Source organism: Oncorhynchus mykiss, chromosome 17 (genome assembly GCF_013265735.2).
Source record: "Oncorhynchus mykiss isolate Arlee chromosome 17, USDA_OmykA_1.1, whole genome shotgun sequence".
Classification (NCBI taxonomy): Eukaryota; Metazoa; Chordata; class Actinopteri; order Salmoniformes; family Salmonidae; genus Oncorhynchus; species Oncorhynchus mykiss.
This window is the reverse complement of record NC_048581.1, coordinates 24,456,424-24,744,781: the sequence shown is the minus strand read 5'-3', so window position 1 is coordinate 24,744,781 and position 288,358 is coordinate 24,456,424. Positions and strand designations below refer to the sequence as shown.

General features: G+C 41.8%; 1 protein-coding gene across 2 annotated transcripts; it reads right to left on the bottom strand.

Moving 5' to 3' along the window:
* Nucleotides 1-50,350: 50,350 nt before the first annotated feature.
* On the bottom strand, nt 50,351-271,072 carry LOC110493539 (VPS10 domain-containing receptor SorCS3). 2 transcript variants are annotated; one of them, XM_021567876.2, is made up of 27 exons: nt 270,120-271,072; nt 171,387-171,454; nt 130,301-130,400; nt 125,322-125,480; nt 103,231-103,298; nt 101,579-101,643; nt 100,128-100,246; nt 94,166-94,255; nt 93,466-93,645; nt 88,084-88,230; nt 83,426-83,528; nt 82,526-82,602; nt 82,213-82,304; nt 80,423-80,530; nt 79,798-79,915; nt 75,475-75,608; nt 73,160-73,273; nt 72,153-72,324; nt 68,873-69,059; nt 66,491-66,624; nt 65,673-65,796; nt 65,144-65,256; nt 59,003-59,134; nt 58,575-58,686; nt 56,971-57,076; nt 54,503-54,663; nt 50,351-53,842 (listed from the first exon to the last, which is right to left on the bottom strand). In XM_021567876.2, the coding sequence occupies exons 1-27, from the start codon at nt 270,846-270,848 to the stop codon at nt 53,784-53,786; spliced, it is 3,771 nt and encodes a 1,256-aa protein (XP_021423551.2). In that variant the 5' UTR covers nt 270,849-271,072; the 3' UTR covers nt 50,351-53,783. The 2 variants fall into 2 exon arrangements, with proteins under 2 accessions (XP_021423551.2, XP_021423552.2); XM_021567877.2 differs by having other exon boundaries at nt 58,587-58,686.
* Nucleotides 271,073-288,358: the final 17,286 nt, after the last annotated feature.

Sequence of the window (288,358 nt, the reverse complement as noted above, 5' to 3'; positions counted from 1 at the left end):
AGACCACTCACAGAGTCTCACTCTGCATCTTATGCAAATACATATTTAGATGTTCCCCACTGGATGTATGAAGAACAAAGAGAAAAAAATACACCAAGAGAAAATAATTGACATTGATCACACCAAGGCTGGCAGATTTTCATGCAATATTGTTGATATGTAGATATTCACTACCAGTGAAGTGCATTACTGAAAGCATCAACTTAAAAAGCGAGTTGATGGATGAAATAAAGGTTGAAAATCACTTAGGAACGTGGCTTTTATGATAATAACGATCAGCATGAGGCACAATCATGGCGGCCATTTTGGATCCACACTGGCAGGAAGAAGGAACCTTGCCATTAAATTCATAAACACCACTGAGAATGAGAGACTCAACACTCAGCCCATCTCTCTCCCCATAGGGAGTCTAGGCAGGACTAGTATCCACCCAGGGCTCAGGTACACAGACAGACAGACAAAGAAGAGACCACATTAGCCTTGCCTTCATGCCTCAGAGGACACGACCTGCCTTGGGGAACGTAACACCACTACTACGCAGGTGATCCTAGGGGGAATAGTGGTAAAACACAGCTCGGGCAGCACAAGCAAAGTAGGGAATAGAAGAGAAAAGGAGTGAAAAGCAATGATGGCAAAACGACAAGTGAGTGAATGCATCTGTGAGGCCAGAGTAGACTCAGTCTCCCGTTCAGCCACACACACACACACACACACACACACACACACACACACACACACACACACACACACACCAGCCCCAACTGCTGTGGTTAAGTTAGAGTTAGATCACTTCAGGCTCCATCAGGCCATCCTTGAGGGCTTAATTCATCACCCATACAATCAGGATCTAAAGCCCAATGAAGATAAAGTAGACCAGTACTAGTGTCTGAGAGCTAGAGAAAACATGCTTGAGTAGGCAGTCAATTCCTCTCACCTGGCAATAAGAAAACATCTCAAAATGGATGCCAGTTTCCGTCTTTAAGATCATTTTTCAAGATTTACAGCTAAGGGGAAACGGAGGCCGGGTGGTAGACTGAGATAGACAGTAAAAAAACAAGTTCATGCAGCATGTCATAATTTCAGAAAAGATTATTTAAACTGCTGGATTCGCTTTTTTCCTCCTTCATCCAAATGAAATCAAGCAAAAAGAGGCAGCCACAACAACAAATTAACATGTAAGAATGATAACAGGGTCCAGTGGCTTTACATGGTTGTGGAAATGACTTTTAGTAATTTTGCCTCATTACTCTATTTTTAAACAAAGCCCTCTATCCCATTTTGGGAGATGAAATAATTTCAGTATCATTTCAGTATTCTGAATAAAATTGGGATGGAATGATCTGGCTGCTACATGAAAATGATCTGTGTCATAACAGCAATTCATGTATTAGTAGCCTGAAGTATTAGCCAGAACAAGGACATGTCTTATCATTAACATGACCTACACGTCACATTGTGACCTAAGTTAAAGTACAAGCTGTCTTCACTCACAGAGGATTAGACAGGTTGTATTGCATCACCAATGAATACCCTTTTGTAGACGGACAGACTTTGGTGTCAGAACAGTTACGGACCAAAATCAAATATGACCTAACAATGCTTCCGTTTGAATGTGTAAGCACACTACTACAGACTTATAGCCTGCAAATCCACTTAATTGCACTCTTGACCATCAGATATCGATCATTTAGGCCTATGAAAGCATAGGTACAACAGTGTTATAAGTGCTGTTGATGTTTTGCTAATCAAGTTAAGACTGGATACTTCACTAGATGATTTCATTGCCTCTGATTCCATTAGAGACCATTGTCTCAGGCCCTGTATCCCTACAATAATACACCATGGCAGATGCTGCATTAAGGAAACCGAATGACACTCTCATACAAAGTCCACATTATTCATTGGCATTGAATCGAATAATTCAATTAGGCCTAATCTATAGCTTTTGTAAAGGAATTGTGAGGTAAAAGTGGAAAGAACTAGCCAGAAATTCAGATGACCATATAGGCTTTCCTTCTCAATTAAATGTCATTACAAGTAAATAGTTCGAAGAATTTATAGCCCCGACAAAATAAATGTACAACTCTGCCCAGTCAATTAAATTGGATGAATGGTTTCGGGTAGGAAGCGAGGTATACTTGATGTAGTCTATTGCCAAAAATATATATTGCTAAACATAAGACAAGTTAATTATGAACATTTATTGCAGTCGTTTTCTTCAAATATAAATACACTGAAACTAATATTGGAATTCACCTGTCAGAGTAGACTAGCCTACGCGCAATGCTGCTATCGGTATGGCATGGGCACGGAGTCTGCAGCAAGCAAGCATCTCTTCGTGCGCAATAGCAATGTCAGTCCAACGTAGTCCCGATTGCTTTATTCTGGAGGTGGTGAAACCCAGTATTTGGGGTATGTGCCCTGCTGTGCCCAACTGAACAAATGTACCTGTTACAGTGGACGAAGAACTAGCTAAAACAGGCGAGATTTCTGTGCGTAACACATCAGGATATGATAAGCCTTTACATTGCTTCACGAAACGTAGTGCTTTAGTCATCATATAAAACCACACAAACTTGGTGAATAATCATCACTTACGCTGCTGTTTTGTCCCAAACAGCAAACTACTGCATGGTTGTGTCCCTTGTCAAGGCGAAATTAGTGCTGGTTAGTTTGGGATCATCTCCTCTGCTGGCTGAGGCTTCTCCTCTGGAAGTCCCTCTCCTCTCTTCCGTGTTCCACTTGAATTCGGATCAGCCCAATCTTTTCATCCAGTAACGGACCAGGACTCCTTCTCTCATCCGAGGTCTCTCTTTCCAAATCGTGGCCACCGGTCCTCAGACTCGCTAAACGTCGGAACCTCGGTTCATCCTCGTAAACACCTACATGTTGGGTGTCGCTTAGTACTTCAGTATTTGGTTAGTACTCCAGCCGGACGTGTTCCAGAGCTTTGGCCGCCTGGCTCGGACACAGCTGCGCGCGTACCGGTATCCAGTTGCAATTCCTCCAGGTGTAGCTGGACTGGTGACGGACACAATGCGCAAATTATCTGGGTATGAGCGGAGATCGGAAGCCAGGTATACATAGTTAAGTGCAAGCAGGGGCGTCAGTTGGCCATGCCAATCTCAGATCAAGACCAACATTGTAAAAGTAATCTACAAAAAGTAATAATTTACTTTCATTTCAATCTCTAATAAAATACCACCCCTGTTTAGGGTTTAATTCCTTCTACTTTGTGCATGACACAAGTCATTTTTCCATCAATTGTTTACAGAGAGATTATTTCACTTAAAACTCACTGTATCACAATTCCCGTGGGTCAGAAGTTAACATACACTAAATTGACTGTGCCTTTAAACAGCATGAAAAATTCCAGAAAATGATGTAATGGCTTTTTTTTTTTTTTTTTTTTTTTTTTTTTTTTACCTTTATTTAACCAGGCAAGTCAGTTAAGAACAAATTCTTATTTTCAATGACGGCCTGGGAACAGTGGGTTAACTGCCTGTTCAGGGGCAGAACGACAGATTTGTACCTTGTCAGCTCGGGGGTTTGAACTCGCAACCTTCCGGTTACTAGTCCAACGCTCTAACCACTAGGCTACCCTGCCGCCCCAGAAGCTTTAGAAGCTTCTGATAGGCTAATTAACATAATTTTAGTCAATTGGAGGTGTACCTGTGGATGCATTTCAAGGCCTACCTTCAAACCCAGCGCCTCTTGCTTGACATCATGGGAAAATCAAAATAAACCAGCCAAGACTTCAGAAAAAAAATTGCAGACCTTCACAAGTTCTTGGGAGCAATTTCTAAACGCCTGAAGGTACCACGTTCAACTGTACAAACAATAGTACGCAAGTATAAACACCATGGGACCACGCAGCCGTGATACTGCTCAGGAAGGAGACGAGTTCTGTCTCCTAAAGATGAACGTACTTTGGTGTGAAAAGTGAACATCAATCCCAGAACAACAGCAAAGCACCTTGTGAAGACGCTGGAGGAAACAGGTACAAAAGTATCAATATCCACAGTAAAACGAATCCTGTATCGACATAACCTGAAAGGCCGCTCAGCAAGGAAGAAGCCACTGCTCCAAAACCGCCATAAAAAAAGCCAGACTATGGTTTGCAACTGCACATGGGGACAAATATCATACTTTTTGGAGAAATGTCCTCTGGTCTGACAAAACACAAATATAGCTGTTTGCCCATAATCACCATCGTTATATTTGGAGGAGAAAGGGGGAGGCTTGCAAGCTGAAGAACACCATCCCAACCGTGAAGCAAGGGGGTGGCAGTATCATGTTGTGAGGGTGCTTTGCTGCAGGAGGGACTGGTGTACTTCACTAAATAGATGGCATCATGAGGAGGAAAATTACGTGGATATATTGAAGCAACATCTCAAGACATCACTCAGGAAGTTGAAGCTTGGTCGCAAATGGGTCTTCCACATGGACAATGACCACAAGCATACTTCCGATGTTGTGGAAATGTGGAAAAATTGCTTAAAGACAACAAAATCAAGGTATTGGAGTGGCCATCAAAAAGCCCTGACCTCAATCCCATAGAAAAGTTGTGGGCAGAACTGAAAAAGAGTGTGCGAGCAAGGAGGCCTACAACCTGAATCAGTTACACCAGCTCTGTCAGGAGGAATGGGCCAAAATTCACCACATTTATTGTGGGAAGGTTGTGGAAGGCTACCGAAACATTAATTGTGGGTATGTAAACTTCTGACCCACTGGGAATGTGATGAAAGAAATAAAAGCTGAAATAAATAATTCTCTCTACTATTATTCTGACATTTCACATTCTTAAAATAAATAACTGACCTAAGACAGGGAATTTTTACTAGGATTAAATGTCAGGAATTGTGAAAACTGAGTTTAAATGTATTTGGCTGAGCTGTACGTAAACTTCCGACTTCAATTGTAATTACTGGTGCCTTTACAGAAATAAATTAAATCCTTCAAAATACTACACCAGAGAGCATGATTTGGCCACAGAGGATCATTAGGTTTTTAAAAATTAGTTGTGGATTGTTTTATGAGTGCAATTTGAGCAGCATGCCTGACAAATAGCCTACCAAATAGCTGATTGTTAAGTCATAGCTCTCAGTTAAATAGCCCCAGGCCTATTGCAATATTTCAAAATACGATCGTAGGAAAAACATAGTTTAGAAAGCAAAGAAAATACAAAGAAATACCTCTAATCTGTCTCTAAACTTAGGGAACAGTAGCCTATTTTATTGGCACCTACACCCATATCCCTGGTGAGTGCCAGCAGGCCATATTCCTGGTAAATGCTTGCAGGCCATATCTCTTTTGAGTGCGCACATAATCACAGTCCTTATCATTAGACCAGTACCACTGGAAAACTTTTTGAATGACAATAATGTCCTCTTCCTGTCTAGATGGTGATCATATAGCACATTTTGTGTCTCCCCTTCTCGAGGACTAGATTAAATGGTTGCTTTCAAGACAAGGTCGCTTTTACTTTTACTGATCTGTTTGTCAGTATCAGCATAGTAGGCTACTAATTTGTATCTTCTGAAAAAATATACAGTTTTTTTTCCCAGTCACACAAAATGTAGTAGAATTGCATGAAATGTATTTCTAAAATGCCACATGTTTCCTGTGCAAAGAAAGGAGAAGATATTGCTCTAATCAGACCCATTGACTTTTCCCACATTTTGTTACGTTACAGCCTTATTCTAAAATGGATGAAATAAAACAAGTTCATTATCAATCTACACACAATACCACATATTGTGTGTAGACTGAATTGTTTTGCAAATGTATAAAAATATCAAAAACAGAAATACCTTATTTACATAAGTATTCAGACCCTTTGCTATGAGACTTGAAATTGAGCTCAGGTGCATAATGTTTCCATTGATCATCATTGAGATGTTTCTACAACTTGATTGGAGTCCACCTGTGGAAAATTCAATTGATTGGACGTGATTTGGAGAGGCACACACCTGTCTATCGAAGGTCCAACAGTTAACAGTTCATGTCAGAGCAAAAACCAAGTCATGAGGTCGAAGGAATTGTGTCGAGGCACAGATTTGGGGAAGGGTACAAAAAAATGTCTGCAGTATTGAAGGTCCCCAAGAACACAGTGGCCTCCATCATTCTTAAATGGAAGAAGTTTGGAACCACCAAGACTCCTCCTAGCGCTGTCTGACCGGCCAAAGTGAGCAATCGGGGGAGAAGGGCCTTGGTCAGGGAGGTGACCAATAACCCGACGGTCACTCTGACAGAGCTCCAGAGTTCCTCTGTGGAGATGGGAGAACCTTCCAGAAGGACAACCATCTCTGCAGCACTCCATGAATCAGGCCTTTATGGTAGAGTGGCCAGACAAAAGCCACTCCTCAGCAAAAGGCACATGACAGCCCACTTGGAGTTTGCCAAAAGACACCTAAAGGACTTTCAGGCCATGAGAAACAAGATTCTCTGGTCTGATGAAACCAGGATGAACCTTTTTGGCCTGAATGCCAAGCGTCATGCCTGGAGGAAACCTGGCACCATCCCTACGGTGAAGCATGATGGTGGCAGCATCTTGCTCTGGGGATGTTTTTCAGTGGCAGGGACTGGGAGACTAGTCAGGATCGAGGGAAAGAGGAGCTTGCAGTGACATACCCAAGAAGACTCGAGGCTGTAATTGCTGCCAAAGAGCATTGAATAAAGTATTGAGTAAAGGGTCTGAATACTTATGTAAATGTGATATTTCATTTTTTTTAATATAAATTTGCAAAATAATAAAACAAAAATGTTTTATGCTTTGTCATTGTGGGGTATTGTGTGTAGAATGTTGAGGGGAAAAAACAATTACATTTTTTTTAGAATAAGGCTGAAACGTAATAAAATATGAAAAAAGTCAAGAGCTTTGAATACTTTCCAATGCACTGTATGTGACTACATGCTCAGGCATTCATTGTTCAGAATGGTCTGTATTGCTAACAGTGATGCAGTTATATTATTAGAGTCAAATATGACTACGCAATCCAGTCATTACATTGGGATTAGTAGCCCATCTTACATTAGCCTGCAAATGAGATGATAGATGCATGCAATCCTTTTTTATCAAGTTACAATTTGGTGGTGAAAAAATAGGTTCCCAAACTTAGAACTCATGCTATGCCTATGGATGTCCAGCCAGGTCACCCATGATACAAGTCAGTGTTAGATGTCTATCCATGTCCGAGGACTTCGGAAAATGATGTAGAAACTGGCCACTACGGGCAATAGTGAACATTGTTACCTTCAAGTTGGTTTCTGTTTCTGGTGCTAAAGGTCTGCCTCTGGTGCTAAAGGTTGCATGTTTGAATCCAGCGATCGAAAGTTGTCTTTATAATTTTTGTTTATGGCCTGTCCCAAACCTTAACCCTTACCTTAACCATTCGGGAGTTAATGCCTTACGTTAAGATATCGGAATTAGTGCATGAACTTAACCCTAACCTTATCCTTAAAAATATTACATTTGATATTTGAGAAACATAGATGAAAGTCTAATTCTGACTTGAGACTGTGAGCACGTTCAGTGGCAGAATCGTGAAGGCATTGAGGAGTACACCACATCAGTCACTGGCTTTATCAATAAGTGCATCTAGGAAGTCGTCCCCACAATGACTGTATGTACATACCTCAACCAGAAGCCATGGATTACAGGAAATATTCACACTGAACTAAAGGGCAGACCTGCTGCTTTTAAGGTGCAGGACTCTAACCCGGAAGCTTCTAAGAAATCATGCTATGCCCTCCAACAAACCATCAAACAGGCAAAGCGTCAATACAGGGCTAAGATCGAATCGTACTACACCGGCTCCGATGCTCGTCTTATGTGGCAGGGCTTGCAAACTATTAGACTACAAAGGGAAGCACAGCCGTGAGCTGCCCAGTGACTCAAGCCTACCAGATGAGCTAAATCACTTCTATGCTCACTTCGATGCAAGCAACACTGAGGCATACATGAGAGCATCAGCTATTCCGGACGACTGTGTGATCACGCTCTCCGTATCCGACGTGAGTAAGACCTTTAAACAGGTCAACATTCACAAGGCTGCAGATTACCAGGAATTGTGCTCCGGGCATGTGCTGACCAACTGGCAGGTGTCTTTACTGACATTTTGAACATGTCCATGATTGAGTCTGTAATAGCAAATGTTTCAGCAGGCAAGCTGTCTAAATTACTACAGACCCGTAGCACTCACATCCGTAGCCATGAAGTGATTTGAAAGGCTGGTAATGGCTCACATCAACACAAACAGATCCACAGATGACACAATCTCTATTGCACTCCACACTGCCCTTTCTCACCTGGACAAAAGGAACACCTATGTGAGAATGCTATTCATTGACTACAGCTCAGCGTTCAACACCATAGTTCCATCACAGCTCATCACTAAGCTAAGGATCCTGGACCAAACACCTCCCTCTGCAACTGGATCCTGGGCCCCCAGGTGGTGAGGGTAGGTAGCAACACATCTGCCATGCTGATCCTCAACACTGGAGCCCCACAGGGATGCATGCTCAGTCCCTTCCTGTACTCCCTTTTCACCCACGACTGGCTGCCCAGGCACAACTCCAACACCATCATTAAGTTTGCAGATGACACAACAGTGGTAGGACTGATCACAGACAACGATGAGACAGCCTATAGGGAGGAGGTCAGAGACCTGGCCGGGTAGTGCCAGAATAACAGCCTAACCAAGACTAAGGAGATGATTTTGGACTACTGAAAAATAAGGACTGAGCATGCCCCCATTCGTATTGACGTGGCTGTAGTGGAGCACGTTGCGAGCTTCAAGTTCCTTGGTGTCCACATCATCAACAAACTAGAATCGTCCAAACACAACAAGGCAGTTGTGAAGAGGGCAAGATAAAGCCTATTCCCCCTCAGGAAACTAAAAAGATTTGTGCATGGGTCCTAAGATCCTTAAAAGGATACAACTGCAACACCGAGGTTGCATCACTGCCTGGTACAGCTACTGCTCGGCCTCCGACCACAAGGCACTACAGAGGGTAGTGCGTATGGCCCAGTACATCACTAGGGCTAAGCTGCCCGCCATCCAGGACCTCTATAGAGGAAGGCCATACATATTGTCAAAGACCCCAACCACCCCAGTCATAAACTGTTCTTTCTACTACCGCATAGCAAGCGATATCGGAGTGCCAAGTCTAGGACCAAAAGACTTCTGAACAGGTAATCAAATGGCTACCCGAACTATTTGCAATGTGTGCTCCCCCCAACGCTGCTGCTACTCTCTGTTTATCTGATATGCAATGTCACTTTAACTATACATTCATGAACATAATACCTCAATTAGCCCGACTAACCGATGCCCTCTCACATTGACTACCCACAATATCTGCATTGTGTCCCGCCACCCACCACCCGCCAACTCCTCTCTTTCGCTAGTGCTACTCTGTTTATAATACAGTGGGGAAAAAAAGTATTTAGTCAGACAGGCCTGTAATTTTCATCATAGGTAAACTTCAACTATGACAGACAAAATTAGATTTTTTTTTTTTTTAAATCACATTGTAGGATTTTTAATGAATTTATTTGCAAATGATGGTGGAAAATAAGTATTTGGTCAATATGTACAAACTACCTCAATCAGGCCGACTAACCAGTTCTTGTATATAGCCTCTCTACTGTTATTTTTCACTGTCTTTTTTACTGCTGTTTTTATTTCTATATTTATCTAATGTTCACCATTATACCTTTTTTTTTACTTAGAAATTGCACTGTTGGTCAGAGCCTGCATTTCACTGTAAGGTCTACTACACCTGTTGAATTCAGCGCACGTGACAAATAAACCTAATATTGCGGTGATAATTAATTTACAGGCAGCTATATCGCTGAGGAAGATGAAGACGAACCATATTCATGACATTACCCTGAAGAAGGCACAGTGATGTCGAAACGTTGGAGGTATACCCAATAAATTATTGGTAGATTGTATATACAGTGCCTTGCGAAAGTATTCGGCCCCTTTGAACTTTGCGACATTTTGCCACATTTCAGGCTTCAAACATAAAGATATAAAACTGAATTTTTTTGTGAAGAATCAACAACAAGTGGGACACACTCATGAAGTGGAATGACATTTATTGGATATTTCAAACTTTTTTAACAAATCAAAAACTGAAAAATTGGGCGTGCAAAATTATTCAGCCCCTTTACTTTCAGTGCAGCAAACTCTCTCCAGAAGTTCAGTGAGGATCTCTGAATGATCCAATGTTGACCTAAATGACTAATGATGATAAATACAATCCACCTGTGTGTAATCAAGTCTCCATATAAATGCACCTGCACTGTGATAGTCTCAGAGGTCCGTTAAAAGCGCAGAGAGCATCATGAAGAACAAGGAACACACCAAGCAGGTCCGAGATACTGTTGTGAAGAAGTTTAAAGCCGGATTTGGATACAAAAATATTTCCCAAGCTTTAAACATCCCAAGGAGCACTGTGCAAGCGATAATATTGAAATGGAAGGAGTATCAGACCACTGCAAATCTACCAAGACCTGGCCGTCCCTCTAAACTTTCAGCTCATACAAGGAGAAGACTGATCAGAGATGCAGCCAAGAGGCCCATGATCACTCTGGATGAACTGCAGAGATCTACAGCTGAGGTGGGAGACTCTGTCCATAGGACAACAATCAGTCGTATATTGCACAAATCTGGCCTTTATGGAAGAGTGGCAAGAAGAAAGCCATTTCTTAAAGATATCCATAAAAAGTGTCGTTTAAAGTTTGCCACAAGCCACCTGGGAGACACACCAAACATGTGGAAGAAGGTGCTCTGGTCAGATGAAACCAAAATTGAACTTTTTGGCAACAACGCAAAATGTTATGTTTGGCGTAAAAGCAACACTGCTGAACACACCATCCCCACTGTCAAACATGGTGGTGGCAGCATCATGGTTTGGGCCTGCTTTTCTTCAGCAGGGACAGGGAAGATGGTTAAAATTGATGGGAAGATGGATGGAGCCAAATACAGGACCATTCTGGAAGAAAACCTGATGGAGTCTGCAAAAGACCTGAGACTGGGACGGAGATTTGTCTTCCAACAAGACATTGATCCAAAACGTAAAGCAAAATCTACAATGGAATGGTTCAAAAATAAACATATCCAGGTGTTAGAATGGCCAAGTCAAAGTCCAGACCTGAATCCAATCGAGAATCTGTGGAAAGAACTGAAAACTGCTGTTCACAAATGCTCTCCATCCAACCTCACTGAGCTCGAGCTGTTTTGCAAGGAGGAATGGGAAAAAATGTCAGTCTCTCGATGTGCAAAACTGATAGAGATATACCCCAAGCGACTTACAGCTGTAATCGCAGCAAAAGGTGGCGCTACAAAGTATTAACTTAAGGGGGCTGAATAATTTTGCACGCCCAATTTTTCAGTTTTTGATTTGTTAACAAAGTTTGAAATATCCAATAAATGTCGTTCCACTTCATGATTGTGTCCCACTTGTTGTTGATTCTTCACAAAAAAATACAGTTTTCTATCTTTATGTTTGAAGCTTGAAATGTGGCAAAAGGTCGCAAAGTTCAAGGGGGCCGAATACTTTCGCAAGGCACTGTATATATTGAGGGACTGTCCTTTATTTATTTTTATAGAAATTGTGTTAGTCTAAAATAATATCATTTCCCAATTTTATTTTAGCATAGAATATAGCTCAGTATTTGTATTATTTATTTTATATATTATTTTTTGGTCAACTTTATCAAGGGTAATAATTATGGACCTGACTATAAGTGTTGATCTAGCTATGCAGGTTTTTTTTCATTCTGTAGCCCTTCCAGAATATTACTAATAAACATTCCAAATGATTTAAAACAGGTGGTTTAGGTTCAATGGACGCCATTGAATAATTGCCCCCTTCTGAATAACAAAAGCTGTGATACATCTGTAATATACCCCTGAAATATATATGCTCAAAATGAGCGGTCATCATGAATTCTGTATCACCATTCCCCATTTGGGTTATTCATACATTCAACATTATCATACAATCAGAAGTTTTGGCAGCTACAGGATCGGTGGGCCCCCTGCGGGACGGTTGAGCTAACGTAGGCTAATGAGATTAGCATGAGGTTGTAAGTAACAAGACAATTTCCCAGGACAAAGACATATCTGATATTGGCAGAAAGCTTAAATTCTTGTTAACTTCTTCGAGATAGCTCTTTTAATTTTTGGATAAAAAACATTCCCGTTTTAAACAAGATATTTTGTCACGAAAAGATGCTCGACTATGCATGTAATTGACAGCTTTGGAAAGAAAAAACTCTGACGTTTCCAAAACTGCACAAAACTGCCCCAGAACTAATGCTACAGGCGAAACCAAGATGAAGTTTCATACAGGAAATGCCCCAGATTTTGAAGGCGCTGTGTTCCAATGTCTCCTTATATGGCTGTGAATGCGCCAGGAATGAGCCTGCCTTTTCTGTCGTTTCTCCAAGGTGTCTGCAGCATTGTGACGTATTTGTAGGCATATCATTGGAGGATTGACCATAAGAGACTACATTTACCAGGTGTCCGCCCGGTGTCCTGTGTCGAAATTATTGCGGAATCTCTAGGTCCATGCGCGTTCCATTTCTTCAGAAGAGAAAGTCAACTGCCATGAAGGATTTATCATCGATAGATATGTGAAAAACACCTTGAGGAATGATTTTAAACATCGTTTGCCATGTTTCTGTCGATATTATGGAGTTAATTTGGAAAAAAGTTTGCGTTTTAATGACTTAATTTTTTATTATTATTATTATTTTTTTTGTTGTTTTTTTCTTACCCAAACGTGATGAAGAAAACGGAGCGATTTGTCAACACAAATCATCTTTTTGTAAAAACTGAACATTTGCTATCTAACTGAGAGTCTCCTCATTGAAAACATCTGAAGTTCTTCAAAGGTAAATTATTTTATTTGAATGCTTTTCTGTTTTTTGTGAAAATATTGCATGCTGAATGCCAGGGATAATCCTATGCTAGGCTATCAATACTGTTACATAAATGCTTGTTTAGCTATGGTTCAAAAGCATATTTTGAAAATCTGAGATGAGTGTTATTAACAAAAGGCTAAGCTTGAGAGCAAATAGATTTATTTCATTTCATTTGCGATTTTCATGAATAGTTAACGTTGCGTTATGCAAATGAGCTTGCGGATAGATTTACACAATCCTGGATACAGGTTTTTTTCGTAGCTAAATGTGACGCAGAAAACAGAGCGATTTGTCCTAAACAATTAATCTTTCAGGAAAAACTGAACATTTGCTATCTAACTGAGAGTCTCCTCATTGAAAACATCCGAAGTTCTTCAAAGGTAAATGATTTTATTTGAATGCTTTTCTGGTTTTTGTGAAACTGTTGCCTGCTGAATGCTAACGCTAAATGCTATGCTAAATGCTACGCTAGCTATCAATACTGTTACACAAATGCTTGTTTTGCTATGGTTGAGAAGCATATTTTGAAAATCTGAGATGACAGTGTTGTTAACAAAAGGCTAAGCTTGAGAGCTAGCATATTGATTTCATTTCATTTGCGATTTTCATGAATAGTTAACGTTGCGTTATGGTAATGAGCTTGAGGCTGTAGTCACGATCCCGGATCCGGGATGGCTGGACGCAAGAAGTTAACCTAACTGCACTGTCCAATTTACAGTAGCTATTACAGTGAAAGAACACCATGCTATTGTTTGAGGAGAGTACACAGTTATGAACTTGAAAATGTATTAATAAACCAATTAGGCACATTTGAGCAATCTTGACACAAAAGTTTGAACAGAAATGGAATGGTTCATTGGATCAGTCTAAAACTTTGCACATACACTGTTGCCATCTAGTGGCCAAAATATAAATTGGGCCTGGGCTGGAATAATGCACTATTGCCTTTCTCTTGCATTTCAAAACGGATGGTACAAAAAAATTCATTTCACATTTCCACAAACTTCAAAGTGTTTCATTTCAAATGGTATCAATAATATGCATATCCTTGCTTCAGGTCCTGAGCTACAGGCAGTTAGATTTGGGTATGTCATTTTAGGTGAAAATTGAAGAAAGGGGCGGATCCTAAATTAACAGTGAATTTGTATTCGATTATGACAACCCCATTGAAGTTACATAGTACAGTCTGGTAGCAGTGAAAGCTTTCAAATAGTATTTGAACCCAGATCTGACAGTCAGGAGATTAGCTAGGCCGAATCCATATGCTTGAATCAGGACAAACGTCAACAGGGACAGTATCATGTGTTCAGATAATTTCGAGACGCAAAGGGAATCCCAGATCTCTCTCGCTCGCTCTCTCTCGTGTGGTCCTAGTCTAGGGTGTTGGCATTGGCCCAATGCTGCTCCAGACTGTCAGATCTGGGTTCAAATACTATTTGAAAGCTTTCAATTACATATATTGTTTATTTTAGCCTACCAGCAGTGCAAGATGGGTGGGATTTACACCTTTGCAATTACTTTAATAGTTCCACTGCAACAGACAAGCTCAATTAAGCCCAGCTATTTGATTTCAAATTGTATTTAAACCCAGGTTTGCTGACTATCTATGAAGAAAATATTTCACTAGAGCCCCTCAGAATGGATGCAATACAGTACAGTATGTTTTCTGACCTATACTTTGATAAGGCTAATACAGATGTGGGATCTTAATTTGATCACCCTGTCACAGGAGAACTTTCCTGTAATGCAGGAAATGTAAAACTTGTAGTTTATTTGAGTTTAGAAATTTAGAAATATGATGCATCAACCCCTACAAAAATGTCCATGAATTATAATCAAAATAATAAGATTATATTTCTGCTGCGGAAAACTGGCTCAAATTAAGATCCTACATCTGTACTTTAATATGGGTTTTGCCCATAAACAGACAGCAAGGTAGAAAATCATGTGCTAACCAAACTAGGGCAATCAATTACAAAATTACTCCCATCAAAAGTTCAGAGAACATGTCAAATTCATTCCACACATAGACACACAGCTAAATGTTGACTCAGTAATAGCTTCAACTCAGGGTTTTTCTGTCCCAATTAGATAGCATTTTAATGTGTACATCCACACATTAGTACACACACAACATAGCCTGGAAACATGAAGGGTTGTTTTTGGAAATGCAGATAAAGGCACCCACAGGCAGCACTTGTAATGACTATTCATTATTATGAATAAGGCTGATTAGGGGATGAAAAAAGCTTCTCCCTTTAACACTATTGGTCCTGAGACTACAGCAAAATCAGGTTTTCATTTATCTGACTTATGTGTAGCCTTACAATGTTAGGGGTTTTACCATTCTTTTCAGGACAAGTACAATACAAAACAATTTCACACAAATGGTAGCATTCATAAGTACTATTGACAAATGTCAATAAAAAAACATGATCAGCCAAAGAATTTCTATGAATGCTGTAAGTACAGAAATTGTTTGCTCAGTATGAAATTAATATCCAACTAGTCAGTGACAACTGTGTAGTGTTTGCAGTTTGTGACAGCAACTATGTGAGGGTGTTTTACATTGTAGTGTATACCAAGAGTTGTCTCTCTCTCTCTCTTTCTCTCTCTCTCTCTCTCTCTCTCAAGCTATTGTACCGGTGTCTTCTGTGATTGCGTATTAGCTATTTGATCTTACTCTGAGAAGCGGTGATAACTTCAAACGTCTCCTTATTTGCATTAGCGAGGCTACGATGACAGTAGCAAGGTGAAATGCTGCCACAGGAGAGGCGACTAACAGGCTATTTGCACATGTCCTTGCACCGTGCAGTCTAGAGTAATTATCTCTCTCACCGGGAGTCAAACGCTGAGCACTATAATGGCAACATTCTTCTACAAATGTGACCATCTTTTAGATATGTATCATTATTCTTCCCTTTTCCCTCATCTGTCTTTAAGGTTATTGATGGTTGATGGTACAGGGTCCATCACAGACATCAGAGACTGAGCTAAATAAAGGCTTTGTACGCCTTTACCACCCGGCACCAAAGCATGTCATTATGACTTCAGCATGTAACCATTAGTTTCAATGTCTTTTGTGTCACAGGCAGCAGTACTGAAAAATATAATAATTTCAGAAAACAATATTGCTTGTTTTCTTTATTTTTATTTAATTATTCAGAGAAAACCCAAGGAGACCATGGTCTCATTCCCAAGGGTGCCTTAGTCACAACAATAAAACAACCAATACAATGTAAAACAAAACAGCAATTAATACAAAACACACCATTTATGAAAAATAGTTACAGTCCTCAGCTACAAGGTCCTCAATTAACACCCTCACATTCAGAATACAGAACCATGTCTAGCATTAACCTGAACATATCGTCCCAGTAGCTGGCACTAGATCATTATAACATACTGTACACCCCAAATATATGAGGACAGAAACTACTATACATGATTGACATCTAAGCTAATGAAAGATGTGAATTCGAGGTGTCATCTCTTTTACCAGTGTGGAGAGAAATAATGGACCAAGCGTTTTCTCCCATTGCCAAATTCCAAGTAAGGCAGGTGAAGGGAGATGGAGATATGTTAATTGGCACAGAGGACAGAAGGTCAGAGAGAAGAACGAGGGAGCCTAATTGGCTGAAGTTCCCATGTAGCCTATCACGTCCCAAATCAAACTCGCTTTGGTGGGGAGTCTTTTGTTCTGTGTAAAACCCGGCATCATTACATATACATGTCAAATGAAAGCGCAGGCTAAGATAGGTTATATTATCCACCTCTGTACCACCATTAAAGACTCACTGCCTCATGATCTTTTAGCTGCATGGACTTTCCCTTTGAACATGGAAACTGACCACGAGTGGGATACCGTGTTTCCTCCTTTTGAAAGGTACACATTGTAAGACTAAAGGAGGGAAGTAATGAGTGTAGCTAGCTATCCACCTTCCTTGCACTCCCTTTGCCACAAGACAAAAGGGTTTCCTTTAGAAATGTTCAATGGTACACATTTTCTTACACTCTATGAAGTAATTGTTGTAGTTAGAGTTAGTCACCTTTACACATGAATTTGGCAATGGTGTGTACAAAGAGGGTTGGCCAGCTAATCTGCAGTCATTTTGGCTTCCCCATTTATTAAAAGGAAATCCTAATTGGTGTAGCAGTAGACCAAATTGCCTACAGTGCTTTGGATTAGATAATTACTATTAGATAATTACTATCAATAAAAATGCACCATCGTGAGCATACATCCCCAAGTAGGGTGAAGTCAATTTGGTGGGCTGCCGGAAAGCAAAGGTTAGAGAAAAGTTATTAATCTTGTTTTGACACCCAGAGAAGAAAATGTCAGAATATTCTATACAAGCGGTCAAAACTCAGACTGAAAGTGGCTAAAGTCAACAGGTCTTGGATTGCACAGCTCGAAAAACGAACGTGATTCTGTCATATTCCATCATAGAACAGCTTTCTTAAAGATAATTTAAAATCATACCTTAAATTATTTTTAAGCATTATTCAATTAATTTAATGCAAATAATTTAAAAAAAATACCTGTCATCTAACGTATTGTTTTGATCCTTGCCATATGAGCCAAGTTAGAATTCACACCAATTGGGGTGATGTGCAGAGTGTTTGCCTTTCACGCTAGCGACCCAAGTGTATTGTTTTGTTGTCACTGTAAAACGACGTGAACCACGCAATGAAGTCAGCTTTCATGTTTAGTTCATATTTTTTGACTAATTCCCAACCCTACCAACATCTTCATACCATTCAACTCCTTCTAGTTTTATCCCACAGCTGATTCATATCAATAACTGACATCCACAGAAGCCAAGACAATTTTGTCTGCACTGACACAGGTCTTTGCATGTTCATTGTATCAGATGTATGTGTTTTTCTGTTCCCTCCGTTGCTACCGAGGTGGCCGCTAGCCCTCTCCACGTCTACACAGTCATCAGACAGATGCATTATCGCCCTGTGTCTGGGGTTAACTCAATCTATATCGCATTGGCAGCGCTAACAGATAATCATTAGCCGTGTCATCCAACTCTGTAATTAAAAGGCCTAACTTAATTTTACTATGGAGTTCACACTAGTTGTCATTGAACTAGAGCAGCTATGCACCAATACTCTTAAATAGATGCATCTCATTCTATTTCCCTTATTAGCTTTTCCTAAGTCAGTCCCTCCAGGATTCCGCGATCGCATAATTCAATGCAAAATCAACAAATCAGCGCATATTATGCGAGAGCTTGCAATTTTGACCAATCCCCACACTTTTAGTGCATAAAAGGATCCAATCAAAAGTTGGTTCGTAATTATGAACAATTACTGCACTGTTATCGTGGAAAATGGCCCAATCCAACCACACGTGAACTACTTATTCACATGCGAAGATGATGGGGGATTGTTGATGGCTGAAAGGTAGTACAATGAACAGAAATCAATCTCATTTGCCAACAAAAATAACAGCTAAAGACTGCAAAACAATATCAAAATGTTTTTGGAAACAAGACAAAGTCAACAATCAACAGTCACTTAGAATCAGCAAAGCATATGGGAATGTCAGAACAGTTCCCACAGCAGGGGCAGATCACCGTGACTGAAGTGGTAGCAGAGAAGACTGTGGCAAGCGCTGAAAGAATCAAGGTAAGTGGCGTTTTATTCAAACTTTTACTCTGCTAATCTTGGCTTCAGCAGGGTGGTCGGCCCTCTGCTCTCCCCAGTCTGTCTATGGAGAGCACTACTCAAAGCACCGAGTGCAATTTGTTAGCTTTGCTGTTTTAAACTCTCTGTAAAGCTTAATACGGATCACGAAAACACAATCATTCTGGATTTTTTTAGAAATGGTAATATTGTTTTAAAAGTGCATATCAACCCCAATACTCTCTTTTTGTTTGCTGTTATTTATCTCCCGTACGACCCTTTCAGAAAAAATCACAATCTCAAGTATTTTGAAGACAATTTATGCGAAAGGAATATCAGTCCTCAAATTGAAAGCGATTGATCAGCTTTGAATCTATTTGTTTTTTGAGAGACAGAGTGTGAGTGGGAATGGGAGGTGCATCTCATGTTGATAACACGCCCCAAGCCTGATGGAGAGGAGAGGTGAGTGTGTGTGAATGTGTGAGTGGATTAGGACAGAGCTGTTTGTTCAGGAAAATAAACAAAATTGAGTACTTTAGTCGTTTCAAATTTTTTAAAATTATGTATTCTGCTTAAAATCGTCCTAAAACGGAGTACATGTGACTGTTTATTGCTTTATAAGAAATCAATGTCAATTTGTTTTCTCAGAATGTATCGCAGAATTTCAGAAAAGCTGACGCAATATCAAGCATTTTTGGCCGCAGAAATCACCAAAGAATGTTGTGAAATCCTGGAGGGACTGCTACGGTAAGTGGACAGATCTGAGGTAGTGGAAACAGGGGGTAAAAAACATTTTAAATCCACCTTGACACACAATGGACAGTCACTCTTAAAACATGTTGGGGATAGGGGGCAGTATTTTCACTTTGGATGAATTGCGTGCCCATAGTGAACTGCATCCTACTCTGTCCTAGATTGCTAATATATGCATATTATTACTAATACGGGATAGAAAACACTGAAGTTTCTAAAACTGTTTGAATTATGTCTGTGAGCATAACAGAACTCATAGGGCAGGCAATCTTCCAAACAGGAAGTGAAATTCTGAATGCGTGTCTAATTTCAAGTCATCGCATATTCACTTCCAAATAAGATATGGATCTGGTACGCCTTCCACTAGATGTCCTCATTCAGTAGAACGTGGAATGGAGCCTCTGGTGTGAACTTTGGCCGAATGGGAGGGGAAATAGTCATTGTCCTGGCAGAATGCAATTTCCTTGTGGGGCATTTGTCTGTGGATGTCACCATCGTTCCATTTGGCTGCAGATGAAAACGTTTGCTCCGGTTGGAATGTTATTGGATATATATGAAAATAACATCCTGAAGATTGATTCTCTACTTAGTTTGAGCAGTTTATTCGACCTGGAATATATCTTTTTTAAGTTTTCGTCCGAGTTCTCCTTGGGCATGTGAGCTGAAAGTGCTAGCAAATGCAGCTAATTGGACACTAGTATTGGACATTATGGAACAAAACAACGATTTATTGTGGAACTAGGACTCCTTGCACTGCATTCTGATGAAAGATAATCAAAGGTAAGGGAATATTTATGATGTAAATTCGTATTTCTGTTGACTCCAACATGGCGGAGAAATATATTTACGTCTGAGCTCTGTCTCAGATTATTGCATGGTAGGCTTTTTTCGTAACGTTTAAAAAAAATCTGACACAGCGGTTGCATTAAGAACCAGTGTATCTTTAATTATATGTAGAACATGTATCTTTCGTCAAAGTTTATGATGAGTATTTCTGTTACTGGCGAAGCTCTTTGTAATTCCTCCGGATATTTTGGAGGCATTTCTTTACATGGCGTCAATGTAAACCGAGATTTGTGGATATAAATATGCATATTATCGAACAAAACAGAAATGTATTGTGTAACATGTCATATGAGTGTCATCTGATGAAGATTATCAAAAGGTTAGTCATTCATTTTATCTCTAATTCTGCTCTTTGGCTGGGAAAAATGGCTGTGTTTTTTTTGTTGATTTTGTGGTGTACTAACATAAATATACGTTGTGTTTTCGCTGTAAAACATTTTAAAAAATGGGACATGGTGGGTAGATTAACAATATGTTTATCTTTCATTTGCTGTATTGGACTTGTTAATGTGTGAAAGTTAAATATTTCAAAATAATATTTTTGAAATCCCCGCGCAACCTTTTCAGCTGAATGGGGGGGGGCTACATAAGTAGCTGTATCTCTCTCGTTTTAGCTATTCCCAAATCACCATATCTGAAAGGAGTGGAATCGTGAAGTAAACATTGAATGTTTTAAATCCTCATTGACCTCAATTGAACAGTCAGGATGAGTTTTCACCAACTTTGATTCACCAGTCTAAACTAAAGTCAGTATAGAAAACAGAAGAGATGATCAAAGGAGATCAGATTTATGTTAATTACTAATACATGAAGACTGCAGTATTTTGGCTACAAGAAATCCAGATTACCTGTTGGAATAATAAACAGACTGGATTAAGTTATTTTTTTTATGGGAATTAATGATTGTAACACCCTGTTTCTTTGTTCTCAAAAAAATATTATCAATGCGGCGCCCTGGGGTTTATGCCAAATAGGAATGATAGTGCGTCAGTCAAGCATTTGAGTGAGTGACACTGAGCTGGTAGGGGGTCTTTTTGAACAGAATCCATCACTATGGTTATTCTATTCTCAGAAATTGGTGGCAGATGGCATTCGAAACTTAACACCATTAAAATTACACCATGGATGGTTGTATGGAACAGTTTAACAGTTTCATGTGGAATACAACACAACTTTATTGTCCATATGTTACAGCGAACAACGGAAATTGTCTGCTCCGTTCTCAACCCTCCATCCCCAGACAGAACACATACAGTTGAGACGAGCACAGGGTCAAGCTGCACTGCCCCTGAATGAGAGCATATTGTGGGGTTAAGCGCCTCTTTCAAGGTTCCCAACAGTAGGGTAATGTCTTGAGGATGTGATCCCAGCAGAACTCCAGTTGCCAGATCAATTCCAGCCTTTTTCCAGCACTCAGCCCGGGAATCGAACCGGCCACCTTTTGACGAAAGGTCACTGGGCTAACTACCTCCCTATTGGTCTGTATATGCAGCCTGATCTTGTAGACTAGACGTAACATAGTAAACCTATATCTCCAGAACGCTCAAATGAGAATAATAGGTTAAATTCGGTATGGTTACATAAAACAGAAGGAGGGTGGTGGGTTAGGGTGTATGGGTAGACATATAATGTAAATGTCTAGTAACCCAAAGGTTGCATGTTCAAATCTCATCACAGACATTTAGTCTAATTAGCAAATTCACAACTACATACTCTATTTTATCTAGTTTTCAACTACTTAGCATGTTTGCTAACCCTAACCTTAACCCGAACTCCTAACCCCTAGCCTAACTTAATGTTAGCCACCTAGCCATCTAGCTAACATTTGCAACAGCAAATTGTAATTCATAATATATCATACATATTGTAATTCGTAACATATTATACAAAGTGTATGATGGACATCTACAAATGAATACATACCATACATATCAAACAAAATGGAGAGAGACAGATTTAGATTTACTATGTTACGTCTATCGCTGAGTCCAGGTTAATATATACTGAACTGCCAATCCACACAATTGAATAACTTCAGTAATATCACGACTTGGTATGATTTGATTCTGCAACTGTTATTAATCATTTGTAAACACTTGTATTATACCTATTACAAAGTGTGTATAATGTGACAAGTGTATCCCTGCATTCCTCTGTCAGCCCAAAAAAATACTACTACAGCAGATACATTAATTCTACATAATTCATACCATAAATAATATGACAGCACATGATTCATTGACGGTGATTTATACACTGCCTCTGCAGGACAACAACAGTATGTTAACCAACAAGCCCGACTCGATCAAATCAACAAAAGCATCAACAAGCGTTTTTGTGACTACCTCACAAAGCTCTGGCACATAACGCCACTCCGACTTTGTTCATGTCACAGAGGAAAGAGGAAGGGAGTGGAAAAAATAAATGAAATATTTTGAATCCCATCCTCCTACATTGCTGGTGATGAATGGGAGCGAGGAAGCTAAAGCTGAAGTCATCAATCATAGACTAGACAATTAATACATTTTGTATGAGGTAAGCCAGCAAAGACCTGTTCCACATCAGCAGAAAAAAGGAAAGCTATTCCAAACCCAACCTTATTTTAGCTATCGCAGTGACACTACTCGTCTCCATAGTATTTCACACATTAATAATCAATACATTCTCCCTCATGGATTTTGTAAACATCCATCACTCCCTCCAACCAGGAGTCAACATTGGGTCAGACATCAAGAGAGCAAATTATCAGCCGCCATCATCTTTCCCCAGGCATTATAAATATGGTATTTATCGTGAAGCTGAACCTCCATGGATGGTCCACATCTAATATGTTCTTCATCTGACAGAATGATGAATCTCTCCTTGGACCATTTATGATGAGGTACCAGATGAGGAACTTAAAGATGCACAAGAAGAGTAAAGACTCATGTTTTATGCATGAGATGACAAAAACGGTGCACCAAATACTGAGCTTTATTTACTGCCACAGAGGTGCTACCCATTTCATTGATGGGATGGCAAGATCGATGGGTGAGTGATTCAAAGATGGGTTTTCAAATGTTAAGATGATATGTCATTCACAATTACCTTCTTCATGTGCTACGTAATGTTGTACAAATATATCTCTTGCAATTAAGAATATGCAAGTTGAACTTTACTACCCACATTAGTGGAGTAAGGCAGATGTGAGGATTGTACAATAGACAGTGACAGATGTAGGTCCTTGCATTGGAATTGTTCTAAAAATGTTATTTCTTTCCAATTGGTCAGAGTACCCAGAACTGACCAATTCTAGATCATTTGCCTTGGACCCGGCAACCACAACAAATGAGAGAGTACATCTGGACAATCCCCTCAATCAAAGTGTACAAGTGGACGTTTTTTCAAAAGTACAGTGGTGGAAAAAGTACCCAATTGCCATAATTGAGTAGACGTATAGATACCTTAATTAATAGAAAATTACTCAAGTAAAAGTGAAAGTCACCCAGTAAAATCCTACTTGAGTAAAAGTAAAAAAGTATTTGGTTTTAAATATACTTTAGTATCAAAAGTAAATGTAATTGCTAAAATATACATTAATTAAACTACTACTTTTTTGGACTATCTGTACTTTACTATTTATATTTTTGCCGACTTTTACTTTTACTTCACTACATTCCAGAAGAAAATATTTTTTTACTCTATACATTTTCCCTGACACCCAAAAGTACTCGTTACACTTTGATTGCTTAGCAGGAAATGAAAATGGTTGAATTCACGCACTTAAAGAGAAAATCCCTGGTCATCCTTAATGCATCTGATCTGGCAGACTCAACTGAACACAAATGCTTTTTTGCTTGTAAACCAGATGGCACAATGTTCTTCTTTTTTAAATGTACGGATAGCCACACTCAGACATAATAATTATGGCTATCTGTAAATTTTAAAAACAAGAAAATCATGCCATCTGGTTTTCTTAATAAAAGGAAATTGAAGTGATTTATACTTTTACTTTTGATATTTAAGGAATGGCTTTTTTCTGGCCAGTCTTCTGTAAAGCCCAGCTCTGTGGAGTGTACTGCTTAAAGTGGTCCTATGGACAGATACTCTAATCTCTGCTGTGGAGCTTTGCAGCTCCTTCAGGGTTATCTTGGTCTCTTTGTTGCCTCTCTGATTAATACCTTCCTTGTCTGGTCCATGAGATTTGGTTTGCGGCCCTCTCTTGGCAGGTTTGTTGTGGTTCCATATTCTTTGTATTTTTTAATGATGGATTTAATCATGCTCCGTGGGATGTTCAAAGTTTCTGATATTTTCTTATAACTCAACCCTGATCTGTACTTCTCCACAACTTTGTCCCTGACCTGTTTGGAGAGCTCCTTGGTCTTCATGGTGCCGTGTGCTTGGTAGTGCCCCTTGCTTAGTGGTGTTGCAGATTCTTGGGCCTTTCAGAACAGGTGTAAATATACTGAGGTCATGTGACACTTAGATTGCACACAGGTGGACTTTATTTAATTAATGATGTGACTTATGAAGGTAATTGGTTGCACCAGATCTTATGTAGGGCCTTCATAGCAAAGGGGGTGAAGACAAATGCACGCACCACTTTTCAATTTATTTATTTTTTAAATTTTTTGAAACAAGTTCTTTTTTTCATTTCACTTCACCAATTTGGACTATTTTGTGTATGTCCATTACATGAAATCCAAATATAAATCCATTTAAATGACATGTTGTAATGCAACAAAATAGGTAAAATACCAAGGTGGGTGAATACTTATACAAGGCACTGTATATAAAAAAGCTTGTTGTTGTGTGACCTGTATGACTGCTTGTGGTGACTGCTTTTTACTTTGTAACTATGTTACAGCACTGTTTCATTTGCATCAGGAGACCAACTATTCCCTTGTAAATAATGCAATTACTCCCGATATTTGCTGTGTAGCTAATAGCCATGCTCTCCAATATGCAGCAAGGGGTTGAGAATCAAAGAGAGAACTTAACAAGGTCATCTCAAGGTAAAGCCATTCTCACAACAACAGCACACCCCAGACTCCCTTTTATGTTGTATTACCACATAATTACCATTCATCATTTGTTAGATTTCACAGACTTGAACAGAAAACAATAGTATCAAGCTATAAGGGGATTTTCATAAGGCCTTTTGTTTTAATTCTTTTTTTCCTTCACCTTGAGCTCTGTGATCAGAGTCCGTGGCCCAACCCAGGGGAAATCATGGATTCAGTGTCTCAGTTTTAAAAATGGTTCTAATGTTTGAATTTGAAAGCCACATTAATTACTCTGATTTAATCTTTGTAGACACAAACCGTCCTACTCCTCTTAATCACAATCACATTGCCGTGGAGGTTGTTGCCCTTTACACTTGCATTAACTGAATAGAGACGCATGATGTTGATGTATGGAAAGGCACAGAAAAAAGGAAATCCGCATGAGATGTTATTTACATTGAAACATGAAATGTGGATATGTTTGTAGACCGTAACAGCTGGAGGTGGTGGAAGACAATGCGTTATTGTCACCAGGAACGAGCTGTGACTTCTTATAGTCATTTACGTTGTGTCCCAGTTGTCTATTTTAAAGGTTGCATCCTGTCCTTTCTTAGAATCATTGTGGAAATGGGGCTGAATTAGACTATTGTTTCATGCGTGTCAATGGAAATAAACCAAGTCATGTCTAATATTGTAGCATTGTTTTATCTCCAATGATTAATGCGGTTAGGAGCTTTTGACTAGCTACTCAGTGTGAAATGTGTAATGTGTGATCATGTATATCTAAAATGTGGATGGAAAACAATGTCTCAAGTATCAGCCTTGATACTCCACACTCACCAGCTAAAAATGGCCTCGGTATAGCTACCCGATTGCATGAATTACAGAAATAGGTACAATGGCTGTGAGAAGACGCATTGTCTCAGGAGCCAATTTACTATAATTGTGGAGAGTAATTTATCATGTACAGGCTATAGGAAGAGAAGTATTAACACTATGTAGTGTTAATATTATTATTACTGAGAGGTTATAAACTGACCATATTCTCAGATCATGGGCCATTGCGAAATGGTAGCTGTAGGAATCACGGGGAATCATGTATGATTACAGTATGTACTGTTCATTCTCAGCATCAACATCCATAAAGTGAAATGGAGCTCAATAGGATGACCTAAAAGATCTTGTTGGAAACCTCAGTCTAATTACAGGATAGATGCTGCATGACATGTTGCTCTTAGACATCTCACCATGTTTCCTCTTCAAAATAGATTATTTTTGTAACACATCATTTAACTTGTTAGATTTAATGCGATTTTTGAAGTAAATATTAAACATCATTAATTTAGTTAGATTTGCATTTAAAGATAATTCAATTGTTTATTTGCAGTATAAAACAGCTTTGTAAAAGGTATTAAAAAATCTTGAAAGAAAGAGAATAGAAAGGAAGTCTGCTGCCACGACAAAATAACTTATTCTGCCCTCTCACCTGTTTTCCTTTGTCTCTCTTTTACACCCATGGTGGTCAGCACACCATGCTTGTTGTGTTTGTTGACAGCATTGGGCTATGTTCCCTGACCTCACCCTTTCCTCAGTTTCACACCCATGCCCAGAAGGTGTGAACAGGGAAGAGGACTAGGGCAGAGTGGGCCATAGTGTTGAGATGAATCATGGACATGGAGGTTGCAGACTGAGAACAACACACTATGGGTGGGTTTGCTGCCACATATAGGGGGTTACAGCTTGATCCCTTATTAAGTTCATCCTAACAGGAATGAGTCCATACCCCCTGGTCTATCGATCTATATGGATGGGAAGCTGACTTGAATAAACATCTTAGAATTCTGATTTCTGAGTCTGACTTGTACAGTACCTCTAGCTTTGCTGGTATATCAACTTACCTGGTAAAGTAAGGGTTTAATACCTTTATGGTACTTTGTCACCAGGTAGTTCAGCCTGAGTACCATACGTATGGGATGCCAAGGTCTTATCTGTGAGCGCACACTGTGCTCCACCTCTTATGTCAGAACATCCCTTGTCAACAACCTGCTAAATACAGTCATTCATGACATTGTAAACCAAAACACACATTTGGCTGCATCCAAATAATACTCTCTCTGAAATAAACAAGACAAAGCTGGAGTTGAAGGTCATAAATGGTAGAAGTGAAAACCTAATAACAATTTTGTACCAACAAATTTTGTACCACACTTGAACGAAAGCATCAGTTGTTTCTCTATTCAAACGGCTTCCAAGCTGGAAACCAGTGTTCCAGTGACACTGCCAACTGTCACACTCCACAACTGCATTGTCGAAGCCCCACAGGGGGCGGCCATGTCTGGCCCACCTTGTGAAATCACATCCATAGAAATGTGATTACTAGAAGTCAATGTTCTGTGATAGATTGGCCGACAGCCGTGTTGAGTGTACCCATGCCAGTAATTATATTTCTATGTTCAGATGTGGTTGAAGCCAAAAAAACTGCACGTTTTCTGTGCCCTTTTCTCTCAGCTAATTATGTTTATCTCTCCAATTGATGCTGGACATACACTAGAGTAAGTTTTGTCATGTCATCATAGTTGTATTAATGTTTTTGTTGTAAATGGTATCCTTTTAGGTATTGTGTAGTTTTTCTCTTCTTCGCAAGGACACAACCCAGAGTCATTGGAGGAGATTGCAGTGTCCCGAACATCGAGTCATAGTGCATTTTTAAGCGTGCCGTTCAGACTCATTTCTGAACGGCAATCTGGAAATCTGCTGTCTACTCGTTAGAAGTTGATTATTTACTCAATAAACCATTATTCAGTCAGCAGTGCAGAGCAGAGGGCAAGACAAGATTATCAAGATTTGTGAATGTTGCAAAAATATGGAAATAGTGTGGTTTTGATGTTGCACAATGTATACAAAGTTGCTGACAATATGTCTGACAAATTCTTTTAACAAGGAACGGCAAGGGTGTGGCGCAAATTCTTACATCCCCAGTTATCCAGGAGGATACCCCTGTGAATATAGTAAGTAAGTAGGATGCCATTGAATGCTATTCCCTCTTCCCACAAATGTTACAGGTTGCAAACATACATACCAAACATATGTGGTATAGTTCTGACAAACCTCTCAGAGCACCAGTGAGAAGACCCTACCGCTCACTGCAAACATGTTGCCTCTCATTTTCCCTCTCACACATTTAAAATATCCATAGACGTTTTATGTTTATCTTCCCTGCATGGTAATTTAAGTCTCCTGACTCTTTTTGATGTCGGTACTTACCTTTAGAAGGCTCGGTCGCTCGTTCTCCATCTTAATGAATGAAATTTGGGAGGCACACTATTGACAAGATGGAAATTGGAATGCTGACCCAGCAAGCATCAATCACCTCTGAGAATAATTACCAATGTGAGCCCCCATGTCCCCCTTATCAGTCTTTCCTTGATTATATAATGAATTTAAATTAAAATACTTTTTAAACACAGAGAATTATTACTGATGACAGTTTTTCTTTTCTTTTTCTCACCAATGAAGTTTATTGGAGATGTGGTTGAGGGGAAAAATAACTTAATCTTCAAAACAATGTGCTGTGAAGTAGATGGTGATGTGCTTTACAACTTTTAATCTTAGGGATAGACAAGACACTTATATGTACCGACATTTGTTGTTTCTCTAAAAATCTGTGATCATGACACAAGGCGCTGCGTGATTTACAAGTGTCCCGTTGACAGGACGCCTATCCCTAAGAGGTTTGGACGGAGTTATAACACCACGCATCTAAATGACGAAATACCTTCAAAAGATGAAGATATTTATAGGATGAATATATTTATCAAGACATCATGCAGCAGTGGGATATTTTATATTATATATGAAAAGGATTGATACAGTGCCTTCAGAAAGTATTCACAACGCTTGACTTTTTCCAAGTATTGTTGTGTTGCAAAGATTGAATTAACTGTAATTGTTTGTCAATGATCTACACAAAATACTTGAAGTGTCAAAGTGAAAGAAAAATGCTAAAATGTTTAAAAAATAAAGTGAAAAATAAAACACTAATATGTCTTGATTAGATAAGTATTCAACCCCCTGAGCATGTCACACCTTTGGCAGTGATTGCAGCTGATCAACTCTCTTTCTGGGTAAGTGATCAAAGAGTGCTCAACGAGCACTCCACAGCTGAATTGTGAAACATTTGCTTACTATTCTTTTCAACATTTTTCAAGCTCTGTCAAATTGCTTGTTGATCATTGCTTGAAAACCATTTTCAGGTCTTGCCATAGATTGTCAAGAAGATTTAAGTCAAAACTGTAGCTCGGCCGCTCAGGAACATTCACTGTCTTCTTGGTAAGCAACTCCAGTGTATATTTGGCCTTGTGCTTTGGGTTATTGTCCTTCTGAAATGTGAGTTCATCTCCCAGAGTCTGGTAGAAAGCAGACTGAACCAGGTTGTCCTTTGCCTGTGATTAGCTCCATTCCTTTTATTTTTTATCCTGAAAAACTCACCAGTTAAAAGCATACCCATAACATGATGCACCCACCACTATGCTTGAAAGTATGGAGAGTAGTACTCAGTAATATATTTGAGTGAATTTACCTGAAACATAACACTTAGTATTCTGGAAGAAAAGTAATATTTTTGCAGTATTACTTTAGTGCCTTGTTGCAAAAAGGATTCATGTTTTGGAATATTTTTATTCAGTACAGGCTTCCTTCTTTTCACTCTCTCAATTAGGCTAGTATTGTGGAGTAACTACAATGTTGTTGATCCATCCTCAGTTTTCTCCTACCACAACCATTATACTGTGTCAAAGTCTCCATTGGCCTCATGGTGAAATTCCTGAGCGGTTTCCTTCCTCTCCAGCAACTGAGTTAGGCAGGACACCTGTATTTTTTAGTGACTGGGTGTATTGATAGACCATACAAAGCGTAATGAATAACTTCACCATGCTCAAAGGGATATTCAATGTCTGCTTTTTTATTTTTTACCCATCTACCTGTCACGGTTTTCTAGGTGTGAAGGAGAGTCAGACCAAAATGCGGCGTGGCTATTGCGATCCATGTTTAATAGGACAAAGTAAACACGATCCAATACAAAACTACAAAACGTAACGAAAACCGAAACAGCCTAATACTGGTGCACATACACACGACAGAAAAAGGACATAAGGACAATCACCCACCAAAACCCAACACCAAACAGGCTACCTAAATATGGTTCCCAATCAGAGACAATGACGAACACCTGCCTCTGATTGAGAACCATATCAGGCCAAACATAGAACTAGACAAACTAGACATGTAACATAGAATGCCCACCCAGCTCACACCGTGACCAACCAAAACATAGAAACACACAAAGCAAACTATGGTCAGGGTGTGACACTACCAATAGGTGCCCTTCTTTGCGAGGCATTTGAAAACCTCTCCTGTCATAATTGTTGAATCTGTGTTTGAAATTCATTATGGACCTTACATGTGTATATGTGCGGTACAGAGATGAGGTAGTCATTAAAAAATCATGTTAAATACTATTATTCCATGCACATTTTAATGTGACTTGTTAAGCTATTTTGTACTCCTGAACTTGCCATAACAAAGGGGTTGAATACTTATTGACTCAAGACATTTCAGCTTTTCATTAGTAATTAGTAATTCATTTGGAGTTTTGGTGGGGAGGGGAAAATAATTAAATTTTGACATTATGGTTGTATTTTGTGTAGGCACATTTGTTTTAGGCTGTAACGCAACCAAATGTGGAAAAAGTCAAGGGGTGTGAATAATTTCTGAATACATTGGTCTAGTAATTCAACAAGATATGATAATATTGAAAACATTTGTTTGATAGTGGTTCAATAAAATCAATACTGACTTCAGGAAATTGATGGAGGTTACTAAACTCTCAAATGTCTACAAATATGTCCAACTGTATGACTCCGCAAATTACGGTGTTCCTTTCACAAGGCTATTGACAGAAATACCTGACAGCTGATAACGATGGCACGATGTAGAAGGGAAAAAACAGTACTTCTCGGCGGAGTTATTATTCATACACAGAAGACAAGCAGAAGCAAATGAGCTGTGAAGAGGGCAGCTGTCCCTGCTGTTGCATGGAGAACTCTGGACTTGGAGGATACAAGAGGTAGTATTAGTACACAGACAAATGCTAATGCTAAACTATTAAATACTTCTCATTGGAGGATTGTGTGTCGAGGTAGGTGAGGGTGAAGTGGCAGTGAGAAGGACTCATTATTTTTTCTCAGATTTGACAGTTGCTGTATCGGAAATAGCTCCTCTCATCTAGCTAAGAGGGACATTCTAGAGAAATAGAAAATGCCATGGTTTGTGGAGTATCCATTCCAGAGATTCTGATTGAGCCTGACAAAATTTGAGGAGTGAAGATAGATTTGTTTTTATAGCTATTCATATGATTGCAAATAATAGAGGGCCCTACAATACTGTAGTGACTAAACAAACAGTATGGAACAGAGCACCCTCTCATTTGATCCTATATCATGATGTAGTTATTTCAGGCTATACATGTTCAGGCACTTCCACAGAAACTCTGAAAATGGAACTGTGAGACTATGGCCAATGAAATATTAAACTCCTTTCCTATATTTCTGTAAAATATGTAATGCATTCCCAGTGGGTTTGGCGACAAATATGTAGCGAGGACCAGTCAACAACGAGAGCATTCAGGTCGCAGTGGTGAGTGGTATATGGGGCTTTGGTGAAAAGACGGATGGCAATGTGATAGACTGCATCCAATTTGCTGAGTAGAGTGTTGGGGGATATTTTGTAAATGACATCGAAGTCAAGGATCGGTAGGATAGTCAGTTTTACGAGGGTATGTTTGGCAGCATGACTGAAGGAGGCTTTGATGCAAAATAGGAAGCCGATTCTAGATTTAATTTTGGATTGGAGATGCTTAATATGAGTCTGGAAGGAGAGTTTACAGTCTAGCCAGACACCTAGGTATTTGTAGTTGTCCCTATGGTCAGAACCGTCCAGAGTAGTGATGCTAGTCGGGCAGGAGGGTGCGGGCAGCGATCGGTTGAAGAGCATGCATTTAGTTTTACTAGCATTTAAGAGCAGTTGGAGGCCACGGAATGAGTGTTGTATTGCATTGAAGCTCATTTGGATGTTTGTTAACACAGTGTCCAAAGAAAGGCCAGAGTATACAGAATGGTGTCGTCTGCATAGAGGTGGATCAAAGAATCACCCGCAGAAAGAGCTTCATCATTGATATATACAGAGAAAAGAGTCAGCCCGAGAATTTAACCCTGTAGCACCCCCATAGAGACGGTCCGGACAACAGGCCCTCCGATTTGACATACTGAACTCATTCTGAGAAGTAGTTAGGGAACCAGGTGAGGCAGTCATTAGAATAACCAAGGCTGTTGAGTCTGCCAATAAGTACCCCCAACAGAACCCTGGACAAGCACACCTGATTCCACTTGTCAACTAATCATAAAGCCCTCAATGAGGTGTGTTTATCAAGAGCTACAACGAAACTGTGTACTGTTGGGGGTACTTGAGGATCAGGGTTGGTAAGCACTGCCATACTCAATAGAACTGTTTAATAAGTAAATATCCCAAACCCCAAACCCCAGTGTCAGTGTGGACATTGGGGTTTGCCATTGAAGAAATTGACCATTTACATTACTCATGAATACCTCTGCATTTACTTTCATTCCAGTTATCGCCATTCTGAGGTGAAATATTAAATTAATAAAACCAACCTCCAGGCTTCTGAAAAATAATAATAATCACTGTCTCAAATCAATTGTTTGTCCAAATATTTTAATTTGCCAAATACAGTAGTATTTTATCCAATGAACTCCAAAGTGCCCCTTTAAGTGGCCAGAGTTTTATAGTCCGTTTCCGGTCAATCCCAAGAACAGTTCCATCTGTGAACCCTTTTTTGTAATTAATTCAACCGCCCGGTAAGCTCCCGCGACACATCATTTTGTGACGAGTCAGAGAGGAAATCAAAGTTAATTCACCTTTAAACAGATATTTGAACCTTGTGGGTTAAGCTGTCCTTGCCTTGTCCTGTTGTTTTGTGTCAATTTACTTACAGGCATAAATAAGGGAAGAAGGTTGAAATAACTGTCCACCCTCTCAACACACACATTCATGTGCTTGCGCACACACTATTAAACACAGTTATACCTGCATTAAAGGCAATGTTCCCACTGTTGCGGGGGCTGCATTCACGGTAGACCTAAACGCTGCATATGTCCTTGACATTCTTACGCAGATCTTCCGCGATACTTCAGCAATACGAATTGAATCCAGCCCAATGACTCGCCTTAAGGTATATTTACCAACAAAGTCAAAGCTCGCATATGTTTTTGGAAGCCTGACTCTAGGATTATCCACTGTTTTTAACAGTGGATGGGTCTACAACAGTGGATGGATCTATAATAGTGGATGGTTCTATAACAGTGGATGGTTCTATAACAGTTGATGGTTCTATAATAGTGGATGGTTCTATAACAGTGGATGGGTCTACAACAGTAGATGGTTCTATAATAGTGGATGGTTGTATAACAGGTCTGTAACCTGTCATTATGTTGTATCTCTGTCTCAGGAGTGGAGACAATTTTAGTGGTGGAATATATGTGAAATACATTATAAACCCATCCACCTGTGCCGTTGAAGATAGACAACCAAAGACTCGTCTTAAAGTTTAGTTACCAACAAAGTTGAAGCTTAGCTGTGTCAACAAAAATACATCCAGAGAAAAAATGGAGTATAGTTTTTGTTTTTAAGAACTGGCTATCCCCTTCCCCAAAAGCAATAGATCCATGAAAGTGAGTGGGTATTGTGTGGCACGATACACATTTAGTAAGAAAGGAGCCCTGTTGAATGGGACGAGCCAGTCGGCATAACAATGAGTGTGGCTTTTTTAGGTCTCCCTTTCTGAGTCCCTGAGCATTTTAAGTCACCTGTCAAGCACAGTTCACCTGTGTACTTGAGGCGCTGAGTAGAGTCTCTCCACTGAACGTCACTTGGTCTCAAGATGTTGTCATCTTGATGTGGTTTTGATCTTTACGAACAAACAAGCTTTTAAACATATTACTTTTCCATCAACAATGGATGGGGAAAGAGGACTATGATCTCATTTATGAAATTTAAAAAAAAAAGACCAAAGATGCTGGAATTGTAATTCATGTCCCTGATCCCTGATGTTTGATGTGAATGACTTTCGCATAATTTGAAATAAATAAACACTTTTTATTATTACATCTTGAAATCCACAGATAATGTCAAATAATCAACAGGCCAGCAGGCCTTGTTTGAAACGTGAATCATTAACAATAGAATAAAAGAATACATTCTGAGTATGTTCAGATGTATATCAAAGGGTATTAAAAGTGTTGCACCCACAGAAGTTGTTTTGTCATTTCAAACCAAAAACAGAGATGTGCAATAAATAAGCATCCGCCTGGCGTTGTACTCAGTCAATGGAAAATGAACGCCAATTCTTCACATTTCACATCTCAGCTGTGAATTGTAACCAACTCCAGATGATTGGGCCAACGTTACATCAATGTTATACAGTACCTTTCCGCTCATGATTTCAGCAATGGCTGGAAGATTCTGAAATCTACTACTTTTTCAAAGCCTGTTTATGTGATTTTTGAGGAAAATCGATTTCCATAAAAAACAAACAGTGCAACCTGAGTGGAGTGCAGATGCCGAGCGCTACAGAATAACATGAAAGTATAATCATGAAAGACATCAAGTCCTAACGAAGCATCTGGAATCATCAAATAAGAAGACAACCTGGTCTATTCCTTCCTTCCTTCCCTCCCTCTCTCCCTCCCTGGTGGAATGGATGCTTGTCCTTGATGCTTAGTGCCTTGTCAAAAAACATCAACAAAAAAAACAAGGTGGATGCCGTGGGAGAGTTACCAATAGGGGTAAGGGGGTTGAAAACTCATAAAACTCATACTTTTCTATACGTTTGTCTGAAACGTTTCTTAAATGTTTGAAGTAGGCGATGAGATTGAATACAATAGAAGCTCGACGGGCTAGGTTGACCCTGCGCATTGGAAAGTGACCGTTTAAGACGTACTTTGCATTTCACAGAGTTGTGTGTCAATTGGGGAGATGTGATGGCATTTGTGGCATCACATCAATTATAGACACCAGCACACAGGGGGATCTTTAATTGTCAATCGTCCTTTAAAGAGTATCTTCAGCACTACAGGTTGAATAGAGCCCTTTGAGTATATGTCTTCAGCAGCACAGGTGGATGGGTTCAGGTGTGGTACCTGACTTAATGAAGCAATTGCTGGGCATGCCACTATTTTGGCTACCATGGCTATGCCCCCAAAGGATGACATTGCCCACATCCACAGGACATACGTGGTCACTGAATTGTTTGAGGTGCACAACACCAATGTAAACCATATGCCGTCTCAGTCACCAGATCTCAGTCTAATTGAACACCTGTGGCAGATTCTGGAGCGGCGGTTGAAATAGAGTTTTCTACCATCAATAAAATACCAAATGACGGAATTTCTTGTGAAAGAATGGTAAAGCATCCCTCCAATACATTTTCAGACACTTGTAGGATCTATGCCAAGGTGCATTGAAGCTGTTCTAGTTCGTGGTGACCCAACGCCCTATTAAGACACTCCATGTTGGTGTTTCCCTTATTTTGGCAGTTACCTGTATTTTCCTCCACTAAAATTGCCTCCACCCCTGAGACTCACAGATACAAAACAGAAACAAAAGCTGAAGTGATATTCATTTGTATTTATGAGCCTCGCTGAATTGGTTATGTGTCTGGCGCCCCAAGAAGGTGCCATGCTAAAACTCAGAGGTGAAACCTGGCGGCATTGTGTAAGAAGATCGATGATCTGAATACACAATAGCTTCAGATACAATAGCTTTAGACACATTCAGTATGGTCCTTTGGTGGCGGCGAAATTGAAAATGAAAGCACAGATGCTGTCTTAGTATGTTCGGGGATCACTCTTCCTCAAATACTTTAAAAAGTGTCACGAAATACCAAACCATTGTGTGTATGTTGTTCAGTGCAGGCGAGGGCTGACAACCCCACTTACATAAGGTATCAGTTATGTTTTCTCTCTAAGGTGAGTCAATTCATATCATCGGGGGAAAGCAATTGAAAACAGGTTATGTTATCTTGTCTCCACAGTCCAATGTTAGAGTGTATTGTGCAGCATTAGTGTGTGCTGGTTCTTTCACACAAATGTACAGGGATTTGTCCTTGAACTAGCAATGAACCAACTATCTAGTTGGCCCAACAATGAAAAGTAGCTATTACATGTTAAATTATAGAGGGTGTAGGGGTTAACTAGACCCTCAGATAGCCACCTCAACCAAACCAGTAAGGCTGCCGGACTCAGTGCGAAGTGCTATCCCAGCACACAATGCCATGTTTGAAGTTTGCGCAATATCATACAAATATTGATTTCGAGACTTGACATGTAACAGATGAAATTCTTCCCAAATGAAATATTAAACGACATGGGGGATTTGTTCGTTAGAATTTCATGCTAGTTGTATTATTTAAAAGTGGAACAGGAATTCCATTATTCAAGTCAGGAGTGTGTCCCGAAGTTGATGGGTTTATTGATCCCATTGCCAATCTTTCGAAGTCACCCTCAGAGTTTTGTCCACAACACGTGACAACGGAGGGCCCCCGAGAGAGTTGGTTGTCTCTCTCTCACTCTCTCACTCTCTCTCTCTCTCTCTCTCTCTCTTTCTCTCTCTCTCTCTCTCGCTCTCTCTCTCGCTCTCGCTCTCTCTCTCTCAAAGACATACATGACAGAATATTACAAACAAAAGTTTATGCATGTGCCTTGCATACCCTTATCTTTTAATGGTTATTGCTAATCCAAATATCTACAGTATGATCAATATAATGACATTGACAATAAGCTCATTATCTACCTAACGGATTCTCCATATCTACCTTATTTATCTATTTTCTAAATCTCTGCAGTGAAGCTGGACCTTCTGCTCACCCATGCTCCTCCATGACCCTGTTATCATGAGGTCATAGAGTTGCTATCAGGCTTAGCCAATTATATTGGCAGATGATTTTTCATACTAAAGTTTACCTAGATATGGGTACGATGATACATTTTCAGCCTTTGAATTACAGCAAATAGCCTCCGGGTTTGTTGTGCTAACTGATAAAAAACGCCTGCATATCTGACAGCTCCCTTTTGACGAGAGGTAGATAATGCATAGTTTTTGTATAATCTGCTGAGCGTGTGAAATCATCAATAAGAAAAATGAGTTATTCCCTTGTTTTAAAAAAAAGATTATACAATTAATGTTTCATTACTCATCTTACGTGATTTTGTGAATTTATTTATGCTAAACCCTGAGAGATATTGTTCAAATATTGTGGACAGCAGTACGTCTCCTCAGATTCTTCAGTCCGTAGTAGGACCCTAGAAGGAATACTAAATACAGTATGTTGTTGTTATGGGCTAACACTCATATTACATTTTTCAATAATATAATCCCTAATGTTAAATGTACAAGCTTACTCCCACTTGAAGAGTCAAAAGGTTTCTGAGCTAATTTAAGGGGATTTGATATCAAACCGATTCTCTTATGATAGTCTACAGAGGTTGATGTCTATTCTCTTGAGCTTTTCATCTAGCTAAGTGCCTCTGTTTATGTAATAGGCTTCAGGCAGGCTATGAGGGGTGGTAGATTTAATAAATGGATTATTGTTATTACAATATGCATAAGCCACCCCTGTAATGGCTTCCTGTCCTCGTCCATGTAAGACAATGGAAAGCTGTCCTCTAGCCTGCGTGTTGTTAGCAGAGGAAAATAACCCGAAGTAAGAGGCAATAGATGCTTATGGAGGTTGTTTTCCTCTACGTTATGCTCAATGGGAGACACAAGATGATGATATTGCAGATTTCAAGCAAGACCACACCATTGCACATCACATCACTGCAATACCATAGTGGGCCTATATTGATACGTATTTGGATTAATCAAATCAAATCAAAGTTTATTTGTCATGTGCACCGACTACAACAGCTGTAGACCTTACAGCAAAATGCTTACTTACAGGCTCTAACCAATAGTGCAAAAAAAGTATTAGGTGAACAATAGGTAAGTAAAGAAAACACTAGCGAGGTTATATACAGTAGCGAGGCTATAGAAGTAGCGAGGCAACATACAGACACCGGTTAGTCAGGCTGATTGAGGTAATATGTACCTGTAGATATGGATAAAGTGACTATGCATGTATGATGAATAGAGAGTAGCAGTAGCATAAAGAGGTGATGGTGGGTGGTGGGGCACAATGCAGATAGTCCGGTTAGCCAATGTGCGGGAGCACTGGTTGGTCGGGCCAATTGAGGTAGTATGTACATATGTACATGAATGTATAGTTAAAGTGACTGTGCACACATGATAACAGAGAGTAGCAGCAGCGTAAAAGAGGGGTTGGGGGGTGGAGGGGGCTCACAATGCAAATAGTCCGGGTAGCCATTTGATTACCTGTTCAGGAATCTTATGGCTTGGGGGTAAAAACTGTTGAGAAGCCTTTTTGTCCTAGACTTGGCACTCCAGTACCGCTTGCCATGCAGTAGTAGATAGAACAGTCTATGACTGGGGTGGCTGGGATCTTTGACAATTTTTAGGGCTTTCCTCTGAACCCACCTGGTGTAGAGGTCCTGGATGGCAGACAGCTTAGCCCCAGTGATGTACTGGGCCGTACGCACTACCCTCTGTAGTGCCTTGCGTTCAGAGGCCGAGCAATTGTTGTACCAGGCAGTGATGCAAAGAGTCAGGATGCTCTCAGCTGTAGAACCTTTTGAGGATCTCAGGACCCATGCTCAAATCCTTTTAGTTTCTTTAGGGGGAATTGGCTTTGTCGTGCCCTCTTCATGACAGTCTTAGTCTGGTTGGACCATGCTAGTTTGTTGGTGGAAACCAAGGAACTTGAAGCTCTCAACATGCTCCACTACAGCCCTTTCGATGACAATGGGGGCTTACGCGGTCCTCCTTTGCCTGCAGTCCACAATCATCTCCTTAGTCTTGGTTACGTTGAGGGAGAGGTTGTTATTCTGGCACCAGGTATCTGACCTCCCTATAGGCTGTCTCGTCATTGTCGGTGATCAGGCCTACCACTGTTGTGTCGTCTGCAAACTTAATGATGGTTTGGGAACCATGCCTGGGTACGCAGTCGTGGGTGAACAGGGAGTACAGGAAGGGACTGAGCACGCACCCCTGGGGGGCTCCAGTGTTGAGGATCAGCGTGGCAGATGTGTTGTTACCTACCCTCACCACCTGGGGGCGGCCCGTCAGGAAGTACAGGATCCAGTTGTAGAGGGAGGTGTTTAGTCCCAGGATCCTTAGCTTAGTGATGAGCTTTGAGGGTACTATGGCGTTGAACGCTGAGCTGTAGTCAATGAATAGCATTCTCACATAAGTGTTCCTTTTGTCCAGTTGGGGAAGGGCAGTGTGGAGTGCAATAGAGATTGCATCATCTGTGGATCTGTTTGGGCGTTATGCAAATTGGAGTGGGTCTAGGGTTTCTGGGATAATGGTGTTGATGTGAGCCATTACCAGCCTTTCAAAGCACGACATGACTATGGACGTGACTGCTACGGGTCTGTAGTCATTTAGGCAGGTTGCCTTTGTATTCTTGGGCAGAGGGACTATGGGGGTCTGCTTGAAACATGTTGGTATTACAGACTCAATCAGGGACATGTTGAAAATGTCAGTGAAGACACCTGCCAGTTGGTCAGCACATGCCCGAAGCACATCAAATCAAATCAAATTAAATGTATTTATATAGCCCTTCTTACATCAGCTGATATCTCAAAGTGCTGTACAGAAACCCAGCCTAAAACCCCAAACAGCAAGCAATGCAGGTGTAGAAGCACAGTGGCTAGGAAAAACTCCTTAGAAAGGCCAAAACCTAGGACGAAACCTAGAGAGGAACCAGGCTATGAGGGGTGGCCAGTCCTCTTCTGGCTGTGCCGGGTGGAGATTATAACAGAACATGGCCAAGATGTTCAAATGTTCATAAATGACCAGCATGGTCAAATAATAATAATCACAGTAGTTGTCGAGGCTGCAGCAAGTCAGCGCCTCAGGAGTAAATGTCAGTTGGCTTTTCATAGCCGATCATTAAGTGTATCTCTACCGCTCCTGCTGTCTCTAGAGAGTTGAAAACAGCAGGTCTGGGACAGGTAGCACGTCCGGTGAACAGGTCAGGGTTCCATAGCCGTAGGCAGAACAGTTGATACTGGAGCAGCAGCACGGCCAGGTGGACTGGGGACAGCAAGGAGTCATCATGCCAGGTAGTCCTGAGGCATGGTCCTAGGACTCAGGTCCCCTGAGAGAGAGAAAGAGAGAATTAGAGAGTATACTTAAATTCACACAGGACTCTGGATAAGGGGTCAGGAGACACTGTGGCCCCACCGAGGATACCCCCGGACACGGCCAAACAGGCAGGATATAACCCCATCCACTTTGCCAAAGCACAGCCCCCACACCTGTAGAGGGATATCTTCAACCACCAACTTACCATCCTGAGACAAGGCCGAGTATAGCCCACAAAGATCTCCGCCATGGCACAACCCAAGGGGGCACCAACCCAGACAGGACGATCACGTCAGTGACTCAACCCACTCAAGTGACGCACCCCTCCTAGTGACGGCATGGAAGAGCACCAATAAGCCAGTGACTCAGCCCCTGTAATAGGGTTAGTGGCAGAGAGTCCTCGTGGAGAGAGGGCAACCGGCCAGGCAGACACAACATGGGCGGTTCGTTGCTCCAGAGCCTTTCTGTTCACCTTCACACTCCTGGCTACACTCAATCATAGGACCCACTGAGGAGATGAGTCTTTAGTAAAGACTTAAAGGTTGAGACAGAGTCTGCGTCTCTCACATGGGTAGCCAGACCATTCCATAAAAATGGAGCTCCACAGGAGAAAGCCCTGCCTCCAGCTGTTTGCTTAGAAATTCTAGGGACAATAGGAGGCCTGCGTCTTGTGACCGTAGCGTACGTATAGGTATGTACGGCAGGACCAAATCAGAAAGATAGGTAGGAGCAAGCTTATGTAATGCTTTGTAGGTTAGCAGTAAAACCTTGAAATCAGCCCTTGCCTTAACAGGAAGCCAGTGTAGGGAGGCTAGCACTGGAGTAATATGATACATTTTTTGGGTTCTAGTCAGGATTCTAGCAGCTGTATTTAGCACTAACTGATGTTCATTTATTGCTTTATCTGGGTAGCCGGAAAGTAGAGCATTGCAGTAGTCTATCCAAGAAGTAACAAAAGCATGCATACATTTTTCTGCATCATTTTTGGACAGAGAGTTTCAGATTTTTGCAATGTTACGTAGATGGAAAAAGCTGTTCTTGAAACAGTCTTGATATGTTCGTCTAAAGAGAGATCAGGGTCCAGAGTAACGCCGAGGTCCTTCACAGTTTTATTTGAGACAACTGTACAACCATCGAGATTAATTATCAGATTCAACGGAAGATCTCTTTGTTTCTTGGGACCTAGAATAAGCCTCTCTGCTATGTCCGAGTTTAAAAGTAGAAAGTTGGCAGCCATCCACTTCCTTATGTCTGAAACACAGGCTTCTAGCAAGGGCAATTTTGGGGTTTCACCATGTTTCATTGAAATGTACAGCTGTGTGTCATCCGCATAGCAGTGAAAGTTAACATTATGCCGATAGTTTTTTTTATAATTTCTGGGTCAAGGTTTGGCTTTTTCAAGAGAGGCTTTATTACTGCCACTTTTAGTGAAATTGGTACACATCCGCTGGATAGAGAGCTGTTTATTATGTTCAACATAGGAGGGCCAACCACAGGAAGCAGCTCCAGCTCTTTCAGTAGTTTAGTTGGAAAATGGTCCAGTATGCAGCTTGAAGGTTTAGAGGGCTTGAATATTTTCATCATTGTGCCAAGAGATATAGTACTAAAATACTTGAGTGTCTCTCTTGATCCTGGCAGAGTTGAGCAGACTCAGGACAACTGAGCTTTGGAGGAATACACAGATTTAAAGAGGAGTCCGTAATTTGCTTTCTAATGATTATGATCTTTTCCTTAAAGAAGTTCATGAATTTATTACTGCTGAAGTGAAAGCCATTCTCTCTTTCGGAATGCTGCTTTTTAGTTAGCTTTGCGACAGTGTCAAAAATAAATTTCGGATTGTTCTTATTTTCCTCAATCAAGTTGGAAAAATAGGATAATCGAGCAGCAGTGAAGGCTCTTCGATACTGCATAGCACTGTCTTTCCAAACTAGTCGGGCGACTTCCAGTTTGGTGTGGCGCCATTTCCGTTCCAGTTTTCTGGAAGCTTGCTTCAGAGCTTGGGTATTTTCTGTATACCAGGGAGCTAGTTTCTTATGACCAATGTTTTTAGTTTTTAGGGGCGCAACAGTATCTAGGGTATTACGCAAGGTCAAATTGAGTTCCTCAGTTAGGGCGTTAACTGATTTTTGTCCTCTGATGTCCTTGGGTAGGCAGACAGAGTCTGGAAGGGCATCAAGGAATCTTTGGGTTGTCTGAGAATGTATAGCACGACTTTTGATGCCCCTTGGTTGGGGTCTGAGTAGATTATTTGTTGCCATTACAAACGTAATAAAATGGTGGTCCGATAGTCCAGGATTATGAGGAAAAACATTAAGATCCACAACATTTATTCCATGGGACAAAACTAGGTCCAGAGCATGACTGTGACAGTGATTACGTCCAGAGACATGTTGGACAAAACCCACTGAGTCGATGATGGCTCCCAAAGCCTTTTGGAGTGGGTCTATGGACTTTTCTATGTGAATATTAGAAGCACCAAAAATTTGAATATTATCTGCTATGACTACAAGGTCCGATAAGAATTCAGGGAACTCAGTGAGGAACGCTGTGTATGGCCCAGGAGGCCTGTAAACAGTAGATATAAAAAGTAATTGAGTAGGCTGCATAGATTTCATGACTAGAAGCTCAAAAGACGAAAACAATTTTTTTATTTTGTAAATTGAAATTTGCTATCGTAAATGTTAGCAACACCTCCGCCTTTGCGGGATGACGGGGGATATGGTCACTAGTGTATCCAGGTGAGGCCTCATTTAACACAGTAAATTCATCAGGCTTAAGCCATGTTTCAGTCAGACCAATCACATCAAGATTATGATCAGTGATTAGTTCATTGACTATAACTGTCTTTGAAGTGAGGGATCTAAAATTAAGTAGCCCTATTTTGAAATGTGAGGTATCACGATCTATTTCAACAATGGCAGGAATGGAGGAGGTCTTTATCCTAGTGAGATTGCTAAGGCGAACACCGCCATGTTTAGTTTTGCCCAACCTAGGTCGCGGCACAGACACTGTCTCAATGGGGATAGCTTAGCTGAGCTGTCCTGTTTGTGGGCGAGTCCCAGAAAGTGGGCCAATTATCTACAAATTATATATTTTGGGAGGGGAAGAAAACAGTTTTCAATCAGCGATTGAGTTGCGAGACTATGCTGTAGAGCTCATCACTCCCCCTAACTGGGAGGGGGCCTGAGACAATTACTCGATGCCGACACGTCTTTCTAGCTGATTTACACGCTGAAGCTATGTTGCGCTTGGTGACCTCTGACTGTTCCATCCTTGGGTGCCGACGTGAATAACAATATCTCTATACTCTCTACACTTGCCAGATTTAGCTTTAGCCAGCACCATCTTCAGATTAGCCTTAATAACGTCAGTAGCCCTGCGCCCTGGTAAACAGTGTATGATCGCTGGATGATTTGTTTTAAGTCTGCGGGTAATGCTGCAGGTAATGGAGTCACCAATGATTAGGGTTTTCAATTTGTCAGATCTAATGGTGGGAAGCTTCGGCGCCTCAGACCCCGTAACGGGAGGAGGAGAGACAAGAGAAGGCTCTGCCTCAGACTCCGACTCGCTGCTTAATGGGGAAAACCGGTTGAAAGTTTCTGTCGGCTGAATGAGCGACACTGGTTGAGCATTCCTACAGCATTTCCATCCAGAAGCCATGAGAAAGTTGTCTGGCTGCGGGGCCCGTGCGAGGGAATTTATACTAATGTTACTATCTGTACTTACTGGTGGCACAGATGCTGTTTCATCCTTTCCTACACTGAAATTACCCTTGCCTAACGATTGCGTCTGAAGCTGGGCTTGCAGCACAGCTATCCTCGCCGTAAGGCGATTGTTCTCCTGTGTATTATGAGTACAGCGACTGCAATTAGAAGGCATGATCTTAATGTTACTATTTAGCTTCGGCCGTTGGAGGTCCTGACGAACTATGTCCAGATAAAGCGTCCGGAGAGAAAAAGTTGAAAGAATAAAAAGTTAAGTGAGGGAAAAACTAAAAATATCAATGGTAATTAAAAAGTAAAAACCGTAAAGTTGTCAGGTAGCAAAGTAAGGTTGGCAACAAAATGCACAGCAACACGTAAACAAGTCTGCAAGTTGTGACTGGAAATGAGGGAAATCCACTTCATTGCTGCTTGAGCATGTTGTTGGTAATCATGTCCTTGTAATCCGTCTGGTCCCGCAGCCTTGTGTATGTTGACCTGTTTAAAGGTCTTACTCACATCGGCTACGGAGAGCGTGATCACAGATTCTTCCGAAACAGCTGGTGCTCTCATGCATGCCTCAGTGTTGCTTGCCTCGAAGCGAGCATAGAAGTGATTTAGCTCGTCTGGTAGGCTCGTGTCACTGGGCAGCTCATGGCTGTGCTTCCCTTTGTAGTCTGTAATAGTTTGCAAGCCCTGCCACATAACACGAGTGTCGGAGCCGGTGTAATATGATTCAATCTTAGCCCTGTATTGAAGCTTTGCCTATTTGATGGTTCATCGCAGGGCATAACAGGATTTATTGTATGCTTCCGGGTTAGAGTCCTGCTAGGCAGAATACTGCCCCCTTTGGAGGAATTGCGTGCCCAAACTGAAAAAAAATCTGTCCAAAATTGCTAATATATGCATATAATATTATATAATATAATAATATTATTAATTATTATTGGATAGAAAACACTCTAAAGCTTCTAAAACCGTTGGAATTATGTCTGTAAGTATAGCAGAACTCACAGGGCAGGCATTCTCCCAAACAAGTTTTGGGATCATGAAAGTTGGGGCAACTTTGACGTGATCGCCCCACCCTTCCCAACCAGCTATGGATCTGGAGACACTTTCTATGTCTTCCACTAGATGTCCTCATTCAGTAGAGCGTTTAATCGTTCAAATCCCGCGAGTTTTGGCCCTTTGGGAGTGAATTGAGTGCGTATCGCAAGAAAATACCTGTGCGTTAGGGTGCGAATTGGTCCCATCCATTCCTTTGTTCCAGCACTCCGGAGGAGAACTAACAATGACCGGTTGAATTGAAAATTGTTTTGTACGTTTAGAACATCCTAAAGCTTGATTCTGCACTTAGTTTGACCTGTTTAGTCAACATATAATATGTAATTTTGAAGTTTTGATGCGCAACTTTTCGGGACCAGAAGAAATTTTGGGTGCATTTCAGCTGATATTGTTAGCAGATGCTAATACAAAGACACAAGACTTGAAACCAAACAATGTTTTGGGTAAGTATGAACCCTTCCAGTACATTCTGAATGAAGACCATCAAAGGTAAGGGAATATTTATGCTGAAATTGTGTGTTTCTGTTGACTCCAACATAGCGGAGAAATATTGCTTATGTCTGAGCGCCTTCTCAGAATATTGAATAGTGAGCGATTTCTGTAACGTTAAAAAGAAATGTAACAAAGCGATTGCATTAAGAAGCAGTGTATCTTTCTAACTATATGTAGAACATGTATATTTAGTCAAAGTTTATGATGTCTATTTACGTTATCTTGCGGCGCTATCTATATTTTCTGCTGACATTTTTCAGTATTTTCTGAACATGAATTCAATGTAAATGGACATTTATGGATATAAATGGCATATTATTGAAAAAAAAAATGTACTGTGTAACATGTCCTATTACTGTCATCTGCTGAAGATTTTCAAAAGGTTAGTGAATGATTTATTTTTTAATCCTGCTTTTATAATTTTATATTTTCTGGGACAAAATGGCTGCCTCTTGTCTTCGTTTCGGTGGTGGTCTAATATAAATATGTGGTGTGTTTTCGCCGTAAAACATTTAAAAAATCTGAAATGCTGGGTAGATGAACAAGGTGTTTATCTTTCATTTGAGGTATTGGACTTGTTAATGTGTGGAGGTTAAATATTTCTAAGAATATTTTTGCGTTCCAAGCGCCACGTTCCAGCTGAACGTGGGAGGGGTCGTTCCCAAAAGGGAACCCTCACCCGTCATCAGGTTAAAAGCGGCAGCTCTGCCCTTTAGTTCAGTGCAAATGTTGCCTGTAATCCATGGCTTCTGGTTGAGGTATGTACGTACAGTCATTGTGGTGACGACGTCCTCAATGCACTTATTGATAAAGCCAGTGACTGATGTGGTGTACTCCTCAATGCCATTGGAAGAATCCCGGAACATGTTCCAGTCTGTGATAGCAAAACAGTCCTGTACTTTAACATCTGCTTCATCTAACCACTTTTTTATAGACCGTGTCACTGGTGCTTCCTGACTTAATTTTTGCTTGTAAGCAGTAGTCAGGAGGATAGTGTTGTGGTCGGATTTACCAAATGGAGGGCGAGGTAGAGCTTTGTATGCATCTTTGTGTGTGTAGTACAGGGGATCTAGAATTTTTTTCTCCCTCTGGTTGCACATTTAACAATTTGATAGATATTTGGTAGAACTGATTTAAGTTTTCCTGCATTAAAGTCTCCGGCCACTAGGAGCACCGCCTCTGGGGTGAGTGGTTTCCTGTTTGCTTATTTCCTTATATAGCTGACTGAGTGCAGTCTTAGTGCCAGCATCTGTCTGTGGTGGTACGTAAACTACCACAAAAAAGAATAGCTGAAAACTCTCCAGGCAAGTAGTGTGGCCTGCAATTTATCACAATATACTCTACTTCAGGTCAGCAAAATCTAGAGACTTCCTCTGATTTCGTGCACAGGCTGTTGTTTACAAATATGCACAGACCCCCTCCCCTCGTCTTACCGGAGTGTGCTGTTCTATTTTGCCGGTGCAGAGTAAATCCCGCTAGCTGAATATGCATGTCGTCATTCAGCCACTATTGCGTGAAAGATAGGATATTACAGTTTTGATGTCCCGTTGGTAGGATATTCGTGATCGTACCTCGTTCAATAATTGCACGTTGGTGAGTAAAATATAACGGCAGCTTTCCCACTCGCCTTCTGCGGGTCCACCCGAGGCATCCCACTCTGTGACCCCTGTACCTGCGTTTCTTCCTCTTGCATATAAGAGGGATGTTGGCCCTGTCGGGTGCTTGGAGAATGTCCTGTGCGTCTTGCTTGTTGAAGAAAAAAATCTTTCTACTCTGAGGTGAGTGATCCCTGTCCTGATATCCAGAAGCTCTTTTTTTGCCGTAAGATACAGTGGCAGAAACGTTATGTATAAAATAAGTTACAAACAACGGAACAAAAATTATAATTGCAAAATTGGTTGGGCGCCGTTAAAACTGCTGCCATTTCTTCCGGCACCACTTTCTCTGATGTCAATGTTTGAGTGATTACACGGAAACGCAAGTAATTTTTTTTGTGGGAGAAATGGAGTAATCATTTATTACAGAAAAACTAGCTGTTGAAAATATAATTATGTTTACTCACAATCATCTATCCTAAGCACCATAAAACACAGTCTCGGGACATGGGCGGTCTTGACAAAATGTACATCTTTATGATCAAACCACCTCTTCACAGGAGTGCCATCCTAACCAATAGCAGTGTTATCCTATGTGTGGGAGGTTTGCACATGCATGGGAGCCCAGCTCACATTAAAACAATGCGTAAATACACTTTAGACTAGAACCAAGCTTCTATTACCCAACCCACAGATCTATCAGCAACCCTCGCCAATCGTTCGAGTATGTGTTTGGGGTTCTAAGGCTGTGTTTACACAGGCAGCCCAATTCTGATCTTTTGTCCACTTATTGGTCTTTTGATCAATCACATCTGATCTTTTTTAGAATAATAGAATCATAAAAATACCAGATTTGGACTGCCTGTGTAAACACAGACTAGATACCTGTAAGACATTGTGATGGGTCCCAAAGGCCCCACTATTAATCTAACCCTAGGTATAATGAGGCTGCTTTGAAGGCTTTCAAAGGGACAAGGGACAAGGGACAAATGGCTTTGCCATCCAGCGGTAACCATTTCATGTCCAATTCTGTCCATCTGCTAACTACGACAGAAAACTGCGAAAGTGAAATAAACTGTAATCGAAGGAGAGTACTTTTATTGTCTGGTGAAGGCCCAATCCCTTGACGGGACGGTGGCTTCGCAGATGGCAATGCTGCCATCTTTCTTGACAAGGGTATTTTATCAAGTGCAAATATTCTGCCTCCAATCAATTCTTCACCGCTTCGTCCGCTCTTACCGGCTACAGGCGGGTCGAGGATAATGAAAAAAAAAACGTGGCCTCTTAAATGACGCTCATTGCTGATGTTCGAGTGGTAGCGGGTGTCACATGGCACCGACGCCAAATTAAAAACGATTTACCTGTCAGTGTCAAAAGAATGGCGGTAGAACAGATCAGAAAGGGAGGTGGCATCCCATAACACCGTGAAGTCATCCTACGCCGTGGTGATAATTGAATCAATGCCTCTTAAGAATACCTCTCACCTGTTTGGGTTCAGGAAGGAGACACTCAGTGACCTCGCTACCATAGAGGAAATTGGAAAAATATTCCAAAGAAATATATATTTTCTAAAATAACAAGACACAGTATAGTATCTATAACAACAACATAGTGTAGTATCGACAAAAACAGGATACAGTATAGTATCTACAATAATGAGATACAGTATAGTATCTACAGTAACAAGATACAGTAGCTTTAACAGTGACTTACTGTAAAACTTGACTGCAGTATCGTAAGATTAACTTGTAATACACAAAACTGCTTTTATAATTTCTGAACAAGTGTCGTTGACAGCAATTCACAAACTATCATATTAATCATATTAACAATATTCATGCCTGACCTTTGTCTTGCAGCCTTTGCATTTACCATAAGTATTTTACATACACTGTTGTAGCTGCTATTTGTTAATGACATGCCCATCACTAGAGACACACATACATATCCACCTAATAGCTTTAGATAATGCATTTTCCACACAGTAACACCGTGACAGACAGGAATACAGCAGTATATTGTCTAAATGCCTGCAGCAGTGAAAGTAAGTGATGGCTGATTCTGATCTGCAGTGTTGGTGGTAGGGAGAGCAGTGTATACACTTTAGCTCCTGGCTATAGCTTCTGTAGCTGGCTGAAGCAGGTGTAATGTATCAAGGTTTTGTCAGACAGTGTACAGTGATGCGGTTTGCTGGCTCCTTAACGACTTCAGTGCTGATGAACTAGGAGAAACTGGAGTTGTTAGACTTTGAGTTAAGGTTTGTGCTGAAGTTTGGCTTTTTAAACACTTTTTCCACAACACGGTTGACAATGTTTTTTTCAACACTGGTTTTCCCAAAACTGTATTTTTCTCTACACTGTTTTAGCACTGTAACACTTGGACAACTGTAATGAAGAAGGAATGACCTGCAAAACATCATTTTAACATGCATCAATCAATCACATTTATTTGTTAAAGCCCTTTTTACATCAGCTGTTGTCACTATGTGCTTATACAGATAGCCAGCCTAAAACCCCAAAGAGCAAACAATGCAGATGTGGAAGCACAGTGGCTATGAAAAACTCCATACAAAGGCAGGAACCTAGAGAGGAACTAGGCTCTAAGGGGTGGCTCCTCCTCTGGCTATGCCGGTTGGAGATTATAAGAGTACATGGCCACAAAGGCTAGATCATTCTTCAAGCTGTTCAAATGTTCATAGATGACCAGCAGGGTCAAATAATATAAACAGTGGTTATAGAGGGTGCAACCGCTCAGCACCTTAGGAGTAAATGTCAGTTGGCTTTTCATAGCCGAACGTTCAGAGGTCGAGACAGCAAGTGCGTGAAAGACAGACAGAGAGAGTGAGAGAAACAGAGGATCGAAACACACATGCACACACACACACTAACACACACAGTAACGTGTGGGATATAGCAATAAGAAAGTCAGTTGATTGTGCAGTGCAGATCACCTTCTATTACCCTTCTCAGAGTTTTAAGAATTCCATGACACAGAGAGAAATGCTTTAATGTAGAAAAATACATTTATTTGAAACAATTTCAAAATGACAGTTTCTTAACAGTAGAAATATTGAAATAAAGATGAAACGGAACAGTACTGATGATGCATGCATTTGTGCAATAAAGAGTATTACAATGGTCTGCCCTTAGAATCATAATGCATGTGGTAAAGAGGTCAATGGAATGTAGACCGTGGGGATTAGCGCACATTCAGCAAATCTGAGCTAACAAAGTAGATAGTCAAACCTGCCATGATTGATATACTGTAACAGGCCCACTAAGTGGTTACTAAAGTGTGATTTGCGTATGTTTGGCTGCATAACATTTAGATGTTTTCCCTTTTCAGGTTTGAAGAAGTGACTGCTAAATGCTAACTCCAGTTCGTATAAGCTGGTAGCATAGCTAGCATACAGAAATTGGTGGTGGTAGTCAGTCGTTTTTAACTGTTATGCATTTGATGGGTCACGATGACATCCATACAAGCATTATACTCCGATTTCCACCTCAACATAGTGTGAAATACACATACAAACAATAACCTAAATGTAGACAAATTCCACTGACCTCATTAATGCATCTATGTACACTAAGATTTCTTAATTTCCCTTTCCCACAATCTTGTTTCCCTTTCAAATTTCATAGATAATCTTATTCAACATTTGCAGCAAAAAAATAATCAAACCAGCTCAATAGAATTGTATGTAAAGCAACGAACACAAGAGGAAACTATTCAAACGAATGTTGCAGAATAAAATATCTACACCAATAAATAACCACACGAACTGTAACAAAACCCTATTACTTTCCCTACAAACCTGCAGCAGTACCTACAAATATATTTTCAAAACAGGTCTTGCCTCTGAAGGATGTCTGAAGAACAGCACTGTTGAATGATCGAAAACCAAGGCAAAAAATGTCAACGCATGTTTCCCGCTCATAGGGCAAAAGGAGCTTTGAGGCTCATGGGATGAATGGTTGTAATCCACTGCTATAATGGCCTTGCATGTCGAAGGAATGTCTTCTGAAGAAATTCAGGAGAAATAAAAGGAATTATTCATGTGGAGGATCTCTGAGTGACCTTTTTAGCTCAGCTAGTTCAGCTTTGTCTGCCAGTGGAGACATTGCAGGAGTTGCCGTAGGAACTGGAGGTGGCGGAGATGACACAAAGAAAAAACACTTTAAAGTTCCCGCTATCTGTCACTACGTTAACCTTTCTTTTTAATAAGTATTTGAACAAAGCCAGCGTGACATTGAGAACATTAAAATGAGTTGTCAACAACAAACACAACAGGGACAGTCAGATGTGTGAGGATGATGCAATTATCGTACGTACCACAAAACAATGTGTTGCTCTGTTATGTCCTGTCAGGAAGAATGCCTCTGCAGATGGAGTTTGATAAATCATAACAATGTTAGCATGTCGCTACAGCAACAGTTTGCTATGACAACTGCTATAACACTCTTATTAGAATGTAACACCACTCTTGTTACAATGTAACAAGGGACTATAGATAGAGTAGCTCATGCTCTTTCCTTTACTACTGAACACACTTATGTACACGATCATGGGAATCACTTTGCTTGTGCAACATTCTCTAAACATTCCCGCCCTTCTCTCGTCTCACTCTCCTGTGTGTCATCACGTGCTGACTCCAGGCACGGCAGTGTGGGATAGCTCTGTGGGATAGCTCGGCATGGTGAATTCGGTGCTTAATCATCCACCCATCTCCGCTTACTGCCAGACTGGCTACACCTGCTGCCAGGGACCTGTGCGTGACTGGATCTATCTGCTACTCCTGCTAGTGACAGCTTTCAGAGGACTGCATTGCACAGCAGTGGAGTGGAGGGAACTAGGTACTAGATAGCATGCACACTATTGTGTGTACAGTATTTCATTACAGTAGGGAATTCAAGTGGTAGAACTTTATTCAACAGTTGGTTTCTAACTTCTAAATTGAAGCTGATGAAATGTGTTGATAGTGGGATGATTTGATAAGACTCATATGGATGGGATGGTGGTTTAAAATCATTGTCTTGTGTAGTTTTTACTCTAGACACCTCATCAGATGAGTGGAAAGTCATCACAACGTTGTTTTGTTCCCTTCTTGTATGGAAATATTGTTTGAGAGATAATGTTTGAGAGATAATGTTTGAGGAGATTACCATGAAACTCTATGAGAGTTGATATGCTTTACAGAGACAGAACACTCTATGAATAGATTCCAGCAAAGGACATGATCAAATACATCACTGCAAAATACCCCGAAACTACTTGTCCTTGTCACGCTGATGGGCCTTATACAATATACTCATCAGTAATAACAACTGACATGTACAACAATGTGGGATCATCTTGATGTGTCAGACACAAATTATATCCATGGATCATGAATGGTCGATTCCACTTTTCTCGTTACATTCAAAGGGCAAACATTAGAAATAATCCCATAATGTTTATGGCAAGTGTTGTCTGTTACAAAGAGTTTAACTGTTGAGATGCAGGTAAAAATTACCACCAATTATGTGTTTTATTTCATTTCAAGCAGGGGTGGTGTTGTGTAAACCTGGTTTGATATTTATAAAATTATGCCCATCTTAACAGTTAAACCCTTTGTACAAGACAGATAAATTATATAGCCATAAATTAACTAAATTAATAATATGCAAGTCTTTATATATACTGTATTTAAAAATGGCTGAGCTCTTTTAATTAATAGAAAATAACTATTTACAACACTTGCTTATCTACAACACATACATCTCGTACTTAATAATAACATGCACAAGTCAAGGACCTCATTAAAAACAAAGTTGGACTCATTCTATAAGTAACATCTTTCTTTTTAACAAACTTTTAAGAACCGATAACAGGCCATGACTAGATCTCCTGTGTTCGGCATTGTACTTTTACTACAAGCGTGTGAAAAGTAAATATACATATATTATATACAGAGCGATAACCGATATCTAAAGATAATATGGTACAATTTCAATAATATTCCCTGTTAGATCGGAGACCTAGACCTAATGGCCCATACAGACAAAAACTCTTATACCTCATGAAAACTAAAATGTTAAGAAATGTTCATAACTCTCTTCATAGGTTTTGATAAAGGCTTTGAGAAAAGTCAATGAAATAAGACAATTACCGACTGAAAATTAAACCTTTCTTCATAATCCAAATTGTGTTACAGTAGGCCTATGTAGCTTATACTTGTTATTAAAACTTAAAATTAGTGGTGTGAGTTCCAATTTGCCGCATAGATGCTATCAGACAAGACACCCATGCACTTCAGTATAAATGAGGTCCTTAGAAAACTATTAACATTGGGGTTGTGTTTGAGAAATTACAAAAGAAACCAGAAAAGAGTGAACCCTCAAAATGGCAAAACTTTAAGTCTGTACACATTTGTTGCATTCCTTCCCTGGCTTTACACGCTAGTACAGTTAGGAATCTCCCTTGTGCTCTCGCAGGCATTTCCAATTCGCCCTGGGGTAGAGAGAAAAAAACACAACATAAGAACAACATAGGTTAGTCCACTGGTAGTAGAGGCTTTGATGTCTGTGAAACAAATACCTACCTTGACACTGATACTGCCTGTTAATTACTGGGGTTTCATTACGATGTCTTATCAAAAGCTCTTAAGCTGTTGTTTCATGGGGCGGCAGGGTAGCCTAGTGGTTAGAGTGTTGGACTAGTAACCGGAAGGTTGCAAGTTCAAATCCCCGAGCTGACAAAGTACAAATCTGTCGTTCTGCCCCTGAACAGGCAGTTAACCCACTGTTCCAAGGCCGTCATTGAAAATAAGAATTTGTTCTTAACTGACTTGCCTAGTTAAATAAAGATAAAATAAAAAAATGTGTGACATTAGTGGCTGACCCATTGGTTTTCTTCTGAAGATTCTCTACTCCTCCCTTTTCCTAACAGTTAATTCCATGTGAAGAAACAATGTAGACTTTATAACACAATGTAGTGTATACACTGCAGGTCAAAAGTAAACATTTTATACATGGAGATATGACCCATATGTGTTTTAGTCCAATAAAATACATTTGGACAACGTATGTGAAATATTGTTGGAAGTTCATAGTCACCAAATGAGCAATTTGCTATTCAAAAATGATTTTACAGACTATGTATGTATCTTACGTTTAACCCTGGCGTCCATCTCCTTCTCCATGACTTCTTTGGGCGTAGAGAACTCACTGAGGGTGGTCTTAGGCGTGCTGTCACTCTGGCTGACCGAACCGATCATCTCCTGCTCTTTCTCCTGGTTCACCTCCGCATATATGTTCATCCAGGGGATTTTTCTACAGGTTGGTAAATGTAGACAGACAACAGCCATGTTACAATAGGGAATGACTATTCAATGATGGTCCGTCCCATTGGCAGCATGTATATTACACTTTTTGTTCAGCGTTGGTATGTTGACAAAACTACACTGCTCAAAAAAATAAAGGGAACACTAAAATAACACATCCTAGATCCGAATGAATGAAATATTATTATTAACTACTTTTTTCTTTACATAGGTGAATGTGCTGACAACAAAATCACAAAAATGATCAATGGAAATCAAATTTATCAACCCATGGAGGTCTGGATTTGGAGTCACACTCAAAATTAAAGTGGAAAACCACACTACAGGCTGATCCAACTTTGATGTAATGTCCTTAAAACAAGTAAAAATGAGGATCAGTAGTGTGTTGTCTCCACGTGCCTGTATGACCTCCCTACAACGCCTGGGCATGCTCCTGATGAGGTGGAGGATGGTCTCCTGAGGGATCTCCTCCCAGACCTGGACTAAAGCATCCGCCAACTCCTGGACAGTCTGTGGTGCAACGTGGCGTTGGTGGATGGAGCGAGACATGTCCCAGATGTGCTCAATTGGATTCAGGTCTGGGGAATGGGCGGGCCAGTCCATAGCATCAATGCCTTCCTCTTGCAGAAACTGCTGACACACTCCAGCCACATGAGGTCTAGCATTGTCTTGCATTAGGAGGAACCCAGGGCCAACCACACCAGCATATGGTCTCACAAGGGGTCTGAGGATCTCATCTCGGTACCTAATGGCAGTCAGGCTACCTCTGGCGAGCACATGGAGGGCTGTGCGGCCCCCCAAAGAAATGCCACCCCACACCATGACTGACCCACCGCCAAACCGGTCATGCTGGAAGATGTTGCAGGCAGCAGAACGTTCTCCACGGCGTCTCCAGACTGTCACGTCTGTCACATGTGTTCAGTGTGAACCTGCTTTCATCTGTGAAGAGCAGGGCGCCAGTGGCAAATTTGTCAATCTTGGTGTTCTCTGGCAAATGCCAAACGTCCTGCACGGTGTTGGGCTGTGAGCACAACCCCCACCTGTGGACGTCGGGCCCTCATACCACCCTCGTGTAGTCTGTTTCTGACCGTTCGAGCAGACACATGCACATTTGTGGCCTGCTGGAGGTCATTTTGCAGGGCTCTGGCAGTGCTCCTCCTGCTTCTCCTTGCACAAAGGCAGAGGTAGCGGTCCTGCTGCTGGGTTGTTGCCCTCATATGGCATGCTCTGGACACTACGCTGACAGACACAGCAAACCTTCTTGCCACAGCTCGCATTGATGTGTCATCCTGGATGAGCTGCACTACCTGAGCCACTTGTGTGGGTTGTAGACTCCGTCTCATGCTACCACTAGAGTGAAAGCACCACCAGCATTCAAAAGTGACCAAAACATCAGTCAGGAAGCATAGGAACTGAGAAGTGGTCTGTGGTCACCACCTGCAGAACCACTCCTTTATTGGGGGTGTCTTGCTAATTGCCTATAATTTCCACCTGTTGTCTATTCCATTTGCACAACAGCATGTGACATTTATTGTCAATCAGTGTTGCTTCCTAAGTAGACCGTTTGACTTCACAGAAGTGTGATTGACTTAAATTTACATTGTGTTGTTTAAGTGTTCCCTTTATTTTTTTGAGCAGTGCATATTAATCCCCCTATTATCATGAAGCCACTAGAAATCTAACTAAGAAAATCTTAATCTTTACATCATTAAATCCCCATTTGACATCAATGTAGTGATATAAGACTGTAACCCTGATGCATATACATTTTGCCTAATCTCAGAAAAATATTTCCCCATTTATATTTATGAATAGAAATTTGTTTCATCCACTCGTACTTCAATTTCTTTCCAGTTACAAGTCATTTTGTTACTTAATTGTTTTGCTTTGTCGTGTGTGACATTTCAATAAATCCGTTTTTTCTTTAGATTAATGCGGGAATTTCCATATCCATAATTGATGCGTTTTCAGCAGACTTCTCCATGAGAATCATTTTAATAATTCAGCTACTAATAGCCAAAGTATGGCAACAGCATATTAAGTAATTGAATGATAGTTTTCTTAACATAACATCACTGATTCACACACGTGCCTCATGCATCCAAATCACTCTAAATCTGTTTATCTACAGTATAAAGGAAATTTGAAAAGTTACTTCAAAGAAACGTCATTAGTTAATTGTTGGTTGATGCAGGCCCTAACAATCTGTGCATTATTAATGATGATAGCAGGTTATTCAAGCAGTGCTGCGATACAGTGTTCAAAGATATAATCATAAAGTACTGTACATACGTACCTCTTGAATTTGTAGATGAGAAACACTGCTAAACCAAGGAATACAACTGACAGGAGCATCAGCATGGCTGAACTGCTGTGTCTCGGGCTGGAATCCACCAATGGTGCTGTAACAGAGGGTGGTGGAAGATGAACGTTAAACATAACAAGAACGGACCAACACAATAAAGGCTAATCTGGGAATGCCTCGGAGATTTACTTGCTTCATTGCCAATATTGATCCTATACCGTATAATATTGTATCACTAATAACACCCATGGAGTACAGTTGAGATATATCTTTGGCTTCAAAATATTCTGCTACAGTAGGGCTACATACAGTCAATGAATATGCTTTACTTGAATCAATTTGTTGATTCAAATAAATGAATCCGGCTATGTATTATGGGTCGATCCAAGGCAATGATAGTGCATTTTTAATATCTCAAATTTAAAAGGCTGTGATTGCATGTAATTACCTTTTCTCCAACTAAAAGACATTGGCTTTAAACAAGCACAGCAGCATTTATATTCAGATGTAAATGCTAAGTTGTGGTTAAAACAAGCCTTTTACAACTGTCACAAATGAAGTGCAACACAGCAACACTTACTGTGGAATAAACTGGAAGTATGTGGTGCTGATTATACAATTTAACACCTCTCTCTGTGGTATTACACACCCTTGACACACAAACACACACACACACACACACACACTTTACGGTCCAGCACCCGCAGACCTGCTTGTGTATACCTAGTCCTTTAAGCCACAGACTGCCAGCTCAAGGCTATGTGTTCTCACTGGGATTATGTGGCTAATAGAACCGTCAGAATATGTACTATTAGACCTGTCAAACCTGGCAAATCCTCTCTCCAACCTCCACCTCCACAATCATGTGGACTTTCCTTAAGGGCACTTCCAACATTAACCCTCAACTCTTCCATGTGGACCCAGCTGCTGTCGTAAGTGTGGTGTTGTATGAGTATATACTGTAGTAGAAGGCTGGACCACTGCTCTGTATCCATTCAATACTCTCAACTGAGAATATTTTTCCATTGTGAAAGAGGATTTGTTGTATTGTTTTTGGGTGGACGCTGGTAAAGCATTTTAATTGCAGTACACCAAACTGGTGTAATTTTGTTGATTATTTTTAGGCGATTCTGATTTTTGCATGCATTGTGAAACAAACTTATCTTTTTTTGTCATTTTCTCAAGGACTAAATAATCAACAAAATTATATTCAGTGCAACACTCATTTTGTGGTTGGATGGTTGTTCAAGACAGTGAACAGATGTTGGGCGACTTGATGGTAGATATAAAATATCAATTGTCTCAAGGAGTTCCACTTAAAATAAAATCCATTCTCTCTTTCCTCCCATGTCCTCCTCCAATCTTTGTACATCCAAGATTGTGACAAACATATAAGGCATTCTAAATACAGAACAAAAAATGTGTTTGGTTTATGCTATACAAATATGAAGACGTTAGCTCCAGTAAATGACATTGCAATTATGACATCACAAAAAGAAACAAACACAGCAGAAAAACAGGAGAATATGTAGAGAAAATAATGATTTATCATGCAAGGACATACAGTTAATATATTTAATTATCTTGATACTAACTTCTTTCCTTACCCAAAGTTAGCTGCGTGATGTAAACGATTACTCTTGCTCCTGGCTTTAGCTCAAACTCCACCAGATTCTGGTTCAGAGCGCTGGCAAGTATCTCAGAGATCTGTTGAAGGAGATGAAAGAAGCATCATTTAGTCAAACAATTCTCACACTTTTCAGCTCTTTCAATTCACACACAATGCATAATTAAATAACATTTGCTGTTTCGTCATGACACCCACCACATTGGTTCAGTTGTATCAATTGTCGGACTAGGAGTATAAAATTAATGTCTGCATGTGTGTGTCATTTCAGCCATGACAATGCATTTATCCTATTGTGTGAATTGGCGTGAAGGATTGGAAACAATTTGTCATACATGCCATGACAGAATTACAATGACACTCAAAATGTCATTGTCCAATCTAACTATCCCATACCTGCTCTAGCTCCTCCTCGCTTTTTTTCCGGCCCTCTGATTGGTTCTTGTGTGGTAACAGGAAGAGCTCAGCGGCCGTTGGCACACCTGGAAACACTTCAACCAATAGCTGATCCTCTGGAAAGTCTGACACCTGTTGACAATGGACAATACTGTTGCAATATGTTCATACTTGTATGGTATTCTTAGTCTACAGTTAAAAAAACTGCCCTTAGATCATATACATATTTAACATATTTTGAAATCAAAGGAGAGGGAGGTGACAATGAAAAAGATTTGGGCTTGACCAAGATGTGTTAATAACCAATGCTACAATATGTCACCAAACCAATAGATGACAAGTCAACATTAATACAAGTTTATTTTTTTGGTAACACTTTATTTGACACCTAGCATCATAACACGTTATGACGCGGTTTTAACCATATGTCATAATAGTTGACATAGCATTGTCACTGTTATGACACGTATATTTAGACAAGTTGTGACATACAGTGCTAGTCAAATGTTTGGACACACCTACTCATTCAAGGGTTTTCCATTGTAGAACAGTGGTGAATACATCAAAGCTATGAAATAACACATATGGAATCATGTAGTAACCAAAAAAGTGTTAAACAAATCAAAATATATTTACATTTTAGATGCTTCAAAGTAGCCACCATTCGCATTGATGACAGCTTTGCACATTTTTGGCATTTTCTCAACCAGCGTCATGAGGTAGTCACATGGAATGCATTTCAATTAACAGGTGTGCCTTGTTTAAAGTTAATTTGTGGAATTTCTTTCCTTCCTAATGCGTTCGAGTCAATACGTTGTGTTGTGCCAAGGGAGGGGTGGTGTACAGAAGATAGCCCTGTCATCAATGCAAAGGGTGGCTACTTTGAAGCATCTAAAATGTAAATATGTTTTTGATTTGTTTAACACTTTTTTGGTCACTACATGATTCCATATGTGCTATTTCATAGTTTGATGTCTTCACTATTATTCTACAATGTAGAAAATAGTACAAATAAAGAAAACCTGTGTCCAAATGTTTGACTGGTATTGTATATTACAATATTTTATGGCTGATTATGACATCTATGTAAGAGTGTTAAAGAGCACACAAAAAAACTACCACACAAGGCAGACCAATCCATTCTACTTGTAAATAGTATGTTATATAACATTTCTTAAATTGTCCATTTTATTAATTGTGCACACATTGATGCCAAACATGTGCCTAGCCCAATGCTCTGTCACTGATGACTGGGATGAAAACAGGAGAAGGACAAAACACCCTCTTTGGAACTTATGACTGGCGGTAAAAGCCTATCTGGCTTATATTATTACCCTTACAACAACAGAAATGTTCCAGATTTTGGAATCAAACTTAGTTTCTTCACAACATTATATATGTATATGTCGCGGTACCACTAGGGGGAGACATTCAAACTGTTAACTGCAGTGCGAGCCTCATACGTTGGAAGAAGAGAAGCAGGAAGGGAAGCCCAGTGGAAACATGGAGAAAGGAAAAAGGAAGCTTCTTGGCAGGGAAAAAATAAAAACAAATAATACAATATAGAGATACAGTGGGGCAAAAAAGTATTTAGTCAGCCACCAATTGTGCAAGTTCTCCCACTTAAAAAGATTAGAGAGGCCTGCAATTTTCATAATCGGTACACTTCAACTATGACAGACAAAATGAGAAAAAATATCCAGAAAATCACATTGTAGGATTTTTAATGAATTTATTTGCAAATTATGGTGGAAAATAAGTATTTGGTCAATAACAAAAGTTTATCTCAATACTTTGTTATATACCCTTTGTTGGCAATGACAGAAGTCAAACGTTTTCTGTAAGTCTTCACAAGGTTTTCACACACTGTGGCTGGTATTTTGGCCCATTCCTCCATGCAGATCCCCTCTAGAGCAGTGATGTTTTGGGGCTGTTGCTGGGCAACACAGACTTTCCAAAGATTTTCTATGGGGTTGAGATCTGGAGACTGGCTAGGCCACTCCAGGACCTTGAAATGCTTCTTATGAAGCCACTCCTTCATTGCCCGGGCGGTGTGTTTAGGATCATTGTCATGCTGAAAGACTCAGCCACGTTTCATCTTCAATGCCCTTGCTGATGGAAGGTTTTCACTCAAAATCTCACGATACATGGCCTCATTCATTCTTTCCTTTACACGGATCAGTCGTCTTGGTCCCTTTGCAGAAAAACAGCCCCAAAGCATGATGTTTCCACCCCCATGCTTCACAGTAGGTATGGTGTTCTTTGGATGCAACCCAGCATTCTTTGTCCTCCAAACACGACGAGTTGAGTTTTTACCAAAAAGTTATATTTTGGTTTCATCTGACCATATGACATTCTCCCAATCTTCTTCTGGATCATCCAAATGCTCTCTAGCAAACTTCAGACGGGCCTGGACATGTACTGGCTTTAAACATGGGGACAAGTCTGGCACTGCAGGATTTGAGTCCCTGGCGGCGTAGTGTGTTACTGATGGTAGGCTTTGTTACTTTGGTCCCAGCTCTCTGCAGGTAATTCACTAGGTCCCCCTGTGTTCTTCTGGGATTGTTGCTCACCGTTCTTGTGATCATTTTGACCCCACGGGGTGTGATCTTGCATGGAGCCCCAGATCCAGGGAGATTATCAGTGGTCTTGTATGTCTTCCATTTCCTAATAATTGCTCCCACAGTTGATTTCTTCAAACCAAGCTGCTTACCTATTGCAGATTCAGTCTTCCCAGCCTGGTGCAGGTCTACAATTTTGTTTCTGGTGTCCTTTGACAGCTCTTTGGTCTTGGCCATAGTGGAGTTTGGAGTGTGACTGTTTGAGGTTGTGGACAGGTGTCTTTTATACAGAGAACAAGTTCAAACAGGTGCCATTAATACAGGTAACGAGTGGAGGACAGAGGAGCCTCTTAAAGAAGAAGTTACAGGTCCGTGAGAGCCAGAAATCTTGCTTGTTTGTAGGTGACCAAATACTTATTTTCCACCATAATTTGCAAATAAATTCATAAAAATTCCTACAATGTTATTTTCTGGATTTTTTCTTCTCATTTTGTCTGTCATAGTTGAAGTGTGCCTATGATGCAAATTACAGGCCTCTCTCATCTTTTTAAGTGGGAGAACTTGCACAATTGGTTGCTGACTAAATACTTTTTTGCCCCACTGTAAATCCTTTGATGTTGTTGTTGTACTGAATTCTTTACAATCATGTATTTTTTCCTCATATAACTTATGGAAAATACCCATTATACATCCTGTGTTACTCTACTTGGACTAAGAAAATGTACTTTGACACTCAAGAAGCATTATGACCATCATAATGATATAAGCCAGATAGGTCTATCATGTACATGCCCTTATGTCAGTCATCAGTCACAAAGAGGGTGTCTTGGCCTACTTCTGAAATCTGCTCCTGCATTCATCCCAGTCCAGAGCAACAGTGCATTGGGTAGGTACATGTCTGACATCAATGTGTGGGCAATTTTAGAAAATGCAATATAACATAAATATACTGTTTACAAGTAGGCTACGGTGTGATAGAATGGTTTGCTTTGTGTGGTGGGTTTTGACACTCTAATGTAGATGTCATAACCAGCCTTAAAATAACACAATGTCACAACAGTTTAAGACAAGTTGTTTTAGCTTTAATGACAAACAATGACTATGACTGTGACATAACATGATATGACCCTAGGTGTTAAATAAAATGTTGAACTTTTTTCAATCCAAATTCAACCTCCATGTTTTTGCAAAAGTGTATTTCTTTCTTGATGAGAAGAGTATGTCTTGCAAAACAACTGTTTTTCCATGACTTCAAAATAGCTACTACTAAATATTTTTCTTCAAAATGTCCTATATCCACTTTAGATTACCAGCTAGGCACAGGGTTCCAACCAGAAATCAGTGTCCATTTAAAAAGCCACTCGTGTTTTTTATGGGTTATCTATTTGGCTACTGGCGGACAATGGAGTGGCGTAGTCGGCGAGTCACATACACTTGATGCACATCAATTATCAAGCCTTAAAATCACTATTTGAGTAGAAAAGTACTCAAGTAGTGGACAATTATAGAGCAAAGGAATGACATGCAATGAGGGGAAAGAGGTATGGAATGGGAGAGGGAACGGGAGATGGAAGGGGACAGGATACAATAGCACCTGTAAAAATCAATACACTCAGCACAAATGTTCTTTTTGCGATCACTCATTACTCTAAAAAGCCTTCGGGCTCTGTGTGCTTAGGTAGCACTGGCATTTTGTGCCCCCAAAACTCATTTTCTGGAGTGAAAAATCTGATCTGGGTTAAGGGAGGAGAGTGGGTGAGTCAGACTGAGTCAGATGAGAGTGTTTTGGAGGGAACTTTGTCCATGCCCAAATTTGGCTGAAAAACCACCTTTTCAAGACTGTATCTTGTTGCTTTAATATTTTAACAGCAAACACTTTTGGATCGGCTTCCTCACAATCTTACTGTATGCAAAGCTAAATAAATAAGATGAAACAGTGGTTTATTACTAATTACTATTGTAAACACACCAAGACGTGGATTCTGCTTCTCATTCGTCATGAACTTGACAATATTGGGTTATACTATTTTCATAACCGCTACCATAGTGCATTATTTCCAACAATGTTGTTATAAATATGTAATGATGATTCACCTATATCTCTGATTTTATTCTGTGAAGTCAAGTACAGTCGTTACGGGGGGTGCCCTCTCTTAGGGAAAAAAAAAGAGGACGTGTTAAACTCTTTCACCACACTGATAGATGCATTAACAGCTGGTGGTGAAACCAGGGGTGGCTTCCGCGAAACATAGAAAATTATATGAATTTGCCGACAGCCACTGTCTGGAACTTGAGAGTGAGCCTTCGGCATCTTCCATGTTCCGCAGGGGGAGGAAAGAAGAAGCCAGAGAAAGCGGAGATGGAATGATTCTGGAAAATAACTTGAAATAGCCTCTTACTGAACTCCCCATTCAAACCTCTATTAGGCATTGGGTTGGAATCAGCTGAGGAGGAACAGTGCATCCCTGCCTGCCTCTCACTATTGTCAACCGTAGAGCTGTACTGTAGTACGGCAATACTGCAGTTTAATAGACTTTAATTGCAATTTTGCTGAACCTTCTCCTTTTCCTCATTGTGGGGAGTTGTTTACCTTGACACAACAGAATGTTTCATTTTGAGGGTGAACTGAACGTGAACCGCGGAAAATTCTAAAATAAAAATGAAGGTAAAAATTCTAATAACACTTTGTATGACGATTTTTGCACAATATCTAGGCTATGAAACCTATGTCAACGCTAGCAGTACATGGACGAATAGGCCTTAATATGATTTTCTTTTAGAGAAAGGGTGAAAGAGATGAAATGAGGATTAAACGGAATATGGAGGAGCACATGACACATGGACTAGTTAGTGTTCATAAACTCAATAGATACCGTATAATGTATGTTGGTCCTAAAAGGTTGTATAACAAAACCTTCTGTATGAAAAGTGGTGCTGTAACCCCCTATTGCTGTAAATCCCTATTGAGGCTAGCAATTAATAGCCCAAGCTAGATATATAACCTTAATTGAGTGTGCCCCTCTGTTTAACACAAATCAATTTGTTGGTGCTATACTATACTGCCATGAACATAGTATGTGGCTCCCAGAATGCCAGGTGCACTTTATCCCTCACAGAGCTTCACCCTGTCCTCCATCACAGTAGCTCCCTCCACTGGCTCTCAGACTAACTCGCCTGAGGCGCCTCTCATGTCAAATCAACTGTGGGAGTTGGTGAAAACACATAGAGACCACAATTCTCACACTAAAGGCCTAAACCAACACACAAAGTGGAAGAAAAACAAACTTAAATATGACATATCAGTGCTAGCTCTCCTCCACAGATACTACGCACATCCAATGTCACGGTAATGCCTAGATCTCCTTCATTCCAGGCTAATTGCCAAAGAATGCATTTCTTTGCTCCAACTTCTGTTAGTGCTAATATAGCTGCCTCGAGGGAGGAAGAAGAAGCCGAGACTCTCGCACCTGTGTGATAACGAATCATAGGACAGCCCGAGGGTGAATGCCAAAGCGTCTGAGAGGATAGGAAGAAACAAGAGAGAGAGAGAAAAATAGAGATGGAAGAAATTCACACTTACTTGGAGCAGAGCCTTCTTAATGACTCTCCCCACATCCTGTCTCCACTCGGGGACGTCAGGGTTGTACTCGTCCAGATTAGGGGAGAAAGATAAAAGCAGAGATTTGAAGAACTCTGTCAGAGAGAGAGAGAGACCCAGGGGAGAAACAGAAACAGACCGTTAGTTCAACTCCTGATCTCGGTGCATTATTCTCAAGGTATCCTGTCCATTCCCCACTGTCCTTCATTCTGGTTGTGTCCCTCTAACTGTCTTCTGACGGGTGGGAAAGCTGACAGAGATGTTGGTGTGTGTGCGTACAGTATGCATGTGCTCATGGTTTGACAAGAGGAGTTGATTGCTTGCACGAGTGATTTCTTAGACAATTGGGGAAATGTCCCCCTTCGCATATCCTGACATATTCAAATGAAAAGTACCCTCAAACATTGCCTGCTAGATGTGCAAATTGGCATTGCATCAAGCAGAATAATTTGATTAGGGTGATCCGAGAGAGAGAGAGAGAGAGACAGAGAGAGAGAGAACTGATCCTTACCTTGGACTGCTATTGTCTTAGTGTCTTGCAGTATCGCGTTGGCTGAAGACACTTGGACCGTAACAGTGTTCATTCCCTCGCTGGTGAAGGTGTACGAGATGCTCCCATCTAAGCTGATCACCGGCTAGAAGAAGAAGGCACAAGGACAAAATGGATGATCACACTTTGATCAGGTAATATAATCCCTTCACCTAAAACATTTACCTAAATCCCCGGAACATGAAACAAACCCATTTCAGATGATAACAACTTCTCCTTGAACTTCTCACTAAGAGTAGTTGGAGCTTCTGACTTGAGTAAAACCCTACAAAAACATCCTCCACATAAGACCTAGAACCAATGCAGCTAAGGTAATAACTCATGACAAACTAATGAGATCAGAGACTGCTATCACTGTCGTCTTCCACAATAGAAGAGGTCAATGTATGTAATACCATAGACATCATGTATAACCCATATATACATCAGTGGAGGCTACTGAAGGGAGGACAGCTCATAATAATGGCTGAAGTGGAATGGAACTGGAATGGAAACCATGTCTTTGAAGTGTTCGATGCTGTTCCATTTATTCTGTTCCAGCCATTACAATAAGCCTGTCCTCTGATTTAGTTACAGTTACACCAGCCACCACTGCAGTACATGTACACTATATGGCATTATAGGGTAAGACCCCTTTTGAATAGTGTCAGTTTACCTCTACTAATGTTGTAGAGCAGGTAACCCACATATACTGAATACCATTCACAACACTGGAGTCCCACAGGGCTCAGGTTATAGGCCCTCTTCCCTGTAGACCAAGTGTTTTAAGTCTAGTTTACCTCAGTGCTGTTCCCCAGCCACCAGAAGTAGGTGAGGGTCCTTGAGTGGATGGGCCAGACCACTGCTGTTAGGTTTACTTCCTTGTTCTTGATGGCCACAAATGGAGCCAGCAACTGGACATGTTCCACAGGACCTGATACAAACACAGAGGATGATTCATATTCAGTATTGGATGATTCAGACTCAGTACTGGATAATACAGAGTCAGTATTGGATAATACAGACTCAGTATTGGATGATTCAGACTCCATATATGATTGTAATTACATGGACATTGCAATTGTATTGTCATATTGTACACAATATGAAAATCACTTGCACATCAAAATATTATTTTTAGATCATTTTTTGTTTAAATATGAAAAGCACTGGCACATCCGAAGATCATTTTTTACAGCTGTGTGGGAAAAAAAGAAATAGAAACCTTCTGAAATAAAGAATTAGAGAAAATAAGATCTCCCACACTGCTCTTTCCAGTATCACTTATCATTATCACTGGGGTAGTGTGTGGGATCTTCTTTTCAATAAGACTACTTTAGCTGAAAAGGGAAGGTGAATGAAATCTTCCTCAACAAATGTCATTAACTATCATAATGTTCCATAGTTTTGATGGAATTTAGTTGAAGAACAAGATTTATTCTCGACTTAAAACACGTTGACGTTATCATGTTTTTGACGTGATACCTTGTGAGTAATAGTGTTATCTGACATGCTGAGACCGTAATGGGAGTTGACGTGGGTGTACGTGGCATTATCGTGATCTAAGTGGTGAAGGTTCCTGTAGGAGAGAGATATAACAAGGTATTTTAACAGTAAAACTCCGGCTGACAGTGGTGTGACTTGGCGTTCTGGTGTGTACTGTACGTCTCCGCCTGGGCTTCTGTTAACACTTATCCTCTTTAACTGAGACTAATCTTTATCCTAGCTTTCAAACGTGTATGCAGTGTATGTATGTGTGTGTGTTAGTGTCTGTGTATGTTTGTGTGTGTGTGTGTGTGTGTGATGTGTGTGACAGAGATAGAAAGTGTGCGTATCTTTGTGTCTCCCCCTTTTAAATTTGTGTCTATGCGGATGTGCGTGTGTGTGTGTGTTGTGTGTGTGTGATGTGAGTAATTTAGTCAGGCTCCCTAAACTGTGTCTAGTGTTAAAAATATTCCAATTTGAAATATGTGGTGGCATTGTGATTGGCACATTGCTAAAAGCATTATCTGCACACTCTCTTCCCTGTAAATTCCCTCAAAATGTGCCAAACAGCCTCCCGAGTGGCGCAATGGTCTAAGGTACTGCATCGCAGTGCTTGATGCGTCACTACAGACCCGGATTCGATCCAGACTTTATCACAGCCGGCCGGGTCAGGGAGACCATGAGGTGCCGCACAATTGGCACAGAGTTGTTCGGGTTAGGGGAAGGTTTGGCTGACAAGGATATCCTTGTCCCATCGGGCTCTAGAGACTCCTTGTGGCAGACCGGGTGTCTGCAATCTGACTGCAATCGACAGGTGTTTTGTTTCCTCCGACACATTGGTGCGGTTGGCTTCCAGGTTAAGTGAGAAGTGTGTCAAGAAGCAGTGCGGCTTGGCAGGGTCATATTTCGAAGAACGCATGGCTCACCACCTTCACCTCTCCCGAGTCCGTATGGGAGTTGCAGCGATGAGACAAGACTGTAACTACCAATTCGATATCATGAAATTGGGGAGAAATAAGGGTAAAAGTACAAAATAAAGTATAATAATTTGTACCAAACCAGGAAAAAACACCAGCAGAATCAATGACATCAATCATATCAAAGTACACTCACTAAAAGTGACGTGGCGACCAGAGACAACATTTAAATGGCACCTTCACTAATTGACGAAAGCCTCACTTTTCAAATTAAGAGACAAGGGGGCAATTCAAACACTGCACCTCAAAGAGCTGGATAATTCTTGAAGCCTTTTAGACATAAGCATGTTATATTTGTCACTATTATTTACTTGACATTTGGCTGGCTTGTTCACTACAAGATGAAAATAGAGAGGACATCAAAGTGCTGTACTATGTTGAAAGCATTCTGGTACTTTGCCTTTAACTGGCTCCATTGTACACTGCTGTATATTTAGTAAGGTGGTAATTTACAGAGAAATATGAGGCAGAGATATTCAATTATGATCCTTGAGAACCACGGCACTGTTGTTTTCTATGCTTTCCCTCCAATCAGGGACTGATTCAGACCAGGGTCACCAGGTGAGCGACCACTTTGGCCAATCAATGGCTGACGTCACAGTAACTGACCAATTATCTACCAGGTACAGTACAAACTAAAACCAGAAGTACTTCATTCCTAGATGGCGGGAATTGAATATTCCTGACAAAATGAATGATGAATGTATAGAGGTGACGTACACGTAACATGAAGGTACAACGTGGTAGTATCAAATCCCAGGGTGTTTTCCGCCAAGGCTGAGACACGGAATATCCCAGCCGTCTTGTAAACATGCCTGATCCCCTCTTCGATCCAGCTCAGGTTGGAGTAGGAGACTGCCGTGCCATCCCCGAAATCCAGTTGGATGTTGGTTCTCATTGAGTCACCCTGGAAAACAAGTAATGTCTCAAGTGAGGACGACAGATGAAGAAAGACAGAAAAAATAAATAATAATAATAATATGAAGATATAGTTCATCATTATAAAAAATATATATGTAACAATTCCATTGTATTTCAGAGCCCAGCTAGGTGCTTGTGCTTTTGTTTATTCTAGACATAAATACATGTCATTGTTTTGTGGCGGCAGGTAGCCTAGTTGTTAGAGTGTTGGGCCAGTAACCAAAAGTTTGCTGGATCGAATCCCGAGCTGACAAAGTAAAATTATGTCATTCTGGCCCTGAATAAGGCAGTTAAACCACTGTTCCCTGGTAGGCAGTCATTATAAATAAGAATATTTTCTTTACTGACTTGCCTAGTTAAATAAATGTTTTAAAAAATTGGGTTCAATACAATGCCTCAAATCCACAGTACCATTCAGTAAGCATGCATGGGCCCAGGCAGGACATCGTTGTCTGTTTCTGTCAGAAGTCCAACAGATTGTGCTGTGACACCTCTACATCAGTGTGCATCCTGAGTCTGAAATGAGTCCCTGTGGTGAGTGTGTGTGTGATGGAGAGAGAACCACAGGGAGGTCGAAGCAGTGTAGTAATCAAGAGACAGTAGGGTGGCAGGTACACTAGTCAACAGACTGCTGGACTACATTCGCAGTCAGCACAAGCCCAACATTGGGGTTGCATCATATTCTGCCCCACTGTGAGAGCAGTTTGTTTGCCTGTTACCTAAAATGAGGTGTGTGTGTCTCTCTCTACTTATCCACAATCCGTTTTATTTATTTTCAAGCACAGCAGAGTATGAAAACAGGAGAAGGCTTCTCGGGGTATATTTCACGCCATTGTACACTGAAAATGATAAACTATGGATAAGCCAAATAAAGAAAGGCAGAATAGAATGGAAGAAAAGGGATAACAGTGGCAGATATTGTGTGGAACTGTAGTGGCGCTGATGTCATTCAGGATTCTGTTGGTGTCCTCTGTTCACTTTCTCTGGACACTTCTAGTTCTCTATCGAGGTGTCCTGGGATCGCTAGCAAATCTGCATGAGACTGATGCTGGCCTACTAGCTAAATGTCAAGCTTTGTGTCCGTGGCTCCATGTGTGACTCAGAGGGCCTCCAAATCCAAAATGCATAATAGGGTAAGCGTCATGGTCTGGACAGCAGTGCTGGTTGACAATAATGGGTTTTGTTAGTTCAGGTCCAAACACAGCAGGACTGTGTAAAGGAGTCTTGTTCAGGTGAATGTCAACACACAAATGATGGTATAAACGGTGTGAAGTCAGTGCTGTCATGCTGATGGTGTGTCATACCTAGGTTCAAATAGTTTTTTCTTTCTTTCAAATGCTTTGAGCGTTTGATTGAGCCTGTCTGGAGAGCTAGATGGACGGATTTGTTCCTTTGGGACTATTCCATTGGTTCTGGTTGGTGTACACATCACATGCTATAATGTAGCTAATGTTGGGTAAATCTGGATGGTGTAAACATGACATGCTAGAAGGTAGCTAATGTCGGGTAAATATGTTTGGTGTAAACATGACATGCTAATGTTGAGTAAATCTGGACGGTGTACACATCACATACTATAAGGTAGCTAATGTACAGTAAATCTGGTTGGTGTACACATGACATGCTATAAGGTAACTTTGTGATAATGAAACCTTGACGTGTGACACTACAGATCTCATCCCTCTCTCAAAACATCAAACTTTCTTCCACCTCCCTCCTTAATTTTTATTTTTCTGAAGCGCCATGTTTACTACCCAGCAGTACCACAAATTAAATATTTAGGCCCATTTGCTCTCCCCAAGAAATTCTACCATCTTGGGCTTCATGAAAATATATTAAAGTCTGAATTCAACAGGAGCGAAGGATTTTCCTAATGCATAAGACTCTTCACCTCCATTAGTCTCCTGTGATAGTTGTTTTTAATTATTTTGGGACTGACATTTTTATAAAATACATTTCATAAACTTTTTGACCACATGGCATATGTCTCTCTTATCAGAGGAGGACTCTCTTTGTCACGCCCTGACCTTAGAGAGCCGTTTTATTTCTCTATTTGGTTAGGTCAGGGTGTGATGTGGGGTGGGCATTCTATGTTCTATTTTCTATGTTTTGTATTTCTTTGTTTTGGTCGGGTATGGTTCTCAATCAGGGACTGCTGTCTATCGTTGTCTCTGATTTGGAACCATACTTAGGCAGCTCCTTTTCCCACCTGTCTTTGTGGGTAGTTATCTTTGTTAGGGGCTCTAAAGCCCTGTTAAGCTTTACGGTCGTTTCTTTATTTCTTGTTTTGTTGGCGTCATTATATAAAATAAAAAGATATGTACGCTAACAATGCTGCACCTTGGTAATTTCCTAACGACGGCCGTGACACTCTTAATTAAATAAATCAATTATAATTTCCTCAACTTATCACACTGTAATATGACTGCTGGGCCCGGGAGTAACGTTGTGGGAGAGACACTTACTTCTTAGCTGCAGGGCAGGGGGAAAGCACCGCCGCACCGAGCAGAGCACTACCACACTTATTCCACCTGAATTTAATGTGAGGTGGTTGAACAGTGTCTAGGGAGTGAGGGGAGCGAGGCAAGGCCCTGGCCCTAGAAGGAGGCTACTCTGAGTTTATCACTCTATAAAGTGGTCTCCAGGGGTGCATCTCTCTCTAAGATCTTTAGCTCTTACTCTGTCTCTCAGCTCTGGGCTTGGGGCCTGTAGCTGTGTGTGGGTGATGTTGTGTTGCAAGTTACTATTAAACTTTCAGCAGTTGGTGTGTATGGGATAATATAACAGGGAAATCATTGTAGGCATATGTCTGGAGAAACATCCATGTTGAACATATGGGAAACATCCATATTTCACTCAGTAACAGGCCTAGAGTGAGTGAGTTGTGCACCACATGCTAGGACTACTTTTACAACCATGCATAGCAATACAAAACACAGATTTTTCATTTCATGGCTTAAAGTGAAAATCAATGCAACTCATAAGAGTGATGCATACAAAGGCATCCATTTGGGCTCCTACAGGCCCATAAGAATGAAATACAAAAAGGAGGCCATTTTGGCGGTTGGCCCAGTCCTACCTCATCCAGATGCACCAGGAAGGTGACGTTGGTGTGCAGGTCGGCAGTAAGCTTGCCCTCTCTGGTGGAGAGAGAAAGGCCTTTTGGAGCCCTGTTGGGACACATCTGCTTCCTGGGTGTGTACATGTCCTTGACTCCCTTGATGCAGTTGTTGGACACCACTTTTCGGTACCTTAAGAAGATACCATTTGAATGATTTAGTACATGTTTATTATGGTTTACTGAGGTTATGGCTTCATGACACTACTAGTTAACAAGGCTAAGGTATTGGTCATGTTCATCAATGAGGCTTGACAAGAAATTGCAAAAAAATTATTTTTAACCTCAAAGTGATTGCGGAAGTGACCGAGCTAGTAAACAAGACTTGCTATTCTTTGACTAATCTTTAAAATGCTTAGTGATCCCTAATTAAAAGATTAATTTCACACTGACAAAACTTGAACATGCTTACTAACTCCGAGACAAAACTTGACTTTTAACCTTGGGGAAGCGAATGCATGAATGAAGGATGTACCGTTCTCATCAGACCTTAGCCATCCTGAGACGTCCTAATCTGTGTCCTAGGATTCCTGAAAGTGCTTTGTAGCTCTCAGAAGTGCACCATCTCACGCAGTATAGATCTACTGTCTGGTGAATGACTCAGGTCTAAATAGCCAATATCACTATTCACACCAGGAGCCGTGCCAGAGGGTGTGACACCCTGACAGTGTTTCATTACAGTGGGAAGATGGGAAGATGATAAGCATTGGCCAACCTATACAGAGAGATACTGTAGCCACTGTAAGCTTTAATGTGTTTTTGCACCTCTCTTTTGATATGTGAGACACCTATTCAGGCTTTTTAACATGGACCATATTATGACCATCATAATGTTTTACAAAATGAAATGGAAAACATTAAAGACAAATATTTTACCTTCACTGAGCAGAAATATACAGCAGGGTTTCCTTCACTTAGAATAGACAACATAGAAACGCTACAAAATAGTGTCCTTATGTGCAACTCACCCTGTGCTGTTGAGGTAGTTCTGTCCTTGGCTGCAGCTCCTTGATACAACAGCTGGGTTGAACCAGAACGCTGGTAGACAGTTCCCTTCTCTACGCCGTTCATAGCCATAATCACTATAACAAATCACATACAGAATGTGATCAACATCAACACGGTACCTCTACCTACTGTATATCAATCAAATACATTTATAAAGCCCTTTTTACATCAGCTGATGTCATAATGTGCTGTACAGAAACCCATCCTAAAATCCCAAACAGTAAGCAATGCAGGTGCAGAAGCACGTTGGCTAGGAAAAACTGCCTAGAAAGGCTGAAACCTAGGAAGAAACCTAGAGAGGAACCAGGCTATGAGGGTTGGCCAGTTTTTATTTGTTGGAAAGGGCCCGTAAAGTAAGCATTTCACTGTTAGTCTACACCTGCTGTTTACACAGCAAGTGATAAACACAATTTGATTTGATTTTGATCCAAAGGACATACGGTATTATTGTGTTATGTTACAGCTAATTTTTCCTATCCCCTCAGCACGATACATATAATAGATATTTTTTGCATTGCAACCCATAATTATTATATATTGATTGGGCTGCGGTTGACAAAAGCTCCAGATCAGCAGAGGTAGGAAGACTGAGCCCTGGGGGACTCCATGTCAACACAGCCAGCCAGGTCAGGGTTGGCTGACTCCCAACGGCTGATGTTAGCTACCTCCCAATCACAAAGTGATTTACATCGGGCAAAGCAGGTTAGGCAAGTGCCCATTCTAATAATGACGCTGTCATTGATTTATCAAATAATTACCTAGCCAGAACTAATAGGATGCAACAAAGCCTGAGGTCCGTCTAGGACTCCCTATGACCTGTTTTGGCCTCAATGTGATTAGGAACCTCCCCCACTTTATTGACAGGCTGTCAAGTGAAGTTATGGTGTTATGGTTGGTCGGGATAATAGTCATAAGGGACTAAGTGAGTCCAATGAAGGTACAGTGTCCAGTTAAGGACATTAAAGCACCACTGAATCACAGTCTTGGCAATGCAAAGATCAAATTTCTTTCCAGTAAGTCACAGAAAAGTATGGTGTCCAGTTTGGTACATAATAGTTGTGGAGACTCTCAGCGTATTTTGGTTACACATTAATACTAATCTCTCCTCACTTATTTTTAATATAACATATCAAGTGTTATATCTCTGTATCTACCCTGAACAAAATACAAACACAACACATTAAGTGTAGGTCCAATGTTTCATGAGCTGAAATAAAGGATCCCCAGAAATGTCCCATAGGTACAACAATACTATTTCGCTGTTAGTGAGAATTTCTCCTGCCAAGATAATCCATCCACCTGACAAGTGTGGCATATCAAGAAACTGATTAAACAGCATGATAATTACACAGGTGCACCTTGTGATGTAGACAATAAAAGGACACTCTAAAATGTGCAGTTTTGTCACACAACACAATACCACAGATGTCTCAAGTTTTGAGATGTTGTGCAATTGGCATGCTGACTGCAGGAAAGTCCACCAGATCTTTTGTCAGAGAATTTAATATTTGTTGCTCTAGCATAAGCCACCTCCAACGTAGTTTTCAAGTCAGACCTTGACTTTTGTGTACACTTCAAAGTCAATAAAAAGTGTTTTTGTTGTTCACTCTGAACGTTGACGTTTCTTAAAGAGATTGTTTTTTAATTTTTGCATTTCACTGTCCCTGTCACCAGCTAGAGAGAGAGAGAGAGAGAGAGAGAGAGAGAGAGAGAGAGAGAGAGAGAGACGCCACATGGTCAGGACGTTTGTGAACTGTATCATATAATAATTGCATTCCCAAAATAATTAAAAACAACTATCCCTGGAGATGAATGGATTCTAATTAAAACTCATACAGTTTTACCTGACACCACTGGCATTTATATACAAATGTATCTTTGCTTTTCTCTTCCCTGCCTTTAGAAGACAAAAAACAACAGCAACCTACAGTCCTATAAACACCCTTCATCTTCTCTACTTTATTATAAACATAGCAAGACGAGCTCAGCCAGAGAGACAGACGTTAGGAGCAAATTATTCCCCAAAATATCTCATAATTGGAGCACTGACACGGAAAATGAACCAAATTAATGGGATCCTGAAATAGTGTAATAAATCCAAAAATGACTTAAATGGGACAACATACACAAAGCATCATACAACATGTCTCTCTCTTTTATGGACAATGAAACCTCTGTTGATCTACTCATGTGTAGATTTGAGATAAAAGTACATGTTTTCATGTCTTCTATTTTACTGCAATTGTGAGTTATTATACTAGTATACTATAATTACCATTCAAAGTCGTGGGCCCGACAGATACACGACTCAGCAGAGAGGACTTTGGCGTAGTCTTTTCCCAGCATGCAATAGTTTCCTGGTCTGCGTTTCATATAGATCTGTTTCTGGCCCATCACACACGGCTCGCCCTGTGAAACACATACAGGATATTAATCCATATAGTGAACGCACATGGGATTACAGTATGTCATTTTCAAATGTCAAATTCACATAGAACAGCAAGTCAAACCATTATTATGTTAACTTATTGAGCTTATTGGAACTACCCAAACACTGTATCTCCCTTGTAAAAACATTGGTACCTGTAGGAAAATGGGTGAGGGTCATGGGGAGGGTCATTTTTTAATATCAGTCAGGGGGAGGGTTTCTTATGTTTTTTTATTTTGGCCAGGGGAGGGTCAGGTAATTTGTAATTGATTAAATGTCAAATTGCTCAAGTTTTGAGAATTAGTTGCTTATTATACTATCTCGATGTGTGCCCAATGATGACCCTCATCCCTGATTCTCTGCTAGGCACGCAATATCAAGTGCCACTACTGTGGTCTCAATAAAATTATCCACAGACTAGACTATACTATATGCTATAAGCCTAGGCTATATGAAGAGTATGCTAGGAGAAGCACAGGGCAAAGTTATATTTCTTAGAAAATGTACTTCCCTCCTGAGTTTTTGAGCTGCTGGGATGGTGTATAAAAAACTAGGTTAGACTGCATTACACACTGCAATGGGTAGGCGTTCCCAATCATGAGCCCGGGCTAGCCCTGCTCTTGCTGATGTAAACACTTTTGTGCTGCCTAACAAATGACTGTGCTGTGTAAGGTGGCACTTCAGGAGGCGAGTCAAAGACTTATTCCATATTTTTTATTTTATTTGTCCAAAAGAGTATATATATGTGCGTGCAGACTAGGTCTACTGATGCCCTGTTCAGTTTGAGAGGGAGAGAATGAAGATGAAAAGGAAGACCCGAGGTGAACTTGCTACTGATAGATTTGATTTTAATAAAAAAAAACATGTTTTGTTGCCCATAATGAAGCTATTTATCAGAGTTTTTGACCTCACAATTAGCCATATTCAAGTAATTTACGTAACTTACATTACTATGAAGTAGCAGCAGTTTAATTTGACTTTAGGCTTCTAACAACAAGAGGGCTTTGTGTTGGAGTCTATTTCTTCTTGTTCAAGAAATAAGAAGTAGGCCTACCTGTTTGACAGATGAAATTATAGTCTACATTCCATAGACTTTGTCAGCCATTTCCTTCAGTCACCATACACTCCTTAAACATCTCAGTGTCAGTGGAGAGCTTGGTATGTTAAGTTAAATCCAGGGCTCGAATTCAGGGGGTATTTGAGGGTATTGTGGCGTTTGTTAATTAAATAAAAAGTCTAAAAGCATAGGCCTACCCCCTTGTTAGCTTGTTACTGTGGAAATAAAAGTGTATGGACCTGATTATATAAATGATATTGTAAGGACACTTTAATCCACAATTCTTTATGCTAGAAACAAGCTGTAAAATGCTGGGGAAAGAAGAGACTGATGCATATGCGATTTCTTTGGTTTGTCTCTATGACATGTAGAGCCTGCTACCTTCTACAACCGTGGAGACAAAAAAATGTACTTTCTTTGGGAAGTAATGTGTGATTCTGTCTATCAATTGACGTTCTACATTCCAACAGGCTAGCAGCAGTCAGCAGCAAGCCAGGCAGCCTAAGAAGGAACAATAATGTATTATTGTTAAATTATTATTATTTCCAGGCTTTAGCCTGCCATTTAGGGGGTGCTATTAAAATTTTGGGATGAATAACGTCCCCGTTTTAAACAAGATATTTTGTCACGAAAAGATGCTTGACTATGCATATAATTGACAGCTTTGGAAGGAAGACACTCTGACGTTTCCAAAACTGCAAAGACATTGTCTGTGAGTGCCACAGAACTGATGTTACAGACGAAACCCAGATATAACCAGGAAGTGACACATTTTTTGAAACCGCCTCATGCCAATGACTCCTTATATGGCTGTGAATGAGCTACGAATGAGCTTACGTTTTCCATGTATTCCCCAAGGTGTCTATAGCATTGTCTATAGCATTACGCATTTCCATTGAAGAATAGCCGTAAGGGAGCATATTTAGCAAGTGTACACATGGTGTCTCCCGCAGAAAATCTTGCGTAAAATACTGAGGTAGCCATTTTTCCAATCGCTTCTAATGAGAAACCAACTGCTTCGACGGATATATTATCGAATATATTTGTTAAAAACACCTTGAGGATGGATCCTAAACAACGTTTGCCGTGTTTCTGTCGATATTATGGAGTTCATTTTGAAAAAAGTTTGGCGTTGTAATGGTAGCATTTTCCGGTCGATTTCTCAGCCAAGCATCATGAACAACCGGGAGCTATTCCGCCTACAAAAATAATATTTTTGGAAAAAAGGAACATTTTCTATCTAACTGGGAGTCTCCTGAGTGAAAGCATCCGAAGTTCTTCAAAGGTAAATTATTTAATTTGGTTGCTTTTCTTATTTTTGTGAAAATGTTGCCTGCTGCCAGCAGAGCCTAGCATAGCATTATGCCATGATAAACTTACACAAATGCTTGTCTAGCGTTGGCTGTAACGCATATTTTGAAAATCTGAGATGACAGTGTTGTTAACAAAAGGCTAAGCTTGTGTTTGAATATATTTATTTCATTTGCGATTTTCATGAATAGGAAAAGTTACTGGGGGAATTTATGTCCGCTGCGTTGTGCTAATTCGTTTGAGGCTATGATTACGATCCCGGATCCGGGATTGCTTGTCGCAATAAATTAATTGAGAAACATTTGTGACACGCTACAGGCTGGCAGGTGCACAGCATTTTAACAACACATCAACAACAGCACTTCACCAACATGCCTATATAGTACATTTTGATTTAGGCTGTATAAAATGAAATAAAATAAATTATTTTGATTTAAATAGAAACACGAGTTTGACTAGTCTGTGGTTTGAGGATCATGAGGTGAGCTACAGTATGCATGCCTAGTTTGTTAATTTAGCCCAGCAGATGCTCTTATACTCCCATGCCCTAATCACAGTCTACACAAATATATTTTGCAGCAACAATATCTGTCACTCCCTGATCTGTTTAACCTGTCCTTGTGCTTGTCTACACCCCCTCCAAGTGTCGCCCACCTTCCCCAGTTATCCTCTGCGTATTTATACCTGTGTTTTCTGTCTGTCTATCTGTGCAACCAACATTTTGTCTCAGCTCCTGTTATTCCCTAGTCTCTCTTTTTCTCATCCTCCTGGTTTTTGACCCTTGTCTGTCCTGACCCTGTACCCGCCCGCCTGACCACTGCCTGTCTCTGACCCTGAGCCTGCCTGCCGTCCTGTACCTTGGCCTCTACTCTGGATGATCGACCCCTGCCTGCCTTGACCTGTCGTCTGCCTGCCCCTGTTGTTACAATTAACATTACTACTTCACACAGTCTGCACTTGGGTCTTACCAAGATTCCTGATAATATCATGGAATGAAATAGAAAATGATTGTTTCCCAAAATATATATATATTTTTTTGCTGTGTTAAACAACTAACGGCTTTTTCTCAAATGAATTGATGATCATGTACTTCAGTTGTAACTGGTTCTGTTGTGCTCACTTTTTACAGTTGACAGACAACTTTAGCACTGTTGCAGACATAGACTATCCTCTATTTTTAACAATAGCCTGTAGAGAAATCAAAACATCTCTGGTGCTGCAGCATGCGCTCATTCGCTGTCATGCTCTCTTTTACTATTTAAAAAGACCTTAGTCATCTCCAGTCATGTAAAATTATGTAGAATTGCATGAAATGTGTTAATAAAAAGGCTTTTTTGGGGGAAAGCAAATAAGTTGATAGATTCATTCAGTGCTTTTGTTAATTTAATTGATATATTTCCACCACTACTCTTGTCCGCGGTGGTCTTTGAACCCACAACTTTCTAGCATTTTTGCCTTCTAATAAAACGAAGAACGGTTTCTAAAACTGCAATACTCTGTTCTGTCCTATGAGTGATGGTAAATGGTTGTCATGTTCTCTGCTGTCCACTATGTTTTTATTATTATTTGGGGTATAGGGGAGGGCCACGTTTTTTTATTTTTACCATTAAGGGAGGGTCGGGTAAAAATATATTTTACTGAAGGAAGGGCCATCCATTTTCATTTCAGAGAGGTCCGATTTTCTCCAGGTATCGTCATTATAAATAATGTACAGTCCCTAACTACCATGTACATTCATTGTTATTTGTTAACAAGGTCACATATTGATAAGTTGGACCGACTTCCTGTTTAAGAGCTCTTACCTTGTTGTGAAGGTGCCACGTCTGATAGTCTCCTTCTGTACATTTCCTGTTGAAGATGGACTTGTAGTCTATCTTGATAAGCTGCCACTCAGACCTATGGCTGAAATGTCCAAAAAACCTTGAGAAACCAAAGGATGGATACATAAGTTAATATAACTCGACAAGGGTTGTCAGCGCTACAAGTTTTCTCCAATTACGTTAAGTCTATGAGTAATTACATTTTCCTAGTTAAATATGTAAATCAAATGGGGAAATCAGTCCTAAGCTAACAAACTGACTACCCTTATGAATCAAATATTTTCTCCCATTTAAACGTCTGTTAATAAAGACGAGACATCAGCATTCGTTGAATTAAAATTCCTCCCCATCCCCTCATATCTTCCCTCCAAGAGGAACAGGGTTCCCAAGAGAACGAGAAGGAGACAAATTCATCTCATCCATCTCATCCCCTTCCCTTTCACCAAAAGGAACAGAGTCCCAAAGCAATGGAAGACAGAAAAATTAAATCCCTCCTTTTCTCCATCTCTCTAAGACTTCCTACGGAGGGCAAAAGAATGCCATCCCCCGACTATAGATCATTCATCACTGCGCGTCTTCCCTCGATTACTCTATTGTCCCGACTCACGTCATGATCTGGTTCTCTGTCCCGGCCTCCACCAGCATCCCGTCCACAAACAGAGGCACCAAGGAGAAGCTGTGTCTGGTCCACTGCCGCCCCTCATCAAAACTGATCCTGTAACAGAGTCACAACACAATAACACATTGAATGAATCCCAAATGGCACCCAGGGCCTATAGGGCTCTGGTCTAAAGTACAGAAGCCTACTAGGAAAAAGGGTGTCATTTGTGATGCAACCATTCACATCTCAGACTGGCAGTAACAACAAGGCCCATATTCGTAATTCTGACTTGGAGTGCTGATCTAGGATCAATTTGACCTTTTAGATCATAAGGAATGAGATTATACAGACCGGTGGGATCTGATCCTGGATCAGCATTGCTACTCTGAATACGAGCCCTGATGCTCTCAATTACAGTGTGTCAACTGGATTCATGGAAGATCATTGGAGTGAGTCGTCTCCATAGACAGTCAGCTGCTGAACCTCAGGTTGTATCTAATTGACTACAGTTAACAAACGTTCTGTTGAATAGAAGAAGAATAAAACAACAGAACTGTGTTCGACTATCAAAGCGTGGAGGCATAACAACTTGAAGAGAAAACAACAACGTCATAGGTCTTGAGTTTACTTACGGTCTAGAGTGAAGTGATGTAGAAGAAAAAAACACAACACACAAAACAAACCAGAATACAACTGTTTCATGTTCTAACGACTACAAAACAGGGGCGGAGAGGTATGGGGAGACAAATAAAAATAAACAAAAAGAGATTGGGCAACTTTCATCCTCCAGGCCTGTTCTCTATTGATTCTGACATCTCATCAACATCACTTCAGATGTGAGAACACTGGAGTACTGTGTGTGACAAGGTTGGGAACAACACTCAACAATGCACAGTCTTGCTCTAGGATGCAAGAAGCAGCAGCCCCCTTGTTGCAGCTTCCATCTAAATCTCCGTCAGTCAGCATGCCTTCATCTGGCTATAAACTCAGACAACAGACAAAGCATTTATAGGCATCTATTAGGAGGATACAAGGGTCAGGAAATGTTACACTAGCTGGGAGGAGAGCGAGAGGAGAGAGAGAGAGAGAGAGAGAGAGAGAGAGAGAGAGAGAGAGAGAGAGAGACGCCACATGGTCAGGACGTTTGTGAACTGTATCATATAAGGATTGGTTTGGTTGGAGGGTTGGTTCCTACAGCGCTTGCCTGGGTTCAAATAGCATTTGCCATCTTTCAAATACTTTAGCTGCCCGTTACCTGGCCTAATGGATCCAATGAAATTGGCCCAAAAGTGCAAACCCCATCCGTCTGCCACTCTAGACAATTAAATGTCTCAATTAAATGCTGAAAGAAAACAATACTATTTGAAACCTGGTTTGATATGAGGGCTTCTACTGTGTTCCTTAAATCATCTAGGAGACACAACCAGGAAGGAAGGAATCCTCCACACCTTGGTGCTAAAAGTACCTTCTAAATGTTTTTCTAAAGTGATATAAGAATAGAGATGTGGTTTCAGTTGTGTTGGTCTTAACTGAGGCAAAACGTGGGTGATCCAATTTACAATAGAATGGTCAGTGTTAAAAGTACTAAAAGGGGTACTTGGTGAAGAAAAACACTTTCCCCCAATTGACAATATATTTGTATCTTTATTGCATATGTTTGTGCTTTGCAAGTTGTTCAAACCTTGAATACTGCCTTTAATCATATATAAAGTAACATTAAAAAAAGTTTTCTTGACATCAATAGAAGTACTAACCAGTTTACAGAGATACAAAGACGGAATTAGATATAAACCTACTGTAAATGCCTAGTGGGGACGGTTGGTTGTTTCACAGCGACAAGGGCCCCTCCTTTATCCAGAAACCAGACGTTGTGTTCCTCCTCGAATATCTGAAACAGGACACACAGCCCATTCAATATAATATATGATTTACATACAGTTACCTTGTACACATCTAGCTGAATACTGAGTCTCAAAACACCTCATGATCAAAAGGTAGAGACAGCAGTCCAAAATACTTATTCTCCAAACTACAATATTCAAATATATTATTAGAATGCCTTAGAAGAGAATGCCTTAGCTTTTACCCCCAAATTCAGCTTAAACTCACCTGTCTCCAGTTGTTACCAGCATCAGATGAGATGAACATTCCAACGTTATTGTACGACAGATCAGACCCAATATTCCCTGTGATAAAAAAATGCAACAAAGCATTAGTTAAATATTCAAATGATGCTGAAAATGTGAAGATGGTGTCAATTACAATGAAGAATAGATGCAGAGCAGAGAAGAACAACCATTCATGCTTGGATGGATGTTGCTCAGTTTTTCTTAAGCAATGATGTAACATGTTAATCTCTGAGCATATCTCTCCACTTTGTTGATGCCTTGTGATATCTCCCATCCACTGTTCAGTGTCAGGCGTGAGTTTTGAGCTGCATCGTGTTTGTCAGGGTCACCAAACATAATATGTTGTGTCCTCAGTCTGCACTGGCCCACTTAAATAAACCGGGTGACTTTGTATCACCAAAATGTCAGTAAGGACAACATCAAAAGTGCTATAGTGTGTCTCTGGACAGATTCAGTACAATTATACAGGCTCCCAGTGGTTTAGGGATCTCACAGATCCAGTAAGAGATTAGAGTTTTGTGGTGGGGACAAACTATTGTTTTGGTGACAGAGATGAAGAAAGCAGATTCATGGATGTAGGCCATTTTTGTTGTTTTTGCTAAGATACAATATTTTCCCACACAGTTGAAGATGAGTTGTTTATAGCAGGGCTTGCATATCCCTATCAGTAATGTTAGGGATTGGATAGCCATCATAATATTCTCAATCAAATGCTATTTCAGAACTGACCTGGAAAGGATAGACAGCTATTCTCCTTTTGTACCATTACCTAAATTGAACAGATGTCTCTCTATTCAGCCAAATACATTTTCACATAAGTGGACAATAAGGTCATCTAATCTAATGTTATCTATCAAATGTTCATTCTGTATTCTCTCACCTGTGGCCACTATGATTCCCGGTGCTGAGGCCTTGGTTGATATGCTGCCTGACAGGTAGGGGTTTTCAGACGTCTGCAGTTGGAGATGGAGCGAACAGAAGGGCTGAGAAATGACAGACAGTCCATTATATTTGACGGAGCCATTATACACTGGTCAATCAAATCCCCAGTGTTACATAGAACACTACAGGGTTGATCTTTAAAGGTGCACAAAGCATATGCTTTTTATTTCAAGAGAAGGTCCTTTAGATAAGGAAAAGAAAAGCTGCCATGCGGTCTTTATTAAGCTTTCATCTCAGAAAGCCTGAAGATAGAGCCTAATAGAATCTTTTGAATTCTGAAGTCTTCCAGTGAGTTACATTTACACCAAATTCTAATGACAATGCTAACATAGGCAGTCAACAATACAAAAAACTATATTTGGTTAACAAAACAAAACATGAATCAAACTAAACACAAGTAAGACAATTTCCACAGCCTCACTCTAAAAAAAAACGTACTGCCTCTCCATAGTTCATCTTAATTGTCATTATCAGTCATTAATACAGGGAGGGACTTTACATACAATCATTAAGTCAAAGGAGAGAGGGAGAGAGAGGGAGACGGCTGCATGTGAGCGCTCACATTTGTCAACATGTTTTTTTTTTACAAAAAGATCAATTTGGAATTAGACAAACTTTGATTATTTCTCAGGGACCTATACAGGATGCTACCCTCCACAGCATAACCTTCACTCTAGATTCAAAACTCTAAACCTACAACCTAATTTTGGACAACATTTCCTGGAAGGATTATTACTACCAATGATTCATCTTTCGAAGCTATACAGAGAGTGCCCTGGCAAACAAACAGCAGAGACCATCTGCCCTGGGACTGAGACAGACCAGAAACAACTTCAATGAGCACTGAGGTGTGAAGTGAGAGGTGTCAAAGCCTTTAAGCCCAACAAATGTCAGGAGTCTCACAGGTTACCGCACCTAAATCCAGATGCCTTTGAAGCCCCCTCCCGCTCTTCAGAGATCATCCACTGGTATTTTCTACAAGAAATCTGCCTCCAGAAATGAAGGCTTCTCCCAAGTGGGTGTGACACCTACTCCCACTACCTGCTGCACTGCTGCCTGGATTCTACCTGGCGATCTGTTCACCGTCTGCCCTGGCCTGTCTCCCCTGTCTGGTACAGGTACCCCAACCTCACACGTACTGTTGGGGCAAATGACTCTGAACTTACAATGGCTAGCCCCAAGTTGTTATATTTTTTTCTTGTGCATTTTGCTATTTTTCAATTTGCCTCATGACTCCTGCATGGTTTGTTGACTGTGAACTTTCTTTTTCTTCTTTTTGCCCAACCGTGGGACAGACTATGTTTGTTCCCACACTCGGGACTCTGACTCTCTATTGGTTACACAGACTTTTGGCCTCCCGTCCTCTTCTGACCACCTCTCGCCGGCTTTCTATTCATGTTACCTGATTGAAATTGTTGTACAATATGTTCTTAGAATCAAGGGCATATACACTTGCTAAAAAAATGCAATGAGCAAGCCTTACTACATGACCTGGCCTCTGTAAATTGGAATAGAATCAGCTTGATCGCCTCTGTTGAAGACACTTGGACCTTCATTTTTGATATTTTCAGTGGTATTGTTAACAAACACGCCCCCATAAAGAAAATGAGAATTAAAAACAGGTTCAGCCCATGGTTCGACCGTGATCTTGCAGAGATACTCCACCTCAAGAATTGCATTTGGCGAAAGGCTCGGCACCCGCATACTCAGGCTGACTGGCTCTTGTTCAGGTAAATGAGAAATAAGTGCACTAAGGCTATCTGGAAGGCCAAAGTTAATTATTTTAAGGAGCAGTTCTCTCTCTGTGGGTCTGAACCCAAGAAGTTATCGGAAACAGTTCAGGACCTGCAGAATAAACCCTCCTCCTCACAGCTGCCTTGTCCCTTATTGTTGATGATGTGGTTGTTACTGACAAGAAGCACATGGCTCTTTAATCACCACTTCATTAAGTCAGGATTCCGATTTGACTCAGCCATGCCTCCTTGCCCGTCCAACATTTCCACATCTCCCACCCCAACTAATGTGACTAGCCCCGATACTCCTCCCTCTTTCTCCCCCACCCCACTACAAAGTTTCTCCCTGCAGGCAGTCACTGAGTCCAAGGTGCTAAAGGAGCTCCTTTAAACTTGACCCCAAAAACACATCCGAGTCAGATGGTTTAGACGCTTTCTATTTTTATTGTTCTACCCTATAATCGCCAAGCCCATCTCTGACCTTTTTAACCTGTCTCTCCTCTCGGGGGAGGTTCCCATCGCTTGGAAGGCAGCCAGCCATTATTTAAAGGGGGTGATCAAGCTGATCCTAACTGTTTTATAGTTATTTCTATTTTGCCCTGTTTATCAAAAGTGTTGGAAAAACTTGACAATAATCAACTGACTGGCTTTCTTGATGTCTATAGTATTCTCTCGGGTATGCAATCTGGTTTCCACTCAGGTTATGGATGTGTCACTTGCAACCTTAAAGTTCCTCAATGATGTCACTATTGCCCTTGATTCTAAGCAATGCTGTGCTGCTATTTTTATTGACTTGGACAAAGCTTTTGATACGGTAGACTATTCCATTCTTGTGGGCCGGCTAAGGAGTCATGGTGTCTCTGAAGGTCTTTGGCCTGGTTTGCTAACTACCTCTCTCCAGGAGTGCAGTGTATAAAGTTAGCTGTCTCAGCCACTGCCTGTCACCAAGGGAGCACCCCAATGCTCGATCCTAGGCCCCACGCTCTTCTCAATTTACAATAACAACATGGCTCAGGCAGTAGGATGCTATCACAGCCATTTATATGCAGATGATACAGTCTTATACTCACCTGCCCCCTCACCGGATTTTGTGTGAAACACTCGACAACAAAGCTTTCGTAGTGTCCAACAAGCTTTCTCTAACCTTAATCTTGTTCTGAACACCTCCAAAACTAAGGTCATGTGTTTTTGTTAGAAGGATGCCCCTCTCCCCACAGGTGTGATTACTACCTCTGAGGGTTTAGAGTTTGAGGTAGTCACCTCATACAAGTACTTGAGAGAATATCTCGGCACATATCAAAGCTGCAGGCTAAAGTTAAATCTAGACTTGGTTTCCTCTATCATAATTGCTCCTCTTTCAATCCAGCTGCAAAATAACCCTGATTCATATGACCATCCTACCTTTGCTAGATAGACGGAGACATAATTTATAGATCGGCAGGTAAGGGTGCTCTCATCAGATTTGCCACCAATGCTCCTTATAGAACACATCACTGCACTCTATACTCCTCTGTAAACTGGTCATCTCTGTATACCCGTCACAAGACCTACTGGTTGATGCTTATTTATAAAACCCTCTTAGGCCTTACTCCCCCCATCTGAGATATTTACTGCAGCCCTCATCCTCCACATACAACACCCGTTCCGCCAGTCACATCCTGTTAAAGGTCCCCAAAGCACACATATCCCTGGGTCACTTGTCTCTTCAGTTCACTGCAGCTAGCGACTGGAACGAGCTGCAACAAACACGCAAACTGGACAATTGTATCTCAATCTCTTCATTCAAAGAATCAGTCATGGACACTCTTACTGACAGTTGTCGCTGCTTTGTGTGATGTATTGATGTCTCTACCTTCCTGCCCTTTATGCTGTTGTCTATGCCCAATAATGTTTGTAACAAGTTTTGTGCTGCATCCATGTAGTGCTGCTGCCATGTTGTGTTGCTACCATGTTGTTGTCATGTTGTGTTGCTACCATCCTGTGTTGTCATGTGTTGCTGCCATGCTATATTGTTGTCTTAGGTCTCTCTTTCTGTAGTGTTGTGGTGTCTCTCTTGTCGTGATGTGTGTTTTGTCCTATATATATATATTTTTTTAAATGTACCCAACCCCCGTCATTGTAAATAAGAATTTGTTCTTAACTGACTTTCCTAGTTAAAAAAAGGTTAAATAAAAAAGAAAGTAATGAAACAAGTCTCAGGGGCGAGCCGACAACAAAAGTCAATTATATCTGTTCACAGAGCCCCCCCGAAAAAATGTGCTCTTTCATCTTTGCCAATTCATAGTATAACATTGCTGTAAGGACACCAAGGGCAATGGGATTTAACAGGGTAATCAAATAGAATCTGTAATTAAAATATCATATAAATGCACAATCGTATTCAACCTGTAGCCCACTCAGTGCACGGCGTGCAGCCCCCACAATTGCCTCCCTTGGCTTTTAAACAGTACGAACACTTACTGCTAATGTCTCACAGTTATTTTTCTACATAGTCATCCTTTACGTGAGATGAAAGGAGAGTTAGGGCACCTAAAATAATAAGAACTGTAAATGACAAGGAGTGTGTACACAGTTCATCTTGATATCATAGCTTAAATGTGATTATGTAAAGTAATTCCCTTTCAGTTAAGATGAGTAAGCAAACTCCCTTGAGTGTGTGATGTAACACAACTTGAAGGGAACTGAACACATATTCCTGGATTAAAATAAACTGTCATTGGAGATCTATTGGGTATGTTTTTTTTATCTCCTGGACTAGGCTTAATCTGGGTGTAGGAAAGCACATCAAAGAGTTCAGGCAGTCTTAGATCATGTATGATCACCACAACGATGAGCCTTCCCTGTTAGCTTCAGTATAACTCACTAGTATACAGTGGATGTCGTTGCCAGCCAGGTCTGTCGCCGGGGCCTGTAGTAACCGCCAATCACGACCCTTGTTGTAGGTGATGTAGGTCTTCACCTGGTTGTCTAGCCTCCTGTTTGCGATCAGCATGCCTTTGATACCTGCTACCTAGGGAGAAATAGAGAACAAATTCGAAAACAGACACTAAAACTAGCCAAATCCAACCACCAAAACAGATTACATGATTTTCTTAAATGTATTTTTCAAGCATTAAACAGTACCCAAAATGCCCCCTGACAGACATAGCTACGGGAAGTAGGGTGTTGAGGGTGCCGCAACAAACCAGAAAAAAAAATATATATACTACTACAAATATATATACTACCCGTCAAAAGATTTAGAACATATACTCATTCAAGGGTTTTTCTTTATTTTTACTATTTTCTACATTGTAGAATAATAGTGACGACATCAAAACTATGAAATAACACATATTGAATCACGTAGTAAGAAAAAAAGTGTTAAACAAATAAAATATATTATTCAAATAGCCACCATTTGCCTTGATGACAGCTTTGCACAATCTTGGTATTCTCTCAACCAGCTTCACCTGGAATTATTTTCCAACAGTCTTGAAGGAGTTCCCACATATGCTGAGCACTTGTTGGCTGCTTTTCCTTAACTCTGCAGTCCGACTCATCCCAAACCATCTCAATTTGGTTGAAGTTGGGGGATTGTGGAAGCCAGGTCATTTGATGCAGCACTCCATCACACTCCTTCTTGGTAAAATAACTCTTACTCAGCCTGGAGGTGTGTTGGGTCACTGTCCTGTTGAAAAACAAATGATAGTCCCACTAAGCCCAAACCAGATAGGATGGTGTATTGCTGCATGCAATACTGTGGTAGCCATGCTGGTTAAGTGAGCATTGAATTCTAAATAAATCACAGTGTCACCAGCGAAGCACCCCCACACCATAACACCTCATCCTCCATGCTGTATGGTGGGAAATAGATCATCCGTTCACACACACCGCGTCTCACAAAGACACGGCGGTTGGAACCAAAAATCGCCAATTTGGACTCCAGGCCAAAGGACAAATTTTCACCAGTTTAATGTCCATTGCTCATTTTACTTGGCCCAAGCAAGTCTTTTCTTCTTATTGGTGTCCTTTAGTAGTGGTTTCTTTGCAGCAATTCAACCATGATGGCCTGATTCACACAGTCTCCTCTGAACAGTTGATGTTGAGATGTGTCTGTTACTTGAACTCTGTGCATTTATCATTAGCATTTATTTCTGCTGCAATTTCTGAGGCTGGTATCTCAAATTAAATTATCTCCTGCATTCCATATGTGCTATTTCATATTTTTGATGTCTTCACTATTATTCTATAATGTAGAAAATAGTAAAAATAAAGAAAAACCCTTGAATGAGTAGATGTTCTAAAACTTTTGACCGGTAGTGTATATATACTGTATATATATATAAAATTAGATTTTTCCACAAAAGTAGTGCACTGAGCCTTTAGTAGTCCTGTATTAGCGGACTGATATAGCTGTCTATAGCGCAGGCAAATTATAATTATATATATTGTTTTTTATTCTCACAAAAGTAGTGCACTGGGCCTTTAATAGTACTGTATTAGCTGGCTGCTATAGCTGTCTGTAGCGCAGGCAAAAATAATCCCCGCAACCCCACAGTCGACAAAAAATTCTCAGCACCCCCAAACCCCAAATATCTTGCCACGGCTATACTGACAGACGTCAGACTGGTCACAAACCAGTCTCCTTTTCCTTGAATTATCTCCCTTTAATTGCGTCCCGATCAACTGCCCACCACTGTTGTGACTGCATTACAACGCTGGACGTTAAAACTGATAAACTGTCACATCCACGAGACACCCACTCACAAAGTGAGAGAGAGCGAGAGAGAGAGAGAGAGAGTGTCATGGCTCCTTGCCTCCTTAGTCAAACTGTCTTCCTGCGATAACCCATCCAGGATGGAAGTGTGATGGGGGTAAACCTGACGACTGTGCTTTAAATAAGACCCATATTGCAGCCGACAATGAGGGCCCTCAGTTGTATCACCTTACCAGTATAAGTGGCACTAATAGGCGCCACGTTTGACATCGTCATAGAAAAATGTCCACCCGGGATGGACACGGCTAGTGAGGCAGGACGGGGCCCCTCCCTCCCCTGACCAGACTTGTCAATCACAGCGGTAATTATTTATCGTCCCCCACAGTAATATTAAATATAGACTGATGAATGCATGTGGATCCATCTACAAAGACAAAACAAGTATGATAAACGACCACTGAGATACCAGACTTCCCCCATTACATGCACTCGGTCTCCCTGCAGAAAGCCTTTTACAATCTCTCAATATGCATCAATGAAGCTTTCCGCAATATATTAGAAATATGGATCCACTGCTGAATCAGGGAATCAGAGGCTCCGAATAGGGGGGAAATGGAGGGAGGGGTTAAGAGAGTTGTCAGAGAGCTAATACACACACTCACACAATGCTAGGCTAACAGAAAGGAGCATCATCATCATGACCATTACATTACCTAAATCATCTAGCTAACCTTCCCTCCCTCCAGCCCTCTGTCTCTTCTTCTCTCCCTCCTACTGTACCAGTCACTCATTCAAAAGCTACAGATACAGTGCCTTGCGAAAGTATTCGGCCCCCTTGAGCTTTGCGACCTTTTGTCACATTTCAGGCTTCAAACATAAAGATATAAAACTGTATTTTTTTGTGAAGAATCAACAACAAGTGGGACACAATCATGAAGTGGAACGGCATTTATTGGATATTTCAAACTGTTTTAAAAAATCAAAAACTGAAAAATTGGGCGTGCAAAATTATTCAGCCCCTTTACTGTCAGTGCAGCAAACTCTCTCCAGAAGTTCAGTGAGGATCTCTGAATGATCCAATGTTGACCTAAATGACTAATGATGATAAATACAATCCACCTGTGTGTAATCAAGTCTCCGTATAAATGCACCTGCACTGTGATAGTCTCAGAGGTCCGTTAAAAGCGCAGAGAGCATCATGAAGAACAAGGAACACACCAGGCAGGTCCGAGATAATGTTGTGAAGAAGTTTAAAGCCGGATTTGGATACAAAAAAAAATCCCAAGCTTTAAACATCCCAAGGAGCACTGTGCAAGCGATAATATTGAAATGGAAGGAGTATCAGACCACTGCAAATCTACCAAGATCTGGCCGTCCCTCTAAACTTTCAGTTCATACAAGGAGAAGACTGATCAGAGATGTAGCCAAGAGGCCCATGATCACTCTGGATGAACTGCAGAGATCTACAGCTGAGGTGGGAGACTCTGTCCATAGGACAACAATCAGTCGTATATTGCACAAATATTACCTTTATGGAAGAGTGGCAAGAAGAAAGCCATTTCTTAAAGATATCCATAAAAAGTGTTGTTTAAAGTTTGCCACAAGCCACCTGGGAGACACACCAAACATGTGGAAGAAGGTGCTCTGGTCAGATGCAACCAAAATTGAACTTTTTGGCAACAATGTAAAATGTTATGTTTGGCGTAAAAGCAACACAGCTGAACACACCATCCCCACTGTCAAACATGGTGGTGGCAGCATCATGGTTTGGGCCTGCTTTTCTTCAGCAGGGACAGGGAAGATGGTTAAAATTGATGGGAAGATGGATGGAGCCAAATACAGGACCATTCTGGAAGAAAACCTGATGGAGTCTGCAAAAGACCTGAGACTGGGATGGAGATTTGTCTTCCAACAAGACAATGATCCAAAACATAAAGCAAAATCTACAATGGAATGGTTCAAAAATAAACATATCCAGGTGTTAGAATGGCCAAGTCAAAGTCCAGACCTGAATCCAATCGAGAATCTGTGGAAAGAACTGAAAACAGCTGTTCACAAATGCTCTCCATCCAACCTCACTGAGCTCGAGCTGTTTTGCAAGGAGGAATGGGAAAAAATTTCAGTCTCTTGATGTGCAAAACTGATAGTGACATACCCCAAGCGACTTACAGCTGTAATCGCAGAAAAAGGTGGCGCTACAAAGTATTAACTTAAGGGGGCTGAATAATGTTGCACGCCCAATTTTTCAGTTTTTGATTTGTTAAAAAAGTTTGAAATATCCAATAAATGTCGTTCCACTTCATGATTGTGTCCCACTTGTTGTTGATTCTTCACAAAAAAATACAGTTTTATATCTTTATGTTTGAAGCCTGAAATGTGGCAAAAGGTCGCAAAGTTCAAGGGGGCCGAATACTTTCGCAAGGCACTGTATGTATAGCTCTGAGTAAGGTGGGAATCAGGTAGTTCATAATTGGGCTGTTGTTGATTTGTAGGCCTACCACTCTTAGTATTAATTGTGTTAGGCAAGTTAGGATATTCTGTAATATTCAATGTGGAAGTTCATACCTCCGGGAGATGGATTGAATCAAAAAACCTAACACTAAATGGCTGATTAACTCGACTGGGAGTTAGAGAAAAACTTTTTGATTGAGGTTGAAGATTGTCCAGATTGAATCCAACTGACACTCAAGTTACTCCCATCAGTCTAAAGTGGGAAAAAATGTTGTTTTATTCAAGTGAATAAAATAATTTATTGGTGAGAGAGAAAGACTGAGAAAGAGAAAGTGAGAGAATACTGACGAAAGGCAATTCATTATTTGACAATCCAAGGAGAACAGTAAAAGCCTGTTACGTTCACTCAGTCTCTCTGTTCCCAGTTGAGCTCAAAGTACTTAGTGAATGAATCCTCACTCAAGTCTTTGAGGCCATTGGCCTTCTGAAGCCCAACACTCCAGGGTTTGTTACAACAATACTTGGGACTCCTACAAAGCACTTTGGTCAGAGTTTTATCTACAGTCTTTTTCAGAGGAACTCAGAGCAAAAGTCTGCCTCTTCAAAAAAAAAAGAATGAAGAGAAACTTTAAAGTGATACATACAGCATAACTTCAGTTTACAACAGTTTGTGACTAGAACATGCATGTATACCCAAAGGGTTAAACTAGTTAAAACAACATCATACAAAACTGGATTGGTGTAACTTTAACCAGTTTTACCCACTGGGTATGACCATTCATTTGAATACTAATTCCGTTTTTGTAAACCATCAACACACATGTTAGAAGGAACAGCAGTAGTAGTAACATTGTTAATGACTGCTGACTCTGAAGATCAGACCCATATCTCACTCCTCTGCCTCCCTCCATCACACCTGCCAGTGTCTGGGTGATAAATCGGGAATTCATCCTGAGAAAGAAGGAGAAAAAGGAGGGGGGACGATCCGCAACGAATCTTAATGACATAGAGACCTACTAACAAGGCTATAACAACCCCCCCCCCACACACACACACACACACACACACACACACAAGCACGCTGACGACACCTACCTCATACAGGTCCAGCATCTGGTTGCCCCCCAGGCCACGGGTGGTCTTGACGTTCTCCATGGCCAGGGTGAAGAGGATGCCCCGGGTGTCGGAGAGGTACAGGTTGTATGTGTCGTTCTGGTTCCATTCCTGTACTGCCGCGAACACCTGGTGCTCGTCTGTGCTGACAATGTGGAGGTCCTGGTGACAGCGGATGGGATGGTTGGAGAGGTTCGAGGATTTATAAAGAGATAACTGATCTAATGGGTTGGGGTTGTAACATGCCGCCGAGTACGTGTTGGGTGTCACATGATCAGGTCTGGTGTGCGTATTGAATGTTTAACACTATAGCTGCCAATGTTCTCCACACAACATATAGTGTCTTTTAACAGCTGCAATAGAAGAGTGAGAATACACACTATGAGACTACACATCGTTGTGTAGTAGTGCTACAGATATTTTGAGAGCTAAATCCTTTTGTTGAAGGGAGAAAACAAGGGGGGAAATTGTTAGTTACTTCAAATCAAATTGGATTTGTCCCATTCTATGTATACCACAGGTGTAGACTTTACCGAGAAATGCTTACCTACGAGCCCTTTCCCAACAATGCAGAGTTGAAAAGTAAGAATAAAAAAAGTATTCAATCTGAATAATTGATCTACTGCATGAACTGTGTATCCGGAGGCATGTGTGTATCACTGTAAAAGTGAATGTTGCTTACTTTAGGCAGAGAATATTTTGGCAGTTTGATTTTGAGGAATGGATCCCTCTGGTAGGACACATAGTAGCTGGCCTGTCCTGCTGTAGTAACCTGGAACACATTGAGCCAAGACACTGAGTATTCCCTTTTTGTTCAAGTGTATAATTTGTCCATGCTACAGTACACATCACATGGATTAATTACTTGGATTAATCTAAAACCTTCATAAATGTATCGATCATTACTCATGCTGCAACCCTCACCCAAGTAAAACATGCATGACATTGTTTATGAGGTAAAGATATACAGTGGGGCAAAAAAGTATTTAGTCAGCCACCATTGTGCAAGTTCTCCCACTTAAAAAGATGAGAGAGGCCTGTAATTTTCATCATAGGTACACTTCAACTATGACAGACAAAATGAGACAAAAAATCCAGAAAATCACATTGTAGGATTTTTAATTATTTTTTTTGCAAATTATGGTGGAAAATAAGTATTTGGTCACCTACAAATAAGCAAGATTTCTGGCTCTCACAGACCTGTAACTTCTTCTTTAAGAGGCTCCTCTTTCCTCCACTTGTTACCTGTATTAATGGCACCTGTTTGAACTTGTTATCAGTATAAAAGACACCTGTCCACAACCTCAAACAGTCACACTCCAAACTCCACTATGGCCAAGACCAAAGAGCTGTCAAAGGACACCAGAAACACAATTGTAGACCTGCACCAGGCTGGGAAGACTGAATCTGCAATAGGTAAGCAGCTTGGTTTGAAGAAATCAACTGTGGGAGCAATTATTAGGAAATGGAAGACATGCAAGACCACTGATAATCTCCCTCGATCTGGGGCTCCACGTAAGATCTCACCCCGTGGGGTCAAAATGATCACAAGAACGGTGAGCAAAAATCCCAGAACCACACGGGGGGACCTAGTGAATGACCTGCAGAGAGCTGGGACCAAAGTAACAAAGCCTACCATCAGTAACACACTACGCTGCCAGGGACTCAAATCCTGCAGTGCCAGACGTGTCCTCTTGCTTAAGCCAGTAGATGTCCAGGCCCGTCTGAAGTTTGCTAGAGAGCATTTGGATGATCCAGAAGAAGATTGGGATAATGTCATATGGTCAGATGAAACCAAAATATAACTTTTTGGTAAAAACTCAACTCGTCGTGTTTGGAGGACAAAGAATGCTGAGTTGCATTCAAAGAACACCATACCTACTGTGAAGCATGGGGGTGGAAACATCATGCTTTGGGGCTGTTTTTATGCAAAGGGACCAGGACGACTGATCCGTGTAAAGGAAAGAATGAATGGGGCCATGTATCGTGAGATTTTGAGTGAAAACCTCCTTCCATCAGCAAGGGCATTGAAGATGAAACGGGGCTGGGTCTTTCAGCATGACAATGATCCCAAACACATCGCCCGGGCAACAAAGGAGTGGCTTCGTAAGAAGCATTTAAAAGGTCCTGGAGTGGCCTAACCAGTCTCCAAATCTCAATCCCATAAACATCTTTTGGAGGAAGTTGAAAGTCCGTGTTGCTCAGCAACAGCCCCAAAACATCACTGCTCTAGAGGAGATCTGCATGGAGGAATGGGCCAAAATACCAGCAACAGTGTGTGAAAACCTTGTGAAGACTTACAGAAAACGTTTGACCTCTGTCATTGCCAACAAAGGGTATATAACAAAGTTTTGAGACAAACTTTTATTATTGACCAAACACTTATTTTCCACCATAATTTGCAAATAAATTCATTAAAAATCCTACAATGTGATTTTTTTTTCTCATTTTGTCTGTTATGGTTGAAGTGTACCTATGATGAAAATTACAGGCCTCTCTCATCTTTTTAAGTGGGAGAACTTGCACAATTGGTGGCTGACTAAATACTTTTTTGCCCCACTGTATACTTTATTGTCAGAGAGGAACATTGAAGCATAAGGTATTTAAATGCCTATTTACAGTTGTTTCTATTGAGAAAATAACAATAAAATATCTTGGCTAGCATACAGCGGAAACTGCTCCTCTTACATCCTCTCCTGTTGTCGATGCTTTTTGTGGTTTTGGAGGTAGACTTGGGTAAATATCTGGTAAGGACAATCAATAGCCTCATTATTCTCTGTCAAGAGAAATCTTTAACTCTCCCAAGCAATGCTCAGTGGCCTGTCTTAGGAAAGTCATCCTTAATGATACCAGCGCCTCGGCAAGCAAACACTCAAGCTCTTAGCTGCTGTTAGCCTATGCATTACAAACACCACAACTAGGGAAGAAAGTGCTAGAAACCTGTAATTAGAGCACTGAAATAGCTACTGTAAAATGAACAGTGCAGTTAGATTAACAAGAAATTAAGCTTTCTGACAATATTAGATATGTCTATGTCCTGGGAAATTGTCTTGTTACTTACAACCTCCTGCTAATCGCATTAGCCTACGTTAGCTCAACCTTCTTGTGGAAGGGTTTTTTGCAATTTGTTCCAGTCATTGGCAGCAGAGAACTGGAAGGAAAGGTGGCCAAAGGCCAGTGAGCTGAGATAAGGCAGAGCTTTACCTAGCAAAGACTTATAGATGACCTGGGGTCAGTGGGTTTGATGATGAATATGTAGTGAGGACCAGCCAACAAGAGCATTCAGCTTGCAGTGGTGGGGTAGTATATGAGGCTTTGGTGAAAAAACGGATGGCAATGTGATAGACAGCATCCAATTTTCTGAGTAGAGTGTTGGAGGCTATTTTGTAAATTACTTTGCCGAATTCAAGGATCGGAGGGATAGTCCGTTTTACGAGGGTATATTTGACAGCATGAGTGAAGGACGCTTTGTTGAGAAATAGGAAGCCGATTCTAGATTAAATTTTGGATTGGAGATGCTTAATATGAGTCTAGATGGACAGTTTACAGTCGAGCCAGACACCTATGTTTTTGTAGTTGTCCACATATTCTAAGTCAGAACTGTTCAGAGTAGTGATGCTAGTCGGACGGGAGGGTGCGGGAAGCGATCGGTTGAAGAGCATGCGTTTAGTTTTACTAGCATTTAAGAGCAGTTGGAGGCCAAGGAATGAGTGTTGTTTGGCATTGAAGCTCGTTTGGAGGTTTGTTAACACAGTGTCCAAAGAAGGGCCAGAAGTATACAGAATGGTGTCGTCTACATAGAGGTGGACCAAAGAATCACCAGCAGCAAGAGCTTCATCATTGATATATACAGAGAAAAGAGTCAGCCCGAGAATTAAACCCTGTGGCAACCCATAGAGACGGCCGGAGGTCCGGACAACAGGCCATCCGATTTGACACACTGAACTCTATTTGAGAAGTAGTTAGTGAACCAGGCAAGGCAGTCATTAGAGTAACCAAGGCTGTTGAGTCTGCCGATAAGACTACGGTGATTGACAGAGTCTAAAGCCTTGGCCAGGTCGATGAAGACGGCTGCACAGTACTGTCTTTAATCAAGAATTCATCCACAAAACAAGCTGCTGGCTTTCTGGGTTGGAAATGGGGGAGGTGAAATAGGATCATTATTATATTACAGAATTAATTAGGCCTCTTAGTGTGCTTCTAAGTGCACATCAATTGGAGGGAGGGAGGGAGGGAGGGAGGGAGGGAGGGAGGGAGGGAGGGAGGGAGGGAGGGAGGGAGGGAGGGAGGGAGGGAGGGAGGGAGGGAGGGAGGTGGAGAGAGACAGAGAGGGATGGTTTTGAACTGAAAAAGATATTTGGATGATTGATTTTTCCTTACCCACTTTCATAGAATTCATTCAATTGTGACGCAACGCGAGAAAACGTAGTTTCCCTGAATTGAAGATGCGGTCGGAGGTTTAGGTTGAGTATTTGTGGGTTTAATTAGGGAAACGTATGAGTGTGGTCAAACATAGTTGAGGGATCTCTTAGACCACAGAACTTATTTTTTGGTAGTTCAGTCTTGTCCTATCGCTGCAACTCCTGTACAGACTCAGGAGATGCGAAGGTCGAGAGCCATGCATCCTCCGAAACATGACCCTGCCAAGCCACACTGCTTCTTGACACACTGCAGCTTAACCCGGAAGCCAGCCACACCACTGTTTCTGGAAACGCCGTAAAACTGGCTGCTTAAGTCAGCGTGCAGGCACCTGGCCCCCCTCCAGGAGTTGCTAGAGCGCGATGGGACAAGGAAATCCGCCTCATGGTTCTCTCGGACACAGCCGGCAGTGACACAGCCCGGGATCGAATCCGTGTCTGTAGTGATGCCTCAAGCACTGCAAGACACCAGAAATCTTAATTTCCATTATTCTGGCAGGATGAAGCCAATCATGTGTAGAACCTGTATTTTACCTGAAAATGTGACTTGACTTTGAAGAGGTCTTGGCCCTGCGTAGGCTGTAACAAGACGCCAGAGTTTTTCAAAGGCATCAGGTTTAGGGCTGGGAGTTCTTCCAGAACTCCTGACATAGAATACTAGAGCCTAGAATTTTCCTGGTCAAGCCCCTTTCTCAAGGGAAAACTCTTGGCTCTAATTGAAATAGTTAGGAACAGGAATTTTCCCTGACCATGTGACCTGACCTGGAAAACCTTCTGGCCCTAACTCATGTTCTAATAGAAATACAGCCTTTGGAGTTAAATTTGGATGGAAAAGTTTTTTGTACTTGACTAGATTGGATTGGAAGGATAATTATTCCTACTCCTTCATTGTCTTGGCTGTGTGCTTAAGGTTTTTGTCCTATTGGAGGTGAACCTTCGCCCCCCTTCTGAGGCTCTGGAGCAGGTTTTCCCTCTATCCTGACTAGTCTCCCAATACCTGCCGCTGAGAAACATCCCCACAGAATGATGCTGCCGCCACCATGCTTCACCATAGGGACGCACCAGGTTTCCTCGAGACTTGACGCTTGACATTCAGGCCAAAAAGTTCAATCTTGGTTGCATCAGGCCAGATTTTCTTGTTTCTCATGTTGTGAGAGTCCTTTAGGTGTATTTTGGCAAACTCAAAGCGGGCTGCCATGTGCCTTTTACTGTGGAGTGGCTTCCGTCTGGTCACTCTAATATAAAGGCCTGGTTGGTGGAGTGCTGTAGAGATGGTTGTCCTTCTGGAAGGTTCTCCCATCTCCACAGAGGAACACGGGGGCTCTGTCAGAGTTACCATCAGGTTCTTGGTCACCTCCCTCACCAAGACCTTTCTCCCCCGATTGCTCAGTTTGGCCGGGCGGCCAGCTCTAAGAAGAGTTTTGTGGTTCCAATCTTCCTCCATTTAAGGATGATGGAGGCCACTGTGTTCTTTGGGACCTTCAATGCTGCAGAATTTTTTTGGTACTTTTCCCCAGACCTGTGCCTCGACACAATCCTGTCTCAGAGCTCTACGGATAACTGACCTCACTGATTGTTTTTTGCTCTGACATGCACTGTCAACTGTGGGACCTTATATAGACAGGTGTGTGCCTTTCCAAATCATGTCCAATCAATTGAATTCACGACAGGTGGAATCCAATCAAGTTGTAGAAACATCTCAATGATGATCAATAAAAACAGGATGCACCTGAGCCGATGTTTTTTTTTATATATATACATTTGCAAATACAACTTAAAACCTGTTTTTGCTTTGTGATTATGGGTGATGGTGTGTAGATTGATGAGGGAAAAAATGATTTAATACATTTTAGGATAATGCTGTAACGTACCAAAATGTGGAAAAAAAGTCAATGGGTCTGATTGCAAAATTAACAGTAAAAAAAAACTTGGTCCCCATATCTATCCTAATTAAGAACATACTGCAGTTAATACAATGTGTCAACATAACAATTAATCATAAATATTAATATTTATCATACCATTTTCTCAAACCTGCGGATCAACCAGTTGTTGCATGTGGTGCTGTAAAATATGCAAATCCCCTCCCAGTCCTAGCCAAACCAAGTTGTGCGTAACACATAACAAATGCCCATAATATTGAAGGCTAACGATGCTTATCCTATGCAATGCATCATGGTCTACATACAATATGGTACAATATATTATTCTCAGACAGAGCCTTACCTGGATAAACATATAGTCATCTTGGACCACCAGTGAGCTGATGTCGATGTACCCAGGGAAGGGGTAGTTTCTGTTGGCCTCTGAGCATGTGAGAGCCTGGCATGTTACATACTGTATACCTGCCAGATGAGGAGATAGAGATTACTGGAGATCTGGATTCATCCAGCTGTGGATTATCGTGGAAAATTACATAATTAGTCATTCTATCCTGTGTTTTACTGCATAAGAATAGTCTCTTTTTTACATGCTAGTGTTTTTCTAACCTGATACAAACTTGTCTTTGTGTGACTTAGTCATAAGACTGGGCGTATAACGTAAGATCCATATGGGTGCGAACACAGCATGTGGCATCCTGTGGGTTTACTATCTACAGGAAGTCACTTGTACAGAAACTTGCAGAGAGGAGCACATTATAGTGTTGGCTGTTGTGAATGCAGTTAGACGGTTGAGCCCTCGGGCTGTCAACCTCGTGCTATCTAAATCTGCACAAACAACTAATTGCCTTTTTACACACTATCTGCTGACTGCCACGTGTACAAAAAAAGGATGTACCTCTGTATAAAAGCTGGGACCGGACACTGTTCGTTGGGCCTTAACTGAAACAACTGTTGAAGTGCAAGTGCTCCATTGTTGCAGATCTTATAGTAAGGTTGTTTTGAAGAATACAGAGTCTCTCTCCTTTTGGTTAGAATTTCCACCACAGGATCAGGCCACCTACTCTTGGGAATGTGAGGATGCCTGGAAACCGAGGCTATATGGTCTGCATGAATTGAACTCGAGGGAACTTTTGCATGGTTTGTGATTGACATGCAATAGAGGAGACAGCATTACACTTCTGACAATATACTGACTGTGTATGTATATAATTGTAATTTGACCAGTATGTTGTGATTTGCATTCTATAATGGTGAGTGGTTCATACATGCAATACGTGAAGTTGTAGATTTGTCACTATTCAAAATGATCAACTATGATCGTTCTCTGTGTACAGAAAACAAAACTCTCTCTGATTCTGGGGGTCGAACAACAGCAGCAGCAGATAGCTAGAATAAATAATCTCACAATTTCCCCTATGGATGACCTTGGGTGGCGTTGCCGTGTCGAGTTATAGAGCTGACACTCCCAGGGTGAGAAGGATGAGAGGGAAAGGCCATATTAATCAAGTATCATGCACTGCATTTATCAGTGGGGTAAATCCACTGTCTCTCCCCTGGGACACAACGCTCTAAACCCAGGGTGGAATTTATTCCTTGACAGACTCTCACTCTCTTCTATCGTTTGAGGGCTGATAATTGGACTGCAAATGTGGGAGCATTTCTCTGCAGTGTGTGACAGAGAGAGAGAAAGAAAAAGAGAGGAGTGTGTGTGTGCGTGTGTGTGTGTGTGTGTGTGTGTGTGTGTGTGTGTGTGTGTGTGTGTGTGTGTGTGTGTGTGTGTGTAGTGCTACTCACGTCCATTGGGGGTGTGTGCCTCCATGTGAACCAGATCTGACTCCTTGTCTAGACCCGTTACAGACCTGGATTAAAGAAGAGGAGAGAAGGAAGGAGGAAGAGGATGGAGGGGTAAAGTAAAGGGAAGAAGAGGAGGGAAGACAGAGAGAAGAAGAGGAGAAGAGAAGCAGGGAATAACAGGATGGGAGAAGATTGGGTGAAGTGAAGAGGAAGGAAGAAGAGGAGAGGAGGAGGAGGGAAGAAGAGGAGAGGAGAAGATGAGGTGGGAAGTTAAGGAGGGAAGGAGAGGAGAGGAGGAGGGAAGAAGAGGAGATGGGAAATGAAGGAGGGAATAAGAGGAGAGGAGGAAAGAAGTGGAGAGGAGGAGAAGAGGAAGGAAGAGGGGGAGAGGAGGAGAGGAGGAGGAGAGGAGAGGAGGAGGGAAGAGAAGGAGGGATGAAGAGGAGAGGAGGAGGAAAGAGAAGGAGGGAAAAAGACAATAAACAGAAGATGAGTCTCAGCAGAGGTATTCCACTCCAGATATAGACGTCTCATGTAAGCGTTGTCTCAACATTGATAGCAATAAAATAGCAATAAAATCCCATGTGAGGACGTTCTCCCCAGGGATGTGTGACAAAATGTCACATTACCCTTAGCAACCCGCACAGCAACAACCAGACGCTGTGGGTTTGTTATTTTACCAAAAAGTGGTATCTGTCACAAAAGTGTAAATACACAACAACCTACATATGGTATTTATATTGTCTGGCGCTGTACACCGGCAAGGCTGTGCCCCATAATTAAAGTTAGAATCACCGAACTGTATTATATAATTGTATTGGGTATAGTGGACTAACTAGAAAATATTGTTTTTGTTAAGTAGGCAAGTCAGTTTAGAACAAATTCTTATTTACAATGACAGCCTAGGAACTGCCTTGTTCAGAATGACAGATTTTTACCTTGTTCTGTTCGGGGATTCGATCTCGCAACCTTTCAGTTACTGGCCCAAAGTTCAAACCACTAGGCTACCTAGATGATTTATGCAAGTTGCTGTGGGCAAAGCTGTCAGCAGCTCAACATTTACACACGCGCGCACACACACACACACACACACACATACACAAACACAGCATCCCCTACATCTCTAGGAAGGAAAGCAATGAGGCAAAATAAATTCAGAGCTACATTTGTGATGAGTGTGTACTTCTGCAGAATGAGGAGGGCCGACGTGATTAGATGAGAGGCGACTTATTACACATTATCTTCCTATTTTATGAATGTACAGCATGTATGGATAACCCCTATTGAAAAAGTAAGGATTGTTAAGATGAACCAGAATGTGACATTTGAGAGGCAGAATGTGAAATGGTGACACTGTGGATGTAGATGTATCACAGTCCAATCATATCAACAGTGGAAATGAGCAGAAAGGTACACAGAATTTCCCGCCAGCAACACTCAGTCATTCAGATATCTGGTTGAAACGTATTATCAATATCCTTCACAGACTCTTGCATTGCAGGAAGCAAACAACATGTTCCACACACTGCTAGTGATGCTCCAATACAGTTTGTGAGGAGAGTCTGAGTAAACAAAGGAAAAGATCAGGACAACAGAGAGGACGAGAGGAAGCGAAAGATGATGAGAAGAAAGAAGACAAGCAAATGACTCACCAGTAGAACCTGTTCACATGCTCATGAACCAGCTGCCATTTTCTCCCAAAGTCCAGGGAGGCATACAACTGTGAAGAAGAACATAAAAAGAGAAAGAAAAGAGAGATAGAGAACATATAAGTCTACTTAAAACAAGACAGAAAGTAAAGTGACAGTGGGCTTGAGTCATGGCAGGATAATGCTAGGGAAGAGCGTACCCAGGGCAATAAAGTGTGACACTCTAGATAGGCTGACATTACCTTAAACTGACATCATCATTATAACTCAGACCATTCATGTTAACATATAGGCTCCCAAATTACATATAGTCCCTATCCTGTTTCCTGTTCCAATTTTAAATTAGCACGAGGTATAGATAAAGCACTTCAAGTCCAATATGTTCGCTGCAAAATAGGTTCAACATTATTGTTTGCTTTTCCTCGAACATCAAAACCTTTGGTGGATTCTTGGTGACCAAATGAAGTGGAGTGCTTATACAGTATATCAAGTTTTGTATCAAACAAATGGAAACCAACGCCTATAGAGGAAGAATACAAATCCAGAATGCTACTGTAAATTAAGAACATACTTGTCTAAAAATAAATATATTGCCCTGTTGACGATCAGGTGTAGTTCTGCAAAAGGCCTAATTTAATTGGTCTAATTATATTTTCCACTTCCTGGGTGCATAATGACAGGGTGCATTTTGTTCCATTACACTAATTGATGCTACTGATGTTGCTTCCTGCTGGCTGTTTCCATTGTTATTTTAGTCCTACAGACAGTCAGTGGCCCCAGTCACCCAAGTCCTAGACTGTTTTCTCTGATATCGCACAGGACCAAAAGGCTCCTGAACAGCTTCTACACCCAAGCCATAAGACTGCTGAACTATGAATCAAATGGCCACCGGACTATTTACATTGACACCCCCCCCTCCATTTGTTTTGTACACTGCTGCTACTCGCTATTTATTTTTTTAGTAACTTCACCCCTACCTACATGTACAAATTCCCTCGACTAACCTGTACCCCCGCACATTGACTCGGTACCGGTACCCACCGTATACAGCCTTGTTATTGTGATTTCATCGTGTTACTTTATCTTATTCTTTTACTTTAGTTTATTTGGTAAATGTTTTCTTAACCAACAGTGCAGTTCAAGAAGGGTTAAGCATTTCACAGCTAGGTCTACACTTGTGACAAATAAAGAGTGATATGATTTGATACCTGTAAACGTACTCACTGGCTGGCTTCAGACAATATAAAAGCTGAAAAAAGGCCTGTATAAGATCTTTGAGCCTTGACTGTGATTCAGACTGCTGGATGCCCACTCTTTGGGGCCGCAACGCACCATATGCATCAGCTATAATGTTTGTACATAATGTTCTGTGTTTTCCTTAATCTACATTAGAATAAATTCTTCTTTAGATGAAGACACAACACATGATGTGCGACGCCCTCATGCACTGTGATGTTTTTGTTCTTGTACATAATCAGATGTTTTCGGTAGTCTGCTTGACATGTTCTCAAAAGCTTGCATTTTTTACCTACCTAGTTTAGGCACAATCATGACTCTCTTTTTCCGTCTCTCCTTTCCTGGTAAACCACATTTTCCACTTTTAAAATTCGGCAGTTGGTGTCAGCATTTTGCATTCTAAAGTACACAGCTAAACAAGCCTCAGAACACAATGACGTACATCCCGCCGTATAGATTTAAATTGAAATCCTCCGTCAACATGAATAGATGAGTGGAACCAATAAATGTTATCCTCAATCCTTCAACCACCATTTAGACAAGTTTCCCTGGCAGCTGTTCCTCTCTGTCTCTTGGCTATCGCCGGGCAGGCCTCATCAATGACTCTGGATCCGGCAGGTGTTTTGATTTATTGACGTGAGTGGAAAATTATGAAGCTCACTTTGTGACAGCTCTGAGTTTTAGAATAAAAATGTCATAGGCCTGATGAATGAGTGCAGCTTGAGCTCAGCCAGTGGCATTGTATGTCACTGTCCAGAGTGATAAGAGACTAGCCCGGCCTAACTACCAGCTGCCTGGCTCAGCCAGCCTGCCACCACAGACTGCTATTGGGAGGAACATGGCTCTGCCTGCCTGCCACATGCAGGATCCTAATAAGGTGGAACATGACTTGGGACCACTATTTATTTACTGATGGTTTAACTATAGGATCAGATCTGGTACCAAGCCAGTGATAAATAACAGGATGATCATGATGATGCCAGTTTAGTTACTATTGTGTGTGTGCATAACAATTTGTTTGCATGTAGCAAATATGGATAAGTTGTATCTGGTGTTTGATGATTGTTGGCCTCGAAGTTGAATGTCAGATTTCCGCTCTGATAAAGGCAGAACATTATCATGGAGTTTGTGACTGGAGTCTCTGACAATGTTTTGGGCTTTCCTCTGACATAAGTTGGTGATGCAACCGGTCAGGATGCTCTCGATGGTGCAGCTGTAGAACTGTAGAGCTGTAGATCTGGAGACCCATGCCAAGTCTCCTGAGCTGTAAAATGTATTGTCATGCCCTCTTCACATCTGTCTTGGTGTGTTTGGACCATGATAGTTCGTTGGTGATGTGGACACCTAGGAACTTGAAACTCTCGACCCGCTCCACTACAGCCCCATCGGTGTTAATGGGGGACTGCTCATCCCGCCCTTCTTACAGTCCATGATCAGCTCCTTTGTAATGCTCACACTGAGCGAGAGGTTGTTGTCCTGGCACCACACTGTCAGGTCGCTGACCTCCTCTCTATAGGCTGTCTCTTCGTTGTCGGTGTGTCATCAGCAAACTTAATGATGGTGTTGGAGCTGTGTTTGGCATGCAGTCGTGGGTGAACAGGGAGTACAGGATGGGACTAAGTACACACCCCTGAGGGGCCCCAGTGTTGAGGATCAGCGTGGCAGACGTGTTGTTGCCTACCCTTAGCACTTGGGGGTGGCCGGTCAAGAAGTCCAGGATCCAGTTGCAGAGGGAGGTGTTTAGTCCTTAGTTTAGTGATGAGCTCCGTGGATACTATGGTGTTGAATGCTGAGCTGTAGTCACATGAACAGCATTCTCACATAGGTGTTCCTTTTGTCCAGGTGGAAAAGGGCCGTGTGGAGTGCGATTGAGATTGCGCCATCTGTGGATCTGTTGGGGCGGTATGCGAATTGGAGTGGGTTTAGGGTATCCAGGAAGATGCTGTTGATGTGTGCTAAGACCAGCTTTTCAAAGCACTTCATGGCTTCTGACATGAGTGCTACGGGGCGGTAATAATTTAGGCAGGTTACCTTCACTTCCTTAGGCACAGGGACTATGGTGGTCTGCTTGAAAAATGTAGGTGTTACAGACACAGGTCTGGGAGAGGTTGAAATTGTCAGTGACAGTGTAGACACTTTCCAGTTGGTCAGTGCATACTTTGAGTACATGTTGACTTGTTTAAAGGTCTTGCTCACATCGGCTACTGAGAGCATCATCACACATTCAGCCAGAACAGCTGCTGCTCTTGTGCATGCTTCAGTGTTGCTTGCCTAGAAGTGAGCATAATAGGCATTTAGCTCGTCTGTTAGGCTTGCGTCACTGGGCAGCTTGTGTCTGGGTTTCCCTTTGTAGTCCGTAATAGTTTTCAAGCCCTGCCGCATCTGACGAGCGTCAGAGCCGGTGTAATAGGATTAAATCTTAATCCTGTATTGACGCTTTGCTTGTTTGATGGTTCATCTGAGGGCATAGCAGGATTTCTTATAATCGTCTGGATTAGTGTCCAGCTCCTTGAAAGTGGTATCTCTAGCCTAGCCTATCTCTAGCTCGATGCGGATGTTACCTGTATTCCATGGCTTCTGGTTGGGATATGTACGCACGGTCGCTGTGGGGATGACGTCATCGATGCACTTGTTGATGAAGCCAATGACTGAGGTGGTATACTCCTCAATGCCATTGGATGAATCCCAGAACATATTCCAGTCTGTGCTAGCAAAACAGTCCTGTAGCGTAGCGTCCGCGTCATCTGACCACTTCCGTATTGAGTCACTGGTACTGCTTTAGTTTTTGCTTGTAAGCAGGAATCAGATTTGCCAAATGGATGGCGGGGGAGAGCTTTGTATGCATCTCTGTATGTGGAGTAAAGGTGGTTGAGAGTTTTTTTTGCCTGCATTAAAGTCCCCATCCACTAGGAGCGCTGCTTCTGGATGAGCATTTTCTTGTTTGCTTATGGCCGTATACAGTTGTTTGAGTGCGGTCTTAGTGCCAGCATTGGTCTGTGGTGGTAAATAGATGGCTACGAATAATATACAGTGGGGCAAAAAAGTATTTAGTCAGCCACCAATTGTGCAAGTTCTCCCACTTAAGAAGATGAGAGAGGCCTGAAATTTTCATCATAGGTACACTTCATCTATGACAGACAAAATTAGAAAAAAAATCCAGAAAATCACATTGTAGATTTTTTTATGAATTTATTTGCAAATTATGGTGGAAAATAAGTATTTGGTCAATAACAAAAGTTAATCTCAATACTTTGTTACATACCCTTTTTTGGCAATGACAGAGGTCAAATGTTTTCTGTAAGTCTTCACAAGGTTTTCACGCACTGTTGCTGGTATTTTGGCCCATTCCTCCATGCAGATCTCCTGCAGGATTTGAGTCCCTGGCGGCGTAGTGTGTTACTGATGGTAGGCTTTGTTACTTTGGTCCCAGCTCTCTGCAGGTCATTCACTAGGTCCCCCTGCGTGGTTCTGGGATTTTTGCTCACCGTTCTTGTGATCATTTTGACCCCATGGCGTGAGATCTTGCGTGGAGCCCCAGATCGAGGGAGATTATCAGTGGTCTTGTATGTCTTCCATTTCCTAATAATTGCTAACACAGTTAATTTCTTCAAACCAAGCTGCTTACCTATTGCAGATTCAGTCTTCCCAGCCTGGTGCAGGTCTACCATTTTGTTTCTGGTGTCCTTTGACAGCTCTTTGGTCTTGGCCATAGTGGAGCTTGGAGTGTGACTGTTTGAGGTTGTGGACAGGTGCCTTTTATACTGATGATAAGTTCAAACAAGTGCCATTAATACAGGTAACGAGTGGAGGACAGAGGAGCCTCTTAAAGAAGAAGTTACAGGTCTGTGAGAGCCAGAAATCTTGCTTGTTTGTAGGTGACCAAATGCTTATTTTCCACCATAATTTGCAAATAAAATCATAAAAAATCCTACAATGTGATTTTCTGGATTTTTTGTCTCATTTTGTCTGTCATAGTTGAAGTGTACCTATGATGAAAATTACAGGCCTCTCTCATCTTTTTAAGTGAGAGAACTTTCACAATTGGTGGCTGACTAAATACTTTTTTGCCCCACTGTAGATGAGAACTCTTTTGGTAGAAAATGTGGTCTACAGCTTATCATAAGGTACTCTACCTCAGGCGAGCAATACCTCGAGACTTCTTTAATATTAGACATAAAGCACCAGCACCTGTTATTGACAAATAGACACACACCCCCACCCTGCATCTTACCAGATGTAGCTTCTCTGTTTTGCCGGTGCATGGAAAATTCCCCCAGCTCTACATTATCCTTGTTGTCGTTCAGCCACGACTTGGTGAAACACAAGATGTTACCGTTTTTAATGTCCCGTTGGTAGGATAATCTTGATCGTAGGTCATCAAATTTATTTTCCAATGATTGCACGTTGGCCAATAGAACAGATGGCAATGCGAGTTTACTCGCTCGCCTACGAATTCTCAGAAGCAGCCCGACCTCCACCCCCTTTTTCTCTGTCTTTTATTCACGCAAATGACAGAGATTTGGGCCTGTTCCTGGGAAAGCAGTATATCCTTCTCGCCAGACTCATAAAAGGAAATATCTTCTTCCAGTACGAGGTGAGTAATCGTTGTTCTGATGTCCAGAAGTTATTTTCGGTCATTGTGTACAAAATAAGTAAAAAAATAAGTTACAAACAATGCAATAAAAATAACAAAATAGCACAGTTGGTTAGGAGTATGTAGAACGTCAGCCATCCTCTCCAGCGCCATCTTAAATCTTATGCCTTTGTCATTAAGGGAAGGAATAAATGGGCTTTGTTTTACCATTGTCCATATGACTGATATCATTTAGATAAAAATATTCAATGTCATATCTGGAGGTGATTTTTTATGAGTGAACATGAGCATATTTCTGTGACTGATACATCAAAAGCTGTAAGTCATATCTCCACAAGGTAAAGTGCATCACCTCTTAGCACAGAGTGTATGACAGTATATTGGCCAGTTTGACAGTGTCTTGGCAAGTCTGACATTGCCTTGGCCAATATGACAGTGTCTTGGCAAGTCTGAAATTGTATTGGCCAGTCTGATAGTGTTTTCACCAGTCTGACAGTGTCTTGGACACAATGACAGTGTCTTGGCCAAAGTGAACCTGTATAAAAGCTGTACTACTGTATACAGTATGTGGTCAATCTTGACAGCCATCCCTTCAATATGGTCTCTTTTAGTAGCTGTTCATAGATACAGTACATTATTTCACCAACACATGCTTTTGAGCACTGTACTATCACTACCTATTCATTATAGTAGTGGATATGAGATGATGAATAAGATGAGTGTCATTCTGTCCGTCATGTCTGGATCCTGATTGACAGAGGAAACAGAGTGGCATCATTTGACAACAGTCTGGGTCTTGTGAATGTTTAGCCTACTGTGAGCTCTGGATGAGCCCTGGGCTAAAATGGCAGTCATTTGCAAGGCAGATAGCAGAATGTGTTTGACTTGTGCTTCATATTAGTAACAGGACACTTCATTTACAGTGTGCTACAGGGCAACTCATATTTATTAACTTTATACAGAAGCAGATCAAGTATAGAAGGAACTAAAATGGGATTTCAAGCTAATAGTATCAGGGATTGTCATGTTGGTGCCATACTTCAGGCTACATAAGTGAGTTGAAGCCTGAACAATACTTTACAATATGTGACTCGTTTCAAGAAACTTGGCATCACTACTTCACAGGAGCACTATTTGAACGTAAACCTTTTTTTTATCAAAATTGTTTTTTTTGGCAGAAATGCCTTCCGGAACATGTTAACTTTCATGTGCAAACTTGTATGCCATCTGTAAATCCGAATAAAATAGTACTTTCATGTGCAAACTTGTATGCCATCTGTAAATCCGAATAAAATAGTTAAATTACAAGCCAAGTTGGTTTAGCCATGGAAAAAGTCAGCAACCTTCCCGCTAGCCATGATTAACTGAGATAATGAGTGGGCTGGACATGCAGAGAGATGAGTTTGAATTGGCTTGTCCTGTAGCAGGCTTCTGCCTATAATATGAGCACGCCAGTATGTGTAGGTAATCCTTTCTAATGTGGCTTTTTTGAATGATATCACATAGTAGAACTGCTTAAGTGCTGCACTCCACTTTCTGGAGGACCGAGTTTTAAAATCAGTGGAATTAGACTTTGATAGCTAAGGAAATTGAGAAATTCTTTGATTGCAAATATGCAGACGGAGTCAAAAAGAGAACACAGAAGGCTCCGGATTACATCTTCAAACTAAGGGCAACCATAGCAACAGTGACAAAGAGGGGGAGAAGCGTCAATCCATGTACACGGGTAAGAGAGTGTAGCTAGCTACATTATCAGATATTACACATTTCAAATTTTGTCAGCAAGTCGTTTTCATTTAAAGTTAAAGTGTGCTTTTAGCAAACTAGCTAATGTTAGCTGGCTGACTAGCTATCTAACATTACATGTATGATCTGTGTAGTAATATTATTTCTATCTCAGAGCCATTTGCATTGCTAGTTATAAATGAATGTTAGATAGCTAACATTGAACCTCATTGGTTAGCTACCTGCAGATTCATGCAGGGTAGTAATGTTATGAGTTGGGATTATGGTTAATTGTTTAGCTAGCTAGCTACATGTCCAAACAAAAGACTCCACTATGCAAGTAACCATTTCAATAGAACGTTTATGATGTCACTGCGACAACTGTTGATAGATGTAGCTGGTAAATTCGCTCTGGCTATCTACTCCGATTTCAGAGCACTCTCATCTGTGTGTTCCAGAATGCAGAATAGCTGACAAATTTATGACCATTCAACACTCGTTGAATATGGCTGGTGTCAGTAAACATTGGCAAAAAAATGTTTATTGTTACAGCAGCACAGTTGCAGTCACCAAAACTCTGGATAACTTAAAAAGTGCCTAACCAGCTTTCCTAGTGCGAGTAAAATGGTCAGAGTGAGCTGTTTGTGTCTGGAAGTAGCTAGCAAGCTAGCCAATGGTAGCCAGTTAGCTTTGGTGATTGACCGCTGTTGTTAGGTCAGAACTCTTGGATCATCCCTACTTTTCAGCCAGAGTGTCCAGTGTGCTCTCCGAGAGCAAAACGCTCTGAATTTACAAACGGACAATCTGACAACACTCTGAGTTTACAACGCTCTGAGTTTACGAACGCCCAGAGCACACTCGCCCAGAGCACACACTTAAATTTAGAAACACACCTGTTGTATAAACCAGCCATTAGTCTTGAAATCTTTCGTTGTTTAGCACACAGCCTCACATGTGAATCCTTAAAGAGATGGTTGGGGCTAAAGCTTAAAAGGGTGTGAACAGTGCTGAATGGGTGTAGACTAAGAAAAGTTCTCCAGTAGGTACAAAAAGATTCAAGGGCCATTTTCTCAAAAGTGAGGTTACAAGTTTAACCTTTCAAAGCAGAATTACTTTCCCAATGTTCCTCTGTAGTCTATGATATACCATGTTCTAGCTCTGAGTCTCTACTTTTAAGCAATGCAGAAAACACAATTTCAAATGTTGCTACATAAGACCGAATCGAGCCGGTTGGTCACATATGCTGCAGGGCAACAATCAACTGTACTTGTTTGATTGACTTCATAGAGTAGTAGATCAATTATAGAAGGATCTAAAATTGGATTTCAAGCCAATAGTATTTGATTGTTACGTTTGATGGTGCCGTACTTTAGGCTACATATTTCAGTTGTTTTTGGGTTTCATTAAACTTTATTTATTAAACTTAAATCTTTTTTTCACTAATGTTCTTGCTCCAGTGGCCAAAGATATGTAGGAAAAACAAGACTGCAGTCACAGAAAGGTTATCTGAGGTTCTTATTATCTATCCTACTGCCTTCTTTCATCTGAACCCTGGAAGCTAGATACCACGACTGACCTCTCTTTCGCCACCAAAACATCCTCATTCATTAACGGTCCAATGCAGCCATTTTATCTCAATGTCACCAGGAAGGCCAAAACTCCATTCCACCACAACGTGCTTAAGTTTCAGGAAGTCTATTGAAACAGCTCTTACATTAAATGGACATTATCATAATTTTCACAATTTCACAGAATTATTCAATAGCGTGGACATACTGTATATATAAAACACAGATAAATCACGTTTTTGACTGGATTGGTCCTTTATCACCCCAATAGCACCCTAATACATAAAGGCAGAATCTCCTCCCAACTGAAATAGGACATGTGGAGCTATGGAAATGGTAATGGCGTATTATAGACCCTGTGTCCTGAACAATTACTATAAGTCACTTTTACAACACCTAATTAAGCCTCCTATGAATTCCTTAAGCATTTATGTACAGTACTCTAAATCAAACCGCACTGGTTGACAGTGCCTTGGCTCTGACTAAAGCGGAAGAGGAGGTGATGGGACAATTTTGGGGGGAATTTATGGAGCCAGGAGAATGCAATGTGGCGATGCAGGAGACAATCCTATGGAGGGGAGTATGTGAAAGTGTATGCAAATGAACCATCTGGATTGTTTGAACTGCCTGGATGTTGGGGAATAAGCGGTCTCTGATCCGGAGCACAATCTACTGCATCACTTGTCACCCCTTGTATGTTCTATAGAAATAAGACCGTGTTCAGTCCCTAATAGCACCCTATTCCCTATATAGTGTACTACTTTTTACCAGAGCTCCTTTTGGGATGTATTGGGATGTACTGTATACTATGTCCTTATACTGTACAGTAGAGCTGATACTCTGTAATGAACTCCAGAGAATGATGTAGTTAATTTGACAGTTATGTTTGAAACTGATGAACAATACTGGAAATGGAATTAGACCTGATGATACTGTATGGATGTCCATCATGTTTGTTAGGTGCCATGCTGTCACTGAAGTAAGAATATTGTGGTAGGCTGATGTGTCAAAATCAGTTGCATAATGTTTAAATCCCAGTCTTACAGACTTATAGACCTGTAATACATTTAACAACAACGCATGAATTAACCTAGAAAGTAATAATCTTCAGAGTTTGATGACACATAAAAATGAAACACGCAACAATGGCAACAGCATGTATTCTCATATAGTATACCGTATCACTAAACTTGTAAGCGGAAAATCTAAAGTTGCTAGTAGTATACACTTGCCAAATAAAACAATTATCCCATGAGATGAACTTCAAACTCTAATGGAGCCCACTTTACTATAAACCAATACCAATTCCCTCTCACATTACGGTGACGTATTACCCACCACCGTCCCCTTGGATCTTAATGGGGCAAACATCTGCACTACCGCTGTACAATAACAAATGATAGCAGCGTTAAAATGGCCCTGAACTGCTTTGGTTCAGAATGTCACCAAATGTGTAATCTCTGGTGGGGAGGAATGATGGCTGTTGAGCTCAGTCATCTATTCCGCTCTGTTGGATTCGCTCTGCAAACTCATCAACAACAACCTCCACCTAGAAACCCATCCACCTTTTATTGGTGTAGTTTAGTGGTGTGTAAAGAGATTTTAAAAAGGTCCATGTTGTGTTTGAATAATGTGTGTGGATGTGTAAGTAAGTATATTACTTTTGCATGTCTAGACTGTGAAAAAAAATGTGGTGATTCACAATGCTAATTAATAATACCCAACTAAGTACTTAGGCTCGGTATGTCTGCATTGTTATCCAATTAGGCATAATTGCGCTGTGAAGTGCTATGAGGTAAACGCAGAGAAAATGACACTTAGTTCATTGCTAAAGGCAATATGGGCACTTATTAGTCCATTGTTAAAGGCAAAATGGAGGTCTGCATTGTCATTGTCATGACAGTGTGTTTCAAATTAAAGTCCATTAAAGGTGTCCTGAGAGGACCTGCTGGGTCCAGTGAAACACAAGGAGAGTCGACTTGTTGCAGCTTCAGCTGACAAATGGGCTGAGCACTAAAGATACCTGCCATCTGGAGGGGCATTGAGCTGAGAAATGCACCACAGTGGAGGAGGAGGCGGAGCAGACATTTTGTCTCTGGACCAGCAATACCTTGCAGGGTCTCATCCAGGTCTAAGGGGGGCGGGAGAAGGGAGACACTGCGGTGGTGGTGGAGGCCATTTTGGATTTAGATCAGCACTGTTAGTAAATAAATAGACAGGAGTGTGTTTTTATTGTGGAGGAACCATTTTGGGGTCAGACTCCACAGCACCTTGCTGGTCCGGATCATGACAAAGTGGGCCTATGCACTGCGGTGTTGGAGACTGTGGAGGCCATTTTGGCTCAAGATCAACATCACCTTCCAGGATCAATTTATGAGGAGGAGTGAAACTGCTGACATAAGGAAGTCATTTTGTCATACAGTGTGTTCCATTGCAGGGTCTGCACCACATTATATAATACAACCACAGTTGGATACTAAACTTTTACTACCTGGCTACAGGTCCGGGAACACACAAACAGGGCAGATGCTGTTGCTTCTGCTAACACAACACAAGCTCTTTAATCAGAAAAATGGTTTACTGCTCTCTCTGTATTACAGTACCTATTTATTTACAGTACCTAGTATCTATTTAAGTCTTGTCGATGTCAGAAACGGGAGGTTTTAGAATGAAGAATCAGTATTGAGCAGCAGAAAGGTGCCAGCCGCGGATTACAATGACAAGAGATGATCCTGTAAGTGAAAGCACTCTGGGATTTATAAATTCACTGACTCCTATCAGACAAGGATTGATTTAAACCAGTTTATCTGAAGGAGACTCCAACGACAAGAGCTGAAACCCATCCACAGAAAGGCAATATCCCACTTATTACTATTATTACCACAGAATAGAAGTTTTATGCATTTTTAAACAGTAAATTTAATTCAAATGAAGACAGAAAAACCCATTTTTTAAATGTATTTTCTCGCTCTGCATACGTTATTGAGACAGATGTCCCTCGTTGCATTTGGGCTAACGTTAATTAATTACATACATTTGCATCATTAGGGTGGATTAAGTCAAGCAGTGTTTGCTTAAAGAAGGACTGGAGGGACTGTGTGGCACGCTCAACAAGGCAGATTCCTACCATTTCCTGATTTGTTTTTGGTAGCTGCCCCCCTGGGAGAATGGAATGGAGAAAAATGATCCATTCAGCTGTGCCAACAGCCATCATTCGTTACATATATTTGTGGCCTGAGTGTTTTGAAAAGCAAAAACAATGGCAAGCAACAAATGTTGGAGAAACCTAATCCACAAGGTTAATGAGGTAGAAAGTGTCAAGAGAACGACCACATATGTTGTTTTGATGATATAACAGCTTAGCGATTAGCAACATTTTACCTCTCCCTGAGCCTTCTCCGTTTACACAACTTAGTTCTGCCACAAAAGTTATGTGCCCATTTTCCTCAACAATCAGTGTGTGATTTTCTCATTTCCCAGCCTGCCTCTCTCTCCAGACTGATTATACCTCCAAATCCTGACAGACTGACGGTGGGTTTGTCCAGATGTGGGCCACACCTCTTCAGTATGCTCTCTGTGAAACCAGGAGAAGCCAACAAACTATCCTTCAGAAATGTTCACATGCCCTTGAAGTGTATGGTTTGCTCTGGGCTGAACTCAACTCCGGTTCATGGCTTTATCTGAATAACAGAGAGAGGATGATAGGAGGAGGGGGAAGGGGGATAGGGGTCCATCTATCACTCTACTCAGGATGAGACAAATGGTACAATGTACATTTCAGGCTGTTCCCTCTTTCATTATTTAGCCCCCATTACTTTAATTTGATCCCCATCCAAAATGCACACTGTTGTTTCTTAAAATCACTATTCTTATACCTCCAGGTCACCTTGCTCTCTAAGTCAGTGTACCGTACAATTGAACAACATGTCGTATCCTATTGGGTTTCAGAGGATATTCCCTTCCAGCAATGACCTGCATCACACAAACTGGTACACTACAAAGTACGCTGTACCATTTGTAATGTTGCAAATGGACATGGCAGTTACGTCATTCCAGCTTTAGATACGAACCTATCGTTTAGTAGTCTGCCGTACAAAATACTACATAGCAATATCAACATCAAAGTTACTTTGAGCAACAAATACTGTTTCGTTTTTTCTGACATCATTGCACGCACAATAGTACAGCAGATGATGTACTTTGATTTATTTTTACTGCGATGCTGGATGTTCCTCCCCTCTGTTACTTCAACTAAACAAAAGCAAAAACAAATGTGCTGGGTGGAACAGTGGCACTTTTTCTCCTTATGGGGAGTTCAGCCTTAAAATAAGCTTGGGACTATATATTTCTATATACAGTATACTGTAGACGTTCTGGTTTATATCTCCATGGTGGCACGATGAACATATTAAAACCCCAACATGCATGTTATGAATGCACATACAGTTGTTAACGTGACAACCGTCCTGCCATGGACCTCCAATGGGATTTCCTAACACATAGGGAATGAACTAACAGCATTATACCACAACCCAAAACGGGCCCTGTCATATTCAGTCACTCGTTACCACTAGTCAACTGGTAGAGTAATTCAGCTTACCACATTATGCCAAAGACAACACAATGGCACAAGGACGTAATTAATGATAATTCTTTCATAAACAGCTTACGGAATCAATATTGTGCCACTACTCCTCAGGACATATGGTAGATTTTCCCTGAGAGAGGATAGGTGGAGACCGCATAATGATGAGACACTTAGTTTCACTACTGTACCCGATTTATAGGCTCCTGGGCAAGTTACGATAATTAGGGAATATGTGGGGAAGTAGACGGGGGGTACGACTAGAGCTGGGGGGAGGTGGATGGGAAATTACATCAAGGTTTATTCTGGTGAACGCAGCACTTTTGAACTATAGGTCTTTGATCCTCCCTCCGCACTATTTGTGCAATGGCATTTCGTGCAATGACGACTCCATATAATTTCACACTCCAATTAGTACAATACTAATGTTGTCCTAAAGAGCCAATCTCCGGGCCACAAGAAACAAATAAGTTCTAAGCCTCAAGGGCATCAAAGGTTTCCCATCCAAATAAAACTGGCACTGAATGTATGTCTAAGTGGAATATATGTGGGAAAGGAATTGCAGCGGAGAGCGAATGAAAATGAAAATGAAAAAGTATTCTCCTGGCATTTAATTGTGTTTGGTTATTAATGTCAAGGGGTAGGTAGATAATTACTCCCAGGTGTGTAGGATAACACTACAGGCTAGATATACTGGAATTGACCCTCTGGAAAAGTAATATCAATAATGTAGAGTACACCTTTGCGGGTACAATTTGGCTTGCTGTCCAAATCTACAGTACATGAGGCAGAATCGCCCAGATTTGGTATCTGATTGGAAGTTTTAGCACAAACCAACTCTGCGCTACTGCGACAAAGTATAGTCCAACTCCAGTATAGACCAACTTCAGTGTAGTCCAACTCCAGTATAGACCATCTCCAGTATAGTCCATCTCCACTATAGACCAACTCCAGTAAAGTCCAACTCCAGTATAGACCATCTCCACTATAGACCAACTCCAGCATAGACCAACTCCAGCATAGACCAACTCCACTATAGTCCAACTCCAGTATAGATCATCTCCAGTATAGTCCATCTCCAGTATAGACCATCTCCAGTATAGTCCAACTCCACTATAGACCAACTCCACTATAGACCAACTCCAGCAGAGACCAACTCCAGCAGAGACCAACTCCAGTATAGACCAATTCCAGTATAGACCAACTCCAGTATAGTTCAACTCCAGTATAGTCCAACTCCAGTATAGTCCCTCCAGTATAGACCAACTCCAGTATAGACCAACTCCAGTATAGTCCAACTCCACTGAAAGAGGAAGCTGCTTTGATAATCCCGTATTTCTAACAGATGAGGAAACCAATACTGTTGGCTGGCAGCTTCAAATGACCATAGACACTAATGGTTTCAAAATGACCATCCCTTTCACTATCGCTCTCCCTCAGAGAAAGACTTTATCATACTGATAAACAAGAAAAAAATGCAGAGCGGGTCATGTTAGTGACATATGAAAGTGGAGCCGGCCACAGAATGAGGCTGTTGGAATGTAGTTAGGAGGCGAGGTTCAGCAAAAGGCAGAATCCATCACGTCGACTATTACTTCTTCCCCACAGAAAAATGCTGGAAGGATGGCAGCTCTGGCACTGATACCCAGCTGATCCTATTTGCAGAGGTAAATGTCAGCCGTGTCCCTGGCCAAGATACTGAGATACACACTCTGACTTCTGTCTGTGACGGAGGAGAAGAGGGGGATCAAAAGGCAAGGACAGGGTGAAACTAGAGAGGGAGTGGGAGAAGTGTAATAAAGTGTCAGATTACCGTCAGTGCAAGTTCAGCGAAGGGACATATTTAAAACGTGTTTTCGCCCTCACTGTCACTGTAATATGGGCCAATTTGTTTCATTAAAATTAGGCGATTTTGACCCAGTGTCAAAGAGATCTCAGATAGTTGGGGGTTTGGAGGGTAAACTGAGGGAAAGAAGTGAGAATATTCTGGAGGCCCTGTTTCAAAACAGGTAAACAAACTTGAATTAATCATCTTCTCTCCCACTCCCTGTCACACACACACACCCTTCTACACACACACACCGTATCCCACCCACATGAATTGACAGCAGAATACCAATAAACTGACAGCTCCCCCACATAAAGGTTATGACGATCCTGAAATATCAAAGCCTTCAGGTGAGTGGATAGGAATTCTAAATAAACCCTGTGGACGTGTGGTCTTCACCAAGGGCAAGGAGGGCTACTCATAAGACATAACCCAATACCCAATAACCCAGTATCTGTATGAAGGTAGCCTGCCTTAGTCTTGCAACTGGGGCTTGGAATGCAATACAGAAGCTGCCCATTGTAAAAAGACAAAAGGATGTCATACCCACATACAGTCAATTCCAAAATATTTGACACCTTTTGAGAAAGATGATCAAAAAATACTATATTCAACAAATAATACAAAATACTGAGCAATGAAAAAAAAAAAGTAGATGATATGGTTTGCATGGCTAATGAGCTAAATGTTCATGTCATCTGACCGTAGCACAGCTTCCAATTCAGGTGCCAATTCTATTTAGCAATCTCTAGGCATTTACATTTGTTGGATAAGATGAAAAGAAGGTATTTGGCCACGTACACAAGTAGGGGGTTTGGTGTCTAAAGAAAGATGCATATGAAGAGAAGAACCCCATACCTGTAAAATATGGTGGTGGATCTTTGACGTTATGGGGATATTTGTCTTCCACTGGTCCTGTGGTCCTTGTTAAGGTCAGCGCATCATGAACTTTACCCAGTATCAGGACATTGTAGCAAAAAACATGTTTGTCTTTGCCTGGAGGCTGAAACTTGGCTGCAAGTGGATCTCTAGTAAGACAGTAATCTCAAGCACACATGAAAATTCATTAATGGTTGGTTATATGGTGGTTACAATCTGTGGTGTGAATTGAAGAGGCAGTCCATCAACTGGGGCTTTAAATTCAATATAAATTGGCCATCAGATGATGAAAAACCAAAAGGATGTCACACCTCCACCATATCACCAAAGGAACACAGGTGTATGGCAAGAAAGGCAGAGCAACGACAAAAAGTTTCTTAAACACGCAACAATCTGTTTCCTTGATGTTGGCACATGGTCTCCTCACTCCTTTCTCTATTTAACAGCACACGTCCATCCATCTGCAATTGTGACAATGTATACATCCTCCAAACAAACACCTCCAGATGTATCCTCAGCAGGAAGACCCACTCCACAACATCTTCTCCAGATTTATCCAAAGGAGGAAGACCCCCCTCCACAATACCTTCTCCAGCTTTATCCTCACCAGGAATAACCCCCTCCACAACACTTTCTCCACTTTATTCTCAGCAGGAAGACCCCCCTCCATAACACCTTCTCCAGCTTTATCCTCAGCAGGAAGACAACCCTCCACAGCATATTCTCCAGCTTTATCCTCAGCAGGAAGATCCCCCCCCCCCCCCCCCCTCCACAACACCTCCAATTTATCCTGAGCAGGACGAACCCCCCCTCCACAACATCTTCTCCAGCTTGATCCTCAGCAGGAAGACCCCCCCCCCCTCCACAACACCTTCTCCAGCTTTATCCTCAGCAGGGAGACCCCCCCCCCCCCTCCTCCACAACACTTTCTCCAAGTTTATCCTCAGCAGGAAGACCCCCCTCCACAACACCTTCTCCAGCTTTATCCTCAGCAGGAAGACCCCCCCCCCCCCCCCCTCCACAACACTTTCTCCAGCTTCATCCTCAGCAGGACGACCCCTCCCTCCTCAACACCTTCTCCAGCTTTATTCTCAGCAGGAAGACCCCCCTCCACAACACCTTCTCCAGCTTCATCCTCAGCAGGAAGACCCCCCTCCACAACATTTTCTCCGTCTTTATCCTCAGCAGGAAGACCCCCTCCACAGCACATTCTCCAGCATTATCCTCAGCAGGAAGGCCCACCTCCACAACACCTTCTCCGTCTTTATCCTCAGCAGGAAGACCCACCTCCACAACACCTTCTCCGTCTTTATCCTCAGCAGGAAGACCACACTGCAAAACACTTTCTCCAGCTTTATCCTCAGCAGGAAGACCCCCTCCTCAACACCTTCTCCAGCGTTATCCTCAGCAGGAAGACCCCCCCTCCACAACATCTTCTCCAGCTTGATCCTCAGCAGGAAGATCCCCCCACTCCACAACACCTTCTCCAGCTTTAACATCACCAGGAATACCCCCCTCCACAACACTTTCTCCAAGTTTATCCTCAGCAGGAAGACCCCCTCCACAGCACATTCTCCAGCATTATCCTCAGCAGGAAGACCCACCTCCACAACACCTTCTCCGTCTTTATCCTCAGCAGGAAGACCACACTGCAAAACACTTTCTCCAGCTTTATCCTCAGCAGGAAGACCCCCTCCTCAACACCTTCTCCAGCTTTATCCTCAGCAGGAAGACCCCCCCTCCACAACATCTTAACCAGCTTGATCCTCACCAGGAATACCCCCCTCCACAACACCTTCTCCAGCTTTATCATCAGCAGGAAGATCCCCCCCTCCACAACATCTTCTCCAGCTTGATCCTCAGCAGGAAGACCCCCCCCCCCCCTCCACAACACCTTCTCCGTCTTTATCCTCAGCAGGAAGACCACACTGCAAAACACTTTCTCCAGCTTTATCCTCACCAGGAATACCCCCCTCCACAACACCTTCTCCAGCTTTATCCTCACCAGGAATACCCCCCTCCACAACAACTTCTCCAGCTTCATCCTCAGCAGGACGACCCCCCCTCCACAACACCTTCTACAGATTCATCCTCACCAGGAAGACCCCCCTCCACAACATTTTCTCCGTCTTTATCCTCAGCAGGAAGACCCCCTCCACAGCACATTCTCCAGCATTATCCTCAGCAGGAAGACCCACCTCCACAGCACCTTCTCCGTCTTTATCCTCAGCAGGAAGACCCACCTCCACAACACCTTCTCCGTCTTTATACTCAGCAGGAAGACCACACTGCAAAACACTTTCTCCAGCTTTATCCTCAGCAGGAAGACCCCCTCCTCAACACCTTCTCCAGCTTTATCCTCAGCAGGAAGACCCCCCCTCCACAACATCTTCTCCAGCTTGATCCTCAGCAGGAAGATCCCCCCACTCCACAACACCTTCTCCAGCTTTAACATCACCAGGAATACCCCCCTCCACAACACCTTCTCCAGCTTTATCCTCAGCAGGAAGACCCCCCTCCACAACACTTTCTCCAAGTTTATCCTCAGCAGGAAGACCCCCTCCACAGCACATTCTCCGTCTTTATCCTCAGCAGGAAGACCACACTGCAAAACACTTTCTCCAGCTTTATCCTCAGCAGGAAGACCCCCTCCTCAACACCTTCTCCAGCTTTATCCTCAGCAGGAAGATCCCCCCACTCCACAACACCTCCTCCAGCTTTAACATCACCAGGAATACCCCCCTCCACAACACCTTCTCCAGCTTTATCCTCAGCAGGAAGACCCCCCTCCACAACACCTTCTCCAATTTATCCTCAGCAGGACAACCCCCCCCCCCCCCCCCCCCCACAACACCTTCTCCAGCTTTATCCTCAGCAGGAAGACCCCCCCCCCCCTCCACAACACTTTCTCCAAGTTTATCTTCAGCAGGAAGACCCCCCTCCACAGCACATTCTCCTGCATTATCCTAAGCAGGAAGACACCCCTCCACGACACCTTCTCCGGCTTTATTCTCAGCAGGAAGACCCCCCCTCTCCACAACACCTTCTCCAATTTATCCTCAGCAGGACGACCCCCCCTCCACAACACCTTCTCCAGATTCATCCTCACCAGGAAGACCCCCCTCCACAGCACATACACAAAACAGAAATATTTGAACACCAGAAACATGAATAAGGGTGTCATTAAACACAGGGAACACTTGTATTAAAAGACTGGTGCTAAGGGAGCTAAGGTTGAACTTAAACAGGCTAGATATTGTTAGGCTTCATCCTTTTTTCAGAATCAATGTTTTATGTCTGTCTGTGCTAATGTCATTTTATCTACACTAGCAGCTTTTTCTGAGGTAAATTGTCTGCTCTCACTAACACTTACAACTACATAATGAAACCAAAACCACATATCCCCAGGTGACCACAGTAATTGCAATGGGTACTGAATACTTGAACTCAACGCTCCCACAAAGTTAACATTTTGATGAACAGTACACAATACATTAGCGACCCAAGGCCTTGTCTCGCAGGTCCAACGAGGTGTGTGAGCCGACATGCAAAATGTTAAGAATGGAAAATAACTTAAATCGAGGGGACTTGAGTTTTTTAAAAGGTTAGTCTTCACTTCTCCCTTGAGACTTCCACCACTAGCTTCCTAACCCCCCCAACCCAATACATCTCAGACTATGAATGCATTCAGAAAAAATATAATCTTTGCTTTCTCACTTTGAATCTTACGGCAGGGAGGTTGTGACATGAATAACTGAACTGCACTAAAAAACTTGGGCCTGACGTTGTCTAGCATAACAGCTCTTGTCAAAAGATTTATAAGACAAGCAGCGCAAAAACTGAAGTCAATTAGGAGACTTGAACAGTTCAAAAGCCCCAGAGGAATAAGAAGAAAAAAGTTTTGTATTATGTTGAGTTCTTTAAGTGCTTTCCACCCTCATACTTTTTTGAGACATGTCACAGACACTCTAATTGTAGCGCCCTCAGTCAGAGAGAGAGAGAGAGTGAGAGAGGAACAGCTACATCAATAGTAATCATGTCTTTACACTGCCCACACATTCTGAGATAAGAGTCAAGAGAGGTCATCCAGAGTTCAAGAACTCTAAATCGAACAGCTTACTCCTGACATTGAGATAGAGAGATAGAGATTGACCTGCATTGAATACAAAAAGACTGAAGACAAATATTAAAGTGATCTGCCAAATCCCGTGACAGAGCTGTTTGAATATTTAAAAAAAGTAAATGTCCACAAAGGTATGTCTTCTGAGAGTGTTTCATGTCCACAAAGCTATTTATTCTGAGAGTGTTCCATGTCCACAAAGCTATTTATTCTGAGAGTGTTCCATGTCCACAAAGCTATTTATTCTGTGAGTGTTCCATGTCCACAAAGCTATTTATTCTGTGAGTGTTCCATGTCCACAAAGCTATTTATTCTGAGAGTGTTCCATGTCCACAAAGCTATATATTCTGAGAGTATTCCATGTCCACAAAGCTATTTATTCTGAGAGTGTTCCATATCCACAAAGGTATGTCTTCTGAGAGTGTTTCATGTCCACAAAGCTATTTATTCTGAGAGTGTTTCATGTCCACAAAGCTATATATTCTGAGAGTGTTCCATGTCCACAAAGCTATTTATTCTGAGAGTGTTCCATGTCCACAAAGCTATTTATTCTGAGAGTGTTCCATGTCCACAAAGGTATGTCTTCTGAGAGTGTTTCATGTCCACAAAGCTATATATTCTGAGAGTGTTCCATGTCCACAAAGGTATGTATTTTGAGAGTGTTCCATGTCCACAAAGCTATTTATTCTGAGAGTGTTCCATGTCCACAAAGGTATTTCTTCTGAGAGTGTTCCATGTCCACAAAGGTCCATCCTTTTAATGCAAACAAAATATAAACAACAACTATAGTGTACATTAAACAGCCCTAAAGGTTCTGTTACAAACTAGTGTAGTCCATATTCTAAAACGAAGGCCATCACAGACCAAAAGCTTAGCAAATTACAACCTTTGGATCGGTCCAGGTTTCATTGTTAGAACTGATATTGGGGTCAGTTAGCAACCAAGGTTTCGGTCTTCTCCCTCCTCCACCTCAGCCAGACTCCCCTGTGTGATAGCCATCTTGGTAGCTACGTAAGACTCATTGGCCATAATGGTAGGTCTTCTTCAAGGGGGGTTATATGGGATATGACCTGTGTGTGAATGGGGGGTACAGAGCTCTCCTCAACATGAGACCACTGTGCAGGGAAGGTTACAGATGAGAGCACTGGTGTATAGGACTGCATTGTCACTGTATGTGGTTTGCAGGCCAATTGTGCTGACATCTTCAAATATTAGAATGTTCCATAGCAGTTACAAGTAAAGTTACTGTGTAGTTGTAATCACGTTATAGCACAAACATGTTCGTTGCATCTAACTAAATTGCCATGGTAATTAAATAAGGTAACATCTAATGGATAACAATAATCAAAATTCTAATCAAAACTTCAAGAAGGTAAATAAATCATTAAATCACGGCAGAAGAATATTCAACGAACCAATACTGCATCGTTGGAACAGGGATGGAATTAAGTTAAAACATCAACAGCTTGGAGCTTTATCCGACTGTGTAACACAGTTCAAAATCCAAAGCATACTGTATCAAACAACCAACTGTGGTGAAAAAACGACATGGAGCTCACCTTCTGGTCGTGGCTGTAGGCTAGGGCCCAATCCTCCTGTGTCGGATGGAACAGAAGGCTTAGAATGTAGAAGCTGAGGCGGTATTTCTGATAGCTCGCTCCTTCATCCGAGCTGATGAGCACACTGCTCTCAAACTCAGGGTCTGTCAGCACCATTATCTGGAAGATAGGGAGAGGGGGGTGGGATGGAGAGAGAGAGAGGAGAGGGGTGAGGGTGAGAGAGGAAGATTGAGAGAGAGAGAGAGAGAGAGAGAGAGAGAGAGATCAAGGGATTAGCCATGTCAGCACTCTAGGTCTGGTGGTTGGCATGCAACATGCTGTTACTAGCGCTAACACCTTCACTTTGTTTTAAACTTAATTTTACAAATGTGCCTCTCGCGCTCTGTTGCCATGGTTTTTTGGCCTCTTCCAGTGCACTCACAGGTCTGTTCTTTGGTGCACTTTGGCTTCTGGTCACCTCTCTGCAGATATATTCCCTTTAATGAGATAGAGGTGGTTCAGAATGCCCCTGTAGACCTATAAGTCAACCATGAGGGGCCACAACACAACTACAACAATAAGTTGCTATGTTAAAGAATAGGATCATTTTTAAGAATATACTGTTGATCAATAGCCTGTTATGCTATGGTATTCTGTAACACACTTGTGTAGCCAGAGAGAACTCCACAACTTGACGTTTACCAAGCATGACTACAAGTCAAGGCAATGCAATTTGTTTTGAACAATATCTAAATCTGTGATAAGAAAGAACAAATATTTGTGCAATTAAGAATCATGTCTTAGTGGAATGCTCAATGTTACCACAGAGGGAGGAATTTTATTTCCATGCTAGGAATAATACAGTCTCTACTTTCATTTGGTCATGAATTCAGTGAAAATGTAAATGTTTTGTTGCATATTTGTTCGAAATGAGCCTCATGAGAAAGGAACAACAAATCATAATAGGAACACGAATGTACGGTACACATTAAGTATAATTCTGTAAATAAGAGTACATGCTCATAGTATAAAACCTAAGATTCTGTGAAAGTACACACCATTGATGCAACTTATTCAAGATAAAGCTGTCACGTTGGCATGAATGATTCGGGAGACAGACGCAGGAATGTGTAATAGGATTTCTTTAAGCCCAAACAACACTAAACAAAACACAGGGTTGAAACCCAAACAAAAAGAGCGATGAGTACCTTGATTTAGTAACACACGCGCGCAATCATTAACACACGGGACGAGACCCATAATCCTCTGCGCAATCGACAAGGGCACGAAAGCCCAAAACACACAGCACAGGTACTCACACGCACCAATGGACATTGTAACAATAACCAACAAAGACAATGGTGAACAAAGGGAACACTTATACAAGTACTAATCAAATGGGAATAGGGACCAGGTGTGCGAAATGACAGTTCCGGAGGGATCCGTGACAAAAGCCCTTTGTTTGGAAGCCTGTATGATACATAATATGAAATACTGTAGTACATTGTAACACAATCTGACCTTATTGGTGTACTATCTATATCTTGGTATAATATGATTTATTTGTGGGGGGGGGGGGGGGGAAGTAAAGCAGACATTTTCATCACAGTTCATTACTTTCAAAACACAGAAATATCCCTAAAAAGCATTTCCCATATTTAGAACCATGGATTTTTTTCTCTCAAAGTAATCCATAGATGTATTGATTAATGAGACATACATAGCTCAAATATACTTTCTCTTTGTGATGTAATGCAATAAGACATTAACCTGACATCTGGCTTTAATGATAATTAACTACTAAACCCGGACAGAAAAGGAGAAGGGAAAAGCGTGACTTGAATAGCGCCACAGCCCAAACTGCTGTGTTTTCTTTCCCTGCAACAGATTTGAATACGAAAGAACAGCAGCGCATTTGTCACTGACAAAAATAATACCCTCTTTCCCCAGCTTTAACTAGGAATCCTCCCCACCCCTCTTTCCCAAGTTTTAACTAGGAATCTCCCTGGTGGTGATTTAGATAAATTGTTTTTCATTAAAGCAAAAACAATGTTCCTTCAATTTATTGTTGTTTGCCGACCTTCGAATTTTGCCATTCATTGTCCTCACCCAGGGACTGCGAAGGGTCCCGTCTATTTCTCCCAGTGTCTTAGGGTTTTGTCACATGTAATTAAATAGTTTCTAATATCAGGTGTAACCATTTTTCATAATATTGTATTAAGCAACAGCATTTATTATGAGTAGAAATTGTATTTCACCTTGCATTTTTTTTTCTCCTGTCAGAACCTTTCTCTCTGTCTCACCACTTAGAAGGGAAAGTAGAAATGCTAGAAGTCCTTGAAGGGTCTGGGTGGATCTGTGTTTCTTCACCACTGAACAGGGAGACACTGAACATTTCTCAACTCTCCAATAATAATTTAGACGAATCCTTTTCAACCAGGCTTCCTTTATATTTACTGTAATACACTGCATATTAAAACCTATCTCTACTGAGGGCTTGTTGTATAGCTGCACTCAGTATATCCACTATATATATCACTGCTGCATTTTTCGGAAGGTGTAATATTACACTTTATATGTTGAGAGTAAAAGGAATTGGAGAAGTCTGGAAATGTATTAACTGCCAAAGACGATGAATCTTTAACCCGCCTGATTTAATTTCCTGCACAGTAAATATTGTTTGCCATGTGACATGTTCAAACATAATTTATCTTACAAAATATTGAAAAATGTATTGGACAAATACCATAACCGGACTAAAAGCCTTCTCATAACCCATCTCTCAGTAGATTTAATGAATTTCCCTTCAGAGATTGTTTATGTGGCTCATATGGATATGGGCATGTCCATCTGTTCCTGAATCAGTTTAACGGGCACTAAGTTCCACAAGGGGAGCTTACGTAACAGCCCACAGCATCGTCAATAACTTTCACATCATCAAATATACCATCGCATCGCCGGGTAATTAAGATTTTGCTCCACATCCACTTGCCAATTGATCACCAATGCGTCTCCCGGGAACAAAGGGGAGTGAGGTTGGTAACAAAGCTTAGATCAATACAGGTTAGAGGGATAACCTCTGCATGTTATCTGCTAATGTTCAGCTAGTTGGTGGGAGTCCAGCAGCCGAGCTAATCATCAAGAGAGGAGAGCGATATCCATTGCTGTGTTGTCTTAGGGGCCTGCTGTTGGACGTTGCTCGAGCCATCTGATGACCACAAACAAGGGGAGGAGAGGATTTTTCACAGCAGATTAATCTTGTCAAACACAGATCAATTGTGGTCTATCTGTGAGTGAGTGCTCTGTAGGAAAGGTTTAAAAAGGCTAAATTCTGGTGAATTGGGACATTAATCTATTTACAACCATAGAAATAGAATGTATATTCATTCTATGTCTATTCATGCTATTTATCTATTTAGAATGCTAGACTCTTCATTATTAGAAGTGGTTGTGAGTCAAATTGTGCAGAAGACCTCAAAATAAGGCTGAACATGCATAAGGGCAATTCATGATGGGTGTTTTCTTTACAAACTTGAAGATAAATGTCAGCACCATCATTCAAATCTATAATCTGCTCTTAGAAAGGTCAAGCCTCTGGATTTGTTCCTTTAGACATCATGTGAGAATATAGTCGGTGACATTAACAGAATCTTGTTGTGAGGAAAACAATCGATTGTCATGCTATATTCATGTGGGAGAAAAAACACCCTTGAGGCATTAAATACACAAATATATTGTCACAATGATTTAAGGGTCATTACTGCCTCATCTCAACAGATATAGAAATAATCCTCTTCGTGTTTTTCATGCTATACCCACATATGTTATGCTTGGCCACTGGAATGGGAAGAAAATGGCCCAGCTTATCCAGTAGAGAGTTAGGCTCATCCATCGATAATGAGATACGAGATAAGGTGAGGAGCATTGTGGATCGGTGGAAGCCAGAGGTCAATAGTGGGCATCTGGACATGATAGGATCTTGTTGCTAGCTTCTACTACAACGTAATTCCCAAACTTGGGTGAAGAAAAACTGAGGATCTTGCAGTTATCACCATGAATGGGAGATGATAAGGCCCTTGGCCGCAAATCTGTTGCCTGTCCACGTATCTTGTGTCTTTGGACTGGTTAACCTATATCCCTGTACCTGGGAAATGTGCTTGATGGGCATACTCTACCTTCAACTAGACTATAGGCTCTATCACTAAGTCCGGCTGGTCAGTGGGAAAATAGTCACAGGGTCAGACCTAGGTATTACTGAGTCCAAGGCTGACACGGGTTAAGTCCATCAGCTCGGTATCCCACAAACTCTCTCTTTCCATGGGGACATTTTCAGGGTCAGCGCTAGTGATCTATGAACGGATTTGACTCTCCTCGGGAGGCCCAGAAAGCCAGTTCCCCTTTTCCCCTCACATTGCCAACAGAGCAAAGTGTATTCATAGATGGTCTGCTAGTGAGGGACCTTAACATGACCCTTATAAAGATTTCAGAGGAGACTGAGACACCTGTGTTATAATGTGGAATAGATGGTCTGCGTCCCAAAGTAAAAAGAAACTTCGCTCAGAGAAGATGCACCTACTTTTTTAAATTAGTTTTGCTTCAGCGTTTATCTACAAACCAACAAGATTATTTCTTGAATACGTTCTGTCTTTCTAACAGGTCTTTCTGGTCTCTGTGTTGTGTCATCGTAAATGTTCTGAGGCTATAACTACAGGATGAGTAAGTGTTGCTTGGTAACAATCTTGAATTGACTTTCTAAGTCCAGGCAACCTGCCAGTATAAGGCAATGTAAGCTAAATGTGGTCATTAAACTTTGGTTATTTCACAAACTACAAAAACATTTATATGCTTTGAAAGAAAATATTTATTCAAACCATATTTATTTGGGTCTACCATCTAACCTTAACATATGATTTGATCAGAAAGAACAAACAGCGGCAGCAGAGAATGGACAACGAACAATTCAGTTCCACTGAAAATCACTCTTTTGAAGTTTGTCTTACCTTTCTCTTGTTGGATGGACAGACATACAGGTAACTGAGCACCGTCTTAGATCCCACTTTGTCATTCATTCTCTCATAGGTGGAGCCATAGTCTGTTGATCTGTAAATGAAAGAAATGTGTTTAGACTGAGAGAAATATATATATATATATTTATTTATTTACCTTTATTTAACATGGTAGGCTAGTTGAGAACAAGTTCTCATTTACAACTGTGACCTGGCCAAGATAAAGCAAAGCAGTGTGACACAAACAACAACACAGAGTTACACATGGATAAACAAGCGTACAGTCAATAACACAATAGAAAAAAATAAAGTCTATCTACAGTGTGTGCAAATGGCGTGAGGAGGTAAGGCAATAAATAGGCCATAGTAGCAAGTAATTACAATTTAGCAAAATAAAGACAGACAGGCAGTTCAATGTATAGACAGACAGACGTACAGACTTATAGACAGCGGTTATGTTCCAACACCTGCTTGCAACCACAACTACTTCTTAAGGTAGGTTTATGACCTAATTGAATGATCTTGGCTTTGAACCATGTCATGTGAAATAGCCCTGTTATTATACATCTTACAGTACTTGGCTTTCTCAACCTTATTACTACAGGAATCTAGAGTGCTCAAGGGCCTTTGATTCTATAACATGCAACCTAAATATACGACCATGTTGCACAGAGCAAAAACCATTCCTGTGTTATAACACCAGCAAAATGAAAGAGGTTAATCAGTCATTGATAGGTGCTAATGGAAACAAACCATTCACAGATGCCTGGGGGCCTAACACCTTTAGTAATTGATGACTACTTTGAAATGAAATGTGACGAATGCATAAACATGGGGATGTTCCCGGAATCCAGGAGGCTGGAAAAATGTAGCTATAGCTAACAGGCATGTGAACAGATATGGCTCTACCTGTGCAGAGCACATGCCCCTTTGCCCTTTCAGTCTCCAAAGTGCCCTTTTCAGTGGTACTATAATTTTCCCCCCACCCATTTTTTTTGTTGGTTTTATACAAATTTTGTCGTTCTTGTTTTTCAAATTTCAAATGGCACTCTCACATCTGAGCAATCTTTATTGCAGTTGCATGGTAAAAGTTGAACAAGATGAAGGAAAAAGGACTGCTCTTGATAGTATCACTAATCTTTAATAAGCTTACATATCAGCCTTGGGGCCTACGTCAGAGCTTTTCTGAGTAAAAAAAAAAAAAAAAAGCACCCTTATGTAGACCTAGCCCCACCCACATCCGTTCCACGCATCGGAAGGGGTTGAAGGCGAAGGAAAAACAAATAAGTGCTACCAAATATAAAAGTATGCATTTCATACATTTTCAAATAAAGTGTGTAAATAATACGTATTAAACACATGTGTAAAACCACAATGAGGACATAGCAAGCTTTATCATTGGGTACATCGTATGAAAAACATCAGAATAATCTACAAGAGACACATATTTCATGTTCAAATTCACAACATAACATACATAGGCACTTCATCATTAAGTCCTTTGAGAAATAATGTCTGGAGGGTGAAAATCGCAAAACATTCTCTTTTACTCAACGTATTATTGATATCACCTCCCCTGTCTGATATCTTAACTTTCTCGAGGCCACAACATCTAAAAGGTAGAAATATCATGCTTTAGGTCATTAAAATGTACTGCGACTGAATAATCCCTGTAGCTTCTCCTGATTGAACTTTTACGTTCACTAATTCCCTGTTTGAGAGAACGAGAGGCTTTACCTACATAGCAGAACCCACATGGACATTTAATAATGTAAATAAAATGGGTGGTGGAACACGTAATAATGTCATTTGTTTGGAACTGTTTTCCTGTATGTGGGTGGCAGAACTATTCACACTTCATCATATTGTTGCACTGTGCGCATCCTCTGCATTTATAGCTGCCATTTGGAAGAGGGCGTAAAAGGGCTTGGCTGATTTTCATTTGGGGCTGGCAGTTGGCATGAACCAATATAGCGCGTAAATTGGTGTTTTTTTTAATTCAGCCGGCAAATCTGGGTCGATGATAAAATATGCCAGTGTTTCTTGACCGCATCTCACACTTTTCGCGAGTTCAAAGTATATGTGGTTATAAACATTACGGAGTGTCCTTTAGCTTTAGCAGGTCTTTTTTGGAGCAGTTCTTCTCATGTTTTTACCAATATCAAATGAAGAGCTTCATCCACACATTGTGGCGAATAGCCTCTTCTTAGAAACCTAATGCGCATCTCCGCTGCTTTTGCTAGATAATCCTCTGTGGAGTGGCATATACGACGCAGTCTGAAACTGGCTTCTTGGAAGTCCTCTTTTTAATGGCTCAGGATGGAAGCTGTCCCCCTGTAATAAGAGTATTTCTGTTTGTTCCTTTTCTATACAGAGTTGTAAACAGGGTTCCATTTGATTTCTCAATCCACATATCGAGGTAATGAACACGTTGAGTGTCACATTCAATAGTGAATTTGAGATTGGGGTCAATGTCATTGAGTAGTGCCGTAAAATCTGACAGCTCTTTTTCCATTCCTTCCCATTTGCAAAAAAAAATGTTGTCAACATATTAATACCACTTCATGACTTTATTCAAAAATGTATTTTCATTTTCATTATTAAACGTTCTTCAAAAAGACCCACGTAAAGGTTAGCATAGCTCAGAGTGAATGTGGAGCCCATCGATGTTCCATTCGGTTGGAGATAGTATTCATCAAACCTAAAATATTGATATATTTTTTATTTATTTCACCTTTATTTAACCAGGTAAACTAGATGAGAACAAGTTCTCATTTACAACTGTGACCTGGCCAAGATAAAGCAAAGCAGTGCGACACAAACAACAACACAGAGTTACACATGGAATAAACAAGCGTACATTCAATAACACAATAGAAAAAAAGAAAGTCTATATACAGTGTGTGCAAATGGCGTGAGGAGGTAGGCAATAAATAGGCCATGGTAGCGAACTAATTACAATTTAGCAGATTAACACTGGAGTGATACATGAGCAGATGATGATGTGCAAGTAGAGATACTGGTGTGCAAAAGAGCAGAAAGTAAATATAAACAGTATGGGGATGAGGTTGGTAGATTGGGTGGGTTATTTACAGATGGAGCGATCGGTTAGCTGATCAGATAGCTGATATTTCAAGTTAGTGAGGGAAAAATAAGTCTCCAGCTTCAGCGATTTTTGCAATTTGTTCCAGTCACTGGCAGCAGAGAACTGGAAGGAAAGGTGGCCAAATGAGGTATTGGCTTTAGGGATGATCAGCGAGATATACCTGCTGGAGCACGTGCTGCGGGTGGGTGTTGTTAACATGACGAGTGAGCTGAGATAAGGTGGAGCTTTACCTAGCATAGACTTATAGATGACCTGGAGCCAGCGGGTCTGGCGACAAATATGTAGAGTTTTGGAAGCAATTTTTTAGATGACATCGTCGAAGTCGAGGATCAGTAGGATAGTCAGTTGCGAAATAGAAAGCCAATTCTAGATTTGATTTTCGATTGGAGGTGTTTAATATGAGTCTGGAAGGAGAGTTTACAGTCTAGCCAGACACCTAGGTATCTGTAGTTGTCCACATATTCTAGGTCAGAACCGTCCAGGGTAGTGATGCTAGTCGGGAGGGCGGGTGCAGGCAGCGAACAGTTGAAAAGCATGCATTTGGTTTTACTAGTGTTTAAGAGCAGTTGGAGGCCATGGAAGGAGTGTTGTGTGGCATTGAAGCTCGTTTGGAGGTTAGTTAACTTCTTATGGCTGGGGGGGCAGTATTGAGTAGCTTGGATGAATAAGGTGCCCAGAGTGAACTGCCTGCTACTCAGGCCCAGAAGCTAAGATATGCATGTTATACGTATATTTGGATAGAAAACATCCTGAAGTTTCTAAAACTGTTTGAATTATGTCTGTGAGTATAACAGAACTCATACGGCAGGCAAAAACCTGAGAAAATATCCAACCAGGAAGTGGGAAATCTGAGGTTTGTAGGTTTTCAAGTCGTTGCTATTCCAAGATACAGTGTACATTTGGTCCAATTGCACTTCCTAAGGCTTCCACTAGATGTCAACAGTCTTTAGAATCTTGTTTCAGGCTTCTACTGTAAGGAGGAGTGAATAAGAGCTATTTGAGGGGTCTGGCAGAATGCCATGAGATAAGTCACGCGCACGGCCATGAGAGCGAGCTGCGTTCCCTTTCATTTCTAAAGACAAAGGAATTGCCTGGTTGGAATATTATTGAAGATTTATGATAAAACATCCTAAAGAGTGATTCTATACATCATTTGACATGTTTCTATGAACTGTAATGGAACTGTTTTGACTTTTCGTCAGGACTAAGTGCCAGCGCCTTGTGAATTTGGATTTGTGAACTAAACGCGCCAACAAAAAAGAGGTATTTGGACATAAATGATGGACTTTATCGAACAAAACAAACATTTATTGTGGAAATGGGATTCCTGGGAGTGCATTCCGATGAAGATTATCAAAGGTAAGTGAATATGTATAATGCTATTTCTGACTTCTATTGACTCCACAATATGGCGGGTATCTGTACGACTTTTTTTGGTGGCTGAGCGCTGTACTCATATATACTCACAGACTTCATTCAAACAGTTTTAGAAACTTCAGTGTTTTCTACCCAAATCTACTAATTATATGCATATTCTAGATTTTAGGTGTGAGTAGCAGGCAGTTTACTCTGGGCACCTTTTTATCCAAGCTACTCAATATTGCCCCCCAGTCCCAAAGAAGTTAACCCTTCCAAACAGCCTCTATGACCTCAATTTAAGGCACTTCTGGTTGTCACAGGAAGCTAAAAGTGAACACATATTCTCATTGGGGTAGGCAGAGCTCCGAAACCCAACCTAACGGATTTGTCTGAACACGCCGCAACTGGATCTGTAACTTTTTTGAAAAAAAACAACACATTTCTTTGACCATCACCAATTGTACATAATGTATAATTTATCTTAACTTCTTAATTAAGGTATAGGGGGCAGCATTTTCACTTTTGGATAAATAGCGTGCCCAATTTCAACTTCCTGCTACTCATGCCAAGAATATAAGATATGCATATAATTAGTATATTTGGATAGAAAACACTCTGACGTTTCTAAAACTGTTTGAATCATGTCTGTGAGTATAACAGAACTTATGTAGCAGGCAAACCCCGAGGACTAACCATTCAGATATTGTTTTAGGTCTCTGTCTGTTCAGTGAGTTCTCATTGGGAAACGATATTTCTTAGGCACTTGTTTTCAGTTCCTACCACTTCCACTGGATGTCACCAGTTTTTGGAATTTGGTTGAGGTTATTCCTTTGTGCAATGAAGAAGTACGGCCATATAGGACCCGGGTGAGACTGTTGAGAGTTGTGCAAGACTTGAAAAGTAGCATCGGTTTGTCTACACAGATAGAGCCGTCTTCAATTTGATCGATTCATAACGTTTAAAAATACCTAAAGTTGTATTACAAAAGTAGTTTGAAACGTTTTGGCAAAGTTTACAGGCAACTTTTGAGATATTTTGTAGTGACATGGCGCACATTGGAAGCTGTTTTTTTCTGGATCAAATGCGCCAAATAAATGGACATTTTGGATATATATGGACTGAATTAATCGAACAAAAGGACCAATTGTGATGTTTATGGAACATATTGGAGTGCCAACACTCGCTCATAGGTAAGAGGTAATGCATGGGTAAGGCATGTTTTATATTTTATTTCTGCGTTTTGTGTAGCGCCTGCAGGGTTGAAATATGATACTCTCTTTGTTTACTGTTGTGCTATCATCAGATAATAGCTTCTTATGCTTTCGCCGAAAAGTATTTTTAAAATCGGACATGTTGGCCGGATTCACAACGAGTGTAGCTTTAATATAGTATCTTACATGTGTGATTTAATGAAAGTTTGATTTTTATATCATTTTATTTGAATTTGCCGCGCTGCATTTTCCCTGGCTTTTGGCCAAGTGGGACGCAAGCATCCCTATAAATTAAGAAGTTAAATTATGATAGATAAATGGCTGGTTCTTTTTCTCCTGACACTGTAGGTTCATGTACTTTGATGTGAAGTGGTCAAATTAGCGCTCTATTTTCGTTTTTGACCTTTAATCCCAGAAAAATGGCCTTAACTCAAAAAGAGTTGAGGCCTCGACGCCATCTTGTTTCTGGGCAAACAGCCCATTAGTCCAAATCTATGCTCACCAAGTTTCGTCTTCGAAGTCATTTTCCATCAGGTGGAATTTACTGGGACAGCGGAAAAATGACCAGAATTTGAACATTTAATAAAACGGAAACCGAATGTCCGAGAAACTTTGTTCGATGACTTTCCGGAACATCTGGCCCCGGTGCACGGCCTGCCACCGTCAGCAAATTCTAGTAAGGGACCGTACATTTGCAATATGTAGATTCTCATGGATCATACAGTAAATGCTGAAAAGTGCCCTTCATGTATGAAAGGGTACTCGCACAATGCTTGTTTACTTGGTACGTCCTTTTCTTTTTGTGTATATATAAATATTTCAGAGTGCAGAGCAAAAACCAGTAATTCAAAACTCAAAAGGCACTCGCACATCTGAGCAATCTTTTTTGCAGGTGCATGGTAACAGTTGAACAAGATGAAGGTTAAAGGAAACCACACACTGCTCTTGATAGTATCATTGATCTTTAAAAAGCTTACGTATCGGCTTCACAGCCTTTGTCAGAGCTTTTGTGAGTTTTTTTAGACTATGAAAAACGTAAACTAAAAATTGAAAGACAACTCAGCAATGAACGTTTCTACAGAAAACTGAGTGTTGATCCCACACAAGTGTTCTAAAGGGAAATATGCTCTAATCTGGAGCAAACCCTATTAAACCACTTTATCTCAAAACCTGAATATGAACATCTTTGCTGCAAATGTGCCATACGTCCATGCCTGTAAATTTTTCCAAAATTACACAAACCTAAAACACAACAAGGCAATTATCCAGACAGACCAGGGGTTGCAGGAATAGGCTCAATGCTAGAGCCGTTGAAAACTCTGTAAACTATTTTATTAAAACTCATGTGCAAGCATTGCCATCATATGTAAAAGCCTCTATAGACTTCATAAACAAGATCTCATCAATAACGGGTTTAACCTCTCTAGGCTAGATTGGACGCTACCGTCCCACCTGACCAACATCCAGTGAATGTGCAGGGCGCCAAATTCAAACTACAGAATTGTAAATATTTAACATTCTTGAAAATACACATGCAATATGGCAAAATAAATCTTAACTTCTTGTTAACCTCTCTGCGCACCGAACCCGTTAGCGGGATTAAATTGGACAACATACGGCGATCGCTACATAAATAGTCATATTAAACATTCATGAAAATACAAGTGTCACACATGGGTCGAAAGCCTAGAATCTTGCTAATCCAACTGCATTGTCAGATTAAAAAAGGATTTACTGTGAAATAATATGATGCGATTATCTGAGAACAAAGCCCCATAAAAAACTATTTCAACCAGCACAGGCGTAACATCACTAATTGCAATAAAATAAATTGTTTACCTTTGACGATCTTTCTCTGTTTTCAATCCCAATGCTCATTGTTACACAATGAATCGTCTTTTGTTTGATAAAATCAATTTTTATAGCCAAACACAAAACATTTTGTGAACCGCTTGTGTCGTGAATTCCGTCTCATTCCATTTTTGATGACACATTCGATGTAAATACACAAACTAAACGTGACTTTTCCAGTCATGTTTGGTTTCATTGCAATCAACTGGTTTGTTTGTAACACAACCAAACCTGATAGGACATTTCGCGGGACATATTGACTGAAAAATCTATTTGAAGACAACAAGTAATGACATCATTGTGCACCAATGATATGACCGCTGTTTCGTTGATTGACTGTACTTTAACCCAATGACCACTGATCGTCTGGAAATCTAGCTGGGTAGATAGCCAAAGAGCTGAGGTAAACGGCAATATGTAATGTTTATGTGTTGGAAGACCAACCCATGTAGTAAACTCCGGCGTAAAGAGGTTCATTCGCCATTGAAGATTCATACCGGAAGGAACCACGCATGTTACGCACAACGTTGTTTTGGTGAAGCGCATCTTCAGCTGTTTATATATCAATCAGTATGGCGACTAAGTCAGGGAAAGCTAAATCTAAGTCTAAATATACAGATGTACACACAGTTTTAGAAGAAATTGATCGGGAAAGTGAGACAGAGATTGTTGGAGGACGATTCATTTAGCGATTCCCAAATGGAGGAATATTTTTTGAACGGAGAGGACATCGTTTTGGACTGGTAAGTTCTTCTCATGCTAATGCCGTTGTTTGAAATTAATAATATAAAATATTATTTGTGAAATGAAATAGCCTATTTGAGGCTGTTGAGGGGAGGGCAGGCCCACAACAATGGCCAAAGTGAAATGGAGACAGTAGATAACGCTGGTCTGTTGTAATATAATAAAGACAGTAGATCTAGCTCGTCTGTCATAATATAATAGAGACAGTAGATCTAGCTGAAATGTCATAATATAAAATAGACAGTAGATCTAGCTGGTCTGTCATAATATAAATGAGACAGTAGATCTAGCAGGTCTATAATAATATACTGTATTCAACCTTATGTTCCCTGTATATATATATTTATGTTTATTATACCTGTTGATACAGGGCACATTTTCTTTACCAGTGACACTGACTCCGAATGGGAGCCCCCAGTGCCATGGTGTCCATCCCCCACTGAAGCTGGTTCATCCAGCTCCTGCCACAAGTGGTGTTCATCTCCCCAAATTTATTTCTGCAGGCATGGATGTGCCTCAGGGCCAAAAGGGCACAGCATGGAGGCGTCGCTGTTTTCTTTGCAAAATTAAGTCCCCATCACCTGCACCACATGCTTGGTGACCCTCTGCTTTACAGCAGAAAGATACTGCTATGGCACCTGACATCAGCAGCACTATATTGTGTGGAGGACTGAGGGTTTTCCAAATATTGAAAGTGTTATTTTGTAAATGTATATATATTTTTTGCATGTTTTTTCTCCATTTTTGGGGGAGGTGTGTTGGAATACCATTTTGGTATGTTGTATATAGTTATTCCATTCAACATTTATAACTTCACCAATTTGGCCACTTGTGTGGGACACCTGGGTGACTTCATGATAAATGTCATGTAGCACACTCATTTTGGAAGTTTTCATTCTGAAACTTTGCACAAGCACTGTTGCCCTCTTATTTTTTTCACTGAAATCGTCGATGATACGACAATAAAAATGAAAAAACGTATGGTTTTTTCATTGTATTATCTAAACCAGATCTATTGTGTTATATTTTCCTACATTCAATTCACATTTACACAAACTTCAGAGTGATTTCTTTCAAATGAAACCAAGAATATGCATATCCTTGGTCCTGGGCCTGAGCTACAGGCAGTTAGATTTGAGTTTGTTTTCAGGCGGAAATTGAAAAAAGTAGGGGGGTAATGTAAGAGGTTAATCAAAAAGGCTTTACTGCGAAAGCAAACCATGCAATTATCTGAGGACAGCACCCCATCAAACAAACACAGACAATCATATTCATCCTGCCAGGCACGACACAAAACTCAGAAATAACGATATAATTCATGCCTTACCTTTCAAGAGCTTCTCTGTTGGCTCTCCAATATGTCCCATAAACATCACAAATGGTCATTTTGTTCAATTAATTCTGTTGTTTTATCTCCAAAAGTTTGATCCAGAAAAACACTGGTTCCAATTCACGCAACATGACTACAAAATATCTTAAAAGTTACCTGTAATCTTTGTCCAAACATTTCAAACAACTTTCCTAATACAACTTTAGGTATATTTTAACGTACATAATCGATCAAATTTAAGACGGGATAAACTGCGTTCAATAGAGGATAAAAACAAAGTGGAGAGAGTTCAGGTCGCGCGCCCCAATCACGTCAGTACACTAGACTCGACCCTCGTTCTGAACAGCCCTACTTCTTCATTTCTCAAAGGATAAACATCAACCAATTTCTAAAGACTGTTGACATCCAGTGGAAGCGATAGGAAATGCGTGCAAGTGCCTTAGAAATCAAGATCCACATAGAAAACCCATTGAAAAGAGAGTGACCTCAAAAAAGAAATTCCTGGATGGTTTGTCCTCGGGGTTTCGCCTGCCAAATAAGTGCTGTTATACTGACAGACATCATTCAAACACTTTTAGAACCTTCAAGTCTTGATTTTTGACCAATGACCAGTCATCAGCAATGGAGCACAAAGGTGAGTGCACATATCCAAATTAGTGACCAAAATGAACGTGCATAATGTATTACATTTTTGCCTGATAAAAACAGAGTAGACCTACGTTTATCATCCATATAAAATACAGTTTGTTGATCTACTACTGACTCATCTTTTCCACAACAGGCTACCTGATGATTTGATTGATCTAATTTCATATTTCAGAAAGGCCTAGTTTGGGTGCCTATTGATAATAAACATAGTATGCCAAACATTAGGAACACCTTCCGAATATTGAGTTGCATCTCCCCCTTACAACAGCCTTAATTCGTCGGGGCATGAACTCTACAATCTGTCAAAAGCATTCCACAGGGATGCTGGCCCATGTTGACTCCAATGATTCCCACAGTTTTGTCAAGTTGGCTGGATGTCCTTTGGGGGGTGGACTATTCTTGATACACCTTAGAAACTGATGAGCTTGAAAAACCAAGCTGCGTTGCAGTTTTTGACACAAACCGGTGCGTCTGTGTCCTACTGTACCTTACCCTATTGAAAGGCACCTATATTTTATGTCTTGCCCATTTACCATCTGAATAACACACATATACAATCTCAATTGTCTCATGGCTTTAACAATCCTTTTTTAACCTGGCTCCTCCCCTTCATCTACACTGATTGAAGTTGATTTAACAAGTGACATCAATAAGGGATCATATATTTCACCTGGATTCACCTGGTCAATCTATATCATGGAAAAATGAGTTGTTTTTTTACATTTTGTATACTCAGTGTATGACTAAAGATAAACAGCTGTAACATAGCACTGCTTTCAATATTATGGGATGAAGATTTAACATTTTGGCCAATTTATTATGACATTTGTGAGGAAGAACAGGGCAACCCGGCTGGTAACTAGCACTCTGCAAGCGTGCTGCCCTCCAAAGTGATGTCACGGTGCAGACAGAACATGCTTTCCATATGATCCTGCAACCTCCGTTAAAAATAGGCCATATGATTTTGCTTGCTCTGGACTCCAGAGAAGTCCATGATATATCCCAAGTTGATATTGGCTGCTAAGACATGTATGATTTTCACTTTCACAAAATGCATGTGTAAAAGTTCATTTCAGATTATTTCTGTAACCTATCTTGTGTTTTGAAAATGCATCACCATTTATGGCTATATAGACAGGGTACATTTTTGCCCTTATTGTGTGTGCATGTTCGCATGAGCCTAAGAATAGCTACCATGTCCCTGTGATTACCTAATGATTTGTGTCTGAAGACTGCAAAAAGTCCACACCCACTCAGCATTAACCTGTTGAGTGTAGGGGGCAGTTTGTACGAAAAACATGCCCAAATTAAACTGCATATTTCTCAGGCCCAGAAGCTAGAATATGCATATAATTGTCAGATTAGGATAGAAAACACTCTAAAGTTTCCAAAACTGTCAAAATGAAGTCTGTGAGTATAACAGAACTCATATTGCAGGCGTAAACCTGAGGAAAATCCAACCAGGAAGTGCCTCTTATTTTGAAAGCTCCCTGTTCCAATGCATACCTTCCCTCCATTTAAAACCTGTTGATGCGAGGAGTTCCTCTAGAGGAACTCCTCCCCCCCGTTCAGCTCAAACCGTGGCGCATGGAACGCAAAAATATTCTTAGAAATATTTAACCTCCACACATTAACAAGTCCAATAGCTCAAATGAAAGATAAACACCTTGTTCATCTACCCAGCATGTCAGATTTTTTAAATGTTTTACGACGAAAACACACCACATATTTATATTAGACCACCACCGAAACCAAGACAAGCGGCAGCCATTTTGTCCCAGAAAATATAAAATTATAAAAGCAGGATTAAAAAATAAATCATTCACTATCCTTTTGAAAATCTTCATCAGATGACAGTAATAGGACATGTTACACAGTAAATTTTTTTTTTCAATAATATGCCATATATATCCATAAATGTCCATTTACAATGTGCTCATGTTCAGAAATTACTCAAAAATGCCCGCAGGAAATCTAGGTAGCTCGGCAAGATAACGTAAATAGACATCATAAACTTTGGCTAAATATACATGTTCTACATATAGTTAGAAAGATACACTGCTTCTTTATGCAACCGCTTTGGTACATTTATTTTTAACGTTACAGAAATCGCACACTATTCAATTTGCTGAGACGGCGCTCAGATATAAGCTACATTTCTCCGTAATGTTGGAGTCAACAGAAACACAGATTTAAGCATAAATATTCCCTTACCTTTGATGGTCTTCGTTCAGAATGTTCTGGAAGGGTTCATACTTACCCAATACATCGTTTGGTTTCAAGTCTTGCGTCTTTGTATTAGCTACAGCTAATAACATCAGCTGAAATGCACCCAAAATGTCCTCTGGTCCGGAAACGTTGCGCATCAAAACTTCAAAATTACATATTATATGTCGACTAAACAGGTCAAACTAAGTGCAGAAGCAAGCTTTATGATGTTTTTAACACACAAAACAAATTTCAATTCAACCGGGCATCGTTTGCTCTTCCCAGGAGTGCTGGAACAAAGGAATGGCTGTGACCAATTCGCGCCCTAAAGCACAGGTTTTTTTCTCGCGGCACTTACTCAAATCACTCCCATAGGGCCAATTCTCGCGCGATTTGAACGATTAAACGCTCTACAGAAAGAGGACATCTAGTGGAAGAGATGGAAAGTGTCCCCAGATCCATAAGTGGTTGGGAAGGGTGGGGGCGATGACGTCAAAGTTGCTCCAACTTTCATGACCACAAAACTAGTTTGGAAGAATGCTATAGTTCTGCTATACTTACAGACATAATTCCAACGGTTTTAGAAGCGTTAGAGTGTTTTCTATCCAATAATAATTATTATATGCATATATTAGCAATTTTTGACAATTTGTTTTTCAGTTTACTAGGGGTACCCAATTTCTCCAAAGGGGGCGTAAATCTGCCATGCCATCAAAGAGTTAAAGGGATATCACCCAGATTCCTTTCCCTATGGCTTCCACATGGTGTGAACAGTCTTTAGACATAGTTTCAGCCTTTTATTCTGAAAAATGAGCAGGAACGATCACATTGCGTCAGTGGATGGCTGGGTGCCAGCAGAGTTTTGCATGCGCCAACAGCTTGGAGCAGACATTTTCTCTCTCTCTACTATTGAAAAAGCTACGGTCCAGTTGAAATATTATTGATTATTTATTGTAAAAACAACCTGAGGGTTGATTATAAAAAAACATTTGAAATGTTTCTACGAACTTTACGTTTACTATTCGTGATCGCTCGAGCCTGTGGATTTCTGAACATAACGCGCCAACCAAATGGAGGTATTTTGGATATAAAAATAATCTTTATGGAACAAAGGGAACATTTATTGTGTAACTGGGAGTCTCATGAGTGCAAACATCCAAAGATCATCAAAGGTAAGCGATTAATTGTATTGCTTTTCTGACTTTCGTGACCAATCTACTTTGCTGCTAGCTGTTTGTAATGTTTTGTCTGCTGAGAGAGATGTCCATACATAAACGCTTGGTTTGCTTTAGCTGTAATGCTTTTTTGAAATCTGACACGCCAGGTGGATTAACAACAAGCTACGCTGTGTTTTGCTTTATTGCACTTGTGATTTCATGAAAATTAAATATTTTTAGTCATTTAATTTGAATTTGGCGCTCTGCAATTCAGCGGAAGTTGACGAAAATGATCCAGCTAACGGGATGGGTGCGCCAAGAAGTTAACCCCCTTCGGATGTGGGGTGCAACTTACAGTATGCGTGTGGAAAGACGAACGGCAACGTATTCTTATTTTATGGCTCTTCAGGGTTTTTTTCTTCTAATTGCGTAGTCGGCTGAGAGTAGTGCAGCTCCGCCAGTAATACAGTTTCGGTTGAAATTACAATAAGATCTTTCTTCATTCCAGTTCATTCCTGAGTGCCGGGGAGAGACGGTCATGATGATTACAAAGTAGAATAACGATAGAGAAAGACACTGCATGAGAGCATGCTGACAGCTTCTACAGGATATTTAAAAATAGTTGTAGAATTGAACGGGTGATTGGAGACGGAAATATTATGTGGAACGGGACTCCGAGCACTGGGAAGCTCCCAAGGGCTACGTTATATTGTTGGAGCCTTCTCATGTCCGCAGCAGGCAGGGACATTACAGACCAGACACAGACTGCTGCCTGCCTGAGTGGCTTGTCAAGTATAAACTGAAGAGATATATAGCTGTTGTATTGTATGTAGGCTATGCATACATTTTACTTTTCACCTCTTAGTTCTATCCTCAAGTACTAAGGCTCTGGTGTGAGAGTGTCACAGACAGACTACAATCAGACAGAAATGTATTCAATCAAACCTCCAAACCATAACGCATATGCCTCCTACAGTTAATCTGATTTCTGAGGCGCCTTTTTCGTTAATCAAAAACCTAGAATGACTACATATTCATGAGTGTCTGTGGGGAAGGAAGCTGTACTCATAATTAGCATTACATTGCAGTTTTTAAACCTGGCTTCACCATCAAACAATAGGCACTTCTCTTCCTTCCTTATTCAGTCATTTCTTCCTCATCAGCCCCTGTCTACTGAGAAGGTTGTTTATCTGGTGTTTGGTGTTTTGGTGTTTATGTCTAGGTTATGGTCTGAATACAATGTGTTGAGGGACAGTGAGAAAGAGGGAGCCAAAGGCACTGTTGCAAGTGAAGGGAGATTCTGAGAAAAAGACAAAACGTAATTTGCCTTTAGAATTTCAATTCTGAGCGAAACATAGCTGAAGGTTTTTCCGCAGCACAGTAGATAGTTAATAGTCACTCTTGCTGTTGGAGTAGCAAGCAGTTCATGAAATATCACATCACTTCCCAGGCATCTGAAACGAATGTGGTTTTGGCTTGCTGATAGAAGATAGCAGCAGTCTGAAATATTACTTGACTATCAGAGAAGGGATTAGGTACTGCAGTAGTTGCACTGTCTGCTGTTGTTGTGTCTGCCTGCATCGAGGAAGAAACCCTGAGGTAGTGTGGATACGTCCCCGTCAGAGAGAGAGACACAGCTTAATGTGAGCTCATCCATTTTTTATTTTTTTTAAACTAAAGGATAGATTTGGAGTTAGATAAACTTGGATATTTTGGCAGGTACATAGACAGGACGCTACCCTCCACAGCATTGCCTTCGCTCCAGATCAAAACTCCAAATCCAAATCAAATCATATTTTATTTGTCACATAGACATGGTTAGTAGATGTTAATGTGAGTGTAGCGGAATGCTTGTGCTTCTTGTTCCGACCATGCAGTAATATCTAACAAGTAATCTAACCCAACAATTTCACAACAACTAACTTAAACACAAGTGTAAAATAATTAATAAGAATATGTATATAAAAAAATATGAATGAGCGATGGCCGAACGGCATAGGCAAGATGCAGTAGATGGTATAGAGTACAGTATATACATATGAGAGGAGTCATGTAAGGTATGTAAACATTATATAAAGTGGCAATGTTTAAAGTGGCTAGTGATACATTTATTACATCAATTTTTCTTTATTAAAGTGGCTAGAGATGAGTCAGTATGTTGGCAGCAGCCACTCAATGTTAGTGATGGCTGTTTAACAGTCTGATGGCCTTAGAGATAGAAGCTGTTTTTCAGTCCCTTGGTCCCCACTTTGATGCACCTGTACTGACCTCGCCTTCTGGATGATAGCGGGGTGAACACGCAGTGGCTCGGGTGGTTGTTGTCATTGATGATCTTTATGGCCTTCCTGTGACATCGGGTGGTGTAGGTGTCCTGGAGGGCAGGTAGCCCTTGGTGATGCGTTATGCAGACCTCACTACCCTCTGGAGAGACTTACGGTTGTGGGCGGAGCAGGTGCCGTACCAGGCGGTGATACAGCCCGACAGGATGCTCTCGATTGTGTAAAAGTTTGCGAGTGTTTTTGGTGACAAGCCGAATTACATCAGCCTCCTGAGGTTGAAGAGGCGCTGCTGCGCCTTCTTCACCACGCAGTCTGTGTGGGTGGACCATTTCTGTTTGTCGAGGAACTTCTCTACTACTGTCCCTTCGATGTGGAAAGGGGGCTGCTGCCTCTGCTGTTTCCTGAAGTCCAAGATCACCTCCTTTGTTTTGTTGACATTGAGTGTGAGGTTATTTTCCTGATACCACACTCTGAGGGCCCTCACCTCCTCCCTGTAGGCCGTCTCGTCGCTGTTGGTAATCAAGCCTACCACTGTAGTGTCGTTTGAAAACTTGATGATTGATTTGGAGACGTGCATGGTCACGCAGTCATGGGTGAACAGGGAGTACAGGAGAGGTCTGAGAATGCGCCTTTGTGGGGCCCCAGTGTTGAGGATCAGCGGGGTGGAGATGTTGTTACCTACCCTCACCACCTGGGGGTGGCCCGTCAGGAAGTCCAGGATCCAGTTGCACAGGGAGGGGTCAAGACCCAGGGTCTTGAGCTTAATGACGAGTTTGGAGGGTACTATAGTGTTAAATGCTGAGCTGTAGTCGATGAACAGCATTCTTACATAGGTATTCCTCTTGTCCAGGTGGGTTAGGGAAGTGTGCAGTTTGATTGCACCGTCTGTGGACCTATTGGAGCAGTAAGCAAATTGGAGTGGGTCTAGGGTTTCAGGTAGGGTGGAGGTGATATGGTCCGTGACTAGTCTCTCAAAGCACTTCATGATGACGGAAGTGAGTGTAACGGGGCGATAGTCATTTAGCTCAGTTACCTTCGCTTTCTTGGGAACAGGAACAATGGTGGCCCTCTTGAAGCATGTGGGAACAGCAGACTGGAATAAGGATTGATTGAATATGTCCGTAAACACACCAGCCAGTTGGTCTGCGCATGCTCTGTGGACGTGGCTGGGGATGCCGTCTGGGCCAGCAGCCTTGCGAGGGTTAACACTTTTAAATGTTTTACTCAGGTTGGCTGCAGTGAAGGAGAGCCCGCAGGTTTTGGTAGTGGGCCGTGTCAGTGGCACTGTGTTGTCCTTAAAACGAGCTAAAGTTGTTTAGTTTGTCTGGGAGCAAGACATCGTGGTCCGCGACAGGGCTGGCTTTCCTTTTGTAGTCTGTGATTGACTGTAGACACTGCCACATACCTCTCATGTCTGAGCCGTTGAATTGCGACTCTACTTTGTCTCTATACTGATGCTTAGCTTGTTTGATTGCCTTGCGGAGTGAATAGCTACACTGTTTGTATTCGGTCATGTTGCCAGTCACCTTGCCCTGATTGAAAGCCGTGGTTCGCGCTTTCAGTTTTGCGCAAATGATGCCATCAATCCACGGTTTCTGGTTGGGGAATTTTTTTATAGACGCTGTGGGCACCGATGCACTTGTTAATAAACTTGCTCATCGAATCAATGTATTGTTAGTGTAATTTAATTATGCCAATGTGCTTTCATCAATTAAAAACCCTTAATCTATTTTATGAGAATTTCTAAGATTCTTGTTTGCATAAAATAGACGCAGACCAGTCTTTCAATAATAGGTAACAGAATTTATTCTAGGAGCGTCCTGACACTTAACCACGAACAACAGTTTATATACAGATCATGACGTCATTTCATTGCTTTAACAGAATCCCCTCCTCTCGACCGGGACAAAGTGAGGTGAAAAGTTCATTCTAACTTACTAACACACTCCCAGATAACTTTTGACCCCTCAACATTATCAATCACCACTGAGCTGACAGTTCTAATTAACAGAAAACTTAGGAATGCACTCACTGTCTTATCTAAAAACCCCAGAGCTAAGTTTCTGTAGGGTCAACCATAGGCTCACGACCTTATTTGTTTACACAGTCCCCAACCCATTAGTTTCTTCCTAGCTGGAATGGTTTTCATTAACTTTAATTACTCCTTGTCCGTGTCACACAATCCCTTCTTATGAACTCATACTGTTAATCAGATATAATAAAACACAGTATAAGTTTACTTAGTTACAATTCTATTTAAAATGGGGATATTGTTTATTCATTTATCCATAATAATCCCAACATGTATTCATCAATGTTATTGTCCGACGCTATGCGGAACATATCCCAGTTCACGTGATCAATGCAATCTTGAAGCGTGGAATCCGATTGGTCGGACAAGGGTTGAACCGACCTGAGTACGGGCGATTTCTTGTTTGAGTTTATGTCTATAGGCTGGGAGCAACAAAATGGCGTTGTGGTCAGATTCTCCGAAAGGAGGGCGGGGGAGGGCTTTATATGCTTTGCGGAAGTTAGAATAACAATGATTAAGGGTTTTGCCTGCGCGGGTTGCGCATTCAATATGCTAATATAATTTAGGGAGCCTTGTTTTCAGACTAGCCTTGTTAAAATCCCCAGCTACAATAAATTCAGCCTCAAGATACTGTATGTGGTTTCCATTTTACATAGAGTCAACTTAAGTTATTTCAGGGCCGTCGATGTGTCTGATTGGGGCGGGATATGCACGACCTACAACCTAATTTTGACCAAAATTAACCTGAGTGATTACTGCTTCCAAGGTTGTATTTTTCCAAGCTATATGGAGGGTGCTCTAGCCAACAAACAGCAGAGACCTGAGGACACTATTCCAACCTGGAACTGAGCCAGATACAAATTCAATTAGCACTAAGGTGGGAACTAAAAGGCCTTTGGGCCCAAAGTGTCAGGTGTCTTTGAAGCGTCCTCTGAAGCTCACTCCTGCTGTTCAAAGACCATTCACTTTCATTTTCTCAGATCTCGGAGATCACTGCCGCATTGTCTGCATCCGTAATTGGTCTGCGGTCAGACGACCACCCCTCATCACTGTCAAACGCTCCCTTAAACACTTCAGAGAACAGGCCTTTCTAATCGACCTGGCAGGGGTATCCTGGAATGACATTGACCTCATCCCGTCAGTAGAGGATGCCTGGTTATTAATAAATAAATACAGGCAGTTAGGAAAGCTAAGGCAAGCATTTTCAAACAGAAATTTGCATCCTGTAGTACAAACTCAAAAAAGTTATAGGACACTGTAAAGTCCATGGAGAATAAGATCACCTCCTCTCAGCTGCCCACTGCACTGAGGCTAGGAAACACTGTCATCACGGCTGGCCATGCTGGCCATGCTTTCAACCTGGCTACTCCTACCCCGGTCAACTGCCCGGCACCCTCCACAGCAACCTGTCCAAGCCCCCACCATTTCTCCTTCACCCAAATCCAGATAGCTGATGTTCTTAAAGAGCTGCAAATCTGGACCCCTACAACTCAGCCGGGTTAGATAATCTGGACCCTGTCTTTCAAAAATTATCTGCCAAAATTGTTGCAACCCCTATTACTATCCTGTTCAACCTCTTTCGTATCGTCTGAGATTCCCAAAGATTGGAAAGCTGCCGCGGTCATCCCCCTCTTTGAAGGGGGAGACACTCTAGGCCCAAACCGCTACAGACCTATATGTATCCTATCCTGCCTTTCTAAGGTCTTTGAAAGCCAAGTTAACAAACAGATTACCAACCATTTCGAATCCCACCGCACCTTCTCCGCTATGCTATCTGGTTTCAGAGCTGGTCATGGGTGCACCTCAGCCACGCTCAAGGTCCTAAATGATATCATAGCTGCCATTGATAAGAGACATTACTGTGCAGCCGTATTCATCGACCTGGCCAAGGCTTTCGACTCTGTCAGTCACCACATTCTTATCGGCAGACTAAACAGCCTTGGTTTCTTAAATGATTGCCTCGCCTGGTTCACCAACTACTTCTCTGACAGAGATCAGTGTCTCAAATCGGAGGGCCTGTTGTCCGGACCTCTGGCCGTCTCTATGGGGGTGCCACAGGGTTCAATTCTCGGGCCGACTCTTTTCTCTGTATATATCAATGATGTTGCTCTTGCTGCGGGCGATTCCCTCATCCACCTCTACGCAAACGACACCATTCTGTATATTTCTGGCCCTTCCTTGGACACTGTGCTATCTAACCTCCAAACGAGCTTCAATGCCATACAACACTCCTTCCGTGGCCTCCAACTGCTCTTAAACGCTAGTAAAACCAAATGCATGCTTTTCAACCGTTTACTGCCTGCACCCGCACGCCCGACTAGCATCACCACCCTGGATGGTTCCGACCTAGAATATGTGGACATCTATAAGTACCTAGGTGTCTGACTAGACTGTAAACTCTCCTTCCAGACTCATATCAAACATCTCCAATCCAAAATCAAATCTAGAATCGGCTTTCTATTTCGCAACAAAGCCTCCTTCACTCACGCCGCCAAACGTACCCTAGTAAAACTGATTATCCTTCCGATCCTCGACTTCGGCGATGTAATCTACAAAATGGCTTCCAATACTCTACTCAGCAAACTGGATGCAGTTTATCACAGTGCCATCCGCTTTGTTACTAAAGCACCTTATACCACCCACCACTGCGACCTGGATGCTCTAGTCGGCTGGCCTCGCTACATATTCATCGCCAGACCCACTGGCTGCAGGTCATCTACAAGTCCATGCTAGGTAAAGCTCCGCCTTATCTCAGTTCACTGGTGACGATGGCAACACCCACCCATAGCACGCGCTACAGCAGGTGTATCTCACTGATCATCCCTAAAGCCAACACCTCATTTGGCCGCCTTTCCTTCCAGTTCTTTGCTGCCTGTGACTGGAACGAATTGCAAAAATCGTTGAAGTTGGAGACTTTTATCTACCTCACCAATTTTAAACATCTGCTATCTGAGCAGCTAACCGATCGCTGCAGCTGTACATAGTCCATCGGTAAATAGCCCACCCAATTTACCTACCTCATCCCCATACTGTTTTTATTTATTTACTTTTTTGCTCTTTTGCACACCAGTATCTCTACCTGCACATGACCATCTGAACATTTATCACTCCAGTGTTAATCTGCAAAATTGTAATTATTCGCCTACCTCCTCATGCCTTTTGCGCACAATATATAGAGACTATTTTTTTTTATCAAAAAAAATAAAACAATTCTGCTGTGTTATTGACTTGTTTATTGTTTACTCCATGTGTAACTCTGTGTTGCTGTCTGTTCACACTGCTATGCTTTATCTTGGCCAGGTCGCAGTTGTAAATGAGAACTATTTCTCAACTAGCCTACCTGGTTAAATAAAGGTGGAAAAGAAAAAAAAGAAAAAAAAAGATTACGGAGACGTAATTTATAGATCGTCAGGTAATGGTACTATCGAGGGGCTAGATGTTCTTTACTATTTGGCCATCAGATTTGCCACCGGTGCTCCTTATAGGACACATCACAGCACTCTATACTCCTCTGTAAACTGATCATCTCTATACCTGTCGCAAGACCCACTGGTTGATGCTTATTTATAAAACCCTCTTAGGCCTCACTCCCTATCTGAGATATCTACTGCAGCCCTCATCCTCCACATACAACACTTGTTCTGCCAGTCACATTCTGTGCAATGTCCCCAAAGCACACACATCCCTGGGTCGCTCCTCTTTTCAGTTTGCTGCATCTAGCGACTGGAACGAGCTGCAACAAACACTCAAACTGGACAGTTTTATGTCAATCTCTTCATTTAAATAATCAGTCATGGACACTCCTAATGACAGTTGTGGCTGCTTTGTTTGATGTATTGTTGTTTCTACCTTCTTGACCTTTGTGCTGTTGACTGTGCCCAATAATGTTTGTACCATGTTTTGTGCTGCTACCATGTTGTGCTGCTACCATGTTGTTGTTATGTTGTGTTGCTACCATGCTGTGTTGTCATGTGTTGCTGCCTTGCCATGTTCTGGTCTTTAGGTCTCTCTTTATCTAGTGTTGTGTTGTCTCTCTTGTTGTGATGTGTGCTTTGTCATATATTTATATGGTATTTTTTGATTTATTATAAACCCAGGCCCCCGTACCCGCAGGAGACATTTTGTCTTTTGGTAGGCCATCATTGTAAATAAGTGTTTGTTCTTAACTGACTAGTCTTGTTAAATAAAAAAATAACAAATATATACACTGCTCAAAAAAATTAAAGGGAACACTAAAATAACACATCCTAGATCTGAATGAAAGAAATATTATTATTAAATACTTTTTTCTTTACATAGTTGAATGTGCTGACAACAAAAATCACACAAAAGGTCTGGATTTGCAGTCACACTCAAAATGAAAGTGGAAAACCACACTACAGGCTGATCCAACTTTGATGTAATGTCCTTTAAACAAGTCAAAATGAGGCTCAGTAGTGTGTGTGGCCTCCACGTGCCTGTATGACCTCCCTACAACGTCTGGGCATGCTCCTGATGAGGTGGCGGATGGTCTCCTGAGGGATCTCCTCTCAGACCTGGACTAAAGCATCCGTCAACTCCTGGACAGTCTGTGGTGCAACGTGGCGTTGGTGGATGGAGCGAGACATGATGTCCCAGATGTGCTCAATTGGATTCAGGTCTGAGGAACGGGCGGGCCAGTCCATAGCATCAATGCCTTCCTCTTGCAGGAACTGCTGACACACTCCAGCCACATGAGGTCTAGCATTGTCTTTCATTAGGAGGAACCCAGGGCCAACCGCACCAGCATATGGTCTCACAAGGGATCTGAGGATCTCATCCCGGTACCTAATGGCAGTCAGGCTACCTCTGGCGAGCACATGGAGGGCTGTGCAGCCCCCCAAAGAAATGCCACCCCACACCATGACTGACCCAAAGCCAAACCGATCATGCTGGAGGATGTTGCAGGCAGCAGAACGTTCTCCACGGCGTCTCCAGACTCTGTCACGTCTGTCACATGTGCTCAGTGTGAACCTGCTTTCATCTGTGAAGAGCACAGGGCGCCAGTGATGAATTTGCCAATCTTGGTGTTCTCTGGTAAGCACAACCCCCACCTGTGGACGTCGGGTCCTCATACCACCCTCATGGAGTCTGTTTCTGACCATTTGAGCAGACACATGCACATTTGTGGCCTGCTGGAGGTCATTTGCAGGGCTCTGACAGTGCTCCTCCTGCTCCTCCTTGCACAAAGGCGAAGGTAGCGGTCCTGCTGCTGGGTTGTTTCCCTCCTACGGCCTCCTCCACATCTCCTGATGTACTGGCCTGTCTCCTGGTAGCGCCTCCATGCTCTGGACACTACGCTGACAGACACAGCAAACCTTCTTTCCACAGCTCGCATTGATGTGCCATCCTGGATGAGCTGCACTACCTGAGCCACTTGTGTGGGTTGTAGACTCCGTCTCATGCTACCACTAGAGTGAAAGCACCGCCAGCATTCAAAAGTGACCAAAACATCAGCCAAGAAGCATAGGAACTGAGAAGTGGTCTGTGGTCACCACCTGCAGAACCACTCCTTTATTGGGGGTGTCTTGCTAATTGCCTATAGTTTCCACCTGTTGTCTATTCCATTTGCAAAACAGCATGTGAAATTTATTGTCTATCAGTGTTGCTTCCTAAGTGGACATTTTGATTTCACAGAAGTGTGACTGACTTGGAGTTCCATTGTGTTGTTTAAGTGTTCCCATTTTTTTGAGCAGTGTATATATTTTCTTTTCATATTAAAGAAGTTAGTTATTCAAGGTAAATAAGAGTGCTTGAAGTAGTTTAATCAACCATTCCAATTGTACACAGTTTGAGGCATGAGAAAACATCTCTCATATCCTAGAGTTAAACTCTGATTTACTTGGAGCTTCAATCTAATAACTTTATTTTCCAAGCAATGAAAGGCAGTTGCTTCAGAATACAATACACCTACAGTGAAAGAGATTAGTATCTAAGTACTAAGTAATATTGTTGTGTTATAGTAAACACCGAGGGGTAATATACAGTAAAAAAGAAAGACAGAGTGATGCCAAATCTTGTTTGAAGATTTATGTAGAGAGTTTTCGTAAACACTAAAGCCATGTACTGCATACCAGAATCCCGGATGTTCAGTGACCAGAAATCGCATTAGGTACTGTTGTGAGCCTTTGCCAGATGGCTGCTTGTAAAGCAGAACAATTAAGTGGTTGGTGTGCAGAGGCACTGTGTGGAGACCAGGCTCTGGTGAGAGAGGAAAAAGTAAAGTGCTTCAAATCCGAGAGTGGAACCAAACTCCCAAACCAAATCATCCCAGTCTGTCATAACACACAAAACAAAAGAGATAACGACTGGGGTGTTCAGGAGCACAACTGACTCAGAGGTCCAATTCCTGTATTGATCCAGCAGGGAAACTAAAGGTTGGTGATCTGTCTTGCACTTCTAGCTGACAGACTGAGGTCTCTCTCGGGCTCTTGCATCTGACTTGGCTGGCAGCTGACCAAACCAAGGAGATAGTAACTGGGTGATAGCATAACTAAGACACCAAACACACTAGCCAGGGAGAATTTTTTTTTTTTACATGGTCGGGCTGTTGGTGTCAGATTTGGGATTAACAGAAAATAACAACTTTACCTGACATTGCAACTGTGAGAGAGAGAGAGATGAGAAAAAAACAGGAAAAAAAAGTTCTTAGCTGAAGACCCCGAGGCAAGATCAAGCCTACAGGCTCTAAACATGATCTTTCCTTTAATTGATATGCTTAAACATTATTCTGAATGAAGCCCTGGTGTCCAGTCTTAAAGGGGTCTGAACACGACGTCTGAACCCACTATGAAACATTTCTACAGCTATCGTTTGAAATTCCCGCAGGGGAATGACAGCAGCCATATGGGTCCAAACACCAGATCCAAGACCCCGATGAATCTGGATGGATGGATGCTGAGACCTCTGAACGGCACGTGAAAGGAGAGTTTAGCAACTGAGATTTGGTTGGCAGAGGCAAACCGCAATGAGCATGAATTGGGTTATGCCTTACAATCATTGCTCTGATAGATAGTACTGGAAAGCAGAGAGACTGTGGGACCAGAGATTTTAATAAGAGACAGATGAAGAGAGGTCATATGAAAAGGTCATGCAATAACGGACTAGACGGGAAATAAGTGAATAGTTGAGGGGAAAAAGCTGACTGGAACTATTCAACACCCAAACTGCTCTAACTCTTCATTATCCATCCTCATAGCAGATCACATTGTGAGATGCTGGAATAAAAAGTGTTTTAAATTTAACAAGAATAAAACCATCTCTACCCTCTTGAAAAACAACTTAGAGAAATGCCGTCAACACAGAGAATGTGGTAGAAAATGTCCTATAGAGTTGGGGGCCCAGAAAGAAACAGTAAACTGATAATAAGGCTTATAGTAAAAGGGACTGTGATAACACATTATCTCAGGCTAATCTCCACCCTTAATATACACCATTAACAATCACATCTCTGGGATAAATCTCAAGAGCCTCCCATTAGCAAACTGCCGTCATTTTGAGTTCAGAGACAGTAGCTGAGCTGAAAGTTTTATGATGCCTGTGAAAATCCATTCCGTTAGTGTTTGCACACCAAAGAGAAACAGAGAGAGAGAGAAAGGGAGGAGAAAATGAAGAGGGAGAAAAAGAATGAAGAGAATGCATCAGTAGAGGAAGGTGTCGAGAGCAAAGACAGCAAATATAGTTTTTAATAATCTCTGCTGCTCTCAGCATACCTTATCTCAGGAAGGGGACCAGCATTGTACAAGTTGTCAGGGTGTTTATCTGTTGGAACATATACACAACGCAGAAGCAGTCAGACACACACACACACACACACACACACACACACACACACACACACACACACACACACACACACCTGTCACCCCTAAGGTACATTATCTGCAGCAAAATCTCTCCTCTAATAACAGAATCCATTGAAGCATAATTGAAAATTACTTTTGGAGAATTGCCACATTAAGGGTACAGAAAGATATTTGCAGGTGTAGTAGGAGGGTGGAAACTCAAGCGTGAATGAATAATGGAGGGAAAACATTTACATTTACAGATTGGGTCCAATGGACACTTGGAGTGAGCTTGAGAAATGAGAAACAAGCAACAGAGATAGGAAAATGAAATATGAAACAGTCCACGCCTGAAACAAAACAACAACAGCAGGAACAGGGAAATGTGTCTGATGCACAAACATATTCACTACACCACCTATTTGTCAAGTGTTACTGAGCACAATGCAGAGGAGAAATGCCATAAGACAGGAATGTTTCAATCTCCCAATGTACCTAACCTTAACTTTCATGGAACTGTACGCATTTAACAACCAAGAGTGAGCACAAGATACAGCATTTGTCATAAGTTACTGAACACAGGGGGAAAACTAAGAGACATGAAAGTTTATATCTCAGTATGGACCTAAGTAATTATTTCATGGTACTTTAAGCATGGCCTTCATGGAATGAATGCATGTCACTGCTTTCATTCACAAATGCACTCTTGAAGTGCTTTGAAGAACTATAGCGGAAGAAACGCTGACATTTGGAGGATGTTTTTAAGTGACCTCACATACTGTCTCGTGGATATCTCTGTCACGTTCAACATTCCCCTTTCACTCCTGACTGTGCATCTTCAAGCATCTTAGCTTGATCTCGTGTTCTCCCCTGTTCTCTACATTCCAGAAAGCTCTTTTCCAGAATAAATCTTTAAAAAAAACATAAAAGTTTGACATTCCCCTTCCAGGCGTGATTATTTTTGCATGAGGTCGAAGAGAGCTTTTTAGGTCACACAGAAACAAATCCACTAGCGAGTCAGTGACATCCGCCTTTTTCCGCTCATCACCAAGCATCAGCACTGACCTGAAACGCATATGGTGTTGACTCATCTTGTGGCCACCTTAGAACCTCTTCTGACCTGACAACACCCTAACACACGTTCTGCCCTTTCCTCACAATGGATCGCAGATGTCGTGTGTGACTTGGTGGAGTCACGCTTGGGTCAGGGCACATCAGCAGACTTTGGGGTATAGTCTGCAGGTGGGACCTTTATTCTGGCTGGGCAGATACGGCACGAGCACAACTGATTCCCATTCATTATTTACAACTAGAGGAAGCTGAGGCCAGTAGATTAAATAACGTTTTTCATTTTCTTATGAAATGTACAGGTAACTGCCAAAATAATTTTAACATTTGAGTAAATAAGGGATACAAAGTCTATTGAAAGCAGGTGCTTCCACACAGGTGCTTCCTCATACTTTTTCTGTGTGCACATTAGCATTAGCGATGATTGTACGGAATCTAGCCAGGCTTTCCAAAACCATGTCATAATGAATGTAGGGCCACAAATGCACTCTTGATTTACTGTGCATTCGGAAAATATTCAGACTCCTTCCCTTTTTCCACATGTTGTTACTATTGTACAGCACACTATATTACTTATACAACTAATGTAAGGGCAGGACATGAGACGGGAGTAAAAACTAACATCGGTATTGATTAATACGTTTTACAGGACAAAACATTTCAAGCATTCCAATGTTACAGGTGCCCTAAAGGGACAAACTATAATATCAATTCACAACAGTTACATTACAGGCCTATTCTAAAATTGAATTTTTTCTCATCAATCTGCACACAATACTCCAAATGACAAAGTGAGAACTAGTTTTTAGACATAGAGTACAGTATATACATATGAGATGAGTAACGAAGGGTATGTAAACATTATATAAAGTGGCATTGTTTAAAGTGGCTAGTGATACATTGATTACATTCATTTTCAATTATTAAAGTGGCTAGAGATGAGTCAGTATGTTGGCAGCAGCCACTCAATGTTAGTCATGGTTGTTTAACCATCAGTCCCCGCTTTGATGCACCTGTACTGACCTCGCCTTCTGGATGATAGCGGGGTGAACAGGCAGTGGCTCGGGTGGTTGTTGTCCTTGATGATCTTTTTGGCCTTCATGTGAGTTCGGGTGGTGTAGGTGTCCTGGAGGGCAGGTAGTTTGCCCCCAGTGATGCGTTGTGCAGACCTCACTACCCTCTGGAGAGCCTTACGGTTGTGGGCGAAGCAGTTGCCATACCAGGCGGTGACACAGCCCGACAGGATGCTCTCGATTGTGCATCTGTAAAACTTGTGTACTATTGTTTGTACAGATGAACGTGGTACCTTCAGGCGTTTGGAAATTTCTCCCAAGGATGAACCAGACTTTTGGAGGTCTACAATTTTTTTTCTGAGGTCTTGTCTGATTTATTTGGATTTTCCCATGATGTCAAGCAAAGAGGCACTGAATTTGAAGGTAGGCCTTGAACTACATCCACAGGTACACCTCCAATTGATTCAAATGATGTCAATTAGCCTATTTTTTTTTTTTTAACCTTTATTTAACCAGGCAAGTCAGTTAAGAACAAATTCTTATTTTCAATGACGGCCTAGGAACAGTGGGTTAACTGCCTGTTCAGTGGCAGAACGACCTTGTCAGCTCGGGGGTTTGAACTTGCAACCTTCTGGTTCCTTGTCCAACTCTCTAACCACTAGGCTACCCTGCCGCTTCCTATCAGAAGCTTCTAAAGCTATGACATCATTTTCTGGAATTTGCCAAGCTGTTTATAGGCACAGTCAACTTAGTGTATGTCAACCTCTGACCCCCTGGAATTGTGATACAGTGAATTATAAGTGAAATAATCTGTCTGTAAACAATTGTTGGAAAAATTACTTGTGTCATGCACAAAGTAGATGTCCTAACCGACTTGCCAAAACTATAGTTGTTTAACAAGAAATGTGTGTAGTGGTTGAAAAACGAGTACAATGACTCCAACCTAGGTGTATGTGAATTTCCGAATTCAACTGTTTAAGGTCCCACAGTTGACAGTGCATGTCAGAGCAAAAAACAAGCTATGGAATCAAAGGAATTGTCCATAGAGCTCCGAGTCAAGATTGTGTTGAGACACAGATCTGGGAAAGGGTACCAAAAAATGTTGAAGGTCCCCAAGAACACATTCTTAAATTAAAGAAGTTTGGAACCACCAAGACTCTTCCAAATGCTGGCTGCCCGGCCAAACTGAGCAATCGGGAGGGAACGGGCCTTGGTCAGGGAGGTGACCACGAACCCCATGGTCACTCTTATAGAGCTCCAGAGTTCCTCTGTGGAGATGGGGGAACCTTCTAGAAGGACAACCATCTCTGCAGCACTCTTAGGCCTGAATGCCAAGTGTCACTTCTGCAGGAAACCTGGCACCATTCCTACGGTGAAGCATGGTGGTGGTAGCATCATGCTATGGGGATGTTTTTCAGCAGCAGGGACAGGGAGACTAGTCAAGATCATGGGAAAGATGAACGGAGCAAAGTACAGACAGATCCTTGATGAAAACTTGCTCCAGAGCGCTCAGACTGGAGCAAAGATTCACCTTCCAACAGGGCAATGACCTTAAGCACACAGCCAAGACAACACAGGAGTGGCTTCGAGACAAGTCTCTGAATGAACCCGGACTTGAACCCGATCTCTGTCGAAACCTGAAAATAGCTGTGCGGCTACGCTTCCCATCCAACCTGACAGAGCTTGAGTGGATCTGCAGAGAATAAGTTAGAAACTCCCCAAATACACATTTTCCCTCGCTGTTGGGTATAAATCACATTGCGGAATAAATGGCACACGTGCATTTGTTTAACTGCAACCAGGGTTGTTTTTTTGGCCTGGGATCTGGGGTTGAATAAGAAAGATTTGATAGAGTACTATCAAACATATTCGCTGCCATACATCCTGCTGCGTTCCCCTCAAAGGGTATGTGTTTAGTTGTTTCCAGAAACTCTCCAAAGAGACGTAGAAAAAAGGAGAACTCTGAGAGTGTGGAAGTAAGGAAGCCATATTCCACCTTTTACATCCTTTGTCTGTTTCCTCCTTCTCCCTCTCTATAAGTAGTTTCAGAGCCAATATTATGGAAAGAAAAACAGGCATGAGGAGATGGGCTGAGTTGATCTGAAGGAGGAAGTAAAGAAAAAATAAGGAAAAAGGGTAAACAACTTCCCAAAACTTCAGGAAGAGAAGGGTGAAGAAGTAAGGTCGTGGCTCATCTGTTTCATTGAAATGGATAATGTTGTTTTCCAGGCCAGGTTCACAGGAATCAGATAAGTCCAGCTGGCATTGAAGGCAGTTCTTCTTGTTCTCTTTTGCAACATCCCTGTCACCTTCTCTCAGTCCACAGAATATTCTCAGAACTCTGTCACAGAGTTCGCAAAAGTCCATCCATAATCTAAATGGATTTAAGCCATTGGCATCCATGACAGCTCTGTGGTTTCACTGTGGTAGGGGCAATTGGTAGGCAAACTAAAAACAACACATGCACTTAGGGCTATCTCACCAGCTAGCAACCATAGGCAACCAATCAGGACCCCTCACAACGGTTGTCAGAAAGAAGCCTTTTTTTGTAGTATTTATGTCATTTATGTCAGAAAACCAGTGGTGTACTCAAGACTTCTAAGGCCACACACAGCATGACTTCTAGGCCAGATAGACTAACAATACATTGCATCATCATGTCTGAGGCAACATGTACGGTACCGTCTGCATGCACTGGCCAGTGCGCAATTTGTACTAGTACACACTGGCCTGTACATCGAATGATAAAGTCCACATTTCCAATTTAGATTCATGACCAGTCCAGTGAGGTAGAAACCCCAAAACAAACCAAGTATCACAACAACGAGGTAGAGGGTCGTAGAAATCGAATGACAACTTCTGTGCCGCACGAAAAAAGAACAATCAATTAAGAATTCTCGCTCAAGAGGATGAATCATTTTTCCTTTATTACTGACACGAGGCGGCTTGATGAGATTTTAACTTGATAACCATAAACAAAACTGAGAGCTGCGGCTTTAAAAGGGAGCTGCTCGAGTCGCATTTGTATTGAAAACCCGTAATATAAGCCTGCTGGCGGTTAGAGCTGGTGATGAAATCCAACCATTTACTGTTGTGACAGAATGTAAATTAGAGTGTGCTTCAGGATATGAGGGGAAAACCCAAGAGTATGTAATTAAAAAGGTACGAATTTAAATATTGAGAGAAAGGAGCTATATAAATGACCTCTTCTCTAATAGAATGACCCCAGGAAATGGGAGGGGAGAAGGACGTGCCCGTTGAAATGACTAGAAACCCTATTTGGAGAGCAAAACTAAGAGAGTGTTTTTCATATCACTTTCACTGTAAAACGGAAGATGTAGATATTGTATGTCAATGTATCCTTTCAAATCGTTACAATGCCATGGACTAAAGCATATCTGTTGACGCAAAGGACTATGTTGGAAAATCCTATGTTTTGAGCCAAGTCCAGGATGATATCTGCTTATGAATATGCAATATACTGCATGGGCCTTGACTTGAGGATAACACAGGGTGATAAACACAGATATTCTACAATATTTGAGAATCGATCTGGAAACCTATACTGTCAGACGTTTATATGACTATCAAAATCAGATCTCAGTCATAGCAATTTTCTGAGACTCCAATAAAGTTCTATAGCACCTCTGTGGTTTTGAGGTAAAGTCCAAGTCCAATTGTAATATGTCAGAGACATCAGGTAGGTCCCCTTCTCTCCGAGACACAGGCCTCATTATAGGCACTGACCCGTGAAATATCAGCCAGCCTGTGAGTGAGTGAGCTCAGCAAAAATATGTAATTTGAAGAATGTGACTCCTCCCCCCTGCCTGACCCCATAGTGGCACATTTGGAATGGGGGATGGGGGGAAGGAGGGTTTAAATGGGAACGGAGAGATGGAAGGGATGTCCCAGATCAACCTTTCTCTTTCTGTCTTTCTATTTCTTGTCTTTCTCTGTCTCTTCTGTCTCGCTCGTCTCTCGCTCGTCTCTCACTCGTCTCTCACTCGTCTCTCTCTCGTCTCTCTCTCTCTGTCCCTATTCTGCTGAGTGACTGCAGAGGAATCCCCTCCACTCTTACTCACTGGATGTTACCTTCAGAAGACCTGCATGTCTAGTCAGCCAGAGCTTTGCTCAGAGTATATACCCTTCACCATGGCACTGATGCATTCTGAGTTCCTCGTACAGTAGCCACCTTTTTCTCAGTCGACATAGCAGCCTGTCTGATAGCAGCCTATCCAGTCATTTTAAAGGTTTTCTTTCTTTCTAGGACCATTTAAGGAGAGTATTGACACCCACTAATTCACAGCAGGAGAGCGTAACAATGTGTTGAACTTTGAACTATGATACATTTCAGTTGGGAAAGTATACAGTTCATAGAAAAGTGTGACATGAGAACATTACTACTACAAGAGAGACTCATCAATGCAAATGCCCAGAAAATAAACTGTATGTGTAAGGGCCGACACCGGACAGGAGAAGCAGGTATGGGGAGTCAGACATTTTTTGGGGAACAGACAAGGAAACAAGACAGGAACAGCGTTGGAACATGGGTAACATGGACATGAGACAATTAATGCAGCAGCCGGGAACTGACAAATATAGTGAAGTTAATAAACAGGTGATTGAGTGAGTCCAGGTGAGTCCAATATCACTGATGCACGTGACGAGGGAAGGTGGGTGTGGGTAAATGGTGGCAGGAGAGCCTAATGCAGGGCAGCCTGGCACCCTCGAGCACCAGGGGGGAAGAGCGGGAGCGGGCATGACAGTACCCCCCCCCCCCCCCCCCCCCCCCCCCCCCAATAGGGGTGCCACCCGGCATCCCACCTGGGCGAGCCGGCCCGAGACATGGGCGCTGGGCAAGCCGGCCTGGGGTAAACTCCCCACGAACCGGCAGGGATGTGGGAGTCTGGCGAGCCGGCTGAGGCATAGGAGCCTGACGATCTGCATGAGGCATGAATGCCCGTCGATCCCGCTGCGGCGTGGAAGCCCAATGATCCGGCGGAGGCATGACGTGGGATGGGAGCCTGCCGAGCCAACCAAGGCAAGGAAACCTCTAGAGCCAGCTAGGACGTGGAAGCCCGACGAGCTGGCTTAGGCAACCCCGGTTCCATCGGCAGCGGAATCCAAGCCCGGCGTCACCAACAAAATAAGAACTCATGGGCCGGCTGGGCGAACAAGACCTGACGATCCGGCTGAGGCCCGACGTGGGATGGGCGCCTTCTGAGCCAAATGTGGCACGGAAACCTCTCGAGCCAGCTAGGGCGTGGAAGCCCGACGAGCTGGCTAGGCAGCCCCGGTTCCATTGGCGGCGACCCAGGACTGACGTCACCACCAACCGGAATGCCACTACTCCCCGATGCTTTGTGTGATGGCTGCTGAATTCTGTAAAGAATGACGCTGGAGAATAGAAGCAGGTAAGCAGGTTTTATTCGGGAACAGACATGGAAACAAGACAGGAACAGTGTCGGAACATGGGTTACACGGACATGAGACAATTAATGCAGCAGCTGGGAACAGAGCTGGGGAACTGACAAATATAGGGAAGGTAATAAACTGGTGACTGAGTGAGTCCAGGTGAGTCAAATATCGCTGATGCAAGTGACGAGGGAAGGCAGATGTGCGTAAACGGTGGCAGGAGTTCGTAATGCAGGGCTGGGGAAGAGCGGGAGCGAGCGTGACAGTATGTTGTATTACACTTAATTTCACAGTAACACAATTAGTCTAACCTAACACTACCACATCACGCCTCTCACAACATTAAATAATTACCAGACTCGATATCCATTGCATTCGAGATCCACTTGCACAGTGCAATCCCATTTCAGATCATTATAATATTGCATAATGTCACTTTTATCAACACTAATTCATGTCACTTATCATAATATGACTTCACCATACAGCACATCATTAAGACCACAATCAAGCGTCTAATAAGGGGATAGAGAGGGAAGAGGAGCGGGGAGTATGCTTGCATTATCAGATGGAGGGAGAAATTGCACTCGAGGCAAGGATGAGGCCAATTAGATGAAAATAATTAAGCTCAAACGCATCATGATCATTTGGTGTGAAAATGTGTGTTAATGAACTGGCGAGACTGAAAGACTAAAACGAGCAGAGATGACATTACAAAGAAGATACGTAGATTAAGAATATACATTAAGACATTGTTACATTGAGAATGTTGTGTTATGTTAGCTAAGTGTTGTGTGTTTCGCAACCTCTCTACAAGATACTGTCTTGTTGAGTTGAAGTTAAGTCAAGAATGTTGTGTGAGAATAATTCAAGTTTCCGAAAAGATATGTTGATTTGAGCAGTCAAAAGCTAAGAGTTACGTTTCCGTCTAGCTATTGTATATTGAATGTGTTGTGTTTTCACAGCCTCTATATGTACGATATGCTGGTCCTGTTGAGTTGTATTGGGGTCAGGCATATGATGTGTGAAGTTGGATACATGCAGACAGGCTCATCTCTAAGAGGTTTCAGCATCTGGCATCCATGCATCTGTAGTCCGTAATTTTACCTCACATTGCTCTGCTGCAGTAGCACAGCTGAAGACATATCAAACTGCTGTGTTTCTATACCTGTCTACCTATTTACTAAGACTGAATAATTATTGAGCAATAAACTGCTCAACCGCCAAGGGATGATACTCAGAATACTTAGATGAAGAGAGGAGGCAGATCTGAATAACTTGTTGCAAGAGATCAAATATCATTTAGGGTACACGGTAAACAGTCTGGCTTCATTTCGCTCATATCCTTAATCCCCAAGCATCCAATTGAGATATGGGACCGCTCCTTTGAATATTATTCACAGGAATTACTGATATTCTTCTGTTGTTTAAGGTCAGGGCGTTCATTAAAATTGACAGGCTGACTTTGAGATACTTGAAGGCGTTGGTGGGTGTCTTGACCTTTATTGAAAAGTCAGCATCTGTCCTGCCATGTACACAGACTAACGGTCTCTCCAGCCCCAAAATCTTCTTAGCAGAGCTGTGATCTCAATTAACAAGTAATATTATGGACAGAGAGGAACAGAGCAAATCAAATGCAGAGACTGCAAAGTTTATGGCTGCGATAATTTTTTATTCTTGAGTATGAACTATCACGTTCTGGATGTTTCTGACTAGTATTTAGATTGATCTCTCTCTAACTTTCTGTTTGTACTCGTTCTCTCCCTAAATCCCTCACCCTTTCTCGGTCCCACCAGGTCTCATTTGAACAAATTTGAATATGATCTTTTGCGCCCTTGTTTCATTGATACAGAATCCCAGCACTGTGGCAATGGTCACAGTGATGTATAAGAAACCTAGCCAAGCAGGACAGGTCCCATACAATGGACGGGTTACTACTCTAACTGCCTTCTCACAGTGGAGGGATATGACTTGGCTGAGTGAATGCCAGGGCACATCTCAGAGGCTTTGGGATGTCAATGTTCTAACACACAGGACTATTTTCTCCTCTCTAGGGTATGTGGGACGCTAGCGTCCCACCTAGCCAACATCCAGTGAGATTGCAGAGTGCCAAATTCAAATACAGAAATATACATTATAAAAAAAGCATATGCGAAAGCATACCTTACAATTATTTGAGAACATAGCCCAGCAGACACATCATTACAAACAGTAACCAGCCAAGTAGAAGAGTTACACAAGTCAGAAATAGAGATAAAATGAATCACTTACCTTTGATGATCTTCATATGTTTGCACTCAGAAGACATTCATTTATTCAATAAATGTTCCTTTTGTTCGATAAAGTCTCTCTTTATATCCGAAAACCTCTGTTTAGTTCAAGCGTTTTCTTCAGTAATCCACAGGCTCAAACACAGTCACAACAGGCAGACAAAAAAAATCTAAATTGTTCATAGAAACATGTCAAATGTTTACATTCAGTCCTCAGGTTGTTATTAGCCTAAATAATCGATAATATTTCAACCGGACAATAACGTTGTCAATATAAAAGGTAAACAAGAAAGGCATTCTCTCTGGTCGTGCACATGAAAAAGCTCTGACACGGCAGGGTCCACTCATTCAGACTGCTCTTACTCCCTAATTTTTCAGAATACAAGCCTGAAACAATTTCTAAAGACTGTTGACATATTGTGGAAGGCATAGGAACTTCAATTTGAGTCCTAAGTCAATGGATACTGTAATGGCATTGAATAGAAAACTACAACAACAACAAAATCCTACTTCCTGAAAGGTTTTCGCCTGCTAAATCAGTTATGTTATACTCACAGATATTATTTTAACAATTTTGGAAACTTTAGAGTGTTTTCTATCCAAATCCAAATCCTACATTTTGGGCCTGAGTAGAAGGCAATTTAATTTGGGCATGCTTCTTCCAAAATTCCAAATGCTGCCCCCTACCCTAGAGAAGTTAATGACTACACCTGTCTTCAATTACTTTACATGCTGACAAAACACCTAGCTTATTTAGCCTTTTTCCTGCCCTTTAACTCATTTTGAAGTGCTTCACTGTTGGATGATGTATTTTGTTAGATTTTGAAATATCTATTTTCTAAGACAATTCATTTTGGATTATTTTTGGAGACTGACTCGGAGAAGCAGACATTTCACTGCTCTGTAACTAATTAAAAGGAGCTTTGAGATTGAACAATGTCGTAGGTTAGATACTGGATATCTATTTTGTAAGATTTTGTTTGAATTATTTCCAGAACTTTTTGTCACTTTGATTTCCCAGCAACTGACTCATAGCTTGACATGCAACAGTACTGGACCATTTAAAGGACATTGCTAATCTTCGCAGATATTCAAAGAGTAAACCAGCTTGCTTTCTCTAGCCTCAAGGAAAAACCAGACACACCAGTTGTCATTGTCAGACTTATTTTAGTCAGAATTTCTCTGCAAACCTCCTCAGACATGAACGGTGGATTTGTTTTGTGCTCTGAAGAGAGGTATTAACCTTGGAATCCCATAGCTACATACAGATAAAGTCAGGGTAATCTGTTACATTACCAGCAAAAAAATAGATGATTACTTTGAGGATTACTTTGAAATTCTGAAAGGATGTTTGTGATATCAAATCTTTGACACTTCTCTGTTTTCTCAATGACATTCAAATCAGCATTGATAAATAGGCGCAAGATTCAGTTTGTTCCACCTGAGAAAGTCTGACTACAAGTCAGAGACCACTATGATGACACACCAAATGTGTTTGATGGATCGCGGGAAAAGAGGAGGAATAGGCTTTTGTATGCTACTATCTAAGCTATGTCTTCCAATGGTGAGGCTGCTGTTGGCATCCAAAGATTATCCAACTTCAGTAAATGTTTAGAGGTAAGGATGACAGCAATGGTGTTGTTTACGGTGATACGGATATCACTTGTTATTCATATCTACATAGCGCATTGGGAAAGTGGGATACCTCGTCAGCTGTCCAATTGAATGTATTCAACTGAAATGTGTCTTCCACATTTAACCCAACCCCTCTGAATCAGAGAGGTGCGGGGGGCTGCCATAATCGACATCCAAGTCTTCGGCACCTGGGGAACAGTGGGTTAACTGCCTTGCTCAAAACGACAGATTTTTACCTTGTCAGCACGGTTATTCGATCCTGTCGCCAGCGCCCAGACTTGGCCCAACGCTCTAACCACAATGGCAACTGTACCTGCCAAATCACACTGCTGCTCTCTCATGTAGCTATTTGCGCTTTACGGATTGTAGTTGTTGTGGACGGCTGTTCACAAATCAAAATGTGTATTTGAACGCAATAACTGTCACACCCTGATCTGTTTCACCTCTCTTTGTGATTGTCTCAACCCCCTCCAGGTGTCGCCCATCTTCCCCATTATCCCTGGTGTATTTATACCTGTGTTCTCTGTTTGTCTGTTGCCAGTTCATCTTGTTTGTCAAGTCAACCAGCGGTTTTGTCTCAGCTCCTGCTTTTTCCTGTCTCCTTTTCTTGCCCTCCTGGTCTTTTTCTCTCCCCCCCATCTCTGGTTTACTGACCCCTGCCTGCCTTGACCTGTCTATTGCCTGCCCCCATTGGATTCTTATACCATTGTTTAATGATTGAATTCAAGAAGTTTAAGCTGCCTATCAATCATTGTTTTTGAAACCAGTGGACAGCAAGTGAGAAATGTGCTCTTGCAACAGCTGCATAGTGCAGATCCAAGCCTATGTGTAACGAATGTCTTTGGGTGAAAGAGAGGAGGACCAAGATGCAGCGTGATGATAATCCATATTTAATAGGAAACTTAAACAATGAACAAAAACAAAAAACTGACAAAAGGAACAAAGCCGAAACAGTCCCGTAACGTCAACACTAAACACTGGAACAGGAACAATCACCCACAAAAGACCCAAAGAATATGGCTGCCTAAATATGGTTCCCAATCAGAGACAACGATAGACAGCTGCCTCTAATTGAGAACCAATCCAGGCAACCATAGACTTACAAAACACCTAGAATTAGAAAACATACCCATAAACATACAAAACGCCTAGACAAGTCAAACACATACATCATCCATGTCACACCCTGACCTAACCAAAATAACAAAGAATGCTAAGGTCAGGGTGTGACACTATGGAATAAAAGTGGGCATTTTATTGCTCAATCTCATTCACGATGATAAAACAAATCCATAGGACTAATGGACACATGCTCAAAATTGCACACTTTTGGTAGAATTAAAGGGGCAATCTGTAGATCCTACATCTATTTTTGGACTTATAAATAATTTATAAGTCCTAAAATGGATGTAGCAACTACAGATTGTGTGACAGTTATCCATTGATTATTGAACAATATAACTTAAATGCCTCATGAGCTTAGTTCAACTGTCACAGTCCCTGAGAACCCAAAATACAGTTGAAGTCGGAAATGTACACACACTTAAGTTGGTGTAATTAAAACTAATTTTTCAACCACTCCACACATTTCTTATTAACAATTTATAGTTTTGGCAAGTCGGTTAGGACATCAATTTTGTGCTGGATACAAGTCATTTTTCCAACAATTGTTTACAGACAGATTATTTTACTTACTGTATCACAATTTCAGTTGGTCAGAAGTTGACGGTGCCTTTAATCAGCTTGGAAAATTCCAGAAAATTATGTCATGGCTTTCGAAGCTTCTGATAGGCTAATTGACATCATTTGAGTCAATTGGAGGTGTACCTGAGGATGTATTTCAAGGCAAACCTTCAAACTCTGTGCCTCTTTGCTTGACATCATGGGAAAATCAAAATAAATCAGCCAAGACCTCAGAAAAAAATTGTAGATCTCCACAAGTCTGGTTCATCCTTGGGAGCAATTTCCAAACTCCTGAAGGTACCACGTTCATCTGTACAAATCATAGTACGCAAGTTTAAACCCTATGGGACCACGCAGCGATCATTCCGCTCAGAAAGGAGAAGTGTTCTGTCTCCTAGAGATGAACGTACTTTGGTGCAAAAAGTACAAATCAATCCCAGAACAACAGCAAAGGACCTTGTGAAGATGCTGTAGGAAGGTACAAAATGATCTATTTCCACAGTAAAACAAATCATATATCGATATAACCTGAAAGTCTGCTCAACAAGGAAGAAGCCACTGCTCCAAAACCACCCTAAAAAAAAGCCAGACTATGGTAAGCAACTGCACATGGTCTGATGAAACAAAAATAGAACTGAGCCTCGTTAAGTTTGGAGAAAAAGGGGGAGGCTTGCAAGCCGAAGAACACCATCCCAACCGTGAAGCACGGGGGTGGTAGCATCATGTTGTTGGGGGGCTTTGCTGCAGGAGGGACTGGTGCACTTCACAAAATAGATGTCATCATGAGGGAGGAAAATGATGGGGATGTATTGAAGGTACATCTCAAGACATCAGTGTTCAGTTCACATGTGAAGTGAAAGCTTGGTTGCAAATGGGTCTTCCAAATGGATAATCCCAAAATGGCTTAAGGACAACAAACTCAAGGTATTGGAGTGGCCATCACAAGCCCTGACCTCAATCATATAGAACATTTGTGGGCAGAACTGAAAAAAACGTGTGCGAGCAAGGAGGCCTACAAACCTGACTCAGTTACACCGGCTCTGTCATGAGGAATGGGCCAAAATTCAGCCACATTATTGTGGGAAGCTTATGGAAGGCTATCAGAAACATTTGACCCAAGTTAAACAATTTAAAGGCAATGCTACCAAATACTAATTGAGTGTATGTAAACGTCTGACCCACTGGGAATGTCATGAAATAAATAAAATCTGAAAGAAATCATTCTCTCTACTATTATTCTGACATTTCACATTCTTAAAGTAAAGTGGTGATCCTAACTGACCTAAGACAGGGAATTTTTTACTACGATTAAGTTTCAGGAATTGTGAAAAACTGATTTTAAATGTGTTTGGCTAAGGTGTATTTAACTTCCGACTTCAACTGTATAGGAAAAACAATTTTCATTTAGAAGCCTAACATCACATTTCATCTTCTCACAAATAGTTTCATATTTAATCATATAATTCCACAACATTCATTTGTAAATCTGATGACTGGGAAATATACACATTCAGAGATGTTGTTATACCATTATATCAGCGTTATATCAGCCTGACTCACTCAACAGGAGAGTGATCTACACACGTCACAGTCTAACTATCTGGGTCCCACAAACACGCAGGAGCCGCGTCACTATAATCTCACAATAATCATTTCACTTTCATTGTATTGACACACCAAATGTCCTGAAAGGACCACATGCTCTTACTGTGTCACTATTACAGTCTACCAAAAGCAAAACAACAAGAAAAAATGGCAGCTAAAGTAATGAACGAAGAAAACCTGTCCGGTACTAAAAATGTCTTGATGGTGGTTATGCTCATAGCTTCCCATTGACTCAAAGGGGACTTGTGTACCTCTCCTTTAGTTAGTGCATTTTTAATGCACTTTGTGTTGTTACTCTGTGTTGTTTTATGCTAGTCTCCCTGGGAAGGTGTAAGGGGGACAGAGGTACATCCAAGGTACATCATGTTAAACATGGAGTCAGTTTACACAAGAGTAGAGACCAGTCGTCATTCACCTGGGGCACCCTGCCCAATGCTCAGCAGGGCAATGCTGCTTTGCATGCAGCAGTCTTGTACAAAGCAGTGAGGAAGATGGAAAGAGAAAAGTGGTAGGGAGAGAGAAAGATGGAGAGAGAGTAGAAAAGAGAAAGAAAATGGAGAGAGACTGCACTATTGTTCCTATGATGAATCTGAATATGTGTCAGGGGAGGGAGCGACAGAGAGGGAGACAGAGAGGGAGAGCTGAAGGAAGTCTACTGTCTTACCTCCACAAGGTGCTCTCTGTAACACTCCCCAGGTGAAAGTCATAAAGTTTGGTCAGAATCAGGATCACCTGGAAACAAAACAGACATAACATGTGTTATAAGTATGTAATAAGCCATGAAATGACTCAAACCTATTAGATAATAAACTGAAATGTGTAAGAATACCACAGGTTATTCTCTCAAAAGACAAGACAGACTGGGCAAATGCATTCTATGTTCTCTTAGAAGAACACTAACCTACGTATTCCATAAAAAACAATCAAAAGCAGCATAAACACCAATAACCGGTGTTTGTCGATACATTGGCATGTTATGAATGTCCCTTTGGCTCCGTCCCCAATACAACACTTATCAAGGGGCACTATGCCAGCCTGTATGTCCACTTTGAACCCTCTCTCTCTTGTTCCCTCAGTGCTGCCAGGCTTGGCCCCTTACAAGCATGATCCTGCAGTCAGTCCCTTTGTTCCCATAGCTTTGGTCTTTGATAACACACTGAAAAAGGTGATGGGTGAATCACAGACCAAGATGGCCACCCATATTCTAGAGACCCAGTTGTCAGATTTGATATCAAAACACAGGACCAGAGAACTCAGTGTATTTTTTGACTCGATGAAGCCTGAAGTGACATCTATCACTGAATCCAAAATCCCCAACGCCTCCCTAGGCTGTCCTGTAGGAAATGTTAAACTTGTAGTGTATTTAATGTTCGAAAAGGCTTATGAAGTTTGCAATTCCCACTTTGAAATGTCACATTTGAATTCCCCCCAGCCTATTAGAAGGCAAATTGTTAAAAGGTTTTTACCATTCTGCTTAAACCTATCCAGTTATCTTAGATCTACAGGAGATTCTAGTGGGTAGAAAGGGCCAAGGGATTGATTTGGAATTCAGCGTATGCTCCTCTGAGTGGTAGGCTACTGATGCAGCCTGGGCACACATGGCGTCTGTGGAGGAGACAAACAAAGAGTAATACTGGGAAGACAACACTGTCTTTATATAAATGCCACAACAGCCAGATTTTCACAGCGTTATTAACGATTTACATTACCACCTCCGGGTTGCGTCGTTAATTCCGAGGTTGATGCTGGAATTTGTTAAATACAAGAACATGGAACAGAATGAATCAAACCTTAATTATTTACCCTTTGTCATGACACAGATGACTTGAAAGTGCGCACAGGGAAGGGTTTTTACATAATAAATGCTATTTTTACAGCAGTCACGTTGTTATATTACGCTACAAACTAAATAGAATCTGGCTTTTTATTTATTTGCATACTTGTCACTTCTTAGTGTCCCCCTCTTTGCGCCAAGCGTATGTTACCTAAAAGTGAATAGACAAGCCTGACTTGAGTCACTTCGCTGTAAGGTGATTTGCTAGCTCTCTCTCTTTGTCTTGCCTGACTACATTTAGAGATATGCATCAGGAATATGGAACTCAGGAAGGATAAATTAATAAAGCCAACACCAGTTGTTAGACTTGACCTCCGTGGTTCATGTGTACAGGCTCCAGGATTAGCCTCACTAGCCTGGCTGGCCCTTAAGAGTCCCAAGGACTGGCCTGGACCTCCCTGGGGAGCCACTGAGGGCTCTCTCTGAGGGATGGTGCCACCACCCCGGGGCCCCACTCCTCCTCCTTAGAATGTGAGCAGATGGTTTGGGCCAAGCACGATTGCACTGCCAGAGAGGGCAATGTAGAGAGAGAAGAAGAAGAACATAGAAGAAGAAAATTGGATTCATGCCAAACTTGTAAAATGCAAAGCAAAACTGAGTTTTTCTTGGAGTGCTGGTAGTTTGTGTGTCTGTGCTCTTGCATGCTCTTGCTTAAGAGTGTGTATGTGTGTGTGGAGGATCCTGCAGGGGTCTGATGTTGTCAGACAAGCTTGCTCTCCTCTGCCAGGGGGTGGCACCACACAGACAGGGAGCAGTCCCCCTCCATGACAGGATGAATTGACAATTCACATCGAATAACTGGGGCACCACCTGAAATCCCAGAGAATACTTTTGTCCTGTCAGCTTGTATCATCGTCATGAAAATCTTAATCATGTCTCTGAAAATGCCTTGGTCGCCCAAAAACAAAAGAAATACAAACGGTGAAAGCATTAAATGAGGGGCGGTTGCAAAGAATACTGAACTTTCAGCAAGTCCTTGTAACATATTGTCAAGTTTGTTTATATAATGCTGATCTTTGTTGGTCCTGTAAAGTCGACTGACAATGGATTCAATGCAATACGGATGACACAAACTGTAAACAACTAAGTTTCACTAGGTGGCCATTTTTCAAGAACATTCTCCCCCCTTGAAAACCCCAATTGACCTGCAATGCATGGAAGAATATGTCAGCTTGTTGCCCCGCAAATAACCAACTGTGGCGAAAACATATTATTAGCTTAACTAAATGTCCCATGTCCACAAAGAACCAATTTAAAGTGGCAAACGTAATTTTGAATGCTGATTTTGCTCTGTGGCACGCTAATGATAGGTCACTAATGACTTTGAGAAAACAGTTCATCTCTCCTCCAAGCCAGTCAGTAGTTTAATTGTATTAGCCTCGCGAATTGCTGGTATCTATTGCCGGGGTCAATGCTATGTGGCCGGTAACAAGGACACTAAATTAAACATGCTTTTCAGTAGTGAATACTGAATGAATATCTAGTCCCTCAGGAGTGTTGAATCAGTGTGGCGTGCCGGAAACGCCTGGATAATAAAAAGAACACGTCAGAATGTCTGTGTCATTGTGGATAACTGGTGCAGCATTGCGACCACAGTGTTGCATCATGGTTGCAATAACCATACAGTAGTGGCGTTATGGAACATGGCACATGTCAAAGAATAAGCAATAAAACATAAATGTACTGTGGGGAGCCTACAGTATTTGACCATTTGCTGATTAAGACTTGAAAAGTAGCGTTGGTTTGTTGTCTTCCTGTTTTGAACACAGATAGACCCCGTCTTCAATTTGATCGATTATTAACGTTTAAAATTATCTAAAGTTGTATTACAAAAGTAGTTTGAAATGTTTTGGCAAAGTTTACAGGCACATTTTGGGACCTTTTTTTTCTGGATCAAACGCACCAAATAAATTGACATTTTGGATGTATATGGACAGAATTAATCGAACAAAAGGACCAATTGTGATGTTTACGGGACATATTGGAGTGCCAACAAAAGACGCTCGTCGAAGGTAAGGCATGTTTTATATTTTATTTCTGCATTTTGTGTAGCGCCTGCAGGGTTGAAATATGCTACTCTCTTTGTTTACTGTTGTGCTATCATCAGATAATAGCTTCTTATGCTTTCGCCGAAAAGCGTTTTTAAAATCTGACATGTTGGCTGGATTCACAATGAGTGTAGCTTTAATTTAGTATCTTACATGTGTGATTTAATGAAAGTTAGATTTTTATATAATTTTATTTGAATTTGCCGCGCTGCATTTTCCCTGGCTTTTTGGCCAAGTGGGACGCAAGCGTCCCCTATCCTAGAGAGGTTAATGAGACCGTTGCCTGTTTACACAACGATTCTTCTCATTCAAAGACGTCTGTATCTATTCCATTTGATTGCACGCTTAGAATTTAGCTACAGTGCCTTCAGAAAGTTTTCATAGCCTCTGACTAATTCCACATATTTGTTTTGTTACAGCCTGAATTCAAAATGCATTGAATATATGTTTTCTTAGCCATCTACACACAATACCCCATAATGACAAAGTGATGTCACGTCTACTCCCGCTCCTCCCCTCCGGCGTTCGACATTACCGCGATAGTAACCACTGGCATCTATCATTACGCACACCTGCACTCCATCATGAGGCACACTTGGACTCCCTTACCTCACTACCTTAGGTTATTGCCCCAGTCAGTATTGTTTATGTGTTTATGTGTAGACGCTACTGCTATATTGTCTCGTTTGTTGTTTTATTAAACGTACCATCTGCACCTACTTCTAGACTATCAGCGTCTTTGTTACAGAATACTGACAAAAAACGATGGGAACAGCAGGAAAACAGTATCAGTCGACGAGCAGGGATACCTTCTTCCTCAACACCACGACCAGCTGGCACAAGTGGGAATGGCTATGGAAGAGGTTCTTTGCAGTGTGCAACGTGTCAAACATACCCAGGAGGCATTGCCATCAACTAGCGAAGGATAATCTACAACCAGTCAGCTGCGAGGCCAGCACAACAGCCCATTCAGCAACCTGCTCAGGTCAGCGATTCTCGTTTGTCCCTCTAAGATAAATATGATGGCACCCCGTCTAAATCTCATGGCTTCCTACTTCAGTGCTCCCTCTACTTTGCGCACCAGATGGGAGCCCCCACAACCGAGATGTACAAGGTTGCCACTTTTATTTCTCTGCTGACTGGGAGGGCGTTGGAATGGGCCACGGCCATCTGGGAGAGAGGAAAGGAGGAGCTGGATTCATACGAGGGGTTCATGGCTTCATTCAAATGTCTCTTCAATCAACCAAAGAAGGGCAGATACGGAGGTGAGCATCTACTCCAATTACGGCAGGGGTACCCGGCGGCTGACGAGTACTTGCTCACCTTCCGGACAGTAAAAGCAGCCAGCAGATGGAATGAGCCGGCGCTTCGTAAGCTATTCAGAAGAGGTCTGTGTGAGGAGGTCCAGACGGAACTGGCCTGTCGAGACGACAACCTCTGCTTGGACACAACTCTTCTTGGACCTCTCGATGGCCATCCATCTGGATAACCTACTTTGGGAGAGTCGGTACGATCATGACGTTGCCCTCTTTGGGTAAAGCAAGCCTATCCCCCTCTCCCTGCCTCTCCCTGCCTCCCCCTGCCTCCCCCTTTCCTCCTTCAATTAGGCTGCTGTGGGCAGAGAGAGGACGTAAATTCCTGAGGAGAAGACCCTGCCACAGTATAAGAGAGAGTGAATTTTCATAGAGAACAAAGGAATTTCTTCCACCTCACAGAACTTGAGGTCCGAACAAGTTTCATGTTCCGGAGAAAGTATAAAAGATCGGTGAATCCAGCTACGAACTGGTCCGTTTGTTACAACTTGGGGAAGCTCATGAGAGACGGTGTGGCCACAAAACCATAACGCTGTTTATATAATAGCCTCAGATATGAGGTTTACATCTAATTGTTGTATAAGATGAATGAGTGAGTATGATACTGTTTACACAATTTTACAATGTGATTTTGGACTGTTTATTAATGAATGAAACACCAATTCCCTTTTTGAGTTTAACTGAATCAGAGGACTGCCCCTGAGCCCAGTTAGGGTCAGGCATCCTGGGACAGCCCCTTTTCTGCAATTCCAAATAAAAACCAACTTTGAGAAATTATCATCAGACCATGTTTCTCTCAATCACGGGAGTACAAAGGTAGACCATTTCTGAATATTTTAACCATACCACGTGGTTAAACTCTTAGACCATCGATACCGACAGAATAAGAACAAGTCTTTGATATTAATACAAGTCTGCAGCTAGGAATTTGGTATCATTGAACGCGAAGAACGACAAACGCCAAATCATCCATTCTATAACGAATGAATCAATGTCACTCTGAACAATCCACAACAGAGAGAGACGGACAATTCTACCAAAGAAACAACTTTTCACCAGCGATCAAGACGACACACTATATATTGATTGCAATTGTTCCCGAATGAGTGAGCGTTCATGTGCAAAGGATTAGCATTTCAATTGTTATAATTATAAACTCTGTGGTGTCTTCTCAGCTGACCCCCACTCCCCGTTTTGTCCACCAAACCGCGATGCCGGCTTAGCCCACTAGGGCACATTCCCTTATCATTTCTTGTAACTATATTGACTTTGTTTGTTTGTTTATGCATTTTTGTGAATTACTGAGTTAGTTAATAAATAAATGATTTAAGACAATTGATGTATGGATGACTCATAGTGGAGACTGGGTTCGTGCCGATAACCAACAATTTACGATGTTTGGAATGAGACTAACGCGAGGTAAAGTAAATAATTCATTAATCAGAAGACTATGGATCAGATATGAAAATATCTGAAAGGTTATATTAGGAAATCATAACCTTGTAATCTGAATATTTTCCTTGGTGCCCCGACTTCCTAGTTAATTACAGTTATATGATTAATCAGTTTGATCGCATAATACTGATTACAGATCTTTGATAAAACTAAGTCTTCAATTTAATGATAAATAAAGTAAAGACACGACAGTACTCTCATCGCTTCTCTCCTTCCCTCAGTGAACACTGGACCAGAGCCTGAACCCATGGAGGTAGGGGTCACACACATACCCGCGGCAGAGCGATGTAGACGGAGACAGATGGGGAAATTGTGCTCAAAGAGGGCACCGGCTCCAGTGGTGTCCATTACTTTCCAACCTGGGATCCATGAGAGTAGAGGGACGGTCACATGATCTTCCACCTGCTGGGGCAGGAGGGAGAATTCCGTCTTCATCACTTTCTGCTAAACTCTTTTTGGTGTCCATCACACTAGTTGACTGTCCCTAATGTACTGTGTCCACAGTGTTAGTGGATTCCGGTGCCACGGGGAACTTTATTGACCAGACCCTTGCCTCCTCTCTTAACATCATCTCATACCACTCTCCTCTCCTTTCCTGGTTCAAGCCCTTGATAATCAGCCACTAGGATCCGGAACCATCACACACCTCACCCAGCCACTCACCCTCACTGTGGAGTAGATTCATTAGGAGAACATCACCTTCTTCATCACCAGTGCACAAGATCATCCTCAGGATCCCTTGGATTCAATGCCATAACCCCACCATCTCATGGTCGAGGATGAGAATCACAGACTGGTCACCCGAATGCCGGAGGACCTGCTTCCCCATCCCCTGTGGTTCCACATCGGTTGAGAGTCCTTTGGTTGCTCTTCAGCCCAACATCCTGGAGGTATATCAGGACCTGCAGGAGGTATTTTCCAAGACCCGCGCCACCTGTCTTCCGCCTCATCGCCCCTAGGACTGTGCCATCAACCTGTTTGCAGGTTCTGCACCCCCGTGCAGACGCATCTACCCTCTGTCGGTGGCTGAGACTCAGGCCATGGAGGAGTACATCCAAGAGGCGCGCTAACAAGGTTTTATCCGCACGTTCGTGGTTTCTTCTTTGTGGCCAAGAAGGATGGAGGTTGCGTCCATGTATTGATTACAGAGGACTCAATGAAATCACCACTAAGTACCATTAACCTCTCCCGTTGGTGCCGGCAGCCATCGAACAACTCCGCAGGGCACAGTTATTTACCAAACTGGACCTGCAGAGTGCATACAATCTGATCCATATCCGGGAGGGGGAAGAATGGAAGACGGCTTTTAGCACGATGTCTGGTCACTACGATTACTTGGTGATGCCATTTGGCTTAGCCAATGCTTAGCCAGTGTTACAGGCTTTCATTATGGAGGTGTTCAGTGAAATGCTCGGATGCTAGGTGGTCGTGTATATCGATGACATGCTGGTCTACTCGGCTACCCTGGAAGATCACATCGCTAACGTTCAAGCAGTCCTGGAATGCCTCCTGGCTAACCACCTGTTCGTCAAGGCTGCCAATTTCATCAGAAGGCTGTCTCCATCCTAAGCTACCAAATTAGCCCAAAGGGAGTGAGAATGGATGTCAAGAAGGTAGATGTGGTCAGGTCATGGCCATTCCTAACCACCATAAGGGGGTTACAACAGTTTTTGGTGTTTGCCAACTTTTACCGCCGTTTCATCAGGAACTTCAGCTCCGTCGCAGCTCCTCTCACCTCTCTCCTCAAGGGTGGTCCCTGTAGGTTGGTGTGGAGTCTAGCAGCCGACGAGGCCTTCCGTCTACTTAAGGGACGTTTCACCTCCAGATCTCACTATATCCTTTGGGGTGAATGTGGACGCTTCAGAGGTGGGCGTGGGGGCAGTTCTGTCTCAACCATAGGGTAATCCACAGAAATTGTATCCGTGTACATATTACTAGAATAAATTGTCCCCGGCAGAGAGAAATTACGGCATCGGTGATTGAGAGCTCCTGGCGGCGAAGTTGGCATTAGAGGAGTGGAGACACTGGCTGGAGGGCGACAAGGACTCATTCGTCATCCTCAATGACCATCGGAACCTGGAGTACCTACGGACAGCAAGGAGGCTGAAGCTGCGCCAAGCAAGGTGGGCCCTTTTCTTCACAAGATTTGACTTCATGCTGACCTATCGCCAAGGTTCAAAGAACACCAAGGTCGATGCCCTGTCCAGTCTCTACAATTCGCGAGAGTGTCCAGAATGTACCTATAATCCCATCCTCACGAGTCAGAGCCCCTGTGACCTGGGTCATAGATGTAGACATCCGCCAGGCTCTGGAGAGGGAGCCTACAACCAATCACTTTCTTCCTGAGTTCATCTACATTCCCACAGGGATAAGGGATTGGCTGCTGGCCTGGGCACACACAGCTGTCGTCGTTGGACATCTAGGTATTTATCACACTACCCAATCTATCTCTGAAAAATACTGGTGGCCCACCTTGGCGCAGGGTGTCAGGCAGGTGGTCATGGTGACCGAACAGAGACAGATAAATAGGGTCTGACATTTCTGGAAACTATTTTTTTATTTTTTTAGGGGACTGCCAGCTGACATTAACATCCAAACCTATGTGGGCTAGATGGAAACTAGACTCTAAAGCAACAACCCTGTGTGGATTAAAAACCCTGTGTGGGTGAGAGACCCTGTGTGGACTCAAAAGCGCTATACAAATATTAGAGAATGCATTAGAGAATGCATTATAATGAATAGTATAAGATAGTAAGGCGCACCTCTGAAGTTACTGCTGTTTTAAGGTTATGATTTCCTGTACCATGGGTTAGTTTGTAAGATGTGAATGTGTTTTCTCAGGACCTAGAAATTTGAAAATATTTCTGCACGTTATAAAAAATACTGTGGAAAACAACTAATTAGTTAAGTATGTTTAGGGAACAGTACTGTATGAATGTGAATGAGAGTTGTGTGAGTGTGGAAAAAGGGTTAATCTGGAGTTTGGATAATAAGATAAAGAAATGTGTATAATAAGCAGATTTCAATTTGGATAATAGGTTTCGATATGTGGTGGTATCTTGGGGTTCCGTCCATCACTGCCAATCATAGAATATCACGGGGTGGTATTGAGACTGGGATGTTATTTTAGAACAATAGCCGGCAAGTCTATAATTTCTGGAAGTCTAAGGAATTGTTGAGGATAGGTGTAGAGTATTATTCCTACAGAGCAGTGTCTGGGAAAACAAACATTTTTGGGTTCCGCTGGGAGTGTATGCATCAAGAGTTGTTGGAAACGCACATGGAGTGGTTAATTAATGTGAGCACCTAAGATTTCCTACGTTATATATTGAACCTGTGAAGATGAATGAATGAGAAAAAAACATATGTGTTGTCGTGTCTTTGGCATCATTCAACTGAAGATTCATCTCAATCAAAAGTTATCTTTAATTATTATTACGTAATTAAACTACTTAAACATGTAACTGTAATTAACTAGGAAGCCGGGGCACCAAGGAAAATATTCAGATTACAAAGTTATAATTTTCCTAATATAACTTTCAGATATTTTAATATCTGATCACTTAATCTTCTGATTAATGAATTATTCTTTACCTCACATTAGTCTCATTCCAAACCTCGTAAACTGTTGGTTATCTGCACGAACCGTCTTCACTATGAGTCATCCATACATCAATTGTCTTAAAATAATTTATTTACTAACTAAGTAATCACAGAAATGCATAACAAACAGTAGATATGGTTACAAAGAAATGGTAGGGGAATGTGCCCTAGTTGGCTAAACCGGCATGGCGGCACATGAACGCTCACTCATTTGGGAATAATTGCAATCAATATATATATATTTACGTTCAGTGTGTCATAGGGATCTCTGTTGAAAAGTTTGTTTCTGTTGGAGAGTTTGTCCGCCCTCTCTCTCTCTCAGCCGTGGTTAGAATGGATAGTTCAGAGTAACATTCGCTAATGTCATTATAGAATAGTTGTTTCGGCGGTTGTCGGTCTTCGCTTTCAATGATACAGAATTCCTAGCTGCAGACTAGTAATTACTATCAAAGACTTGTTCTTATTCTGTCGGTATCGATAGTCTAAGAGTTTAACCATGTGGGATGGTTAAAAGATTCAGCAATCTACTCAAACCGTATTTCCCTCTGATAGAGGTACTGGTCTGGTCTCAAACCTTAGCCCTCTTGTTATAGAGGTAAGCTGGTCTGAAGTGGGAAAACCCAGGTGTGGTTTTTATTCGGAACATAGAAAAGGTCTGTCCCATGACGTCGGTTCCTGCCTGTGCTCAGGGGGCGTCCTCTGAATTATTTAAATATCTTGAAACTAGGGGGCACTATTTTCATTTTTGGAAAAATAACGTTCCCAAAGTGAACGGGCTATTTTTCAGGACCAGATAATAGAATATGCATATAAATCTTAGGATAGAAAACACTCTAAAGTTTCCAAAACTGTACAAATATTGTCTGTGAGTATAACAGAACTGATATTGCAGGCGAAAGCCTGAGAAAAATCCAATCAGGAAGTGACTCTTATTTAGAAACCTCTGCGTTCCTATGCGTCCCTATTGAGCAGTAAAAGGGATATCAACCAGATTCCTTTTTCTATGGCTTCCCTAATGTGTCTAGTGTCACAAGACATAGTTTCGGGCTTTTATTTTTGAAAAATGAGCGTGAGCGACAACATTGTGTCAGTGGTCAGCTGGTGGCTCTCAGAGTGATATGTGCGTAATAGACAAATGCGGCCATTGTTTCTCTCGCTCCTAGTAAGAAGCCAACTGACCCGGTTGATACATTATCGAATAGATATTTGAAAAACACCTTGAGGATTGATTATAAAAAACGTTTGCCATGTTTCTGTAAATATTATGGATCTAATTTGTCGTGACCGCAATTTCCGGTCGATTTCTCAGCCAAACGTGAAGAACAAACGGGGCTATTTCGGCTACAAAAATAATCTTTATGGAAAAAAAGAACATTTGCTATCTAACTGGGAGTCTCGTGAGTGAAAACAACCGAAGCTCATCAAAGGTAAACTATTTAATTTGATTGCTTTTCTGATTTTCGTGACCAAGTTGCCAGCTGCGAGCTAGGCATAATGCTATGCTAGGCTATCGATAAACTTACACAAATGCTTGTCTTGCTTTGGTTGTAAAGCATCATTTCAAAATCTGAGATGACAGTCTGATTAACCAAAGGCTAAGCTGTGTTTCAATATATTTCACTTGTGATTTCATGAATATGAATATTTTCTAGTAATATATTTTGTCCGTTGCGTTATGCTAATTAGTGTCAGTTGATGACAATTCTCACGGATCCGGGATGGGTACCTTAGTTAAGGAGAAGTATATCTCTAATTCCATGTAAAACACTTGTATTTTCATCAACATTTATTATGAGTATTTCTGTAAATTGATGTGTTCTCTGTAAAATCACTGCATGTTTTAGAACTACTGAACGTAACGCGCCAATGTAAAATGATATACACTGCTCAAAAAAATAAAGGGAACACTAAAATAACACATCACAGATCTGAATGAATTAAATATTCTTATTAAATACTTTTTTCTTTACATAGTTGAATGTGCTGACAACTAAATCACACAAAAATTATCAATGGAAATCAAATTTATCAACCCTGGATTTGGAGTCACACTCAAAATTAAAGTGGAAAACCACACTACAGGCTGATCCAACTTTGATGTAATGTCCTTAAAACAAGTCAAAATGAGGCTCAGTAGTGTGTGTGGCCTCCACGTGCCTGTATGACCTCCCTACAACGCCTGGGCATGCTCCTGATGAGGTGGCGGATGGTCTCCTGAGGGATCTCCTCCCAGACCTAGAGTAAAGCATCTGCCAACTCCTGGACAGTCTGTGGTGCAATGTGGCGTTGGTGGATGGAGCGAGACATGATGTCCCAGATGTGCTCAATTGGATTCAGGTCTGGGGAACGGGCGGGCCAGTCCATAGCATCAATGCCTTCCTCTTGCAGGAACTGCTGACACACTCCAGCCATATGAGGTCTAGCATTGTCTTGCATTAGGAGGAACCTAGGGACAACCGCACCAGCATATGGTCTCAGGATCTCATCTCGGTACGTAATGGCAGTCAGGCTACCTCTGGCGAGCACATGGAGGGCTGTGCGGCCCCCCAAAGAAATGCCACCCCACACCATGACTGACCCACCGCCAAACCGGTCATGCTGGAGGATGTTGCAGGCAGCAGAACGTTCTCCATGGCATCTTCAGACTGTCACGTCTGTCACATGTGCTTAGTGTGAACCTGCTTTCATCTGTGGAGAGCACAGGGCGCCAGTGGCGAATTTGCCAATCTTGGTGTTCTCTGGCAAATGCCAAATGGCCTGCACGGTGTTGGGCTGTAAGCACAACCCCCATCTGTGGCCGTCGGGCCCTCATACCACCCTCATGGAGTCTGTTTCTGACCATTTGAGCAGACACATGCACATTTGTGGCCTGCTGGAGGTCATTTTACAGGGCTCTGGCAGTGCTACTCCTGCTCCTCCTTGCACAAAGGCAGAGGTAGCGGTCCTGCTGCTGGGTTGTTGCCCTCCTACGGCCTCCTCCACGTCTCCTGATGTACTGGCCTGTCTCCTGGTAGCGCCTGGCTGTGTTTTTCTGTGACTTGGTGGTGACCTAACATAATCGTTTGTGGTGCTTTTGCTGTAAAGCCTTTTTGAAATCAGACACTGTGGCTGGATTAATGAGAATTGTATCTTCAAAATGGTGTAAAATACTTGTATGCTTGAGGAATTTTAATTATGAGATTTTTGTTTTGAATTTGGCGCCCTGCACTGTCACTGGCTGTTGGCGAGGTGGGACGCTACCATCCCACATATCCCAGAGAGGTTTTAACTGACTTACCTAGTGAAATTCTTTCTTTCAGAACTGATGGAAGTCCACTATAGTATGTGCTGTATGTTAAGGGAGACGTAGGAGACCATGTCTCAAACAACTTTTTAATAGATGCCTGGGATCAAATATCACTGATTCCTTATGCTAAAGGAATGTACATGTTCTCTTCCAGGAGAATGGGGGTTGTCATTTTCTCTCTCTTTGAAATTATCTTTGAAATGTTTCCTGTCGCTACAGTCTTGGGAGAGCAGTGAGTGAAATTCTGCAGTGTAGTTAGTATAAAGGTATCCGGATTAGGCCGTAAACGACCAAATTAAATAAGGCCTGGCCATTTTTGCTTGTTTTTGCCATATGATTTACCACACTCACACACACCGGCACGCACACACAGCGTACTGGTTATGAATATGGTTAGTGCCGAGGTATTTTAAAGGGGCACACACACACATGGAATTTTCAGATGTTTTTATTTTTTGAGTTTTAATTGAACACATTAATTCTATTGATAAAACATGTACTGAAGAAACTTACTGTGAACCTGAAAATTGACTGTTTTTACATAATGCATCTAGTATAGAAAGTAACTCTTATTTGAAGGGTTTGAATGACCTCTGTCTGTCAGCGATTGGGTGCAGAGTGAAAGTGGAGTCAGGCGCAGGACACAGGTATAGAGTAATCCAACTGAGTTTTAGTCAAAGAATAAAGCAAAATTCCAAATAGAAACATACAACACAACTCTAACACAAACATAACCACTAACGACATAAACAACCACGGACAGAACAGAAATGTGTGTCAGATGGTTAAATAGGGAATGTAATGAGGGAGTGTAAAACAGGTGTGTATGTAATCAGACAAAACAAAACAAAACAGAAAAATGGATTGGTAGTGACTAGAAAGCCGGTGACGTCGACCGCCGAACACCACCCGAACAAGGAGAAGGGCTGACTTTTTAGTGTGGTTTGAACTACCTCACTGGAAAGCCGAGAGACATTGGATGATGAATTTAAGGTAATTTGTAATGATGATAATTATGGAGAAAGTTATAATGAATAGTTATTTGTGTAATTCAGACCACGAGATGGATAGTCCTGTCTCTAGTCTATTTTTCTAATCCTTGAATCAAGTTATGGGTACATTTTTTTATCTTTATGCAGTTATGGGTAGTGATTCTAATTAGATTTTGTTATTTTAAATTGTTTTGTTTTATTTCTTAGACAGTATTGTTGTTGTTTTTTACACATTAGTCACAATGGTGAGTCGTGTTAAAATGGGGAATTGCCAGACTTTGGAGGTTTTTTGGATTGAAGTTTACACACCTTGAGCTATATGTAGGGATGTATTGAGTGGTATATGAAGGAGTGTATTGTTGCATTGTCTGTTCTGTTTTGTTTCGATAAATCTCACCAGATTGGATCTGCTGGATGATCAGGATAATTTCCTGACCCTATGACTCTGCGATGAAGTTGACAGTGTGATAAAGGGAGTATAAGCTAATTGGAGAGAAAAAAATTCAACAGAATGTGATGTTTTTCTTTTGGACATTTGTTTTAGAAATTTGTATTAAGAATATTGGTCCGAAGTAATAATTTGTCATATAGTGAATGCTTGTCTGGTTTTCCTGAATCAGAGATGCACTGAACTGAATTGTTGTTCTGATCTGTCCTTTCTCAAGATTATGGTGGAGATGGTATCTAGATGCATGTAAAATATAATTTGACCAAACGGTGTGGACCTCAAACACCCTCTAACCGGCTGAAGAAATGGCATTCAATACGTCCCTGTCCTGCACCACCTGTATCGAGAGACTTGAGTCTGAGTCAGCAACCGCTGTACAGCATCCAGTTGAAGTTATCAACCGCCTTTTCTCTCATGCCTTTTCTCTCAGGAGTGCAACAGAAGTCCATGTGGAGTTAGCATGGAGAGAGATCCTTTCCAAAACTTATCTCATATTGCTGGTATACTGGTTGGAAAATGGACAAGACATAGTAGGAGTTGTGGTGGGGTTCAGGTGAGACATTGAAGTTGGGACATTATCATGGGCCATCCACTTGGAACTGTGAATCTATCCGAAGAAGAAAATGAAGAAATGCCAGAAGATTTGATTGCCGGGAAAGGGAGGGGGTTGGTCAACTGTTCTGTAATTGATTTAGTCTGAAATTGTTATTTTGGGGTATCAGGTTGATTGAGGAGGTTTACATACTGCAAAATGTATAGTAATTTAGGCTAAGAATGCATTGAGATACTGATCTGTAATTATAACCCTGATGAATATATTGTACGGTAATATAAATGTACATTCTCTCATTTTCTGAGTTAACTGAGAGGAGTCTTTTGAAGTTTGGGCTGGCAACTGATTAAGTGATGGCTTGGTGATAAAAAACCTACAGCTGGCATTCTATAGATCAGATGTGGTGGGTGTCACCGAGATAGAGATGGCCTGGAGAAACAGAACAAATGCCTTATTATTCCTAATTACCCTGGCATCTGGGAGACAACATCAGAGGCAGATGACCACATGATGAACACAAAGTGGCATATGGTGCCCCCAATCTATATGGGGGGGGTTGAACCAGCTATGACTGAGCAATCTTGGTATCAAGTACAGTTGAAGTTGGAAGTTAACATACACTTAGGTTGGAGTCAGTAAAACTTTTTCAACCACTCCACACACTCTAAGTTCTTGTTACCAAACTATAGTTTTGGCAAGGCGGTTATGAAATCTACTTCGTGCATGACACAAGTCATTTTTCCAACAATTGTTTACAGACATATTATTTCACTTACAGTGCCTTGCGAAAGTATTCGGCCCCCTTGAACTTTGCGACCTTTTGCCACATTTCAGGCTTCAAACATAAAGATATAAAACTATTTGTTTGTGAAGAATCAACAACAAGTGGGACACAATCATGAAGTGGAACGACATTTATTGGATATTTCAAACTTTTTTAACAAATCAAAAACTGAAAAATTGGGCGTGCAAAATTATTCAGCCCCCTTAAGTTAATACTTTACCTTTTGCTGCGATTACAGCTGTAAGTCGCTTGGGGTATGTCTCTATCAGTTTTGCACATCGAGAGACTGAATTTTTTTTCCCATTCCTCCTTGCAAAACAGCTCGAGCTCAGTGAGGTTGGATGAGGGGCATTTGTGAACAGCAGTTTTCAGTTCTTTCCACAGATTCTCGATTGGATTCAGGTCTGGACTTTGACTTGGCCATTCTAACACCTGGATATGTTTATTTTTGAACCATTCCATTATAGATTTTGCTTTATGTTTTGGATCATTGTCTTGTTGGAAGACAAATCTCCGTCCCAGTCTCAGGTCTTTTGCAGACTCCATCAGGTTTTCTTCCAGAATGGTCCTGTATTTGGCTCCATCCATCTTCCCATCAATTTTAACCATCTTCCCTGTCCCTGCTGAAGAAAAGCAGGCCCAAACCATGATGCTGCCACCACCATGTTTGACAGTGGGGATGGTGTGTTCAGTGTGATGAGCTGTGTTGCTTTTACGCCAAACATAACGTTTTGCATTGTTGCCAAAAAGTTCAATTTTGGTTTCATCTGACCAGAGCACCTTCTTCCACATGTTTGGTGTGTCTCCCAGGTGGCTTGTGGCAAACTTTAAACAACACTTTTATGGATATCTTTAAGAAATGGCTTTCTTCTTGCCACTCTTCCATAAAGGCCAGATTTGTGCAATATACGACTGATTGTTGTCCTATGGACAGAGTCTCCCACCTCAGCTGTAGATCTCTGCAGTTCATCCAGAGTGATCATGGGCCTCTTGGCTGCATCTCTGATCAGTCTTCTCCTTGTATGAGCTGAAAGTTTAGAGGGACGGCCAGGTCTTGGTAGATTTGCAGTGGTCTGATACTCCTTCCATTTCAATATTATCGCTTGCACAGTGCTCCTTGGGATGTTTAAAGCTTGGGAAATCTTTTTGTATCCAAATCCGGCATTAAACTTCTTCACAACAGTATCTCGGACCTGCCTGGTGTGTTCCTTGTTCTTCATGATGCTCTCTGCGCTTTTAACGGACCTCTGAGACTATCACAGTACAGGTGCATTTATACGGAGACTTGATTATACACAGGTGGATTGTATTTATCATCATTAGTCATTTAGGTCAACATTGGATCATTCAGAGATCAACACTGAACTTCTGGAGAGAGTTTGCTGCACTGAAAGTAAAGGGGCTGAATAATTTTGCACGCCCAATTTTTCAGTTTTTGATTTGTTAAAAAAGTTTGAAATATCCAATAAATGTCGTTCCACTTCATGATTGTGTCCCACTTGTTGTTGATTCTTCACAAAAAAATACAGTTTTATATCTTTATGTTTGAAGCCTGAAATGTGGCAAAAGGTCGCAAAGTTCAAGGGGGGCGAATACTTTCGCAAGGCACTGTATGCCTGTTGATATGGAGGATTTGATTAGGTTCTGAGTTTGAGAAAAGAGCATCGTTTAGGAGACAAAGCTGAACGATAAATTATGCCTAATGCTGTCTGGCTATGTGTGTCTTTGCTATAAACGATCTCAGTTGCAATGTGTAAGGGACTCTCAGAGAATTCATTTATAGACACTGAATTGATCTGAGAGTCACAGGGTTGTGATGGAGTTCCTATAATTAAAGATGGACTTTGTGATAACTAACTCTGACTTGTGTGTGGTTTGCTCTCATGATTTGGTAAATAGAGGAAATTTCCACGACACATCCTGGTCCCTTTGCAGAAAAACAGCCCCAAAGCATGATGTTTCCACCCCCATGCTTCACAGTAGGTATGGTGTTCTTTGGATGCAAATCAGCATTCTTTGTCCTCCAAACACGACGAGTTGAGTTTTTACCAAAAAGTTATATTTTGGTTTCATCTGACCATATGACATTCTCCCAATCTTCTTCTGGATCATCCAAATGCTCTCTAGCAAACTTCAGATGGGCCTGGACATGTACTGGCTTAAGCAGGGGGACACATCTGGCACTGCAGGATTTGAGTCCCTGGCGTAGTGTGTTACTGATGGTAGGTTTCTTACTTTGGTCCCAGCTCTCTGCAGGTCATTCACTATGTCCCCCGTGTGGTTCTGGGATTTTTGCTCACCGTTCTTGTGATCATTTTGACCCCACGGGGTGAGATCTTGCGTGGAGCCCCAGATCCAGGGAGATTATCAGTGGTCTTGTATGTCTTCCATTTCCTAATAATTGCTCCCACAGTTGATTTCTTCTAACCAAGCTGCTTACCTATTGCAGATTCAGTCTTCCCAGCCTGGTGCAGGTCTACAATTTTGTTTCTGGTGTCCTTTGACAGCTCTTTGGTCTTGGCCATAGTGGAGTTTGGAGTGTGACTGTTTGAGGTTGTGGACAGGTGTCTTTTATACTGATAACAAGTTCAAACAGGTGCCATTAATACAGGTAACAGGACAGAAGACAGAGGAGCCTCTTAAAGAAGAAGTTACAGGTCTGTGAGAGCCAGAAATCTTGCTTGTTTGTAGGTGACCAAATACTTATTTTCCACCATAATTTGCAAATAAATTCATTAAAAATCCTACAATGTGATTTTCTGGATTTTTTTTCTCAATTTGCCTGTCATAGTTGAAGTGTACCTATGATGCAAATTTTAAGTGGGAGAACTTGCACAATTGGTGGCTGACTAAATACTTTTTTGCCCCACTCTGTATATATATATATATATATATATATATATATATATATATATATATATATATATATATATACAGTGTCAGATATATATTTATATATATTTTCCATGTCAGATTATATTTTCCATTTTGTTATTCAAATGGAATGGAGTAGAACAGCAAACACACACATGGCCACTGCGCCTGCTACTCCTCTCCATTTCCATATGTCTTCAGGCGGAAATGTCTGATATATATATTGTATATATATGAATTAATGATACCAAGAATATGCATATCCTTGCCTCTGGGGCTGAGTTACAGGCAGTTAGATTAGGGTATGTCTTCAGGTGGAAATTGAGAACAAAGGGATGCAGCCATAAGGACAACAAAGTCAAGGTATTGGAGTGGCTATCACAAAGCCCTGACCTCAATCCCATAGAAAATGTGTGGGCAGAAATGAAAAAAACGTGTGCGAGCAAGGAGGCCTACAAACCTGACTCAATTACACCAGCTCTGTCAGGAGGAATAGGCCAAAATTCACCCAACTTATTGTGAGAAGCTTGTGGAAGGCTACCGAAACGTTTGACCCAAGTTAAACAATTTAAAGACATGCTACCAAATACTAATTGAGTGTATGTACACTTCTGAACTACTGGGTATCTGATGAAAGAAATAAAAGCTCAAATAAATCATTCTCTCTACCATTATTCTGACATTTCACATTCTTAAAATAAAGTGGTGATCCTAACTGACCTAAGACAGGGCATTTTTACTAGGATTACATGTCAGGAATTGTTAAAAACTGAGTTTAAATGTATTTGGCTGTAGTGTATGTAAACTTCCTGACTTCAACTGTATATAAGGAACACTTGGTCTGTAAAGGGTAGGCTCTCAGCCCAACTCAACGGTTTCATTACTGTAATAATCGATATTGAAAAAGTCTCTCTCACTTGAATAGAATATTCCACCACAAGATCTATTCAGTTACTTATTTACCCTGAAAAGCTCCCTAGGCCTTAGCGGTTACAAGCATACCCATAACATGATGCAAACATAACACTTTGTATTCAGGAAAAAATATGAATTGCTTTGCCACATTTTTGGGAGTATTACTTTATTACCTTGTTGTAAACAGGATGCATGTTTTGGACAGGTTAAGTACAGGTTTGTTTCTTTTCACTCTGTCAATTATGTTAGTATTGTGAAGTAATTACAATGTTGTTGATCCGTCCTCAGTTTTCTCCTTTCACAGCCATTAAACCCTGCAACTGTTTTAAAGTCACAATTAACATCACGGTGAAATCCCTGAGTGGTTTCCTTCCTCTCTGGCAACTGAGTTAGGAAGGACGCCTGTGTCTATCACTCCACAGCCCTCACTCCCTCTTTGCTCCTCCTCTCCACTCCCCCCTCTCTCTGCCCCTCCTCTCTCTCTCTCCGTGTCCTCTCTCTGTCTCTCTCTCTCCACGCCATCTCTCTCTCTCTCTCTCTTCCTATCTCCTCTCTCTCTCTCCCTACAGCAGAAGGGAGTTGAGTTAGTTATACACTGCCAAGGAGGAGGCCTAATTAAAATCAATGTATATTTACTGAATGCTCGTTAAACCGGAAAGGTGGTACTTATCTGTTTGGATTTTGAATGAAATACCTTCCATGAAATGCAGTGAGAGAGTTCTCAGCTATCATAGCTATTGGTTTTTAAAACGTGATCGATTGATCACACCACTGTAATAGGCTATCACACAAATTCACCTGAAACATACACAACACAGTCAATATTCAGTTTCATTTAACTAAAAAAGAGAAATTGCTGCTTTTCGTACATTTGGAAGATGTTACTTTTCACACCAACAGAAATGCACTGGTTTCCATATCTTCCCATTATGTGGCACATTCCTATACAGCATTCTCCTATCTTATCTGAATGCTTTATGTGATGGCATTCCACTTCATAATCACCTGCCAGAAAAACTTTCCCATTTCAACTTCAAAGTCCAGCAATAGAAGAGTGCTACCAAAACAACTTAAATGTTGCTGCATTGTCCCTGTACATTCACAGGGACTTCCCGGCGCCATTTTGGATGAATATTTTCTGGAAACCAAAGAGTAACATTTAACCATGCACAGCTAGTGTTAGGACAGATACAACTCTCTACCAGACCATGATGTTTGGTGAGACTGGGTCACAGCTGCTGTTGCTCACAACAAAAGTCACCATGACCAGTGTGTACCCTATTGTCCAAACTGGAGACATGCTTTTATGATTTGGTGGTCTGACATGTCGGACCAAAGCATGATGACTTATGCTGGATTGTCAGGATAGGTTTTCATGAATTATGTTCTATCCAATATGGCTCTTCAGTAATCATCATCTCATCTGACACATACATAGATCAAATACTAGGTATAACAACAGGTATAACAACATAACAAACATATGAGTTCACTATACAGCACCAAAAAAAATCAGAGTCAGACTAATACAACCCTAATCCCTGGCAAACATGAACTCTGTAAAAGTGAATTTAATTCTAATTTAAAGTGTCATCAAAAGTGTTCTCTCAATGCTCCATATACCTGCACTATATGTTTGACATTTCCAGTGAGGGCACAAGCTGCAGAGTATCCTTCTCTTACATTACATTACAGTTGCCCTTTTTCCCTTCCCATGGAGCAACTGTCTCTCAGGCTGGCGCTAGCCCAAGGAGAAAGTCAAGCGAATCAAACGCTATCTGGCTGCCCAGGAGAATCCTTGGCGGGGGTTTGAGCGTGCACACTGAGGAAGAAGGATAAAAGCACATGCAAGGCCTGGCGGACCCAGACACTCTCCCTCTCTCTGACTCCATATTATCTCCAGTCTTGAGTGGTGAGATATCTCCTTCCTTCTTCTCTCCCTTCAACTTTGAACCGTGAACCTCTGGCCAGAGACTTCAATGTCTCTCACAGTACTGTACATTGTTATTGGACAACTACTAAAAGAGTAAAGGACTAAAATATGAGAAAGTAAAGGAGTAGGGGACAGTGAAAATGCAGGATGATGTGATGTGAGACCAGGTTTGGAGATATACTGGGGCTTTGGTATGGTCTAATACACAGTGTTCATCAGGGTAGAAGACATAAGTAGACTAGTGTCTAAGAACAAGGCCATAAGTGGAGAGTACACTACAATAGAAGTAGCAAGACAAGTGAATGGTCTAAACATCTTCTCTGACCGAACACCTCCTCTACCCACTGCAATAAATCCCAAACACTTGCCCTTTCCATTTAATTTAACCACTGACATATCATTTGTGGTGACTGAGACATATTCTACTTTATTCATCCAGTGAGGGACAGGAATTAGTTGGGAGTCTTTTCTCATCTTCTCCTCTTTTTCACAGCTCTGGTATGTTTCTCTTTTTTCCCCCTGTCAGAAGAGGAGAGGGAAAGAATAATGGAGGGAGTCTTTCTTCACCACAGGCATACCAATGTGTGTCATTGTGAATCTTCCTCAGAGGTGACACGATGAGGCGACAGCACCTGATTAACTCTGAGCGGCATCTCATAATATCTTCCTGTCAGTCACCTTCCTGGTGCAGGAGACTGATGTGTCCAATATGGAGGACGAGGTGTTAAAAAATGAAGATAACCCTTTTCAAAATGGAGTGCTACAGATAGTGTGCCGAGTCATAACATCTGTCAGGTACAATTAAAAATGCAATATGTTGTCCTTTTAGTGGCCTGCGTTGAGATATGCTTTCTCCCTCAGCAGTTGACACTGGGGGAATGGTCGCTGTCATCCATCAACCAAGTGATCCATTGGCTCAATGAGATACGGCCCACCAATAACGCAGCTCGACTTGGCGGGGGCCACCAGCCAGCATTGGTTGGTTTGTGTTACCGTGCCAATCCTCTCCCACCATCCCGCCAGCCACGACGCCATCCATTACTGCTATTTGCGACTGTTTATGATTGATCAACCATTTTGGAGAATCGCTTGGCAGTTGTTGCTCCCTGCACTTTTTACGATTTATGTTTTTCCAGAGTAAACGAGGAGTGATGTCAGCGATTCACAGAGCCAGAAGTGATGAAAACTGTGTGTTAAATACACTTACTGTAACATAGTCTGTCTGTCTGTCACAGATTAATTTCCATTATCTTCCGCTGTTGAGAGACATGGTCCTGAAGGCGACTCAGTCAGTTATTTAAATGCCAGAAAATGAATATCTAACTCCATATTTACAATTCAAAAGATCCCTTTTGGTTAAAATAGACCTGGGAATTATTAAATAAATTATTTGAATTTTGGCGTGTTGAGAATAAGAAAACGAAAAAGTGTTTTTTAATTGTTAGGAGATTTAATTATATTAGTCATCGAATGTATTGTTCAATTAGAGTGCTGTTTTGTCTTCTTAAAAACACAACTAGGCCAGAACCAACAAAAATATCAAACTGAATATTATTACGGTGTCCTTATTAGGTCAGCATACTGTAGATTAGTGATAATTTGATGTTAGGTAATATATACATACAGTTGATGTAAAATGGAAAACATGGTGACTGTCATGCAGGAAGTCACTTCAGCTGTCATGATTGAACATGGGCCCTGAAGGTCTATCCATTTGCTAATTCAAGTCTGGCATGGGTCATTTATATACAGTCGGCATCACCCTGTCTCAGGCAGCCCTAAGAAATATAACTGCCATCCGTTGCATAGTATGATTAATTCAGAAATCCATGGTCATGCAGCGACCTCACAGGGCACATCCGATGAGTCACCCCAGAAAAGCAGACTGGGCCTGGGATACGCTCGCAGGGTTGTAGGGCAATCACTATGGAGATTCACAGAAAGAGCTATGGTGATTTGGTCAGATTTGAGGTCAGTTATACCTACAGTGCAGTGGGGACAGCCAGTAAAGACCAAATAGTTAGCCCCTAGAGCTCAAGGCTAGACAATCTGCTCTTGAGTCATGCGGATGACCAAGGTTCAATATATGATCCATCACAACAGCATCAAAATAAAAGTAGGGTTAGCTGAACTGTATACTGTATATGCATACGCCATTGAGCTATGGAGATAGGGTTTACCCAAACTGTAGGCCTATGAGCACTAAAGGTCATTTGAACGTTTTAAAAAATGTATTTCCTTGATACAGAAGGTTGCTTGAATTGTCTAGCAAAGTGTTGGTAATTTGATCCTCAGGTATCTTTACAGTACTTTAACTGAACAGTCATCTAGTGAAGTTGCAATGCTTCTGTGTTAGAGAGACTCTTAATTTATTAACCAATTAGAAGTCTAAAGGGTCACAACCTTGGAGGGGAAAAGAAAAAACCCAAATGGACCCATGTTCTAATTTTGATCATCAGACATTTTACTTAGCAATTAAATTGAGCATGATAAAAGACAATGTGCGAGCTCTGCTCCTTTCTTCTCCATCTCTCTATCTGATATTTCTGCAGTGGAGAGGAGACGAACATGGGTTTATTAACAAGATTGGGCTCCGAAGGATCTGACAACGTGTATATGTTAAGTAGCTTTTCTTTATTCTCAATAGAGCACTTCAAAACGAAAACGTGACTATTTCAGAAGTTAGGTAATAATTAAAAGCTTGGACATTTTCTACTTTGCTGACGAGAACAATTGGCGCTAAAATAAGGTAAATGCTAATTTGAGAAAGTATGGTTTACTAGTGTTGAATTACAAAAGATTACAGGTACTGTATATGAATTGTTCTAAAACATGAAAAATCAGTCATCTTTATTTTTATTCCAAGCTTTATATGTACTTTGAAAAATACATGTCATTTTCTATAATCATCTTGCCAAATTTTTTGAAATATTTTTCAAAGTACTCATAAAGCTTTGAATAAAAATAAAAGAAGACTGTGATTTTTCGTGTTTTAGAACAATTCATATACAGTACCTGTAATATAAATGTAAATGTAAATAACATGCCTGCGACAACTAACCGGTCCAATTCACAATTATACAAGCTGGTATTATCTCCATTGACACATCAAAATACCTAAATATCAGGCCTCCTGTTATTGCGAGGCTCTAATCAACTTTATAGCTCTAAGTTTGGACTAGAAAATAAAGGATGTCCTATTGAGGGAGGCAAATTAAGACTACTAAGTCTCACCAGTGGCTGTGATTCAGTCCACATGGGCCTGTGTGTTGTGCTACTTGGTTTTCAGCATGCTACAGAGATAAGGCCACTGGGTTTGGGTGATCATTACATTAGGGAGCACATTTATTCTCTTTGTCAGACGCACTCCAGACACAGTCAATGCTTTCCATGAATCCCTATTTTCTTAAATGGATAATTTAGGAGTTTGGCACTAGCATGCTAGCTAGCATTGGCTGGCGAAACTACCTCTAACTTCCTTCATACTGGACACAAAGACAGAAAAATGGTATCCACCAGTTCATCTGACTCTGGAGGGGTAGATAAAGGGCCTCGTTGCTAAAATCCCAAAGAATCCCTTTAATCCGATGAAGATGCACCATTCGCAACAAGCTTTGTTAATACAATGGATGCACTCCACGAAGTGTGATTTTGATGTTGTACCTAGAGAAGGAGAGAAAGTGATATATTGAGAGAGAAAAAACATCCATTTGGAATAGACCAACATCAGGGATATCCCACAAATGCCAAGAAGATGCATAACTGTTAAATGAGCAGCCATTTTTATTCATGACAACAGCGAGAACACAACAACAACAACACAACTAACGCTTGGCATTGCCTTGTTCATAACCCAAGAAGTCTAGTATTATACAGTTTATTAATGCCCTTTGTTTCTTTTTCAATAATTTGTTAGAAACAGCAAATAATCAAACTTGTCTTGCTGTACCTACAGTTCAGTAACTTACTATTTCTGGACCTCTGACTACCTCTCCTCCTGCTCTTCTACTAAGGTACATTGACTATAAATAGAAGAAACTCAGGCAAACATGCAGGTTAATAAAGCTGTCAAAGCATCACAATCACATTGAAGAATGACAGCTATGGCAACACGTCTATGTATCCATTAAGGGTAACGCATCATTTCAAGGAAAGGCCTCATTATCAGGCAAGGAATACATGGGGGTTGAACGCTTTTGGCGGACGCACACGAGTGTGGGAATAGTGTTGACATGCCTTCAGACAGCTTTCAGTTCAGGTGTAAGTTAGCCGCGCAGAGGCTCAAAGCCAGCTCAATTAGGACATTGCTGTACTTCTCACTCATCAAGATCAACACCTTCTTCAGTGACTTTGTTCCCAGGGCTCTCTCTCTCTCTCTCTCTCTCTCTCTCTCTCTCTCTCTCTATCTCTCTCTCTCTCTCTCTCTCAACCAATCAGACGTTTTGCAGACTGCAGTGAATTAGAACTGGCACCTTGCAGTCAGAGTGTTAAGGGTTACAGTCTAAATTGAGAGTGGGTGGGTGCTCTTCTGTGGGGTACAGGTAGCTGGTAGCCTTGTGATTCATTCATTCAGTGTCACCTGCTGCAATGTTAAGAAATACAATGTTGGCATTTTGTATTGTACTTTGATTATCTTGTCAAATTCAGAAATTTCAGACAACTCCCTGGTTGAAAAGAATACCTTATTAGTGTGTGCGTCATACTTTACTCTCAGGAATTGCCTACATCATTAGGATCTCATATTTGTCATCTATTGAACAACTAAAACCAAACAGGTTAACCTGACAACAATCGTATTAATAACAGGAGATGGTGCTGAAAGTGCAGTGCATCACTGGAGTTTAAAAGGCTCTGCAGTCACGTACACAAATTGGCATTGTCACCTCGTCCTAATTATACAATGATCATCATCATTTAAAAGGTGACCCGTTGTCTTGGCACAATCTGCTTTAGTGGATTCCTGTTTGTTTTCTTTCCCATCTCTTCTGCTCCAGCCTTTGGCTCTGGAAGGTGAATGTGGTTCTTGCTACTGCAGATATTTTCAGATGGGCAAACGCAAATAACGGTTCAGTTCCCTGGTCTGAAAGGGAAAGGGGGATACCTAGTCAGTTGTCCAACTGAATGTATTCAACTGAAATGTGTCTTCCACATTTAACCCGACCCCTCTGCCATAATCGACATCCACGTCTTCAGCTCCGGGGGAACAGTGGGTTAACCGCCTTGCTCTGAACGACAGATTTTGACCTTGTCAGCTCGGGGATTCGATCCAGCCACCTTCCGGGTTACAGGCACGACGCTCTAACCAGGTTGGTTCTGTCTGACTGAAGATTCAGATCTAAATAACTATATAACTCTAAATCCATTGCAGTCTTAAGCCAATATCATCTACACTTTAGAGAAGATTTGTTGAAATAGGATACATGGAAGAAAAGAGATGTTTAAATACATTTGAGAAATATTTATTTTTGTAAGACTATAAATGGTGCCTTTTTAAAATGCATTTTACATGTACCTCACTGTGTTTGACGAAGGAGATGCAATATCCCTGTCTGTTGTTTCGACCGGAATGCCGTAAGTCAAAATAATGAATGTACATTGAGGGAATCAATTAAACAGAAGCACTGGAGCGTGGAGGAAACGAACTGCAAGTAGCACAACACTCAGAATGGCAGATATGTATTCTCATTTAACCATAAACTGAAACACCCTAGCAATACCCACCAAAATCAGTGTTGGACTTAAGACGTTTCCAATTATTCAATGTTGGAGTGCAGAGTAGAATCTTGGTAGATTATACAGTATATTGGAGTGAGGAAGCGTTGGCTTTTGCTATCATTGCTTCTTCATACTTTGGTCAAATTCAGCAAAATAATAAAAATGCCCCTCCTATGACTACATTTCTGAGACTAAAAACCTGCAACCAGTCAAATATTAACTTTATATAATCCTATAACGCTTGGGAAGGCAGCCGCTTGCAAGGCTACCTCATCCTTATTCCAAAGCCATGAAACCAGCCAGTGAAACCAGGCAGAGTTTAAAATAATAAGACCATAAAACCTTTATTTGTTTCCTATATGGTACATTAAGGCAGGGCACCAACCATCTCCCCAGTTGGCTTTCAAAACACAGTGCATCCATGCACTTCAGAATATTATTCCAGAAACTACTTTGAGCAGAGGCAGCAGAGGCACATCTTAACAAACATTCTAGACTAATCTGGTAAAGACCTCGAAACCTCATAAACTATGGGGGTCAATTAAAGATGGACCCCGGTCTTTACTTTGAGAAGTGGGCAAATATCCTGATTCCATTGTTCCACTGGTTATTTTTAGACAAATCAGGATCTCACAAATGTTAGCAACTTTAGAATTTCAGAAGGGGGGGATAAAATTTTTAGATTTGTCAATAACTTGCAAAGAGAGAAGGTGAAGGTCGTACCATGTATGGAATCGAGCATCTGACCAAGCATATTTAATCGAGCATCTGACCAATTACAAAAGGTTCTGGCGCTGGAAGAAATGGCAGCAGTTTTACGGGCGCCCAACCAATTGTGCTATTATGTGGGGGTTTTTCGCGTTATTTGTAACTTATTTTGTACTTAACCTCTCTGCGCATCGCTACATAAATAGTCACATTAAACATTCATGAAAATACAAGTGTCTCACTTGTTTCGAAAGCCTAGAATCTTGTTAATCCAACTGCGTTGTCAGATTTAAAAAAGGATTTACTGTGAAAGAATACGATGCAATTCTCTGAGGATAGAGACCCATAAAAAACAACTATTTAAACCAGCACAGGCGTAAAAATCTTCCATCTGTTTGCAATCCCAATGCTCATTGTCACACAATGAATGGTCTTTTGTTTGATAAAATCAATTTTTATAGCTTAACACGAAACATTTTGTGAACCGCTTGTGTCGTGAATTCCGTCTCATTCCATTTTCGACGACATATTCAATGTAAATACACACACTAAACGTGACTTTTCCAGTCATGTTGGGTTTCATTGCAATCAACAGGTTTGTTTGTAACACAACCAAACTTAATGGGTCATTTCTCGGGACGTATTGACTGAAAGAAACCGATTTGAAGACAACAAGTAATGGCATCATTGTGCACCAATGATATGACCGCTGTTTCGTTGAATGACTGTATTTTAACCCAATGACCACTGATCGTCTTGAAATCTAGCTGGGTAGATAGCCAATGAGCTGAGGTAAACGGCAATATGTGATGTTTATGTGTTGGAAGACCAACCCATGTAGTAAACTCGGGCGTAAAGAGGGTCATTCGCCATTGAAGTTTTATACCAGAAGGAGCAAAGCATGTTACACACAGCGTTATTTTGGTAAAGCGCATCTTCAGCTGTTTATATATCAATCAGTATGGCAACTAAGTCAGGGAAAGTTAAATCTAAGTCTAGATATACAGATGTACACACAATTTTAGAAGAAATTGATCGGGAAAATGAGACAGAGATTGTTGGAGGACGATTCATTTAGCGATTCCCAAATAGAGGAACATTTTTGGAACGGAGAGGACATCGTTTTGGACTGGTCAGTTCTTCTAATTCTAATGCCGTTGTTTGAAATTAATAATATAAAATATTATTTGTGTTTTTTTTATTTATTTTAGTAGCAATATATAAAAATGTAATGAAATGTGAGATGCGTGTGTCTGCCGCCCCAACCCACCCCCACATGAAATAGCCTATTTGAGGCTGTTGAGGGGAGGGCAGGCCCACAACAATGGCCAAAGTGAAATGGAGACAGTAGATACAGCTCGTCTGTTGTAACATAATAAAGAAAGTAGATCTAGCTGGTCTGTCATAATATAAATGAGACAGTAGATCTACCAGGTCTATAATAATATATTAAACCTTATGTTCCCTGTACTCTATATATATCTGTTTATTATACCTGTTGATACAGGGCTCATATGTGAAACTATTCTAACTGAACATTTTCATTCACAGTGACACTGACTCCGAATGGGAGCCCCCAGTGCCAGTGTGTCCACCCCTCACTGAAGCTGGTTCATCCAGCTCCTACCACAAGTGGTGTTCATCTGCCCAAATGTATTTCTGCAGGCATGGATGTGCCTCAGGGCCAAAAGGCATCGCTGTGTTCTTTGCAAAATTAAGTCCCCCATCACCTGCACCACATGCTTGTTGACCCTTTGCTTTACAGCAGAAAGAGACTGCTATGGCACCTGGCATCAGCAGCACAATATTGTGTAGAGGACTGAGGGTCTTCCAAATTTTGAAAGTGTTCTTTTGTAAATCTATTTTTTTTCATGTTTTTTCTCCATTTTTGTGGGGGTGTGTTAGAATACCATTTTGGTATTTTGTATATAGTTATTCCATTCAAAATGTATAACTTCACCAATTTGGCCACTTGGGTACATTTGGGCTACTTGTGTGGGACTTGTGGGACACCTGGGTGACTTCATGATAAATGTCATGTATCATTCTGAAACTTTGCACAAGTACTGTTGCCTCTCTTATGCTTTTCACTGAAATTGTCCCCATCATCCTATCTGAATGTTTTTTTTGTCTTGTTCATTTTAAAGATGATGATACAACAATAAAAATGAAAAAACGTTTTTTTCATTGTATTATCTAAACCAGATCTATTGGTTTATATTCTCCTACATTCAATTCACATTTACACAAACTTCAGAGTGTTTTCTTTCAAATGAAATCGAGAATATGCATATCCTTGATTCTGAGCCTGAGCTACAGGCAGTTAGATTTGGGTATGTCTTCAGGCAGAAATTGAAAAAAGTAGAGGGGTAGCTGCAAGAAGTTAATGTTTCTGCAACCGTACCTTACGGCAAAAAAGAGCTTTTGGATAACAGGCCAGCGATTACTCACCTCGGACTAGACAATGATTTTTTCTTCAACAAGCAGGACGCACAGGACATTCTCCGAACAACCCGACAAGGCCAACATCCCAGTTATTTGCAAGAGGAAGAGACGCAGGTACAGAGGACACAGAGTGGCGTGCCTCGTAAGGATCCGCAGAAGGCGAGTGAGAAAGCTGCCGTTACCATCAATATTACTCACCAACGTGCATCATTGGACAATAAATTAGACGAGGTACGATCACAAATATCCTACCAATGGGACATCAAAAACTGTAATATCTTATGTTTCAAGGAATCGTGGCTGAATGATGCCATGGATATTCAGCTAGCGGGATATACGCTGCACCGGCAAGATAGAACAGCACACTCTGGTAAGACGAGGTGGGGCGGTCTGTGCCTATTTGAAAACATCAGCTGCTGGTGCACGAAATCTAAGGAAGTCTCTAGATTCTGCTCGCCTGAAGTTGAGTATTTGTGATAAAATGCAGACCATACGATTTGCCTAGAGAGTTTTCAGCTATACTTTTCGTGGCTGTTTATTTACCAACAAAGACAGATGCTGGCACTAAGACCGCACTCAATCAGCTATATAAAGAAATAAGCAAACAGGAAACTGCTCACCCAGAGGCGGCGCTCCTAGTGGCCGGAGACTTTAATGCAGGGAAGCTTAAATCAGTTCTACTTCATTTCTATCAACATGTTAAATGTTTAACCAGAGGGGAAAAAAATTCTAGATCACCTGTACTAGACACACAGAGATGCATACAAAGCTCTCCCTCGCCCTCCATTTGGTAAATCTGCCCAATATTATATCCTCCTGATTGCTGCTTACAAGCAAAAATTAAAGCAGGAAGCACCAGCACGAGACTCAGTCTATAAAAAAGTGGTCAGATGAAGCAGATGCTAAACTACAGGACTGTTTTGCTATCACAGACTGAAACATGTTCCTGGATTCTTCCGATGGCATTGAGGAGTACACCACATCAGTCACTGGCTTTATCAATAAATGCATCGAGGACGTCATCCCCACAATGACTGTACCTAAATTCCACAACCAGAAGCCATGGAGGCAACATTTCCACTGAGCTAAAAGGTAGAGCTGCCACTTTCAAGGTGTGGGATTCTAACTAGGAAGTTTACAAGAAATCTAGCTATGCCCTGTGACGAACCATCAAACAGGCAAAGCAGCAATACAAGGCAAAGATTGAATCGTACTATTCCGGCTCCGATGCTCGTCTTATGTGGCAGAGCTTGCAAACTATTACAGACTACAAAGGGAAGCACAGCCGCGGGCCTCACAGTGACACAAGCCTACCAGACGAGCTAAATCACTTCTATGCTCGCTTCGAGGCCAGCAACACTGAGGCATGCATGAGAGCATCAGCTGTTCTGGACGACTGTGTAATCATGCTCTTCATAGCCAACGTGAGTAAGACCTTTAAACAGATCAACATTCACAAGGCTGCGGGGTCAGACAGATTACCAGGACGTGTGATAAGGGCATGTGCTGACCAACTGGCAGGTGTCTTCACTGACATTTTCAACATGTCCCTGATTGAGTCTCTAATCCCAACATGTTTTAAGCAGACCACCATTGTCCCTGTGCCCAAGAACACAAAGGCAACCTGGCTAAATGACTACAGACCCATAGCACTCACGTCCGTAGCCATGAAGTGCTTTGAAAGGCTGGTAATGGCTCACATCAACACCATTATCCCAGGAACCATAGACCCACTCCAATTTGCATACAGATACACAGATGATGCAGTCTCTATTGCACACTACACTGCCCTTTCCCACCTGGACAAAAATAACACCTACGTGATAATGATATTAATTGACTACAGCTCAGCATTCAACACCATATTACCCTCAAAGCTCATCACTAAGCTAAGGATCCTGGGACCAAACAGCTCCCTCCTCAACTAGATCCTGGACTTCCTGACGCGCCGCCCCCAGGGGGTGAGGGTAGGTATCAACACATCTGCCACGCTGATACTCAACACTGGAGCCCCTCAAGGCTGCTTGCACAGTCCCCCCAGGAACTCCCTGTTCACCCACGACTGCATGACCAGGTACGACTCCAACACCATCATTAAGTTTGCAGGTGACACAACAGTGGTAGGCCTGATCACCGACAACGACGAGACAGCCTATAGGGAAGAGGTCAGAGACCTGGCCAGGTGGTGCCAGAATAACAACCTATCCCTCAACGTAACCAAGACTAAGAAGATTGTGAACTACAGGAGAAGGAGGACCGAGCACGCCCCCATTCTCATCGATGGGGCTGAAGTGGAGCAAGTTAAGAGATTCAAGTTCCTTGGTGTCCACATCAACAACAAACTAGAATGGTCCAAACACACCAAGACAGTAGTGAAGAGGGCACGACAATCTGACTATCTGCGTTGTGTCTCGCCACCCACCACCCGTAAACCCCACCATATATACATGTACACACTACCTCAATCAGCTCGACTAACCGGTACCTGCATATAGCCTCGCTACTGTTATAGCCTCGCTACTGTATATAGCCTCACTACTGTATATAGCCTCGCTACTGTTATAGCCTCACTACTGTTATAGCCTCACTACTGTATATAGCCTTGCTACTGTTATAGCCTCACTACTGTATGATTGTATGTTTGTATGATATAGCTCGTCTGCACATCTCTTCACCAAAGGTTATCTGGTCAATTAAAAAGTTAAAATCTCTTTCTGAGGTTTCGTGATTAACACAGAGGCGTGAGCCTTTTATCTGAAATGTGAAAGATAAGGTGACCAAGAAGTGCTTGTCAAGGGTTCTTCTGGCGACCTTGGCCTTTTAGAAGACTGATAACACACACCAACCCCCTGTCACCCTTTCAACCTCAGCCTGCCATGTGAAGAATACCGTAGGTTCATCACATTACCTCTGTATTAAGCCAGATCTCATGGAAGAGGTGGACACAACTCACACACTCCGAGTTTCCCATTGACACATGTATGCAAGTGTACATTGACATTAGCAGTATTCTCTCACACAATCATCTCTCTCTCTCTACCACCACAACAACACACACACACATGTAATACACCACACTCTCCAGATCAATTTTCCTGAATGGATCTAACTGACTCATGGTGTTGGCAAATATGGTGACCAACCGGCTGCCACTTCGTCACAAAAAATGACCCACTTTGTCAAACCTAATGTCCACCGATTGCCATCACAGACACCACCCCGCTCATCGCCATGGGTGACCATCCATACTGTTTCGGGCTACAAATGAGGGACAGATGTCTCTTAACACAGCTGCATCTCGATGTGTTTGCTTAGTCAGTGTATCTTTACAAATGACCCCTAAGGAGCAGTTTGGGAAAGAGGAGATGATTTGCAGTCTATAAAATGATTCACAGTCAATAAAATCCAGATTGATTCCTGATTCTGTTTTCGGTTTTGAAAACAATCGGTAACCTCATTGAGGTTGTTTTTTCCCATCCCTAATAGAAGCGGAGATTATTTTTTTGTAGGCAATTTGCCTTGAGTGAGTTTGTGAAACAAAGGCCCAGACATAAAATTTCTTCTTGGGTATTTCCATATGTCCCCCATAGCTCCCCTATCCATCACATTTCACTGTGGGCTAGAAAGATGTCCAGGGCTAACGGACACTCACAGTCCAGCAGTCGGTCAAATTGAATGTAATTCCATCATTCCTCAGCAGTCAAGCCGGGCACACAGAAGGTGTGTGTGTGTGTGTGTTGGTGCTTGCATGCAGTGCTGTTGTGTGTGTATGTGTGTGTGTGTGTGTGTGTGTGTGTGTGTGTGCGTGTGTGCCTGCGTTAATTTGTGTGTGTGTGAGTCTGTATGTGGGAGCTAGTGAGTGTGTGTGTCATCGTATCACGCATGTGTGTTTGTGTGACCTGCATTTGTGTGTGTGTGTGTGTCTGTGTCTGTGCATGTGTGCGTATGTGCCTGCGTTCATTTGTGTGTGTGTGAGTCTGTATGTGGGAGCTAGTGTGTGTGTATCATCGTATCACGCATGTGTGACCTGCATTTGTGTGTGTGTGTGTGTGTGTGAGAGAGAGTGTGAGAGAGAGCGAGAGAGAGATAGAGTCAAAGAGGCACAGCCATGTTGATACAACATGTCAAGATTAATTAGAGGATCTTGCTCTGGCTCTTGTATTAAGACGTGATGTCATGTGATGTTAACTCAACAAGGAGCCCCTCCACAGTAAACTGTTGACTCACTACTGCATAATGACATGCGTTTACTCAACCTAATCCCATTTGCCCTTTAAAGAAATTGCTGTATGAACAAAATAGCAAACAGGCCTCTTATGTTGCCTTGACACTTAAAGTTAACAGTATAAAATGTCTGCTTAACACGACAACTAAACAACGTATTAGAGTACGGTGTAAAATGTCTGCCTATATGGCAAATACATACCTTATAAGCCACAAGAGAGACCTTTTAAACCGCTTTATTGACGCTCAGTAAGGAACTCCTTTGTGGATTGAGGTTCATCTGCACCGCTCTTTATCCCACGGTGAGGGACACTTCTCTGTGGCTGTGCCAAATCTACTGCATGATGTCATCTCAGATAAGGAGTCTAAAGAGAATAGAGCATCGCTGTGGGGACACTGGCCTGATAGACTGGACCCTGGTGTGTGTACGTGTGTGTGCAACAAGCTGTTCTCACCATCCCCAGTAGAGATATACTAGGCCTAGACTTTTCCATTTGGAGAGTGAGAAGTCAAGTTTTCCAGCATAAATGTGAATGTTCATGACACAGCAATTCTATGATGGCTCTGTATAGAGAGAGGGAATTGCCATGTGTTCACAGCGACGTGGATAGTATTTTACAGAGCAAACCACAGCAGACGCTGCATTTTTTTGTGGTCAGGAAAAATTCATGGCCCTGAATCATGGTACAGTATATACAGTGCATTTGGAAAGTATTCAGACCCATTGGCTCTTTCCACACTGTGTTATGGTACAGCCTTATTCTAATATTGATGAAATAGTTTTTTCCCTCATCAATCTACACACAATACCCCATAATGACAAAGCAATAACTGGTTTTTAGACATTTTTGCAAATGTAATAAATAAAAACGGATATCACATTACATAAGTATTCAGACCATTTACTTAGTTCTTTGTTGACCCCATCATAGCACTGAGACTGCACTTGTGAAGGTGGTAAATTACCTTTTAATGGCATCAGACCGAGGCTCTGCATCTGTCCTCGTGCTCCTAGACCTTATTGCTGCTTTTGATACCATCGATCACCACATTCTTTTGGAGAGATTGGAAACCCAAATTGGTCTACACGGACAAGTTTTGTCCTGGTTTAGATCTTATCTGTCGGAAAGATATCAGTTTGTCTCTGTGAATGATTTGTCCTCTGACAAATCAACTGTTAATGTCGGTGTTCCTCAAGGTTCCGTTTTAGGACCACTATTGTTTTCACTATATATTTTACCTCTTGGGGATGTCATTCGAAAACGTAATGTTAACTTTCACTGCTATGCGGATGACACACAGCTGCACATTTCAATGAAACATGGTGAAGCCCCAAAATTGCCCTCGCTAGAAGCATGTGTTTCAGACATAAGGAAGTGGATGGCTGCCAACTTTCTACTTTTAAACTCGGACAAAACAGAGATGCTTGTTCTAGGTCCCAAGAAACAAAGAGATCTTCTGTTGAATCTGACAATTAATCTTAATGGTTGTACAGTCATCTCAAATAAAACTGTGAAATACCTCGGCGTTACTCTGGACCCTGATCTCTCTTTTGAAGAACATATCGAGACCGTTTCAAGGACAGCTTTTTTCCATCTACTTAACATTGCAAAAATCCAAAAATTTCTGTCCAAAAATGATGCAGAAAAATTAATCCATGCTTTTGTCACTTCTAGGTTAGACTACTGCAATGCTCTACTTTCCGGCTACCCGGATAAAGCACTAAATAAACTTCAGTTAGTGCTAAATACTGCTGCTAGAATCCTGACTAGAACCAAAAAAAATTATCATATTACTCCAGTGCTAGCCTCCCTACACTGGCTTCCTGTTAAGGCAAGGGCTGATATCAAGGTTTTACTGCTAACCTACAAAGCATTACTGCTAACCTACAAAGCATTACATGGGCTTGCTCCTACCTATCTCTCTGATTTGGTCCTGCCGTACATACCTACACGTACACGCACAAGACGCAGGCCTCCTAATTGTCCCTAGAATTTCTAAGAAAACAGCTGGAGGCAGGGATTTCTCCTATAGAGCTCCATTTTTATGGAACAGTCTGCCTACCCATGTCAGAGACGCAAACTCGGTCTCAACCTTTAAGTCTTTACTGAAGACTAATCTCTTCAGTGGGTCATATGATTGAGTGTAGTCTGGCCCAGGAGTGGGAAGGTGAACGGAAAGGCTCTGGAGCAACGAACCGCCCTTGCTGTCTCTGCCTGGCCGGTTTCCCTCTTTCCACTGGGATTCTCTGCCTCTAACCCTATTACAGGGGCTGAGTCACTGGCTTACTGGGGCTCTTTCATACCGTCCCTGGGAGGGGTGCGTCACCTGAGTGGGTTGAGTCACTGATGTGATCTTCCTGTCTGGGTTGGCGCCCCCCCTTGGGTTGTGCCGTGGCGGAGATATTTGTGTGCTATACTCAGCCTTGTCTCAGGATGGTAAGTTGGTGGTTGAAGATATCCCTCTAGTCAAGTCAAAATCAAATCAAATTTTATTTGTCACATACACATGGTTAGCAGATGTTAATGCGAGTGTAGCGAAATGCTTGTGCTTCTAGTTCCGACAATGCAGTAATAACCAACAAGTAATCTAGCTAACAATTCCAAAACTACTGTCTTGTACACAGTGTAAGGGGATAAAGAATATGTACATAAGGATATATGAATGAGTGATGGTACAGAGCAGCATAGGCAAGATACAGTAGATGGTATCGAGTACAGTATATACATATGAGATGAGTATGTAAACAAAGTGGCATTGTTAAAGTGGCTAGTGATACATGTATTACATAAGGATACAGTCGATGATATAGAGTACAGTATATACGTATGCATATGAGATGAATAATGTAGGGTAAGTAACATTATATAAGGTAGCATTGTTTAAAGTGGCTAGTGATATATTTACATCATTTCCCATCAATTCCCATTATTAAGAGTGGAGTTGAGTCAGTGTCAGTGTGTTGGCAGCAGCCACTCAATGTTAGTGGTGGCTGTTTAACAGTCTGATGGCCTTGAGATAGAAGCTGTTTTTCAGTCTCTCGATCCCAGCTTTGATGCACCTGTACTGACCTCGCCTTCTGGATGATAGCGGGGTGAACAGGCAGTGGCTCGGGTGGTTGATGTCCTTGATGATCTTTATGGCCTTCCTGTGACATCGGGTGGTGTAGGTGTCCTGGAGGGCAGGTAGTTTGCCCCCGGTGATGCGTTGTGCAGACCTCACTACCCTCTTGAGGGCAGAGCAGTTGCCGTACCAGGCAGTGATACAGCCCGCCAGGATGCTCTCGATTGTGCATCTGTAGAAGTTTGTGAGTGCTTTTGGTGACAAGCCGAATTTCTTCAGCCTCCTGAGGTTGAAGAGGCGCTGCTGCGCCTTCTTCACAATGCTGTCTGTGTGAGTGGACCAATTCAGTTTGTCTGTGATGTGTATGCCGAGGAACTTAAAACTTGCTACCCTCTCCACTACTGTTCCATCGATGTGGATAGGGGGGTGTTCCCTCTGCTGTTTCCTGAAGTCCACAATCATCTCCTTAGTTTTGTTGATGTTGAGTGTGAGGTTATTTTTCCTGACACCACACTCCGAGGGCCCTCACCTCCTCCCTGTAGGTCGTCTCGTCGTTGTTGGTAATCAAGCCTACCACTGTTGTGTCGTCCGCAAACTTGATGATTGAGTTGGAGGCGTGCGTGGCCACGCAGTCGTGGGTGAACAGGGAGTACAGGAGAGGGCTCAGAACGCACCCTTGTGGGGCCCCAGTGTTGAGGATCAGTGGGGAGGAGATGTTGTTGCCTACCCTCACCACCTGGGGGCGGCCCGTCAGGAAGTCCAGTACCCAGTTGCACAGGGCGGGGTCGAGACCCAGGGTCTCGAGCTTGATAACGAGCTTGGAGGGTACTATGGTGTTGAATGCCGAGCTGTAGTCAATGAACAGCATTCTCACATAGGTATTCCTCTTGTCCAGATGGGTTAGGGCAGTGTGCAGTGTGGTTGAGATTGCATCGTCTGTGGACCTATTTGGGCGGTAAGCAAATTGGAGTGGGTCTAGGGTGTCAGGTAGGGTGGAGGTGATATGGTCCTTGACTAGTCTCTCAAAGCACTTTATGATGACGGAAGTGAGTGCTACGGGGCGGTTGTCGTTTAGCTCAGTGGTGTGGAGGCTGTGCTTTGGCAAAGTGGGTGGGGTTGTATCCTTCCTGGTTGGCCCAGTCCAGGGGTGTCCTCGGATGGGGCCACAGTGTCTCCTGACCCCTCCTGTCTCAGCCTCCAGTATTTATGCTGCAGTAGTTTATGTGTCGGGGGGCTAGGGTCAGTTTGTTATATCTGGAGTACTTCTCCTGTCCTATTCGGTGTCCTGTGTGAATTTAAGTGTGCTCTCTCTAATTCTCTCTTTCTCTCTTTCTTTCTCTCTCTCGGAGGACCTGAGCCCTAGGACCATGCCTCAGGACTAACTGAAATGATGACTCCTTGCTGTCCCCAGTTCACCTGAGTGGACTGAGTGTATAGATTTGATATTAAAATAACCAACGGTGGTAAGGGTGCTGCTGCTCCAGTTTCAACTGTTCTGCCTTATTATTATTGGACCATGCTGGTTATTTATGAACATTTGAACATCTTGGGCATGTTCTGTTATAATCTCCACCCGGCACAGCCAGAAGAGGACTGGCCACCCCACATAGCCTGGTTCCTCTCTAGGTTTCTTCCTAGGTTTTGGCCTTTCTAGGTAGTTTTTCCTAGCCACTGTGCTTCTACACCTGCATTGCTTGCTGTTTGGGGTTTTAGGCTGGGTTTATGTACAGCACTTTGAGATATCAGCTGATGTACGAAGGACTATATTGGGTTTGGCTGGGCCACTCAAGGACATTCAGAGACTTTTCCCGAAGCTACTCCTGTGTTGTCTTGGCTGCGTGCTTAGGGTTTTTGTCCTTCACCCCAGTCTAATGTCCTGAGCACTCTGGAGCATATTTTCATCAAGGATCTCTCTGTACTTTTCTCCGTTCATCGTTCCCTTGATCCTGACTAGTCACCCAGTCTCTTCCGCTGAAAAACATCCCCAGAGCAATATGCTGCCACCACCATGCTTGACCGTAGGGATGGCACGCACTGTCAACTGTGGGACCTTATATAAACAGGTGTGTGCCTTTTCAAAATATGTCCAGTTAAATGAATTTGCCACAGGTGCACTCCAATCATGTTGTAGAAGCATGTCAAGGATGATCAATGGAAACAGGATGCACCTGACCTCAATTTCGAGTCTCTTATCAAAGGGTCTGAATACTTGCGTAAATAAATAAAATAAAATGTTATTTGTCACATGGCCAAATACAACAGTGAAATGTTTACTTACAAGACCTTAACCAACAATGTAGTTTCAAGAAAATACACCCCCGCCTAAAGAAAAATAGTAGTAGATAAGAATAACAAATAATTAAAGAGGAGCAGGAAATAACACTAGAGGGGCTATTTACAGGGGGTACCGGTACAGAGTCAATATGTGGGGGCACCAGTGTCGAGGTAATTGAGGTAATATGTACATGTAGGTAGAGTTATTAAATTGACTATGCATAGATAATAACAGAGAGTAGCATCAGCGTTCCGGGGGGAGGCATTGCAAATAATCTGGGTAACCATTTGATTAGCTGTTCAGGAGTCTTATGGGTTGGGGGTAGAAATCTATTTAGGAGCGTTTTGTTCCCCCAGGATGCCCCAGGATGCTCTCGATGGTGCAGATATAAAACCGTTTGAGGATCTGAGGACCCATGCCAAATCTTTTCAGTCTCCTGAGGGGGAATAGGTTTTGTCGTGCCCTCTTCACGACTGTCTTGGTGTGTTTGGACCATGTTAGTTCGTTGGTGATGTTGACACCTAGGAACTTGATAAGGTATTTCTGTTTTTTATTTGTAACACATAAAAACCTGTGTTCGCTTTGTCATTATGGGGTTTTGTGTAGATTGATGAGATGTGTTTATTTAATCAATTTTAGAATAAGGCTGTAATGTAACAAAATGTGAAAAAAGTCAAGGGGTTTGAATACTTTCGGAATGCACTGTAGATATCAGCTGTTATTAGTTTTAACTCAATGGAATCGCTACATTGTGACAAGGGGCGAATAGCCTCCGCTAGCCAAGTGACTGACAGTGATTGGCACCATATGGAAATCCCTATCCTGGCAATTCCCAGCAGTACAATTGCCAGACGTCCTTATTCCCACCATCCCTTCTCCTCCACCATCCCTCTCTCTCCACCATCCCACCTCCCTTTCAATGGCGTGGTAAAACTCAAAGCTACATGCCATTTCAAGGCTTTTTAGATTGTGTGTGTGTCTGAGTCTGTGTGTGTGTTTGTGTGTGTGTTTGTGTTTGTGTGTGTGTGTGTTTGTGTGTGTGTGCGAGCGAGTGTTTGGTTTATGGCTTCTCAGATTGGGATGGATTTGAATGAGGCCCATTGTTTTCCCACACAGTGGTTTGCGACGGTCCCCTCCTCATGAAGATTGCCTTGTTAACCCACTCAGTGAGTGAGTACAGGATTGCACTTTATTTAATGTATGGTGGCAGCTCTCCAACATTATTCTTTTTACATTACGGTGAGCTGTGAGCTCTGCCACCATAGCCACCAACCAATCTCTTTCTATTATGGCTTCCCTCCTCCCTGCCTCGTGCCGAGTCTCATCCCCATCATTACACTGTGATACACTTCTGATGACGATTATCCTTTCAGAGAGACGAGTGAGAGTCATTTTCTGTCACCGTGGATTTGAGAAGCCTGATAAATACAAATGTTGACAAAATTAGACAGTATAACATGCTCCAAATGAATGGAGTGATGAGGAGAGAGTTTTTTTTGTCATTCCTCTTTACAATGTAATGTGGCCGTTCGCATGACGTTCCTAGATGATCAAGATATGTTCTCCCATGAGTTTTGAGGGTACACACTGTCCATTTCTATTGTAGCCTTTGATCATTACTTTAAAAACATCATACAGGATACACAGTCCACATTATCCATAGAGGAAAGAAAATGGTCCTGTGTAATGTATGGGAAACATAGCTAGGCTACACATGTAGCCTACACATGAATTAGACGATTTAGACAATTTCACATTTGAATTGTTTCAGCTGCTTTAGATTCAGAATGGTGCTGTGCTGACAAAATTGAATTCCTCATCGTTACTACCCTGTTTATCATGCAAAGGCACAATTCAAAGACAGGACAATGAATGTAGATTAAATTGGAAATATTTGCACAACTAATTACCTCCAGATGACTTTCCGGTAAAGAAAACGTCAAGCTCCTGCAGTATCACCGCCAGGTAATGGACAAAACAGTGTCTCCCCCAACACCACAATGATTTAACTCACAACCAAATGAATGGACATGGTTTTAGAGACAAGTGACACATGATTGATATTTCAGATGGTTGTATTTGAAATAGCTAGGAGGGAAAATAATTGTACACAGAAGAAGTGTTGTAGCCGAGCAATCAGGGACGGAACAGATGTTTGTTGAAATGTGACACGTGGGTAAAGTTCACAGGAGTTTTTCCTTCGAAAACTTTTAGAAGTGCTAGTACTGCATCTAAACACTTATACCTACGTGAGGTAAAACAACAATCATTAAGTCCCTCTGAGGGCATAGGCAGAGCTGGTGATTTATTCCTACTAATGTTTTATTAATACAGATGTGTGTCTGAGGGGGAAACGTTGCCTTTTCTCACATCCACACTTCCCTTTGAAGATATCAATCATTCTAACTCACTCTCTAATGACACCTCATCAAGCCTGACGGACTACACGTTTCTACCTGCTTCTAGGCTGAACTTTAGTCTGAAAGTGAAATTCAGATCAGAAACTGCTAATGGAAAGTGAAAGGCAGAACAGTAATAGTGTTGACTGATATCCAACATGGCGCTAAAAATAATATCTGATTGGCAGTCTTATTAAACTTGAATGGCAATCGTGTTGTTTTGTGAGGTCTTAACACAGTCTTAAGAGAATAGACTGAATGTTTTATATAGTCTTTTTAACAATGAGTCCCAATCATGTTGTTTTCAGAGTTATAAAGGTTCTCAAATCCCTACCAGAGAGGGGATGGATGACCTTATGTTCATCCAAGTGTTGTTATCACTTGAAGACAGCTACTAATCACAGAACATGGATTTATAATGGCTATGTGCAGGTAACAAAACTATTTCAGAAACAAACTATCTCTGTAATTTTGATTCCAACTCCACCTCCATTCTTAGATTCTCAGTCCCAACAAATTTACATAACCCCCATCTGCTCAGGCAATTTAAATTCCTCTGAGACTTCACAATACAGAGACTAGCAGAACTCCATGGTATCAGAACCATCCTGGTCATTTATTTTATTTTGAACTCCCTGCTTGCCCCGAAACCACCAGCACAGCACAAAAGGGGTATTCAGACAAATCCAATTTGGCAACCTTCCATTGGTCGGGTTCACTCTGCTGGACCAGCGGCTAGGAAAACAGACCCCTGACCAAGGCCGCAAACCTTGACCACTCCACAGTGGGCGGTTGATGGGGAGAGTGCCGGACTATACGAGGAATGAGGTTGTGAACCCACCCTCAAGTACTAAATGGATCATTCCAACTGTTCTTCAGCTAAAACAGCGCCGCGAGCAAAGAGAGTCAGAGTGGATACCATTAACAACATAACAAGCTCCAGTACCTCTCGGTAAAACAAATGAAATCATGAAGACGTGTTTTTTATACACCTTATGTTCACTCGTGTTAGGTGTGTGCCATATGGTTTCCCCAACAAAATAATTATTCTTATCCTCCTCCATCTCCCCTTTTCTCTCTCTCTCTCTCTCTCTTCCCCCTGTACTTTTGGCCTTTGATAATAAAAGAGGAGAAACACTTGGCGAGCCACCTGGAAGACGACTGGTCTCTTTATTAAATCCAAAGTTAAAGGGCAACTCCATCACTTTCAACGTCATTTTCAAAATATTCTTTGCATGTGTTTGTCACGTTATGAATAATTAAAACCCCTTAACGACTATCAATGAATGATTACTCCAAATACTAAATAAAGTCTGAGTGTATAGATTTGATATTAAAATAACCAACGGTGGTGAGGGAGTGTTAGTTACTCAAGAGCCGGCAGCTAAATCACCTTCAGTCATTAGTCCTTGACATCTAAATTGCCACGGATCCCTCCGGAACTTTCATTACGCACACCTGTCCCCTGTTTCCACTGACTAGTACTTGTATAAGTGTGCCCTCTGGTTTCCATTGGGCTGTCGATTATTGTTACAATATCCGTTGGTCAGTGTGAGTACCTGTGCTGTGTATTTTGGCTATCGTGCCATTGTGGTTTAAGCAGGTGATTACAGGTCTCGTATCAATCATTGTGCGCGAGTGTTATTTATTCGAGGTACTCCTCGCTCTTTTGTTTTGGGTTTCTACCCTGTGTTTTGTTTAGTGTTTGTTAGGTCTTCGTCCCTGTGCCTTAGACGGCACAACGTAATTTGGGTCAATAAAAAACCCTATTATGCAATTCCTGCACCTGTCTCCCGAACCCTTTATACCAACGTGACATAATAGTACGAGCCATTGAGATATTTGGAAACCACTTAGTCTGTATCCTCATCTGACTACATACGTCACAGACAATCACCGTTTCACAAATAAACCATCTGGGACTCTCCTCTATCATCATACATTCTTAACCAGGGTCCATCAATGATTAGCCAAGATACAGTATTCTGACATTGTTTTTTAGTTTTTTTATTGTTTGTTTTTATTTACTTCCACAAAGCAGAATCTGTTGTACTGTAGATGCCCGGTTGGATTCCAATTACAAAGTGTAATGATGTGTAATGTAATTATTTGAATAATTAGGGTTGCGTAACCACAGATGTGGTGATGAGGGTTGAGTTTGTTTAGTTATTTAAATGTCCATTACATTATAACAGCACTCAACACTTCCACCTATTATAACTAAGGGTGTATTATGCAGTATGACGGATAGATTATTCTCTTTTTTGATGTGGATCAGAGATTTATGTCAATGGCATTACCCATAAGCCCATACTATCCACAAAACATCCATTCAATATATCATGATTGGCTAATTTAAATGTCACTGGCTTTCTAATCTGGAAACACAGCTAAAAAAGCTACACTGAAAAACACATTGTGTACATTCAACCAGACGGGTAAATAGATGAAAGGCAATGAAAAAGAACACCTTAAGAGACCTTTCTGAGACACTTGCTACTGTTTAGCCTCAAAGTAGAAGAAACAAAGAAAAACCCAGACAGAATCAAAACAGTTTTGTTCAAATACTTTTGTGTTAAAGTCAAATGAAGGACACAATCCCTCTCATGTACCTCATTAGTAGGATGTGGTGTCACGTTCTGACCTTTGTTTCCTTTGTTTTGTATTTAGTTAGTATGGTCAGGGCGTGAGTTGAGGTGGGCAGTCTGTGTGTTTTTCTATGTTGGGGTTTTGAGTTCAGCCTAGTATGGTTCTCAATCAGAGGCAGGTGTCGTTAGTTATCATAAACACCCACCAACCAAGGACCAAGCAGTGTGGAATCAGGCAGCAGCAGCAGGAGGCAGCGATACCTGGAGAACTGGACTTGGGAGGAGATTCTGGACGGCAAAGGACCCTGGGAACAGCCAGGGGAATATCGCTGCCCCAAAGCAGAGCTGGAGGCAGCGAAGCAGAGAGGCGCCAGTATGAGGAGGCAGCAAGGCAGCACGGCTGGAAGCCCGAGAGGCAGCCCCAAAAATGTCTTGCCGCACTGGCCTGGCTACGGGGAGCATTCAACCAGGTAAGGTTGGGCAGGCTCGTTGTTCAAGAGCTCCAGTGCGCCTGCACGGTCCGGTCTACCCAGTGCCACCTCCACGCACCAGCCCTCCGGTGGCAGCCTCCTGCACCAGGCTGTCTCTCTGTCTTCTGCTTACAGGTGTTCGTGCCTGTCCAGCGCTGCCAGAGCCTTCCTCCTGCCCAGCGCTGCCAGAGTCTCCCGTCTGTCCTGAGCTGTCAGAGTCTCCTGTCTGTCTTGAGCCGCCAGAGTCTCCCGTCTGTCCTGAGCCGCCAGAGTCTCCCGCCTGTCCGGCGCTGCCGGAGTCTCCCGCCTGTCCGGCGCTGCCGGAGTCTCCCGCCTGTCCGGCGCTGCCGGAGTCTCCCGCCTGTCTGTCGCTGCCGGAGTCTTCCGCCTGTCCGCCGCTGCCGGAGTCTCCCACCTGCCCGGCGCTACCGGAGTCTCCCGTTCATTCGGGACCCATTTCTAGGGTCCCCAGTCTGAGGTCGGGGGCGAGGGTCGCCGCTCGTAAGAGGCCACGGAGGTGGACACTGAGGTGGAGAAAAACTGTGATGAAGTGGGGTCCACGTCACGCACAAGAGCTGCCACCGCGGACAGACGCTCACCAAGACCCTCCCCTATAGGTTCAGGTTTTGCGGCCGGAGTCCGCACCTTTGGGGGGGGGGGGGGGGGGGGGGGGGGCTACTGTCACGTTCTGACCTTTATTTCCTTTGTTTTGTCTTTATTTAGTATGGGGTGGGCAGTCTGTGTGTTTTTCTATGTTCTAGTTCAGCCTAGTATGGTTCTCAATCAGAGGCAGGTGTCGTTAGTTGTCTCTGATTGGGAATCATACTTAGGCAGCCTGGGTTTCACTTTTGGTTTGTGGGTGTTTGTTTTCCGTGTGTGTGTTTGTTGCCACACGGTACTGTTTCGGTTTTCGTTCATCCGATCCGGTCCTCCGATCCTTCTCGCTACTCCTCCTCAGAAGAGGAGGAAGAATGCAGGTACATGTGGACCGTTCTTAACATGACTTAGCTAGACCCATCAGCTGGGAATTACCTGCTTTTCAAGTGTACGAGACAGAGACAGAAAGACAGGAGCGTCTTAAGTGTGACTGAGTCTGCGACACTTCCAAGTCAGCTGACATCAATAGGAATTGGTTGCATCACAATGAGTGCGATCGCAACCTGAGACAACCTTGCTGGTTTTTGTAGAATTCAGAAGGCAACAAAAGTGTGATGAAGGCTGCAGGTATTTCAATTAGATTGAAGAGTTTTAGAGTAACGTCTAGGTTCTGTTGCCACTAAAACACATTCAACACTGTGATTAACATCTACACAGTGACTGACTTTCACAGAATAAAACTTATTTTAGGTTTGATTTTCATTCCTTTTCACCTGATCTGATATCTCCCAGGAATTAATTAGCTCTACTCTGGGTGAGTGTCCCTTGTTCGTCAGTGTATAATTGTGACTTGTCACTCAAGCTAACACCTGTCCCACAGGAGGTTTAAGGGATATGTTCCGCTCTGTCATTTAGTCATTTGCGTTGATCATTTTCTCATCTCAATGTGGACGTTGATGGTGATATCATACCTCAGAGCACCGTCTTTGAACTTTGAACCTCCCACGGAGCACGAATAAATCCATTGTTAAAATTTAATTAATATTTTAAGAATATTGCACCACAACAAACATGCCAAGAGAGGGCCGCCCACCAAAACTCACGGACCAGGCATGGAGGTCATTAATCAGAGAGGCAACAAAAAAACAAAGATAACCCTGATATAATGGAGATTGGATTATCTGTCTATAGGACCACTTTAAGCCGTACACTGCATAGAGCTGGGCTTTACAGAAGAGTGGCCAGAAAAAGCCATTGATTAAATAATAAAAATTATCGAACATGTGGGAGACTCCCCAAACATATGAAAGAAGGTACTCTGCTCAGATGAAACTAAAAATGAGCTTTTTGGCCATCATGGAAAACGCTATGTCTGGAGCAAACCCAACATCTCTCATCACCCCGAGAACCACATCCCACATTGAAGCATGGTGGTGGCAGCATCATGCTGTGGGGATGTTTTTCCATCGGCAGGGACTGGGAAACTGGTCAGAATTGAAGGAATGTTGGATGGTGCAAAATACAGGGAAATTGTTGAGGGAAACCTGTTTCAATCTTCCAGAGATTTGAGACTGGGATGGAGGTTGACCTTCCAGCAGGACAATGACCTTAATCACACTGCTAAAGCAACACTCAAGTGGTTTAAGGGGAAAAATTGAAATGTCTTGGAATAGCCTAGTCAAAGCCTCGACCTCAATCCAATTGAGAATCTATGGAACGGCTTAAAGATAGCTGTACACCAGCAGGAACCCATCCAACTTGAAGGAGCTGGAGCAGTTTTGCCTTGAAGAATGGTCAGAAATCCCAGTGGCTAGATGTGCCAAGCTTATCGAGACATACCCTAAGAGACTTGCAGTTGTAATTGCTGCAAAGATGGCTCTACAAAGTATTGATTTTGGGGGATTGAAAAGTTATGCACGCTCAAGTTTTCTGTTTTTTTGTTTAATTTCTTGTTTGTTTCACAATAAAACATATTTTGCGTCCTCAAAGTGGTAGGCATGTTGTGTAAATCAAATGATACAAACCCCAAAAAGGTATATTTTAATTCTAGGTTGTAAGGCAACAAAATAGGAAAAATGCCAAGGGGTCAATACTTTCCTCAACCACTGTTTATGAGTTAAATGTGACAGAAAGAGATAGGAAATTAGTACAGTTTCAGGGCTACAACAGGGACCCAATTCATATGGCTCACCCTGGGTGACTTGATCTCACATTTAACCACAGCAAAATTAAAAGTAGCTTGAATGTTAGCATGACAATATGAACTCACTGTGTGAACATGCAGAGTAAACAAGAAATGACTGACAGGGCTCATTTACAAATGCTCCTTAATTTCTTCACACATTCAGTGCATGTATATTACAGCAGCAAATCCCCACACGAAGAGACAGAGTCCGGAACTGTGGCAAAATAGGTCCTACTGACGACTGTGTGTAAAACACTAATATAATTTATGTTTTCATCCCTTTGTTGCTGCTGTTGTTGTTGTTGTGGATGAACTTACAGGCAGTGTCATGAAATCTCAGTGATTTAATTGCCATTCATCACTTTACTACTGGGGGGAAATATCCAAGAGTGAGATTGACTCCTATGTCTTTGAACATATAATGGGTACCTAAAAAATTACTATTTTTGTTTTTTGCTCTCAACATCCAACTGTGGTGCAGATCTCTGAACCCGCCAGTTAGCTATATGCAGGCCTGCTCTCCTCTCCACTCTTCCAATGGCATTCACTTCCTATGGCCTCCTGTAGAGTATTGCTCTGTTCATTAACCTCAGTACACTGGCGTACCCCAGAGCTCTGTTCTCAGCCCTCTGTCTTTTCTCACTCGACGCCCACTCTCTGGGCCATCTCCCTGCCTTTCCCAGTTGCCTCCTATCACTCTTATGCAGATGATACTTGTGTACTTCTTCACATTTTTTTATTTCTCCGCTCTATCATGCTGGTCACAGACTCCTCTCCTCCTGTTCATCTCTGCCAACCACCTGAGGGTGTCCTCCACCTCCTTGCTGTCCTCTCTCACATTAAAACACATTTACATCCTCTCTGAGTAGGTAATCCCTTCCCCTTTACTCCTTTGACAATTTCAAAGAGTGAATATTGTGTTAATGCATTAAATATCACAAAATAATATCTCCATCCAGAGTTGAAAATGACCTTAAACGCACTCTATATTTCTCCAGTGCTACGCACATCAATACACATTCTTAGAAGTCTCTTTACAAGCTCAGACACATTTGATGTTCTTGAGACGCATCTTGACAACACACAATATATGTTTATTTTAATGATCAGAAGCTTCAGAGAAGGATAAACTTAATTCATTAAATTTAGACTTTGGAGACAACATCGAGACAACATCAAGGGCGGAGTTAGCTAGCATGTCTATGGACTAACACAGCCTTACACCCCCAGAACAATTCCACAATCCAATCTGATAGTCGGAGAGTAATTCTCTCAGAGAGAGATATGAAACCACCCCACTTCCATACACCAACTTTCTGTCACTGGCGGCTTCATGCACATCCGCAAACCATGCCAGGAACATGGGGAGAAAGGCTTTGGAAGTGCCGTGCCTCTGGCAAACTGGGAGCCATGGCATATCAACACGCATTCCCCTGAAAGGTAATTTATTGGAGTTGGGAACAGATGGTGTGAGCCGTTTACTAATGTGTTGGAACTGGGAATGTCAATGCATTCCTTTCTCCCTGACATATAGGAAAAAGTGGAATCGTCGGAGACATAATGAACTCTCGGTACACAGAAGTACACTTTTTCATGTCATTCTCAATATTTCATAAGTTGAGAGTTGTGGTTATTTTAAATAATCAGAGTTATTCAGTAAAGAGCCTCAAGCAAGCCACTGTAATGCTGTTTATTCATATATTGAGCATATTAGCAAAGTTATTTAGTTGAGAATTTTGAAGACAACAGATCCCTCTCTACATATACAGTTGAAGTCGGAAGTTTACATACACCTTAGCCACATTCAATTAAACTAAGTTTTTCACAATTCCTGACATTCAATCCTAGTAACAATTCCCTGTCTTAGGTCAGTTAGGATCACCACTTTATTTTAAGAATGTGAAATGTCAGAATAATAGTAGAGAGAATTGTTTATTTGAGCTTTTATTTCTTTCATCAAATTCTCATTGTATTTAGTATTTGGTAGCATTGCCTTTAAATAATTTAACTTGGGTCAAACATTTCGGGTAGCCTTCCACAAGCTTCCCACAATAAGTTGTGGTGAATTTTGGCCCATTCCCCCAGACAGAGCTGGTGTAACTGAGTCAGGTTTGTAGGCCTCCTTGCTCGCGCATGCTTTTTCAGTTCTGCCCACAAATGTTCTAAGGATTGAGGACAGGACTTTGTGATGGCCACTCCAACAACTTTGGAAGTATGCTTTGGGTCATAATCCATTTGGAAGACCCATTTGCAACCAAGCTTTAACTTCCTGACTGATGTCTTGAAATGTTGCTTCAATACATCCACATCATTTTCCTCCCTCATGATGCCACCTATTTAGTGAAGTGCACCAGTCCCTCCTGCAGCAAAGCATCCCCACAACCTGATGCTGCCACCCTGTCCTTCATGGTTGGGATGGTGTTCTTTGGCTTGCAAGCCTCCCACTTTTTCCTTCAAACATAATGATGGTCATTATGGCCAAACAGTTCTATTTTTGTTTCATCAGACCAGAAGACATTTCTCCAAAAGTACGATCTTTGTCCCCACGTGCAGTTGCAAACCATAGTCTGGCTTTTTAATGGCAGTTTTGGAGCAGTTGCTTCTTCCTTGCTGAGTGGCCTTTCAGGATATGGCGAGATAGGACTTTCCTCCAGCATCTTCACAAGGTCCTTTGCTGTTGTTCTGGGATTGATTTGCACTTTTTGCACCAAAGTACATTCATCTCTAGGAGACAGAACGCGTCTCCTTCCTGAGTGGTATGACGGCTGCGTTGTCCCATGGTGTTTATACTTGTGTACTATTGTTAGTACAGATGAACGTGGTACCGTCAGGCGTTTGCAAATTGTTCCCAAGGATTAACCAGACTTTTGGAGGTCTACAATTCTTTTCTGAGGTATTGGCTGATTTCTTTTGATTTTCCCATGATGTCAAGTAAAGAGGCACTGGGTTTGAAGGTAGGCCTTGAAATACATCCACAGGTACACCTCCAATTGACTCAAATGATGTCAAATAGCCTATCAGAAGCTTCAAAAGCCATGACATAATTTTCTGGAAATTTCCAAGCTGTCTAACCTCGCGCAACGGTCAGATAATCTTACTGGAAAATATTCATATTCATGAAATCACAAGTGAAATATAGCGAAACACAGCTTAGCCTTTTGTTAATCACCCTGTCGTCTCAGATTTTGAAATTATGCTTTACAGCGAAAACAATACAAGCGTTTGTGTAAGTTTATCGATATACCAACAAAACATTATGTACACCTAGCGGCAGGTAACTTGGTCACGAAAATCAGAAAAGCAATCAAATTAATCTTTTACCTTTGATGAGCTTTGGATGTTTTCACTCACGAGACTCCCAGTTACACAGCAAATGTTCCTTTTCTTCCATAAAGATATTTTTTATATCCAAATACCTCCGTTAGTTTGATGCGTTATGCCTAGGAATCCACCGGAAATAGCGGTCATGACAACACAGACAAAAATTCCAAATTATATCCATAATATCGACAGAAACATGGCAAACGTTTTTTATAATCAAGCCTCAAGGTGTTTCAAATATCTATTCGATAATATATAAACCAGGACAGTTTGCTTTTTACTAGGACCGGGAGGATAAATAGCTACCTCTCTGTTTAGCGCAAAAATCACACTGAGAGCTAACAACTGACCACTTACGCAATGTGGACGTTTACGCTCATTCTTCAAAATAAAGGCCTGAAACTACGTCTAAAGGCTGTAGACATCTTAGGGAAGCCACAGAAAAAGAAATCTGGTTGATATCCCTTTCAATGTGCAATAGGGATGCATAGAAAGACAGGGGTTTCAAAATTAGTTACTTCCTGATTGGATTCTTCTCAGGATTTTGCCTGCAATATCAGTTATGTTATACTCACAGACAATAGTTTTACAGTTTTGGAAACTTTAGAGTGTTTTCTATCCTAAGCTGTCAATTATATGCATATTCTAGCATCTGGTCCTGAGAAATAGGCAGTTTATTTTGGGAACGTTATTTTTCCAAAAAATAAAAATAGTGCCCCCTAGCTTCAAGAGGTTAAAGGCACCGTCAACTTAGTGTATGTTAACTTCTGACCCACTAGAATTGTGATACAGTGAATTATAAAAGTGAAATAATCTGTCTGTAAACAATTTTTGGAAAAATTACTTGTGTCATGCACAAAGTAGATGTCCTAACCGACTTGCAAAAACTATAGTTTGTTAACAAGACATTTGTGGAATGGTTGAAAAAATAGTTTTAATGACTCCAACCTAAGTGTATGTAAACTTCCGACTTCAACTGTAGATATTAACTGTTTAGCTTTATGTCTCTCATGAGTCGTGATAATTTCACATCAACATTTCATGTTACAACTGCTGAGACCCAAGACTCTCTCTCTCAGTGTGTAAGAGCACTATCCTTTGTGGTTGTACAAAGGAGATGAGAGGGCTCAAAATGTATTGTGAATTAAAATCCATGGGGGTCATATGGTGAAGGCATTCAATGGCTGATTATTTTAGCATCTTAATAATCTGTAATGTACTGTTTTTAACAGCAAAACAATAACCAATTTCAACAAGTTAATTGTTTCCTTCAGTTCCTTCTCCATCCAACAGAGTAAGACAATGTTACATCACATTTTTATAATGTCAAAACACTTTAATTTACTTTCTTGCCACAAGTATCCATCTTGAACGCCAGCCCACTCTCTCCCTCTATATCTTCTCCTATCAGACTAGTGGTTAAAGTGTTGGACTAGTAACCGGAAGGTTGCAAGTTCAAATCCCCACGCTGACAAGGTACAAATCTGTCCTTCTGTCCCTGAACAGGCAGATTATCCCACTGTTCCTAGGCCTTCATTAAAAATAAGAATTTGTTCTTAACTGATTTGCCTAGTAAAATATCATCATTGATCATTGCGTTTTAGTCGGTGTTCTCACACTTTTAGAGTAGCCAATTTGGTCTTCTCCCTGCATCCTCAAAATACTTATTTTGCTTTTCACACCTCTGTTTCCTGCTCCCACTCTCAGGATCCCCCCGGCCAGTTGAAAGCCGGCAGACGGGCTGCATTCCCTCCGAAACCGAGAGATGCAGGAGATCCAAACAAGTTCCTTTAGTTCTGATTGCCATCTCTCCAGATCCCCTCATCATCCCTCCTTCATCACACATCTCAACACCTCAACACCATAGCACTTAAATCCACACATTTTCTCCCAACTCGTACACAATCTGAACCATGAATACCCGTCGGAGGCGCAATCCAATTTGTTCTCTTCTCTCATCTCCCCAACCGTCTCCTCCCTCCCCTTTTCCCTTCATCCCCGCTAACCACCACCTCCTCCACTTCCGTTTCCCCTCTCCCCACTTGTTTTTCACTTTCTGATGATGATTCCTCCTCATCTTTCACTGCAGCAATGACTATTATTCACATTCTTTGGCTCCAGAAATTATCGTTCCTGCACCACTTTGAGAAATGTTTCAACTGACTCTTGCCTGTCAGCACTTTAACCCTTGGCCCTCCACGTGTGTTTCGGCATTTATTGTTCCCCCATGTTTCACCACTCATAGTTGGTATTGTGAACTGAAACTATGAAAAAGAAACTGCCTATTCAGGTCTACATACGGTATTAACTTGACAACTGGCTGATCTGCCACGGATGATTTAGGGAAAACTAGATTTGTTCAACAGATTTGAAGTAGGCCTGATTTGAAAGTTGTCTAAATGACTTGTTGACAATATTTGTCCTTTAGATCAAGTTTGTCAGGATGACAGGATGACATGAGAACCCTTACCATGTGAGTACAAGCCTCCTGTGGATATCTTAAAATGTATTGTTTTTCACAAACACGAGTGATGCAGGGGACTTTCTTCCCATGCCTCATTACAGTGCATTGTTGGATTTTATTTATTTGTGAAGGAGAACAGATGGCATCAGAAGTGATGTGTTTACAACTAAATGGCCCATGAACATTGTGTCCTGACCACTTAGGACCACATTTCTAAAAGAGAAAAATCTTCACTCTCTGTTAATGTTTTTCCCTTCAAAACCTCCTGTGGGGACTTATTCTAGGTTTGAGGAGAGAAGTAATAGGCTTAGGATGGTAATGTCAACCTTCTCTCACTAATTTAGTTGATGATTAGATAAGTCATGTCCTTATTGGTTCCAGGGTTATATTCTAGCTGGACGTCATGTTTTCGATAATCTATATCATTTGGCATCTTGTCTTTTGACTCCGTGGGGAAACATATTAAAATGAACATGTGGACAAATGGCTGTGAGGAGACGAATGTCACTGCAATTCTCTCATTTACTAACGGTGTTCATCAACCGCTTGTCAGCAAGGGGTTTCATAACGCACTCCTCCAGCTCATTGTGACACACTCTGACATTATCAATGAGTGATGAGGGAATGTTGAACATTGCTAATTCTCAGTTTGTAATTGCTTAAAAGAAACACGGACGGTCGACACATGAGATACATAGTAATGAGATAATACTGCTAGATGTGTAAAGGAAAGACGGAAGCCGTCTCCACGATGGTGAGCCTTGTGTGCTTAAAAACCTCCATCATTAATTAACATAACCCTAGTTTTAAGAATTTATGCATTTACGCCTGCAATGTTTGCTGACTGCTTTACTTATACAACATTGAAGCACCCATTAAAGCTCAATTAATGTGTGTGTTTAATTAATTTACATGGTTGGAAAACATTAGCAATTAGCATTGCATGGCAATGAACACCGGAGCATGATTTGTCTCTCATGACGTACTCTTCTGAGATCCCGGAGTACATTAATGCTGCTGAATATTATTCCAAAATAAAAGTTCTGCTTCAAACCTACTAATCAAGTGTTGTGTTCATTTGATTCATTGTTTTGAATTTGAATTTGCATAATGTTGCACAGAGGGTTGTAAGGGGTGGAGAAGATGACAGTACAATGGTGTAAACTGTCTGAGACCTTACGTTTTCTCGTGCCTCGATCCTCTCTTTGTCACACATAGTGTTTAATGATGGAATATAATGACTGTGATTCAGGGGCATTTTTACTTTGCAAGCATTAAAGAGAGACAACGTGATTACATGGCAAGTGACACCTGCGTAAAATGTACAGTTAACCATTGGACGTAAAAATGTTTTGCAAAATATCTTTCACAATATAAAGAATGGAATCAGATGGTATATTAAACACTTGGCTACTAGACATTTTTTGTCACTGCACATTGACACATGGTGACATGATCACTGCTATGCTTTTTAGGGGGAAGAGGGGCAAGGGGGAGTATAATTTGAAATGTTACAAAACATTCTCTATGACTGTCTGTGAAAAACATGGACCAATGACACAGGACAGCATCATCATAGTTGGTCCTCCTGGATACTGTAATCTGTGAGGCACTTTCTACCCTTCTTGGCAATTAACTGAGACAGACAGACAGACAGACAGACAGACAGACAGACAGAAAGACAGACAGACAGACAGACAGACAGACAGACAGACAGACAGACAGACAGACAGACAGAGAAAGAGAGACGTCTGACAGACAGACAGACAGACAGAGAAAGAGAGACGTCTGACAACAAACTGACAACAGGGACTGAACTGTACCGCCAGACTTTCTCTCTCTCTCTGTACAGCTTCCCTTCCACCGTCAAATCAAATAAATTGGGTATCAACTGGGCTCCAATCCCAAAGGTTCAGGCGTTCATAGCTACTTCGGCAGATTGTCCAGTGAAATGACTCCTGAAAAACAGATTAAGTGAGCATACCTACTCATCTGGTTTCCAAACTTTCGATAGTAGTTGAAGGGTAATAACGTAGTAGTTAGTGACAGAAGGACATAGCTACATGACTTCTAAGAGGGCAGATGCTTCCCCACTAACACTGACATTTGAGGAAATGCACCAGACAAACTTTATCTTTTACACTTGATACTGTACGTCAGCATTGAGTCTGGTGTAATTGGTATATTTCTAGAGGTTAAAATCACATCATAACCCTGACAGATTAATGTACTCACCTGGAGACAGAGAAGACGGAGAGCCATTACATCCTGTCATTAATACAGTGCAGGTATTTAAGACATCCTCAGACCTCTGTGCTCTCTCAGGGGAGGCCACGGTTCAATATCCACCTCATCAATTTTTATTTCAAGGCCAGTTGGAAATTTTTCTCCAGTGAAAGGAATATAATAAACTGTTAAGAATACAGTGTATCTAATTCTACATGATATAATAATAATAATAATAATAATACTAATAATAATAATTTGGGTGTTTATATTCGTCCTATTTCACACATGTACTGTATTAATACACATGTGAATTGGAAATGTGTTTTTTGCATATCCCACTTTCCCTGAGGAACCCTCGGAGACTGGGGTCATGGCCGGGTTTTATTAGTTCTGCATGATACTAGCTAACGAATATGAGGTGCTATAGGAAGGACAGTATTTTGTCCAACATTGCTGAACCGCAACATATAAGTGCAAGGAACTCATAGAAAGCATCATTTTCAAGATCATCATCCTTGAACAACATGATGTTGTCAATATGACCACCACTTCCATTGTTTTATTTCATGTCAACTTCATACCCACTCCATTAGGCCTACATCATATTAGACAGAGGGCTTGACGATGGGTACAAACTGAATCGGTACTGGGGACTGAACAGTATTCGGGTTGAACTGCATTTGGACTATTTTAGGAAGAGGGAGGAAACTAGATTTCTAACTCTTTATTTAATGAGTCCCTCGTCAGTGGTTATCTAATGATGAAGTGCCTGTCTCTTTCTCTTAGTTTTAAAATATTTAGATTAACCATTTAGATTTTACCATTCACCTCACACAGCTCTAAACTAGGATTATCCTCAGGCCTACAGAGGGGGAGGAGATGAAACATGAAAGTCCAGGATAATCACAACTACTTCGTACTGAGTTGAATGGGAGCAGAGAGGGCCGGTCTGACGGAAACAGAGAGTGAGAGATATAGAGAGATGGAGATATGTTTCTCTCTAGATTAGAGACCTGCAGCCCAGGCCAGACCTGCAGCCTAGTTGAGTCATATCTTCTAGTCGTCTAGTCGTACTTTTAATGAGCCGAGTTGTCGTAATTCTAAAGAACCCGGCCTGTGCCAAACAATCAAAGGGGAGAGTGTTCAGTCAAAACTGCATGGGAGCTTATGTCTGTATGATCCTTTTAACCACCTAGTATTAGGAGAAGAGAAGTAGGAGGAGGAGGACAGATAGAGAGGGAAACAAAGAAGATTAGGAGGAGAAAACACAAAGAATGAAAGAAAGGATGACCTATGTGCAAGCACGCAGGGGGGGAAATGATATGTTCTTCTTCTATCCTCTGTCTCTGTTGAGTTCTTCAATTGTAGCCCCTCAAGAGCAGTCTGAAAATACTCTCCCCTGTCAATGTCTAGTGCTACAGCCATCGCAATGCATAAATTAAACAGAAAATGGCAGATATTCTGTAATATGCGCAACTCAAAAGAACAGGGGGTTAAACAACTCCCTCCCACCCCTCCACCACTCTGAATAAAAAAGCTAGAAACTGATGGGGGAAAAATACAAACTTTTCAAGCCTGGGCAAAAGTAACCATCAACCACCTTATATAACCATCAAGTCCTTGATGTAGCCATTTGCCTTAGAACATGGTGCAAAATGAAAGCCTGATCCAACACAGCTCATGTACCACTTGCTGTTGGCTTAATGAGGAGGATTGCGCAAGAGTTTAGACAAGAGAAGGGGTTTATAAGGTTGCAGCTTTCTCTGTGTCATACTAGATGTACTAGATGTGTTGGAATCAAACAAACTTTGCCACAGTGAAGACATTTACAACCTACTTTAGTGCAGTATCAGAAACATCAAGACTATAATGTCGTCATCAAACGATTCCATACAGATGTAGGATCTTAATTTGACCAATATTCAGTCACAGCAAACCAATCCTGCATAAACAGGATTTGAACGTTTAGTCCACAATGTTGCTTGATCGGTGGTTAGCTATAATCTGGCCAAAAGAATGCTGCATGAAAAGTACTGTTAATATAAGTATGTGTTAGTGTGGATTTTCAATTAGTTTATGTAAATCACAAACTCAAAATTCTCAGCAACAACAAAGTGGTCACATTAAGATACTATATCTGTATGCAGTATTTTGAATTATGGTATGATGTTACTGTTGCCTACATATGCTTGGACATCTGATTCTGCTTTTGTGTACCAATTAAAAGCTTTTAAAAATAAAAATTAAATACAGTACTTCTAAATACTGTGTTTAATTGCACATTATTTTTGGTGATTATTCCATTTGAATTAAATGATCAAGCTAATCAGTTGGGGAGTCATTGGTATGCCATTGTTAGTCCTCTGTGTGCACTTGCACTGCCAAGCATAATGGGAAAATTAAATGTCCACTGAGGTGACTTACTGAGTAATCCAACTGTTGGCTTGCCTCTGAATCTAAGCAGAGCTGGTCCTTGTCGGTCCCTGGATTGGAGACCAGATGCTGCTGTATTTGGTGTTGGAAGGCCAGTAGGAGGCACTCTTTCCTCTGGTCTCAGGAGATCCCTGTACCCCAGGGCAGTGATTGATGACATTGCCCTGTGTAAGGTGCCATCTTCGGATGGGACCATAAATGGGTGTTCAGACTCTCTAATGTCACTATAGATATTATAAGAGTAGGTGTGTTACCCCCGGTGTACTGGCTAAATTCCCAATCTGACCTCATTCCATCAAGGCCACCTAATCATCCCCAGCTTCCAATTGGCTCATTCATCCCCCTCCTCTCCCCTGTAACTATTCCCCAGGTCGTTGCTGTAAATACAAATGTGTTCTCAGTCAAAGGTCTATGTCAAAAATGACTCCCTATATGACTCCCTACACTGCTTTCAGATTGCTTTGGGCCATGGTGAAAAGTAGTGCACCATATAGTGAATAGGGGACAATTTCAGAAGCACAAATGGCAATCAAGGTCAACAACAACAAATAAAATCAAACGATCTTGCCACTGAGCCCGAGTTCGCTCATAAACACAGTGTGATTTCTCTTGAAAAAAGCAGATAACTTGCCAAGACGGTTTCCGATTCCAGCAAATTTCCTTAGAATCGTATTATACATGTATGGCATTTTGTGTCTGTAAGCACAGGAATCATTTATATGACATTAACACAGCTGGCCAGCCCTATCAGAAGAGATATTCCTCAAGTGTGGAGATACTTTAGTCAATAAGTGCAAATCGCAGTGGGGGGGGGGGGGGGGGAGTCAATCCAGGCTGTATCAAAACCAGCCAAGATTGGGAGTCCCATAGAGCTAGGCACAATTGGCACAGCGTCGACCTGGTTTGGCCGGTGTAGGCCTTCATTGGTTAAAATAATTTGTTCTTAATTAACTGACTTGCCTAGTTAAGTAAAGGTAAAAAAAATGTACAAAAATAAATGACTAACAATTTGACCCCTCAAGAACACACTAACCACAATGTCACAGCAAGAGTCTAACTTTGGCATCTGTATATTATAGGAGCCGGGGATACTTTGAAGAAACACCACTTTCTTGCATATAGGCTACATTAATGCAGGGAAATGTAAATCAGTTTTACCAAATTTCTATCAGCATGTTAAATGTGCAGCTAGAGGGAAAATAACTCTGGACCACCTATACTCCACACACAGAGATGCAAACAAGCTCTCCCTTGCCCTCCATTTGGCAAATCTGACCATAATTCCATCCTCCTGATTCCTGCTTACAAGCAAAAACTAGCAGGAAGCACCAGTAGATCAATAAAAAGTGGTTAGATGACGCACATGCTAAGCTACAGGACTGTTTTGCTAGCATAGACTGGAATATGTTCCAGGATTCCTCCAATGGCATTGAGGAGTACACCATATCTTCATCAATAAGTGCATCGATGGCATCGTCACCACAGTGACCGTACGTACATATCCCAACCAGAAGCCATGTACTACAGGCAGCATACGCACTGAGCTAAAGGCTACAGCTGTCGCTTTCAAGGAGCGGGACTCTAACTTTTAAGAAGCTTATAAGAAGCTTATAAGAAATCTCGCTATGCCCTCCGACGAACCATCAAACAGGCAAAGCGGCAATACAGGACTAAGATCGAGTCATACTACACCGGCTCTGACGCTCGTCGGATGTGGCAGGGCCTTTAAACCATTACAGACTACAAAGGGAAGCACAGCCGAGAGCTGCCCAGTGACACGAGCCTACCGGATGAGCTAAACTACTTCTATGCACGCTTCGGAGCAAATAACACTGAAACATGCATGAGAGCACCAGCTGTAACAGAAGACTGTGTGATCAAGCTCTCCACAGCCGATGTGAGTAAGACATTTAAACAGGTCAACATTCACAAGGCCGCAGGGCCAGACGGATTACCAGGACATGTACTGCGAGCATGCGCTGACCAACTAGCAAGTGTCTTCACTGACATTTTTAACCTCTCCCTTTCCGAGTCTGTAATACCAACATGTTTTAAGCAGACCACCATAGTGCCTGTGCTCAAGAACACTAAGGTAACTTGCCTAAATGACTACCGACCTGTAGCACTCATGTCTGTAGCCATGAAGTGCTTTGAAAGGCTGGTCACGGCTCACATCAACACCATCAACCCAGAAACCCTAGACCCACTCCAGTTGGCATACCGCACAGATGATTCACAGATGATGCTGTCTCTATTGCACTCCACACTGCCCTTTCCCACCTGGACAAAAGGAACACCTATATTTTTTATTTAAATGTTCTTAATTTGACCTTTATTTAACTAGGCAAGTCAGTTAAGAATAAATTCTTATTTTCAATGACGGCCTAGGAACAGTGGGTTAACTGCTTTTTCAGGGCCAGAAAGACATATTTGTGCCTTGTCAGCTCGGGGATTTGAACTTGCACCTGTACAACTCGTACAACGCTCTAACGCTCTAACCACTAGACTACCCTACCTCCCCAGGCTACAGTTCAGCGTTCAATACCATAGTGCCCTCAAAGCTCATCAATAAGCTAAGGACCATGGGACTTAACACCTCCTTCTGGATCCGGAACTTCTTGACGGGCCGCCCCGAGGTGTTAAGTGTAGGTAACAACTGATCCTCCACTCTGATCCTCAACCCAGGGGCCCCTCAGGGGTGCGTTCTCAGCCCCCTCCTGTATCCCTGTTCACTCATGACTGCACAGCCAGGCACAACTGCAACACCATCATTCAATTTGTGAATGAGACAACAGTGGTAGGCTTGATCACCGACAACTACGAGACAGACTATAGGCAGGAGGTCAGAGACCTGGCCGTGTGGTGCCAGGACAACAACCTCTCCCTCAACGTGATCAAGACAAATGAGAAAAAGAGGACCGAGCACGCTCCCATTCTCATCGATAGGGAAGCAGTCGAGCAGGTTGAGTGCTTCAAGTTCCTTGGGGTCCACATCACCAACAAACTAACACGGTCCAAGCACACCATGACAGTCGTGAAGAGGGCACGACAAAACCTTTTCCCCCTAAGGAGACTGAAAAGATTTGGCATGGGTCCTCAGATCCTCAAATTGTTCTAGAGCTGCTGGTTGCATCACTGCCTGGTATGGCAACTGCTCAGCCTCTGACCGCAAGGCACTACAGAGAGTAGTGCGAATGACCCAGTACATGACTGGGGCCAAGCTTCCTGCCATCCAGGACCTCTATCCCAGGCGGTGTCAGAGGAAGGCCCTAAAAATTGTCAAAGACTCCAACCACCCTAGTCATAGACTGTTCTCTCTGCTACCACACGGCAAGCGGCACCAGAGCACCAAGTCTAGGTCCAAGAGGCTTCAAAACAGCTTCTACCCCCAAGCCATAAGACTCCTGAACATGTAGTCAAATGGCTACCCAGACTATTTGCATTGCCACCCGCCTATCTACACCACTGCCACTCTCTGTTGTCATGTATGCATGGTCACTTTAATTAGCTCTACCTACATGTACAGACTACAGTGCCTTGCGAAAGTATTCGGCCGCCTTGAACTTTGCGACCTTTTGCCACATTTCAAGCTTCAAACATAAATATATAAAACTGTATTTTTGTGAAGAATCAACAACAAGTGGGACACAATCATGAAGTGGAACGTTAAAAGCACAGAGAGCATCATGAAGAACAAGGAACACACCAGGCAGGTCCGAGATACTGTTGTGAAGAAGTTTAAAGCCGGATTTGGATACAAAAAGATTTCCCAAGCTTTAAACATCCCAAGGAGCACTGTGCAAGCGATAATATTGAAATGGAAGGAATATCAGACCACTGCAAATCTACCAAGACCTGGCCGCCCCTCTAAACTTTCAGCTCATACAAGGAGAAGACTGATCAGAGATGCAGCCAAGAGGCCCATGATCACTCTGGATGAACTGCAGAGATCTACAGCTGAGGTGGGAGACTCTGTCCATAGGACAACAATCAGTCGTATATTGCACAAATCTGGCCTTTATGGAAGATATCCATAAAAAGTGTAGTTTAAAGTTTGCCACAAGCCACCTGGGAGACACACCAAACATGTGGAAGAAGGTGCTCTGGTCAGATGAAACCAAAATTGAACTTTTTGGCAACAATGCAAAACGTTATGTTTGGCGTAAAAGCAACACAGCTGAACACACCATCCCCACTGTCAAACATGGTGGTGGCAGCATCATGGTTCGGGCCTGCTTTTCTTCAGCAGGGACAGGGAAGATGGTTAAAATTGATGGGAAGATGGATGGAGCCAAATACAGGACCATTCTGGAAGAAAACCTGATGGAGTCTGCAAAAGACCTGAGACTGGGACGGAGATTTGTCTTCCAACAAGACAATGATCCAAAACATAAAGCAAAATCTACAATGTAATGGTTCAAAAATAAACATATCCAGGTGTTAGAATGGCCAAGTCAAAGTCCAGACCTGAATCCAATCGAGAATCTGTGGAAAGAACTGAAAACTGCTGTTCACAAATGCTCTCCATCCAACCTCACTGAGCTCGAGCTGTTTTGCAAGGAGGAATGGGAAAAAATGTCAGTCTCTCGATGTGCAAAACTGATAGAGACATACCCCAAGCGACTTACAGCTGTAATCGCAGCAAAAGGTGGCGCTACAAAGTATTAACTTAAGGGGGCTGAATAATTTTGCACGTCCAATTTTTCAGTTTTTGATTTGTTAAAAAAGCTTGAAATATCCAATAAATGTCGTTCCACTTCATGATTGTGTCCCACTTGTTGTTGATTCTTCACAAAAAAATACAGTTTTATATCTTTATGTTTGAAGCCTGAAATGTGGCAAAAGGTCACAAAGTTCAAGGTGGCCGAATACTTTCGCAAGGCACTGTATCTATTCGATGATAAATCACTCGTGGCAGTTTGGTTTCTCCTCTGTTCAAAATTGAAAAATGCACGCACCTGGAGATTACGCAATAGTTTCGACGGAGGACATTCAATTCACATTTACACACACTTCAGAGTGTTTTCTTTCAAATGAAATCAAGAATCTGCATATCCTTGGTTCTGAGCCTGAGCTACAGTCAGTTAGATTTGGGTATGTCTTCAGGCGGAAATTGAAAAAAGTAGGGGGGTACCTATAAGAGGTTATAGAAAATGCCTCAAGTAAAAGTCACCCAGTACTACTTGAGTAAAAGTCTTCAAGTATTTGGTTATAAATATATTTAGGTATAAAAAGTAAATTATATTTCTAAATTATACATTAGAATCAATGGTAAAAGTATAAATCATTTAAAATTCCCTAAATTAACATAACCTGACGGCACAATTTTTTTATGTTTTTAATAATCCAATACCCCAAAAAACTACACCATGTTCTAAGTACTTTAAATAATTTTTAATTAAGTACTGTACTTTACACCACTGAGTATGAGTACTGATCTAGGATCAGTTTAAATCACAATGATTAAGGGGGAAGCTGATCCAAGATCAGCATTGTGCTGAGTCGCTTTATGAACGTGTGACCTGGGTTAGACTACAGTACATCATACTTGTAGTGTTATGGTCTGCTTTAGCTGTAGATAGTGGGCACCAACTAAACTTAGAGCACTTTGTGATGACACCAATGTCAGACTGATGACAACAATATCAGACTGATGGCAACAATGGCTGACCGATGACAACAATGGCTGATCGATGACAACAATGGCAGACTTTGGCAGAGTTAGACCTTTCTATGTATATCTCTGTACATTTCCCCATGTTGTCACTACGTTTTCCATCTCTAAAGCATCTCCACCATCAATACCCCATACAGTATCTACCATCAATACCCCATATAGTACAGTATATACCATCAATACCCCATACAGAATCCACTATCAATATACCACACAGTATCCACCATCAATACCCCATACAGTATCTACAATCAATACCCCAGACACTAACACTTCATAACAGCATAATAAACAACCATTTCAACAGGTAAAAATACCTAGATGAATACACCAAGTAAACAATTGTTTGATAAATATTTTGAGGAAAAGATTCAAACATTCCAGAGATGAGCCAATGTGCCAATGAGTCTACACACACACACACCCTCTCCCTCAGACCTCCATTCCTTCCTCAAATTCCTCCCATATGATAAGAGAGAGGGTGGCAGCGGTGGTGCGATGTGAGAGGAAACACTCTCTTCTCTGCAGGCTACCTGCTACAATAAATGAAACGATCACATTATATATTTATATACATTTATATTATATATTTAGTTCCAAGTCATGAGGATTCTGCACCCAAGGGCAGACATCCCCCTATTGTTGCTAGCGTGTTCTCCTGGGAGCATTCATTTTGTTTGGTATACATAACAAAAGGAAAAAAATGTAAAGCTACCCAACCAGACTTTTTTTCCTCAAAGCCTGCATGCAGTTTGTATTGCTTGGGGTTTGTATCTGTAAACATGGGGAATGAACTCTTGAGGAAAGTTGTTTATAGGTTTAATTAAATGACAGGATAAGAAAGGAAAAGCTAAAGGCAAAAGCATTATTCTAGGTATTAAGAGGTTGTTATTGTTGGCTATTGTTTCAAAGGAACAATGGTTTAATGTTAAAAAGCATTTTGGTGTGTAATTTTGCTTCACATGCTGTCATGTTGTGCCGAGCAAGAGTATTGACAGTAGACATTGTTTAGGAAGCATGGTACTTGTAAAACAAATACATATATATACACAGTCCCTGTAGCAGACCAGGGGGTTTGGTCAAAATGTTTACACAGATGACACACGGACAGAGTAGGATTAGCCCGGTTTCAAGGGTGTTAATTTGAATAACAAACCAAAAGAAAAGATAGGTCTCCCCCATGAGACCCTCTTATGGATACTGTCTTCTGTGCTCCGGGTCTTGCTGCATCCTGTGGGGGACAAAAACTGAACTCCCTCCTTTTACCTCTGGAACCGTCCCCAACTCTACGGGATTAACCTTTCTTCACCCAGCCCGTCCTCCGTGTGCTTCCCTTCTGGCAGCTTTATGGGACCCGTTCAGCTGGTGAGATATCAGCCCTTGATTACTCACCAACCACAATCAGCCCCAATTAGTCCTGGCCGGAGAGTCCGTTGAGACCTGACACAACCAGCAGAGGGAGCCATCGCCTCGTGATGTATACTCCGTCTGTTACCAGGCCTCGACAAGTCTCCCCCTGGTGGCTGACCTGCTGTACGCCACACATACCCCCGCCTTAGCTCTGTCGGGGAGGGGACTGTCATCAGTGCAATGTATGTCTCCCTTCTCGATAGGGCATCCGCATTTCCATGTTTCGCCCCTGACCTGTGCACAACAGAAAAAGAGAAGCGTTGAAGGGACAAGAACCACCTGGTGACCCGATCGTTTGTGTCCCTTCCCCTGTCCACCCAGACCAGGGGGGCATGGTCCGTGACCAGGGTGAAGTGGGTACCTAACGAATTAATACTTGAGAGTGTCTAGCGCCCACTTCACCGCTAGACACTCTTTCTCAACAGTAGAGTACTTTTTCTCTCTGGGTATCAGCTTTCGGCTTATGTACATGATCGGGGGCTTCTCCCCATTGTGTATCTGGGACAGAACCGCCCCTAGTCCGGTGTCACATGCATCCATCTGGACCAACATCGGCACCTGGAAATCGGGTGTTACGAGAATCGGATGGGAGCACAGCGCTTCCTTCAGGCGCCTGAACGCCGCTTTGGTCTCGTCCATCCATTTCACTGTTTTCGGGAGGCGGGCCCTGGTTAGATCGGTGAGGGGGGAAGCTATATCCGCAAAGTTGGGGATAAACCGGCTAGAGTATCCTGCCAGTCCCAGGAAGGACTTGACCTGTATCTTGGTGCATGGAATGGGCCAGTCAAGTACCGCATGAACCTTCCTCTCCTGGGACTTGACGTTCCCCCATCCGATCAAATACCCCAGGTACTCCACCTCCTCGAACCCTAGTTTGCATTTCTTGGGGTTCACTGTCAACCCGGGTTGTCTGAGTGCGTCCAACACTGCCTGGAAGCGCATCAGGTGCTCTTCCCAACCTTGGCTGTGGATGATGATATCATCCAAATATGCCACTGCGTATTGCTGGTGGGATCGAAGTACTTTGTCAATCAGGCACTAGAATGTGGGCGGGGCTCCGTGGAGACCGAACGCGAGCACCTGGTACTGATATAATCCATCTTATGTCGAAAATGCTGTCTTCTCCCAGAAGGAGGCTGCCAACGGTACCTGCCAATATCCTTTGGTCAGGTCAAGGGTGCTGATGTACTGGGCCTTTCCCAATCGGTCGATTGAAATGTGGTAGGCGTCGAACAAGCTGATGTCTTTCACCCCGGAAATCATTACAGAAGCGCAGGTTTGGGCACCAACACGATGGGGCTGCACCATGCACTGTTGGACTCTTCAACGACCCCCATCCTCAGCATAGCCTCCACTTCCTGCTTCACGGCCTTCCTTCGGGACTCAGGAATCTAATATGGCCTCTTTTGTACCATTTCCCCGGCCCGGGTACGGATGTGGTGTTCAATGAGGGTCGTGCAGCCCGGCTTCTCGGAGAACACCACCATGTTCTGATCGATGAGCTCCCTGAACACTTGCTTCTGGTTCGGGTCGATGTCCTCATTGCTCGCGACCACCACTGGTACCATTGGTGTCCTGTGTTCCGACCATAACACGGCCAAGGCTGTCCTCTCATGCCACTTCTCCAACAGGTTCACGTGGTAAATCTGTTGGGGTTTCCGTCTCCCGGGCTGCTGTACGGGGTAATTGACAGGTCCCAGCTTCTCTATCACCTCGTATGTCCTGTGCCATGTTGCCAGGAACTTACTTTTGGCCGTAGGGATTAAGACCAACATCCTGTCTCCCACCTGGAATTCTCAGGGCTGGGTTCCCCAATTGTAGACCTGGGCTTGGGCACGTTGGGCCTTCTCCATATGTTCCTTTACCACTGGCCACATGGCTGTCATCCGCTCCATCATCATCTCCACATGCTCTTCCACACTGCTTAAGGGGGTCGGCTGGGCTTCCCACACCTCCTTGGCAAGGTTCAGTAGGCCGTGTGGTCTCCTCCCGTGAAGGAGTTCGAAAGGGGAAAAACCAGTGGAGGACTGGGGTACTTCTCGGATTGAGAATATTAGGTGGGGTAGAAGCTGGTCCCAGTTCTTCCCGTCCTTCTCAATGACCTTCCACAGCATTTGTTTGAGCGTTGTATTGAACCGTTCAACAAGCCCATCCATCGGCGGGTGAAAGACGGAGGACCGAATCTGCTTGATCTGCAGGAGAGTACACAAATCTTTCATTAGGTGGGACATAAACTCACTCTGGTCTGACAGGATCTCGTTTGGGATGCCCACCCGGCTGAAGAGGTGGAACTCCATGTTTCAGCGCAAACTAGCTCAAACCAGAATAGAAAGAGGACAAGTACATTAGAGTGTCTAGATTGAGAAACAGACACCTCACAAGTCTACAACTGGCAACTTCATTAAATAGTACCCGCAAAACACCAGTACTTTGGGATGCTGGCCTTCTAGGCAGAGTTCCTCTGTCCAGTGTATGTGTTCTTAATCTTTTATTTTTATTGGCCAATCTGAGATATGGCCTCTTCTTTGCAACTCTGCCTAGAAGGCCTGTTCTGTGAATTTTGGCAATTTCTCACATGGAATAGCCTTCATTTCTCAGAACAAGAATAGACTGACGAGATTCAGAAGAAAGTGCTTTGTTTCTGGCCATTTTGAGCCTGTAATCGAACCCACAAATGCTGATGTTCCAGATACTCAACTAGTCTAAAGACGGACAGTTTTATTGCTTCTTTAATTAGTACAACAGCTTTCAGCTGTGCTAACATAATTGCAAAATAGTTTTCTAATGATCAATTAACCTTTTAAAATGGTAAACTTAGATTAGCTAACACAACATGCCATTGGAACACAGGAGTAGTGGTTGCTGATGATGGGCCTCTGTACGCCTGTGTAGATATTCCAGCTACAATAGCCATTTAAAACATTAACAATGTCTACACTGAATTTCTGATCAATATGATGTTATTTTAATGGACAAAAAAATTGCTTTTCTTTCAAAATCAAGGACATTTCTAAGTGATCCCAAACTTTTGAACGGTAGTATATACATATTGTGTGTGTGTGTGTTAAACAAAAAAGTACTAGATGGTCTTTACAATGCTTGTTGGCACATCATTTATGTGGCATTGGGCATGTCCATTCAGATGCCCTTGCCCAATACCCATATGCATTTACATCATACAGCATAAGCTTTGCCCTACTGTTGATATTGCCAATTTGAAGATCATAGGACTTTAACGTAGGCTTTTCATGTCACAGCATCAACCAATTCAAACTGCCAAATAAAACGCATGAATCAGCCCACTGATTCAGAAAGAGATGAACTAGTCAGACTGTGACTGCATCCCCAATGGCACCCTATTCCATAGTGAACTACTACCCTTATGGAATATGTGGGTATCATGCAGTACTCTATAACCGAAATACAACATCAAGATCATCAAGATACCACATAGACATCTGAATCTAACGTAGAGTAATACCACAGTGGTTCAAATGACACAAATATGCAACGTCTGTGTGGCTTAAACTGCATTAGTGTCAGCCAGGTGTTTTGAACAAATGCCAGAATTTCTTTCCATGTACGATTATATTACCATGGTGTACTATCTAGATCAATGTTGTCCCATTCTGGACATGGGGACACACATACAATTATTCCAGACCTGCACTACCACCTGATTCAACTTTACATGGGTTGGATGATTAATGATTAGATGTTATTGCAATCAGGTGTGTTAGTGCTCGGCTGGAGCAAAACACTGCACATACTGTAGGTCCCCAGGACCAGGATTACATAACACTGATCAGACAGAGTGAAACCCTTACAGAATGTAAGATCTACTGTAATATCATCCTTTATCCAAGATGTTATATGTGGACCAGTACAGTTTACAACAGAAGTGAAAAGCCACATTGCCAACATTGTAACTGTACAGCAGGCAGCAGCAGCAGGTACATGAAAGGAGATGAGAGGAGTTTGATTGTGCGTCAGAGTTCTCTTTGACCACTGGAAGACCTTTAGCTAGCTAGCCGAGGGGGGTAGAGGAACTACCAGCTACAACCTCCCTCGCTACTTCCCACAGGACTCTCCTACTCCCTCCCTCTCTCTCTCTCCTTCCTTCATAAGTACAGTTTAAGAAGTTCTGAGTACCAACAGTCTTGTACTGCTATGGCATCAAGGAGGGAACATCACTGAATCGAGTATATTGCCGTAATGCCAGTTTTTCCCTAAATTGGCTGGATAACATGAAAATGTAGCATCATACTGTTAGCTATGGCCCGAAACATAAGAATCTAGGCCTATCCTCAGATTTGTATATTCATGTATCTTGCTAGAGTCAGTTGTAGGCAGTAGAAACAAGCATGACATTTGTGGTACACTATAACAGAAATACAACATCAATATCATCAAGATACCACATAGACATACTACAGCCAGGGGTGTATTGGCCATCTTGCAATTCTGGCAAATGCCAGATGGGCTGGACCATTTTGTAGGTGGGTGGGCTCGTGGAAATTGACACACACAAAAACAAATCATATAAAAAAAAAAAGTCATATAAAAAACAAAAATGTGACATGGCATCAGCAAAGAGACCTGCTGCGACTCTGTCATCAGTTAGATAGACAAGATCATGTATTTTAAAACTGAAAGGGTGCCTATAAACGTACAGTAGAAAGAGCACATTCTACATTGTCACCTCACTCACTGTGAGTTGGTAGCGCACATTGTGACGTAGGCTGATGTGGATAAAATGCCTGGGACAAATTCCCTTGACTACAGCACATCATTATATAGCTCAAGCAGGAATTGCTGCATGATTAAAAAACGTGGTGACATTTAAGGCACCGGTATCCCCAATATATCAATCACTGACCTTGATCGAAAAATTGTGAAGTTTAACTCCAAAATAATTAACCTGCACTAATTAACTGCAAGGTACCTTTATGCAAAAGCTGGAGTTTTATTGAATTTGAAGACGTATCAAATATACCAGCGAAAACCTGAAGGTCCTTGTTAATTACAAAGCCAGATTAATATCCTTTGTTTGGCCTCCTTTTCTTTCCCCACTTAGAAAAAGAGAGGAAGAGCGGAAAGAGAGAGTGAGGGGAAATAAATAGAGAAAGAAAGAGGGTGGAAAAGTGAGGGAAAGAGAGAAAGTTAAAAAGACATAAAGCAGAAGAGAACAAGAGAAAGAGAGTGGAGAAGAAGAGGGAGAACAGAAGAGAATGGGGAGGGATGATCAGAGGAGCTTAGCAGAGGAGAGAGGTTTACTCTGTACGACAGTGGTTAATTACCAGGACAGTTCAAAACAATCTTCCCTCTCTCCCGCAGTGATCATGCCCCAGCCCAGTATCCTACGCCACTACAGCCTCCCGGGGCGGAGACAGACTGTACACCGCATCCTGTTACTGTTTATTATCTATCCTGTTGCCTAGTCACTTTATCCCCACCTATATGTACATATCTACTATACCTCAATTACCTTGTACCCCTGCACATCAACCCGTGTACTGTATATAACCAAGTTATCATTACTCATTGTGTATTTAGTCCTCTGTTATTATTTCTCTATTATTTCGACATAGAAAAATGATCTGCATTGTCGGCAAAGGATCTGTTAGTAAGTAATTACATTGTTAGTCTACACCTGTTGTTTACGACGCATGTGACAAATACAATTTCATTTGATTTGATCCCCCAATGGCTGCATTTAGACAAGCAGTCCAATTCTTATAATTTTTTTATGTCAGATCAGCTCTGAAAAAGATCTGATGTGAAAAGATCTGACATGATTGGTCAAATGACCAATTAGTGGGAAAGAAAATCAGAATTGGGCTGCCTGTGTAAACGCAGCCATTGGAGAGCATTTCTAATGTGACCTGACTTTCTCTCTCTCTCCTCATACTCTGTCCCCCTCTCTTTCTCTCGGAGTCCAGAAATCCAGTTTTGTCACACATGTTTACAACATGGGAACTGATGAAATAGAGAAAAGGATCCACACTCTTAGAAGAAACCCAGTGGGCAAAACTATGGAATACTGGTTGAACGAACGTAATAATGACGGTTGTAATGACGTAATCTCAACCAGTTTTGCCTGCTGGGAAGGTTGAACAGAAATAAAGCAGTTGATTCCATTTTAGACATGAAGATGTTTATTCCATACAGGGAACTTCATTGGAACTTAAGTTTTAGGACCCATGGCCCATGCATTGTGGGGGAAGACTGCTTAGCCGCCTCCATCTTGGCTCCCTAATGTAGCATTCATCTCTCATCCCAATAGTGGATTTATGATGACATAGCTGCCAGAGGCCTGAAGAGAAATGACCAGAGATTAATGACTCGTTGAACTGGGGGAGGCTCCCAACATAGACTTTGTGATGCATGCAATGTTTGTTCCGCATGTATGGATGTTGTTAGACATGAACCGAAACAAGAACCTGAGGCACAGGTTTGTCCAACAGGTCTCTCAACCTCTCTCTTTCTCTCTCTGGCCCTATTTTCCCACATATTGCATATTTCACAATATGGCCCAAATTCGTAAGTTGAATTACCTATATTACAATTGCTTCAAGGCTATTGATAATATCGGATGGCGTTGTCGTTGACTGTGCGGTAAAGCAAGCCACACTTTAGGACAGGCAAACACAAAGCAGTGATTGGCCAGCAGAAGCCTCAGGCAAGGTGCTAAATACATTGGCTTTTAGTGGCTACTGTAGTACTTCATTTGGAGTTATATACCTCCTTGTTTTGAAAGCTAATTTACCCACGATCCTGGGAGAAAATGGCCGCCGGTCTGTCACATTAAAAAAACGTAAATTTGGCCCAAGAGGTATGCCATTTTTCCGATGAGGTTGAAAAGTCACGTTTCCTCGTGTGTAGCCAGTGGCTTTCTGGCGAAGGAGGAAGGAGGGAGGAGGATATATATCACAGTTTATCATTAATGTGGATATAGACAGACATCGTACTCAAAGTTCATTCCAAGAAAGACACTCTTGATGTATAACTCAGAAACTGAAGAACACTTGGAGGACAGAAGGAAGGAGAGAGGAAAATGAATAGGAGGAGAGGAAGGAGAGAAAGAAACGAATAGGAGCAAAGAAAATCAGCGAAAATTATAGAAGAAGTGAAGAAAAGGATAAAAGGAGAGAGAAAAACAGGAAAAATATGGAATCCCTCAGACGAGTTGCTTCATTTGATGGAAGGACACTTGGAGGAGAGAGGAAGGAAAGGGAGGCAAAATTAGATAGAATTCAATAATTGCTTAAGTTCCTCGTCCTCTTGGAGACTTGGATCCATCTGGAGACTTGGAGAGTACAGCCAATTCACACAGATTCTCTCCTTCAATTTAGGAACCATATGCTGCTGCTTAACCTTTCTGGATTTCTGTCATATGGCAGACTACTGTGTTATACTGGCAAGCATTTGTGAAAGAGTTAGAAGACTGTGCATGACGAATGTTAATTGTAATGTTTACTTCCAAGAAGAGATCATTGACTTAATTCAGCATGAAAGGAATGGATTCAGGAGTATCATATTGGTCCCTTGTGTCACATACAGACTCCTGTATTATTTGACACCTATGCAAATAGCTATCTAATAAACATGCAATGAACAAATTATCCAAGAACCGTGAACATTGTACAGCATGTGAACTATTCAAATGTAGTAAATCCAAATAGCTTCACTGCCTGCAACTCCCTATCCACCCTCAACAATCTGGTGTAAAGACAGTCAGTTTGATAAAACAGTCTGTTGAGGATTAAAACCACAGGAAAAACACTGAAATGAGAGAAAGAAGGGAGTGAATGACTTCAGACCAGAAGCTGTTCAAAGCTATGTTGATCTACAGCCACACACACACACACACACACACACACACACACACACACACACACACACACACACACAAAAACACCCACGGCCAAACACGCATGCACGCACGCACGCAGACACACACACACTGAGCTACGGCCACACACACACAAGTACACACTAAGTTATGGCCACACACACACACACACCACCACCACCACCCCTCCAACCCATTTGAATGACCATGATTACAGGAGTTACAGTTTTTTTTTTTTACAATCACTTTGGCACTAATTTTGGAACCTGATTGCATTTTTCAAAAGTCTAGACACAAAACTCACAACCAATGATCAAAATGAAAATGTCTCAAAACACTAGACACAAAACTCACAACCAATGATCAAAATGCACATTTTTCAAGACACTAGACACAAAACTCACAACCAATGATCAAAATGCTAATTTTTCTAAACTCAACACTTTTTCCAATTGCTTGGATACAATACACATACGGCTAAGATCCTTAGTTCATTGAATTAAAATCACCTGTTCAAAATGACACAACTTAACATCAAGGTATTACCATTTCAAAATGCAATTCACACATTACATCTGAGATGACTGTCTATTCATTTAATTACAATGATCTAAATATCAATTGATACAACTGCTCAAAATGATAAGTAACTGTTGCATTACTCTTAATGCATAGTTTTATGGAAACTGACAAACAATATTCCATGTTTAGATCATGAAAGTTTCAGGATAATGAGATCCATTGACAGCAATTACCGTGGAACATGAACCAATTGGACTACATTATCTATGGATGTAATATTTCATCATCATTCTTTATCAGACACTGTTTCTATGGTCCCATGTACCACTTTTCCAGACCGTGTTTTCAGATTTGACATTACTGTACACTCACCGGCTACTTTATTAGGTACACCTATCTAGTACTGGGTAGGACCCCCTTTTGCCTCCACAACAGCCTGAATTATTCACAGTGTTGTTCGTTAAGAGATGCCCTTCTGCACACCACTGTTTAAAACAGCTGTTATTTGAGCATGTGTGGCCTTTCTGTTAGCTTGAATGAGTCTGGACATTCTCCTCTGACCTCTCTCATTAACAAGGTGTTTTTGCCCACAGAACTGGCGCTCACTGAATGTGTTTTGTTTATCGCACCATTCTTTGTAAACTCTAGAGACTGTATTGCGTAAAAATCCCAGGAAGGCAGCTGTTTCTGAGATGCTGGAATCACCATGTGTGGCATCAACAATCATACCACAGTCAAATTATCTTAGATTACGCATCTTGCCCGTTCTAATGTTAGGTCGAACAAAAACTAAAGCTCTCTACTCTATATACTCTATATATTGAGTTGCAGGCAGCCACATGATTCGCTGTTCGAATGTAACCTTCCTTGATGGGCTAAATCAGGTCTGTAGAGTTGATAGCATGACCTATGTCATTGTGTGGGATAATGTCAGGTTCCACCATGCTCAAATGGTGCAAGCATGGTTTCAGGCCCATCCACAATTTACCACCTAGTGCTTACCCCCATACTCTCCTTTCCGAAAAACCGGATTGAGGAATTTTTCTCCATATGGAGGTGGAAGGTATATGATAGGCGCTCTCACGAACAAGCCACCCTTCTCCAGGCCATGGATGACACGTGCAATGACATCACGGCAGACCAGTGTCAGGCCTGGATTCGCCATGCCCAAAGATTCTTCCCAAGATGTTTGGCTAATGAAAACATCCATTGTGATGTGGATGAGAACCTATGGCCAAATCCACAAGACAGGGTTGAGGGAAATATACAGTGCCTTGCGAAAGTATTCGGCCCCCTTGAACTTTGCGACCTTTTGCCACATTTCAGGCTTCAAACATAAAGATATAAAACTGTATTTTTTTGTGAAGAATCAACAACAAGTGGGACACAATCATGAAGTGGAACGACATTTATTGGATATTTCAAACTTTTTTAACAAATCAAAAACTGAAAAATTGGGCGTGCAAAATTATTCAGCCCCTTTACTTTCAGTGCAGCAAACTCTCTCCAGAAGTTCAGTGAGGATCTCTGAATGATCCAATGTTGACCTAAATGACTAATGATGATAAATACAATCCACCTGTGTGTAATCAAGTCTCCGTATAAATGCACCTGCACTGTGATAGTCTCAGAGGTCCGTTAAAAGCGCAGAGAGCATCATGAAGAACAAGGAACACACCAGGCAGGTCCGAGATACTGTTGTGAAGAAGTTTAAAGCCGGATTTGGATACAAAAAGATTTCCCAAGCTTTAAACATCCCAAGGAGCACTGTGCAAGCGATAATATTGAAATGGAAGGAGTATCAGACCACTGCAAATCTACCAAGACCTGGCCGTCCCTCTAAACTTTCAGCTCATACAAGGAGAAGACTGATCAGAGATGCAGCCAAGAGGCCCATGATCACTCTGGATGAACTGCAGAGATCTACAGCTGAGGTGGGAGACTCTGTCCATAGGACAACAATCAGTCGTATATTGCACAAATCTGGCCTTTATGGAAGAGTGGCAAGAAGAAAGCCATTTCTTAAAGATATCCATAAAAAGTGTCGTTTAAAGTTTGCCACAAGCCACCTGGGAGAGACACCAAACATGTCGAAGAAGGTGCTCTGGTCAGATGAAACCAAAATTGAACTTTTTGGCAACAATGCAAAACGTTATGTTTGGCGTAAAAGCAACACAGCTGAACACACCATCCCCACTGTCAAACATGGTGGTGGCAGCATCATGGTTTGGGCCTGCTTTTCTTCAGCAGGGACAGGGAAGATGGTTAAAATTGATGGGAAGATGGATGGAGCCAAATACAGGACCATTCTGGAAGAAAACCTGATGGAGTCTGCAAAAGACCTGAGACTGGGACGGAGATTTGTCTTCCAACAAGACAATGATCCAAAACATAAAGCAAAATCTACAATGGAATGGTTAAAAAATAAACATACCCAGGTGTTAGAATGGCCAAGTCAAAGTCCAGACCTGAATCCAATCGAGAATCTGTGGAAAGAACTGAAAACTGCTGTTCACAAATGCTCCCCATCCAACCTCACTGAGCTCGAGCTGTTTTGCAAGGAGGAATGGGAAAAAATTTCAGTCTCTCGATGTGCAAAACTGATAGAGACATACCCCAAACGACTTACAGCTGTAATCGCAGCAAAAGGTGGCGCTACAAAGTATTAACTTAAGGGGGCTGAATAATTTTGCACGCCCAATTTTTCAGTTTTTGATTTGTTAAAAAAGTTTGAAATATCCAATAAATGCCGTTCCACTTCATGATTGTGTCCCAGTTGTTGTTGATTCTTCACAAAAAAATACAGTTTTATATCTTTATGTTTGAAGCCTGAAATGTGGCAAAAGGTCGCAAAGTTCAAGGGGGCCGAATACTTTCGCAAGGCACTGTAGAAGTACAGTGATCAATCCTTTGTTTAGCTTTTTACAGTAAGCCAGGTGAGGAACACTGCAGTTGATGTTTTACTGTAGTTTTTTTCTTTTTTTGAAGCTAATTAATTTTGCTCTGATTCAAAGGAACCTATGAGTGATTTTATTGTATTTCATCAATAAATGTCATATTTTGTTCACTGATTCCACTGTGTCTGCAACATTCTCTTTACTAGTCCTTTTACAGTGATGTATTTACGTGTAGTACCATAATGAAACATGTATAACATATTTTGTACGACAATATTTAATGATTGAACGAACAATTACACAGTGAAACTATCGGTATCTTGTGTTTTGGTGATCTAAATTAACGTTCCTATGGTATTTCATGATCAATGAGTTATTTGAACCAATGATTCTGCAAGTGCAAGGTTACTTTAAAGATATGAAGGCACAATGCAATATTTTGAACATTGGACAGCCTGTGTTACAAGTGATGACCGTTTTGAGTTTTGTGTCTAGAGTTCTGAAATTAGTGCCAAAGTGATTGCTATGGTGGTGTCTTCATTTGTTAACTTTGCTGTTGGTAGCATTTTATTACTCTCCTTCGCTCGTTCTGCCAACACAGTAATCACAGGTTCTGGACAATATGTGGTTTACTGTACTGTGTACCGGAACCACAGTGTAATCCTCTCTGTGAAAGTAAACTCCATGTGACAGAAGTTTTCAGAGACTGAGAGAGTGTAGAGAGTGTAGTGGCAGTGCTACAGGGAAACAGACAGTAGACATGGAAGAGGAATGTGGGTTCATTTTATAGATAGTGAATCCATACTGTATGTAGGATTGTACAGTGGGATCCTATTTTACAGATAGTGAATCCATTCTGTATGTAGGATTGTACAGTGGGATCCTCTTTTACAGATACTGAATCCATACTGTATGTAGGATTGTACAGTGGGATCCTCTTTTACAGATAGTGAATCCATTCTGTATGTAGGATTGTACAGTGGGATCCTCTTTTACAGATAGTGAATCCATTCTGTATGTAGGATTGTACAGTGGGATCCCTCCCCTGGGTTGTGCCGTGGCGGAGATCTTTGTGGGCTATACTCGGCCTTGTCTCAGGATGGTAAGTTGGTTTGCTTTGCTTTGGCAAAGTGGGTGGGGTTATATCCTGCCTGTTTGGCCCTGTCCGGGGGTATCATCAGATGGGGCCACAGTGTCTCCTGACCCCTCCTGTCTCAGCCTCCAGTATTTATGCTGCAGTAGTTACATGTCGGGGGCTAGGGTTAGTCTGTTATATCTGGAGTACTTCTCCTGTCTTATCCGGTGACCTGTTTGAATTGAAGTATGCTCTCTCTAATTCTCTCTATCTCTCTTTCTTTCTCTCTCTCGGAGGACCTGAGCCCTAGGACCATGCCTCAGGACTACCTGGCATGATTACTCCTTGCTGTCCCCAGTCCACCTGGCTGTGCTGCTGCTCCAGTATCAACTGTTCTGCCTACGGCTATGGAACCCTGACCTGTTCACCAGACGTGCTACCTGTCCCAGACCTGCTGTTTTCAACTCTCTAGAGACAGCAGGAGCGGTAGAGATACGCTTAATGATCGGCTATGAAAAGCCAACTGACATTTACTCCTGAGGTGCTGACTTGCTGCACCCTGGACAACTACTGTGATTATTATTATTTGACCATGCTAGTCATTTATGAACATTTGAACATCTTGGACATGTTCTGTTATAATCTCCACCCGGCACAGCCAGAAGAGGACTGTCCCCCCCAGTATTGCTGTTAATTCCGTTCACCAGCACCAGAGGTCTACGTCATCGTCCTTCTAGGCGTCACTGAACAGGATCATTACCACCAACCCCAGACTGTCTTGTCTCATTACTCACCCCTGGTTCCCATTAGTATGTGTATATATTTTCCCTCTTTTTCCCATTGTTCTTGTCGGTTATTGTTGCCATGTCTGTTGGTCTTGTGCCGATACAACCTGTGCTGTTGTATCGGCCATGCTACGTGTTATTGTGCACTTGTTTTACAGGTCTCATCCCGTGTATTATTTAGAGGTTTACACCTCGCTCTTTTTCTTGGGTGGAGTAAATAAAACCCCCTATTACGTATTCCTGTGCCTGTCTCCAATCATTAGACGAAGTGACACTGTACGTGGGAATGTACAGTGGAATCCTCTTTTAAAGATGGGGACTCAATAGGGTTCAGAACCAAAGCACGACACTAGATATGGAGTTGTGAATTGAATTCCTGCACACTCTGTAGGCTACACATGTTTTTACAGACACACATGATTGATCAGATAGACAACACATGGGTTTGACGTTTGAGAAATAGAGATGATTGAGACAGATACTGTAGTGACAGAGATTCTACATCTAGATTCAACCCGCGTGGTTCTTCCTTAGTTCTCTCTACTTCCCAATCAGTCACTTTTAAGCACTTAATATCTAATTGTAGATTATGGCTGAGGCATTGTGGAGTGCGTGCGTTTCTGCGTGTGTGTGTGTGTGTGGGCGTGTGCGTGTGCGTGTGTGCGTGTGTCTGTATCTCTGTATGTGTGTGTATATGTGTGTGTGTCTGTGCGTGCATATGTGTGTCTGTGTCTCTGTATGTGTGTGTGTAGTCAAAGTGCCCCACACAGCCCTCCTCAGGAACACCAGTAGTTTTTTGATTCAAAGACTTCCCTCTTGATAAGCATTTGATCAAAAATAAGATAGTTCTCTCTTTGACTGTTTTTTTCAATTTTTTGTGATAAAATTTAAGCATCGGATGCTCTGTGAGCTCTATGAGAGGGGGCTGTTGTTGGTTTGAAATATTTCGTTTTTCTGTTTTTCTGTTAAACTGTCTTGACTATAAATGTGTGCTAGTTAGACTTCTGTATCGACCGTGTTCAGCTTTACGTCTTTGTAGCAATAAAACACACGAGAATACATTTCTATGAAGTCCTACAGCAGGCCTACAACAGCATCATAACACCTTGGACGGGCACGCTAATTGTATAATTGTGTAACCTCAGATTATAGATGAAGACATTCATAAAAAATAAAATAACTGTCCTAACCACTTTAACAAATAAGAAAGTTACAGAGGGTCAAAGATCATGCCCCCAAGACATGCTAACCTCTCACCATTACAATACGGGGAGGTTAACATGTCTCTCTTTGATCTTTGACCCTATGTAACTTTCTCACTTATCATTATTCACGCTTCATTCAGGATTATCCGTAATCATGGTCGCATCCACAAGTGTTTAGAAACAAACTCTATTCTTATTTACAATCAAATTAAATCCAAAATGGCACAATGCATTATTTACGATTCATTTCTATTGGGCACAAGATAATCTGCAACACAACCAAAATTAACTGCAATTGCATCCAACAAGATTGTAGAGTCACAAACTGGATGTAGTCATTTTGTGCCAGGAATATAGGACCAAATATTAAACTCTTGACTACTTTATTTATAAGAATCTTTAGGGGTTTCAAAAATGTTTACCCCTTACCTTTATGAGAAAAACGTAATTATTAGTTAAACAAAATCTCTTTCTCTGAGCATTTGTATTTTGTATAAAATAAAATAATTTAAATATATTTTAATAATATAATAGTTTTTAGCATACGATATAGCTCAGTATTTATAATAGCCAGCCTTTAGTATTAGACACACTCCTGAGGTGTTCTACACTGTGGTGCTCCCAACCCCTCTCGACATGTCAGTGAATGGTTTGACCCGGCCCTGTCTGACATCACAGCAGCTCTTTGGTGCCCATCACTCTTAGCTTGGGGACGGGGGTAACTGTCGTTGCCGGGCCTCCAGACTAACGCAGCGGTCTAAGGCACTGCATCGCAGTGTTGCGGCGTCACTACAGCTTAGGGTTCGTGACCAGGAGTCTCATAGGGCGGCGCACAATTGGTCCATTGTGTCCAGGTATGGAGAGGGTTTGGTCAGGGGGCTTTACTTGGCTCCTCGTGTTCTAGGAACTCCTTGTGGAGGCCCGGGTGCCTGCATGCTGACCTCGGTCGTCAGTTGAACCGTGTTTCCTCCGACAAATTGGTGTGGCGAGTTAAACAAGCGCGTGTTAAGAAGCAGCTTCGGAGGATGCATTACTCAACCTTCGCCTCTCCCGAGCCTGTTGGGGAGTCGCAGCGATGAGACAAGACCACAAATGGATCGCAATTGTATATCACGAAACGGGGACAGAAAAAGGGGTAAAATTACAACAACAAACATTTTTTCAATAAAAATGTTGTTGACAACTTCGGACACGCTCAAGTTGCAGCAATGGCGGCTCATACATTTCATGAATATTGCAGCTGGCATGGCGATGACATAAAATATTATATTCATTTACTCTCAGGAAGGAAGAAATTTGAATGCCTTTCCTGTTGACTAATAAGAAAAGGTAGAGATATAAGGTAAATATGCAAATATGAATATATTTTGATGTATTGCCATCCGCTTTAACCTCTGTCTTCTGCTAGGTTGATCTTGAGTCGTTTCAGTAGCAGAATCTTTTTTTTTTGTTTCAATCATAGCTGCTTTGACTGATCTGTATTCTACAGGGTGTATGTCAAATCTCAGGCAGTGTTAATATTAAGTGTAGCTTGACTTTTGCATGTATGTATAGCACATGTAGTACATTTACATTACATACGGGTTAAGTCAAGCATAGACACACTATAGCCATGCTGTCATACTAACAAATGTCTGCAGTGTGTGCAATCACACAAAGCCTGCTGTGTTCGTATAATCAAATCAAATCAAATGTTTTTATAAAGCCCTTTTTACATCAGCACGTGTCACAAAGTGCTTATACAGAAACCCAGCCTAAAACCCCAAACAGCAAGTCATGCGGGTGTGGAATCATGGTGGCTAGGAAAAACTCCCTAGAAAGGCAAGACACCTAAAGTGGAACCAGGCTCTGAGGGGTGGCCAGTCCTCTTCTGGCTGTGCTGGGTGGCCATTATAAGATTACATGGCCATTAAGGTCAGATTGTTCATAAATGACCTGCAGGGTCAAATAATAATCACAATGTTTGTAGAGGGTGCAACAGGTCAGCACCTCAAGAGTAAATGTCAGTTGGCTTTTCATAGCCGAGCATTCAGAGGTCGAGATAGCAGGTGCGGTAGAGAGAGAGAGAGCCTGCTGTGTTCCTATAATCGCACGGCAATACAGATTCAAAAACAAACCAAATCCATTCAAACTGCACTTGCTGAAACACTGCTTACAATATGAATGAAAAATATAGAGAGGGACAGTGGCCTGTTCACCAGTTATATTACATTATCTTTCATAGCCAGCCTGCTCTACAAATGCTTCCTTATCTGCCAAGCCATGTATCACTAAATTCAATTAGGCCCACATAAACATTTTCATGTGTGGCAACTGAGCTGTGAACGGGAATGGTATCGAACAACCTCGGCCTCAGCCTGAGACAGGAGAGAGAGAGTAAGAGAAATCTATTTAAATAGAGACTGAGGCCGAGACTGACACAGGAGAGAGAAAGAGAAAGCTATTTAAACAGAGACTGAGGCCGAGACTGAAACGGTGGTGGTAGAGACTATTTTTAATTTAAGTAGGCAAGTCAGACTAGGGATATTACATTTTTTTTCAATTGCTAACATGCTGTAATGGGGTCCTGTCTGTAGCTGGTGTTGAGAGTCAGGCGCAAGACAGCAGAAATGAGTAATCAACGTACTCAAAATACAAAAATACAAGGCAAATATACGAGCCCAAAATAGCGGACCGATATACAAAGAACAATCACTCACAAAAAGAAACATGGGGAACAGAGGGTTAAATAATAAACAAGTAATTAGTTGAGTGAAGCCAGGTGTGTAAGACAAAGACAAAACAAATGGAAAATGAAAAGTGGATCGGCGGTGGCTAGAAGGCCGATGACGTAGACCGCCGAACGCCGCCCGAACAAGGAGAGGGACCGAATTGGCGGAAGTCGTGACACATGCATTGGTCAAAACTGAAGTCACATTGTCAAAACCCTTCACACAGTCAGCAAACCAGAAGTGTATGTGGACCAAACTGTGAATCATTTTTTCATTGCTTTCACACAAAATGCATTCAATGACCACATTCTCTGAAATCCATGAACTCTTTTCTCATTCATACTCCACCACCTGCAAAACGATATATTTGCAGCACGTTTTCAAATGCTAACACACTGTTTCCAAAACTGTTAAAAACACATTCAAAACAGAATGATGGCAAATGTGGTGCATTTCTGCAGTAACCAGATTGAAACAAATAACACAACTCAGCAGATTATTTAATCATTCCAAACACAGCTGATTGAATATCAACTGAAAGCCTACCCAAGTGTCCTTAGTCTAGATGCTAACCAGACAAAAGTGGATGGCTTCGGAATGATTTAGTTTGGAAACATGGATCAAGGAAGACAGGTTGGTGAGGAAAGAAGAGTGGCAGGGTTGGATTAGACATTCCAGACGATACTTTCCAAGATGCATCACCAGAGAAGACATGTGATGTTGATGAGAACGTGAGGACAAATGCAGGAGAGAGGAAGAACTAGAACCCTCACAGTACTGTACAGTATGAGTGATTATACTATACATGCTGATGAGAACTAGAACCCTCACAGTGCTGTACAGTATGAGTAATTATACTATACATGTTGATGAGAACTAGAACCTTCACAGTACAGTACAGTATGAGTGATTGTACAATACATGTTGATGAGAACTAAAACCCTCACAGTGCTGTACAGTATGAGTGATTATACTATACATGTTGATGAGAACTAGAACCTTCACAGTGCTGTACAGTATGAGTGATTATACTACACATGTTGATGAGAATTCTCACAGTACAGTATGAGTGATTATACTATACATGTTGATGAGAACTAGAACCTTCACAGTACTGTACAGTATGAGTGATTATACTATACATGTTGATGAGAACTCTCACAGTACAGTACAGTATGAGTGATTATACTATACATGTTGATGAGAACTAGAACCTCCACAGTGCTGTACAGTATTAGTGATTATACTATACATGTTGATGAGAACTAGAACCCTCACAGTGCTGTACAGTATGAGTGATTATACTAGACATGTTGATTATGTTTTTTGTTGTAATTGCTATTGCAGCCCTGGAATTTCAGGATTTTTTCTTTTGTTTCAACTTTGTATTTTTCACAAGTAAATTACTATACGCAAAGATATAGAAAAAATAATGGCTATTGAAGCAAACTGCTGCATTTCTGATTCCTTCTTGTTACATATACTTTAGTACAGTCAATGAAGTGAAAATGTGTTATTCTTATTCTATAATGAAATACTGATATGTGAATAGTTCATCATTGATTGTACGCTCCCTGTTGTTAGTGTTTTTTACGTTAGTGTGTTATGAGAGACATTGCATGCTTTCTGAGTGAGAATTGTTGCAAGTGTAATAGTCAAACAAGCTTATTTTGAGACAAGTATGAAGTGTTTTGGTGGTTTGAGTGAGTTTTGGAGGTGAGATTAATAACTGTTTAGCCAAGATGCATGTTGGTAATGCAGACTGTGTGAAGTGTGTGTCTCTTTCTCTGTCTCTGTCTCTGTGTGTCTCTGTCTCTGTGTGTGTCTCTGTCTCTGTATGTATCTGTCTCTGTGTGTCTCTGTGTGTGTGTCTCTGTCTCTGTGTGTGTCTCTCTGTGTGTCTGTGTGTCTGTGTGTGTGTCTCTGTGTGTGTGTGTGTGTCTGTCTCTGTGTGTCTCTGTCTCTGTGTGTCTCTGTCTCTGTGTGTGTCTCTGTCTCTGTATGTATCTGTCTCTGTGTGTCTCTGTGTGTGTGTCTCTGTCTCTGTGTGTGTCTCTCTGTGTGTCTGTGTCTCTGTCTCTGTGTGTGTGTGTCTGTGTGTGTGTCTCTGTGTGTGTGTGTGTGTCTGTCTCTGTGTGTCTCTGTCTGTGTGTGTCTCTGTCTCTGTGTGTCTCTGTCTCAGTGTGTCTCTGTGTGTGTGTGTGTGTGTGTGTGTGTGTGTGTGTGTGTGTGTGTGTGTCTCTGTGTGTGTCTCTGTGTGTGTGTGTGTGTGTGTGTCTCTGTGTGAGTGTGTCTGTGTGTGTGCGTGTCTGTGTGTGTCTGTGTGTGTGTGTGTGTTTGTGTGCGTGTGTCTGTGTGTGTGTCTCTCTCTCTCTCTCTCTCTCTCTGTTTGTCTCTCTCTCTCCTCCCAACCTCTTTCCTCACCCTCTCTCTCCCTGTCTCAGACCAATCCAGCTCCATCTACTCATCCTGTCAGTTGACCCATGTTAGTATTAATCTTCCCCATACTGAACACACCCTCTAGTGATGGACACAGGCAGTTGCTGAGGAAGAGCCAACAGGCACTGTGAATGTGGCCATCCACAACAGACTCAAAGAGACTGCCCTCACCGGCTAGAATGTATGTGATATTGCAAATGTTCCCACTGCTAAGTAGGAAACATAGTGTATTGAGAGAATGGTTGATACTGTAGGTCTTAGGATATAGGTCTATATTGAATAAAAACATGCATGAACTCTCTCTTTTTCGCTGTCCCTCTATCTGTCTCATTCACAAATACACCCCACACACCAATTGAGAAACCATCCTGATTGGACACTTCTCTTATGTGCAAAGTATCTTTAGAAAGAAACCCCCATGTGTACATTTAACCATTAGAAAATATAACAATGCATGGTTTGTCAATAGGGCTCTGCTCCTTCAGGGTAGCTCACTGCCAGAGCCAAGCGTCAACTGAAGATGGTAATATAACTACAGTCAGTGAGCAAGATTTGCTATATCAAATCCCATGATGGAAGAAACAGGACTCCTACAGGTGTTGCCTGGGGTGGTGGGATATCAGAAACACCGAGCACAGAGTGTACAAGCTAGTTACAGCCGCAAGAGACACCAGCGCATGAGAGCGGGTGACATCCGGCATCGAGGAAGCACGTGTAGAACTGGTCAACTAAATAGGCCGCATGTAATTAGAGTGTGAATCCAATTGGTGCAATATCAGCTGAATTTCACACACACCCCCAAACACACGCACACACATACTTTTCAGAAAATTTTCAGACGCCTTGACTTGTTCAACATGTTGTTACGTCACAGCCTTATTCTGAAATGGATTAAATGTTTTCTCACATCAATCTACACACAATACCCCATAATGACAAAGCAAAAACAGGTTTTTAGACATTTTTGCATATGTATTTAAGTTTAAAAAAGTGTTTTAAAACAACTGAATACCACATTTACATACGTTTTCTGAACCTTTACTCAGTACTTTGTTGAAGCACCTTTGGCAGAGATTACAGCCTTGAGTCTTCTTGGGAATGACACCACAAGCTTGGCACACCTTTATTTGGGGAGTTCCTACCATTCTGCTCTACAGATACTCTCAAGCTCTGTCAGGTTGGATGGGGAGCGTCGCTGCTCAGCTATTTTCATGTCTCTCCAGAGATGTTTGATCGGGTTCAAGTCCGGGCTCAAGTCTTGGCCACTCAAGGACATTCAGAGACTTGTCTCGAAGCCACTCCTGCATTTTTTTGGCTTAGGGTCATTGTCCTGTTGGAAGGTGAACCTTCGCCCCAGTCTGAGGTCCTGAGCGCTCTGGAGCAGGTTATTTACTTTGCTCTGTTTACTTTTCCCTCAATCCTGACTAGTCTCCCTGTCCCTGCTGCTGAAAAACATCCCCACAGCATGATGCTGCTATGACCATATTCACGGTAGGGATGGTGCCTGGATTCCTCCAGATGTGACGTTTGGAATTCAGGCCAAAGAGTTCAATCTTGGTTTCATCAGACCAGATAATCTTGTTTCTCATGGTATACGAGTCCTTTAGATGCCTTTTAGCAAACTTCAAGCGTGCTGTCAAGTGCCTTTTACTGAGGTGTGGCTTCAGTTTGGCCAGTCTACCATAAAGGCCGGATTGGTGGTGTGCTGCAGAGATGTTTGTCCTTCTGGAAGGTTCTCCCAGCTCCAACTCTGGGGCTTTGTCAGGGTCACCATTGGGTTCTTGGTCACCTCCATGAGTAAGGCCCTTCTCCTCCGATTGCCCAGTTTGTCTGGGCGGCCAGCATCTTGGTGGTTCCAAACTTCTTCCATTTAAGAACGATGGATGAAGAATGACTCCGGTATGCTGGCCTTCTAGGCAGACTTCCTCTGTCCAGTGTCTGTGTTCTTTTGCCCATCTTAATCTATCATTTTTATTGGCCAGTCTGAGATATGGTTTATCTTTGCAACTCTGGCTAGAAGGCCAGCATCCCGGAGTCGCCTCTGCACTGTTGACGTTGAGACTGGTGTTTTGCAGGTACTATTTAATGAAGCTGCCTGTTGAAGACTTGTGATGCGTCTGTTTCTCAAACTAGACACTCTGATTTACTTGTCCTCTTGCTCAGTTGTGCACCGGGGCCTCCCACTCCTCGTACTATTCTGGTTAGAGACAGTTTGTGCTGTTCTGTGAAGGGATTAGTACACAGCGTTGTACGAGATCTTCAGTTTCTTGGTCATTTCTCACATGGAATTGCCTTCATTTCTCAGAACAAGAATAGACTGACGAGTTTCATAAGAAATGTCTTTGTTTCTGGCCATTTTGAGCCTGTAATCAAACCCACAAATGCCGATGCTCCAGATACTCAACTAGTCTAAAGGAGGCCAGTTGTATTGCTTTTTTAATCAGTACAACAGTTTTCAGCAGTGTTAACATAATTGCAAGAGGGTTTTCTAATGATCAATTATCCTTTTAAAATGATAAACTTGGATTAGCTAACACAATGTGCCATTGGAGTGATGGTTGCTGATAATGGGCCTCTGTACGTCTACGTAGATATTCCATATTTCCAGCTATAGCTGTAGCTATAGTCATTTACAACATTAACAATGTCTACACTGTATTTCTGATCAATTTGATCTTATTTTAATGGACAAAAAAATGATTTTCTTTCAAATGTTTCATATGTTCATATGTTTTATATAATCGACTTACTTTCACTGTTAAACAGAGTGCAAGGGAATCCCTGAACACACTAGGAACTTAGCTGTCGTCTCACATTTGGAGACCTAATGAGTTTATGTACAGTGAGGTCCAAAAGTATTTGGACAGTGAAAATGTTTTTGTTGTTTTGGCTCTGCACTACATCACTTTGGATTTTAAGTGAAACAATGTTACACAGACACAAAGGCATTCATACACATATTATTTTTAAGTATGTTACCCATGTTGTTTGAGGCTTACAATAGCATTAGCCTCGATCTCTAACAGGCAACTGTAGCTGTTGGTAGGCGCGACTGTAACTGATAGCTAGCTATACCCAAGTGGGGAAGAGGAACGTAGAGGCTTTGGTGGCAGACAGCAGATGTTGTGTGGCTTTTATTTGTACTGCCCTGAAGTGGTAGCTACAGACAATACCTGCAGACTTCAGTATTTCCTTATTTACTGTTATACAGGTATCAAGAGTATCATTGTTGGGACACGGGATAACAATGAAATAAAGCAGACTTCTTGCCCTATTGTTCCTCCTGCGTATTAAAACCATTCCATAGGGAGGGTGATACAATAGATATAGTAGAGACATAAAGAGAGGGAAACAATAAAAGCTATGGCAAGAAGAGAGAGAGATGCATTTATTTATTTGATAGTTTGCAGGATGAAATCTCTTGAGATGCCCCATTTAGTTTTCAAGAGCACCCCCCCCCCCCCCCCCAAAAAAAAAAAACAGTTGAGAGAGAGAGAGAGAGAGAGACAGAGAGAGAGAGAGAGAACCATAGCCAGGATGTGTTGATGTGCTGTGTTCAGCTCTATGGGCCACGCTGCAGAAAATTGCTGTGTTGTCGACATAGCAGCCAGAAGAGCAAAAAGTAGTGAGTAAGCTGAAACACCTGAAATGTGTCGGGGTAAGTATTTATTTTAGTTACACGCTTGTTACCATTCATCACTCAACATTACTGCAGGTGTTCAGCTCAACTCTGTCTGAACTCAGGCTTTATAATACAGTAACAGCAAGAGAGAAAGAGAGAGAGAGAGAGAGAAAGAGAGTCTGTAAGTAACGATTTTTACATACTTTAATTAACAGGGGGAGATGTGTGTGTTTGTTTGTTTTTCTGTGTGTTTTTTTCACCATTATTTAACCAGGTAGGCTAGTTGAGAACATGTTCTCATTTACAACTGGCCAAGATAAAGCACAGCAGTTCGACACATACAACACCACAAAGTTACACATGGAATAAACAAACATGCGGTCAATAATACAGTAGAAAAAAAGAAAAGTCTAGAACAGTGAATGCAAATTAAGTAATATAATGGAGGTAAGGCAATAAATAGGTCATGGTGGCGAAGTAACTACAATATAGCAATTAAACACTGGAATGGTAGATGTGTAGACGATGAATGTGCAAGTAGAGATACTGGCGTGCTAAGGTTCCTAACTTCCCTGAAAAGTTGCAAATCACAGGGGCTATTTGATGCTAATGCAGAACACCACAGGATGTTTTTGCGCTGGTCAAGGGCATTCAGGTCTGGAGATAACCAAGGGCTATATCTGTTCCTGGTTCTATTTTTTTTGAAAGGGGCATGCTTGTTTAAGATGGTGAGGAAAGCACTTTTAAAGAATGACCAAACATCCTCTACTGACGGGATGAGGGCAATATCCTTCCAGGATACCCAGGTCAGGTTGATTAGAAAGGCCTACTCGCTGAAGTGTTTTAGGGAGCGTTTGATAGTGATGAGGGGTGGTCGTTTGACCACAGAGCCGTTACGGATGCAGGCAATGAGGCAGTGATCGCTGAGATCTTGGTTGAAAACATCAGAGATCTATTTGGAGGGCAAGTTGGTTAGGATGATATCTATGAGGGTGCTCGTGTTTACGGATTTGGGATTGTACCTGGTGGGTTCATTGATAATTTGTGAGATTGTGGGCATCAAGCTTAGATTGTAGGATGGCCGAGGTGTTAAGCATGTCCCAGTTTAGGTCACCTAGCAGCACAAGCTCTGAAGATAGATGGGGGCAATCAGTTCACATATGGTGTCCAGGACACAGCTGGGGGCAGAGGTTGGTCTGTGGATTTGTAAAAGTAGAAGCTTGAATTGTTTGGGTACAGACCTGGATAGTAAGACAGAACTCTGCAGGCTATCTCTGCAGTAGATTGCAACACCACCCCCTTTGGCAGTTCTATCCTGTCGGAAAATGTTATAGTTAGGGATGGAAATTTCAGGGTCTTTGGTGGTCTTCCTGAGACAGAATTCAGACACGGTTAGGACATCCGGGTTGGCAGTGTGTGCTAGGGCAGTGAATAAAACAAACTTAGGGAGGAGGCTTCTAATGTTAACATGCATGAAACCAAGGCTTTTACGGTTACAGAATTCAACAAATGATAGCATCCTGGGGAATAAGAGTGTAGCTGTAACGTTCGTTGTTAAGGGTAGACCAAGGCACAGCGTGATTTGAGTTCATCATATTTTATTGAAATGTGAACCAGCAAAAAAACAATAAATCGAACAAAATGCTTCGTCATGCAAAAATACATGCAACCAAACAAAGACAAGATCCCACAACTGAAGGTGGGAAAAAGGGCTGCCTAAGTATGATCCCCAATCAGAGACAACTATAGACAGCTGCCTCTGATTGGGAACCATACTCGGCCAACAACGAAAAAGAAAACATAGATATACCAAAACTAGAGTACCCACCCTAGTCACACCCTGACCTAACCAAAATATAGAGAATAAACAGGGATCTCTAAGGTCAGGGCGTGACAGTAGCTAGGTACTGCAGGGTCTGGATTAACCTCCACATCACCAGAGGAACAGAGGAGGAGTAGGATAAGGGTATGGCTAAAGGATAAAGGCTAAAATAACTGGTCATCTAGTACATTCAGAAAAGAGAGTAAAGGGAGCAGATTTCTGGGCAAGGTAGAATAGATTCAAGGCATAATGTACAGACAAAGGTATGGTAGGATATGAATACAGTGAGGGTAAACCTGTGCATAGAGTGACGATGAAAGAGATATTGTCTCTAGAAATATAATTTAACCAGGTGATGTCACCGCATGTGTGCTAGGTGGAACTAAAGTGTTAAATAAGGCGTATTGAGCAGGGCTAGAGGCTCTACAGTGAAATAAGGCAATAATTACTAACCAAAACAGCAATGGACAAGGCATATTGACGTTAGCGAGAGGCATGCGTAGCAGAGTGATCATAGGAGTCCAGTGAGTGACTTCAGGCAGCAAGCGGCCCGGGGCTAGCAAGCTAACAGAAGGGCCCTGGAGGGACGTCGCTACAGAAAAAGTATTTTGTGGCCCCCTCGTGCTATTACGTCAGCAGACGGACCAGCAGGGCTCCGTGTGGTAAATCAGGCCAATTGGCAAAATAGGTATAGTGGCCAAATAATTTGTCCGGTGGGCCTCTTCAGCTAACAGTCTGAAGTGCTCTGGACAGCTAGCGAGCCGCGGCTGGCATGCTAGCAGATGGGCACTCAGGGGACGACGAGACGGCAGAGCCAGTTGGGAAAACCCCATCGGGCGAATCACGTCGGTGGAACCGTTGTGATGGGTCGGCGGGGGTTCAGGCCAGTTGGCAAAATAGGTATTGTGGCTGATGGACCTCTTTGGCTAGCCGGGAGATGGGCCTAGCAAGGGTAGCTCCAGGTTAATTGGTTCTTGCTTCGGGACAGTGACGTTAGCCAGGAGTGGCCACTCGAATAGCAGTTAGCTAGCTGCGATGATCCAGGTGAACAAAAAAAGAAAGTTCAGAGCTTGCGATAGGAATCCGGAGATATGGAGAAAAATACGTCCGATTTGCTCTGGTTTGAGTCACGCTGTGCAGACTGGCGAGAGTTGACTGATGACCGCTAGCAGTGGCTAGCTGACTACTAGCTAGTGTGTGTGTGTGTGTGTGTGTGTGTGTGTGTGTGTGTGTGTGTGTGTGTGTGTGTGTGTGTGTGTGTGTGTGTGTGTGTGTGTGTGTGTGTGTGTGTGTGTGTGTGTGCCAACCTCTCATTCAGCAATTTACCACCAAACTTGTTAAGCAACGCTTTAGCTGTATAATCAACTAACAGTATATCACATTCCCTCATTAAAACAAAGTTGCATCATCATTTCCCACTAATGGCCTCACATCTCAATAGCAACAGTGGTGGTAGCTATTCATAATCTGGGGACTGAGGAAACTTCAAGGCACACACCCAGACATACCAGGATATCTGGCAATTTCCTCATCTCTTTATTGACGCCTGCAAGAATGAGTCCCAAGTGACACCATATCCCCTATATAGTGCACTACTTTTGACCAGAGCTATATGGGCACTACACAGGGAATTGGGTGCCATGTGGGACCCAGCCATACGCAGCCAATAACCCGATACATAAGGAAAGCAGTAACAACCCCTGAGTGTTTAAGTAAACTGTCTGGAGGTAGAAATAGGCTGTTGTTCAATGGAGCAGACAGGTGCTAGCCTACATACTGTATCAAAGTGCTTAAGAAGCAATTAACCTTGCCTAAGGGCATTGCTCACATAAGGCCTTCATAAGATTCACATTGACAACGCCTGTCTAGCGGTGAAGTGTTTTCATGACTAGGCCCTGGAGCGTTTCCTGACTTGATTAAACTGTGGGCCCTATTTATTATAGGCTATCACAAGGGGTATTTCCTGGTTGGGTCACGCGGTCAGGGATGAACTTAAGGCCCTTTTCATGTATACAAGGCCGAGAGTTTTACCTCAGGCCCAAAGTATAGGCTATCACAAGGGCCCAAAGTATCTCCTGATTGGGATACCCAGTCAGGGATAACTCCAGGCCCTTTTCATTCATAACAATCATACATTGTGTAAAAACATTGTGTAAAAACAAACCTAGTTAGCTCATTTTCTGATGCCCCTCCCACTCAGCAAAACTTCTCTAAAGAGAAAGAAGGCAAATGAATAATGCATTGATATCTATGAACACTCACTCTCTCTGTTTTACTGAGCACAGTTGTATTATTAGGTTTCAAACCAAGCTCGTCTTTACTTTTCTTAAAGCGTTATTACAAATTAAAATGTGTGAATGCATAGAGGGGGTGAATATCATTAGAGGCTACTTTCATGAGGATAGTCAAGCTCAAAGATGAAGAGAGAGAGAGAGCAAGAGAGTGAGAGAGAGAGAGAGTGAGAGAGAGAGAGAGAGCGAGAGAGAGAGAGGAATAGTCTTCCTTTAGCAAATACAATGGAGAGATAGGAGTTTAAAGTCACGTACTGTTGCTTCCCCAGACTGACTCCGTTAGCAAATCGCCCATCATCAAGCCACATATATTTCCCTCCACTAAATGAAAGATGCTAACACAATATGTTTGGTAATGGCCGATGTTTAAACAGGTTATTATCATTAAAATCTAAATGGGAATAAAAAGGGAAGGAGAAGGGGACAGTAAAGTTAATGTGGCGTGGCCCCGGTTTACGGCCATTCGCAGTCTTTTTCATTGATAAACCGCTAGATCATTTTAATTAGACAGTGTGTTAATTGAGTGTGGGTCCTGGGGTATAATACAGTATGTCATCATTAGTCTGCATCAACGGCAACCCTTCACAACCGTGACACCATTCAGAAAGAGAGGGAGAGAGTGACAGAAAGAGGAAGGGGGAGGGAAAGAGTATTTGCGTGTGTGGGAGAGACAGAGAGCGAGTGAGTGTGAGGGAGAGCGGTAGGTGATCTCCCCCCTCAACATCCTCTCTGACATCATTACTTAGTCATTGCGTTCTGCCTAATGTGCTAATGTTCAGGAAATGCCAAGAGAGATCAACGTTACAAGGTATCCCACTTTGCCTAAAAAAACGGTGGTAAAGGTCAAGACTCTATGCCCAGGAGGAGCATGCTGCATATACCACCTACTTCAATCTACCTACTACACTGCACCACGCAGTCCAACCACTACCATGCAAAACTGGTCTGAGATCAGCTGCTAGAGAGCCAGAGACAATGTACTTTATCCTGAGATACCTCCCATGGAAAAAGAGGTTTAATAATAGAATGAAGATGAAACCAAATCACATTAGACACTATTTTATATTAATGTTATTAACACCTACACACACACTCACAAACTCACACACACACACACAGACATGCGGCTCGGTGCTCTGTCGACACCCGTGTACAGCAGAAAGGGATCAACGGCCAAGCGTATGACTACACTCAAGTCAAACAGTCATAACGTATCCTTCCACCAAGGCCTACTCTATTTCCGCTGCCGTGGTGATGGTACAGGAAACACAATGAGACCATTAGCTTGGTGATTGACTGCTTTCAGAACCTTTCATCCAATGGGTAGCTCCGAGCCATGCAGGAGACATGAGTCTCAAGGCTTTTAGTGACTTCAGTGGTTTTAGATGTTGCTCTGTTACAACAGCAGGTGCTTTGTAATGTGATTGTAATTGACCCTGAATGTGTTGTAATGCAGGCATACTGGGTAAATGTGTGGCTATCACACATTCACGTAACTGCAGTTACGTGAAACTACCTTCATCGGTAGGTCTTGGAGAGCAGTTTTCACAAGGAGTTTCATGACCTGGCCCGACCAGGGAAAGTTCACCAAGGTAAAACGAGAACCCTAGTTATTATTCCATTGCCTTTCACATGTTTCTCTCAATCCAGTCCATTAACTAAATAATAAATGACAAGCATGTAGTCAATCTTGATAAAGCAACTAAACAAGGTGCTAAACCCGAACACATAGCTCGGCGCTAGCCTGAAAAGGTTGGGCCAAGTTAGCTCAAGTCAAGATGTATCCTCCGTCTAGTCGTGGCGGCACATGGCGTCTTGCCACCAAGCTTCACTACTTCCACTGCGGAGAGGAAACAAGGGCTGGGAAAACACATTTGTAAACACAAATTAAACGAAGAGGGGATGGAGGTATGAAAAGAGGAAGAGTCCCTTTGGAAGAGGGCATTATTTATGACACCTAATCCTATGCTCCTCTCTTCCCTTCTTCCTCCAGAGCAGTTAGTTCCTCCATAGCGGTAGGTAGCAAAATAGTGGCACTTTACAAGCCATTAGCATCACTAAACGGAAGGGAAGCCATCCAAGGGGTGAGACGAGACACAGACAGGGCTAGGAACAAGCCCCCTGTGTACATCCTAAATCATGTTCCAGGCCACTGCATGGATGCCAGAGCTGTGTTCAGCTATGCCAACCAACTACGCCAACCTCTCCTCACTGGTTGGTGGGTGCAGTAAGGGGGTTGGCGAACAACGATATTCTTCAAGATGAGTGGATGTTGTTGAATAAGGAAGTTCATTTCAGTTCAGTTCAATTAAATTCATTTCAGTAAAATTAATTTCAGTTGAGTTCAGTTAATTTCAGTTTAGTTCAGTTTATTTCAGTTCAATTAATTTCAGTTTAGTTCAGTTTATTTCGAGGGGAAGAATCCATGTGTACCAGCATATTCCTTTGTTCAGGTTGAGGAGTCAGGTGCTTGAGTCTACTAAATGTACTGCAAATATTGAAGAAATTAAATGTCTCGAATTATGGGCTGTACAATATGCCTACAGTATGGTTACTAATTGTGTATGAAAGACTTCCACTTGTACAGTACATTACTGTAGCCTTACAAAATGGGTCTCTTATACAATTTAGTGTGTGTGTGTGTGTGTGCCAGGCCAGGTTCTCAGGAATCAGATAAGTCCGGCTGGCATTGAGGCTGTCTTCTTGTTCTCTCTTGACACATTGTGTGTGTGTGTGTGTGTGTGTGTGTGTGTGTGTGTGTGTGTGTGTGTGTGTGTGTGTGTGTGTGTGTGTGTGTGTGTGTGTGTTTTGCCTATTAGCTCTCTGAAAAAGATGTTGGCATCTCAAAAGATCAGCTCACTACGTTGATAACCTGCCAGATGTATAATGAACTCTTCTTCCATTAAAGACCACTCACAGAGTCTCACTCTGCATCTTATGCAAATGCATATTTAGATTTCCCCCACTGGATGTATGAAAAACAAAAAGAAAACCATGTATTGCATCATGAAGAAAAAACATCAAGATAAAAAAATGGCAAGGCTGGCAGATTTTCCTGCACTATTGACGTATATGTAGATATTTACTACCAGCGAAGTGCATTACTGGAAGCATCGACATCAAAAGCGAGTGGATGGATGAAATACATTATCATGGTTGAAAATCACTTATGAAAGTGGCTTTTATGGTAGTAATGATCAGCACGAAGCACAATAATGGCGGCCATTTTGTATCCACATTGGCAAGAAGAAGGAACCCTGCCATTATATTCATAAACACCACTGAGACTGAGAAACTCGACACTCTGCTCATCACTCTCCCCATAGGGAGTCTAGGCTAGGCTAATATCCACCCAGGGCTCAGACAGACAGACAGACAGACAGACAGACAGACAGACAGACAGACAGACAGACAGACAGACAGACAGACAGACAGACAGACAGAGAAGAGACCACATTAGCCTTGTCTACACGCCTCAGAGGGTACAACCTGCCTTGGGGAACGTAACACCACTTCTACCCATGTCATCCTAGAGGAGTAGTGGCACAGGGCACAACACGGCTCAGGCAGCACAAGCATAGCATTCTGGGTAGAAGTATTTTTTTTTATTAAAAAAAAAATGTAAAAAGAAAGAAGGAAAGGGAGTATGGTGGCACAACGACATGTGAGTGAATGCATGGGTGAGGCCAGAGTAGACTCGTTCAGCCACCCACCACCCCTGCCACACACACACACACACCAACCCCAACTGCTGTGGTTAAGTTAGAGTTAGATCACTTCAGGCTCCATCAGGCCATCCTTGAGGGCTTAATTCATCACCCATACAATCAGGAGCTAAAGCCCAATGAAGATAAAGTAGTCCAGCACTAGTGTCTGAGAGCTGGAGAACACATGCTTGAGTAGGCAGTCAATCCCCCTCATGTGGCAAGAAGAGAATATTTCAAAATGGATACCTGTTTCCGTCTTCAAGATAATTATTACAGATTTACAGCTAGGGGGAAACAGAGGCATGGAGTTGGGCTGGCTGAGGTAGACAATACACCCAGAAAACCTGTCTCACACACACAGAGCCAAGCGCATACACACATAGTCCGAAAAAACACACTCACACACACACATACACAAACGTCCCCAAACCGCCGCAGCCATCACTGCGAGTTAAAAAACAAGTTCATGCAGCGTGTCATAATAACTTCAGACAGAGGACTGAAACTGAGGGATTCATTTTTTTCTCATCCAAATGAATTCAAGCAAAAAAGAGGCAGCCACAACAACAAAAGAAACATGTAAGAATGATAAAAAAGAGCCCAGTGGCTTTCTCTGCTCTGAGTCTGCATGGTTGTGGAAATTGCTTTTATTCATTTCACCATATTATTCTGTTTCAAATGAAGGCCTCTAAGCCCTTTTAGGGGGGATGAAATCATGTCAGTATTCCAGCCATTTCAAAATAAAATTGGGATGGAATGATGTGGCTGCTACAGAAAGATGATTCATCTGTGTCATAACAGCCATTCATGTATTAGTAGCCTGAGGTATTAGCCAGAACAAGGACATGTCTTATCATTAACATGACCTACACGTTCCATTGTGACCTCAGTTAAAGTACAAGCTGTCTTCACTCACAGAGGATGAGACAGGTTGTAGTGCATCACCAATGAATACCCTTATGTAGACGGACAGACTTTGGTGGCAGAGCAACATATATAGACCAAAATCAGACATGACCTACCAGTTCTCCTCTGTGCAGTTGTAAGGCTGCTATTACAGGCTCATAGCCTGCCAATCAATGAAATTGTATTATTGACCGTCACCATAGGTATTGATCACATAGGCCAAGGCATGTTAAGAACAGTGTTCTAAGCGCTGTGAATGTTTGCTAGGGATTTTTTTTTTGAATTCATTGCCCTTGATTCCATGAGAGACCATTGTCTCAGACTCTGTATCCCTACAATAATACACAATTGCAGAAGCTGCTTTTAAGAGGCATAATGATAGTCTCTCGTACATTGTACGCCACCCTTTGGAGTGTCTGTGTAAGTACAGGTAACAAGTGCACCGATTACTAATTTAGGGAGTGAGGCATTATTCTGAATATAATTTACTCTGGCATGATGATAGTTGGCAGATTAATTTATTTTAAAAAATCCATATAAATGGTAAATATGCATATAAGGTCCACATAATTCATAGGTATAGAATATAGTTGTTAAACTAGGCCTATTAAATCTATGGCTATTGTAAAGGAATTGTGAACATAGAAGCAACAGGAACAAGCCAGAAATTCAGAGGACCACATAGGCTTGCTTTCATTCGATGCGAAATTTCGTTATTACAAGTAAAGAATTCAAACAATTTATATCCCCGTAAAAAATATTTACAAATCTGCCCAATCAATTACCCTATATTGCATGAAAAATCCAAAGCGACGTATACAAGACCTGAAACAAAACATATTGCAAAATACAGCACACGTTAACGATTATAATTTATTTCAGTCGTATTCATTACATATAAATAAACTAAAACTAGTGGAATTCACCTGTCAGAGTAACCTATATGCGCAAGTATAGTGAGTGTTTTCCAACCGCTATGTGAAGCAATGCTGCTATCGGTATGGCACGGGCACGGAGTCTGCTGCAATCAAGCATATCTCCGTGTGCAATAGCCAATACCAGTCCAACCGGGCCCCTAATGCTTCTGGAGGTGCTGAAACCTATGTGGGATATAGTGCCCTGCTGTGCGCAACTGAACCAATGCACCTGTTACAGTGGCCAAACAACTCGCTAAAGCAAGCGAATATTTCTGTGCGCTGCACAGTTTGGATATAATAGGCCTTTACAGTCATTGACGAAACGTAGTGCTTCATCATATAACATTGTTAATTTTGTGAAATACAAATACACATGACAAATGGTGAATAATCATCACTTACGCTGCTGTTTTGCCCCGACCAGTAAACCACTGCGTGGTTATGCGCTGAGTCCCCGGTCAAGGCGAAAGTAGTGCTGCTTAGTTTGGGATCATCTCCTCTGGAAGTCCCTCGACCCTCGTCCCTGTTCCACTTGAATTCGGATCGGCCCAGTCTGTGTCCGTCCAGTAACGGACCAGGACTCCTTCTCTCATCCGATGCCTCTCCTTCTAAACCGGGGCCACCGGTCATAAGGCTCTCCCTAAACTCGGGGGGTTCGGGACCGCTTCGCTTCGCTCTCCGTAACGCAAAATCCTCAGCACCATCCTTGACCTTACCCAAATCATCCACCCCAATATTATATTCACCACGGTACCTTTCTTCGTTTTCACTAGACCCGGTTAAATCTTCCAGAGCGACTTTTGGGGTAACTCCATCGTCAGTGGATCTCGGCTCATCCACGAGAACACCTGCCTGTTGGGTGTCGCTTGGTACTCCAGTATTTTGGTCAGTAACTCCGAGTAACTGGTACTCCAGTCGGACCTGTTCCAAAGCTTTGGCCGCATGCCTCGTACCATCAGCCGCGTGCGTACCGGTATCCAGCTGTAATTCCTTCAGGTGTAGCTGGACCGGCGACTGGCACAATGCGCAAGTTATCTCCGCCTTGGCATTTAGCTGGGTATGAGCGGAGATCAGAAACCAGGTACACAGAGTTAAGTGCAAGCCTGGGCAGAAGCCAAGCCAAGTATCCATTGCTGGTATAGTTAGAGATTTGGGTCCAACGCACGGAACGGCAAAACCTTTTCCAACCGAGGACCAACTCCCCCCGAAGTCGGTGAGAATTTCGTGGTATTTAGAAAAGCGCCCTTCGCCTAAACTGTTCTCGTTCAAGGAGCTGGTCGCGGGAGCCACCACATAGGAGAGGAGCTGTATCGAATCCGAGCTGCCGAATGTGCGCCCGGATGAGAGGAATACTGTGAGAGAACGCGAACGCAAGAGAGAGACGAGAGCGAGAGCTGAGAACGGGAGAGAGAGAGAGATGCGCCGTGGCTTTCACACTGGTTGTGAAAGCCCACTAATAATCGAATATGATATGACCGATAAAGACCTATTCAACTTAGCTTTCAGCAGAGAGATAATCTTTGACGATGTTCATATCAAAGTCAAATCAATGGTGTCATTGTATAACGATGCTTGATGTGATTATGGACCAGGATTTCCAACACATTATATTCTTCACAGTGCTTCAGAACTAATTATTTACCCGAATCAAAGTAATCGGTTTTTAATGTACTCCTGTCCAAAGGAAACTGTATTTCCTGATATGCATCTAAATCACTTGTAGCGGGTGCTCTGACACCTAAGACTCTTGCCAATTAGACGTTCCATTATGCCAGACATAAAGGTTAATATGCACACAGAGGGAATTATTAGCGCAATAAAGCAATGGTATTTTTAAAAGATCAGCAGCCGAAGAAAAATAATGTTTGTGCAATCAGAACATTAAATAAATTGTGCAGTTATTGACGTGTTATTATTTGAGAAAAGGTGTTAAAGTAACTGTCCAGTGTTTCCAGATTTCCATGAAATTTGACCTACTACAATATCAATTACAATATGACTGAAATAGTTTTCCTTCCATTTCTTTTAATGACCTATGTTTCTTTGTTGGAATGGTGTTGGCATACAACAAAAGCAGAACTGTGTGGCGTATACTGGTCATGAAAAAAATTAATGTGAATAGATCACTGATTGGCCAGCTCGTCCGTTGATCCAGACATCATCCTCTGTCAGGAAATAGAAAGCATATTTTAAACTGTCTGTCTGAGATAGCAGTTTGAGGTGTGGCTTGTTATAGGTCTATGTTGTAGACCTGTGCGCAATGCTTGCATCGCTGCATGCCCAAGAATGAAACAATCTTATCATCAGTTTCATTTATGTCTCATTTGTCTCATGACAGCCAACATGAAACAGACGCGACTAGATTTGAACGAGCCGCTCGGCAGCTGAGTCGAGTCTGATGGCATATAGCTGGCGGCTGAGTCGAGTCTGACGGCAGAGTGCTGTACTGTGCTGGGGCATTCAAATGGAGCTCTAGTGTGCGTGCAGAGAAGGCCCAGGGTTGAATCAATAGGATGAATTGGGCGGATTTGGCAGGGAGTTACGCTATTCCCAGTGGGAAAACACAACCAGCGCCAAGAGGAGAGAGTCTGGTGGAGAGGGAGGGATAAAGGGAGCGGGAGGAGGAGGATAGGGAGGGATGGATGGATGTTTGAGATTTGAAAAAAGACACCAGGTGTTTATCAACCCAAGTCTTAAGAAGCAGCCAAAAGGTGAAAAATTATAACACATTGAACATTTGAATGCAGCCTACCAATTTATTTTAGAAACAAGCCTACATCACAGAAAACCCTAAGACATAGAAATATGCAGAATGTCCTTCATATCTATAATAATTTAGCAGTGGATGGGAGAATAAGACAGTATCCACAGGTTCTATGACCTCCAATGGCATCTGTTATAGCTATAAAAACTTGAATATATTGTGGTATCGTTGTGGTCAAGATGGCTAAAACCACTGCCCCTCCAAAGGGCTCCAAGCCCTATAGAAAATAACCAAAGTTGTGCCTCAGATGACACCTTATTAGCATAGGATTCTTGTCAAACGTTCACTCTTAGAAATATTGATGACTCGAGGAACCCTGGAGATCCTCAAGGAACCATTACAACTCAATGATTCATATTTGCACCTTCAGTTAGTTCAGGGCTTCTTGGGGGAACATTTAATGGTTCAATGTTGCAATGGGTTCCTGGAGGAACCCTAGAGTGGAGGTGTGGCTTAGTAGGGGCATGGCTTTAAGATAAACTCTATACTGTATATACAAAGTATGTGGACACCCCTTCAAATTAGTGGATTTTGCTAATTAAGCCACACCCATTGCTGATACAGTAGGTGTATGAAATCGAGCACAAAGCAATACAATCTCCATAGACAAACATCGGCAGTAGAATTGCCTTACTGACGAGCTCAGTGATTTTCAACGTGCCACCGTCATAGGATGCCATCTTTTCAACAAGTCGCATCATCAAATTTCTGCACTGCTAGAGCTGCTCCAGTCAACTGTAAGTGCAGTTATTGTGAAGTTGAAATGTCTAGGAACAACACATGGCTCAGCTTCATGAAATGGGTTTCCATGGCCGAGCAGCCGCACGCACACAAGCCTACAATCACAATGCGCAACGCCAAGCGTCGGCTGGAGTGGTGAGAAGCTCTTAGCCATTGGACTCTTGAGCTGTGGAAATGCGTTCTCTGGAGTGATAAATCATGCTCTACCATCTGGCAGTCTGACGGACAAACCTGGGTTTGCTGGATGTCAGGAGAACGCTACAGTGCCTTGCAAAAGTTTTCAAGCCCCTTTGGCATTTTTCCTATTTTCTTGCATTACAACCTGAAATGTATTTTTATTTGGATTTCCTGTAATGGACAGTCCAAAATGGTGAAGTGAAATGAAAAAAAAAACGTGTTTCAAAAAATTCAAAAAACAGAAAAGTGGTGTGTGCATATGTATTCACCCCCATTGCTATGAAGCCCCTAAATAAGATCTGTTGCAACAAATTACCTTCAGAAGTCACATCATTAATAAAATAAAGTCCACCTGTGTGCAATCTAAGTGTCACATGATCTGTCACATGATCTCAGTATATATACACGTGCTCTGAAAGGCCCCAGAGTCTGCAACACCACTAAGCAAGGGGCACCACCAAGGAAGCAACACCATGAAGACCAAGTGTCATGCCCTGGCCTTAGTATTCTGTGTTTTCTTTTATGTTGGTTAGGCCAGGGTGTGACATGGGTGATTTATGTGTCTTGTTTTGTCTAGGGGTTTTGTAGTCTATGGGGTTGTGTTCAGTTGAGTGTTCTAGGTAAGTCTATGGTTGCCTGGAGTGGTTATCAATCAGAGGCAGGTGTTTATCGTTGTCTCTGATTGGGAACCATATTTAGGCAGCCATATTATTTAGGTATCTGGTGGGTGGTTGTTTCCTGTCTCTGTGTTCTCTGCACCAGTTAGGACTGTTTCGGTTTCTTATTTATTTTTCTTATTTCACGTTTTCTTATTTTGTATTCGTATAGTGTTTACGTTTTCATCTTTATTAAAGATGCTTAACAATAACCACGCTGCATTTTGGTCCTCCTCTCCTTCCCAGGAAGAAAACCGTTACACCAAGGAGCTCTCCAAACAGGTCAGAGACAAAGTTGTGGAGAAGTACAGATCAGGGTTGGGTTATAAGAAAAATATCAGAAACTTAGAACATCCCACAGTGTACCATTAAATCCATAACTATCCAGGTCTGTGCCCAAACAATTTAGTTTATTATGTTACTAGGCAAGTCAGTTTAACAACAAATGCTTATTTTCAATGACAGCCTAGGAACAGTGGGTTAACTGCCTTGTTCAGGGGCAGAACAACATATTTTTACCTTGCCAGCTCAGGGATTTGATCTTGCAACCTTTTGGTTACTTATCCAACACTCTAACAAACCTCAAAACAAGCTTCAATGCCATACAACACTCATTATGTGTCCTCCAACTGTTAGACTGTAAACTCTCCTTCCAGACTCACATTAAGCATCTCCAATCCAAAATTAAATCTAGAATCGGTGTCCTATTTCACAACAAAGCCTCCCTCACTCATGCTGTGAAACATAATCTCGTAAAACTGACAATCCTACCAATCCTTGACTTCAACAATGTCCTTTACAAAATAGCTACTACTCAGTAGTAGCTACTCTACTCAGCAAACTGGATATATCACAGTGCCATCCGTTTTGTCACCAAAGCCCCATATACTATCCACCACTGTGACCTGTACACTCTCGGTGGCTGGCCCTCACTACATATTCGTTGCCAAACCCACTGGCTCCAGGTCATCTATAAGTCTTTGCTAGGTAAAACCCCACCTTATCTCAGCTCACTGGTCACCATAGCAACACCCACCCATAGTACATACTCCAGCAGGTTTATCTCATTGGTTATCCCCAAAGCCAACACTTTACTTTGGCCGCCTTTCCTTCTAGTTCTCTGCTGCCAATGAATGGAATGAATTGCAAAAATCGTTGAAGCTGGAGTCTTCCATCTCTTATATCTAACTTTAAGCATCAGCTGTTAGAGCAGCTAACCGATCATTGCACCTGTACACAGCCAATCTGTAAATAGCCCACCCAACTACCTCATCCACATATTGTTATTCATTTCTTTGCTCCTTTGCACCCCAGTATCTCTTTTGTCGCACTGCTTTTCTTTATCTTGGCCAGGTCTCCGTTGTAAATGAGAACTTGTTCTCAACTGGCCTACCTGGTTAAAAAAAGGTACTATAAAAAATAAAATGAAGGGAAAGAATATGGCACCACAACAAACCTGCCAAGGGAGGGCCGCCTACCAAGACTCACAGACCAGGCAAGGAGGGCATTAATCAGAGGCAACAAAGAGATCGAATATAACCCTGAAGGAGCTGCAAAGCTCCACAGAGGAGATTGGGCTATCTGTCCATAGGACCACTTTAAGGACCACTTAAAGCTGGGCCACTTATAGCTGGGCTTTATGGAAGAGTGTCCCGAAAAAAGCCATTGCTTAAAGAAAAAAAATAAGCGAACACGTTTGGTGTTCGCCAAAAGGTATGTGGGAGACTCCCCAAACATATGGAAGAAGGTACTCTGGTCAGATGAAACTAAAATTGAATTCTTTAGACATCTTGGAAAACGCTATATCTGGCACAAACCCAACACCTCTCATCACCCCGAGAACAACATCCCCAGAGTGAAGTTATGGTGGTGGCAGAATCATGCTGTGAGGATATTTTTCTTCAGCAGGGACTGGGAAACTGGGACAGAGGTTCAGTCTTCCAGAGATTTGAGACTGTTACGGAGATCCACCTTCCAGCAGGACAATGACCCTAAGAATACTGCTAAAGCAACACTCGAGTGGTTTAAGGTGAAACATTTAAATGTCTTGGAATAGCCTAGTCAAAGCCCAGACCTCAATCCAATTGAGAATCTGTGGTATGACTTAAAGATTGCTTTACACCAGCAGGAATCCATCCAACTTGAAGGAGCTGGAGCAGTTTTGCCTTGAAGAATGGGCAAAAATCCCAGTTGCTAGATGTGCCAAGCTTATAGAGACATATCCCAAGAGACTTGCAGCTATAATTGCTGCAAAAGGTGGCTGTACAAAGTATTGACTTTGGGGGGTGAATAGTTATGCATTCTCAAGTTCTTTTTTTTGGTCTTCTTTCTTGTTTCACGACCCCAAAAATATTTTCCATCTTCAAAGTGGTAGGCATGTTGTGTAAATCAAATGATACAAACCCCCCTAAAATCTATTTTAATTCCAGGTTGTAAGGCAACAAAATAGGAAAAATGCCAAAGGGGTGAATACTTTCGCAAGGCACTCTACCTGCCCAAATGCATAGAGCCAACTATAAAGTTTAGGTGTAGGAAGAATAATGGTCTGGGGCTGTTTTTGATGGTTCGAGCTAGGACCCTTAGTTCCAGTGAAGGGACATCTTTACGCTACAGCATACAATGACAGTCTAGACGATTCTGTGCTTCCAACTTTGTGGCAAAAGTTAAGGGAAGTCCCTTTCCTGTTTTAGCATGACAATGCCCATGTGCACAAGGCGAGGTCCATACAGAAATAATTAGTCGAGATTGGTGTGGAAGAACTTGCTTGGCTTGCACATCGCCATGACCTCAACCTCATCGAACACCTTTTGGATGAATTGGAATGCCAAATGCAAGCCAGGCCAAATCGCCCAACATCAGAGCTTGACTTCACTAATGCTCCAAAGCATTACATGAATCTTAAAATAATAGACATGTAATAAGTGTGAAGTAACAAAGTGAATAGTAATTGGCTTTCAGATAGCACTCTAATAATGCAATGTCTTTGTAATTTGAAGAAGTAAATGTTTCAATATAAGGTCACATGACGAACAGAGGGATTGAGCATTGGTACTGATATTAAATTAAAGGCTGCCATCTGGTGTTTGGGTTAGAGATATGGGACACAGTGGAGAAATTTGGGACAGAGGTATGAATGATAAGGGTAAGAGATGTTTTTGACAATTTCCAATGACTAAAACTCAATGCTATAGTTTGGGTAGCACCATTGAATTAAGTAAGACGGTAATGTCATCTAAAAAAATCTGTTTCTGTTATGTAGAACTATTTCCAGAATTGAAGTAGATCCAGGTACATGTTTTAGTCCTGACTATTGAGCTGATAAACAAGCAGCAACTTTTTGAAGGTACTATCAGATTCGTTAAACAACAGGTTTCATATGTTGGCTAGTTGCCAAAGGAACACATGTCGAACACATGCAACACGTCGAAAAGATCAAGACGTTTGTTTTCTTTCTTCCAGGACTTATGGAATGTCCGCTACCACGTTTCTCTTGTTGACATGTTTAATAATGATTCTGTATCTCTCCCTTTGAAAGACTTCCTGAGGAATGGTTGCACCTTAAAGGGCACACAAATTAAAATATGACGTATCTTAATGTCCGAGTTTTGGTTGCACACATGCAAATTCTCTTGGTAAGAAATGTACTGAAGAACCCAATGTAAACCCCTCAGTGGCTGAAGTAATGTCAACAATGGCATTCAGTTTGGTACTTCACCATGGAGAGAGTTTGGTACTTCAGCATGGAGAGAGATCCCGTCCAAGCTTCTCTCATGCTGCTGGTGTACTGGTAGGAAAATGGACAAGACATAATAGACTGTAAAGAACAGTGATGGTTCAGGGGAGAGACATTATCAAGGGCCATTCACTTTGAACATGTGCCATTGGGAGGACAAACTGAATGCCAGAAGAATGAGTGCCGGGAGGGAAGGGAGTGGTCAACCATGCCCATAATTAATTTAGGCATATCCAAAATTGTTTATTTGGGGTATCAGATTGATTGTGGAGGTCTGCACACTGAATGAATTGAGATAAGAATGAATTGAGATACCGATCAGTCATTAACATGCCACTCGCAACAAAAGCTCGAGCTGAAATGTCATTGCCAGAATCCATAAATTAAATTGTGTAATAAAGCATATGTGTAACTGTATGAAGCAAAGGTCCTTCGACCTCATGACTTGGTTTTTGCTCTGACATGCACTGTCAACTGTGGGACCTTATATAGACAAGTGTATGCCTTTCCAAATCATGTCCAATCAATTGAATTTACCACAGGTGGACTCCAATCAAGTTGTAGAAACATCTCAAGGATCATCAATGGAAACAGGATGCACCTGAGCTCAATTTTGATTCTCATAGCAAAGCGTCTGAATACTTATGTAAATAAGGTATTTATTTATTTAAAATTTGCAAACTTTTCTAAAAATAACTTTTTACTTTCATTATGGGGTATTGGGTAGAGATTTCTGAGGATTTTTATTTATTTAATCAATTTAACCTCTTTGCGGTACCCCCCCCCCCTCCTTCTTCTCAATTTCCGCCTAAAGACATACCCTAATCTAACTGCCTATAGCTCAGGCCCAGGGGCAAGGATATGCATATTCTTGGTAAAATTTGAAAGGAAACACTCTGAATTTTGTGGAAATGTGAATTGAATGTAGGAGAATATAACACAATAGATCTGGTAGTAAAAAATACAAGGAAATAAACATACATTTTCTGTTTTTTATTGTTGTTGCATCATCTTTCAAATGACCAAGAACAGCCAAACATATAGATAGGATGCTGGGGATGATTTGAATGAAGAACATAAGATGGCAACAATATCTGAGCAAAGTTTTGGACAGATAACGTCAAAAATGAGCGCGCTACATGACATTGAGCATGAAGTCACCCAGGTGTCCCACACAAATGTACCCAAATGTACTCAAGTGGCCGAATTGGTACAGTGATACATTTTGAAGGAAATAACTATATACAAAATACATAAATGCTATTCTAACACAATATATATATATATATTTTAAAAATAATAATACAAACAATTAGCAAGGGTAACTATGTACATATTTTCTATTTACAATATTGTGAAGACCCTCAGTCCTCTAGACAATATTGTGCTGCTGGTGCCATGGCCCATAGCTGGCTTACTGAACTGGTGGTGCTGGTGATGGAGTATTTCCTGTGACAAAGGGCACAACGACGTCTCCCTACTGTGCCCTTTTTGACCTGAGGCACATTCATGCCTGCAGAGATGAATCTGGGCAAGTGAACACCGCTGGTTGGAGCGGAAGGGACAGAGATAGAGGGGACAGAAGGTGCTACAGTGGACTTGCTGTAGCTAGCAAGCTCCTGGAAGAGCAGCTCCCTGAAGGCTAGCTGTGAGATGGGGGGCTGTCCACAGCTCTTAGCCATTTCCTTCTGGAGGATGAAGGCATTCACCACAGCAATGTCAATGAAATTATAGAAAAATGTCTTCTACCATTTCATGGTCTTGTGGTGAACATTGTAGTATCCTATCAGCACATCTGACAGGTCCACACCTCCCATGCTCTTGTTGTAGTCCTTCCTCTATAATATGGGTTAAATCTGTATACCTAGACTTTGTTTTAGCGTTTCCTGATTTATTTGCCATATTTTAAATATATAAACTTGTTGAAAATGCTATTGACTATGTACTTCTATGCGCAACACTCGTGGCTCCGTCAAGTAGGATTTGCAATGGTGAACCTCTTTTACGCCAGAGTTTACGACAAAGGCTGGTCTTCAAACGTATAACCATTACATATTGCCGTTTACCTCAGCTCATTGGCTATCTTCCAAGCTAGATTTCAAGATGAACAGTGGTCATTGGGCCAAAATACAGTCAATCAACGATAGACCGGTCCTACCATTGGGGCGCAAGATGTCATTGATTGGTGTCTTCAAATCGGTATATGTGTCCCGGGAAAAGAACCATCAAGTATGGTTGTGTTAGTAACAACCAGAGGATTGCAATGAAACCAACCATGACTGGATAAACGTTTGTTTAGTGTGTGTAATTACCACGAACGCATCTTCCAAAGTTGAATGAGAAGGAAATCATGACGCAAGAGGTAGATTTTATCAAACAAAACGAACATTCCCTGTGTAGTTAGGACACTTGGCATTACCACCAGAGGAAGATCTTCAATGGTAAGCAATTTATTTTATTGTTATTTCTGACTTTCATGACACTAATGCTTGGTTGGAAAATGCTAGTAATACTTGTGTGTGCGTGGCGCCGTCCTCAGAAAATAGCATGTTTGCTTTCGCAGTAACGGCTTTTTGAAATCTGACACAGCGGCTGGATTAATAAGACGTCTTTTAAATTATGTAAGATACATGTATTTACAAGAATGTTTAAAACAACGAATGGTGTAATGTTAGCTCTCTGCAGTTTCACTGGATGTTGGCTGGGTGGGACCTGAGCATCTCACCTACCCTAGAGAGGTTAAGAATAAGGCTGTAACGTAACAAAATGTGGAAAAAGTCATGGGGTCTGAATACTTTCCTGAGGTATTGTATGTCTGAACTCAGAATCAAATAGGCTTCACAAAAATAATATTGTCAATGCTATTTTCTGCATTTATTGAAGTCCCATCAGATGTGTCCATAAAATAACTATCTTAAAGCCACTCCTCCAATAAGCCACACCTTCGATCTGATAGGCTACCACATCTACAATATATTCAAAATTGAACCCCTCCCATCACAAAATCATTCAGATTTTAAGCTTTACACAGGGGTTAATTGAAGACTCTTTTCAGAGGGGTTCCTTGAGGAATGTTTTTCAACTGCAAAGGTTTCGCCAGTGTGGCAACCCAAAAAGTTCTACCAGGCACCTTTACTTCTAAGAGTGTAGTGCACTATATAGGGAACAGAGTGCCATTTGGGATGCAGAGATTGAACATTTCCTGGGGATGGAAAAATGCCATTTAGCCATTTATTCTTCTTGCTAATTTCAAGTTAAACCACTGCCATGCATCTAATGTGCCTTCCAAATGGTACCGTATTCCCTTTATAGTGCACTACTTTAGACAAGGGAAATATAGGAATAGAGAGCCATTTGGGACACACGCCAATAGGGCTATGTGATGTAATGGGACCAAGCCTTCTAAAGAATTATCAATATATCAACATTTACAGAGGCAACTGTAAAGAATGATTGAATTATTGTAGGAATGAACATGGCTTTAATGAGATTTTAATGAAATGGAGTATAAATCATTATTTTGTGTCACATCACTGCCCGTCCATCAGTTATACCATGGCTGTCTAATGTAGCCCGAAGTTATTAATCCTTCTTAAAGGTATGAAAAGGATCCAATCATTCCAAAATCTATCAACATTGAACTTACCGGTTTTGTAAGATAACAACGGGGGATCTATGTTGGTATGCAGACATGTGATTTGAACCCAGCTGGTCCTTTTGTAGGCCCTTCTGTTGTAAGTCTTACCCTCTTGTTCCTGATCATAGCCTATAGACCACAAGGATCAGCACTCACACCAAAGATGATATACTGGCTTCTGGCTTCTTATTTGTACTGTAATTGACGCGGGGGTCAATGGCTCCACATTTTGTCATTGGCGAACCCTGAAGCTGAACATGGCCGCCTGCTCAGTATGTAAAAATATGTGAGTTGGCTACTGGTCCCGCTTCCAGCCATACTGTAGTGGTTTGAAACCCAATGAGTTCCAATTGAAATGAGGTTCTGAGATAACATGATGCAAGAGTTCTGTATGGATTGGTAAAAAATACCTCTAGAATAACCCTTAAAAGACTATCAACCACCAGGACATACTCTGCGGGCATTTGTCTGTTTGAGCCGCGGCAGTTTTATATAAAAGCTCAATACTTTTGCTCAATGCATTTGTTCTCACTATTTCAAAAGGAATCCAAGAAAAGTTCCATTTCTGATGCTCTTTGATTGTGAGTGTTACAAAAGGCAACGAGCTTTGATGTGGATATTCATGTTCCCAAAGCTGAGTAAAAACATTTGCCTGATGTTGCAAGAACGTTCCCAGAACACATTTAGTCTGTTCTTTAATATTAACTTTGCATTCAGTTTAGCCAGTTTCAACTTAAGAGATAATGCCAGAGAAGCAGGTGTTTGGAAGATATATCGGCACAGGTGTTGTTAGGCCTGAGACGAAGTCAAGGGCCGGCAATATATGCTCCAAACACCGGCTTCAAGGGTATTATCACTTAAACAGATCATACATTCAGTTTCGCCAGGCATGTCTTTTTTACCAATCCATACAGAACTCTTGCATCATGTTATTACAGCATCGTATCTTCTGTTCGTTGGATTGTGTCTTTACTAGGTAGTTAGTTGGTTAGTGGGAAAGATAGTAACTTAATTCCTTCCTTCTCTCTTTCCCTCTTTCTTTCGTTCCCACCTTCCTTCCTTTTTTTGCTTGTGATTTTAGTCTAGAGAGATGTTCACTTGGGTTTTTTTCTGGAGAAAAGCAGGGGAACTTTGATGAAAAATGAAGGATGTACAATGCAATGTAGGTCAATTGACATTTGAATGGCTTTTGGAGATTGGAATTTCTTCTGGAGATTGGACTGTTTATTGGCCTTCTATGGGCACCCGACAGTGGCATTCAATAGAGTCGGCCTACTGTTAAAGCATTTTGCTCACGGACTTTACATTCACTAAATAAAAAATACATGTGCCATTGTAAGGTCCTGGGTGTCGTGAGGGTGAAATCAGGTGCAGGAAAGCAGAGTTCAATAAAGTGCTCCTTTAATGCACACACGGTGAACTACGGTCAACCCACTTACGGGTGCTCAAACCAAATGCCCCAGACACAGGGAAACGAAAACAGTCTAGCACTAAATACACAAACATGTACATCTAATGCAAACATCAGGGTTACAATAATCAATCCCGCACAAAGAACCAGGCGGGCCGGCTGACTAATAAAGCCTCACTAATGATAACCAACTCAAAACAGGTGTACTCAATAAACACATAAGGAGGGGGAGAAAATAATCAGTGGCAGCTAGTAAGCCGGCGACGACGACCGCCGAGCCCCACCCGAACGGGAAGTGGAGCCACCTTCGGTTAGAGTCGTGACAGCCATTGTCTGTCATTTTCCCTATTGACAAAGCAGTGAACTCCCTCACTCCGCTCTTCCTTTACCTCAACATTGTGATTCACTACTGAAACTTTCACAAACCACAGCTCAGACTAAACTGTTAGACACAATAGTTCACATTGCAAGGACACAGTCTACAGTAGTTTCACCCTCTTCCAAATATACTCAAATGCTTTTCATTGGCACAAACAGCACTTTCAATAACCTACCTCAAAAGGAAACTTAGACTTACAGAGACCTTGTTCTCCCGAGTTTACTGCACCTAAATGTCCTTGAGGTATGTCACCTTAATGCATAGCTGCAACCTTTGTACAATATGTTATGAATTGCAATTCGTACAATATGTTACGAATTTACATGTAACCGGTGTGAAATGGCTAGCTAGTTAGCGGGGTGCGCGCTAATAGCGTTTCAATCGTTGATGTCACTCGCTCTGAGACCTTGAAGTAGTTGTTCCCCTTGCTCTGCAAGGGCCGCGATGGGTAACGATGCTTCGTGGGTGGCTGTTGGTGATGTGTGCAGAGGGTCCCTGGTTCGAGCCCAGGTAGGAGCGAGGAGAGGGATGGAAGCTATACTGTTACATTGGTGCCGTGACCCAGAACACTGGTTGCTGCAGAAAAGGAGGAAGTCAAAATGGGGGTGAATGTAACTGGTGAGAAATGGCTATCTAGTCATGCTGGAGGGTCATGTCAGGATGAGCCTGCATGAAGGGTACCACATGAGGGAGGAGGATGTCTTCCCTGTAACACACAGTGTTGAGATTGCCTGCAATGACAACAAGCTCAGTCCGATGATGCTGTGACACACCGCCCCAAACCATGATGGACCCTTCACCTCCAAATCGATCCCACTCCAGAGTACAGGCCTCTGTGTAATGCTGATTCCTTCTACAATTAATGCAAATCCGACCATCACCCCTGGTGAGACAAAAATGTGACTCCTCAGTGAAGAGTACTTTTTGCCAGTCCTGTCTGGTCCAGCAACGGTGGGTTTGTGCCCATAGGCGACGTTGTTGCCGGTGATGTCTGGCGAGGCCCTGCCTTACAAAAGGCCTACAAGCCCTCAGTCCAGCCTTTCTCAGCCTATTGCGGACAGTCTGAGCACTGATGGAAGGATTGTGCATTCCCGTTGTAATTTGGGCAGTTGTTGCTGCCATCCTGTACCTGTCCCGCAGGTGTGATGTTCGGATGTACCGATCCTGTGCAGGTGTTGTTACACGTGGTCTGCCACTGCGAGGACGATCAGCTGTCTGTCCTGTTTCTCTGCAGCGCTGTCTTATGAGTCTCACAGTATGGACATTGCAATTTATTGCCCTGGCCACATCTGCAGTCCTCATGCCTCCTTGCAGCATGCCTAAGGCACGTTCATGCAGATGACCAGGGACCCTGGGCATTTTTCTTTTGGTGTTTTTCAGAGTCAGTAGAAAGGCCTCTTTAGTGTCCTACGTTTTCATAACTGTGACCTTAATTGCCCACCATCTGTAAGCGGTTAGTGTCTTAACGACCGTTCCACAGGTGCATGTTCATTCATTGTTTATGGTACATTGAACAAGCATGGGAAACAGTGTTAATTAGCTAAAATGCTCAAGTTTTCCATGATGAGATTCATACATACAACCTTTGGGTTGCTAGAGGTTCGTGTTATATACTCACCTACCCTACATTAATGTTTGTCTTAAGTAATCTTCTGTAACAATACCAAACATAACATATCATACTAATTTTAGATTTCCAGATTTACATTTACTATGTTACATCTAGTCTATGAGACTAGGCTGCACAGTGATGGCTCAGGTTCCCCCAAAAAGCCCTAATTGAATTCAGCTAAGTCAGCTATTTTGGAGACTGACTGTCTACAGAGGACCCTAAGATGAAAAGATGGATGTTGTTATGTAAGGTAATATGGAATGGATTGGGGTACAAACCTGCCATTGGCAAGTACACCTGTGAAGGAGACGAGATTGTGAGTCGGCTGGTAGGAGAGCCAAGCAGCAATCTTCAGTCAGACTGTAGATAAGATTGATGTGAAAATCAATAGACCTGCTATTCACTTGACTCCCCCCGCTGTCCTCTTTTATGGGAGAAATAAATCTAATTTAAGAGCTTTAATTATTAATTTACTTTGACAAAGTTTGAAAATGCTCACACACGTTTTATCGCCACCACCAACTTGGCTCGTAATCATTGTTATGATCTTTTGAGACAGATACTGTAATTCCCACGGTAGCGATCCGGTTGACAGTATATGTAATAGGTTGTTTGTTGGGTGTGTGCTGTGGCAAGGGGAAGATGACACCAAATTGTGACTTTTAACAGTGTGCTTGATGTGGTTGGTAACCAATTGTTACAGTTCAGAAGTTTCAGAGGTTTCCTCAGTAACATACTGTACAAAACAGTTGGCACTAAGTAGTATAATGCAGGAACAAGCTGTAGAAAGAACTAGCATAAACAATTAGCGGAAGGTCACATACTGTAACAAAAGATCATTTGTACAGAACATCCACAGGTAGAGCTGGACTAAAATATGGTCGTGTTTGATTATGAGCGTATGTAACACACAATGTACTCTGTTGATCTTAGTCTCATTATCAGACTAAAAAGGTAAATTCCAGTCACATTTTGAAGGACTCTTTATCAAAACCTGACCTTTTACGACGACAGGCCAAGCAGTCAACCCACGTAAGCCAAAGGCTTTGGGGGTATGTACTGTGTATCACCTTGTGGTTATTGAGCCATGGGACCTCATGCAATTACAGTGGTCTGTTTGGTGGCACATTCAACGTACTTGCTTTATGTTGTATGTTATTTTTATTTTTTTATTTAACTAGGCAAGTCAGTTAAGAACAAATTCTTATTTACAATGACAGCCTAGGAACAGTGGGTTAACGGCCTTGTTCACGGGCAGATCGACAGATTGTTACCTTGTCAGCTCGGGGATTTGATCTAGAAAACTTTCGGTTACTGGCTAACCACTAGGCTACCAGTCACTCCAATGGTTGTCTCTTTACAAGGTTTGGTCAGTAAGTAATACCATTGCCTGACCTGTGATGTTGACTCTCTTTATTGAGTACTGTCTCAGGGGACCATGGTTACGCCATTGATTTGTGTGGGTGTTGTCAGTGTATGGGCAGTGGTCTGAGCGTCAAAACGTTTGTTAGTGCATAGGTTTTGAGTGTAGTACAGTGCTTAATATCACATTACCTTTCAAACACTAGTGCTTGGACTAATGAGTAATACACCAGTGTGAGCACATAACTACCCAGCAAACCTGGAACATTCCCAGAACATTACGTAAGATTCCCATTAGGTTCCCCCCCAAAAATGAAACCTATCTCTTGTCATATCCCCACATTGTTCCCACAGCCTAAAGAAATGTTTTAGGAACTTTTACAGAACATGAAAAAATAAAACAAATCTGGGAATGTTCTAGAACCACCAGGTGAAGGGTTTTTTTGCACCCTAAAAGAAACGTTGTATAATCATCTGCACAGCGGGACAGTTTATATTTTGTAATGTCCCCACAATGTTCCCACCAGACTGTTCCCACATCCCAATAAAACGTTCTGGGAACCTTTAAGTTCGAACATTTGTCTGTTTGAGTCGCAGCGGTTTCCCGAGACCTATTTATCATTATTGACCATGTAAAGATGTTTAGCATTAATAATGAGCATTGTAAACGTTTAATAAATCTCATTATTATTAGTACTCACTGTTTGGCGAGGGTTCTGGCAGTTCCTGGTTTGGGAGGTCAGCTATCAAACCGTTTAGTTTTGAGACAAGCAATTCTATCTTGTGTCTGGGGCGCGCGACACTGAAAAATTATCCGATTTGACAAGGGTTCACACTATTATTGAAATGTGTAAGTTTATGGGAATTCCGATGCTATTTCCTTGATGTGTTAATTGTGATTTATTGCCTTATTGAACCCATGTAAGTGTTGATTGGTTGATCAGTCATGTTTCCTGTCAGATGGTTTCCTGAAAGGCTATAAGAAGCTGTGATTTGCCATTTGACAGGGAAGAGAGGGTTATGCCAGGCCAGAGCTAAAGGTCTTGAAAGAGAATACTTTGAGCCATGTATACATAGCCTTTCTTCCATTTATACATTTTGCACATATTTGTAAATAGTGTTAATTTATTATGTAATCCTGAAACTCTGGCACCTGCATTTGGTCGTCCTCCTCACTTATCCACTGCAACGGTCACCCTCACAATACCCATAATGCAAAGAAAGGCCTGAACAACAACACCACTATTCCCTTTTTCACAATATCATAGGGATGTCCTGCCTTGCAAAGTTATCCACACATTACTTTTCCCAGTGTTGTGTTTATCTCCCAAGTAGAGATATCACCCTGTGTGAGTCTCTTCGTGTAAAATTTCTCTCATCTCCCCTAATTTAAATATATAAGAAAACAATCTGTGTCTTATTCCAGTGTTTGCTGAATTATTTAAACCATGCCATTACGGAGTGGAGAATCTCTTCACAATGGTGAGTTGCTCGGCGAACAGCACCTTTTATCCCATCTCCCTCCTAGAAACAAAGAGAAAGAGAGAAAATATACACATTTAAAAAAACTAAAATGAAGAAAGTTGTCCTGATGTGCAAAGCGTGTTTATGACCTGTGGATCTCTCTCTCTCTCTCTCTCTCTCTCTCTCTCTCTCTCTCTCTCTCTCTCTCTCTCTCTCTCTCTCTCTCTCTCTCTCTCTCTCTCTCTCTCTCTCTCTCTCTCTCTCGGTATGAAACCCGGGGGATTGGTAAACAACCGACACCAAGCACAAACAGACTCTGTTGCTTTCACCTAAGCACTCTTCAAAAGCAAATCTAGCTGCGTATTCCATCTCCGAACTCATAAATGGATGCTTTACACCTGATGCAAGGAGCAATTTGAATTCCTGTATTCCTTTTCCTCCAAGCTCAACTGTAATTGGATTCTCTTCTGTTTAAATGCAGGGAGCAATTTCAACAAGTGGGAGGTCTGGAGACTTAGAAAGAGATTAAAGCTGTAGTCACCGTGAGGTTGGAAAACGCTTCCAGAACCTGTTGAATGGGAATTTCCATTTTCAACATCCAAACATTTCAAATGCCAATATATCTTAAAGGTCCCATTTGGAGAGAGAGGATAGAAGAACATGACTTAGCCAACACTGTATGGTGGTGGTGGCGGGGGTGTCCTG

Excerpts from the sequence above, each read along its gene's own strand:
- LOC110493539 (XM_021567876.2), bottom strand. The coding sequence starts at position 270,848 with ATGGATACTTGGCTTGGCTTCTGCCCAGGCTTGCACTTAACTCTGTGT. Across the intron at positions 88,231-93,465 it reads AGATGCTGGACCTGTATGAG|GTAGCAGGTATCAAAGGCAT; the intron begins GTAGGTGTCGTC and ends ATTTCTCCCTAG. Across the intron at positions 79,916-80,422 it reads ACAGAGAACCAGATCATGAC|GTTTTTTGGACATTTCAGCC; the intron begins GTGAGTCGGGAC and ends TGGTTTCTCAAG.